This window comes from Dromiciops gliroides, chromosome 4, assembly GCF_019393635.1.
Source record: "Dromiciops gliroides isolate mDroGli1 chromosome 4, mDroGli1.pri, whole genome shotgun sequence".
NCBI classification, from domain to species: Eukaryota; Metazoa; Chordata; class Mammalia; order Microbiotheria; family Microbiotheriidae; genus Dromiciops; species Dromiciops gliroides.
This window is the reverse complement of record NC_057864.1, coordinates 455,533,370-455,820,857: the sequence shown is the minus strand read 5'-3', so window position 1 is coordinate 455,820,857 and position 287,488 is coordinate 455,533,370. Positions and strand designations below refer to the sequence as shown.

Here is a 287,488-nt window from a genome sequence, read left to right as displayed (position 1 = left end):
AAGTCTAATATCGGGGCAGCTAGGTGGCACAGTGGATAGAGCACCAGTCCTGGATTCAGGCGGACCTGAGTTCAAATCCACCCTCAGACACTTGACCCTTACTAGCTGTGTGACCCTGGGCAAGTCACTTAACCCCAGTTGCCTCACTAAAAAAAAACAAAAAAATATATATTTTTTTAAAAAAAGAAAAGATACTATTGGGAAGTGGGGGGGGGGGGGAGTGGCGGCAGCTAGGTGTCAAAGTGGATAAAGCACCAGCCCTGAATTCAGAAGGACCTTTGTTCAAATCTGACCTCAGACACTTGACACTAGCTGTGTGACCCTGGGCAAGTCACTTAACCCTCATTGCCCCAAAAAAATAAAATAAAATATTGGGCAGTACCACTGGCCATACAGTTCATGCAGTTGTTGTCTATAGATCTGACCTCTTTGAGAAAGCTGGATATCTATCCCAGTCTTCTAGATCCCTGAGTGGACATTTAGTTCCCCTAAATGAGTAGACACTGACCTTTTTTTAATCATGCATTCCATCAACTTTTTAAGGTTTTTATGTTTTACATGACATTACATGTATAATGGGTATCATATCTCGACTTTTCAATGAGAGGAGGATGAAGGATGGAGGGAGAGAATTTGCAACTCAAAATTTAAAAGAATGTTATATGTGAGAAAATAATTATTAATAATGGATTTCTAGGAGAAACCCAGACATTAGTTTTTGCTGCTCTCTCCCCCTCACATCAGAAACCTGCCTGGGCACCTTAACAAAGGGAATGCAGATTGATTCTTTTAATTAGTTATGGGAAGGGGCAGCTAGGTGACCCAGTGGATAGAGCACCGGCCCTGGATTCAGGAGGACCTGAGTTCAAATCCGGCCTCAGACACTTTACACACTCGCTAGCTGTGTGACCCTGGGCAAGTCACTTGACCCCAAGTGCCTCACCAAAAAAAAATAGTTTTGGGAAGACACACTTAGAGCAGGAACTTACCCTCTCTAAGACCACTCCTCAATTCATGTTAATCAGTAGAGTTGAATGATGCCAAATGATTAGCTTAGATCAAGGTATGGTGATCCACCTCTACCAAAAGAGGATAAAAAGACTAGACCACTAGAAGCTTGCTCTCCCTCTCTTGGCTCAATATGATGAGTATGTAATTGTGTAGGCCTGTAAATCTCTGACTAGTGGGGAAGTCAGGGAGACACATGGTCAATACTTTAATAATATGTGATACTAATTAATAATAAATGCTTACTGACAAAATTGGTGCAATAGCCATTAATATAGAATTTAGTAATATTTTAGAAAATCCAGCCTAGTCCCCAATAATTTAAATAAAACATACACACACACACACACACACACACACACACACACATATATATATACATACATACATATGTTTTTGGTTTTGACATATATGTTTTTTACCCTTACCCTCAATATGTGCAGATTTATTTATTTCTAAATTATTTACTAATATTCCTTTACATCATAAAACTTACACACAAAAGTAGACATTTTAAAAGGATTAAAGAAAGATTCAGTATCATTTTATCCTGGAACACTCTAAATATTCAAGAAATTTTATTCCACTTCCTTCCAATTTAATGGGTGAGGTGATATGTGGAGAAGTAAAGACTGGTTAGGAAGTGCCCCCTCCTTCACAACCTCCTTCAAGTCAATAAGCATTTTTAAGCACCTACTATGTGCCAAAGTATTGGGTTAATCATTGGGAACTCAAAAAAAGGCAAAAAACATTCCCTGCCCTCGTGGAGCTCCCAGTCTAAGTGGGGAGACAATATACAAACAACTACAGACAAACACGATATAGAATAAATCAGAGAGAGTCTTAGAGGGAAAGCATTTCAGTTAACTTGTTGTGCATCTCTCTCTCTTTTTTTTTCCTCTGTCTCTCTCTCTCCCTTTATGTAGCAGAGGGGGAAAGCTGGATTTGGAGTCTGAAGATCTGGGTTCAAATCCTGATTGCACTAATTATTGCTTGTGTGACATGGAAAAAGTCACTTAATGGCACTAGTCCTAGTTTCCTCTTTGTAAAAGAAGGTGGGGAGCAGCTGGGTGGCACAGGGGATAAAGCACCAGCCCTGGATTCAGGAGGATCTGAGTTTAAATCTGACCTCAGACATGTGATACTTACTAGCTGTGTGACCCTGGGCAAGTCATTTAACCCTCATTGCCCCACCAAAAAAAAGAAGAAAAAAGGTGGTTGGACTAGATGATCTCCAAGGATCTTCCAGTTATAAATCCATTGATCCTATGATTTTTCTCAGTCTTCCTTCTCTTTCTCCCAATATCATCATCAACAAGCACTTATTAAGTACCTACTATGTGTCAGACACTGTACTAAGTGCTAGGATACAAAGAAAGGCAAAAACACAGTTCCTGCCCTCAAGGAGCTCACAGTCTAACAGGGGAGACGACAAGCACAACTACATACAAACTAGCTACCAACAGTGTATCTCTGTTTTCCTCCTGACACACTCCATCCCTTTCAGTTTCTGGGTGAATCAGTTCAGGGCTCCAACTAAAGCTGGAAGCTGTTTGGGACAAAGGGGTTTTATCAAATTTGGAGAGCCATTGAGAACACTTTGGGTCCTTCACAAAATGGAAACAGCTGGTCTCAGTAGCTCTTTTAGCAAGAATCATTCGCTAAGAGGCAGCTAGGTGGCATAGTGGATAGAGCACCGGCCCTGGATTCAGGAGTACCTGAGTTCAAACCGGCCTCAGACACTTAACACTTACTAGCTGTGTGACCTTGGGCAAGTCATTTAACCTCAATTGCCTCACCAAAAAAAAAAAAAAAAAAGTGACCAGGTGGCTTCCTCCCCCTAGTGGTTATACCCTGGGTAAGGCTCTCCCTGGCCAAGTCATGCCTTATTCCCACTACAATGCTCTCCCTATCAATGACCAGCAATTTAGTACAGATGAAGTCTTTACTAAACTTCATCCCCAAAGAATCAAGGACATTGCTAGTACCACCTGATCTAGAAGCAAAACATGACTAGTTATGGATCTGTAGAATAGGGGACTAAAAAGATCCCTAGATTTGGAGCAATCAGCTCCTAAGGATTGAATTTCCATCCCTACACTGATGATTCCCAAATCTACCCCCCATTTCTCTGATGACTTCCTGTCTCCAATCTCCAACTGCCTTTCAGACATCTCCCATTGATGTCCAGTAGACATCTTTTTTGTTTCTTTTTTTGTTTTTTGTTTTTTTGGTGAGGCAATTGGGGTTAAGTGACTTGCCCAGGGTCACATAGCCAGTAAGTGTTAAGTGTCTGAGGCCGGATTTGAACTCAGGTCCTTCTGAATCCAGGGCCGGTGCTCTATCCACTGCGCCACCTAGCTGCCCCTCCAGTAGACATCTTAAACTCAATTATGTATGAAACAGAACTCATTACCTTTCCCCTAAATCCTCCCCCTTCTTCTCCCTTCCCTATTACTGTAGAGGGCAACACCATCCCACCAGTCTCTCACACTCACCACATAGGAATCATCCTGAACTCCTCACTCTCTCTCACCCCCAATGTCCAAGGTGTTGCCACATCTCCCAAAGATGCCCGTTTCTCTTCTCAGACCCTCCTCACCTCACACCTGGACTATTAAAATTGCCTATTGTAGGGTTTTCCTGCCTAATTAGATCTCTCCTCCTCCAGTCCATTTTCCATTCAGCCACTAAAGTGAGTTTCCTAAAACACAGGTACAACCTTGTCACCTCCCCCCCCCCCCCGCCCCATACTCCAGTGGCTCCCTATTACCTCCAGGAGCTTTGGTATTCCAAACCCTTCATAAACCAGCTGCCTCCTACCTTTCCAGTCTTCTTACAACTGATTTCCTCCTCAGGTACTCTTCGATCCAATGACACTGGCCTCCTGGCTGCTTATGAACAAGACTCCATCTCTTTGCTCTGGGCATTTCCCTAGCTGTCTCCCATACCTGAAATGATCTCCTGCTTCCACTGTGCCTACTGACCTCCCTGGCTTCCTTTAAGTCCCAAATAAAACCCCACCTTCTACAGGAAGTCTTTTCCCTCTGCTCATTATTTATCCTGCATATAGCTTGTTCTTTATATATTTGTTTGCATGTTGTGAGGAGAATTATCCCAACAATAATTTTCTGGAACTCAGCAGTGGGGACGTGTCAAAGGCTCATTTATTGTCATTCTCAAGAGAATGGGCCACCCCGTGTGCAGCTGGTGGGTGACCAAAAAAAAATGGAGGCTCTAAGACCTTTTATCTCCTAATCCCTAATGGGAAATGGCCCCTCCCCTTTTTCATCATTGGTCTGATTACTCAAGGGTTACAATCTACGTGCAAAAACTAGCTAATTAGAACACAGTATTTCTTAGCCAGTGGGGGAGGTGATACGGGGACAATTCTTCAATTCCTCCCTTATATGGACCCAGCTCAGGAGCGGACCTAATCTGGACCAGCTCAGTGTTTCCCTGAACCATGTGATTTTGTTTGGATGGGGGGAGGGGTGGAGCAGAAGGAGATCTTTTTCCTCAAACAGATCTGGAGGAGTATAATTTGAATGGTGACTATTATATTCTTGGTTTTTGTTTTTGTTTTTTTGTGAGGTAATTGGGGTTAAGTGACTTGCCCAGGGTCACACAGCTAGTAAGTGTTAAGTGTCTGAGGCTGGATTTGAACTCAGGTCCTCCTGAATCCAGGGCCAGTGCTTTATCCATTGCTACCTAGCTGCCCCAGACTATTATATTCTTATTGAGAAGAGGCCAATCCTCATTTCCTCACACATGTTGTCTCCTCCTTTGGAGCATAAACTCCTTGAGGGCAAGGACTGTCTTCAGCCTCCTTTTCGTATTCCCAGGCTTGCAAAGTGTCTGGCACATAGTAGGCACTTCAGAAGTGTTTGCTGATTGTTTGTTTGATTGATTGATTGATGAAGGCCTGGATTCAAATCCTAGTTCTGCCACATGCCCCCTATGTGACCTTTAAGGAATCACTTCATTTCCCAGGGTCTCAGTTTTCACAGCTGTATAATAAGGGCGTTGGACTAGAGGCACACAGTAGGTATTCCATAAATACTTCTTCCCTTCCAGCTCTAACTCTATGATTATGGTTCATTTGTCTTGGTCTCTCAGTCCTTATTTCTTGCCGGTTCTTTCCCTACCTTCTGTTGCTTGGTTTCCTCTCCTCCTCCCACCCCACTGTATTCATCTCTGTCTTTCTCTCTCTCTACTAGTCTGGCTAAAAATAGCTGCTTGACCTTACCAGCTGCACCCCAGGGAGGCCCTTCCAGCCAGGGGCTCTCGAGGCTCGATGGACCAGGTATAGCCACAGAACAGCCAGCAGGCACCAGGTAAAACACATTCTCTGCCTTACATTCCCACCCCACCTAACCTTGGCTGCTTAGAGGGGTCATCAGCCCTGGAGAGCTTCATCTAGTTGGGGAATTTTTTTTCTTAAAAACATTTTTTTCAATAAAAGTTGATCTAGAGAAATGAGAACTCTGCAGCCAGAAGGCAGGGTCTCTCCGCCCCCCCCCCTTCCTTGAGAGAGCAGATGGTTCACTGTATTTTTAATTAAAATGGGAGAGTGCAGATGGGGGCACTTAATAGCCTGCAGCTAAAGCCAGAGGCCAGGAAGCAAGTGAGCTGAGGCATTTAAGGGCAAGTCCCCAAAGGGTCTTGGACCAGGGGCATAGTCCTGAGTGTGGAGGATGGGAGTAGTAAGTGGGGGGAGAGGGGGACATCTTGCCGTGGGTATCCCTTTCTGGGCCAGGGAAAGGAATAACAGCAGTCTGAGTGCCTGCATCCCTCAAAACTCTGGCAACTAACCCTGGCCCGGTCTGGCCTGGACCAAAAAAGGGAAAAGAAGGAAGTGACCACTTGTCTCAGAGGCTGTCCGTATTGGGGGACAACAAACTGAGTTTGAGAAAAGTTGCAAGACCCTTGACCTTTATAAGCCCTTTGGGGTGAAACTTCATAGCTCCCTTATGTCCTGGTCCTTCTACTAGGCCTCCATATTGGACAAATCATCAACCCTCTCCATCCTTACAGGGGAAGAAGCCTGTAAAATGGGGTTAACTTCTGTCCCGACTGCTTGGAAGGAGGCTACTGCGGTGAAGAACAAAGAATACAATGGTTCTGAGAGCACCATCTTTATCAAAGAAGTAAACTCTCCAAGAAAGGAGAGGAAAAAGCAGTGGGACTGAGAAGTTGTGGAAGGAGCACGGTGAGGCCACTAGGTGGTACAGTGGATAGACAGCAGGGCCTGGAATCAGGAAGACATGAATTCAAATCCAACCTTAAGACTGACTAACTGTGTGACCCTGGGTAATTCATTTGACTCCTGATTGCCTCCATTTCCTCAACTGTAAAATGAGGATCATGATAACATGGACCTACCATGATTGTTGTGAGACTCAAATGAGACAACATTTGTAAAGAGTCTGGCACATAGTAGGCATTTAATAAATGCTTATTTCCTTCCTTCCTCTGTGTCAGGAGAGGAGAAAGCAGGGGTCCCCAAAGTCAAGTTATAGTGTTTTACAGATACAACCACTGAAACTGTAAGGTCTAAAATTCTAGCTGTGATGTCTAAAATCTAATGAGTGGTCGCCTTAAATTAGAAGCTTTAGCAAGAGTTTAGCCTTAGTTAGTATAATAGAAGTTAGTGAAGAGAGCAAGAGAGGAAAACAGATTCCTTATAGCATGGGAAATCCTAGCTTAGATCTATTCAGTATAGCCAGAGAGAAAAAACCTTCCTTTTCTAGCAGCCCAGGTGAAGTCCCCCACCATGCCAAAGTCCAGAACCAAAAAGACCTAACTTCTCCACTGCTTCTCCCAGAAGCCCCCTGTCAACTCAGAAGCAGGGCCATCCACACACACAGCTCCAAGCTAATTGGATGGTAGCACTGATTGACACAAACCACAGGTGGTAGACACGACTTCCTGACACCACCGATCTGACCTTCAAAAACCCCAGAAAGGTCCTTTCCGGGTACTGTCACATGCTTTCTTTTCAGGCCAGAGCTCACACTGTCCCTCCCAGCAGGAGGTGTCACTCCAATTCTCACAAAACACTAGGGGACTGCTCTCTCCCACTAAGGGAGCCCCAGCTCTGAGCTCAGGGATCAATCCTGAGGGAGCCCAGACTCTAAAGAGAAGGGATTATGGTCTTTCTCATTGTTTCTGGCTTATGTATCACCCTGTCCCCACTCCTAAAACCCTGAAGAAAATTACTTAATGAAAACAGATTTGACTCATATCTAGATTCTCCCCAAAAGGGATGAACAGGGTCTTTTATAGAAAAGTACTCAATGTACAAGGTAAAACAGGTATAGGACAGCTATTTTCTTCCTCCACCTAGAATAAATGCTTAAAATACAAAAGACCCATAAGCGCACATTGACAAAGACTTAAAACTTGAAACAGTCACCCATAATTCTTGCTATACTCTCCCAGGAGGTTGATACTTAAAATATTTTTTGTTAATACTTACTAAGAAGTACCATCTTGTGGGATTTCTTAGTTGGTATTTCACCTTCACTTTAGCTCTGCACTGTCTGAATATTTCTCTCAAGGTCCAAATCAATGCATAGATTGGGCTCATTCTCCTGAAGCATTATTCATCCAAGAGGAAAGTAGTTACAGAAAATTCTTCCTGCCGCCAGTTAAATGACTGGAGAACTGAAGAATAATTGAACTCCCAAGGTTGCCGTTCCTGAAAAGTCCATCTCTCAAGGTCGAAGTTTGATCACCAATGCTCAGGGAAAGAAACACAAAGGAGAAGAGGCAGCCCCGGGACCTGAGGTTCAAGTGCTGTCTCACATCCATCTCATATGCATACAGCAACGCATCTACTGCCATGTAGAAGAAACTGCCATAGCTGAGGGGTATAGGGGTGGGAAGAGGGAGAGGAACCCTTCCCTATACAAAATCCAAGAGATAGTCCCACAGAATCTCTATATGCTCAACAAACGAGGAGAGAATGGCCCAGAGGGCAGAACAATTTCTTTTAAGTACTATCCAGCAGACTACTCTTCACCAGGTAGGAAGAGGCACTTGGGATTGTGCATATCCTTTAGTAAGGAGGAGAAACCCTGCTCATCCCCCATAAGGCCAAAGCACTTGGTCCAGTGGGTTTACCATTATACATGGTAACTCATTTGAGTCTCAAAATGGCCCTGTATAGTAAGAAAGATGAGGGTCACTATCCCCAGCTTGGTGAGATTACATTGCCCCATTTTATACTTTTATATCTTTGGGATCAGAGGGTCTTTGGGATGTAGGAGATTCAGAGCAGGGTCTAAGTCGACAAGGAATTCTCTATTGAAGTCCTCCAGATATGTTTGTTTGCAGAAGACATTCTGCTTGTTATACTGAGCCCTGGCACACTATGATACTGCCGGAAGAAATCCAGTCACTAGAAAGAGCTTGGGCTATTCATCCATCCACTTGGGAAAGACCAAGTGGATGGTGAAAGTCTCTTGCCCAGGTAGTGTTGATGGACAAGCCTTTAGAGCTTGCATGACTGTCTGGGACGGACAAGATGTCAGGCCCAGAATTAAACAAGAGATTGACAGCAGGTTGGATTGCCTTCAGAAAGCTACCAGGTTCCTTTGGTGGCTTCAAGATTTTTTGAGAAACATAAGTCCATGTGTTTGCTACCAATGTTATGTAAGCCTTGCATAGCCACAAGACATGGAACATAACAGTCTGCAAAAAGTTGAAAATGAATATCAAACCCATTTTAAAGATTAGGAAAATGAGGCACAAGGAGATTTGTAATTTGGCCATGGTCACCCAGCTAGTAACTAGAAAACCCAGTCTTCTGAGTTCTTTTTTATTTATTTATTTTGGGGGGGGAGTGAGGCAATTGGGGTTAAGTGACTTGCCCAGGGTCACACAGCTAGTAAGTGTTAAGTGTCTGAGGCTAGATTTGAACTCAGGTCCTCCTGACTCCAGGGCCAGTGCTCTATCCATTGCGCCCCCTAGCTGCCCCTAGTCCTCTGAGTTCTTAACCTTGACAATCCACAGACTCAAACCACAATGAACTTCACTCAAATCTTCCTTGCCAATGAAGGGCTCTGACATGGGAGTGTGGAAGGAGTTTTGTCCCCACTCAGCACCAATCAACAAAATGGTATTTGAACTGTCTTCCATTTAGACTTTTGTCCCTAAAGAGGGGAAACAGCCAACAGGCCAGGCGCATCATTATCTCCGTGTAAACAGGTGTCACATAGACTGGCTTGTCTCAAGTCCTCCTAGACCATGCTCTGGCTGCTATCACTGTTTTCCTCTCTGACACCTCTTCATAGGGTGGTTCCCAGAAACTCTGAGATGACTCAAGGTGGCAGCTTCTTTATCATCTGCAGAGGCCTTGCTCTGTCTTATTTTCTAATGATTTTGATTATAGATTTGGGGCTGACAAGAAGGCAGATTATTAATTTTAACAGTAGCTATCTTTTGAGTCATCTGCCAGGGGAAGCATTTGTCCTATGGGGCATTGCTACTTTGAAGAGGGCCAGGCTACTGGATAGAAGGCCCCCTCCCCCCATTTACCCCCACACACACACCACTCCCCTCCTCCCCACTCAGGTCACCATCACTTCTCCTTCCCACCTCCTCCATGCCAAGAAAAGGGCAAACAGCCTCACCATGGGTCATGTATACACATGAAGCACGAGATTCCATCTCCCACCTACATGCCTTTGTACAGATTGTCCCCCCAAGGCTCCTCACTTTTGCCTCCCAGACTGCCTAGCTCCATTCCGGGCTCACCTAAAGGGCCACTAGCCTTGTGAGGCTTCTCCTGACTGGATATGGGCACTTTCCCTATCTTGAGAAGACTTTACATTTACTTTTTTAAAAATTAGATATTTAGCCTCCACTATTAGTACTAATGGGTAGATAGCAAAGGGGAAAGGATACTGTCTCTAGAAGGTCCCTACTAAAGCGCACATGCTGCCAACCCTATTTCATTAGCATATGTACATGGATTAAATTCCCAGGTTGGCTTATTATCACCTTACACAGCATAGAGAGCCCAGTTCCTTGGCACTGGGACACAGAATGGAAAGCTTTAGCCAGGAAGGGAGGACCCAACAGCAGCAAGCCCACCAGGGAGGGCATTCCAAATGGAAGAATGATGGCGTACAGGATGGGCAAGAAGCAGGAATGCACAAGGCATATGGAAATAAACTAGTCAGCTTGTAGTGTAGACCCTAGTTTCTTAAACTGTGGTTCATGGATCCCATATGGGGTCTCGTAACTGAATGTGGGGGTTACAAAAAGTTTGGCAACAGTAAAAGGTTATTATTCCTATTTTATATACCTAGGGTCACATAAAAATTTCTCATGCAAAAAGGGGTCACAAATGGAAAAAGTTTAAGAAGCCCTGGTGTAAACAACCTGGAGTATAGACTTCAAGTAAAGAAGCAGTGTGGGGGCAGCTAGGTGGCACAGTGGATAGAGCACAGGCCCTGGATTCAGGAGTACCTGAGTTCAAATCCGGCCTCAGACACTTAACACTTACTAGCTGTGTGACCCTGGGAAAGTCACTTAACCCCAATTGCCTCACTAAAAAAAAAAAAAATTAAAAAAAAAATTAAAAAAAAAAAGAAGCAGTGTGAACCAAGGCAAGTAATAGACAGGATTATGGTTGTAGAGGGAGGGGGTCCCTAGAGGCCATTCAGTCCAGCACCCTCATTTTACAGATGAGGAATCTGAGACTCAGAGAGGCTAGATGACTTGTCCAGGATTACAGCACTAGGAAGTAGGAAGTATGGGATTTAAAGCCAGTTCTCCCTACAGGAAGGAAGGAAGGGCTTATTAAGTACTTACTATGTGCCAGGCACTACACATATTATCTAATTTGATTCTTTTAACAACCCTGGGAGGTGGGTATTATTATGATCCTCATTTTATAATTAAGGACACTGAGGCAGTTGGAAGTTAAGTGACTTGCCCAGGGTCAAAGGGTCACACAGTTAGTAAGTGAGGCTAGATATGAACTCAGGTCTCCCTGACTTCAGGCCCAACACTCTATCCACTGTGGAAAGAGACTGCATGGGGCCAAGCTGAGGAGCTTAAATTACATTCATCCTATGGGATGCAGGGCCACACAAAGTTTAAAAGACTTGACTTTAAGGAGAGAATCCAGCAAGTTACAGGATTTTAGAAATTTCTGGGGAAAAGGTCATGGGATCACAGCTGGAATGGACACCCAAGGTCACTTAATCCAATCCCTGTTTTTTTCAGATGAGCAAATTGAGGTACAAGAAGGGCAAGTGACTTTCCAGGTCCACCCAACTCCTCTAAGTAGCAGAAAGAAGAAATGGACTCAGGTCCTCTGACTCCAACTCCAGCACGTGGTACATTGCATCATGCTCCTGGCAGACCCAAGTAACCCAGGTCAAGGAAGGGTGGAGTCAGAGGACTCCCCTGTCCTCCCTTCCAAATCTTCTATGGGGCATGGAGGAGAAATGGGAATCCCAGAGCTAGGGGATGGGAGAGACCTGGCTCTAATGAAGCAGGAGCTGAGGATGGCAGGAGGGGATTTGGCTGAGAGATCAGTAGGAATCTGTGTCCAGGGCCAGAGGTCAGAGCAGCATCCAATCAACCCACTAACAAGGAAAGCGAACAAAACAGCAAAGGTGATCGTAGGGCCAGTCAGTGATCTCCGAAAGATGGTAGAGTTGACGAGAAGTACTTCAGGACTGGAAAAGGACAAATGATTTCCCGCTTTTCAAAAGAAAGAAGAGGTCAGAGAGTTGGACAGCCATGACTGGCCAAAACCCTAGAATGCATTATTGAAATTAGTGAGCACCAAGGGAAGAAAGCAATCAGCCAATGGGCCGGTGTGCCTTTGACAGGAACATGACCTCATTACCTTTGTGCAAAGAGTTGCTAGGATGGTACAGGCTGTAGTTTACTTCTAATTCAGCAAGGTTTTTTACAGGATCTCTCATGTTCTCTTTGCGGACAATGAAGAAATGAGGGCTTGAGGATAGTACGGTAGGGCGAATTCAGAAACAGTTGCATGTCCAGAGCCAAAGCCTGCTCAGCAATGATTCAATTCAAAGTGTAGAGGTCTCTAATGGAGTCCCCAGGAGATTGAACTTTAGTGTGGTTCAATATTCTTTTTATCAATAGTTTAGAATAGATGAAGGCATAGAAAGCATACTTATTGAGTTTACACATGATATGAAGCTGAAGAGGATAGCTTAACACCTCGGTAAACAGAATCAGGGTAAAAATGAATTTGACAGGTTAGAACAATGAACTGAAACTAATAGATGAAATTTAATAGAGATGGATCTGAAGTCCTACACTTGGCTTCAGAAAATCACCTTCACAATAGTCAATAAGCATGTACTAAGTGCCTACTCAAAGGAGATTATATGGTAAAAGCACTTGGTGCAATGCCTGGCACATGGTAGGAGCTTAATAAACGCTTATTTCCATCCTACTATGTACCAGGCACTGTGCTAAGCACTAGAGATTCAAAGATAGACAAAAGTCAGTCTCACTCTCAAACCAGTGGGCAGAGACAAGGCATGGGGAATGGACCAGTGAAAATACCTAACGTACAAATACTATATGAGGAAAGTGCAGCTAGACTACAGTGCATATGAAAAAAGATCTGGGGGTCTTAGGAGACTACAAGCTCAATATGAGTCAACCTTGAAACATGGCATCCCCCCTGAAATTTGGTATAATCTTAGGCTGCATTGAGAGGTGATATTTTATATCCTATACTTTTATTTGCTGTTATTTCAATTAAATTTAATTGATTCTTTAGGGTTCTTTAAGTATACCATCCTATCACCCATAAAAATGATAATTTCATTTCTTCTTTATCTATGGTTATTCTCTCAATTTCTTTTTCTTGTCATATTGCCATAGCCAGCACTTCTACTATTATGTCAAATAGAAGTGGTGACAATGGAAAACCTTGTTTCACCCCTGAATTTCTTGGACAGGATCCTAATTCGTCTCTGATACATTTAATAGTCATTCTTGGTTTTACGTATCTACTATTTTAAGGGAAAATCCATTTATTCTTATGTTTTCTAGTGTTTTTAACAGAAATTGGTGGTGTATTTTGTCAAAAGTTTTTTCTACATCTATTGATATAATTGTATTATTTTTGTTGGGTTTATTAATATGATTAATTAGTTCATTGTTTATCATTTTCCTAATATTAAACCATCCCTGTATTCTTGGTATAAATCTAACCTGGTCATAAAGTATAATCTTTGTGATATGTTGTTTTAGTTTCTTTGTTAATATTTTATTTAATATTTTTACATCCATGTTCATCAAGGATATTGGTCTATAGTTTTCCTTTTCTTGTTTTGGCTCTTCTTGGCTTATGTATCACGATCATTCCAGAAAGCAATTTGGAATTTTTCACAAAAAGTTACTACAATGCATGCCCTTTAAACCTAACTATGCCACTGCTAGACCTATACCCAAAAGATATCAGAGAAGGAGAAATAGGTCCTAAATGTACAAAAATATTTATAACAGTTATTTTTTGTGGTAGCAAAAAAAAAAAGAAAAAAAACACCCTGGAAATTAAGGGAATGGGCATCAATCGAGGAATGACTGAAAATTTTGTAGTATATGAATGTGATGGGATACTATTGTTATATTAAGAAATAAGGGGGGCAGCTAGGTGGTGCAGTGGATAAAGCACCATCCCTGGATTCAGGAGGACCTGAGTTCAAATCCCGCCTCAGACACTTGACACTTACTAGCTGTGTGACCCTGGGCAAGTCACTTAACCCTCGTTGCCCTGAAAAACAAAACAAAACAAAACAAAACAAAAGAAATAAGGAAATAGATGATTTTAAAAGACATGGAAAAACTTATATGAACTGATGGAGAGTGAAGTCAGCAGACCCCAAACAATCATTTATATGCTATAACATCAATATTACAAAAACAAAAAGTTTTGAAGAAATTGTAAAAGCATGAAATGAGCAGAATCATGAGAACAATTTCTACAATAACCACAGTGTAAAAACAGACAATTTTGAAAGCTGTGAAAACTGTGATTGATATAATGACCATTCCTGATTCCTAGGAGATTGGATGATAGATAGGTATATGTGTATATGTGTGTGTGCATACATACACACACATTTTATATATACATATATATATATATGTATATACATGATGGATGGATGGATGATACATCTGATGAGGGGATTTGTTTTTCTTGACTGTGAATATTTGTTTTGAGAAATATATTTTTCTTTCTTTCCTTAATAGGATAAGAAGTGAGAAGGAGAGAGCATAGATTTCTGTTCTTTTTTTAAAACAGTATCATCAACATTGAGTGTTGACCTACTGTGATGGACTATATTCTTCTCACCAATGCAATGGTACAGAAGAGTCCCAGGGAACTCATGATGGAAGAGAATCTCCAAATCCAAGAAAAAAAAAAAAAAAGAACTGTGGAGTATAGATGCTGATTGAACCATACTATTTCTTTTGTTTTGGGTGCTGTTTTTTTTTTTTCTATTTTGAGGTTTTGCATCACTGCCCTGATTCTTTCTCTTATAACAGGATTAATGCAGAAATAGGATTAATGTTATTATGGATATATATGTGTGTGTGTGTATATATATATATGTATATGTATATAGATATATAGATATAACCTATATCAGATTACCTGCTGTCTAGGGGAGGGGGGAGGGAGGGGAGGGAGGGAGAAAAATCTGCAATTGTAAAGCTTGTATAAACAAAAGTTGAGAACTATCTTTACATGTAACGGAAAAAATAAAATACCTTATATGTAAAAAAAAATCTGTGGCATTATATCTGTTATAGTTGTACACATAAGTTGAAAATGCTAGGACAGCTAGGTGGCTCTGTGGATAGAGTACTGGCTCTGGAGTCAGGAGTACCTGAGTTCAAATCTAGCCTCAGACATTTGACACTTACTAGCTATGTGACCCTGGGCTTCCCCCCCACCCCCCAAAAAAATGCTACAGAGATTTTTGTTTACCTTTTAGTGTTCTGTGTGTGTGTGTGTGTGCGTGCACATGTGTTCATCAAAGTTTAATTGAGACAATCCCAAGGAACTCATGAGGAAGCATACTATGCACTGCTATAGAAAGAACTGATAAAAAGAACACTAGTGGATTGCACATATATAACCTGATTGCGATCTTGTGGAGGGGGGAGGAAAGGGAGGGAGGGAGGGAGGGAGAAAAATTTGGAACTCTAAATCTTATGAAAATGAATGTTGAAAACTACCCTTACATGTAAATGGAAAATAAAGTAAATGTTTGTTGAGAAAAAACAAAAAACAAAAAAACAGTAGGGGTAGGAGTGCTACAGATGTGGAACGTCGTCTACACTTTCAGACGAGATGACTGCATTATTACTTTTAATTATTTTATTTTGTTACAAGAACCCACTTGTGGGTGGTGATGATCTAGAAATGTTTGTAATATAAAAAACAAAACACATCAAAAAAAGCTTTAATTTTTAAAAAATCAATACAAATAAAATCATGATTCTGAGAAGGGTTCATAGGCTTCACCAGACTGCCAAAGGGGAATATGATGGAAACTAGGTTAGGAATCTACACAAACTCCTAGTTTAAATGGTCTTTAATATCCCTTTCAGGGGCAGCTAGGTGGCGCAGTGGATAAAGCACCGGCCCTGGATTCAGGAGGACCAGAGTTCAAATCTGACCTCAGACACTTGACACTAACTGTGTGACCCTAGGCAAGTCATTTGACACTCATTGCCCCGCAAAAAAATATATAGATAGATATATAATATATATATATGCATGTATATGTATATATAACGTATATGTGTGTGTGTGTGTATTCCTTTCAACTCAGATTCTAGATTCCAATAAAGTATATAGTAAGTTCTGCCTTATATGCCTAAGCCTGTGCTAGAGGTAATCAGGGATTCAAAATAATTGTTGCTCTCTGGGAGCTGACAATTTAGTCCAAAAAATAAGGCTAAAGGAGTTGGCGGGGGCGGGGGCGGGGGGCAAGGGGGAAGGTACTGTACCTAAACAGCATATGACTGGGTGCTACTTGCTGAAAGGCTAAAATAACCACCAGATAAGGCTTCCTGAAGGAAGTAAGATTTCACCTGGGTCTTCAGTACAGTTTGGGTATCTGTCAAGGAGAGGGGAGGGGAAATCCAATTGACTGAGAAAGAGACAAGACATATAAAGACATGGAGTTTAGAATGAACACAGTGGGTACAGAAGCCTGGCCTACATGGGGCAGAAAGTGGGTACTGGGAAGAGATCAGGCAAGGATGGTGGGATGGGGCCAGATCATGGAGATCCTCCTAAGCCATCCAAGAAGTTTGGACTTGATGCTTTGGAATCTGTCCTAGGAGAGCAACAAAATGAGATCAGAGGACTGGTTTGAACTTGAAAGACCTGTGTTTGAATTCTGCATCTGCCACTTACTGACCTTAGCCAAATAGCTTATTCCCTCTCTCTTTGGGCCTCAGTTACCTCCACTACAAAATGAAAAGGGCTGCATTCGATAGTTTCTAAGGTCCCATCCAGTCCCAAGGTCTACAGTCCCAAGAACACTGGAGAAAATAAATCTCATTGATCTAACAAACTGCTCCTTTTACCCATTCCCTGAGCACAGCCCAACAACAGATTGTGTCAAAATCCTGCGGTTTATCTGTCGGGACCCAAGGCTTGGGATGGAAAGATGGGGGCTGGAGGACCAAATGAAGTAGAGGGAGCCAAGCAAGCACCTGGGGTCAGAGACTTAGCAAGGTTATCTCAATTACCCAAATGGAAGGACAATAGTAGTTTAGGGAATATCCCCAGCAGCTCTCCCTTTAGCTTTGGAAAACATTATGGGATTTTCTCTCAGCAGATTGCCTTCCTCATTACAGTTGACTTAGCTGGCAGGAAGACAAATGTAAACTCCCTATGGACACACACACAGCCTGAGCAGTGGGAGGTTTGTGTTGGTTTGGTTTGATTTTTGTAATCTTTCCTTTAGCCCTCCGGTAAAGTCCTACTCTAATGGCTTGTTGGAGTGTGGACAGGATTCTGGCTTCTCAAAGGCTGCAGCAGCACAGTGTACACTCTAGCTGATCGTTCCAAGTTTGAAAGGCTTTGAGTGTGGGCCTGATGACCCACTGGGCATGTATGTTATTAAAAAAAATCAGCCTAGCTAAGTATAAAGAGTCTTATCCCCAGGAGCTTAGACACTGAGCAATATTCTTTGCCCACAGAAATCAATGGAATGGTCTTATAAGGCACAGAGAGTCAGTGTGGAGCAGTGGAAAGAGAGCTGGATGTTTAGTTAGAGGGTCTGAATTTGGATCCTCTCCCTGCCACTGACTTACATGATGTGACATCAAGCAAATCGCTTCTCTCTGGGCCTCAGTTTCCTCCTATAAAATGAACAGGTTGGACTAGATGACCTCTGAAGTCCTTTCCAGTGATCCTCAAACATGATAGATGAGAGGTGACTGTGTGTCATGGGAAGTGAGAGCCACACAAAATCACAGAGGTTTCAGAGTTGCAAGGGACCTCAGAGGGCATCCCTTCCAAACATTCTGCCCATTACTCTGATGGCCTTCAAGACACCAGGGTTACCTCCAGGCCAGGATGAGGCACTGAAGAAAAGCTTTAGGGCAGTACAACTTTTTGTTGGAACCTGGACCCTTTTGGCAGTCTAGGGAAACCCATGGTCCCTTTTTCAGAATAATGTTTGTAAATGCATAAAGTACAATACACAGGCTTACAAAGGAAACCAATTATATTGAAATATAGTTATCGGGGGCAGCTAGATGGTGCAGTGGATAGAGCACCGGCCCTGCATTCAGGAGGACCTGAATTCAAATCTGGCCTCAGACACTTAACACTTACTAGCTGTGTGACCTTGGGCAAGCCACTTAACCCCAATTGCCTCACCAAAAGAAAAAAAAAAAGAAAGAAAGAAAGAAAAAAATGTAGTTAACAAAATATTTTTTTAAAACAGAGTTAAGGATCCCTGTTAGGGAAATTTCGGCCTATACCTCTCACAAATAAGGTCAGCCATGATCCTAGCCTCTCTGTTTAGTAGAAATGCTGATAATCCCTCAATTGTGGGAGGGATTTCCCCCCTCCAGTACTGTCCTAAAGCTAAAAAATTTGAACTCGGGGGCAACAAGGTGGTGCAGTGGATAGAGCACCGGCCCTGGAATCAGGAGGACCTGAGTTCAAATTCAGCCTCAGACACTTAACACTTACTAGCTGTGTGACCCTGGGCAAGTCACTTAACCCCAATTGCCTCACTAAATAAATTAATTGATTAATTGATTGATTGATTGATTGATTGATTGATTAATTAATTTGAACTCCTCTTCAGAGTCCTACCTCTGAAAGGCAGACTGCAAGTCCCCCTGGACCAAATGACACAAGCAAAACTTCCCCAATGGGTAGCTGATAGTCTGTTATAAATCAAAAGTACCCTCTGAGTTGGTTTGAACCCTTTGCCCCAACCCCTGAACTCCCCTTGAGGCCAAGTCAACGAACATGGCTCTTCATGTTTTTGTCTTGCCATTCATTGCTAAGAGGATACTAGGCTTGAAGCTACCTTCAAACTGGCTCCAGGGACCAGGGCTCCACTGGAGAAATCACAGTCCTAACACCCAGAGAATTCTATAGTTCCTTAGCTCAGGGAACAAGGCCATAGGGCCAAGATCACCACCAATATGAAGTGGTTAACTTTATCCTGGAGAGAGACTGTATAGTGGCGTGGATAGAACCCTGGAGTCAGGAGACCTGAATTCAAATCCCATTCCTGACACTTCCGTAACTGTCACTAGAGGCATTTCAATTCTACTTACTGAGCTCAGATTTCCTTCTCTATAAAATGGGAATAATAATACTTGTACTATGTACCTCACAGGGTTATTATGAGAACACTTTACAAGCCTTAGAGTATTGTAAATTGGCACAACCATTCCAGAAAAGAATTTTAGAAAACTATTTGGAATGATACAAAGAAAGGAATGAAAATGTCCACTCCTTTTCATCCAGAAATTTGACTTTCAGGCATATTTCTCAAGGAGGTCAGTGACAAAAAGAAAGGCCCCCACATACACCAAAACATTTATAGTAGCACTCTTTGTGGTAGTGATGACCCGGAAATAAAGTAGGGAGGTGCACATCGATTGGGGAATGGCTAAACAAATTGTGGCACATGAATGGAATGGAATATTACTAAACTATAAGAAATGGTGACCACAAAGAAGCATGGGAAGACTTATACTGACTGATGCAGAGTGAAATTAACAGGACCAGGAAACCAAAATATATCATGGCTAGAACAACGGAAATAGAAAGGACAAACTGAAGGCTGTGAAATTACACTGACCAGGCTTGGTCCCAAAGAAGAGATAGGAGAAAACACTTACCTTTGGTTCTTTACAGAGGCAAGGGACTATAACTGTGCAACACTGAATATATTGTCAGACTTTTTTTTATATGTGGGTTAGTTTTATCTGGAGTTTTTTCTCCTTTCTACTCTTTCTTACAAGGGTTGGCTCTAAAGGGAATAGGGAAGGATACATTGGGAAACATGGATAATATGAAAACAAAAGATACCAATAAAATATATATTTTTAAAACCTTAAAGAATTAGGTTAATATGAGTTGTAATTATTCTCTTGTTCCAGAATGCATCTCTACCCCCCAATACTTTCACCAATTCATGTTATTAGCCATACATCTAGCTCAGAACCTGCTGATCCCCACTACCAGAAAAGATACCTCCTTGTGCCAAATTAGGTCTATATAGCATTATCTTTAGGATAGTATATATGCATTCTGTCACCTCAAACATCTTTTTTTTTTTTTTTGGTGAGGCAATTGGGGTTAAGTGACTTGCCCAGGGTCACACAGCCAGTGTCAAGTGTCTGAGTCAGGATTTGAACTCAGGTCCTCCTGACTCCAGGGCCGGTGCTTTATCCACTGTGCCACCTAGCTGCCCCACCTCAAGCATCTTTTAACAAATATTCATTAAATGCCTGTTGTGTGCCAGACCCTGAATAAAATGCTGGGGATACAAAGACAACAGTGAAAGAGAAAAGTCCCTGTCTTCAAGGAGCTTACATTCTACTGGGAAAAAAATATGTACATAGATTTTTTTAAAATACAGAATACTCAAAATAAATGCAAATAATTAGATGGAAAAGGGAGAAGAATTATGAACTGAGAGCATCAGGAAAGTCCTCTTGTAGGTGGTAGAACTTGAGCTAAGCCCTAAAGGGTGCTAGTAGTGAGGTGGTGTGACATGCCACACTTGGGATTTAGCTCGGGCATTGAATGAGGGGACCAGAATGAGAAGTCTCTGAGGGTAGAATCCAGAACAATTAAAAGTCCAGATTCGGGGCAGCTAGGTGGCGCAGTGGATAGAGCACTGGCCCTGGATTCAGGAGGACCTGAGTTCAAATCCAGCCTCAGGCACTTGACACTTACTAACTGTGTGACCCTGGGCAAGTCATTTAACCCTCATTGCCCCACAAAAAAAAAAGTCCAGATTCCATGGTGGCCCAGTGTGTAACAGAGCAGGGTGGATGATTAGAAAAGTCCTCTTAAGCTGCTTTGCTTTCCAATCCATTTCTTATACCCCTCCTGCTTCATGAGATGCTTGCCAGACAAGCATATGGCATGCACCTGTTCCTCTTGATTTTCTCCACCTATGAGGACTGGTGCAGTAGATACATCTCCAAGGTGCTGGCAGAAGCCAGTTCCCATCCCACTGGCTATTTGTCCAACAAGACATTTGGCTAGAACCAAGTCCAAGCAGTGAAGAGACAGGAAGTTGTGCCAACTGTCTTGGAACTGGGCTTCTGAGAAATGTCAGAAAAGCTATCTCTTTCTTTTTCTCTCTCCAAGATGTAATAGATGGGTAATTGAAAACATGGAAGGTGGCTGCAAAGGGCATTCCTCATCAAGACCAGAGGCAGCTGGCTGGTCAGTACCATGGTCAAGTAGAAGACACACCTAGGGGAAATAGCAGGTTAGGCACAAGGAGGCTTCCACTCCTTCAACGGTAGAGTTGGGGGTGGAGGTGGATTCTCTGTGGCACCACTAACTTTCTGGAATTTCCCATCATTCTTTTTTTTTTTAATTTTACATATAAGGTATTTTTTTTCCCTTTACATGTAAAGATAGTTCTCAACTTTTGTTTATACAAGCTTTGCAATTTCAGATTTTTCTACCTCCCTCCCCTCCCTCCCCCCTCCCCTAGACAGCAGGCAATCTGATATAGGTTATATCTATATATCTATATACATGTACATATAGATATAGATATATAGATATATCTATACACACATATATATACACATAATAACATTGATCCTATTTCTGCATTAGTCCTGTTATAAGAGAAAAAATCAGAGCAATGATGCAAAACCTCAAAATAGAAAAAAACACAACAGCACCAAAAACAAAAGAAATAGTATGGTTCAATCAGCATCTATACTCCACAGTTCTTTTTTTTTTTCTTGGATTTGGAGATCCTCTTCTATCATGAGTTCCCTGGAACTCTTCTGTACCATTGCATTGGTGAGAAGAATATAGTCCATCACAGTAGGTCAACACTCAATGTTGATGATACTGTGTACAATGTTCTTCTGGTTCTGCTCATCTCACTCATCATCAGCTCATGTAAGACCCTCCAGGTTTCTCTGAACTCCTCCTATTCATCATTTCTTACAGCACAATAGTATTCCATTGTATTCATATACCACAACTGTCCAGCCATTCCCCAATTGATGGGCACCCCCTCAACTTCCAATTCCTTGCTACCATGTAAAGAGCAGCTATAAATATTTTTGTACATGTGGGTGCCTTTCCCCTTTCCATGATTTCTTTGGGAAAAAGACCTAAAAGTGGTATTTCTGGGTCAAAGGGTATGCACAGCTTTATCGCCCTTTGGACATAATTATTTCCCATAATTCTTGATCAAAATCCATCTTAAAAAACACTCCACTTTGAGTATTTCTCGCCTTTTTCAAGGCCAACTTACAAAATCAACTATGTACATGGAACAACTAAAGGAAAGAGCATTAGGATAGAATCATAGATTTAAAGCTGGAAGGAACCTTAGAGAACATATAGTCTGACCATCTCACTTTACAGAAGAAGAAACTGAGGCTCTGAGAGGTTCACTGACACCCAATCTCACATTGGTAGCAAATGGGCAGTAAAAGCCAGGATTTATATCCAGGTTGTCTGTCTCCGAATACTGGGTTCTTTTCACTGTACCCCTGGGCACACAATGAGGCTTTTAGGGGTGCACTGGAGCCAACTCAAATGAGTAGCAAGAGCTAATTGTTAACTTTTCAATTTGAGTATTTACAACTCAGAAATAGGCAAATGCAACAAATCAGGAACTGATTTGTTTTATTTATTGTCCAGACTTAAGAAAATGATGGAGAAAATGTTTAAAATGCAGATTAAATTTTAAAGTGTGCTGTGGGTACATCAGGGGGTTGGTTTATTGTTGTTGTTTTTTCCTGGAGAGCCTTGTTCAATATCTATTAGCACACTGCTGGTTTTAGTATGGAGACAGGATTAGGGTGAACCCCAAGGGATGGGGTAAGTTTTAATGTTAGGATAGGGTGATCCCAGATATACAGTCAATAGAATTGGCAGGCACCCATATTCACCAAGGCACTCAATCAAACAAGGCAAGAGATGGGCTGTTTGCTCAAATTGTCTTCTCTTCCTATTTATGGGGAAGCTTCATCTTAAGGAGAACTTTCTTTGTAAAGGAAGCTGACCTTTATGATAGGGAAGAATGGAAACAGAGGAGGGAGGAAAGGATGAGGATCTTATATGGGTCCCCATATGAATGGAGTTGAGTTGGGTTTGGAGCATGTGCTGACTCCCCACTTCAACCCGAATGGTGAATAGAAATTGCACCAAGTTCTTGTCTCAAATAGTTCTGCATCAACAGGTGCATAGCTATAGGCTGGGGACCTATGTAGCTATACACACCCATATGAGGTAGAGAGATTCAGCAAGAGTGTAGCTCTCCTATGGTAGCTGGGAACCGCAATCACAGAAGAAGAGGCTCATAGCTCTAAAGCTGAAAGAGAGCTATCTCAACAAAGCCATGCAGTGGAACCCCATCATTCTACAGATGAGTAAATGGAAGGCCAGGAAGGTCATAAGATCTTAACTCTAGAGCTAGAAGGGCCCCAAGAGGCTAGCCACATAAAATGCCTGCCTGTCGGTATGTTAGATTGTAGCGTATGGGTCGGACCTGAGGCCTCCAAAGTCCTTCCAACTCTGAAATTCTATGACTTTGTGACCTATAGTTATCATGTGTATGATATTATACTAAGATATAGTCTAGGGGCAGCTAGGTGGCGCAGTGGATAAAGCACCAGCCCTGAATTCAGGAGTACCTGAGTTCAAATCCAGCCTCAGACAATTAACACTTACTAGCTGTGTGACCCTGGGCAAGTCATTTAACCCCAATTGCCTCACAAAAAAAAAAAAAAAAGATATAGTCTAACTGCTATTTGTACTCATACCTGGTACCTAATACAGTAGGTACTTACATGCTCATTGACATGATTACAGGTTTTTTGTTGTTGTTCAGTCATTTTTCAGTCATGTCTGACTCTGCGTGACCCCATTTGGGGTTTTCTTGGCAAACACACTGCAGTGATTTGCTGCCATTTCCTTTTCCAGCTTATTTAATGCTGAGGCAAACAGGGTTAAGTGACTTGCCCAGGATCACACTGCTGGTGTCTGAAGCTGGATTTGAACTCAGTAAGATGAGTCTTCCTGACTGCAGGTCTGGTGCTCTATCCCCTGTGCCACCTAGCTGCCCCATTTCTAGGTCTTACCTCCCTTGATTAGATTTTAAGCTTTAGGAGATCATGAGCTATTTCTGGTATGAACCCTTACATCTGAGAGGTGGAAGTTACCTCAGAGATGATAGGATCATGACTCTAGAGCTGGAAGGAACCTCGGACGATGTAGAGTCCAATCTCCTCATTTTATAGAAGAGTAAACTGAAGACCAATATAATTAAGTTCCTGGGATTAAAGTATTGTTTCATTAAACTAAGCTTTATTTTAAATACAATTTTGACCAAGGCAATTGTAAAACTGTGTCCCTTCCAGAGATATCCCATTGTCACTATTGTAGATAGCCTATTTCACCAAGAAAAACCTAGTTGAAGATGAAATCTAATTCATGGTGAGCTTGGCTTCCTGTCTGATAAGCTTAAAGACCTTGATGTAGAACAGGGTAAAGGAAACAGAATATTTACAGAGTCACTGGGGATGTCTTAATGACTGTATCCTTGTTCCCCTAGATCTCTTTGACAATTATATAGGCAGCTGTAAAGGAAGAGGGAATTGATTGTTACAAGGCCCTAATACTTGGAGATATTAAATTGAATTATGTTCAAGAGCCCAAACCCCTGGCATGGCAATGTTGCTGTGGGAGACTGGGATGGTAGTAATGTACGACTATCAGACAGGATCAAAACATAAAGCAACAGAGATGGCACCCATAAAGTGATCTCACCAAAATAGTTACTATTAGAAAAAGGTCAGTAAAAACAGAGAGGTAAGAAACAAACGATTAAGAGAATGGCAGGCAGGGGGATTATGATTCTTGGCTTGTGATCTTTTAACTGAATTCTAGAGATTATGAAGTAATTCTATATTTTAAAGAGATGAAATAAAATTATGATTGTCTTTATTTCCTTGTTTACTTAAAAGTCAGCTGCCTTTCCAAAAAGGGGAAATGACTTATAATTTCTCTTGAAATGATGTGACGGCTTGTCCCAGGACAGAGCTCAAACAAATCGGTGAATGGAAATTCCTAATTGGGCAAGAGGCAAAATTAGGGTACATAGAAAGTGCCTGGAGGAAAGAATGGCCCAAGAAGGCTCCTCGAATCCTAACTAGGCATCAAGGAACTTACCTGCAAGAGGTCTGCAGAAAAGCCAATTCCAGATCTCTGCCACATCGCACAGGGCTAGGACCTATTGATTAGACTAGACACCAATGCTCACTGCCTCCATCTCCCTTCCTCTAGTTCTCTTCTAATCTCTGTGCAGTCTGGCTTCCAGCCCCATCATCATTCAGCTGAAACTGCCTTCTCCAAAGTCGCCCCATCTATCTCTTAATCGCCAACGCTAACCCGCCCTCATCCTCCTTGTGGTTGTTCAGCCTTCCTTTCTCAAAGAGGACCCATCAGCAGCCTTTGACTTTATTGGTTGCCTTCTCCTCCTCCTGCATACTCTCCCCTTCCCAGACATTCTATTTTTTTTCTGGAACATTGCCCTCTCCCTGTTCTCCTACTCATCAGACCACTCCTTAGTTTCCTTTACCGGAGCTTTAGATCACACCCACCACTGTTTCCCCAAGATTCTGTCCAGGGCCCCCTTTCCTCCTTTTTCCTTTCCTTTCCTTTCTTCCCTTCCCTTCCTCTCCTCTGCTCTCCTTTCCTCTCCTCTGCTTTCCTTCCCTTCCCTTCCCTTTCCATACTCTCTCATGATGATCTCATCAACTGCCATGGGCTCAATTATTATATCAAGGCTGATGACTCCCTGATCCATAAATCCAGCCCTCAGTCTCTTCCTTGAACTCCATTCTCACTTAACCTACTCCCCATTGGACATTTTGAACTAGATGTCTCAGAGGCATCTCACACACAGCAAAATGGAACTCCTCTTACCTCCCAGATGCACACCTCTTCTGAGCTTCCCATTTCTATCGAGGGTGACAGCACCCTCCCGATTACGCAAGCCTGGAGCCTCAAAGACTAATTCACGTTCACTCTATGAATTTACCAGTTGCCCAATCTCATCATTTCTTCCTCCACCACAGCTCTGAGATGTCCTTTTCTCTCCCTTTACAGCCACCACTGTAAATTAAGCCCTTGTCACCTTTCCCCTTGGCTATAAAGTCTATGCCCTCCCCAATTTATCCTTCACACAGAAGCCAAAGTGAAGACTTTACTGTACAGCTCCCCTGCTCCTCCACTTCAGTGGCTCCCTGTGGCCTCCAGAATCAAATATAAAATCTAGGCTATTTGTCTCCCACCTTTGCCTTTGCACTGGCTGCCCCCTGTGCTTAGAAGGCTCTCCCTCCTCATCTGCCTCCTGGCTTCCCCAGCTTCCTTCGAGTCCCAGATAACCACACCCCTTCTCCAGGAAGCCTTTTCTAAGCCCTCTTACCTCCAGGGCCTTCTGTTAATTACTTTATACTTGTGCTGTATAGAGCATACTCATATGGATTTGCTCGTTGTCTTCCCCTCCCCGTTAGATCATGAGTTGGAGGGGTGGCTAGGTGGCCCAGTAGATAGAGCACTGGTCCTGGAATCAGGAGGGCCTGAGTTCAAATCTGCCCTCAGACACTTGACACTAGCTGTGTGACCCTGGGCAAGTCACTTAACCCCAACTGCCTCAAAAAAAGAGAGAGAGAAAATAGATCATGAGTTGGAGGGCAGACTGTCTTTTGCCTTTTTTGAACATCCCCAGTGTTTAGCATGGTGCCTGGCACCAGCAGGTGCTTAACAAGTGTTTATTGACTGACAGACCCACTCTATCCTCCGGTTAGAAACAGCCTGACCTTTGCACAATGGGGACTCATCCCAGAATACCAAATAGGTTGGAGTTTGGGGGATACCTCGAGCTTAGGTGGGGCAGATGGGCCCTCACTTCCCCAAATGTAGATGTTTAGTGCTGTCTTACTACCCTCCATAAGCTGGCCCTCACTCTCCTTTTCATCTCTGTCTTTTAGGGGCCACACCCAAGGCTCTTTATAGAAGAGCATCTGGTCACCCTCTATTCACCGAGAGGGGGCAGAAGGTCCTGAGTCTCGTGCCACCATTTGTCTAGTCAGCTGTATGTGCCTGGTTAGCAGCTGCTGCGGTCCAGAGTTTCCAATCAAACATAACCGCTGATCTGCTCTTGCCGATAAGATGGCGTGCTAGGGGAGGCGCATGGCTAAAGCCTGACGTTACTATTCTGGCTGGGTTCTACCCAGAGGGCAATATCTAATTGCTACTAATGACAGCTGGCCACAGAGCAGGAGGACCCACAAGTAGGGTGGTAGGGAGGCATACACTAAATCTATGTCTTTGGAATTTTACTCTATCTCTTGCTGACACATATTGGAGAACTGGCTGAAAAGGAAACTCATAGTGACATTAGAGTATGCTTTACACAGCTCCCTATCTTAGCCACTTAAAAAGGGACAAAAGACCACTCAGGGCCTCTGACTGATTTAAAGGGCTTTGCAAATGTCTTCTATTACACCCCTAAATCAATGGAACTCTGTGGCCAATCAGACCTCCACATTGACCCCATCAGCAACCATTATTCTAATGCCTTATCAACTTCTTTAAACTTGTCCTTCGCCCACCCAAGTTCCTTGGTGGTAAAAGGCCTTCTACCTCCAACCTCCCTGTGAAAGAAGTCACCCAAGGGGCAATAATAGGTAGACCCAAGGTTCTCTTACCATTAAAACAGGCTCCCAGTTCTCAGCCTCACTTCCATTCCCATTCTCTGCCCTCATTAGTCATGATATTGGTTCAGCATAATGCTCAGTGAGACTTTGGATCAGAAACCACAGTTGGCAGCCACAACCAGTATAACCCCTTTTATTTGGGTTGCTACTAAGTCCATGAGTAGTTCCTCTGCCCTCAGAACAGGGTCCTTAAAGGCCAAGAACACATAGACTTCTGTCTCCAGTTGCCAGATATCCACAGGCAGCTTACTTTCATTTTCCTTATGGTGGTGACAGCTTTTCTAGAGTCATCAGCAATAGGCAGTACACACTATCCCTGGTGGTACTTCTGTTCTTCTTGTCAACATCCTTAAATACCCAGCAGGCTAGGTCACTAGAAGTCCCCTCTCTGTCTGCTGAGAGACCACCACATATGAAGACGCTCCACAGTCACCACAAAGTCCCAAACTTCTTTATCAAGCTACTGAATCATCCAGCTTCCCCTCCCTCTGCATTGTCCTGTCCCCACTTCAGCCATGAGGTTAGCAGAAAGGTCATTCCAGAAAAATCCTTCCTGCCACACCAAATGCTCTGACACAGGCCAAGCCAGTGGTTCATGCTCAGGACTAGAACAAAATGAGACACTTGGAGACCATATAACCTTAATAAAAAGTTTACTCAACAATAGCATTGAAAGGATATTTAGTAAAGATTCAGCATTGATTCAGTACCTCCTCTTTGACATGATGGTGTACCTGGTCAGAAAAGTGTGTTATCCTGCATGGCAGTGAGAAGTCCATCCAACCTGAATCCCAAGTTCAGTCATGTCCAACTCTTCATAACCTCATCTGGGTTTTCTTGGCAAAGATACTGGAGTGGTTTGCCACTTCCTTCCCCAGCTCATTTTACAGATGAGGAAACTGAGACAAATGGGGTTAAGTGATTTTCCCAAGGACACACAGTTAGCAAATTTCTGAGCCCAGATTTTAACCCAGGAAGCTGAGTTCACACTATCTACTGTGCCACCTAGCTGCCCTCAAATATTCATACCCTGAACTTTTGTGTCTTAGACAATGGAAAAATGATATCAATGAGTTGACCCTTAGTTCCCTAGACCAACTAGGTCCCAAGGACACTTAAATTGACACTTTAGAGAAAAACTAGCCCATGTGACAGATACACTCCATTCTACTTGGACCATGCATGTAAATTTCTAGCTCTACAACAGGACCTAAGGCCCTGGCTCCCAATCAAATGTATGGTAAATGCTGCTCCTACATAGTCTCTTCATGCCTTTATCATCCTGTGCTATTATTATTCCTAAAAATCCTCCAGAGGATCTACCCAACATGCTGTAGATTTTCCTCTTGTTCTTTTTACTCTCTCAGGGGGTACCAATGTACCACTCAAGCTGTTGTCTCATTCTTGCTACACGATCAGCCCATTTCCTTTTCCCACAGTTCCTATTCATCTTGTTCATTCTGAATGTGGAAAGGCGAGAACCAGATGCAAGATATATTGAATTTGTCACTATAGTCAAGAGAGGATCTCTCCCGTGTCCATGTATACATCTGAGCTGGGAAAATAGGCATAGCTAACCAAATAGTAAAACCTTCAGCCTACATCCCTACGTCCCTTATGCACACAGAGCAGAGTCTGATTGAAGCTCCATTTGTGCAAGTTTGTTATTTCAGTCAAATACTAGTGCATGCCCTTGAAAAGAAGTTACCACAGGGATGTTTAGTAGAAAGTGGCAAGCACAAAGAAAAACAGCTAGAACATCTAGAAACTGTGTTTGCATAGGAGGGCAAAATAATCCCTTCCAGGTTTTAGTGCCTAACATCTGGGAATGCACTTACCATAATTATTCATTTACTGAGTGGCAACTTTTGAACACTAAACTACTTGAACCCAATGAAATAGTTATTTGAACTAACATAGTACTGGTTACTGGTACAATGTATAACTTTAGACTAGTTTTCTATCCCTAACTAGTAATGACATAACCAGGACATGTTATAACATGGTTTAACAAATTAGTTTAAAACAGGCTTTATCTATCTCTTCAGTCTACAACTTTTTCCTGCTAATTAGAAGGCTAATGTTGGCCCATTATCTCAACATAAGGAAGAACTTCTGTCAATTAAAGCTAACTAAAAAGGCTGTAGGGGGCAGCTATTTGGCTCAGTGGCTAAAGCACCAGCCTTGGATTCAGGAAGACCTGAGTTCAAATCCAGCCTCAGACACCATGTGACCCTGTGCAAATCATTTAACCCTCATTGCCCTGCCAAAAAAAAAAAAATCTGTGGGCTGTCTTAGGAGGTTCCAAGTGGAAGAGTCTCAATGAGTGTGACCTGAAGGATTCTTGCTTCAGCTAGTGATTGTACCAAGCAAATTATGAGATTCTGTTAAACTCTGATATTCTATGATTCTATTTCTATATTTAGAAGAGAAAGTGAAGGCACCATGTTACAGAACAACTGTTGCTATTAAAATGGAAGTAAAAGAAATCCAGTCCCAAGTAAGGAGCCATGTCACTACCAACAGGAGTCCTACATGATATTAATGATTATGGTATGTAAACTCGCCCAGTTAAGAACAGTAATGATGATGACAATAGCAAACACTTATCTCATTTGATCTTTACAAGAAATCTGAAGTACTTACTAGAGGTATTATTATCCCCCATTTTACAGATGAGTAAACTGAGGGTCAGAGGTCACATGGCTAGTAAATGTCAGAGGTGGTATTCAAGCCTAGGTTTCTCCTTGATTCCAAGTACAGACCTTTCCACTACACCACACTGTAATCACCATACTGGGCACTGGAGATTCAATTGGAGATTTTAGTGCAACAATTAAGATTGTTATCACAATTTCTTTAACATAATCACTTTTCATTCTATGAATTTTCATGAAAAATATTTTGAGACTAGCTTAAATCCACTGAAGGCAAAAAAACTGCATTTATTTGTAGAAATTCAGAATGTATTAGAATATATGGGCAACTGCTGCACAGATGTACTGAAACTCAACTTCCAAGGCTGGTTTGGAATTCAATTCATCCTTTGAGAGAAGACATACCAGCTCGCATAATTTCATCAACCAAGAGAATGTTTGTAGCAATCACTGTGCTAAAGAAACAGATGACAGATTTAGTAATGCACACCAACCCATCCTTCCTCCCCCTACCAATCTTCAGCTACATTGGGAACTACATTCTTCACTTTTCGTTAGTATAAGTTTTCATGAGTCAAAGCTAATGCAAACTATTGAAAATAGAAATACTGTCCCTATTTTCTTATTTATGGGCTTGAACTTAGAGCCCTGCAATTTGTTTGATATTCTCTCTCTCAATTTCAATCCCCACCCCCACTTCCCCCTCGTTATTTTCAATTGCATCCAACTCTTTGTGACCCCATTTGGGGTTTTCTTGGCAAAGATACTGAAGCAATTTGTCATTTCCTTCCATTTTCCTATACACACACATATACACATGTGTGCACATACACACATAAATAGTGAACATATAGGTATATGTACATATATATCCATGAATGATTTAACAATGCTATTATTTTAAAGATTCTTACATTAGATTTCAAGTTCCTTGAGGGTAGGGACTTTCTTTGCATCCCAAATGCTTAGCACAATGACCAGCACAAAGTAAGTGCTTAATAAATGCTTCTTATTGAATGAATAGGGAAACCAATTTTTCCTCATAGATGAAAATAAAATTACCAGAAAAAATGGCAAAATCTAATGATCAAACTTTTTCAAAAATGCCACATTTTCTATTTCTGAATCTAACTGAAAAAGTTTAAAAGAATTTTAATTGTTTTTAAGAAAAAAGCTATCAAATAGGATGATGAAAGTTTTTTTCTCCTTCTTCATAGAATTTCATCCTTACCAAGAGTGAAGGAGTTGCTTCTTCACACAGTAGTTGTCCCAAATTCCTGATTCTGCTGGTAGTATTGGTGCACCTAGAAAGTAAAATAAAGTCTCTTCATACTATTGCCATGCATTTATGTTCTGGCTCTCTTCCAAAAGGTTAAAACCAAGTAATAACCAAGTATTCTCCCATATAAATTCTGCTACACTGGGGGGAGGAGGGAGGGGGGAAGGGAATCCTAATCCAAGGGCAAAACAAAAATATTAGAGATAAATAGAAGAAAATAAAAACCTACTTCTGATAACTTTAAATGTGAATGGGTTAAACAATCCAATAAAACTAAAAAGAATAATAGATTGGATAAGGAAACAAAATCCCCCAAATCTTTTGCTGACAAGAAATGCACCAAATAAGGATAAGAGGCTTAAAGAAAATATACTATGTATAAAGTGAATCCAAAAAAATAGGAGTTCCAATCCTGATACAAGACAAATAAAAAACAAAAATTTACAATATTAAAAGATGTTTTAAAAAAGGAAACTACATTAAGCTGAAAGCATAGACAACAAGCTGATATCAATATTAAACTTATATGCTTCAAATGCCTATAATCTAAAGGCCCAAAAGAAAAGGTAATTCAATACAAAAAGACATACAGTAAATACAATAGCAGCAGGAGACAAAGTTCTGGACAAATCCAGCAGAAAGATAAACAAAAGAGAAAATACATATTTGAACAAATTGCTAGAAAACTAGAGCTTAAAGACATATGACATTTTCTAAATGGGATTGCTAAAGAATATACAAATTTCTCAGCACCCCATGGAACATTTACAAAAACAAACTATGTATTAAGACACAAAGATATTGCAAATAAATGTTAAAGGCAGAAATAGTAAGCACATCCTTTACAGATCACAATGTAATAAAAACAACAATAAATTCAGGGAGCAGAAACAAAGGACATAGATTCAAATGGAGTCTTAACAATGAAATCCTAACTAATGAGTTAATCAAAGTGCAAGTCATAGGAGCAATTAAAAATCATGTGAAATAAAATGATAATGATTAAACAACATAGGAAAATTTCTAGGAGACAATTTACTACAATGCCTTAAAATGAATTTCTTTAGTAAGCATCTAATAATTTTGTTCATAATCACATTTTTATTACCTGTGCTCAAATCTAGGCCAAAAAGTTTTCCTGTTTCTGCATGTTCTGCCTGAATTTTTACTAGTGTTTCCTGGAGATCAAAGCCAGAATTTTGAGCAAGAACCTTTAATAGAGAGAGAAAAGGTTTTGTATAAATATGCATGTCTACTGGTGAAATTAAAAATAAGTCATTGTTCTCTAGCTGTGAAAGATATATACACAAAATACTATCATAATACATCTATTTTTAGAAACTCAATTCCTCAATTCAAGAGGCAATTTATGCTTCAAGCTGAATGAGATAAACTCCAAGTTTCCATTCAGCTCTAATCACAATTAAGTGTCTACTATGTACCAAGAGGATACAGCTAAGGAAACAAAAACAAAAAGAAAAAGGGTCTAAATCATCAAGGAGTTTTATATTCTGGGAGAAACAAGATATAGCAGTGTCATGAAAACACAGAGAGGAGAAAAAATCCAGAAGACAACATGTATCTATGTAAATATATATAAATTAAGTACAAGTGTGAGGATGAAGATGTGTGGTGAAGATGAAGATTCACATAGAAAGTGGTTCTTGAGTGAGATTTGAAAGAAACTAAGGGTTCTATGAGGCAGAGATGAAGTGAGAATGCATGGTAGGCCTGAGAGACAACCAGTGCAAACCACAAAAATGGGAAATAGAATGACATGAGTGAGGAACAGCAAGAAGAATGATTTGGGTAGACTACAGATTGTAATGTTAATTCTAAAGGCTAGAAAAATAGTTTGATCAAATTATGAAGAGTTTTAAAACCCAAACAAGAAAAGTATTTATTTTATTCTTTAAACAATGAGAACCACTGAGGTTTCTTGAAGAAGAGAGTGACATGGTCAAATCTACACTTTGGAAATATTAAATTATCAGCTATGTGGAAGTTGGATAAGAGAAGAAAGAGACTTGAGGTAAGAAGAGCAATTAGGAGGTTATTATAATAGTTGACAAGAGAGGTAACAAAGGCCTGAACTAGGGTGGTGGCTTCTGACTACTCAGTCAGAAGACAGGCATGAGAGCTGAAGGGAGAAATAACAAGATTTGGCAACTGACTGCATTTGTGGGTGTGACATGAGACTGGAGCTAAGGAATAAATGGCATAGATGATAATTAACCTATGGAAGTTGATGCAACCCTCAAATTAAATAAGAGGACAGACAGAGCTTTGAGGCACTCCAACAGTTAGTGGGTATGATATGATGAATGATTCAACAAAGGAGATGGAGGAGCAGTCATTCAAGAAGAAACAAGAGACAGCTATGGAGAGAGAGTGGGGAGAGGGAGGAGAGAGGAGATAGGGGAGGGGGGAAGAGAGAGAGAGAGAGAGAGAGAGAGAGAGAGAGAGAGAGAGAGAGAGAGAGAGAGAGAGTCAGAGACAAAAGAAGGGGAAGGGAAAAAGAGAAAGGGGAAGGGAAAGGGGAAGAGGAGGAGAGGAGAGGAGAGGAGAGGAGAGGAGAGGAGAGGAGAGGAGAGGAGAGGAGAGGAGAGGAGAGGAGAGGAGAGGAGAGGAGAGGAGAGGAGAGGAGAGGAGAGGAGAGGAGAGGAGAGGAGAGGAGAGGAAACCCAGAGAAGAGAAACAATTCAGGAGGAGAGAGAAATCAACAATGCCAAAGGCAGCATAGAGGTTAAGAAGGATGAAGAATGAGAAAAAGCTTAGATTTATCAATTAATAAGCATAATGAGTATTTCCATATACATTAATAGAACAAAAGCGAATTGTACATAAAAGTGCAAATCTCCGTTACATAAAGTTGCTTTTCTTTTTAAGTATATGATAAATTCCTACTTATATACATACTTGGGGTCTTTCTGTTTTCTTCTCTTTGGAGGTGGGAAATGGTAGAATCCTATTCCTAACTCCTTCCCCCCCTCCCACCTTTCCTTCCTCCCCTCAAAATTGGAAATGAAATAGAACCATTGTAACAAATACACATAATCAAACACAATAAGCTCCCCTATTGTCCGTGTACAAAAATATGTCCCATCCTACATCCTGAGATCATCACTTCTCTTTCAGAAACTGAGTAAGAGTCTGTTTTCCAAGGACCAGCCTCAGTATGGACAAAGGGCCTTATCACCAGTAGGCTTACCACCTGGTGATGACATCTTGGGCCATGGCAAACTATGAAGCAAACTAAAATGCCAAATGTCTCCCAATCCTGTGCAGCCTCCTTCCAATTTCGCAGTGCTAGTGGTATAGTGGCAAAAGAAGGGGAGGAAGGTACAGAGGACACTAAGAATCTGTTTGGGGGCTATCTATAACTCTGAATGTTGATACTCTAAATGTGAGGTCTTTGTCCAATGACCAACAAGTAGACATATCACCAATGGAGCTGAATCATCAATCTTGACATTCTCACTTTCAACAAAACCAAAAGAAAAAAGAAAGTTGTAGCTAAGGAAGGTTGGCTCACAGATATTCCTTTGAGGGACAAAGAAAGGGAATGGGGAATTGGGTTTTATTATATATTCGAAGGCAATTAGAAATGTTATTCCACAGAATATTTGACCATATTGAATTATAATCCTCTAGGCAAATGACTGCAAAAAGACCACCATGAAAATAATCATAGCTTCTGAATCAACATTAGCTGCAGGGGATGAAGAGGTAGAGAATTTCTCCAGAAGAGTGGATAAAACCCTCCAAATTCAATCGCTAAGGACTCTGATACTAGGTGACTTTAATAAAAAGGTGGGAAAAGGTCAAAATGGTGAGAAATATTTGGGAAAGCTTGGCTCAGAAAGAAGGGATAGGAGAAACCAAAGACCCACAGAAACCTCACACCTTTGCATTATGAACATTTTCTTCAGAAAAAAGATCTGTAGGCTCTGGACATGTTGAGCACCAATTAATATCACAAAAAATGAAATTGATTCTATCTTAGCAGACAGAATATAACTCATTGATACAAAAGTTATCCCTAAATTATCCTTCTGTATACAGTCAGACCACTGACTTAGATCTGAGCAAATATGAAAATAAGTAAAAAGCAAGAAGAATGAGAAACAGATGTCTTACAACTGAAACAACTCAATAATAAAATATTAAAATAACTGGTCATGAAAATGGTAAATGAACAACTAAAATTACATCAACAATTATAATACTTTGACACAGTACTTGAGTCTATGTAAATTAATTGCCACACTAAGAAGAGCAAAAGAGCCCAGAAAGCAGCTGAATTGGCAAACATTTGACTGACTTGCCAGTACAGAGATGACAGCAAGAAACAACACTGGAATAGAAAATAAATTCATCTCTAAAACCTAATGAAGAAGGACATGACTGCATCGGTGTATAAAGAATACTAATTTAGTAATGGCATATCTAGATTGGAGGGTAGAGAGAGTGGGGACAGGGAGACCAATTAGGAAGTTACTGCAACCTGGGCAGGTGATAATGAAAGTGATGCCTGATGAAATAGAAAGGAAAGAAGGAATGTAAGAAATGCTAGAGATAAAACTGACAGGAACTGAAAACTGCTTGAATATCAGAAGTGAAAGGAAGAAACAATCAATCCAAAAGCATTTATTAAGGGCCCACTGTGTGCTAGACACTAAGGATAAACAACCAAAAATGAAACCACCCAAGCACTCAAAAAGCATACACTCTATTGGGTGGAAAGAACATATATACCGATCAGTAATCACAAAGCATATACAAGATAAATACAAAGTAGTTTGGGTGCTGTGATAGGACAGAAGAGGATTCATAGAAGGTGGTATTTGAGTTGAGCTTTGAAGGTACGTCAGGATTTAAACAAATGGAGGTGAGGACGGAGGGCATTCCAGGAATGAGGGACAGCCTATGCAAAGGCATGGAGATAGGAGATGGAACGTATATACTAAGAATGGCAAGAAGACCTGTTCAGCTATTCCCAAAAGTACATAAAGGTGAGTGTGTGTATGTATATGTGTGTATTTGTGTGTGTGTGTGTGTGTGTGTGTGTGTGTGTGTGTGTGTGTGTGTGTATGGTGGGGGGAAATTGGATAAATGCTGGTGTTACTGACATAAAGAGTGAAGTCAGGAGGAAAAACATTTAGAAGGAAAGATAATAAATTTGTTTTCTGACAGGCTATCTGAGGTAGCAATAAGACAGCCAAGCACCAAAGTTCTGCCAGTGCAGACCTGCTGATGCTTGTCCTTAAAGAAGAGACAATAAAAGACAGCCCCTCTCCATTCTCTGCAGAGGTGGGAGACTATGGGTAGAGAATGCAGCACACACTATCAGACTCAAGATATTGGTTAGTTTTGCTGAACTGTTTTTCCTCCTCTTTTCTGTTGATGTTACAAGGAATGGCTTGCAGGATAAGGGATAGGAATGGGGCCTATCTGAAAATAAACATAATGAAAAACCAAAAGCCACCTACAAAAATTCAGAATTTAAAAAAAATACAAGCGTGGAACTCTGAAGGGAGGAGAGGGCTCGAGATAGGGGTAGTGGTACTTCTCTGCATAAAAGCAGCAGTCCAGTTCTTGGGAATGAATGAGACTATGTTTGCCTAATGAGAGAAGACAAAGGAAAATCTTTGAAAAATATTCACCGCAGAGGGACAAAGAAGAGGATGAGGAGTCATAGAAAGGTATTAGGCTACCTCTTAAATGACAACAAGAGAAGAAAGTAGAAGAAACACAGAGGTGTTTCAGGAATCAAAAAAGGGAATTAAGGCTTCTCATGTCAAATGATCTAAATATCAGTTAAGTTAGAAAACTTAGTCATCTATTGGTAAGCTTAGGGTGCAGGAATGCAGTTGGAGACGACTCAATGATAGAATAAAAGATTTGGAATCGTCATTGTGAGGAATGAGATAGGGAGTCTGGAAGAGCAGAGCAGAAAGCTGGTCCAGGAGCTACAAGGGTCAAACAGAGGTTGTGCGCCATCCATGTGTAGAGAGGGACATCAGCTCAGTTTCACGATTTCTCAAAACACCCAGCAATCCAGAAACAGGACCAGAAAAATAACCTGATGATGGAACTTATCCAAGAAGGTGAACAGGCCAGGAATAGGATAAGCTTGGAGGAACAAGGAATTCTAAGATCATGGCTAGTCAATACAATTTAAGAGAATGGGTATAGGTTACAATGAGTGTGAAGAAATTTAGTGTGACAGCAATGGAAAGATAGAAAGCCATGGTCAGAAATTGAAAATTTCAATCAACAGGATCTTATAGAAGTCTTAATTCCTAGACAGTGAAGTCTAAGGTGTGATCACACTAATATGTTGCTGAAGTGGGTTAGAAAAGGTCACTGGAGTTAAAGAATTGTGTGCTCAGGTTGTTAAGAAGAATCATCAGTATACATTATTGAAGTCTATGAGGATGTTGACAGAAAATGGAAGGAAAAGAAGGAAGGAAATAAGCATTTATTAAAAGCCTACTGCATGCCAGGAACTGCTCTAAGAGTTTTATAAATATCTCATTTGAGGGGGTAGAAAGGAACAATAACAAAACTGTTTCAATTATATAGCACTTTAAGGTTCTCAAAGCACTCTCCTCATAACAATACTGTAAGCTAAGTAATGAGAGCATTATTACCTGTTTTATAGATGAGGAAACTGAGGCTTTGAGAGGTTAAATGATTTGCCCTTGGACACAGAGTTAGTAAGTGTCAGAGGCAGGATTTGAACCCAAGTCTCTTGACTCCAGATGCATGCTGCTAAGAGACAGATACTGAAGGGAGGTCTGGAGATGACAGCCATCAAGGGTGAGAAAAGGCAGGTAGAATGAACTGTACATACTTCCAAAGAGAAAAGGTAATTGAGAGACACTGATAAAAGGGATGGTCTGGAAGCAGCAGTGGGGAAAAGAAATGTGTCAGCCCCTCCTCTCAGCCCCAAGTCAGAGGAGAGTGTGGGGAGTGGGCTCCAGTGGGGAAGGTACAATAGATGCCCTGCCCTCAAGACTGAGTAGGATTTTTGTTTATTGAAATCATGTGGAATGAATGTGGAATAACCATAAATAACAGTTAAAAGGAACAGGATGTAGAGGAATCTGTCAACAATAGATTTTACTCCATATTTACGCACTCAGTACACACCCATTACTCCAAGTTCTGAAGGGGATATGCAAGAGTTCCTCTCCCCACTATGACTTTCCCTTTTTTGGCAAATAAGTGATTTTTTTCCTGTAATAAATAAATCTTAGCCATGTTAACAGACATGTATTATCTAGGAGACTATTATTTGTTGTTCCTACTGTTTAATGGAGGAAGGGAGTTCAATCTCTGACTCAGGGCTTTGCAAATAATGGATAGTTTTTGCAGTAGTTGGAATAAAGAGATGCTATTTTATTTGATTTCCTAGTAAAGTCTGAATTCAGGCTAAAATAGTATATTGGAAGGGGGCAGAGGTGGCCTATGTCTTCCAGTGGTGGTTGGAATCCAAATTGTTGCAAAGAAGCTTGCTTCTGTTTCCCAAAAGAAATCTGGCATCTCCTCTTTCTGCAGAAATGAAAATAGCATCTCAAGCCATAACTGTCCCTGACAAATCTGGACTAGTGACTAGGGGCAGAAGAGAGGAGGCTAAGCCCTTCAATGCTAAAGGGAAATTTAAGTTGAAGACTCCTTAGCCCTGGCCAACTGAAGATAAGAGTTCTATGGTTCTCAGTGCCCTTTCAAACTGAGCCCTTTACGAAGAGAACTGCCAATGACGTTATCTAAGAAGCCTCCCGGGGGAGAAATTATCCTCCCTCATGAAGCTCCTCAGAGTGTTCACAGCTATCACCACATGATTTCTCCCATTTTAGAGACAAAATATCTGCAAATGAAGAGGGAAACTGTGAGGAAATACAAGTAAATACATGTGGTATCCTTTTACTATGCCAGCTATTAGAGACAGCCTGTGATTACTTAAACATCTGTCTAACCACTTCTCCTCTGACCAGAAGGATAGATGGACACCTTGGGAATAATGAGCAATGCATCAGCAAAAGCCTGGACTCCAAGGCGGGCTCTCCCTTTGATACTGGATTTGTGTTTGACAAGAGCTTCAGATATGGCCACTTCAACTGCACCAGCACCTGGAACTACACAGTCTATTGGAAAGGAAAAGAAACGATTGACAAGACATACCAGGCAGAAAAAATGTAAAAGAAAGCAATTAGCGTAAGTCAAGTGTGTGCTATTTCCCCACAGATATCTGAATGGTATTTAAATACGCACAGAAATCTGACAAGTAAAAGTTTCACAGCTCAGTGATTACGAGGTTGCCTTATGAAGCTCTAAAGGGAGATGTGGTTAAATAAATAATTAAACGTGGTTCTGACGAGGAACTTTAAACAGAACCTCTCCCTCTCTCTCTCCTATTTCATTGTTTACTCCCTACTAACTGAGGCTGAAAGAAACGTCTAGATAGCTATTCTCCTCTGTCATCAGGTTTCAGAGGTGGCGTCTCTTAAGGACTGATTTATTCCCTTCTCTCCCACTCTCTTTCAAGGCTACTTTGCATTATGATGTCTAGATCAGAGCTTCTTAAACCCTTCCCACTTGAAACCCTTTAACCCAAGAAATTTTTACAACCCCAGGTATATAGGTATTTAAATAGGTGTACATAACCTTTCACTCTTGCCAAATTATGGGGCTGTAACCCATAGTTTAAGAAACTTTGGTCCAGAGAGCAGATAAGCTACCTGCTGGTCAATCTTTATCCAACTCTTGATTTTAGAGGCAGACTTGTTGAAAAGTGGCTGTGGCGACAGTGTGTTGTAGTGAAAACAACATTGTGTGTGGAGTCAGAAAACCAGGGCAAGAGGCCTGGGTCTGAGACTGCTCCAGAACGCTGCCCATGTCATGGTTTCTCTACACTTCAGCTTGCCTCGCTTCCCTCCTCTAGAAAATGGAGATCATAATAATAAGTCTGGCCTCCCTTACAGGGTGGTTATAAGGACAAAGGATTCTGAAAAACTATAAAGAAGTATAAGGCAATTTTAAATGAAAATATGTTCATGTGCCTTTCATAATTACACACTAATTTAAAAGCAAGGCTATCATGAAAATAGAAAGTACTTACTTTAGATTGCTGTCTGGCCATATAAGCCACTGATAAAATAAGCATAGTAATAGGCCTCACTTCATAGTGTGCCAAAAACAGGATACCATGGTATCACAGTGTAACCGTAGAATTCTTAGCGTTAGGGAGAGGGAGCAGACCTGTGATTTTTTTGGTATATGGAATGCCCAGATAAAGAAATACCTTCTGGGGCGGCTAGGTGGCGCAATGGATAAAGTACTGGCCCTGGATTCAGGAGGACCTGAGTTCAAATCCGGCCTCAGACAATTGACACTTACTAGCTGTGTGACCCTGGGCAAGTCACTTAACCCCCATTGCCCTACAAAAAAAAAAAAAAAAAAAAAAGAAATACCTTCTACCAATGCAGGTCAGCACTTTCTCTGAACTTAAGATCTGAAATAATTAAAAAGCCTAAAGTACTAAGAAGTCAAATGACTTGCCTAGGGTCTCATAGACAGGACTTAAACCCCATTCTTCCTAGGTTTGAGAGAAGCTCTCTATGTCTACTATATCTCACTGTCTCTCACTAGGTTTATTATTACTTTGAAAATTGCCTTCAAGGAGTTCATGAACAAAACAAAAAGTAGCTTACGATCATCCAAAGCATTTTTGACAGCACGCAGTCCATCTCTGATCGCATCCTTGATTTGTGTGAGAGTGTGTTTATTTGGGCCTTTCACCAACAGGGTTACAGAACGAGGGTTGTCACATTTCTCGATAAAGGTGAACTTTTCTTCCCCCTAAAGCACACCCAAGATGTCACATATGTTCTTCCATATGGTTATGAAATATATTCACTTTCCCTAAAACTTATAAAAATTCATTGCAAGCACAAAGTTTATGTGGCTCTTCTTGTTAGACATAAATAAAAGTATTAAAAGTAGCCTTTGGTTCTTATACATGAACACAACTGAAATTTACATGAATAAGTTATAAAAGTTGATGTCTGTATTGTGCAGATTCCAAATTGCACAACTTGACAGCTTCATGATCAGTATTAAATAATTTACAGAAATAAAAAAAATACTTACTAATGTATACTCATAAACAAGCCCAGCATGGCCCAAGCACTCTGGAGTGAGGTCATCAAGGGAATTCATTGCAATCCCACCACAAGCAAGAGTCAGCCTGAAATGGATTTTACCAAAGTTTTAGTTAGTTCTAGGAAACTGCCAAAAATGTTCTAGTAATCTTAAAAGTGGAAAGTCACCTTGCTAATAAGACAGCATTGCCACAATGCTTTAAAATTCAGTTCTGGGGCAGCTAGGTGGCGCAGTGATAGAGCACCGGCCCTGGAGTCAGGAGTACCTGAGTTCAAATCCGGCCTCAGACACTTAACACTTACTAGCTGTGTGACCTTGGGCAAGTCACTTAACCCCAATTGCTTCACAAAAAAAGAAAAAAAAATTCAGTTTTAAGAAGTTAGAGCAAAGGTGGCAAAGAAGCTGGAAGAAGTACACCTGGCTCCACCCTTCCCCACTAACAATTCCTCCAAACAGACCTAGAAAATGTACCAGACCAAATCCCAATTGGGAAATCCAAGGAAAATATCATGATGAGGGGCAGCTAGGTGGCGCAGTGGATAGAGCACAGGCCCTGGAGTCAGGAGTACCTGAGTTCAAATCCAGCCTCAGATACTTAACACTTACTAGCTGTGTGACCCTAGGCAAGTCACTTAACCCCAACTGACTCCAGCCCAGGTCCATATTAGAAAATAGCCAGAAAAGTCTGCAGTCCCTAGGGATGGAGTCTGGTCAGGAACCTTACCACAGAGCACTCCAGTTCAAGGAGAGACTATGCACCCAGGCAAGAAGAGGTCCCATATCCAGCACAGAAGGGATGCAAACGCAAGCTCTGTTGCTTATCACCCAGTTCCTGCTTATAGATCCAGAGATGACTGAAGAAGGTATTTGCACCTACAGGTGGCGTTTCAGGGTAAAGATTGGTAGTGGGCCCTAGGCCGTATAATGAACAAGGAGCAAATCCAGAAGGATACAATATCTGTGTCTAGGACCCCAGGAGCAGAGCAGGGTCTCAGTTCCGGTCTCCAGACCAGTTTGTAGTATACAGTGGAATAACCAGAACATGAATCCTAGACAAAAATGGAGCCTTTAGTTCTGTCACTCTGAGCCTGTAGAAATATTATAGCAGCTCATAGGCCTGGTGCTCAGACCCAAATCCACATCAGGGACTTGCAGATCTTAAATCAGGAAGGGCAGCAAACAAATTTTACCCTGGAGTAGGCTATTCTGGGAGCACTGAAAGCTTATAGGTTTCCAGCCTGAGCTATTCCTGAGATCCTGAAATAAAATAACACTCAATAACCCAAGAAAGCAATAGAAGGACCTGTACTGACTTTCCCTCCAGAAGTACATGGCCCTAATATAAAGCCCAAAGTTAGGCCAGAAGAAGGAGGGGGAAAATGACACGAAAAAGAGCTATTATGATGAGAAAGAAACTCAAAACAAAAATGAAGAACAGAATGACTCCAGAACATCTATAAGCAAAGATTCATGGGAAAATACAACTTAGGCACAAACTCAACTAGAATTCCTGAAAGAAATAAAATAAGAGTTTTTAAAAGAGTTGAAAATGTTTTTTTAATAAATGAAATGAAAGGACAAAAGGGAAAAACTGGGGAAAAAATAAGAATTATAGAAGAAAAAATTAGAAAGGGAATTAACAGTTTAGCAAAGGAGACACAAAGCTTTGCCCAAGCAATAAACTCCCTGAAAATTAGAATGAACCAAAAAGAAAGCAATGACTCCATACACAACAAGAAATATTAAAACAAAGTCAAAGGGCTAAAAAAAAATAGGAGAAAATGTAAGGTATTTCAAAGCAAAAATAACATACCTGGAAAACAAATAAAGAGAGATAATTTAAGAATCAGTGGACTACCTGAAAGCCATGACCATAAAAAGAGCCTAAACATCATATTTCAAGAAATTATCAAAGATGAATGCCCATCTGTCTTAAAACCAGAGGGCGAAGTGGAAATAGAAAGACCACACCAGACTCCACCTCCTGACGGAAACCCCAAAATGAAAATGTCTAGTCAAAATTCAGAATGCCTGGGTCAAAGAAAAAATAGTGCAGAGTCAGAAAGAAAGAAATCAAGTAGTAAGGAACTATAGCCAGGATCACACACAATTTAGCAGCCACTCCTTTAAAGAAGCAAAGAGCTTGTGATATGATATTCCAGAAGGCTTACAACCAAGAATACTATGATTCTACAGGGGGAAATGCACTTTTAATAAAACTGATGATTCTAAGCATTCCTGGTAAAAAAGATCAGAGCTGAGTAGAAACTTAAAAGTTCAAACATAGGAGTCAAGAGAAACATAAAAAAGTAAATATGAATTAACAATCATAAGAGATTAAAGAAGCATAAACTTTTTACATTCTAATATGGGAAAATGAGACCTCTGTCTCTTCTGAACTCTATCACCAATGGGAGTCATAGAGGGAATCTAATTAAATAGAAGGGTTGGGAGTGGTTATTTTATATCTTTATCTTAAAAGAAGAATGGAAAGGGAGGGAGAGATGAATACACTATGGGGAGAAAAGGAGAGGAAAGTTGGGAGAAATTATCTCACATAATCAGGGTGTACAGGTAGACATCTATACAAAGGAGGAGGAGTCAGTGACACTTGGACTTCACTCTCCTCTGAAATGATGAAAAAAGAGGAGGCTATACATACATAGCTGGGTACAGAAATACATTTCATTCCATAGGAAACAGGAGGGAGAGAGAAATAATAGGGTGAATAATTTAAGAGAGGGATTTGTTTTAAGCGAAACAAACTCCTAAAAAAGGATGTACAAAAATATTCATAGCAGCTCTTCTTGCAATGGCAAAGAATTGGAAACTAAAAGAGTGTCCATAAATTGGGGAATGACTAAACAAGTTATGGTATAAAAATGTGATGGAATACTATTGTGTCATGATGAATGGGATGGTTTCAAAGAAACCTGGGAAGACTTGTCTGAACTTATGTTGACTGAAGTAAGTAGAACCAGGAGAACAATTTACGTAATGATAACAATATTGTAAAACAAACTTAGAAATACTTAGGAATGCTCATTAACTTAATGACCAACCACGATTCCAGAACCCTCATTATAAAGCATGCTACCCATTTCCTCATAGAAAGGTGAAGGACTCAAGAGTACAGAATGAGACTTTTTTAGAAATGGTCAGTGTAGGAATTTGTTTCACTTAACTATATGTTTGTAAACAAAAGTTCATTTTTCATTCTAAATTGCTGGGGTAGAGGAGACAGCAAAAAAGGCAGATTTTTGATGATTAAAAAATAAATTTTAATTTTTAAAAATCACTTTTGAGAAGATTATCAAATTCTGATACATTTCAAGAAAGTTTTTGTAGGGGATGAAGAGCCTTTTTTTTTTATAACTCATTCATTTACCACTGTTCAGAACCCTGCTGCAGAATTCTGTAGTTATAACAATATAATAACTTGTTCTTATGTGTATTAGCTAACTTTGGAGCAATTACATTTTTGTAGCAATGATAAATGCCTCATGAATAAGCTACGATGAATACACAAAAGTGCAAAATAATTCCAGGTCCCAGCACTGAATTATTTAGAACATATGATTATTTCATCTATATGCCAAGCTTACCGCTCCATATTCCTTCTTTTGGCTCTGCGAAGAGCCACAATACCTTCCTTTGCAAGGACATCTAAGGAAAATGGATCAATGCCCTGTAATCAAATAGAGAAATTACAGGTAGGCTCTAAGCATTCTCTATTACCAAGTTAAATGTTACGAGCATTTAAATATACTTACATGTTTAAAATTTCATTCTCACCTTCTGATTAAGAACAATAAATCCTTTCTTTCCATCATCACAGACTTTTCTTTTCAGTCTTATTATTTTGTTCACTCTATCTTCAATAAATTGTCTTTCAGCTTTTACTAATTTCTCTCTCTCTTCTGCAGTCTTGTAGAAAAAACCAGAGTTCACCTCTCTAAAAGAACAAAGAGAATTGTAAATATATACACAGCAGCAAACAATAAGAGAAATGTGAAGAAAAAAAGACTTTCAGAAAGAAAGAAAAACCTAATTTTTCATTACATTATAAAGAGAAAACAATTCCTTACGTTTTTTCATATTCTAGTGATACATTGCAAGTAAGAATAAAAGCATCTTCCACTCTTTTCTTCATATCAGGATGACGAGCACCATGGTCTAAAACTAGCCCTCTGATCAACCTGGTAAAACAATTCAGTTCCTTTCTTTAATACTCTAGACAATAGCAAACTAAATACATGATGCTGCTGCTGCTGATACCTCACATTTATATAACAATTCAGAGTTACCAAAGATTTTATATCCTTTTACATCATTTGATTCTCACAACAAGCTCATGAGGAAGACTAGTGTGCATATTATTATTCCTATTTGTCACATGAGAAAACTGAGGATCAGATAGGATCTAGTCCTAGAAGTGATCACAGAGATGATCTAGCCTGACCCCTCGTTTTATGAAGTAAAGACAAAAGTATTAACTAGAGAAGCTAAAGTCATGTGCTCAAGATCAAATTCTGCAATCTGGCTTCATAGCCACATGGGTAGGAAATGAGAAGAGCCAGACCTCGAACTCGACTCTTTCAGTCCTATGTCCAGTGCTCTTTCCATTAGTACCATCCATAACATAATTACTCTACCCTCTAAATAGTCACCCCAACTTCAAATATTACATAAACTTGGCAGAGTTTCTAAAGAGAATCTTCTTTAACACAGCACAATGACATTACTTCACTTCAAAGCCTGTGACTCATCGGTTTGTGCACTCCTTCCACTGACTCAGATTGTGACCCTTCCATGAATTAGCACATGTTTGAGAAGTGCTGGAACCAAAAAATCCATTTCCATGGGCCAACCCCATGATGAACGGCTCCAGCCTTAAAAAGAGTGCTTCTCAAGTGACAGAGAGTCCCTTCCCAGGCCCATACTCAAGATCTTCTCAGTTTGTAAAGGCCTGTCAGTATAGCTCTCTAAGTGTTAACATAGTCTTCATGAACTCATGGTCACCTCCACATCATAATAAAGCATTTAAGTAGGACCTAAGTTGTGTGTGACTACATTAACTACTAGAATATGACCACAGAATTAATTTTAAGTTATATGGCTCAATCTTATGAAATAAAGTTGGGTTTTTCTTAATATCTACTCAAAATAATTGGAACATTTCTAAATTATTGATGTTCTAACTCAAGGCTTCTTAAATTTTTTCCACTAGCAACTCCTTTTCGTCCAAGACATTTTTATGTCACCCCGGGTATATAGGTAAACACAATAGGTATATATAATCTTTTATTGTTGCCAAATTTTTCACAACCCCCACATTCAGTTACGTGATCCTATATGGGGTCTTGGACCCACAGTTTAAGAAGCTTTGTTCTAACTCTTACCTATATTTGAAATCAGCTTGCTTTTCAGCAGACTAGTAAAAGACATTTCTAATATTCATTGTAAAATATAAAATTAACTGAAGCAAAGTTGAAGGTATCTGCCTAAATGTAATATTGGCCACATTTTATCAACATTTTCTGTGACTTACGTTGTGTCAGTTTCTGACTTATGCTTCATCTCCATTATCTCTACCATGAAAAGGTCAATAGGAAAACCTGGTCTTCTAATGGCCAAAAGAGACTCTACCACAGCCTATAACAGAAGTGAATACAACCATGAAACAATTTGGACCCTTAAATCACAAACCATCTCCCCAGTTATTCCCTTACTTCTCTTCTAAGTTATACAAGATTAGATGCAAAAATAAAAATGCTGAACACCATATGTATGTGTATATACATGTGCATGTGCATCTGTATATGTCTACACTCTACTTCACTCTGTAGTAAACAGAGGGTTACATGCCTAAAAATTAATCTGTAGCCCAAAGCACAAAGACAAACTCACCAATTAGCGTTGCTCTAACTGCTGCTGAGAAGACCTTACAAACAATGGAGAAGACCTGCCAGCAGTAGGGATACAGAATCATATAGTCTTTTAGAGTTGGAAGGGGCACCTTCAGTTAGAGGTCAGAAATTGAGACCACAAGATGTTAAGTGAATTTTCCAATGTCCTAAATCAAGTTAAGAGCAGATTCAAGACTAAGATCCAGGACACCTGACTCCTAGTCCAGTGTTCATCTCATTAGAGTGCACTAATTCTCCCAGAAATAATCCAAAAATTTGATTTGGAGATAAATTTATCGATGGGATTAGGTTGACACCCTAAAAAGTAACTGACATAAAATAATCTATAATCTAATAAATAATGTGAGATAATATAAGAAGCATTTTTAATGACTAACAAAGAATATTTTAAAAGGATAGTTGGGTAGCAAGAATTTATAAGGGCCTCTTTAACACTAATCTGAGTTGCCAGAGCAGCTTTCATGTGTATTCCAGTTCACTTGGCAAATATAATACCACAGAGGAAAACAAATCATTAAGCTACCATAGCTTGATAATGCTATTACTTTAAGATCACAAGACTCCTTTTATTCTGACCCTATACTCACCAAGAAACTTGACCTTAATTTATAACATGCCAGGATTTTACTTCTTCTTTTTTGTTTGCAGGGAAATGAGGGTTAAGTGACTTGCCCAGGGTCACACAGCTAGTTTCAAGTGTCTGAGTCCAGATTTGAACTCAGGTCCTCCTGAATCCAGGGCCGGTGCTTTATCCACTGAGCCACCCAGCTGCCCACTGGAAGGGATTTTAGATCATGAAGTCCAATTGTTCCATTTTACAGATAATATCTGGTTACAGATAACCAGAAAGGTCAAATAATTTGTCTAAGATTGCATAGGTAATAATGATAGATCCAGAATTCAAACCCAGATTCTCATCTCAAACTCCATATACTCAAAATAGAACTTATCTTTCCCACCTATGCCCCAAATGTACTCTTCCATACTTCCCTATTTCTGTCAAGAGTTCCTCCATCCTTCCAATTACATAGGTTTGCAATCTCAGTATCATCTGTAACTCCTCACTTTCACTCACCCCACATATTCCATCAGTTGGAATGAGATGGAATTTCCTCACCCTGGAGTTCTCTATACCAGTGAAATCACATGTATAGTCCCTATCTCTCTCTCTATTCCCAGTGTCTAGTACAGTGCCATGGACCCAGTAAGCATTTTAATAAATACCTGCAGTGAATGATCTCCAACCCTGAGTTCATTACAACAAACAGACTGTCCTACTGAGTAAAGAGCATGCTGAGAAGCCCACCTTGGGTGAATATTCTAGTTCTTATTTCACTAGTGAGAATTCTAGTTTTTATTTATCAGCATAAAATTAATAAGCTAAAATGTTAGCTTGCAAATCAGTCTTGTGTCTGGTTAGCAAAAATTGGGTGGACCTTGGGGTCCCTCAGTCCTGGGTTAAATAATAAACTCAAGTTTCTGATAGTGCACTTGGGATGATTCCACCAAGGTACATCCAACCCTTGAGATCAGGTCTTGAAACAATCAAATAGTCCTCACATTCCAATACATTTGACTTTCAAGGAACAAAAAACTTTTTTTTAATTGTAGACATTCACAACTATCTCATTAGCCATAAGATACTCTACCTAGGTCCACAATCACATGGAGAACCTCAAAAGCAGTTTCCTCAGCTAGCACAGTGCATGGCAGCACTTTTGTACATGAGATGATTTTAGCTGCTGAAGTCACTTGTGAACAATAGTACATGAATGCCTGGAACTCGACTGACATCTTTTCCCTCCTAACTGAAATTCCCCTTTCTGATTATAGTGGCCTAACCTTCTGCCTTTCCTACTCTTTTATCATTCCCAGATCTGTTTTCCCAACTTCATTCATTCCCTCATTCTGACTTTATTTCCCTTTTTGCCTAACTTGACTCAATAATATCATGCCCTTCCCATCCTGTTAATCCCCAAATTTATAAACTGTCAACTGTATGCCTTTTCCTCACCTACCAAGAGGGCAAATGCTACTAGAAGAAACCACCAAATGTTGCTGAATCTACTTCAAATGTATGTTACCCACCCTCAACTGAACTCCTGTATGTAGCATGAACATTTTTTTATCTCTTATTGACTCCTTAGGACATTCCCCAATCCCTCACTCTCCATAGATGACCTCACCTTTTTCTTTGATGACATTGAAGTCATCCATCTTTAATTCCCTCAACTCCAATCCTCTCCGTATCCCCAATGAGTTAATGACTGTTCTTACTTTTCACTTGGGTAGACTACTGAAATTCTTGCTTGGGTATCAATTAGATTAGATGGCCTCTGAGATCCTGCCTTCCTTTAAAATTCTGTGACTTATACTTGGGGTTGTCATCCCCTTTTATTTAAAGAATCCAAGAGCCAACATTAACTTAACCAAATTATCTGTTGGCAGCTAACTAGGTAACCAGTCGTTAACACTTCCATTCTAATTGTGAGACAGTGAACAAACATAAAATGAAGGCTTATCACTTCACTTCTGGAACATTTCCAAGCACTTGTTGGATATGACAAGTCTAGAAGACCAAGAAATTCATAAACATATATGGCTTAACTATAGTATTAGATTATAAAAGATCATATCAGATGCAAAAAGATGCTTAATAACACTGTTTGAGATGAGCAGAACAAGACCTATATGCATACTTATTCACGAAACAAATTAAAAACCAAAGACAGCAGAACCTCAGAAGGACTTGGAAAAGGATACAGAAAAAAATGCATTTATTTGCTTTGTCAATTTGTTGATTCTATGTTCTTACATCCCCTTCTGGATCACTGCCTTGTCATGGTGGAGGGGTTTGTGTAGCCCAATGAAAGCATTAATTATACTGTGCAGATAAGGTTACCCAAGATGGACAGGTCATAGTGGAGAGTTCTGACAAAAGGTGATCCACTGCGGGGACTGCTAGGTGGAGCACCGGATAAAACACTGGCCCTGGATTCAGAAGGACCTGAGTTCAAATGCAGCCTCAGACACTTGACACTTACTAGCTGTGTGACCCTGGGCAAGTCACTTAACCCCCACTGCCTTGCAAAAAAATTTTTTTTAAAGTGATCCACTGGAGAAGGAAATGGCAAACCACTCTAGTATCTCTTCCAAGAAAACCCCAGTATTAAAATTATAAAATATATGACATGAGAAGTTGAGTCCTTCAGGTTGGAAGGTGTCTAACACACTACTGGGGACGAGCAGAGAACAACTACAAGTAGCTCCATAATTAATAAAGTGACTGGGCCAAAACTTAAAGGAAACTCAGCTACAGATGTGTCTAGTTACAAAAGGGAAGTGCAATTCTAGAAAGCTCAGTATTGCAAAGGAACTTGAAATCTAAGATCTATGAACCAAGGTAAGCTGAATATGGTCAAACAGGAGATGGAAAGAATAAACATCAAAATTTGGGGTATTAGTTAACTTAAATTGATAGGAATGGGTGAATTTAACGGCAAGAATCACTTAGAATACATGGAATAGCCCTCATAATCAATAAAAAGGTGAGAAAAGTAGTACTGGGGTACAATCTCAAAAATGAAAAGATATCATTTTAATCCAAAGCAAACCATTCAGCATCACAGTAATACAAGTCTATGGTCCAACTACTGGTGCCAAAAAGGCCAAAGCTGATTAGTTCTATGAAGACCTATAACATCTTCTAAAAACAACATCAAAAAAGATGTTACATTCATGATAGGGGATTGGAATGCTAAAGTAGGAAATCAAAAGATAATTGAAATAGACAAGTTTGGCCTTGGAGTACAAAATGAAGTAAGGCAGAGACCAATAGAGTTTTATCAAGATAACTCACTGTTCATAGCAAACTGTCTTTTTCAACAACCAAAAAGGTGACTCTACACATGGACTTCACCAGATGGTCAATACTGAAATCAGATTTATTATATACTTTGCTGCCAAAAGTAGAGAAGCTCTACATAGTCAATTTAAACAAGACCTGGAGCTGACTGTGGCTCAGATCCTGATTCTACTGCAAAATTCAGACTTAAACTGAAGAAAGTAGGGGAAATCATCAAATCATATAGGTATAACCTAAATAACATCCCTTATGAATATTAAGTAGAAGTGATCAATAGATTTAAGGGAGTAAATATGGTAGATAGAGTACCTGAATAATTATGGACAAAGGTTTGCAATATTGTATAGGAGGCAGCAAAAAAAACATTCCAAAGGAAAAGAGCAAGAATGCAAAATGGCTGTCTGATGAGGCTTTATGTATAGCTGAAGAAAGAAGGAAAACAAAAGGGAAGAAGTCATACCCAAAAGAATGCAGTATTCCAGAGAAGAGCAAGGAGAGAGAAGATTTCTTAAATGAGCAATGGAAAGAAATAGAAGAAAACAACAGAATTGGAAAGACAAGAGATCGCTTTAAGAAAATTAGAGAATTAGAGATATAGAGGAAACATTTCATGCAAAAATGGCATCATAAAGACAAAAATGGTAGGAACTTAGCAAATATAGGAAAGATTAAGAAGAGGAGGCAAGAATACACAGAAGAACTATAAAAGGAAAATCTTAACATAACTGTTAAATATGATGTTGTGGTTGTTGAACTAGAGCCAGACATGCTTGAAGAATGAAGTCAAGTGGGGCTTAGGAAACATTGCTAACAATAAGGGTAGTAGAGGTGAAAAATTCCAGCTGAGATATTTAAAATTCTAAGAGATGAAGAATGTTCAAATTACCAAACAGTTGCATTCCTTTCACATGCCAGTAAGGTTATGCTTAAGATATTGTAAGCCAGGCTTCAAGCAATATGTGAACTGAGAATGACTAGAAAAGCAGGCCAATTTTCAAAAAGGCAGAGGAACTGGAGACCAAATTGCCAACATTTCCTGGAATATAGAGAAAGAAAGGGAGTTCCAGAAAAACATCTACTTTTGCTTCGTTGACTACACTAAGAAGCCTCTAACTGTGTGGATCACAACAAAATGTGGCAAGTCCTCAAACAGATGAGAGTAACAGATCATCTTTCTTGTCTGCTAATGAACCTGTATGTGGCTTAAGAAGCAACAAAACTAAACATGAAACAACTGATTGGTTTAAGACTAAGAAAAAAGTACAATAAGGCTGTGTATTATTACCTTATTTATTTAACTTATATGCAAAGTACATCATGTGAAATGCAAGACTGGATGAATCGAAAGCCAGAATTAAGGTTGCTGAGAAAAATATCAAAAATCTCAGATATACAAATGATACCACTCTGATGGCAGAAAGGGAAGAAGAATTAAGTAGCCTTTTGATGAGGGTCAAAGAGGAGAGTGTAAATATGGCTTGAAGCTTAAACATGAAAAAAACCCTAAGATCATGGCAACTAGTTTTATCACTTCCTGGCAAATAGAGGGAGAAGAAATGGAAACAGTATCAGGGTTTATATTCTTGAGTTCAAAGATAACTACAGACAGTGACTGCAGCCATGAAATTAAAAGACCCTTCCTCCTTGGAAGGAAAGCTATGACAAAGCTGGACAGCATCCTAAAAGCAGAGACATCACCTTGCTGAGAAAGCAAGTCAAAGTTATGATTTTTCTAGTAGCTGTGAGAACTGCGCTATAAGGAAAGGTGAATACCACAGAATCAACGATTTTGAATTGTGATGTTGGAGAAGACTTCTGAGAGTCCCTTGGACAACAAGGAGATCCAATAAATCAATACTTAAAGAAATTAATTCAGGCTATTCACTTCAAGGTCAAAAACTAAAGCTTAAATACTTTGGCCACATAATGAGAAGACAGGACTCATTGGAAAAGACCCTCATGTTGGAAAAGACTGAAAGGAAAAAAGGCGAAAGGATGGCAGAGGATGAGATGGAAGCAATGAACATAAGCTTGGACAGCCTGTGGAGGACAGAAATGCCTAGTGTGCTGTGGTCTATGGGATCACAAAGAGTTAGACATGACTGAACAACTATTAACAACAATAACAAACATTCTTGAATAAGTTTTGTATAAGATTCTATACATTCTTTTGTATGTTTACTAGGCTATTTGTCCTTGTCAATAGTTAAGTTTATAATAAATTTTCTGTGATAATTTGAAAGGTGACTTGAGAAAATGCTAATGTTTCAAGCAAAGAGTTTAATACATACCTCTGTTAATACATCAGCCAGCTCAGCATGAACTTTAGTGTGGAGAGATGTTCTAGCCACATCTAGAAGGATTTCTCGGGTCATTTCTTTCTCTATTTTAATCTCCTCCAAAACTTCAAGTGCTTTAATCTTTGCTGCTTCAAAGCCTTCAGTTATTATTCTTGGGTGTAGACCCTATTGCAATCATATTGCCACAAAATCACAATTATTAAAAACATCCAAATAGATACAACTATTTTCCTATGTCAGAGATCATATAATGTTTGAATGTATAGTATATCTATATACTCTTTGCCATCAGCAATAATCATGAACATTTTGTGAGTAACTGAGGGGTTTTTTTGGTCCAGATCTGTGTTTTCATTGGTATAGGGAATTTCTGGTGCAAAAATTCCCACCGCTAGTATAGGTCAGCAACTTTTCTGTCACTTATAGCCTTAGAAAATTACCTGGGCTGCTGAGAGGATAAGTGACTACACCAAAGTCACAAAGTTAATACATGTAAGAGGCAAACCTGGAACCAGGGAAGCACTCTATTCAACTACACCAGGCTATCTTTAAGTAAAATAGCTAAGTAATTTTAAATCAATAATAGTACTAATGTTTACTATATACTTCCCCTTTGAATATGAAAATGTTAATGTACATTTTATAGAGAAAGAAAAAGAAACTCCTTTTAATGCAAAGGAAAAGTAAAAATACTGCCTTGGCAAAGAATTTAAACCAAAGGAAAGAGAAATCACACTTAAGTGTCGATGTAGCAATATTACCAGGATTTTGTCCAGTGGCAAATATTCTGCAATTAGCATCATTTGAAAGAATACCATACTGGTACAAATATAGGTCATTTTTTTTCTTGAAATTTGACTTAAACAAAAACTAAGTACAGCCTATAAATCATGGTTCTTAATAAGAAAACAAAAATGATAGAGACTAGGAGAGCAGTAATGATGAATAAAACATTTTATTTAAATTAAAAGAAAAAATCATTTTGCAGCAAATATATCTTTTATATGGTAATGCTGTATAAACCAAACATGGTAATTATTTTTCATTATATATCTTACTAAATGTTGTCATGAGGGAAATCTATAGTTAGAAGAAGCCTATATTGAGATCAAAATAATATTTTCCAAATGTTCCTAGAACTTAGCAAGATCAGTACCATCTATGTAGCAAAAGAAAACTCTTGCCCAAGGTTTCCATATGATTCGTTTGCTACTATTTCTCCCTGAACGTCCATGAAAAGCCACCTTTAAGAACTCTTCCTCTATATTCTCTTTTAACATGTGCCTGTGCCTGTAAAAACTCAACACGAATGTCTTTTAGGGGTAATATCTGAAGCTACTATGAGATGGGATGTTATTCTATAGGAGAATTTTAAATGCTTTAAATGAATGACATTCCTCACTTTCCACACTTAGAAAATGCTGTCTTTCCACCCCACACCCACACCCACTGCAAGTAAGGAGAAAAGGAGCCTACCAGAAGGTTAATGGTCCCAACTTTTAGGTAAAAATAAAACTGTTCTAGCAAATTTTGGCAAAAGTTACCTATTTCTTCCTCTAAAGAGTTCTTTTTTTTCTCCGAATACTAGAAGAGCTTTTATTCCAGGGTATTTATGTACATCTCATTTGTGTTTCCATAACTATATTTTTGGTTGATACCACCCTACTCATGAGATACATTGACACAGATGTCAGTGTTACTTTCTTTAGAGGCGGTCTGTTTTCCTGGGGTCCGCTGAAAAGAAATTTTAGCAAAAGGCCTAGATTGGTCTTCCTTCCTTTGTTTTAAGTACACCCTTGGGTTCCCTTGTTTCTAAATTGCCCAGAGGCTGTGTGAATTCTAACTACACACAGGTGCAAATAATTATTTTTTAAAATATGGCAGTTCCTGAAGTTCTCTTGTTTTGGAGGGTTTTTTTTTTTCCTTACTGCTGTCAGAGGGCTGAGTATGCTACCCAGATACAAATTTCAAACATAGGCTGAGGGGACTCATACGATCTTTCTTCACACTAAATGGAATAGATGGGGAGGTGCCACTTTTAATGTAGAATACATTTTCCATTTTCTGCTATACCCATCCCTTAATCCAACAAATATTTAATGATCACATATGTACATAGCACAGTACTAGCATACTATAGGCTTTATAAAAAGTATAATAGGAGTGGGCAGCAGCTAACAGGGCTAGCAAGCAAAGAGATTATTGATTTTAGAATATTTTAGCAAGCAGTTTCTGTGTCTGCTGATTTTAGTCTTGTGTTTCTGTCTAGTGACTGACAGAGCAGTACTAATTCTTGGTGCTAAAACATGGACAAATTAACTTAAGGTTAGAGACAAAAGGAAGTGGTGAGGTGGGTTTAAATAGTAGCCTTCAAAGCTGGAAAGGTTATAGCAACAAACATAGACAAACAGAAAAAAAAAATCACTTTTTTGCAGATAATACAATGGTTTATCTAGAGAGCTCTAAAAAGTCAGCTAAAAAGTAATTTAAGCAATTAATAAATTCAGCAAAGTTGCAGGATATAAAATAAATCCATAATTCATCCACATATCTGTATATTGCCAAGAAACAGAAATTCCATTCAAAATAGCTACAGAATGTACTAAAAAGGGAAGTTAAGTGGTCCATTGGATAGTGTTAGTACTAGAGTCAAGAAGACTTGAGCTCAAATCCAAGCTCAGATATTTACTAGTTATCTAACAGGGCAAGTCACTTAGCCTAAGTCTGTCTCAGTTTCCTCATCTGAAAAATGGGGATGATAGCACCTATCTCCTAGAGTTGTCATAAAGATCAAATGAGATAATAATTGTAAAAGGCATGTTACAAATCCTAAAGGGCTATATAAATGCTGGCTATTAATGCTGGGCTGCCCTGGTTCCAGGTTTGCCTCTTACATATATTAACTTTGTGACTTTGGTGTAGTCACTTATCCTCTCAGCAGCCCAGGTAATTTTCTAAGGCTATAAGTGACAGAAAAGTTGCTGACCCTGATTAATAACAAAATACTTGGGAGTCTATCAACCAGACACATAGGAACATAGGAAAGAAACTACAAAATGCTCTATACAGCAATAAACACAGACCTAAATAATTAGAGAAATGTTCATTGCTAAAGGTAGATCATTGCCAATATAATAAAGATGGCAATTCTTCCTAGAGTAATTTACTTATTCAGTACCATACCATGTACTCCAAGGAGATGAAAGGCAAAAATGAAAAGTTTCATATTTGCCAAAATATTCCTAGAGGCACTTTTTTTTTAGTAACAACAAACAAAACAAGGTATAGGTCTACCAACTGGATAATGGCTAAGCAAATTATGGCATATGAATTAATGGAATTGTTATTGTGCCTTATTCAGAGAAATATGGGAAGACTGGCATGAACTGATGCAGATCAAAGCTGAGCCAGAACAATACACTGACACAGCAACATAAATGAAAACAACAAAAGGCAGCTTAACTTAGATCAGATGAAATGACTAATGTTGGTGAAGCAAACCTCCCTTCCACTTAATAGAAGACTAAGGTGGCACATGACAAGAGCAATCTCTTGTAATTAATCTCTTATGTCAGGATACATATTAAAAGATGAATTTGGTATAAAAAACAAAAATCATAAATAAAACTTTTTAAGTACCTTGGAGGTCAGATATCATCTCGAAGGGGCCTAGCACAGATATGTCATTAGGGTTATGACTGACCGTAAAAGCCTATTATATCGCAAAGAGGCCTATGTTTTGTCTGGTTGGCACAAGCATTGGGTGTTGTTTTTCTTCTCTTGTACTTATCAGGAGCCAAAAATATGCTAGTAGAGGGTGAGGGACCATTGCAGAAGCTGGAAATAGGGTTATACATCTAGACCAGGAAGATCAGAAAAAGTGTGGTTGAGCCATCCTAAAGGATTTGTGGCAGCAGTCACACAGTCCTGTTGAGAGGAAGTCAAGCTGGCATATCACGATGCCCAGGTTTGAACCAGATAAACTATGGCATCTGTAGGTATCACTGGTGGCCCAGAATAGCCCAGAATATATGTTGGTACATCAGGGGATGTGAGAAATGCCAAAGGACCAAGAAGCACTAGAAGAGGCTGGCTACAAAGGAAGCTCCTAGAGTCATTTTCCATATCAACCCAACCCTGCTCCCAAGTGGCAATGGATTGATTACAATTCTGAGGACACACTACCTTGCCCACTTAACAGGCTATGCCATCTCAGTCCCTAAGCAATCATGATGGCTTCAGAGCCAGCAGATAAGCATGGGGTATTGCAAAGGGCACAAGATTTAGGGTTATAGAATCTGGGATTGAGTCTCTACTCTGCTACCTGTGTAACCTTAAATAAGTCACTTAATATCACATTCTGGAGGCAGTCTCAGAAGAAGCTAAGTGTACAATGATTCCATATCTATCACCAAAGCTATGCAGGTAAGATGGGGCAACAAGGACACCAAGCCCTCCCTGTTGGCTTATAATTTCCATCTGTAACAGGCCTGAGCTCTCCCCATGGTGGAATCTGCTGAGAATGTACTCCATGCCACTTTGGGAAGCCTGCTATTTCCCATAGTGCATCTGTCCATGTCTTTCCCTCATCTACATGCATAAGACCATTGCTTACTCTACCCACTGAGAAAGATCTTTATGACTAGGGCACAAGCTGTGCAGTGGATAGACAGTAGATAGGACAGGCCTGAGTACCCAGAATATGCCATGGAAACAAAGGACTATAAAGTGCCCTTTCTTCAAACTGAGAAATCTCACTCAACACCAACACATCTACCACATTCAGAAGTTTTTACCCTGGATTCAACAAACCTTATATACCTATTACTTAAGCTCATTCATGGATAAAAGAGGTGGGCCTGATGACACAAGGTACACCTTCTCAGGGGACAAAGATTCCCTCATTCAATGTATCCCAGGGGAACTCCCATGAAAATACATAACAAGAATGACTTGTGCCCCTTAAGGAGGGAATGAAGAAATACTAGATAAAAGACAGATTGTAGACTGCCAAAAGGCAACAGTGTGGTACTACCTTGTGTATTCAAGGAATCTGGATCAGAAAAATATATGTGGGGGCAGCTAGGTGGTGCAGTGGATAGAGCACCGGCCCTGGATTCAGGAGGGCCTGAGTTCAAATCCAGCATCAGACACTTGACACTTGCTGGCTGTGTGACCCTGGGCAGGTCACTTAACCCCAATTGCCTCACCAAAAAACAAAAACAAACAAAAACAAACAAAAAAAAATTGGGGGCAGCTAGGTGGCACAGTGGATAGAGCACCGGCCCTGGAATCAAGAGTACCTGAGTTCAAATCCGGCCTCAGATACTTAACACTTACTAGCTGTATGACCCTGGGCAAGTCGCTTAACCCCAATTGCCTCACTAAAAAATAAAAAAATTTTAAAAAATTTGGCCTCAGACACTTAACACTTACTAGCTGTGTGACCCTGGGCAAGTCACTTAACCCCAATTGCCTCACAAATAAAAGAAAAGAAAAAAGAAAAATATAAGTGGAAGGAAATTAAGGCCATTTGTGACCTCAGCCTGGTGATACTTCCAAATGGACCTGGAGAGATCAACTCACAGAGTTGGTGTGGGGAACAAAAGGAAAAAATCCATCTAAGAGCAAGGAGCCTCACAGAAGCCGCACAACAGGGTATACAGAGCACTACTGAAGGCATTGGTTATACAAAGTTGATTAGCATTTTGACAATTCCGTTCTAAGGATAAGAGAGCCTTGAAGTGTATTTAACCAAGGAATCAGTGGTGGTGGCATACTGGTCATAGCAAGTCACCACTACTCCACCAGGCAAGAAAATATGTTTTTGAAAAAGCCTGAATCATGAGATGAAGAGTTAAGAAGCCTGCTCCCTCTCCCATGTGGAAGATCATAGTATCTGGGATTTGTGGGCTCCCTTTTCTTCTTATGAGTGTATCTATATCTTCCCAAAAGTCTCAATTGTTGATCAAGCTCTCAGGAGGAATGACTCTATCTGTGTTTTCTGTGGAAGATGACAAGCAAAGGCTATCATTGTTTTTGTCTGTCTAGAGCTAAAGGAAGTAGTTCATTTGGGAAACCAGAGAAAGGTATTCATTTGGGTACTCACTTGTGATGTAAAGTGTTCCCTTTGCTCAGCTTTACTGCATGTGTGAATCTCCCCACAAGGTGAGGCAGTCCCATTTCTAAGATAACACCTTTATCACAAGGTCCCAGGTTCCTAGAACTTGGAACACATTTTCAGGACCTAAAGGAGAGTGTGGGGATATTTAACCAATTTAACCAACCATCACTCGGTTATAATGACTCATGTGATGACATATGATGTCACCAAAAGAAACTCTGAAACCATATATGTGGGAATGAAGAAACCTTCTTCCAGGAAAATGAAGAACTAAAGAACATCTGTTAATTTTCATTTCTTCTTCCACTTGTGGGTTGGGACTTTGAAAGAGAAGAGAAGATATAATAAGTATACTGCTTGCTATGTAGATTCTGTTAAAGGATGGTATTTGATTTTCCAGGTCTACTAGAAACAATGAATGCTGACTGGGGATAGAATACTTCCCATGATGACTGAAAATAATGTATTTGACTGAAAGCTTCTCAATATAATCAAGGGGACTTTATACCAAAACCTGAAGTGGAAGAATTCACAGATAAAACTGTAAATCTGCATATTATTGAGATCATGGATGACACAGAAAGGAAAAAAATAGTAGAGAAGCCTAATTCAAAATAAAAAATAACATTACAAAACATAGACACCAAGGCACATAACCAAGAGAAAATAGCAAAAAATAACATGGATCTATAAGAATTTTAGAAAGAATAAAACCTAGAATTAGATGAAATAAAATTTCCAAAGAATGCTAAGGACAGCACAAAGGGCTTTTTTTTTTTTTTAGTGAGGCAATTGGGGTTAAGTGACTTGCCCAGGGTCACACAGCTAGTAAGTGTTAAGTGTCTGAGGCCGGATTTGAACTCAGGTACTCCTGACTCCAGGGCCGGTGCTCTATCCACTGCGCCACCTAGCTGCCCCACAAAGGGCTTTTTTTAATCATTTTTTTTCCAATTAACAAGCATTTAATTTCCCTCCCTTCTACTTTTTTCCGCCCCACCCCCACCCCCCAAAAAGGAAAACAAAACCAAAACACTCATAACAAATACGCACAGTCAAGCAAAAGAAGTTCCCATATTGGCCATGTCCAAAAATGTGTGTCACTTTGCATATTTAATCCATTACATCTTTGTCAGGAGGTGGGTAGCATTCTTTATCATCTGTACAAAGAACTTTTTAGGCTATATTTAGTATAAGAATAAGGAAAGGCTAGGTCTTATGCTTAAGGAGGATGGTGCCATATCAGCAAACAGAAAGAGAGTGTAACTACTCAAACTCCTCCTCTGCTCCTAGTCTATCCTCTTTTTCAAAGAAAACTATCTTTAGTCTGTAAAGGGTAAAATAAAAATAGTTAAGAGGGGATTGGAGCCCAAGGAACTAGTAGGAGAACAGCAAGTTGCTCTAAATGAATTCAAGTGTCCTGACCCAAAGTTTTAATCCTTTAATTAAAAAGAACTTGTAAAGGTTATTACCGAATAATTGTCAATGAATTCTGAGGAACTGGGAAGAACAGAGAAGTGTAAGAAAACTGGAGGCCAAGAAAATAACCAAATGTATTCTCCATTTTCAAAATGGCATATTCCAGAAACTACAAAAATCACACTGTAACTGAACCAACTAAATTATAGGACAATCTACTAATGGATGGTGTGTAAGCACTGAGAAAGATCAGTACTGATCACTAAAAACAATAATGGCTCCACTAAGAAACAATAATATCAAACTAACCTCATTCCCTTGTTTGACAGGCTTCAAGAATGGCACATCAGGGAGGTGCTTAAACACAATACATCCACAGTTCACCAAGGTATCAGACAAAGTTTCTCATGACATTCTATTGAACAAGATGGAGAGCTGTGGGGCTAGATGACAGTGCCTGATTTAAAGGACCTTACAATCTAGCTGAGAAAATAAGACATACCTGCATTTAAAGTTAAATAGCAATACAAGACCACAATACGAAAGATGTCACAAGACTATAAGAGAGATGTCAGTAGAGACAATAAATGCTATAGAAGCTACAAGGAAGAAAAGGTTATTGCAAGTATGATGCAGAGAGTTAGAAAATGTGACTTGAGCTGGGTCTTGAGGGATCAGTAAGATGTGGATGGCTGAAAAGAAAAGATAAGGAAAGTCTAGGTGGGAGGAAGAACATGGGGGGGAAAAGCACAGAAATGGCACTAAATATGATGTGTTTAAGTGCAAGAGACTTAATACGAATAGAAGGTCAAAAGAAATAGGCCAAAACCATATTACAAATCATAAGTTACCAAAATCTCTCAATAAAAGGTCACTCAATTTTTTGCACTATTTTTTCTTTTATTTATGTTCTATTGAGTTAATAAATTTAAACGAATACACAACTTATTTATGAACTAGTCTTTTGCAGAAATGGGTAACAAACAATTCACTAATATAAGGTTACTCTTTAAATTCGATTCATTTGATTCGACACACATTATTTTCCTTTCAGAATAAATTATATAATGCAATGTAAATACCTCTGAGATGTAGAGATCTGCCTGTTTCAGAAGCTCTCCAATGATCAGAACATTTGAAGTAGTACCATCACCAGTGATGTCATCTTGGGCTGTTGCTACTTTTGCTATCAAAGAAGCTGTTGGGTGCTGAATTTGCTACAAAGGAGACAACAAATTTCTTTAAAATGAAATCAGTGATGAGTAAAAATAAAAGCAAAGTAATGAGCAGGCTAACTGAAGCATTAACGCTGTTCTCAGCCAACAAACACAAGGATGAAATTAAACTTCATTTCACGAATTTATAAATTCTTTCTATCTAGTCTCTATTAGGTGAGCAGAACTATTCTGAAATAAACAAAACAGAGAAGTTAATTGGCTAGTGCACCATCTCAAAGTTCAAGACTGTAGAACCATGCGCATGTATTATGTTGACATGACACTTCCAAGATAAGATTAAATTCTTCCATCTCAAAGATGAATACATTTACTAAAATTGCAAAGGGTGACTGATTGTTCCCTGATCACATAGAATAAGATATAGTAAGTTTTTAAAATGACTTTAACTTAAAAGTATTCCTCAGCCATTTTTCAGGATACATATAAAATTTTAAAAGCTGCTGACAAGTGGAACTTAATCTAATTTATCTTAACACTACAGTATTAAACTGCCTAGCTTGGATAAAAAAAAAATCTAGATTAGCACTCCCCTTTTTCTTAATTAATGTCTGCTTATAAATATTATGGGGAAAGCAGGAATGGATAGCTCACCATTTCATGGAGCAGAACATTGCCATCTTTGGTAAGCTTAATGTCTCCTGCACCAGAAACGAGCCTGTTTAGAGAACAATATATTATTAATAAATACGTATGGTAAAAGAGTGCTTGCCACTACCCCTCTGTCGTTTGCCACCCACTAACCCAACTTAAATTCTAAGAGCTGGATCCCCTACAATCCTCAAAGACAGATGTGGAAACCTCCAAGAGTTTCACATTGTCCTATTACTCTAGCCACAACACCACAGTCCAGAAAGGAATTTTCCTCTTAAATGAGCTACTAGAACCATCTCATTCAAAAATGAGGGTTCCAAAAAAAAAGAAAAAAAATGAGGTTTTACAGGTTTCAAGAGAAGAGTAATTGAAGGTCTACAGTGATTAAATCACAGATTCATTTAAGAACCAACCAAGCCTCTCTTTATCTCACCACTCTTAATATTCCTTTTCTTCTTCAGTGTCCCTTCCCCTTTCTGCTTCTGCCCTTGTCTTCCAAATTGTTTAGTTTATCAGAAATAACACTGGATTTGAAGTCAGAGGAACCAGGTAAAAAACCCTCTGCTCTGTTACTTTACTAACTTTGTGACCTTGGACAAGTCTAGACATTAGTTTATTCATGAATAAAATGGAAAGGATTAGACCAGATGACATCTAAGGCCTCTTTCTGCATAAATACAGGATTCTTCCCTTCTCCCTTTTCTCCCAGACCCTATTTCATCCCATCCATTCAGATCCTTCATCCTTGGACAAGAAGAGCTACCAGAAAGCAAATCTTGTGCTCACCTAAAGGTTTATCATTGTCTATCTCATTCAACATTAAATAGTTTATGAAAATTTATATAACAACAATACTGCAAAGATAAACAACTTTGACTTGAAAATTCTGATCAACACAATAACCAACCACAGTCCTGAAGATTCATAATGAAACATGCCACCCACCTCCAGATAAAAATGTGATGTGCAGATTGATACTCTGGGGGGGGAGGGGGAATGGCCAATACAGGAATTTATTTTGATGACTATACAAGTTTGTGTCAGGTTTTGTTTTTAATTTGAAATTATGGGGTGGGGTGGGGACATGCAAATATGAAAAGTAAATTAAAAACAAAATAAAATAGTTTATGGTCGTTCACTTCAGTTGCTGACCCTCAGAATCCTCTATGCTACTGAAGGTCAGGAAGTGGCACCCCCACACTCCCACGGTTAAGTGTAGGAATATGCTCAGTCTGTGGCCATTCTACCCCTCCACCAGTTCAGAAGGAAGCTTTAGTCAAGGAAATGCTGATTTCTGCCAGGCACCCAGGCTAGATTTGTCCTTCTTGGTCCAGTCACATTAAGAACACACCATTAGCCATCATGCAAAACTGAAGAAAGTTTATAGGATCATAGATTTAGAACTAGAAGAGAGCTTAGAGGCAAGGAAATAGCTATCACTCTCATTTTCCAGATGTAGGAACTACTGAGAGATTGTGTGTGTGAAGCAGTTGGAACCCAGGTCTTCCTGACTCCAAATCCTGTCCTTGATCCACTACCTGCTGCTGCTTCTCTAATTCAACCCCCTCATTTTACAGATAAACCGAGGCTCTAAGTGATTTGCCCGGGGCCATGCTAGTGAAAGGCAGGGTGCTATGGTACATAGGACCCAGGGACTTCAGGCACTTACTAGCTGTGTGATTGGTCAAAGTACAACCTTTTTGTGCCAGACTTTCCGCATCTGTAAAATTAGGGGCCTAGGCAGGATGTCCTCTCAGGTTCGTTCCTTCCAGTTGTAAGTCTACAATCCTATACTTGGTGTGATGTTTAAAATCTAAATGTGTTGTCTAAAAAAATCTAATGAGCGGTCACCTTAAATCAGAAGCTTTAGCACCAGTCTTTGGGCATTAAGCATTTATTAAAGCATACTAGGTATTAGAAAAAAGAGAACACGTGGAGTTGAGTTCAAAGTCCTTAGTTTCTGAGAACAATACCTTCTTAAGGGCTAGCCAAGTGTGCTAACTGAAGTAGGCTAATCAGTAAAGTCAATCTCTCTCACTTAATTCAGTTTAAACTCCAGATGAGTCTTTGAATATCTGCCAAATCCATTATTTTATCACACTGGTAAGGGACAAGATTCCATACCAGGCCCTGACTCCAAATCATGTGTCCTTCCCACTCTTCCAGGCTTCCTCTGGATAGCTTTTTACTTTTAAAGGTTTATATTCCCAGGGCATTGTGACAGAGCCTCTCAGTGATCAATGATCTCAGTGATCTAGTCCAGGGCTTCTTAAACGTTTCCCACTTTTTTTTTTTTTAAGTGAGGCAATTGGGGTTAAGTGACTTGCCCAGGGTCACACAGCTAGTAAGTGTTAAGTGTCTGAGGCCAGATTTGAACTCAGGTACTCCTGACTCCAGGGCCGGTGCTCTATCCACTGAGCCACCTAGCTGCCCCAGCATTTCCCACTCTTGACCCCTTTTCACCTGAGAAATTTTTATGTGATCCTGGGAATATAGGTATATAAAATAGGTATACATAACTTTTTCCTGTTGCCAAATTTTTTGAGACCTCCCCCCCACATTCAGTTACATGACCCTATTCAGGGTTGAGACCCACAGTTTAAGAAGCTTTGATCTAGGCAACTTTCTGACTTTAAATTGCAGAGAAGGTGATGATGACCTGCATGGGGAGGGGGAGTTTCCTTATTCAGAGAGTTCATTTTATCAAAGAAATTACAAGTTCAGTCTCTATCTCTTTATGATCTCCACTCAAACACTATTTGACTAGAATGTTTGAATGATGGAAACAGTGGATAAAGCAAAGGACTTAGAATCTGGAAGATCTGACTTCAAATCCGGCCTCAGACTAGCTACAGTGACCCTAGGCAAATCACTTAACATGTCTGCCTCAATTTCCACATCTGCCAAATGGAAATAACACCTTCCCATTGTTGTAGTGAGCATCAAATGAGATATTTGTAAAGCACTTTGCAAACCTTAATGCACTATATAAATGATATTTTTTTAAATTCAGTTCAAATCTGGTAGCTCTGCCACTTGGTATGACCTTGGGCAAGTCATTTAACCTGGGCCCATTTCCTCATTGGCAAAATGAGGTATCAGGAGTAAGTGACCCATAAGAACCCTTCTAGCTCTAGTTCTATGTTTTCATGATCCAAAGTTGCTTTTGATTTTTCTGAGGCCCTAAACTTAACTCTTCTCAGCCCTGGGTCATGGAGAGAAGTTCTGTTGCTTCAGGGGCTAGGTCTGCAGGCCATTTGGGGAAAAGAAACAACACAGAGTCCTTTGAGGGGCAAGGCTATTCAAAACTGAGGCCACACAGAAAATATGAGTGGGGGAAGGCTTTGCTCTTTCACCAGGATACAGGCAAGCGAGGGGTGCAGTGGCTAGAGCACTGATCAGGAAGTCTGGAATTACCTGGATTCAAATTCTTCCTCAGATACTGTGTGGCCCTGAGCAAGTGATGTAACCTGTCTGCCTCACTTTATTGTTGTTGCTAGGTCATTTTTTAGGGTGTCCAACTTCATGACCCCATTGGGGGGATTCTCTTGGCAAATATACTGGAGTGGTTTTCTTTGGTTTCCTTCTCCTGCTCATTTTACAGATGAGGAACTGAGGCAAACAAGGTTAAGTGACTTACCCAGGGTCACACATCTAGTGAGTGTCTGAAATCGGATTAGAACTCATGAAGATGAGTCTTTCTGGCTCTAAGCTTGATGCTCTATTCACCAAGCCACCCAGCTGCCCCTGCCTCAGTTTATTGAGCTATAAAATAGATAATTAGCATCTCCTGTTGTGAGAATCAAGTATTTGTAAATGTCTTAGCAAACAGCAGGTGCTTTAAAAGTGCCTGTCCCCTCCCTTCCTTCCATATAGGTCTACAGCTTGCAGGGGCCTCGAAGGCTAGCTAATGAACCCCGTCACGTGTCGGATGAGGAACCTAAGGTCCAAAGAGGTCGTGATCTCATCGGCACACGGGGAGTAATTGGCAAAAGGGATATTTGAACCCTGGTTTTCGGACTCCGGATCTAGCGCTCTCCACCACTAATATCAGGGGAGTGTCCCGAACAAGGTGGGACCAAGCCCCACCCCCCGCACCGACTCCAGCTCCCAGGGGATCGGAGCCCTCCGCAAGCCACGCCCCCCCGCGGGCCCGGTCCCAGGCCACGCCCCCTTGGACGGCCGTTTCTCAGGCCACGCCCCTAACGTTCTAAACGGTCCCCACCCCGCGCGCCGCCTTCTCCTCCCTGCCCTCACATTTTCATGGTGCCCTTGGGCCCCAGGTTGGTCCTTAACACATCCTGTAGCCCCCGGGCCGCGCAGATATTAACTGACAGCGCGGCCTGGGCCCGCGCCACCTCCGCCCTGGGGTTGAGCGCCTTCACGGCCGCCATCCGGGAGCTCTAAGAACAAAGACCAAAAAAAAGAAGAAAAGGAAAGCAGATGAGCCTGAACCGAGACAGCCGTGACCAACGCCCACAGTCCTCCCCGCCGGCGGCGAGAAACAGCCCGCCCCTTTTCTCATTGGTCAGACCGCCGGCCAATCCGCGAGCCGGCGTGCCTCGGCGACGTCCGGAAGTGACGAGAGCGGATGTTTTGGAAGGGGAGCCGGGAGGCGGAAACGAGACTGCCGCGGACGAGTCCGGCCGCCAAGATGGCGTCCTCCGCGTCGGCCGGGAAGCGGACGGTGAAGCAGGACGAGCTGCGGCGGCTCATGAAGTCCGAGAAGCAGCGGCTGAGCGCCAGCCGCAAGCGGGTGGAGTCCCCCTTCGCCAAGTACAACCGCTTGGGGCAGCTGAGCTGCGCGCTGTGCGGCGTCCCCGTGAAGAGCGAGCTGCTGTGGCCCACCCACGTCCTGGGGAAGCAGCACAAGGAGAAGGTGGCCCTGCTGAAGGGGCCCAAGGGGCCCGGCCCGGGGCCCGCGCCGCCTCCGCCTCCGCCACAGCCGCCGGCCAAGAGAACCGGCCCCGAGCCGGAAGGCTCCGGCGCGAAGAGAGCGCGAGCCGGCGGCCCCCAGGCCTCGGCCCCGGCCGCCCCCGGGCTGCCCGTGGACTTCTTTGACTCGGGCGCGAAGGAGGCGCCCCCGGAGGCCCCCCGGAAAGCGTCGGGCCTCAGCTTGCTCCCAGACTACGGGGACGACGACGAGGATGAGGAGGGGGAGGGGGAGGAGGAGGGAGGAAAAAGCGAGGCCCCAGCCCCGGCCCCCGCGCAGGAGGCGGCGCCCAGCGCGCTGCCCCCCGACTTCTTTGACCAGGACGCCCCGGCGGCCCCAGCCGTCTTCCACTCGGGGTCCATCCAGAAGGCCGAGGTGCAGGAGAAGGTGGTGGAGCGGCGGGAGAACACGGCCGAGGCCCTGCCCGAGGGCTTCTTCGACGACCCCGAGGTGGACGCCAAGGTGCGCAAAGTGGACGCGCCCAAGGACCAGATGGACAAGGAGTGGGACGAGTTCCAGAAGGCCATGAGGCAGGTGAACACCGTTTCCGAGGCCATTGTGGCCGAGGAGGACGAGGAGGGCCGCCTGGACCGGCAGATCGGGGAGATCGATGAGCAGATCGAGTGCTACCGGCGCGTGGAGCTGCTGCGCGACCGCCAGGACATCCTCAAGAGCCGGCTGAGGGCGGCGCTGACGCTGCGGGATCGGCAGCGAAAGGAGGACGAGAGCCCGGACAGCGACGACGAGGGCGAGCTGCAAGACCTGCTCTGCCAGGACTGGAGGGTGAAGGGCGCCCTGCTGTGAGCGGCCCGGCTGAGATGCTGTGAGAAGCTGTGAGAAGCGACCAGGCAGCTGGGGGGATGTGGCGCAAAGGGGCGGTTCTGCACTCAAATGTTTGAAAACTTTCCTGCATACCAGAAGTTTTCCTCTCAATAGTCTAGGTCTGAAATGCAAAATCGTTTTATACGAGCCTTGTAAGCTGTAAATGTTGTACAAAGTTAAATATATTTGCTATTGATATTTCTAATTTAACATTCCTAGACTCCAGTTCCTGTGGCAGAACTACTAAATAAGGGGGGGAATGTCAGTGCCAAGACAAAGCTTATTAATAGATTGAGGGCTTTACTTTTCCCCATGTATGAGAATTTCAAAGACAGTGACAAATATAGGCATTGTCATGTTAAGTCACACACATTAGCTGTGCAGTTCAGTGTTCATCTGACAGTGGTATCAAAGGGCCCCAGAGGAAATATTTGAGGCTGTGTGCTCAAACGTTTCCAGGTTTCTTTAATAACCTATTAAGTTATCCAATCACTAACTTACCTCAACACCTTTTTGAACCTATTATATTTGTACCCTATACAACTTTTTGAGGTAATAGGTTCCATAAATTTACTATCTGTGCTGTAAAGTATTAACTGCATTTTATTTGTTCCCAACTACAGACGTGTTTTTTATGATGAGAACTTACCTCCACTGTTAACAACAGGTTGTGTACTTGGAGTTGCCTTTTGAGTAGTAATGACAGGCTTTGTGTTGGGCCAGCCACATTTTCATTAGCCCTTATGTGACCACTCAAGCATTTGCAAGATGTACTCAGTGTATATGTAACAATACCAAATACTCAAAGTCCAAAGAATTAGCCTTGTAGGAGCCCATGTCTCTAGAAATTGGGAGACAAACAGGTTTGTCTGGCCTTTTTTTTTTTTTGAGCAAATGCTCAAAAATTATGCTAGATGTATAGTACTATAGAAGCAAATAAAGAAGAAGAGGCCTGGCATGGGGTAAAAAAAAATGTTAGTGGCATTAGGCTGTTGTTCTTTGCACCATATATACTACCTCTGAATTCAGTTGAGATTTTGCAAGGTTTAAATAAATGTGCTTGAATTGTGAAAGGGCTTCCACCACCCCCAGTGAGGACTGCCCTCCCATCCCATATGTGAAAACTCCATTGCATCCCTGTAACCAAGCAAATGATTGCTCACTGGGGGGCTCTGACCTTACAAATAGGATTGCCCTCTCAATAAGTTAGGTACTAAGCTGGAAAATCCTATGTAGCTGAGTAGACATCAAGAAAGTCACCCTTCATTCACTAACCCCTACATCCCAGGTTTCCCTCTCCCCCTCTGAGGTGATTTGCAAATAGCCCAGTAGATCAGTTCCTCTGAAGATCAGAGGAAGGGGACCCGACACCAAAAAAGACTTGGAAGCAGATGGAGAAGCTGCCCAAACATTCTCCCAACCATATAACCACGTAAGACTTAGGCAGCCTAGGAGACACTAAAGCCAGAAAGTTAGCTCCCCGCTCTCAAAGAGCTTGATGAGACGGCAAAAGGACAATGACAGAATGGTGGCCTCTACTATTGCCCAGGCAATGAGAAAGGAAAGTAAGGCGTGCATGCAACAGACATTCCTGAGATGGAAAAATCAACAAGCACTGATTAAGCACCTACTATGTTCCAGGCACTGTTTGCTACTAGGGATACAAAGAATAAAACAACTCCTACTCCCTACATACATTCTAACAGGGATACAGTTGTGTGATGTGCACACATATATGTGTACTTTTATGTATACATATATATAATATACCCACACCTGTGTGTATGTAACAGAAAGTAAATATATAAATGCAAGGTAATTAAGGGAGGGCACTAGCATTTGGGAGTGAGAATTGAATTAGAAAAGATACCTTATAGAAGGTGGTGCTTGAGCTGTGTCTCAAAAGGAGTCTATGAGGAAGAAACAATAAGGAAGTTTTCTGTAGTTTAGGCATCTGTGACAGACATTGCAAAGTCAGTGAGGTGAAGCATTCTCTGAGGCCAGTTTGGCTAGGAGGGGGAAAAAAGATACAGGAAAATAGGCTAGATCAGGTGAGGGTTTTTATTTTTAAGGACTGGGAGACATGGACATGTACGTAAGTAGAGAAAAAGCATAGGGACGGAGAGAATGGGAAATGCAGTGACAGTCTTTGGGAAAAAGAGGAAGGGAATGGGATCAAAGATACATGTAAAAGGGATTTGCTTTGGCAAGAAATGCCACTGCATCTGAGACTGGATGCTGAGGAGCTAGTGGGGGAAGATGTCTAAATGACAGGGAAATGAAGAAGAGAGAAGGGAATTTTTTTCACTGAAATAATGTCCTTATCCATGACTGGAAAAAGCAAGTGGTGTGGGAGACTTGAGAACCAATGAAAGGGTTTTAAATAGCTGCTAAGGAAAATGGGGTAACATTGATAGGGAGGAATACAATGTTTGCCTTCCTGCAAAGAGAACCCAGCTGAATGTACATAACACATTTACAGTTTATCCAGTCGGCACAATCTTGTAATTTTCTCCGGCTCTGTTCAGTGCCAGATGAATAGAGGAGGAAGCAGATGGTAGGAGTAACCAAGACTGGGTCTTGGCAAGGTGTGATATGCACTAGGACAAGGAGTCAAGGGATTCAGGTTGGTTGATTGATCTTTGTCCTTTGTTCTTGAAGAGGAGCAAAATGACATCACTATGTCAGGGTCAAGGTATCCTGTGACAGACTGTGGCTGATCAGACCAATATGAGCTCAGAAGGCTCTACCTCAGGTTGCGCACAAATGGTCCACATGAACACTTGGAGTGGAGATGTCTTTAAATTTGCTCCTCTCATGTCTTTTGAGCTACTGCAATTCTGCTTTGCTCATATAGCACAGCATCTTCGATGTGGTCACACCAGTCAGAGCCAGTGTCTCCCATGTTACACAATCAGTTCCAAAGTTCTTCAGCAGTACCTTAAGAGTGCCCTTGTATTGCTGCTTCTGCCCTTTGTGTGAGTGCTTGCCTTACTTAAGTTATCCTTAAAATAGTCTTTTAGGCAAATATGTTTGGCATTCAAACAGTGGGCCCATCAGAGTTGTGCTTTCTGCAGTAGAGTTTGAATGCTTAGCAATTTAGCTCAAGAACGGACCTAAGTGTCCAGTAACCTTATCTTGACTGGTCATCAGAATCTTCCTAAGACAATTCAGATGATGGAAGCAATTCAGTTTCCTGGCGTGGCACTGGTATATTGTCCAGATTTCATAGGCATGTGACCATGAGGTCAGCACAATGCCTCTCTAGACCTTCAGTTTGGTAGTCAGTCTAATACCTCTTCTCTCCATCACTTTCTGTCAATGCAAGCTTCAACCTCATCTATGTGTGCATCCCTAGAAAATATACTGCCAAGATAAGTGAACATATCTGTAGTATTCAAAATCTCTCCTTTTGCTATAGCCAGTGGTTCCACACATGGGTAGTATGGTGTTGCCTGGTGGAGAACTTGTGTTTTTGGTGTTAAATGTCAAGCCAAAATTAGCACAAGCAGCAGAGAATCAATCCATACTTTGTTGCATCTCAGCTTCAAAGGCTGCACTGAGTGAGCAATCATCTGCAAACCAAAAATCATGCACTAACTCTCCTTGCGCTTTAGTCTTAGCTTAGAAATAGGTGATAAGCAACAGAGCTTGCTTTTGTACCCCATTTGCACCCTGGACAAATCTGGCCCTTCTGTGCTGGATATAGGACCTCTTCTTACCCTAGTGCACAGCCTCTCCTTGCACTGGGGTACTCTGTGCTGTGGTTTCTGGCTAGATCCCATCACCAGGCACTGCAGACTTCTCTGGCTTCCTTCATATGTGAACCTGGGCTGGAAAAATAACTCACTGATTGTTCTCTTGGATTTTCCAAATCAGGATTTGATCTGGTGCATTTTCTAGTTCTCTTTGGAGGAATTGTTAGTGGGGGAGAGGAGAGCCTAGTGTACTTCTAGCTCCTCTGCCACCTTGGCTCTTCGTTGTTGTCATTTTTATCATGTCTGATTCTTTTTGACATTATTTGGGGGTTTTCTTGGCAAAGGTCCTGGAGTGGTTTGCCATTCTTTCTCCAGCTCATTTTACAGATTATGACACTGAAGCAAACAGGGTAAAGTGACTTGCCCAGGGTCACACAGCTAGTGAGTGTCTGAGACCAGATTTGAACTCAGGAAGATGAGTCTTTCTGACTCCAGGCCTAGCACTCTATTTTGCCATCTAGCTACTCTACTTTGGCTCTACCTTCTCCTTGAAACTGAATTTTAAAGAATTGTGGCAATGCTGCCTTATTAGCAATATGATTTTCCACTTTTAGGACAACTAAAACATTTTTGACAGGTTTCTAGCAACTAACTAAAACTTTAGTAAAATCCATTTCAGGCTGACTTTTTTTTTTGCGGGGCAATGGGGGTTAAGTGACTTGCCCAGGGTCACACAGCTAATAAGTGTTAAGTGTCTGAGGCCAGATTTGAACTCAGGTACTCCTGACTCCAGGGTCTGTGTTCTATCCACTGCGCCATCTAGCTGCCCCCTCAGCTGACTCTTACTTGTGGTGAAATTGGAATGAAATCCTTTGATGACTTCACTCCAGAGTACTTGGGCCTTGCTGGGCTTGTTTATGAATACACATGAGTATTTCTTTTTTAACTTTTGTAAATTAATGGCTAGGTGGGAATCTCTGCAGGTTCAGAGTGACAGACCTGCAGGTTTCCCCTTTAGTCTGGGATTCCTGTCAGGGAATCCCAGGAGGCTGGAGAATTACACCCATTCCCTCTCCCTAATGGGATCTCTGTGCTCTGGACCCAGGCATGAGGTTCAAACTGGGTTCAGTCCTTGGGAGCATGTTCTCTAATGAAAGGTTTGGGCTCCCTTTTCTCACATTTTTGGCTCATTTAGCTTCAGATCAGGCCAGGGGCTGAAGCTAAGACCCAGTTCTACCCCTCAAGGCCAGACCACAGAGCTGCTGCTTATGTCTGTGCTTGACTCCTTGCTCAGTACATAGCCTAGGGCCTACGAATGCTCTTTGTCCTGGACTGTCACCTTTAGGGGCAGGTCCCCTCAGTTGCCCACTGTATTTGTGGTCAGGAACAAGATGGTAAGCAACAGAGCTGCCAGTTGAAGCCTTCTCCTGCATCCTGCACAAGGTTAGGCCGTTCTCTGTTAGTCTGGGTCTTACCCTGATGCACAGATTCAGCTCTCAGTCCTTGTGCTAGAATGTTGTTCATGGCTGGACCCCAATCCCCAGTATCTATACACCCCTGCCTATCTCCCTATGATGACATGGGTTAGAAAAATAACTCACTGTGGGCAGCTAGGTGGCGCAGTGGATAGAACACTGACCCTGGAGTCAGGAGTACCTGAGTTCAAATCAGCCCTGGATTCAGGAGTACCTGAGTTCAAATCCGACCTCAGACACTTGACACTTACTAGCTGTGTGACCCTGGGCAAGTCACTTAACCCCCATTGCCCCGCAAAAAAAAAAAAAAAAGAAAAAGAACTCACTGTGATTTTTTTTCCTGTGAATTTACTTATCACAGTTCTATTGTGTTTTCTAGATTTTTGTGGAGTTGTGAGGGAGAGCTAAGCTATGCTTCCAGCTATTCTACCTTCTTGGCTTGCATCCTGCCTTCATATAGAATCTTCTTCATTCTTTGCATTTGGAAAGGTGTTTGTTGACATTTGTAAAATTCAGAATAACAAAAATTAACATACTAGGGAAAAAAGTGAAGCCTATTGCATTTAGTAATTGAGGGTTCATTGTTGACTTTGAAGAAAGGAATTTCAAGATTGATGGGATATAAAATCTTGTTTGCAAGGGGGTTAGCAAGTGAATGAACAACCTAAGGTGAAGACAGTGTATAAGGATATCTATCCAGAAGTCTGTCCAGCATCATACCCACTGTATCTTAAGAGGGCAGCTAGGTGGCATAGTGGATAAAAAGCACTGGCCTTGGATTCAGGAGGACCTGAGTTCAAATCCAGCCTCAGACACTTGACACTAGCTGTGTGACCCTGGGCAAGTCACTTAATCCTCACTGCCCTGGGGGGGAAAAAAAAAAGAGGGCAACAAGGTCCCAGGAATGTTTTTAAGATATGTCTTATAGCCAGAAGATTAGCAGCCAGTAGTAAGAGAGAATATGAAGATGGAAAATAGGAGGTAATTAATGAATCCAAGTCATAGAGTAAGCGGTTCTTTCCATCAATTAACAAATCATCATTAAACACCAATGATGTACAAGGCACTATGCTAAGTTCTCTGAGTGATACAGAGATTTGATAGGACAAAATCTCAAGTAACTAACAGTAGAGTTGAGAAAAAAAGATACACAACATGCATGGGAAATCTAAATAATACAAGAGATGTAGCAAAGGTAGAATACAATTTCCTAATCCTACATGTAATATGTTAATTTCAGAAGAAACACTCCCATTGGATCAAAGAAATGAGAAGACTTCAGGCTATGATGGTCAAGTGAGACTTAATGGAAGATGAACTTCAGTTAGAGTATAAAAAATGGGTAGAATTTGGGTAAGAGGAGAGGGAATAACAATCAGGGGAAATGAGTCTAGGTAAAAGGTAAAAATGTACCTTCAAGAGCAACTAATAATTTGGTTGAAATGAAGATAATTAGTCTGATTGAAGGGTTTATATTAAAAGGGTAAGATAAGGCTGAGAAGGTAGGTAAGCGACAGATTATGGAAAAACTGATACCAAGCTAATAAAGTTGTACTTCTACCTCCTGTAGGCAAAGGGAAGGTGAGTTGTGTTTTGTTGTTATGGGTTATTATTTTGTTTTTATCAAGGGGTTGATACGATAGGAACAGTGTTTTTGGAAAATTAACCTTAAAGAGTGAGCAAAAACAAGAGATTAATTTATAATATAACAACAACATTACAAAGGCAAACAACTGTGATTTAAAAATCATCAATACCGTGACCAACCATGATTCCAGAGGCCTAAAGATGTTTTATGTTACTCCACTTCCTGATAAAAAAGTGATGGACTCAAACCATATAGAATGAGACAGATATTTGGGGTTTTAGTCAATGGGGGAATTTATTTTGCTTGATTATGTGTATTTGTTGCAAAAGGGTTTTTTGTTTTTGTTTTTTGTTGTGTTGTTTTTTGCAGGGCAATGAGGGTTAAGTGACTTGCCCAGGTTCACACAGCTAGTGTCAAGTGTCTGAGGGCAGATTTGAACTCAGGTCTTCCTGAATCCAGGGCTAGTGCTTTATCCACTGCACCACCTAGCTGCCTCTGCAAAAGTTTTGCTTTTATTTTTGTTTTATTTTCAAAAACAAAGGTAGGTAGAAGGAGGAACTAGTGATGGGACTGCTAAAAAAAAAAAGAAGGGAAGAAAGAAAGAGATGAAGGTCATTGAAGCATTTTTAAATGTTCATAAGGGAACAGAAAGGCCAGAAGGAAACATGGATAATCAAGACTATTTTAAGAGTCACATTTTTAATTTATTATATACTTAAAAAACAAACTGCATAAGAGAGATTTGCGGTTTCATTTACAATCCTTTTTTCTGTTCTACTCTGTATGTAGAAGTAGTCATTTTATTTGGTATCCAGAATAAAAATGTTTTTAATGATCTTATAGTACTAAACATGATGCATTAGAAAGGTTAGAAACTGGAGGCAAGTTAAGGAACACAAGAATATATATATATATATATACATATACATATATATATGTATGTATGTATGTATAAATATATATATACACATATATATCAGCCATACAGAGAGAGATCTGTATAGATATATCCATATATATATATATATATATATATATATATATATATATATATATATACTCTTCCATTAACTATAAGATAAAATATACCCTATCAAAGGATATAGGAGATCTCCTATAAAAAGGTATATTAAGGTATTTGTAACAAACAACAGCTATGAGCAAAACATTGGTCCTAGGACCAGAGATTACATGAGGATGCAGAGGGAGAGTACATATAAGGAGAGTAGTCAGTGCAGTCATACACTTAAGTGAGGAGTTCTTAACCTGGGTTCTATGAATTTTTCTTTTTTAATATTTTGATAAAAGTATTTTAGTACAATTGGTTTTATCATGTCATGCATTTTATTTTATACATTTAAAAACATTATTCTGAGAAAGGGTCCAGTCCACAGTTTTTGCCAGACTGCCAGAGTCAGTCCATGACACCAGAAAGGAAAATAACCCCTCAAGTGTTTATTATTCCACTTATGCAGAACCAGGACAAAGACAAATTCTCCTCTTCCATAGGATGGGACAACAGGCTGTCAACATTTTGTGGTAGAGGAGACTAAGGTCCCAAACTCTATGGAAGTCCTCTCTTAAGAAGTTAGAAATTAGAGATGTCAGATACCTTTTATTTCCTGTTACAAAGCCCTGTGTCATATAGACACAGTGGAGAGAGAAGTGGAGGAATCAGAAGACTGTTCAAGATGCATCTTCCTGGGGCAGCTAGGTGGTGCAGTGGACCGGCACCGGCCCTGGATTCAGGAGGACCTGGATTCAAATCTGGCCTGAAAAAACACTTGGCACTTACTAGCTGTGTGACCCTAGGCAAGTCACTTAAACCTCATTGCCCCACCAAAAAAAAAAAAAAAAAGATGAATCTTCCTTAGATCCCACTTTGGAAGGGTCCCTATCACTTCTCCATTGGCCTTAGGGATGGATGCTCCAAGTCAGTATCTTTGGGAAATAGAAATACATGATGGATGGATGGATGGATGGATGGATGGATGGATGGATGGATGGATGGATGGATGGATGGATGGATGGATGGATGGATGGATGAATATAAAAAATATCCATCTGTCTCAAAATCTCACTTTGGAAGATGATGGATAGATTGGTGAATAGGTGGATGGAGGGATGGATAGATGGATAGATAAATGGATGGATATAGAAAAAGAAAGAGGGAGAGAGAGTTGGTCAAAATAAACAGTTCCTTCCCACCTTCCAACAGCTATATTGGAACCTAAATTTCTTATAATCACCATTCTGTAACTTTGAAGAGAACCTCACAATAAGGCTGTATCGGAAGCAAGGGCCAAACTAGGGAATAATGATAGGCCCTCCCCACTAGACGCATCACATTCCTCCAACTATTAAAGGAAGAAATATGGATCCTAAGTATCTACAAATGGCAATAGTCATTGGCTCATAGAATCTCAGCACTTCAGTGAGCCTCATGAATCGTCATCTAAGGTGTCAGACCTGTAGCCTACAACATTCCTGAGTGCAACCCAAACCAGACCAAAACATAATTGGGGATTATTTAACAAAATAAAATCATAATAGAACACAAATAATATGTGACTTTCTGAGTCAATATGCAACCTGCAGGAATCCTTAGGCATGGTTTTAGTGGCCCCTATTTCTCTTTCAGTTTGACAGCCGTGTTCTAGCCATTCTACACCTGAACAGGAATCTCCAGTAAGGTATCTCTGAGTGGTAGTGATACAGGTTGTACTCAAAGACATCCAATAATGGGGAACTTAATAAGTATTGGAGCATATCAATCAATCAGCAAACATTTATTAAGCACCTACTATTTCTAGGCACTGAGCTAAGCACTAGAGTTTAAAAAATGAAACAGTCTCTGCCCTGAAGCATATCACATTCCATCATGGAAATAAAATGACATACATAAATATATGCAAGAGATATACAGAGCAAACATAAGCTAACCTTGGATAAGAAGACACTAGGAGCTGAGGAGACTGGGAAAGACTAGCTAAAGCTTTCCTAAAGAAGGTGGAACTCAAGCTGAGTTTTGAATGAATCTAGGGACTTTGAGAATCAGAAATAAAGAGGAGAATTCCAGGTATGGGAGACAGTCAATACCCAAGCATGAAGATGGAAGAGAAAGCATTGAGTGTGAGGAGAGCAAATAGGTCAGTATGGTCGCACCATAACGTGAAAGGAGAGTCACCACACAAAGACATTGGAGAGAAAGGAAGAGGTCAGGGTAATGAAGAGATTTAAATGCCAAGGGTTAAGTGACTTGCCCAGGGACACACAGCTAGTTAAGTGTCAAGTGTCTGAGACCGGACTTGAACTCAGGTCCTCCTGAATCCAGGGTCGGTGCTTTATCCATTGCACCACCTAGCTGCCCCCTGACCATTTCTTTTTTTTTTTTTTCCAATTTTGTGTGTGTGTGTGTGTGTGTGTGTGTGTGTGTGTGTGTGGCAATTGGGGTTAAGTGACTTGCCCAGGGTCACACAGCTAGTAAGTGTTAAGTGTCTGAGGCCGGATTTGAACTCAGGTACTCCTGACTCCAGGGCCAGTGTTCTATCCACTGCACCATTTCTTTAAACAGCTGACATGGAATGAAAAAATAGATCATGAAAACTGAGCAGATTGAGGAACTGGGAGGTTAGGGAACATTACCAGGTGCATTGAAGACCCCCGATACAAAGGCAGGAGTTAAGGTGAAGAGAGAGACTGAGCCAGGAACTCAATTCATTGACAAAGAAGGGAGAATATTTTATGGAAAGAGGTAGAAAGTAGCCATTAGGAGCTGGATTGGGTAATAAATTTGGATAGAACAAAGTAAAAGACACCGGCTTTAAACTTGTAGCCAGAGAATATAGATTAATTCAGAAACCTTCAACAACAAACTGTCTTTATTTGAATAGGCACTATGTTAGAAGGAAGGAAATCACTAGGTAGAGATCTTTTAGAGATTAAGATGCGTCAATCAGCCATTCCTCATAGTTCCATGATGGCCTAAAACAGTTACTTCAAACCAGGTCAGGCTGCTTACAACCTACCAAGGCATATTATTGCCCCTTTAATTGCAATCCAATTAACAAAACTGTGAAGGGTAGCATAAATTAAAGGGGAACAAAGTTAAAACAAATGTGAAATTTGAGCTTGAGACTCTGGGCCTAGAAAACCTCTGGGGAACTCATTTAGTCTTAATACTCAGAATTTGGAATTAGATTAGTTTTCTGGTTGTCTGTCACTGCTCTTGCCTAGGGATACGAAGCCCAAGCATTTAACCCATTGGGATGTTCAGTGAGTACCCATTAAGTACATTTACTTAGGGAAATGATAAAGTCACCAAACCACCAACTCATGGAAGACAAAAAAAAGACAACCATGAAGTTCTAAGACAATTTTTTTTCCCCTAGCAAGATGACTAATTCTTCAGGTGTTGTTTCCCACTCCTACCTTAAAAGGGGTTTTATTAGGACTTTAGAAAGTGCTATCAGGGCAGCTAGGTGACCCAGTGGATAAAGCACCGGCCCTGGATACAGGAGGACCTGAGTTAAAATCTGACCTAAAACACTTGACACATACTAGCTGTGTGACCGTGGGCAAGTCACTTAACCCTCATTTTCCCGCCCCCCCCCCAAAAAAATCTATCATTTGCTAATAGTCTTCTCAGCCCCATCCCCAGCAATAAAAAGCTTTCTCATAACAAAGAAACATAACTTCCTCACTTTTCTAGTGATGCTCCTACATGGAAAAGGTCAAACTCATCCTAATGAAAGGTGGCTGGGAAAGAGAGATATCTACAGGCTTCCTTTCTGTTGCCCAATAGGAATTCCTTATGGCTTCAGGAAAGGAAATGACTGTCCTGGGGAGGCTCGTTAGTATGAAAGCAAAATGGCATGTTTATCAGATCTTCAGATGACACCAGGCTAGGAGTAGTTAACACACAGGATGACAGAATCTCAATAGATTACAACTACAGATCATGACTCATAAGATGACATTTAAGAGGAATGAGAAGTGGTAGTATAAAGGATGTCATTCATTTAATGTGTTTGGAATAGATGATCATTTAGCAAGAGCATGGTATAACTTACGTACAGCCCTTATTCCATTTTAGTATCCTCACAGGTCAATAGGATTTGAAGGAGGCCAATAGTACATCAAGTGAACTCCTTGTAACAAATATATGAGCAGACATAGACAAGAATCACACGGGATGGGTAGGCATGGTGGATTGAAAATTACATCACTGAAGGAAATATCTGTATTAATGAGATCACAGATTCACTGCAGAGTGGAGCACAAATGTAAAGTCTTACACTTGGGTTAAAAAAATCAATAACATGAACATCATGCCCATGGTACTCTGAGTATTCCTTAGTGGCCCCTTTCTACTTTTCAGGTTTCTTTTGTGTGCTGTCTTCCCTCATTAAATTGTAAGATCCTTGAGGGAAGATACCATCTTTTTCTTATTTGTAACCTCCCATGCATAACGTAGTATCAGGCACATATAGGCACTTAATAAATGTTTGTTGAATTTAATTTAACTGTAATTATTCCATTAAAAATGTCTTGATAAGTTGTGGTGGAGCAACATCCACTAAGGTCATTGCCACACGGGTTGGAGAAGCTGTCCTCTAGACTTGTTTGGTTCAGGGGATTATGACTTAAGCCATTGATGAAATTTCCAGGTCACCCAGAGTATAAAAAGCCCAGCCCTCAAAGAGTCAGTGCCCTTGGTGGATGTCTATCATTTAAGTCAACACAACCTCCTGACCCAACACACCCTTCTGACTCCCCTCATCATGGAGATGGGGATGGTGGTACAGAGTTGTGTCTAATTGGACCAATGCTACATCCTTTCTGGGTACATTTTCCATGCTATTGTTAAGTAAACTTTTTTGTTAAGTGTTGGATGGTTTACTGAGATGGTCTGATCTCATTCCAGTTCCAAGCCTGATTCAGGGCTGGCCCAGAACACCAGGTGACCAACCTTCTCTAAACCTGGGTCTCTCCAACTTAAAAAGGCTGGACTTTAGACAACAGATGGGGAGTCCATCACTGTACACACGTTGAAAACCTCTCCCAATTTGGAAATGCAAAAATTTGTGATCAAATGGTATAGCCTTTGAGAGCTCAAAGTCAAGGTCTCCTCCATCCTACACTTTCATGGATAGGAATTGGACACGATGTATTAGACCTAGACTGCCAATACTTTTTAAAACAATAATAGTATTTTTCTATATTTGTGTCTTGCTCTTAATTTTCTCATCATACTCACCTCCATTATTTTCTTAGAGTTTCACAAGATCTTCCTCTACTTCCTAACAACTCCTACCCCCTAAGCCTCAAAACATACATCTCCCAAAGAAATAGGACCAAATAATGAAACTAAGACTGTGTAGTGACTTGGTCCCAAGGCAAGCAGATGGCCAAGGACTTCATTCAGCTTCTCTCCCAAACTAGGTTTTTTTCAATGATGATATACTATCTATTTAGGGAGAGATAGAAAGGAAAGTTTCTAATTAAGCTTAGGAAAATTGGCTATTAAATATTAAGGAATATAGATAACTTAAAGCTAGGTGGAGTAATCTTTCAGACCTCATCAGGAAGTGGGGAAGCAATAATACCCATAACTGAGTCTTTCTGTGGGTTTCGGATTTGATTCAATGCAACAAATATTAACTAAGCACTTACAATGTATAAAGTATTATGAAGGATGAGCATAGCAGCGACAGAACCCTGATACTCCTGATGACTTCTCAGTGGAAACAGTTTTAGTAGATGAAGGAAAGTCCAGCACCTTGGTTTCCTGAAGTTTAGTCTGCACAGAAGCTGCCGTACACACTTGTCCCTCAGTGACATTGTTCTTCCTCATGTCGTTCATTCATTCTTTCATTCAACAGCTATAAAACACCCACTTTGTGTGATGCACTGAGCTAGAGGATAGACTTTGAAGGATAGATGGAACTTCAGCAGATAGAGATGGAAGGAAGGGAAGATGAGTGCCCAAAGCAGGAAGATCCTAATCTTAATCTGTGCAAATTTATATACTCACCAGTTGGGGAGCAGAGAAAATAGTTGGGGAACAGCTGCTCCCCAAAATTCTTTGCACATGGCAGGGTCCTGCTCAGTAAACTTCAGCGGCTCCCTGTTGCCTCCAGGATAAAGCGCATTGTTTTTACCTTGGCGTTCAAGGCCCTAGATAATCTTGCCCCCTACTTACCATTTCATCATTACTTCCACTACTCTGCTACAGACAAACTGACTTACTCCCCCTACCAGCAGGCCTGTGCTTATGATCTTCAACCTCCATGAACTTTCCATCTCCGTCATTTTAGAGATGAGGACACTCAGGCCCAGAGAGGCCATGGGACTAGTGCAAGGTCACACAGGCAGTAAATAAATGATGATTTGAACCTTGGTCCCTTGACTCAAAGGCAGTGCTCTCTCCACCATACCAGAATAGATAACTCTTCCTTTTGCCTCCTCTCTGCCTGTTTAGCTAAATGGAGAACTGAGTCTGGTCTCAGAGGATCCCCTACAATTCTTCCCATTCTTTCTTGCCTCCAACAAATACAAGGGAAAGAAGGCAAAAAGCCAAAATCCTCCCCCACTAAAGACAAACTCTGGCCATTTCTGTCCTGGAAAGGAAGAGCCAAGAGCTTATTTGAGTTGTTACATATTCCTTACAGCTGTTCCCTTTTAAATATTTATCTTGGCAAATGACACCAACATCTTTACAACTTATTTTAATTATGCGCCTTTTAAGCAAACCAAGCTGTAAAACCAGTTCTATCTGCTGAGATTTATGGAATTCATAGCCTGCCTCTTATTAAAAAAAAAAAGAACCCATTGAGAGAACGCTAGCCAGGGGGATACACACGGGCATGGATGAAACATCTTCCTCCTTTCAGTGGTTTCTGACCTTTTTTAGATGAGTTGCCTGGAAAATGGAAATAGAAATCCTATTTCCCAAGGTTGTTTGTTGTTTTCCCATTCTGAAGACCCACAAAGCATTTTAAGATGGAAGCTAGGGATGGGACAGTCTCAAATGGGGAAACTGAACAAAGAAAATAGACTAGATTCCCCAGAGGAAATGTGATTCAAAGACAGAGAAAGGAATAGATGACGTCTAGAGATCTCTACAAGACCCGGATCTTTGAGGAGACTCCATGGGAACAGATATGAGTCAGGCATTCTGATTTTCAATATAGTGCCTTTTCTTACAGACAACCAGATCTCTAATGGGCATCTGCCCAGTACCTAGCCCATAAGGCCTTCCCCACCAGCTGGCCCCTTTGCCATGTGACCAACCTCAAGCTCTGAAACAAGCCAATCTTCTGTTACTACAGTAATGGGGAAAAACTACAAGAAAAACCCAAGTCTGGGTGCTTAATCAATGCTCTAATGATGATAGCAGCTAGGTGGCATAGCAGATAGAGTATTGGGCCAGGAGTCCAAAAGATGAATCCTCCTGAGTTCAAATCCGGCCTCAGACACCCACTTAGCTGTGTGACCCTGGGCAGGTCACTTACCTGTTAACCTCAGTTTCCTCATCTGTCAAATGAGCCAGAGAAGGGAATGGCAAACCACTCCAGCATCTCTGCCAAGAAAACTCCAAATGGGGTCATGGAGAGTCAGACACGATAGAACAACAACAACATGATGATGATGATGATATGCTATTATTAGAGATGTGGATTGTTTGAAACTATTGGAGAAAGCAATTTAGATTTATGGGAAATGAGTTAATAAATGGTTTATACTTTTTGACCCAACTTTCCAACTATTGGGCATATAACCCCAATGAGATCAATGATATACACACATGTCAAAACATTCAAAGTAACACCTTTTTTGTAGGGAAAAAAAGTGCCCATGGATTGAGAAATGAATTATTTTTTAAAACACTAATAATAAAAAACCATGAATAATAAGCATTTATTAAGCACCTACTATGTGCCAGATACCACACTAAGCACTTTACAAATATTTCATTTGATCTTCATAACAACCCTTTGAAATAGTAGTAGGAACTCGATCATTCCTCCCACCGTCGAATGCAGCCCCTGGCGTCAAGCCCTACATCAGTCGGACAAGTGACTTATAACCGGTAACTGCCGTGTTCTGTGTTGTATCTACCCCATGAGGAGTAAATGGAGTGTCCTCTCCAGGGCGCTGGCCTGGGCAGATCAATATGGAAAACAAGCTGTTGCCCCATGCAGCAGGTTTTCCCTCTCTGCGACATTGGTGGATCCAAAGGAGAGGCAGAGCCAATGCAGTTTGGCACCAGTGCCGCTGCAGGAGTTGCCAGAGGGATGTGATGTCCAACATCCAACTGCCTAAGGGACTCCAACTCCTAATTTTTCCTCGGGGTTGACTCCCGAAGCCTTTCTCATAGATGGGTATAGCCGCAAGGCAGCGGAGGTTTAAAATCAGGGCTTCCTTCCCCTAGGCAGGTTACCTGCCAAGGCTGACGAGCCCCACCTGCCCAAAGCAACTGGTTTTAAGGCGCCAGTGACTCGCCTTTGCCCCTTCTCCTGTTAGTGGAAACAGTTCCACCACGAGAAGGCCAGGAGTTGGGCTTCGGTTGTCAGAGGCTATTTGAGACGCCCGCTATTGGAGCATTTTATAGAGAGTGGGAGCTTATCCCCATACCCAACCCAGCATGACAACCTTTGGAACCACCTTTGAAGTAAGTGCTATTATCCCCATTTTATAGTTGAGGAAACAAAGAAAGAGGTTAAGTGACTTCCCATAGTTTGAAGCTGGATTTGCACTCAGGTCTTCCTGATTCCAGGCCCAGAAGTTTATCTACCTATAGAAATAAGTTGTGGGGGAAAAAAAGAAAGAAGTTGTGGCATATGAATGTAACAGAATATAATCAGTGCGGTATAGAAGAAAGAGTCAGAGCATGTGGGTTCAAGTCCTACCTTATTATATGACCTTGGGCACTTCTTTAGGCCTTATTTTTCTCATCTTAAAAATGGGAATATTGATCCTAAATTATTACACCATAATGTAATAAGGGTTTGGCACATGCACAGAGCATCTGGCTTAGTGTCTCCACACATGGGAACACTGAGGATGGTGTTTTCAGGAGAATCAAGAGGATGTACATGCACATCATCTCCGGTACCCCAGACAGTACCTTGTGATTGTGATGTCAAAAGCAAAATCTATCAATAAAATATATATATATTTTTTTAATTCCTAAATGCTTAAAGTTGACAGAAGCTATCTGGGAGCCTACAACATCTCTTCTAAAGGTTCTCCAATGTCTGTATGAACTAGATGAAATCACTATCTCTTGGTCTCAGTTTCCTCATGGAGGAGGAGGAGGAGGAATTTCTAGAACATCACCTTGCTTGGCAAATAGGGATGGGTACTGGACTTGTGAATTCACCATCAGTATAGGAGGTGCCTAGTGAGGAGTCCTATCTACCAATGGAGACTGATGCCTACTGTACAAGTGTTACAGAGTTGAATGTAAAGTTGACTGAAAGAAGGTTGTGACTTTCCCAGGGTCATACAACCTGTATGTGTCATTGTATTTTAACCCAAGTCTGGCTCTGGGGCCAGGTCTCTATCCACTATTCTCTATCCACAATGTCTTTCACTTAGAATATAGTAAGAAACTTAATAAATACATAAAGTGTCCCAAAAATCTGTGTGCAGTTTTAAGCTTTAGTAACATGTGAATTAAAGAGTAAACAAAACTATGTCCAGGGTAAATGTTTAACAACTGGCTGGGGGGAGGGGGGAAGCACACTCAACATACTTTTAAGTTTAATATACATTACTGACATTTTCTCTATGGCTTTCTTGAGCCTAAACTGTCAGCAAAACAACAGATCAAACCCTGATTTGGAGTGTTTGCTGATTTCCAAGGTATAAATGCTCATCATACTAAAAATGAGATGACTTCAGTACCCCCCTACCTATCTCTCACCTTCCCCTTTTTTCCCACAGGAAAGCTCCAGTATCTCATAAAGGCTTACCAAGTCTCCTCCATTTTGGAAGTGGCAGACACCCCATCTTGGCCCCATTCTACAGTGGAGAACTTCAGAGTAGAAAACATTAAGGGTTCCCTTAGGATAAAATTGATAGCAAACAAGCAGAGAGAGAGCTAAAACGTTTGTGAAATTCTATTACATTTATTTATCCTGCAAAATAGACTGTATTAACAGATATCATTCCTAGGGGTCCAATTATCTGGAAATGATGCCTCCTTATCCTCCCCCTGCATTCTTCCACTGTTTTGAGAAATATGGTGAGATTTGATAGGATTAAGGGGGGGAGGGAGGAAGAGGAGGGGGCCTAACTTCCTTTATAATTTTTTATTATTAAAGGATAGATCTCTGGGAGGAGTTAGGGGAGAGTTATAGTAGGAAATGTGAATCATGTCAAGTCAACAAGCATTTATTAATTGCCTACAGTGTGCCAAGCACTAGGCTAAGCCCAGTATACAGTCCCTATCCTCAAGAAGCCCATAATCAAATGGGGGAAGACAATATGCAATAAACTAGGTACAGAGAAGACATATAAAGCGTAAATTGAAGATAAACTTGGAGGAAAGGCACTAGCATTAAGGGGGACGTGGAACGCTTTCTTGCAGAAGGTGGTATTTTATAGGTGATGAAAAAAACAAAAGAAATTGACCAAAAAAATTGTAAGCATATCCAGGACTCCCGGCTTCCAGCTGGTCACCTGACCGGTCACGCTTCTGACTACTTTGCTTCCCCAGATCAGGCAAAGAAGAGTTTTGAATGATCCGTTCCAGATAGCTTTGCCCGGCCGGAGGGCAACCTTTCCCGATCATCCTGGAGGCGGGCCCTCCGTCTGGGGGCGGGCCCTCGCCTCTGGGGCGGGCCCTCGCCTTTAGGGACCAGGTCTCGCGTTTATCACCGCCCCGCATGCGTCTGCGCCTGCGCGCTGTCAGGGTGTCCAAGGACCCGGATTTACAGTGATCCTCGGCTTAACTCTCTCCGGCACGAGGCCTCTCCGCCGGCAAGACTCCGGCTTGTCTTCAGCTCCGGAGCCGGGCTTGGTCTGGTCGGAGCCGGGAGACAAATGAGACAGGTAAGGGGGAGAAAAGGGAAAGCCAGATGGCTCATAGGAGGTCCCACCCAACGCGTGGTCCGCAGCGCGTGAAGAGGGGGTTCGCGTCCACTGGGAGGCCTTCGCCCGCGGAGACCCCCTACCTTGTGGACCTTCTGCTTAAGAAAATAACCCCCCCCAGCTGGGCCCGCCCAGGGCCTTCCCCCCGGCACCCCTCACACTGGGTCCCACCGCTCCCCATATACCTGCCTACACGTGGCACCCCGCCCCCTGTAACCCCGCCCACGGACACAGAGAGTCAGCCCCATCCCCCCTCAACTCCCACCCGCACAGGAATACTCGGGGTTCCCCTTTCCACCAAATCGCACCCATACTTAGCTACTCTAGCGTCCCTGCTGAGTAGCCCCCGCCCCGCATCGCACCCGCTGCACACTCGCCCCCCATACACACCCTCACCCCATCACTACACTTGGCATTGCCCCCCCATACACACAGTTCTTACTGCCCCCTATACACAGTATCCCACCCCTCCCCATACACAGGGTTTGAACTCCTGTCCCGCTCCCCATCTCATCAGTGCACTCACAAGCAAGTGCCCCCCATAATAGCCCTCCCTCCTCACCACAACCCCCAGCCCCCTTCCAGTAGAAGAGTTCTTTCTTTTTCCTGATACCTTTGGCCCATTCGAAGCAGCTTTTATGCGATTATCTTGTCCTTCTGAATCTTCAACCACCCCCAGGATGGCACCGACCAGTGTCCACTGACGGGGGCATCCTAGAAGGGCATGGCTTTGTTATCCTCTGGTTGTCTTGGGCTCCCACCTTCCAGTGCAACAAAATGTTTCAGATGCTATTGTCTAGTCTATCCATCTCTCCAGCCCCTCCTGCCCTGCCTAAAAACCAGCCGCTCAAATCCTTGCCCCTGAAGTTAAAAAAAAAAAATGCAGTTCTCTAGAAAGCATCAAAGGAAATCCTTTCAGTTAAAAATAAAAAATTTTTTTAAAAAGCCAGAAAGTTGCCCAGGCAGCCGTGACCCCCGCTAAAACTGGTAGACTTTGCAAACAGGTGGCAGGGTTTTGACTTCCCTGGCTTCATTTTGATTACCTTGCAAAATACTTAGTTGGATCTGAACTGCTCAGCAGATGAGAGGGCTCAGGAACCTCAGCCAAACCCCCCATAGGGTTCCTGCAACTTTTGTTTGGAATATCTGACAAGTATCTGAGAAATCATCCACCTGAGGAGGATTTCTGTGTGCTTTGAAGACTACAAAAATGATGACTATGGGGAGTAGATTAGGGCCTTAGTCTTAGAACTCTTTTTTTAGATGGAATAGACTTAGAAAGTCTGCCCTCGTTTTTACTATAGCTTTCTCTGAAAAGTTGCTGTAAATTGAACAAAACTATCTTCCTATTGGTTTGCTTTATGATTGCATAAAGATTTCTTCTGATTGATTTGCAGTTGGTTGTAGGTTTTGACACTTGCTGTAAATTCTTCTGCTTTCCCTTTACTGCCTACCCAGTAACCAACAGCAATTTCATTTCACATTCAGGCAATTGCTGAGCTTTAACCAAACCTTTACATGCACTAGGGAAACTGCAATTAAATTAATCCTTTCTGAATAATTGAGTGTCCTACTTAATAAAGAATTAATGCACATATCATGAATCACTACTTTTTCCAGGGTTAGATGAAGCAGTAGTGGTGAAGCTCCAGACTAAAGATCTGGAGACCCAGATTCTAATTTCAACTCTACTATTCACCTTTGCACTTTTAAGCAAGTTAAAACCTCTGGGCTTCAGTTTCTTACCCTGCAAAATTAGGGGGTGGTTGTATGGGGATTTGGGGGGAGTGAAGGACTAGATCTTGAAGGGTCTTTCTAGCCCTAACATTCTTTGATTCTGTGAAATTTTTATAACTTAACTCTATAATTATTTATTTAGTTACTTAACACTAACACTACATTGGATTAGCAATATACAATTTCAGTTTTTAAGACGGTTAAGGATCTTGAGGTGCCTGAACATCGGGTATCACTCTATGAGATATCATTTGTTAGGTGAATGCTTACCACTTTATGAACTAGATTTTTCTATATTGGGTTTTGTGTGTGTTGTTTTTTTTTTCAAGAGAATTGCCTGTATTAACAGTCAGTCGAGGGGGGCAGCTAGGTGGCGAAGTTGATAAAGCACTGGCCCTGGATTCAGGAGTACCTGAGTTCAAATCCGGCCTCAGACACTTGACACTTACTAGCTGTGTGACCCTGGGCAAGTCACTTAACCCCCATGGCCCCACAAAACAAACAAACAAACAAACAAACAATCAATCAAAAACATATTAAACACCTACTGTGCTACCTGCTGGGGATATAAAGACGAAAGTGTGACACTACCTGCCCATAGAAATCTTCCCTTTTTTAGCTTGAGGAGTCTATGAGCACCTATTTAAGTATGTGCAAAATAGATAAAAGATATTAGGTTAGAGGAGGAGGGTGGGGGCGGAGACAGCAGCTGGGTAGAATCAGGAAAGGCCTTAGGTAGAAGAAGGTGGCCCTTTAAGGGAGTCTGAGAGATAGGTTAGGAGAGAGTGCTTGCCAGGCAGGAAGAACAAGTCAGACCAACAAGTACTTATACCAGGACCTGGGCTAAGAGCTGGGAATATGAAGAAAGGCAAACACATAGGCCCTGCCTGCCTTTTAGGAGCTCCTAGTCTAGTGGGCAGAGACAATATTCAAACAACTGTGTACAAACAAGATGTATTCGAGATAAATGGGAGGTAACCTCTGAAGGAAGATATTAGTCAAGAAGGGCTTGTACCAAAGCTTGGAGACAGGAAATGGAGATGGTGTGCTTTATGAGGACCTGTGAAACGGCCAGTTTTTACCAAGGAGTATATAGAGGGAGTCATGTTAAGCCTTGAAAAGGTAGGGTTTTTTTCATTTTTTCTTTTGTTTAAGTTTTCTTATACAAAATGACTAATATGGTCATGTTTTACATAATTGTACATGATTGCTTACTGCCTCAGGGAGGGGGGAGGGAAGGAGGAATAAAAATAAGTGGTACCCAAAACTATAAAAATGTTTATCACTAAAAAAAGAAAGAAAGAAAGAAAAGGTAGGTTTGGGCCAGACTGTGAAGGACTTTGAATGCCAAAAACGAGTTTCTATTTGATCCTAGAGATATAGGAAACCTCTGGAGTTTGCAAAGGGAAAGTCTGACATGGCTTAATCAGGAGATTCTGGCTGCCTCCAGCAGTCTGGACAGGGGAATCCATCTCCATTCACACCATTCTAGTTGGTTTTTTCTTTCATGAGCTGAGTCCCCTTAAACTCTAATAGAAGGGTACAAGGACAGGGGCTCATTTCCTTAGGGCAAGAACTTGTCTAGGTTGTATTCTGTAAGTAAGGTCTCTTCTTTGGGAGGGAGGGGTAGGACAATCTCATCAATCAGACAGTCCTTCAGAGATTGATTTTTTACTGGGGCTGAGTCTTAAATGAAGAAATAAAAGGAGAAAATCCTGGATCCTAGTTTAATAATTGGTTATGAATATAATAGCAAAATCATAATTTGAGTGGGGAGACTAGAATCCAGTAGACCAATTAGGCTGTAACAGTAGTTCAGTTAAGAGATGATGAGAGACCTGAACTAGGATGGTGGCTTTTTTGTATGGAGAGAAGGGGACAGATGTGAGATATCTCTCACATGGTGGAGATAGAAATAGCAAGATTCTCCAAATGTTTGGATATGTGGGATGAGGATGGGGATGATACGAAAGTTTGGGAAACTGGGTGACTGGCAAAATAATGTTTCCTTCAGCAGAAATGGGAAGGTTTTGGGGAAAGAATAATGAGGTCTATTTTGGAAATGTCGAGCTTGAAATGCCTATAGGACATCCAGTTCCAAATGTCCAGTGTTTTTTATGTGGGACTGGATCTCAGGTGAGAGATGAGGACTGGGTATCTATTGGTAGGAGTCACCTGCATAGAGATGTGAGTTATATCTATGGGGGTTGATGAGGTCACTGAATATAGAGAGAAGAAAAGGAGGATGGAGGCAGAGCGTTTAGATTTCCTGCCATTCGGGAACTTTAATGTGGAAGATGATCTAACAAAGGAGAAATAGGCAGATCTGTAGGAAGAGAACCTCAGGAGAGCAGCATCACAAAATCCTGGAGAAGAAAAGACCAAGGGGAAAGGCTAGTCAGCTGCTAGACCTGCAGAGAGCTCAGGAAGGATGGAGATTGGAAAAAACCCAACAAATTTGGCAATTGAGACTTAACTCTGAGTGAACAATTTCAGTCAAGTAACAAGGCCTGAAACCTGAAGGCATCCATTGTAGACAGCCTTTTCTAGGAGTTTGGCTGATAAAGGGAAGAGAAATAGAGGATAATAACTAGAAAGTATGGAGGAGTCTAGCGAAGTTCTTGGAGAATGGAAGCATCAGGACAAGAACTTGGCTGATGGAGAAAAACTGAAGATGAGAGACTGGAGGTAAAGATTCCGAAGGACAGTTATTAGCCAGGCGGGGATGGGCTCCCACCTTGGTGAGAAGGGCCACCTTCTCATCAGAGACTGGGATAAGAAGGAGGTAATGGGAGATGCAGATACTGGAAGAAGAGGGAGCACATAGAGAAAGGCCTGTTTCCTCGGTAAAGAATGAAATGGAGATCCTGAGCTTAGAGGGCGGTGGCATGGGGCCTTAAGGGGAGAAGAGTTCTGTACCAGTCATTATGGGCAGTGGGACAGAAAATCAGTTGGAGAAGTTTTCTTCCTGCAATAAAGATTCAGTTGAGAATAGATCAAATAAATTTGTAGTGGATTCAGCAAGCTGATGGCCTGACTCCCTCTAGCTCCAGTCAGGACTATTTGAGTAGGAGTGGACTACGTTTTGAAAAATGTTTGATTATTCCTCTTGGTTTCTTGAAATCTAGACTGTTGCACATAAGACAGTCTGTATTCTCATTTCTCCCCTTTTTTGCCTGTCAGGCAGCTGTATGCCGCTGGCTTTGGCTGTCCTCTTCCAGCAGACTTGCAGAGTTCTTGGCCGAAGGGAAGTACCACGTCTGCTCCAAGAGCCATTACCTTGGCACTTAAGTAGCCAGCTCTCCAGTGTGTCAGATGCTGGTCTCTTTCATGGGTCCCGGCTCCTTGTGAAAAAGAGGCCTTCTCTCTGGGTCAGGGGGGGCATCCCAGGACCATGGACTACCCACTTTGCCTTCCTGCCGGTGTCACATGTGGGCTTCTGCACAGGTGCTTCTGAGATGGCTGAACAGCGATACTGTGTGGACTATGCCAAGCGCGGCACAGCTGGCTGCAAGAAATGCAAGGAGAAGATTGTGAAGGGCGTGTGCAGAATAGGTAAAGTGGTGCCCAACCCCTTCTCAGAATCTGGGGGTGACATGAAGGAATGGTACCATGTCAAGTGCATGTTTGAGAAGCTGGAACGGGCCCGGCCTACCACCAAGAAGATTGAGGATCTGACAGAACTGGAGGGCTGGGAAGAACTGCAGGACACAGAGAAGGATCAGATCAACGGGCACATTGCAGGTAAGCTGCTGGGAAGTGCCCACGGGCCTTGTGGCAGCCCTGGGCAGGGACATGAAGGCTTCATTTTCTTAAGTGAGGACAGTTCCAGTGACGGGGGGAAGTGGCTTCTGTAACAGCTTCCAGTAGAATGGCCCCCAAAGCTGCCTGTGTGCTTTAGGAAGGAGCAAGGCTTTCAGAATAGACAGTACCCCACCCCACCCCTTTTTCCACTTGTAATTGGCAGCTCGTCTTTCCTTGTGATCTAGTTTGGTGTGGTCAGCCACTGGGAATTCACAATCTCTCCTATTTTAGCCTCCTGTTTGTAGAGAGGCAGTAAAGCAGAGTGGATAGAGAGTTAGTCATGAAGACTTGGGGCAAAGTCCTATCTCTGACCTGTACTCACTAGCCACTGACCAAGTCACATAACTACCTTTTTTTTTTTTTGTGGGGCAATGAAGGTTAAGTGACTTGCCCAGGGTAACTAGTAATTGTCAAGTGTCTGAGGTTGCATTTGAACTCAGGTCCTCCTGACTCCAGGGCCAGTGCTCTATCTACTTCACCACCTAGCTGCCCCCCACATAACTTCTTTTTTTTTTTTTTTTTTAGTGAGGCAATTAGGGTTAAGTGACTTGCCCAGGGTCACACAGCTAGTAAGTGTTAAGGGTCTGAGGCCGAATTTGAACTCAGGTAGTCCTGACTCCAGGGCCGGTGCTCTATCTACTGTGCCACCTAGCTGCCCCGTCCCACATAACTTCTTAATGCCTCAGGCAACTCTCAGATTATAAAATGCCTTGAGAATTGCTCATAAGGACTGGTGGAGAGAGTTACCTCACCTAAAGTTCACTCACCTCAATGAAAGCACTGCTCTGGGAGGGAAAGTCTCTTACTACACAACCTTCAGGTTACCACCCCGTCTCTGCCTCCAGTTTTCTTAGTCATAAAATGGAGGTATTCTTCTAGGCCAGGGCTTCCTAAGGGGCTACTCAGTTTGCCTGAAGTCTTAAAATCAATGCTGGAATGAGGAATGCTTGGGAGGCCTAGTTGCTGATGGGGGAACACCAGCACTGCTGCCAACTGAATTTCTGTCTCCATAGGGAAGAAGTTGTGTGTGGTAGTGGTAGTTGGCTTGGATTTTGAATAAATAAAGTTTCAGTATCCCTCTCAGTGTATACCAGTCTTTGTCACTTCCCCAATGGCTTTCCTATTTGTGTTCTGTAGCACTGTCCTCAAAAGCGGCCAGCACACCAACAAAGAAAGCCACAGTCCAGGCCAAGCTGACCCCCGCCGGCCAGGTGATTTCTCCACACAAAGGAGCCTCCTCAGTCACTAACAGCAATCCCCGGAAATTCTCTGGTTTCACAGGTAAGATGGTGGCCTTGGGGTTTCAGGCCGAGTTCTGGAGTTTGAGCTCTGGAAGACACATGCTCAATGCTCTATGCCATAGCTTGACCCCTCTCTAGCAGTAGTGGACTGCTGCCGATCTCTACCCTCCACACAGCAGGAAGCTTTTGACGCCTCTGCTGTCACATGGAATGAGAACCTAGCAATAGTCTTTCTGTCAGTACTTTTGCCTATGAATTCGTAGCCTATTGAAAAGCTCAGACATAAGCAAGTTGTTAAATTCCTTTACTATGGCTTACACATGACTTTGAAATTGTTTTGTTGTGCTACAGTTTTTTTCTAATGAATACATTGCTAGAAATCATATTCCTCACCTCTACCACCTGGAGACAACTGAGACACTCTATCTCTCTTCCTGCTTTTTTGTTTTGTTTTGTTTTGTTTTTGGCTGATGGCTTTTTGATTTTTGTTGGGTTTTTAAAAATTACTTTCCCTTTATTGTTTTTATTTTTATGATTCATTTTTTAAAATTTTGAGTTTTAAGTTCTCTTCCTCCCCTACCTATCAAAAAAGCAAGCAGTGGGGCGGATAGGTGGCGCAGTGGATAGAGCACCGGCCCTGGAGTCAGGAGTACCCGAGTTCAAATCCAGCCTCAGACACTTAACACTTACTAGCTGTGTGACCCTGGGCAAGTCACTTAACTCCAATTGCCTCACTTAAAAAAAAAAAGCAAGCAGTGTATCAGTTATGCTGGTGAAGTCACACAAAACATATTTCCATATTAGCCATGTGGCCAAAAAAAAAAAAAAGGTAAAGTGAAAAAAGTCTGCTTCAATCTGCACTCAGAACTTTTTCTGGAGCAGGATCGTATTGTTCATCAAGACTCCTTTGGAACTGTAGCCAAGTCTTCCACAGTTTATCATCCTTACAGTATTGCTGTTACCATGTACAGTGTTCTCCAGGTTTTGCTCACTTCACTTTGCATCGATTCAAATAAGTCTTAAAGGTTTTTCTTAAACCATTCCCTTCATTGCTTCTTATAGCACAATAGTATTCCATCACAGTCATGCCACAACTTGTTCATTCATTCTCCAGTCGAAGGGCACCCCTTTGATTTCCAATTCTTTGCCACCACAAAAAGCTGCTATAAATATTTTTGCATATATTGGTACTTTTCCTTTTTCTTTGACCTCTTTAAGATACAGGCCTCAGTAGTGGTATTACTAGGTCAAAGAGTATACATAGTTAGATAGCCCTTTGGGCATAGTTCCAAATTATCCTCCATACTGGTTGGACCAGTTCACAACTCTACCAACCATGCTTTAATGTCTCTTATTTTTCCACATCCCTTCCAGCATTTGTCATTTTCCTTTTCTGTCATATTAGCCAATCTGATAAGATATGAGTACCTCATAAGATATGGTACCTCAAAGTTGTTTTAATTTGCGTTTCTCTGTTAGTGATTTAGTGTTTTTTACATGACTATTGATAGCTTTGCTTTCTTCTGCTGAAAACTGCCTATTTGTATCCTTTGACCCCTTGTCACTTGGGGAATGGCCCTTATTTTTATAAATTTGGCTCGGTTCACTATATATTTGAGAAATAAGGCCTTATCAGAGAAGCTTGCTGTAAATTTTCCTCCAGTTTCCTGCTTTCCTTCTAATTTTGGCTCCATTGGTTTTGTTTGTGCAAGAACCTTTTAATTTCAGGCAATCCAAATTATCCATTTTACTTCCCATGCTGTTCTTTATCTCTTCTTCGGTCACAAACTCTCCCCTTTATCAACAGATCTACAGGTGAATTTTTCCATGCTCCCCTAATTTGCTTACGATAATACACTTTATAATCTAAATAATATATGCATTTTTATCTTATTTTGGTATATGGTGTGAGATGTTGGTCTGTGGCCTGATTCTGCTTTTCAGTTTTCCCAGCAATTTTTGTCTGATAATTAATTCTTACCCTTAAAGCTGGGATCCTTGAGTTCATCAAATACTAGATTAACATGATCATTTACAGTAATATATTGTGTACCTAATTTATCCCATTGTTCAAGTACCAGATTGTTTCGATGTTACCACTTTCTAATATAGTTTGAAATCTGCTACTGCTAGGCCATCTGATGGCTTTTTGTAAGAACTTGAATATTTGAGGAGGCAAAGGAGAGTTAAAAGATGATTGCTACTTGCTAGCAAGACAGAAACTTATAAATTTCTCTTCTGTCCTTTTCTTGCTACATTGTAAACAGCATATAATCAGAGAAGTCTGTGTGAAAGTGTATTACAGGGGGCAGCTAGGTGGCGCGGTGGATAGAGCACCAGCCCTGGATTCAGGAGTACCTGAGTTCAAATCCGACCTCAGACACTTAATACTTACTAGCTGTGTAACCCTGAGCAAGTCACTTAACCCCAATTGCCTCACTGGAAAAAAAAAAAAGAAAGAAAGCGTATTACAGGAACCAGGGAAAGTATATGTGGCATAGTGAAGAGTTCAAAGTTAGAGTCAGAAGACCTGGCTCTGCTCTTTATATGACTTTATATAATCCATTAGGCCTCTCTGGACCTCCTCATCAGTAAAATAATGGGGCCAGCCTAAATGATTTCTAAAATCCTTTCTAGATTTAAATTCCTTTTTATTTCCTTAGGATGAGACCCATAAAGTACAAATACAACTTCAGAAATAGCCAGTTTTAGACAAAAGCTAGCTTTGCAATGGGATTTTAGCTGTGCTTCTGTGAAGCACATGATGAAGCCATGATGGCTTTTCACAGGAGAGAGGGTGGTGTTGATGAAGACCAGTCGTGCCAGGAAATAGGATGGGAGAAGCTTAGTGTTTATACTTAGGAGAGCCTTCAAGTTTGTTCTTCACATTCCCCTGCCCCCTTTGAGGGATGCTTTTTGGAACAGTAGCCTGGTGGATTGCAGATAAGGATGGATTAAGAATTTGTAAAAAATTAGACAAGAGGACAGCTTGCATCAACAGCAGATTTGCTAATGATATATGGCCACAAGGACACAAACTTAAATTTGCTTTGCAAATGGAAGTGAGAAGAGAAAAAGGAAAACACTTAATAATTCGGTTTGGAAATTCTTCAAGGATCTGGCAGAAAATCCTATTTATTGCTCATCCTTTATCCATTATGAAAGCACAGTAGGTTGGGGAGGGATGGAAATTGCAGTTATTTTTCAGTTCAGTCTGACTCTTCTGTTCTGGATCCCATAGCATCAAGTTAGACCTCTTTGAGCCTCTTTGCTCACTAGAGGTCAGATCATTGGGATGGGGGGAGGGTCTGTCTGTCTGTCTCTCTTTAGAGTAAATGGAGCACCTTACACGTTCTCATTAGCTTACTTCTTGATGGAGCTGTTTTTATTAGTTGGCACCTCTTTTCACATCGCATAGTTTCCCATCTCTTTAATCTTAATGTTCTCTTTACTTTTGACCCAAGCCTCTTTCTCCCCTTTCCATTCAGTTGCTAAGTCTTATTTATTTCACCTCCTCAATATGTCTTGTATCTGGCCCCTTCCTTGTACTCACACCATCAGCACCCTTGCTACTTCCCACCTATTAGAGTGGTCTCCTAATGGCTTCCCTTTTCTAATCCGTTCTTCACACAGCTGCCAAATTAACATTCTGATCGTGGCCAGAAGTCCCTTGAGAGCAAGAATTGTCTCCCTTTGGGGTTTGTATCCCCAGTGCTCAGCAGTGCGCATGGCACATGAGACCACGTAACCAGTCACATTTCCCATCTAGAGTTCTTTCATGCCTTCCTCTCTATTTCCACTGCCACACCCTGAGAATAGTCTTTTGTTAACTGTCTACTATGTAATTGAAGTCACCTTGACAGTACTTGAATAGTACAGTACTTTACAGGACAAATCAGTCAACAAGGATTTATTAAATGCCTCCTTCCATGCCTTTGGGCATTGTGGGTACAGATACAAAGCTATAGTTCTAATGGGGCGGTCCTAAGGACATAGATGGGTATAGAATGAACACAAGGAACTCGAAAGCCTTTGAATACGAGGTAGTTTGGGGGAGGTGCTAGGTGTTGGTGGGACAAAGCTTCATGGAGAAGACGGTGCAGGATCTTTGTCTGGAAGGAAGAGAGAGGAAGTGTTGACCTCGGAAAAATGGGGACGACTTTGGGGACAACTTTCCCAGCTCTCCTCTCTCCCTATTCCAAGCTGTCCTTCATTCCACTGCTCAGTAGACTGTTCATTGTGCGTTCATTTCTTCATGCTTCTCCATTGCTCAAAATCCTTCTCCATCTCCCTCTTATCTGCCAACAAAAGGCCCTTGTATTCAAAACTCCCTGTAACCTGATGAGGCCTTTCCTTTCTAGTGTCCATAGGAATATGAACACTGCCCCTTGTTGTCCCCCCATTCTTTCCCATGCCATTGCTTTCTGGAAATCACCTCTAATGCTGTTTCTTCTACCTCCTCTTCCCTTTGCTCATTCCCCCATTCCCTTATGCTTATGCCCCCTCCTCCATTTCCATGAAGCCTCCTCCTATCTCTCCCCCAGTCACAAACGAGGTGTCCCCACCTTAGGTGTCTCATGAGACTTTTTTTTTTTTAAACCTCTCAATGTCCCCGGGTCTGATTGTATAGTTTGAACTGTCTGTGTTTTAGGTCCCCAATAGGTGGTAACCTTCACGAGGGGCAGGATGGTATCATATGTCTCTCAGGGCCTGGCAATAGAAGCAATTCAATGAATGTTTTGATGCCTGAATGTGCCTGAATGTGCCAGCTGCTCAGGGTCAGCCTCGGTGAGGGGAGGGCAATGATCTTTTCTTCTCCCTTCCCTTTCTTCACATTTCCCCAACAGCAAAACCAGGCACCTCCAACGAGCCCCTCCCCAGCCTCGCCCCCAAGCCCACCCTGTCGGCTGGCAAGTGTGACCCCAAGCACAAGGATTGCTTGTTGCGGGAATTTCGGAAACTCTGCACCATGGTGGCTGAGAAGCCCAGCTACAATGTGAAGACGCAGATCATCCATGACTTTCTACAGAAAGGTTCAGGCGGCGGTATGAGACTTGACCCACTGTAGCGCAGCTCCCCTGCCTTCTGTCCAAAGAGTTCACTTGGTCCTCTCTCCTCTGTCCTTGCAAGCTGGAAAATCCTCTCCCATTGTGGTGGTGGCTGAAGAAACCCCAAGGATGATATGTGATTGTTCAGAATCCCAAAGCATATGGCGCCCAGTCTGTTGTAGAATCTTCCATCTTCCTAGATTTGTGCCCTAACCCTTGGGCTCCTCCTTTTTTCTTTTTTGAAGTAAGTTCCATTTCTCATGAGGAATTCCTTTTCCCCTGTTTCCAGATGGTTTCCATGGCGATGTGTACCTGACAGTAAAGCTGCTCCTGCCAGGTGTCATTAAAAGCGTTTACAATCTGAACGACAAACAGATTGTGAAGCTTTTCAGTCGGATTTTTAACTGCAGTCAGGACGACATGATCCGGGACTTAGAGCAGGTCAGTGTGCAGAGAGGGGGACAGACAGACAGACACTTGCTGTACATTAATTTGGGGGCAGGGTGACTTGTCCTGAAGAAGAGAGGCTTTTTACTTGGAGAATTGGGGGTGATAGCTGCAGATTTCTGCCATTTCTTGGCCTCGTCAGTGAACTGTGGTAGTGGCATTTTGGTTTCTGGAGACAGGGAGACGTGTCAGAGACAGTGCGCGTGTTCTTCGAGCAGAGCCGGTCCTTCCCACCAGCAGCTAAGAGCCTCCTCACCATACAAGAAGTAGATGAGTTCCTCCTTCAGTTGTCCAAACTCACGAAAGAGGATGACCAGCAAAATGTGCTACAGGACATTGCCTCCAGGTGAGGAGCCAGCCCCAGCGTGGCGGCCTGCCAGCCAGGGGATGGACCAACCAAGGCTGGAGAGCTGATGTCATGTGGGAATTCAGCCTGCACAGATAAGCTCTCTCCTGTCTTCCCCTCAGGTGTACCGCTAATGACCTCAAGTGCATCATCAGGCTCATCAAGCATGACCTCAAGATGAATTCGGGTGCCAAGCACGTGTAAGTATCACGTTCTCTGACTGCCTGGTGGGCACCACAAAGGCAGCAGCATGGAGTGGGCTTGGCCACCACACCATGCCCTCGAAAAAATTACATTTGCCCAGGGCTACCTCCTCTGGTACATTCTGGTGCGATGTACAGGTACAGACCCTGCTACCGGAGGGAAGGAGGGATCCACAGTTGCCTGAGTGACCTTGTTAGTCCAGGATGCCAGCTCTCCTTCCTGGACATAACTGCTTTGGGGATCTTTGTCTCCTCTTCTTTGGGCAGGCTGGATGCCCTGGACCCTAATGCCTATGAAGCCTTCAAGGCCTCAAGGAACCTTCAGGATGTGGTGGAGCGTGTCCTGGCAAACCAGCAAGAGTCTGAGAAGTCACCGGGTATGAAGCGGACACTTAGCGTGCAGGCAGCTCTTCTGACCCCTGTGCAGCCCATGCTGGTGAGGAAAGGTCTCTTCCCCTGGCACTTCTGGTCTCTGCCCTGCCCTGCCCCAGTGTCTTCTCTCTAAGACACTTAGAGCAGTTAAAAGTCCAAGACCCTACATCCATGGAGACTAGAAGAGACAGTGAGGGCAGGAAGGAGGCATTTGACAGTTGAGGGAGACAAAAGGTGGTCAGGTCTTGGAGATGGGGCCAGGAGACTTAGGTGTTAGTCCTTGCTCTACACTGATGACCATGGACAAATGCCTGCTCTCTTAGGCTTCCTCTTCCTTTTCTGTGAAATGAGGGCTTGGACTGAACAGTTGGTCAGGTCCCTTCCAGGCAGTTGTTCTATGATGCTCTCAAGCACCTGTCCAGGAGCCCAGGTCAAAACCAGGGATCAGCTGAGGGGCCCTGGAAGGCCATTTGTAGCACCCGGGGTTCTCGTAGATCAGAGACAGCTTGGGGCCCCCATGCCAGAATAGCCAAGAATATCCCTTTTCTTTCGGGGCATTAAAGACATGAGGGATCTTGGCTGCACAGAGGTTATTTGCAGCATCTGCTCATTTCATGGGAAATGAGATTCATCTTGCTGGTCTTGTGCTTTTCCCATCACATTAATTCACTACCATGAAGTCTTGCAGACTTAGCAGAACCCCAAGCACACACCACAGAAGCACTGTCCAGTTTCCCCGAATAGCTAATGAGGCTTGCCCAGCCTTGTTGGAAATGTAGGGTTGTTTTGTGTTTCCCTTTCCTGCACTGGACTTCTCCTTGGCCCAGAGAGAAAGGGATGCTGGAGCTGGGAGGCCGGGAGCTCTCCGCCAGCTGAGGGTCAGTTAGCTACAAAGCCTGTTTGGGGAAAAGGGGGGACAGTCATTTCAGATATCAGCTGGTCTGATCCCCTCATTTTAGAAATGAAGGCAGCCCAAGGTCACCCAGAGGACCCTCCTGGGAGTCCCAGTCCATGCATTATCGGCTGTCGGCTTAGAAAGAGGGTGGTGACTTGTTATCTGGTGGCAGTGAGTGAAGCAGAGCCATCCACCTGGGTGCACGTGGCACGTGGCACGTGGCAAGCTGATGTTCATTTTTTAGCACCTTCGGATATATGAAAGATGATTAAATGACGTTGGGTATGGCTTTAAGTATACCTGATGTTGGAGTCCCTTGAAAACTGGTCATTTCTGTAAAAAGTAGGCGGTGACTCTGCTGGAGGGTAAACTGATATTTGAGTTAATAAAGTTAAGCTCTAACGCCTCCTTGTGGCATAAGGGGGACTCTAAGTTGGTGGAGGTCATGTCAGGGGAGGTCCTTCCAAGCTGGGGGGGCAGTCTCTGTCATCTGAAGGACTGGCCTCACTCCAGGCAGTGACGATTACGGGGGGGGGGGGGGTTGTTTGTGTGGTTTTGGTTTCTTTTTTGTTATTGTTTTTAAATTTTTGCTACAGCAAATATACTAAGGTATAGAGGGCTTGCAGCGTCTATTGGTGAGTGGCAGTAGCCACATGGAGAGGATTTATCAGTCTTTTGAGATATTAATCAAGATAACTCTTTCCCTGAGCCTACCAGATAACAAGAATTCACCATGTAAGGTATTCCTCTTATACCCTTGCCCCTCCAGACTGTCCTTACCCCATAGTTGGGGATCCACAGGCTGAGGACAGAGTGAAGACCCATGTGGAAACCCGTGGGGCCCTCTGTGATCCTGTCTCTTCCTGACTGCCTCTCCTCCTTCCTTCTCCCCAGGCTGAGGCCTGCAAATCTATTGAATATGCAATGAAGAAATGTCCCAACGGGATGTTCTCTGAGATCAAGTATGACGGGGAGCGGGTGCAGGTGCACAAGAAGGGCAATCACTTCAGCTACTTCAGCCGTAGCCTCAAGCCTGTCCTACCTCACAAAGTAAGTGGCCCCTCGGTCCCTCAGAAGCCATTTTACTTAGCCCAGTCAGGGCCCCTTCACAGCAGAAAAGCACTTCCAGAACTGAGGACTTGTTCCATGTTTATGCCCAGCTGTGTTTGGGCACAGGGGAATCGGACCATTTGTGCCAGGAGCACCAGCGAGGACCGAGGGCTCTTGGTGGCAGGCGTTATTAGTTTAGATAAGATTGCCCGATGTGACCCAAACCAAACGAATACAGGACTCTCCACACTTATCCTGGTGGTGTTAAATGAGTGCCTCACATGACCCGGAATGGAGAAGGATGAAGCCGGCATCTCCAGATAAAAACACTTTTCTTTTATCTTCCCCCTCAGAGGGTTCATTCATCCCTCAGCTTTCTTTCTCTGTATAGAATGGAGTCATCAGGTAATAAGGGACTGTTGACATGCTTACTGGCTGTTTCATAGTGTCAGGACAGGGTGTTCCGAGTGGGCCGGGAGCACACACGGTTCTTCCTGGGCCATGGTGGGCTGGTACCATGGGGCACCTCATCCGGAGCCCACCTGTCATGGGATAGCTCTGCTTGTGCAGGGGCTACCTTCTTCCTTCTTTCCTTTCCCATCTGGCCACACTTGGTCCATCCTTGTATTAGACACCCCCTTTCTTAGTTCACACCTAAGTAATCTTTTTCTTCCCTGCTTACATGCATTATTATATATGTACACGGGTCCAAAGCCTTTGGGGTGAGTTCCCTCTCTGGCTTTCCCTTTCCCTGTCTGCTCAGTGATGCTTATTATGGCTCTCATCTGAAGACTAAACACAGACCACCAGCTCAAGAACTGGGACATTACACTACCAAATGCACATAAATGTCTAAAAATGTAAACTTGTAAATGTCTGATTCAGGTAAAGTATAAATCAACCTTGGCTTCCCTTTGTCCATATTTTTTCTTTCCCTTCATGGAAATTTCTCCTTCCCATAAGCCCTCCATTCCCAAGGGAGGTTGCCCATGGTCAGCTCATCCTTTCCCTGCAGCCTCCCCTGAGCTACGTTACCTTTCTGCCTCCAGGTGGCCCATTTTAAGGACTACATCCCCCAGGCATTCCCAGGGGGCCAGAGCATGATCCTAGATGCCGAAGTCCTTCTGATTGACACCAAAACAAGCAAACCTCTGCCCTTTGGGACTCTGGGTGTGCACAAGGTACAGTGTGGGAGAGTTGCCAGACTACATGTATGCGCATGCACACTTGCACCGGTGTATTCTATTGGCTTAAATTGAGGGGTGAAGTGTCTTTGTTTTGAGTGAGGTTTCATTTTTGCAGATAAAACGACTGAGTGATCTCTTAGCTTTTCTTTGCAAAAAGGAAAGTCAGTGTTGGGAGTCAAGGGAATAATTTTTTCACCATCAACCTAGTGGGATATTTATGCCTGGGGTTAGCTCGTGGCCTTGTGGCCGTGGCTTTCCAAAGCATAAACTGGACCTTTCCAGGGGCTTCCCTTTGGACACCTCCTAACAGCTCCTGGCTCACAGGTGTTGGTCACCCGTGTTCTATAGTGGGTGGGCTAGCTGGCTGGTGAGCCTGTCAGCGTCATATCATGTTGATTTATCTTTTCAGAAAGCTGCTTTCCAGGATGCCAATGTGTGCTTATTTGTGTTTGACTGCATTTACTTCAATGACATCAGCCTGATGGACAGGTGGGCTTGATTGACAGGAATTCTGAAGCCAGTGGGGAGAGGCTGGACTTGTAGCATCCGTACTCCATGGGGAGAACCTGGAGAAAGAGAGGCGTGCGTGCCTGCCCCCTCATCAAGCTCAGAGCTTGCAGCAGAGCCAGCTCTCCCCTCCTGGGTGACTGGTGAAGCCACAGTAGAATGTGGGGTGTTGGCCTTCACATCATTGAGGACTGGAGGTGGGCAGGCAGGGAGTTGGCGGCAGACGTGTCACGTGCATGTCAAGTGTTGGGAGGGCCTCCAGGATGTAGTGGGAGGAACACTGGCTTTGAGGACCTCCCTTGGCTTGAGCTTGAGCTTCCTCTATCTGTAAAACGAGGCTGTGATGTCAGGGTTGTGAGGGACAGGGCTCGTCACCTCCCAGCAGTCTCTGAATGTGGATCACTGTGGTTGTCAGCAGGAGAAGAGGCTTAGGATGCAGAGCTCAGACAGGGATCAGCCCCCACTCCCTGCTCCTGCAGCGTCCCTTCTCCTTGGATCCAGAACATCCTGGGATGCCTTCCCAAATGACTCTTTCAGCTCATGCCTAATTCAGCCCCCTGGCCTGCCTGTAGAGCCCTGGGAGCAGGAGTAAACTTCAGAATCATTTTCAAGTTTATGCCAGGCCTTTTTTTCTTTTTTTAAAGCCCGGTTGGGAAAGAGGCCGGTCCTCCTGTGGCTCTTGGGACAGAGATGATGTGCTCTCCGTCTTTCTGTCTGAGAAGTTTGGAGCTCTGCTGCCACGAGCAGCAGATGATGATCAAGCTGTCCGGGGAATGGGGCCGCCCTTCTTAATAAGCAGCTGTGCTGGCATGTCATCTTGAGTCTGGCCTCTCCCTTTCTCCCACTGGCTCCAACCCAGAGCAGTCGGCAGGCTGATGCCTGTGTTCTGAAGGCTGACCCCAGCCCTTCTTCTGCCTCCTACAGGCCATTGTGTGAACGTCGGAAGTTTCTCCAAGACAACATGGTTGAAATTCCCAATCGGATTCTTTTCTCTGAAATGAAGCATGTCACGGTGAGTAGCTGTGCTTCCTTAGTGTGCCCTTGGGCAGGATGGAGCTGGCACTCAGACAGACAACTTGGCAGCTCCTCCTGAATGACCTGTGAAGTTAGGGTTAGTATTGTTTCCTGCTGGACCACATGCTTACCCTCTTCTACTTTGTTTTCTGATCCATTGGTTCCTGTTTCCTTGTTTAAGAAAGGGGATGCCCAGAGGCATGAACTATGTGACCTCTAGACTCCCTATTAGCAACTGGCTCGTTCAGATATCAGAAAAATAGAAAGGGGGGGGGGGGGCTATATTTAGCCAATGTTAGAAAGGAAGCAGAATCCCCAGCCATTCTCTGCCCCCAAACTGCTACAACATGAACATTCCTCTTCTGTCGCCCAGAAAGCTTCAGACTTGGCTGATATGATCAACCATGTCATCCGGGAAGGACTGGAAGGACTAGTGCTGAAGGATGTGAAGGTGAGGCGCTGCTTCCTATCGGCGAGACGTCTGCTTCCATCCTCCTGGCTTGTGGGGGCGGGGCCCACATAGGACTCTGGAGGGAATATGTCACAGGGTTAGGGATTAGGTAGAAGTGGGTGTCAGCCCATTATAACTGTGAAGCAGGATGGAAATGAGGTGGAATTGTTGGTAGCAGAGCCTATGGGGGCAGGGAGCCCAGGAGATGGTCGTCCTCAGGCATCTCGAGGCTCACCTTTGCCTACAATGTGGACCGCAGCACTTTGCATTCCCCTGGTCTTCCTCAGGGCACCTATGAGCCAGGGAAGCGACACTGGCTGAAAGTGAAGAAGGACTACCTGAATGAGGGGGCCATGGCTGACACGGCAGATCTGGTGGTCCTTGGGGCCTTCTATGGGCAAGGGAACAAAGGTTAGTCTGAGCCGAACCAGGAAGAGGCAGGTACATGGGGCACGCCAAAGGCCCTTTGGTGAGGAGATGTGGCTGGAATGAGGGCTGTTTCCTGGCCCGCCGGTCGCTTGTTGCAATCTGCTCTGGACCCTAATGTTTGACGCTTCTGCCCGGGCCCAGTCCCAGTCGTCTTAGGAGCAGAACTACCCCTTGCATGGATAGCTCTGAGAGCCACAGCCTCAGTAGAAGGTAGGGCCCCCTCCACTGTTCAGAGTTAGCACCCTGTCCTGCCGGAAGAGAACCGCATTGCTTAACTCAGAAGGGATGTCTGGGCCTCGGGGAGGGGCGATTTGCACCTCAGGACTCCGTGAGCTGATCTAGTTAAATGGCCAGCCCCCTCTGCTCCCCTCCTTCCTTTCTCTCCCTCTAGGTGGCATGATGTCCATCTTCTTGATGGGCTGCTATGACCCCAGCAGCCAGAAGTGGTGCACAGTCACCAAATGTTCAGGAGGCCACGATGATGCCACCCTTGCCCGCCTGCAGAATGAGCTAGACATGGTGAAGATCAGCAAGGTAGGGAGGGGAATGAAGAACAAGTAGCATTAGACCAGGCCACTGACTGGCCTGCTAGGAAGGCGTGACTAAAGCAAGTAAGGGCCAGAGATGTTACTGATCAGTCCCACTCTGATGGGAAACTCATCTGACCATGTGCCCTAGGACAGCTCAGATGCCAGCTTCTGCTGTCAAGACTCTCACCCAGTCAGGAAAGGCCCAAGCAGGGAAGGGGAGGTGTGGGTTAAACACCTTGAACTTGAAGCAGAGCCATTCCCCTCCTGTGTGGACCTTGACCCATAGCTAACTCAGCTCCCCTTACTCCACTAAATGGTAAACCAGTGAGGAGAAGCTCCTGGTAACTGGCGTATTTCATCTTGTCTTCCCAGGATCCCAGTAAGATTCCCAGCTGGCTGAAAATCAATAAGAACTACTACCCGGATTTCATCGTCCCGGATCCAAAGGTGCTGCTCCTCCCACTGTCTCCTCTTCCCCCAGCACTGCCCACCTTGGAAGAGGATTTCTTCCCTGACTCATTCCCTCCTTTTTCGCAGAAAGCTCCTGTTTGGGAGATCACAGGGGCTGAATTCTCTAAGGCTGAGGCCCACACGGCCGATGGCATCTCTATCCGTTTCCCCCGCTGTACCCGAATTCGTGATGATAAAGATTGGAAGTCGGCCACCAACCTCCCACAGCTTAAGGTACCTGGTGTCCCACCTGGGGCACCTAGAGCTGGAATGGGCTGGGCCTCACTCCAGCCTAGTCCAATGAACGCAGTCTCAGCTGCTTTCCGCTCTCATCAAAGGGAAGGGGGTGCAGCTAGATGGTGCAGTAGATAGAGCACCGGCCCTGGAGTCAGGAGGACCCGAGTTCAAATTCGGAAACAGGCACTTGATACTTACTAGCTGTGTGACCCTGGGCAAGTCACTTAACCCCAACTGCCTCACGAAAAAAAAAAGGGAAGGGGGAGGGAGCTGCAGTCTCTCCACACATGAGTAAGAGGAGAACAGAACATGGAGCCAGCCCTTGTTTCTTTATTCTTTTTTGTGCCTCTGGAGGACAAAGTGGAGCTTTTTGAAAGGTTCTATGAAGTTTAAGATAATTGGGACCTGAGGAAACTGGAACCCATGGCATGTGAAGAGAAGCAGGTGTAAGAGGCCTCACAAAGAGGCCTCGGGCAGTGGGGGCTAAAGCCCCTGAAGGGAGTTAGGCTTGTGAGGCCGCACTAGGAGCAGTGGCCAACAGGGACGCTGCTGCCCAATGGCCTGAGCCGTCCAGACGCAGGCGCGGCCTTTGCTGGACACGCCATCATCCTGGAGGGGGCTCTTGCTCACGCATGTGTTGGGTTCTAGAGTAGCTGTGAGCTGCTTTGATCCCAGGATAACCTAGCACAGACCCCTCCCCTCATCTGGGGTAGCAACAGAAAGGCAGAGGAGGGAGGGAGGGAGGCCCCCTCTACAGGGATGGACAGGGTTTGGGCCCTGACTCGGGGAGAGGCAGAGTCAAGGGCACTGGGGGTCGGGCAGGGTGGGGTGTGACACTGCTCAGCACCCTCCGGGGGTCCTCTCTCCTCAGGAGCTGTACCAGCTTTCCAAGGAAAAGGCCGACTTCACCGTGGTGGCTGCAGATGAGGGCAGCTCTGTGGCTAGCGGCAGCAGTGGAGAGAATGAGGGCGGCTCAGGGCCTTCCACCCCTCGAACAGCCTCCAAAGCATCCCCCAGGAAGGCCCCTGCCCCGGCCAGGAAGGCAGAAAGAAAGATGAATGCCCCCCCCAGTAAAGCAGGTAAGATGGCAGCCCAGAGAAGATGCTAGAACCGTGCCTGAGGGCAAAGTTAGAAGAATTATTGCAGTAGCACCATTTCTGTAGCAGAACACTAGAAATGTCAGCGATACTATGATTCCCATTTTACAAAGGAGGAAACAGGCTCCCTGGGGTTAAGTGACTTGCCCAGAGTGGCTCAGCTAAAAATGATGCTGGATTTGAACGTGGTCCTCCTGACTCCGGGCCCAAGGCTGTCCTGTGGGTCATGGATCTGCCAACAGAAGGCCTAGACCTTTCCCCTGGGGAGCTCAGAGGTCAGCATAGGGTCCAGATGATCATAGGACAGCATCTTCTGGCATCCTTATTCATGTTCCCAGCAGTTTCCCAGGAAGTCTGGGGGTTGAGGAAGTATACACACATGCACACGCAGAGGCATCATCAGGCTCTCAGCCTTATCTCTGTCCCATTAGAGCCCAGGTTCTTAACCTTAAGCTAGGCTGTGTGAAATGCATTTAGAAAAATGTTTTGATAACGGTGTTTTGTTATCATTGGCTTCCTTTGTATTCTTATCTATTTTATTTTGTGCACTGTTTACCCAAAAAGGGGAAGGGCCCCCATGAGAACTGGGACTCCGGCTAGCCTCACCCGGCCCGCTTGTACCCCCTTACAGGCAACAAGCCGACTGTGAAACCTTCCCCTGGGAAAGTGGAGGAGAAGAAAGGGGAAAAAAGGAAGGCGCCTGAGGAAGACATGAGCCAAAAGAAGGTGATGAGGGGCGGGGTACACTGGGGATGGAGGAATCCATGGTGAGGGAGCCAGTCTGCCTTCTTTCCCTTCTTGGGATGGTCACATGCCCTTAGTCCTTGCCTGTGCACACACATGAACACACACACGCACCAGAACAGAACAACAGGACAAACCTCCCAGAACTCAGGGCGCTCTCGTTGCCTTGCAGAGGAGGCTGGTTGGAGAGCAGAAAGGAAGGAGAGAGGTGCGTGCAGTCAGGAGGTAGAGCAGCCAGGCACGGGGCCCAGAGGCTCAGCAGCCATTTGAGCAGAGGTGTGATTTACATTAAAGGGCTACAGTGCAGCTGGGTCATAAGCCTGTGACTCTGTGTGTGTAGGGGTGTGTATGAGGTCGGGAGGCAGAGAGTATGCCCAGGGGGCCCCCCAGGGCCTGAGCCGCCACTCCATCCTCCCTTTCCCAAGAAGCCTGACTCTGGGGAGCCCTTCTCCCTGCCCTCTTCGCTCCCTCTGTCTCCCTGGGGCACCCAAGGCCTCAGGAAGGCTGGTGGAGCCGTCTGGGGCAGTCTGAGGGAAGAGCCCAGGGGAAGGGGATGGCAGTCTGGGCAAACCTGTATTCACACTGCCCAGTACGTCTGCACTTTCCGGGCAGCAGCCCCAGGTCACCTTTCTCTTCCCCCCTCAGGATTTTTGCATCTTGACCTCTGGGGGCCCCTGTTGTTTACTTCTCTTCCACTGTGATTTGTAGTGTTTCTTTAGGGCACCAGAATGTTTGCAGGGAAGACTTAAGGCCACTTCCCTTAACAGAGAGGCCTCATCCTCTGCCTCCATCCCCGGACCCTGCGGGAGAGATGCTGTTCTCTGTGACTGTTAAGTGTTGACAGGCAGAGGGGTGTGTGTGTACCAGCCTCCATGTCACTGTGCTGCTCCTGCTTCAGGCCCATTCCTGGGGGCACTGACTAGCAATGGCCCTTTCCCCACATCCTCATTAACTGCTTTTCTCCCACCGTCCTGAACTGTTGTACTTGCAGGCGCTGCTGGACATCTTCACAGGTGTGCGGCTTTATCTGCCGCCCTCCACACAGGATTTCAGCCAGCTCCGCCGCTACTTCGTGGCATTTAACGGGGACCTGGTCCAAGAGTTTGACACAGCCTCGGCTACACACGTGGTGGGAAGTGGGGACAAGAACCCTGAGGCCCAGCAGGTTTCCCCTGAATGGATCTGGGCATGTATCCGAAAAAGGAGATTGGTGGCACCATGCTAGGGCCCCCAGCGTGTCCTCCCCCATGGGGCAGATGTTACAAGGCCCCAGGGAAGGGACAGAAGAGCTGTGATGATTATTCCTATGCTGCTTGTGCCTGTCTTCCAAAGCCCAATGTAGACCCCTGTCCCACCTGCTCTAGAGCTGAGGGAGGTGGGTCAGCGGACACTGGAGGTGAGAGGGAGGAAGGTGTGAAATCTGTGTCTCATTTGTCTGAAGAGAACTTTCAGAGTCAGGTGCTGGTTTTTTCTTTTTCTTTTTGTCTGAAGATCCTGGGTATTTTTAAATAAAGACGCTCTTGAGAGTGGCTTCACCCTTCTGCCTGGTGCTGGTGCTAGTGCTCTTGGCCAGGTAGGAGAGGAGAGGAAATGGAGGGGGGGGCTGAGGCAGAACTCCGTGCTCCAAGAGGGAGGGGTGGCTTCTGCCCTCTCACCATTTCCCACTAAATACTTTTTAGAAGTACTTAAAAAGACTTTACAGGGTACTTTTTTAAAAGAGGAAAATGCAGGTCTGTGTGGCCTGGCCCACCCTTTGTCAGGTGGTGTCAGTTTTTAAAGATTAGCAGAATAAACTCCTATGAAAGATGTCCTGTTGTATTCTTTTCTCTATTGGGGAGGGCACCTGGCCATGTCTCTGGCACCACTTGTCCTGTCTCATGGTAGATCTCCCCCTAGACCTCTAGCAACCCATTCCCAAAGTGCCTCAGACACAGAGGAGCATTGTGATCCAGGGCAAGTCACTTAACCCATCTGCCTCAGTTTCCTTAACTGTAAAAATGGGGATGATAATAGCATCAACCTCCCAGATAATAAGATAATAGACTACAAAACAGCTGTTTGTCCTAAGGAATTTCTTCACCTGTTGGAGTTTCCTTACACTAGTGAATTTATAGCACTGGAAGATGGAGTGTCCCTGGGAAAGCCCAAAAGATTTATCTGTGTTGAAGCCAAATAGACACAAGCCCCTCCATTTTTCCACTCTTGGGGGGCTTTTTGGACACTTAGAAACTGTTGCCACCTCTTCTTTTCCAAAGTCCCTGTTACAGGTATTTTGAAGTGCTTGATGCAGAGGCTTGGTGTCCAATCTCTGTGAACCTTTCCCTAGCGGGCTAGCTCAGAAGTGCTCAGGATAGGGCTAGCGCTACATGCCATTGCATCAAAAGGCAGTGACAAGAGTCTGACTGAGGGGTCAACTTCTCCAAACCCACATGGCAAGCCCTTTTCTTGCTCATCTCCCTCTTCTTCCCTTCCCTAAGGAGAAAGCCAGATCTATCAGCTTTTTCTACTAAAGACTGATGTACTCAAACAGGCCAAACTTCCCCATAAAGCTGGACATGGGGCAGCTAGGTGGCACAGTGGATAGAGCACTGGCCCTGGAGTCAGGAGGACCTGAGTTCAAATCCAGCCTCAGATACTTGACACTTAATAGTTGTGTGACCCTGGGCAAGTCACTTAAAAAAAAAACAAAACTGGACCAGTCTTTTCCATTCTGTGCCCCAGAAAGCTATAGGATCAATTGAGCTGGAAGACCATTGAAAGGTCATCTAATTCCAATCCCCCCAGTTTACCAAGGTCCATCCCAAGTGACTGTGACTCACCTGTGGTAATAGAAGTTACAAATGGCAAGAGTTTGGGTTCAGATCTTTTCCTCTACACCAGCTGGAAGCATGCGATTTTCCAAAAGCCAGATGGCCCCCGCCTATGCCCTGGCAAAGTTGTCCTGGTTGCATATACCTTACCCTCTGCTTTCATGGTTTCCTCCCAGGAAAAACGGGCATTTTGGCCACAAATCCGGGCAGGCAGGCAGGCTCCTCCTAGGATTCCTTCATGGGTCATTCCCCATGTGAGAATTTCTAGATGACTTCATTAAGGACAGCAGTGTTAGCTCAGTAAATGTACCTTGTAGTGGAAACCTTTTTCTTGGTGGTTCTAAGAATGCTGGACTAAGTGAATCAGATTCTTTCCTATTCTGCCTTCCACTCCTCCCCTGATCCCACTTTATATCATAAGATATCATCTCTGCTTTAGGAACTATAGCAGGTGATAAAAGTTCAGACTCACCAAGCTTTGCTTAGGTATGGGCATGGCTCTAGTCCCCTTTACCTTCTCAATAAATTAACATTTTGGAGCAACAGGTCACATTTATAGAGGAAGAAGCATGAACAGAAAATAACTGCCCTTGAAATCCAGCATCTAAAGCTGGAGTTCTGGCTTCAACCTGCAACTGCTTGTGAGTTCTGTGATGTGAGCCACTCTCTGCCACCTCAGCTAGGAGGTGTGCTGATAAGCTATAATATCAAGGTCTTCAAGAGGATATACAAGATATGGATGGGTGCTGCATATCTAGTTGATGCCCCATTATTCCAAAATCCCCTTCCTGTGGTTGCATTTCCCTCCTAGTTCTTTGTAATGCCCTTTCCTCCCTTTTGTTTTGTAAAGATACAAAAAAAAAGTCTTCTCTTACTCTAGTGAGACAGTCTCCAAGGTGATCTGTCCCCCACCATATATTCCTCTCCTAATAAGAGAGTTGGGCCTGAAGTCAGGAAGCTTCATCTTCCTGAGTTCAAATCCAGCCTCAGACTCACACTTAGCTGTGTGATCCTGGGTAAGTCACTTAATCTGTTTGCCTCAGTTTCCTCGTCTGTCAAACGAAGTGGAGAAGGAAATAGCAAACCACTCCAGTATCTCTGCCAAGAAAACCCCAAATGGGGATAGTGGAAGTATTATTCCCATTTCAGAGATATGAAAGCCAAGGTTTAGAAAGGTGAGATGACTTGCCTGGTCACACACTGTCAGAATTTGGTCTTCTGATCCATAAATCCAGCACCCTTCCATCCCACTCTCCCATAATGCTGCCACACCACCAGTAAGTCACCGGAAGAAGCACCTGTCTGAGCTGCTCTCCCACAGATGAAAGCATCCTTGTTAACACACACCCTTTATGAGGTTTCTTGTATTTCATGGCTTATCTTCTTGGGGGCTTCCCCTCAATGGCTAAAGGTGATTGACTGACCATTGCTCCAAGGAGACTTTTCAAATCACAGCCCCCCTTGGAGGAATATGCCTGTTTCTGTGTTTGTGCTCCTTCCTCCCAAGCTGTTGCTAGCTTGAGCCTCAATTCCCATTTACAAAAAAAGCCTGCCCCATAGTGACTCCCCAAGATGCTCCATACAAGGGCTGCCACTTCTTATTCAGGCTCAGACTAATAGTCTTCTGAAGCCAGCCCTTTTCTGCCTCTTTTAGGTTGGGGGGTAGGGGGAGTGGGAGGAGGGTTTAAAACCAGTATATTATAAGCCTGAGGCAGCATGGTTGGGGGAAATTCAAAAGTCCTTAATCTTTTTTGTCTTGGACCCTTCTAGCTCTCAGTCTGGTGAAACCTACAGATCCCTTCTGAGAATAATGTTTTTAATTGAATGAAATAAAACACAGGATTACAGAGGAAACTGACTGTATAGAAATAAAGATGTAATTTTCTTCCTGCCCAAGTCAGACCCCTCAGAGGTCCTTTAACCCAAAGTGCCCCCTGTGCTGAGCCCTTGGTAGAGCTACCAGAATTCCTCTTAAAGAGAACAGCAAACCAAATGCACTTGGCTTTTTGGGTTTATAAACATTCACTGGAAGCAGAAAAACTGAAAATTGAAGGGGAAGGAACCTCTGAACACACTTCAGACTCACTGATAAACTCTGCTGTACAAAGTAGAGAATACAGAGCCAAGCCTAATAAATGTTGACCAAATTGAAGTTCTATATAAGCCAGTGATTAGTTTCTCATGCATAAGTGGCCTGTGCCACTGGATTAACTCTGAACAATGTCACACCAGACAGACCTCTTCAATCATATTTCAACTTTATTACAAAATTATAAAGCACAACTCTGTAACAAAAAAAAAATACACATTTGGGCTAGCTTTAACACCCACTAGAAGTCAGAGAGAATCTCAGTATCAGCCACTTCAAGCAGCTCTGAAACTTCCAAAAGACTTCAATTTATACAATGTACATGAAGCACTCATTTCTTTACAGCTTTTTCTTAGTTTGGATCCGTCTATACCACTAGACTGTGAACCAGACAGTTTTCTAGAGTCTCATTAACCAGAAATCTCATAGTAATCGTATTAAAAGTAAAGAAAACGTTGGAAGGGTAATTAGCTGTTGCAGTGAAAGTTAAGTATCCAGGATGTGGAGAGGGAGGCAGGAGGTAATTCAAGAGTAAAATCAAATTTCTCACTTGGGTGACATACATGGTCTTAGACCTCCCCCCTCTCCCCAGTTTCTGTAAAAATAAAAAATCAACACAAAATTGGAGTTTCCCTGGATGGAAAATCACCCACCAAGAAGGTTTGAAGAAATGGAGCCAAGTTGTCACATTCTTCTAAAATAAACCTGTAAATCAGGAATTGACCCCTGGAGAAACAAATGCTATTTCACTTTTACCTGTCAAATATGAACCACACTGAAGACTGGTGGGGCTCTGATTCATGACCATGTGGGGAGCTCATTCAGTGGAGAGGTCCCTTTCCAGCTGTGGAAAGATCCTAAGCCTGGAAGCTAGAACACTGCTACCAAGCTCAGAGGAGAAAGAAACCAACAAATGGGCAGAAGGGCCTCTTCCGGCTCTGAGCTTTTCTCTAAATGATGACTGATTTGCATACATATTGACTTATTTCACAGCGGAGTCATTTGACAACTGAACAGCTCTTTTCAGAACTGCTATGGGCTATAAACTGTGATGTCAACCAGCAACAGTGAAAGACACAATCTTCATCAGAAATTTTCAGGTTTGAAAAAGGTGAAAATTCTTGAATGGGATCCCCAAGACTGGATCTAACGTCTGAGTAAACAAATGAGTACTTAGTTGACAGTTCCTTCCTGAACTCGTCTCTTCTTTCCAAAGGGAGCTAGGGGAAAGGAAATCATCACAAAATCCGTACCAATATTACCATTCTCCTTAGGAGAGAGCTATTTCACCTCTATCTCCCAAAGCAGTCATTTTCACCCTTTGAGATTCAAGGGATCAAGGCTGCACAGTGAGGTCTGCTAAGGCTCTAGGTGGATACATTTTGCATAGTTGCTAAGTCACGAGGCACCTGGTTTGCTTTGTGCTTGACTGCATTAGCAAGGGGCTTTCTACATTAACCCAGGCCCCTGAGAAAAGAGAGTCCCTTAGAATGGCTCAAGACAGAAGACCCAGGCTGCTGTCCCTGGGTTCTCTCCGCCAACACTGAGCCTGCTCACTGCACTGCTGTTCCTCTAATCAGCCACTGGACAGGATTTAAAATGAACTGCCAAGGAAGAGCAGCTCAGACTTCCTGCTAATACTGAACAGAAACAACAGGAGACAAAAATAAATGGGAACCAGGAGCCTGGGAGTTTGAAGGCTTTCTGTTCCTGTCCAACAGTGGGAAAAAGCCGTGTCCAGGATCTCACAGTATCTGTCCCACTGAGTACATTCATGGGGAGTATATAGCTAGAAAACAAAAAGAACCTTTACCTGAGTCTCAGCGACTCATCAAGATGCTAGAGGACAAGAGAACTAAGCTGACTAAGCAAAAAGAACTGGCAGGAGGCATCCCTTTCAGTCAAGGGGACGGGACTAAAGAGATGCTCCCGAGGCAGCCGATTACAAGCTAGTGAATGCACGCAAGTAAATAACCCACAATCTTCTTCCACCAACACCTGAAGTGATGGCCAAGGCAAATCTAAGCCCACTTAAATTCTCCTCTCTCTCTTTCTCTCTCTCTCTCTCTCTCTCTCTCTGGGACTCAGAATATCTCTTTCATCTGCAAGCCAAATATTTCTTCGGCTTCCAAGGTAGGTAAAGAGACAACAATGAGAAGTCCATCTTGGAAGTGATACTGCTTAATTAGGCAGCCTTAACAAGTCATTGCAAGCCTTTGTAAAGACAACTACCTTTCCATCATGCACTCAGGTAATCAACTCTTATGTTGAGACTTCTCAACAACCTTCAAAGATTCATTTTTTCTTTTTTCTTTCTTTCTTTTTTTTTTTTTTGCGGGGCAATCAGGGTTAAGTGACTTGCCCAGGGTCACACAGCTAGTAAGTGTCAAGTGTCCAAGGCTGGATTTGAACTCAGGTACTCCTGAATGCAGGGCCGGTGCTTTATCCGCTGTGCCACCTAGCTGCCCCAAAAGATTCATTTTCAATGAGCAAAAGATTCACTGGCATAAAAATTCTGTTTTCTTGTCAGTCTAATTAAGGCACCAAACAAGGGGCTCAACAACAAAACAGGAGCCAACCAAAATCCATGGGGACGGTTGGATCCCATGATCCCAGGGCTTCCCCTGCCTCCCCACAACATGACAGATGGAACAGGAAAAGACATCATGGCTTTTGTTTAATAGCACACGTCCTTTGAGTTTTAGTGAGAGCGTCTATAGCCAGTCACTCACTCTTGAGGACAATTAATGCCTTTTGAGCTGAAGAAGCCAAAGGAAGACATGAGGAGAGAGATTAGCAGTGACTGAATTAATCCCAAGAAGCCAGACAGAAAATAGAGCCATGTGTATAATAGGAAAAAACCAAGATTCCTGAATGATGAAAAAAATCAGCACTGAGCTGTCTCCACAAAGGCATGAATTACAATGGATACTGAGGGATAATTTTGCAGAAAAAGATCCTTAAAAACTATGGTTTGTATTGAAGGGAGGAAAAAGTACTCCAACATGGTCTGAGTGCTGGGAAGTTTGTGTTCATCACAAATTTATTGTCACCAATTGATCGTATGAAACAGAGACTGAACCCATTTGATTTCTGCCCCAAGCAGGGCTAATAAATCCCCATTGGCTAAGGGAGCCCTATCAGATCCCAACACTGAGATGGAAAATGTGCTGGTGAAAAGGGCACGAATAAATGACCAGCCAAGCAGGAAGCTCCCAGGGTTTCTCCTGTCCTTGCTGGCCATGGCCTTGGGGTGATACTTTGCAAATCTCTCAGTCAATCCACAAGCGAACCAATTTGCCCCATAAGGCACATAGGGGCCTGGTTCCAGCCATCAAGATCTGAAGACATGCACAGCTCGGATCACATACTGGCGGCAAATGGGGCACTCGTTCATCCGTTTCCCACACTTGGTACAAGTGACCATGTGGCCACACTCCAATAGGACACAGTCGATAGGTGAGTCCATGCAGATCTTACATATATTTTCCTCTCCACTAGATGGCGCTGGCTCCCCTACACACAAAGAAAGGCAAGAGGTCAAGGAGGATGTTTGAACCAAACTCTCCATAATGTTCCCCCAAAATTCAGCTAAAAGTTCAACACCTTTTCGGAAGTCTTTCCTGACTAATCACCCAGCTCTGATCACTTCTCTCTTCTGTGTTCTCCTATGGTGGCATGGACCTCATCACAGAATCCCCAAACTCAGCTTGAAGTTTGAGAAACATCGTTTTTGGACAAATGTAAAGCAGTGAAGTGTCACATAAGGATTTGTTACCCCTAAACAGGTTCAGGAAAGGTTTAAGCATAGAGAGAGATCGAGGAGGTTGGTTAAGGGACCTCTGGCAGTGTGGGAAAGCCTCTGGACTCCTCAGAATGGTTTTCAATGCATAAAATACAAAGGACTACAAAGGAAAACCAAAGATCTGTGAAAACAAAGTAATTTCTTTCCCCATCCATGTTCACAGACACTTCCCCACCTCACCACCCTCCCAAATACTCTATCTACAAACCCTTGGTTAAAAACCTCTGGTCTAGTGAAACCTGAAGCTGCGGCTCAAGAGATGAAGTGGATTATCCAGAAAGCCAATGGCAGAGCTGGTAATGGGAGTAGGCATCTCCTGGCTCCTAAAGCGGTAGGCTTCTTGTCCCACTACGGCCCACAGTTTTGGAGGCTGCTTTTATCCATAACCTTCTGAGCATAACGTCCTGGAAAGTAACCATGCTTTCCAACAAAATGGCCCTTGGGGGCCACTATCATAAGCAGTCATGGACCACTGCCCTGACCCAGGGTGGCATTGATATTCTCCCTTTCATTCTAGCCCCATTATTGAGAAGAGCCTTTTTTTTTACATAGGTGGGCCAAGAGACTCCCTTTAGGGTTTTGTTTTTTCTAGGAAAGAAATTCCAACATTTTGGGATTGGTAGGCAGAAAATTTGTGGGAAGGAAATTCTTTTTTTTTTTTTTTTTTTGGTGAGGCAATTGGGGTTAAGTGACTTGCCCAGGGTCATACAGCTAGTAAGTGTTAAGTGTCTGAGGCTGGATTTGAATTCAGGTCCTCCTGAATCCAGGGCCAGTGCTCTATCCACTGCACCACCTAGCTGCCCCAGGAAATTCTTTTGTAAGTTAAAGTGGGTAAGCTCCTTTTAGCCTCATGCAACAATTAAGCTCCAATTCTTCCTCATCCTATGGCAAAGTATAGTTGTTTTCATTCTAAATCAGGTGACCTAACCATGAGTTAGGTTTATTTTAGGATGTCAGACACTGGACCAGTTGTCAAGAAACCTAAATTCCTAAACCAGTTATGCCAAGTAACTCATTTTGTAACCTTGAGTGATTTTTCAGACTCTCTGACCCTCCTTTTCTCCTCTCCCTCTATGAAATGATAGGGCTGTAAAGTTCCCCGATTCTCTGCACTGTCTTGCTAACTGAATGAAGGACAAACTGTGATTGCCTTCTGTTATCTACAGTAATCTCAGCTTCATCTTTTTTTTTTTTTTTGGTGGGACAATGAGGGTTAAGTGACTTACCCAGGGTCACACAGCTAGTAAGTGTCAAGTGTCTGAGGCCAGATTTGAACTCAGGTCCTCCTGAATCCAAGGCCGGTGCTTTAGCCACTGCACCACCTAGCTGCCCCTGAGCTGCATCTTTCTGGCAAAATGTAAGCAGGCCCATGAATAGGTGGTGGTGACTCTGCTTGGCTGAGCTCAGCTAATTTGTACTTCCAAGGGTAGAAGGAGACACTTGATACACAATGATGAGGGATGGTGCCCCCTCACACACACACACACACACACACACACCTGGTGCACAATGCTATGGGATGGTGCCCCCACTCTTGGTGCACAATGCTGAGAGATGCCCTATGCCCACGAGCAGGAGGAGGCAGAGAGTCCTGGCCTAACCACAGAGCACTGGAGCTGATGGCAGCCTCAGTGTGAGTCAATACTGACATGGTGGCCAAGACTCCTGGAGCCTCTAGTGGTAGGCTGCATTAGCAGACACCAAGAGACATTTTAACAGCAGCTGTACTCTTTTTTCTTTTCTTTTTTTTTTTTAGTGAGGCAATTGGGGTTAAGTGACTTGCCCAGGGTCACACAGCTAGTAAGTATTAAGTGTCTGAAGCCAGATTTGAACTCAGGTCCTCCTGACTCCAGGGCCGGTGCTCTATCCACTGTGCCACCTAGCTGCCCCCAGCAGCTGTACTCTTAATGAGCCCAGTGTGGCACAATGGGAAGAACACTGCACTTGGAGGCAGACAACCTTGATTCAAACATCGACCGCCTTGACCCAGAGCAAGTTTTCTGGGCTTCCTCTTCCCTGCTGTACAACGAAGGCTGATTTGCCTCCTAGTTCTATATCTAGGGCCTTGATTCCTGGAGTCACTGCCTCAACACAGCCAAAGCCAGAAAGAAGACCCTGTCTCAACTGATGGTGCCAGTGCGTGCTCACTGAACCTGTGCTCCATCCTGCACAGGGACGGCTTAGCCCCCAGCAGGCTAGCAAGGACCCACCCCTGGCCTGCTGCTTCCACTTCCCCTTTCCCTCCTCTTTTCTGGGCAGAGCCAATGGGAAGAGGTAAAAATCCAAAGAGTCAACAAAAGGCATGGAGGGGTCATCTGCATTTCAGTGATCAGTTGTTCTCCTCTTGCCTTGGTCAGCCCAAGGGAAAAAGGTTCTGTCTCAATGTCTTGAGATAACGAGGCATCTCCCCAGGGAACAAAAAGCTCCAGGGGCTCTGTGTCTTAGGAGTCACAGGAGAACAGCACTACAACAGAGCGCCTCTGTCCATCCAATGAGACAATGGCTGTGGAGCCTTCTTGGTACCCACATGTAAGCAGCACCAGCCCCATTATCTTAGGCTGTTTCTTTTAGAAGAGACCATGCTGACATCCCAACCCCAACCTCTGCAGATGAGTGGATCTTTCCTAGCAACCAAGGAAGAAGAAACTGAGGCTCAGAAGAAGGAGGGCAGCTGGACTAAGAGCCCTCGTCTCTGTTTGCCTGGGGAGGCCAAGACGGGCCTCCAAGAAGACAGCCTAACCCCAAACTTCTCATGCTGGGGACTCCACAATAACAAGGCTCCCCCAAAGCTCAGTGTCTTCCATCTGGACAGCACAATCTGCTACTAAATTTGCTGGGAGGGAGTCAGCCCGCAGATCTATCTCAAAACCTGCACCACATGGTCCACAAGCAAGGGAAAAAGATGGGGGAGGTGGAAACACCTCAGTGCCAAGAAGATGAAAAATGGGTAAGCATGATGTAAGCCACCACTAGCTTTGTTAAATATTTTATAAGCTACAGCTTCTGAACTCTAGCAACATAGAGACTTGCAAATGAGCTTGCTCAAGGGTCTACTGCAGTTCTTCCATCATCAGGGGAAGAGTTAGAAGGATGTCAGAAAGATGCTGACAGGCCCTAGTTATCTCTAAATTTTCCACACAATTCTTTGTGATACTTAGATGCTCAAACCTCTTAGATGGTTAACAGGACTCAAAAGTAGGAAAGGAAGAGGAGGAAAAGAGGGGGAAAATATTAAGTCAGTTCTCAAAAAAATAAACAGTACATACCATTTTGATCTGCAGTTCCAGACACTGCAACAAAAAGAAAAATAAGATGTTATTTGGTGACGTGGCAGACAAGAGAAAAGTCCCTCCCCCTCATCCCAAGTTTACTTCTAACTTCTTTCCTTACAGGCATACCCTGTATTGCCAGTAATTCAGACAGTAGTTTACCTGTCCCACCTTGTCTAGAGTATAGGATGAGAATCACTAGTCCCTCTGGCCCTGTCTTAGAAACAGGCATTTATTGAAGGTTTGCATGAACCAAGTGGGAAGGGAGGGAGGGTATGTGTGTGTGTGTGTGTGCGTGTGTGTGTGTGTGCGTGTGTGCGCATGCGCGCGTGCTGGAAAACCACAAAACTGGACCAAGCCTGGAATAACAGGAACAACACAACTGCTATCATCAACACAACCAAAGTTCAGAGAAATCCTCTATGTGGAGTAGGAGTAGTATACATTCCAGGAGCACCCACAGTCTAGGGAGCTCTCTCTGGGCAACAGCATTTCCAAATCGAAGGGTATGTCTCAGCGTTCAGGAGAACCCCACTCTAGCCAGAAGGTGAAGCATCTGAGAGAGCTGCCCATTACCCAAATGCTGGAGGTCCTTCTGCTCCCGGTACAGTCGCGTCACCCTCTCCATCAGCTCCCACTTCTCACAGCAGCCTTTGTAATTCACAAAGTTCCGAGCCAGGATCTCCTTGAGCTGCCGTACAGTGAGGGCCTCAATGTCCTCCACGTTCACCAGGTCAGAGAGTGAGGCCCTTCGCCCAGGCACCAGATTGTCCTCAGAGTCAATAGACTGCAAAGCACAGAAGGTGAACAATCAGTCTGGCTCTCTCCGCAGGTGCCTTAGCACCCTATCAGCTCCTTTTCATGGTGGTCCTAGATTATGGGCCCCCAACTTCCAAAGAAGGAAGCGGTTCTCACTCCATGAACCATGAGTGAATACCACCACTCTTACAGGAAGGCAGTTTCCCAGGCCTTCAGTTCTCCATTCTCACAGCTCTGGCTTCAGACCTTTCCCAGTTCTCTGCCTTTGCTGTGGTTTGTCAGAGAGCCTGGGAGATCTGTAGCTGTAGCTCCTATTTGCTCTTCCCGCACTGGCTGGAAAGAGCAAAGAGAGTTACACAGTACCATGGGAAAGTTGCCCCCAGCAATAGGCACAAGGGCGATGCATAATAGAGTCTAAGCTAAGTATTCTCCTGTGCTCTTCAGGGTGCCGAGTCTGCTTCAAGATCCTGGACAGGACAAAAATGCTTAGTTCCACAAAAGGAATGAGATTTCCCAGGGGTCACCCCCACAGACTAGTTTCCCTGCCTACCAGAGGGCCAGTAAGATGCTCCTCCCTTTCCACCCCCCAATATTTCAGCAGTAGCAGGGAAGGATCAAACTCACACCTGAGCTGCCTCACCTGCGTTTCATCCTCTGTGGGAGCACTTGCTACATTCTCCAAGCATATCACTTCTTGGTCTTGGGGCACATGGCCATTAGCCTGAAGGAAAGAAAAATGCAGTCATAGCTGTAGGGAAGTCTCAGAAGATTCTTGATTAAAAGCTAGGATTCTGTAGCACCAGGCCCTTTTTACCATTCTCTAGACCCTGACGACAAACTCAAGATCCACCTGGAAATCTGTCAACAAGAGTGAAAAGCATCCAAAAACAATGGCCCCACATGGACTCTCCCCTGGCACTACCTTTTCCAGAGGTAGACGCTGTGAAAATAGACAAATAAAAGCTATTCAAAATAACTCCACAGCTCCTGGCTCTCATTAGCTGTGATTCATTAACCCTGGTGGGCACCATGAAGGCCAAGAATGAGAAGATGCAAGAAACAAGGACTACTAAGCCTAGTTTGCATTTGCACCTCATTTATCTGTTTGTATCCATCACACGCCAGCGCCAGCTACGTGAACTGAGGAAAGTAGATGGAATTACATCATCTTTTGAGTGGCAAGGGGCCTGGAGAACAACTACCCCAGAGGGGCCCTCCCTTCTCAAGCATCCCTAGCATCTCACTGCCTAGTCCTAAAGATAGAGAAGGAACTTCCCACTCCACTGTTCAAACTGTTCATCACACCCAGCCAAAATCTACCTGCTCACACTTGAGCAAGACCACAAAAGGTTGTAATGAGAAGTAACTGAAAATGTATACGAAGAAAAGTCAGGTGTTACTGATATCAACTGTCATATCCCCTGAAAGTCTCCTCTGTTCCAAGCCATTCCCTCAATGATTCCTCATAGGATATGAGGCCCTTCTACATCCTTTATGCTAACCCAGCCTGGATGCATTCTCATTTGTGAACATTCCCTTTCAAAGTTCCACGCCCCAGGGGGCCGCTAGGGGGCGCAGTGGATAGAGCACCGGCCCTGGAGTCAGGAGGACCTGAGTTCAAATCCGGCCTCAGACTCTTGACACTTACAAGCTGTGTGACCCTGGGCAGATCACTTGACCCTCACTGCCCTGCAAACCCAAAAAACCAAAAAACCACAAAATTCCACACCCTGGAACTGGGTGTGATGGACTTGGTTAGTCTACAAAGGGCAGAATACAATGGGATTAACATCTCCCTCCATTTGAATACTCTACAGCCTCACACCTTGTTAGCATTAAAACATGCACAATGTTCCCCTTAAAAAATTATTCTGCAGGGGCAGCTAGGTGGCACAGTGGATAGAGCATCAGCCCTGGATTCAGGAGTACCTGAGTTCAAATCCGGCCTCAGACACTTGACACTTACTAGCTGTGTGACCCTGAGCAAGTCACTTAACCCCAATTGCCTCACTAAAAAAAAAAATTATTCTGCATAGGATGTTAAAACTTCAAATGTCCGCACCTAGAATGTGTGGAAGATTTCCCCTAAGAGTTAAGTAATAGGGACTTCTTGTTCTATTTAAAAGTAAAATAGCTAGATTTCCCTCACCAACATCAAAAGGAATCTGACCATAAACTCATAATCTAGCACCTTCCTCTGAAACCAACCTAGAACATGGACCAAACCAGAGCCCTGTGAGAAGTCTGATTCCTTCTCCTATCGGCCTTCAACCTAAACTCTTACCTCCACTTCAGTGCTCTGAATACTGGTGAAGGAATAAAGTCAGGAAACAGTTTTTACCTTCTGTCACCAACCATCTACTACTCAATTTACAGAGAGTCGGGATTACGAGAGAGATTCCAGTTGATCTCTTCTAGGAAGCTCCTTCATGTGTGACTCAAATTAACCTCTTGGCACCCTTTAAAAGGATTAAGGGTGTGGGGGAAGGGAGATTAATTATAATCTCCTTTTTTCCCCACTACCAGGAAAGTGAAATGTGTTTAGAGAACTTGTTTCAAGTTATACACACTCTGCTCCAATAACGCTACATGACGCCACAGCGTGAAGCATAGTTTGAGCAAACATGTGACTTGCTGTTTCTTTCCTTCTGCAAACTAAGTGCACCTCCACCACCCACCAGCCCTCCGTCCTGTCCACAAGATGCCCAAGACATGCCCAGTGGGCAGAAGCTCTGAAAGCATAAAAGGAAAAGGATCGAGTGACATCTTGTGCCTGGAATTTGTGACCTGCCATCCTTGTGGCCATTCACACAGCACCGACATCTTGGTGTCCCATCAGTGTGGCCTGGAGAAAATGACCTTATTAAAAACAGAGAGGCAGCTAGGGGGCGCAGTGGATAGAGCACTGGCCCTGGAGTCAAGAGGACCCGAGTTCAAATTTGGCCTCAGACACTTGACACTTACTAGATGTGTGACCCTGGGCAAGTCACTTAACCCCAACTGCCTCACTAAAAAACAAACAAAAAACCAGAGCACTTCTGTTCATGCACGTCCATCAAAGTTTTTCTAAGGAAAACCATTCCTTCCTCAAGTTCCTTTCCCAGTTAGAATCTTCCTACAAACACTTTGAGTGCTCAGGAAGGCCCAGGCTCTACCACCTGGAGCTGATGCAAGAGAAAGCCAAGGGGCAAAAGGCATCTCACAGACAATGAAGAAACTCTCAAGTGTCCAAGCCAAATACCCAGTGAAATGCTGTTACATGTTAAATGTAGTTAACATAATCTCGAGCCAGACTTTCTGCTTCTGTGTCCAATAAGAACTGAATCAAGATATCAAATCCTGGTGCAAGTGAAATGACTGGTATGAAGGAGGAACAGGCCACAGAACACCCGGGAGAAAATGAGAACGGGTTTTAATACCAGACACCTCTCCCTAAGTAGCTCAAAGCTCTTTTATACCCAATAGCTCACTAATCCCTCCAAACATCCCATGGAAATAGAACAGGGTCAAGGACTGCTAGCCCCATTTCGATTTAAAAGCTAAGAGATGAAGGGATTTGCAAGGGGACTCAAGAATCAGTAACAAAGCCCAAAGTGGAAACTAGGTCCCTGATTCCCCATCTAGGCCTGTGTGAAGACTAAACAAGAGGGTATAAGGCACCTGCACACAGGCTCATGGCTCGCAACTCCCTGGCACACAGTGGGACAGAAACAAGGTTACTTTGTCTGGGCTGTAAAACTGGCTCAAGATCGAAGCAGGGTCATGGGAGAGAGGTCATTTCTTGGACTTGATCACAGAAACCAAATCACTCCCTCGTCAGTCCCATGACAGGTACAGCCTTTTTCTAGGCCGACTGGTGAAGTCTAGGAAGTTGAGATTATCCTTCCCCTGAAGGTAAAACAAGGTGGGTAAAATGATAGGTGGTTTATGTTTGTTAGACACACTCATTCCAAGAGGCAGCTGAATTCAGAGCCTGGTACAAGGGTTTTCTCAAATTTGGAGGGGGTAGGTAAGCTCCAACCAAAATATCTAGGCTCAGCAAATTACAACCAAGAAAGGGAATAAAAATCAGCTTTCAAAGAGTCTACTAGGGCTCCAGGCAAGAACCATTTTATCCCTGTGAGAGTTGCCAAAGCAATACCCAATAGTAAGCAGCTCCTGACTCTACAGAAAAAAGGGCAAGCAGAGGGAGTTTCTAGAGAGCTGAAGAAAATGAAAAGCACACAAACACACTAGGTTTCAGAAGCTGAATGAAGAGGGCAGTTGAGCCCAGTGCAGCACAGACTGAAAACGGGCCCATACCTGCTGGTTTTCTTGAGCCTGGGCTGGGGGAGTAGAGCTGGGTTGTGCCGGTGACGGAGGGAGGTTGGGAGAGGTAGGAGGTGCTGTGCTGGTGTGAGGCTGGGCCAGGAAGGCCTGATGCTCAGGAAGGCCTGAGGGGAAAGGGACGTTACAAGTCCTGTCCTCCTGTGTGATCACCGGCTGCTGACCAAGCACCAAGAACACCAGTTCCTCCTTCTCCCTGCACATCTCAGAAGAGATGTCACGGAGACTGAGATAGTCCCTCAGGTCCTTCACCTTCATTTTCATCAGCTCTTCTCGATGAAAGGCTGTGGCGCGGAAACGCTGGCAGAGATAGCAGAGGCGGGCACCACTCCCGACTTGGCTCGAGCAGGAGAGGCAGAAATTCTTCTTACAGTCCAAGCACGTGTGCTGCTTGATGGAAGGAAAGGGGAGAAAATGAGACAGGGAGAGGCTGGAGGAAGCAGGCAGCCAGCTGGGTATGGGGCTGGTCAGTGCTGTAGGTCAGCACGAGAGCCCACACCTCTTACAGGGCGCATTCCACAAAGCCCAGCGGGGGAGCTGGAGGACAATATTATCAGACCTACTGACACAGTCAAGTGAAATGCTTGTGAGGCCTCACTGAGCCCTGGGGTGAACAGCCCCATCCACGCTCCCAATTCCAAATCTAGCCACAATCTGGCCTCCTGACAATAATGAGTTTAACCAAGATGCTGGGAACTTGGTGGTGCAGAAGAACACACCCAAGACAAATATTTAGACAGCTATCAGTTCTCTGTATATCAGGGTTCTCATTCGTGAAAGTGTGTACACCTTTTTAAAAAGTGTGAGTCAAGTCTCTGACATGTAAGCTGGTACTGTCTGGCAGGAGATAGAGATAGACTCATGGGAGACACCAAGAGTTAGTCAATCTACAGCTCCCAAAGCAATACCTGTCTAAGTGGCTCAGCTGTTCCACCCCCAGGGGAAGAGATTATAGAGATGTTGGGTAGAGTTTGGTTCCAAAAAAGAAGAGCAGCTCTGGCTCCTGTACCTGAAAAGGTTCTCACTGATCCTTCAAAGATGCCACAAAACTTTTCTTTCTTTAACTTACATTTAAACCTACCGAGCTCTGCTTCACTGCTTTCAAACACAGAAACCCTGAAGACCATGACATTTGTATATCCTGGGAATTCTCCAAACTAAATGAAAGGCGTGTCATCCCCTCCAAGAGTGAGATTCTCATATTCAATAGTTATGCATAGAACTGAACCAAAGGTCAGACAGTTCATTCTCTTTTGTGGAGGTCACCAATGTAATAACCAAAATAAAAATAAATGTGTTCTACGTATTTAACATGTAGCTATGTCTCATCTCAATTTTGACTCTTCAGCCTGAGGGGGAAAACCACCCCAGTATTCTCTGAACAGTTCCAGTGCCACCATAAAATTTCCAGACAGCCTGACTGAACTGCGCTAAGATTATAGCAATTCTGGGAACAACAGCATTCAACTGGAAAATGGATGTATTTTTTTTTAAGTTCATCCATATGTGAAGCTTTTCTATTGGGAATGTGATGTACTCGATTAGTCCAAGTTTAGGATGACAGATACTGAAACCCAGAGTCTTGAGAGTCATAAAGCCTCAGGTTGTGACGAGGAACATTACTCAAGACAATGTAGTTTTACACGACACAGCTTTGCAAAATACCTAATAAATTATAAAAGCTTTGAGTTGCTCTACCAACCAGTGAGGTTCCCAATGGTCCCGCGGTCTTCTCTCCAAATGTACTCAGCTTGTTAGGTGCAAGATCAAAACACAAAGATAGCAACATTTAAATCTGAGCTATAGCTAACCACATATGCCGCTCACCAGGGATTCTAAATAAGCGGCTCTCTGAGATGCACCATAAATGAGTAAAATAATACCTGAGGCTAAAATCCTGGTCTAAAGAGATAAGAAAAGAATCAAGAAAAAAAGAAGACAAGCTATTTGTACTTGCCATCAAATATGGATAGAATTAGCAAAGGAAATACTGAGGTGTAAACACTAAAATCTGCTCCAAACGAGTGAGGGGCAAAGTGGCTGGAAGATGAATTATCCCAGGAAATGTTTCAATGGAACAGCCAAGAGTACTAAACCAAAATGTTGCTGCCAAGAAAAGCAAGAAAAAGAAAGTCATCTTGGAGGGAAAAAAGATTAAATAATTGCTACCAAACTGCCAGCACTTATGTCTTACTATGTTCCATTCAGGCCCCTGGCATGCATGCATTCATATCTTTGGTAAGCACCCATGCTGCCCGTGAGGTAGACCCAAATCTGGCCTTCTTTCTAACCTCCCTATTTCTGTCCGGGGCACAGGCAGGATCAGTGTCACCTCACCTCACACACCCAACACTTTGCCATATCTTGCACAGTTTCTAACTCCACAACACCTTTTTGCATCTGTCCTCTCTTCCCTCCATTTACACCATACAGCCTTATCACCGTAATTCAGCCCCTCATGTGTCTTGCCTGAAACAGCCAGGGGGCATCAGTCCAGGCATTTGTTCCAGTCTCCCTGCCTCTAGTCTTTCCCTAATTCCAATCCCTTCTCTATATCACTGCCCAAATGATCTTCCTAAAGGGAAGGTCTAACCATACCACATCCATGCCACCTCATACCCCACTCAATACACTCCAGTAGCTCTCTATTGCCTCTTAAAAGAAAATAAAAATATAAACTCTCCTGTTTGGCATTCAAAGCTCCTCACAACCTAGACTCGTCTTATTTTCCAGCTTTCTTATGCATTATTCCTTTCTACCCCCCACCTTATAGTCTAGCCATATTTGTTATTCTTCACATAAGAAACTCTTTGCACTAACTGGCTATTCCTCATTTCTAGAATATTCTCCCTCCATACTTCCACCTCGTGGAATCTATTTTCTTTCTAGATTGAACTCAAGCAACACCTTCAAAATGAGGCCTTTTCTGTTTCCCCAGTCACCCCTAGTGCCTTCCCCACCCAGGTTCCCTTATGTGTGCTTTGTATGTATAAGCATGTTGCCTCCCCCTTTAGAACGTAAGCTCTGTCATTAATAAAATGGCAGGCCCCTATGGCTACAGCAGTAAAAATGCTCCACACCATCTGGAGGCTTCCTTATGGGCTCAGAGTAAGCCTGGAATTACAGAACAGACCACAGCATCTGACCTAAAGAGGCCAGTGGAGCAAATCCCCAACTCAATTAAGGAGCGTCCTGGAGATGACGGTGCCCTTCCAGGCAGTGGGCTACAAAGGCCTAGAGCAAATCAGCTGAGCCCAGAGAACAGTAAGCAGTTATGTGCCATCCACTCTCTTTATCTGCACTTCTAAGTGCCTGGTCCTACTAAGTTTCTTTCTCCTTATAAACAAACCCTTAAAAGATGAGGGAAGCTAGGTGGTGTAGTGGATAAAGCACTGGCCCTGGATTCAGGAGGACCTGAGTTCAAATCCAGCCTCAGACACTTGACACTTACTAGCTGTGTGACCCTGGGCAAGTCACTTAACCCTCATTGCCCCACCAAAAAAACAAAAATAAAAAACAACAAAAAAAATCTTAAAAGATTCAGAGCTGGAAATGTTCACAGCTTGAGGCAAGAGAGCAGTAAAGGAGAGCAAAACAAATGCTGGCACAAGGTCTCCTTCTACTGGGGGGAATTAGCCATCACAATAAAAAACAGACTCCACTGTTGGAGTTGTGAACAGATCCAACCATTCTGGAGAGCAACTGGGAACAATGTCCAAAGGGCTACAGAACTGTGCATACCCTTTGATCTAGCAATACCACTGCTAGGTTTATATCCCAACAACATCCCCAAAAGAGAAAAAAATCTATTTGTATAAAAATATTTATAGCAGCTCTTTTTGTGGTGGCTAAAAATTGGAAATAAAAGGAATGTTCATCAATTACGGAATGGCTAAACAAACTATAGTATGTGATGGTGATAGAATATTATTGTTCTATAAGAAATGACAAGCAGGATGATTTCAGAAAGGCCTGGGAGGACTTGTATGAACTGATGTATAGAAGAAAGCAGAACCAAGGGAGCATTGTGCACAGAGGCAGCAATGATGCTTGATGAAGAACTTAACTATTCTCAACGATTCAATGATCCAAGATAATCACAAAGGACTACTGATGAGACATATTATCCACCTCCAAAGAAAGACCTGATGTTGATGGAACATAGACTGAAGCAGGCTATTTTTCACTTTCATTTGTTCTTTTATTCAAGTTTTCTAATACAAAATGACTAATATGGTCCTGTTTCACATAACTGCACATATATAACCCATCTCTGATTGCTTACCACTTTAGGGAGGAGGGAGGGAAGGAAGGGAATTAGGGATCAAAATTGGAACTCAAAACTATAAATAAAAATGTTTATTATTTAAAATAGACAGACAGGGGGCAGCTAAGTGGCGCAGTGGATAGAGCACCGGCCCTGGAGTCAGGAGTACCTGAGTTCAAATCCGGCCTCAGACACTTAACACTTACTAGCTGTGTGACCCTGGGCAAGTCACTTAACTCCAATTGCCTCACTAAAATTAAAAAATAAATAAAATAAAATAAAATAAAATAGACAGAAAGAAAGAAAGAAAGAAAGAAAGAAAGAAAGAAAGAAAGAAAGAAAGAAAGAAAGAAAGAAAGAAAGAAAGAAAGAAAGAAAGAAAGAAAAATGAATGAAGGCTTAGGTGCCAAGGCCTTTGAAGCCAAGCAGGTTCAGAGACCAGTTGACCTAAAAGGATGTAGCTCAGAGCAAGCACAGATTTAAAATTAGTGAAAGGGGAAAGCCCTGGGACAAGGCAGCTCAGCAAGCTACAGGGTCCCAGGCTGCATCCTTTCTATGCCCTCACTAATTTGAAGAGATCCCCAAGCATGCATCAAACTAGAGAGTTGTTCAAGCTCTGCTTGAAGCTCTTAATTCCATTCCACAACCCCTCAACTCTTTTTTTTTTTTAAATATATAAGGTATTTTATTTTTTCCGTTACATGTAAAGATAGTTCTCAACTTTTGTTTATACAAGCTTTGCAATTTCAGATTTTTCTCCCTCCCTCCCCTCCCTCCCCCCCTCCCCTAGACAGCAGGTAATCTGATATAGGTTATATCTATATATCTATATACATATACATATAGAGATATATATATCTATACACACACATATATATACACATAATAACATTAATCCTATTTCTGTATTAATCCTGTTATAAGAGAAAAAATCAGAGCAGTAATGCAAAACCTCAAAATAGAAAAAAAACACAACAGCACCCAAAACAAAAGAAATAGTTTGGTTCAATCAGCATCTATACTCCACAGTTCTTTTTTTTTTTCTTGGATTTGGAGATCCTCTTCTATCACGAGTTCCCTGGAACTCTTCTGTGCCATTGCATTGGTGAGAAGAATATAGTCCGTCACAGTAGGTCAACACTCAATGTTGATGATACTGTGTACAATGTTCTTCTGGTTCTGCTCATCTCACTCATCATCAGCTCATGTAAGACCCTCCAGGTTTCTCTGAACTCCTCCTGCTCATCATTTCTTACAGCACAATACTATTCCATTGTATTCATATACCACAACTTGTCCAGCCATTCCCCAATTGATGGGCACCCCCTCAACTTCCAATTCCTTGCTACCATGTAAAGAGCAGCTATAAATATTTTTGTACATGTGGGTCCCTTTCCCCTTTCCATGATTTCTTTGGGAAAAAGACCTAAAAGTGGAATTGCTGGGTCAAAGGGTATGCACAGCTTTATCGCCCTTTGGGCATAATTCCAAATTGCTCTCCAGAATGGTTGGATCAGCTCGCAGCTCCACCAACAATGAATTAGTGTTCCAATTTTCCCACAGCTTCTCCAACATTTATTATCTTCCTTTTTTGTCATTTTAGCCAATCTGATAGGTGTCAGGTGGTACCTCAGAGTTGTTTTAATTTGCATCTCTCTAATCGTTAGAGATTTAGAGCATTTTTTCATATGGGAATAGATAGCTTTGGTTTCTTCATCAGAAAACTGCCTGTTCATATCCTTTGACCATTTCTCAATTGGGGAATGACTTGGATTCTTATAAATTTAATTTAGTTCCCTATATATTTTAGAGATGAGGCCTTTATCAGAAGTACTGGCCTCAAAAATTGTTTCCCAGCTTTCTGCCTCCCTTCTAATTTTGGATGCATTGCTTCTGTTTGTACAAATTTTTTTTAATTTAATATAATCAAAATCATCCATTTTGCATTTTATAATATACTCTATCTCTTGTTTGGTCAAAAACTGTTTTCCTTTCCAAAGATCTGATAGGTACACTATTCCTTTCTCTCCTAATTTACCTATGGTATCACCTCTTATGTCTAAATCATGTATCCATTTTGACCTTATTTGAGTATAAGGTGTCAGATGTTGGTCTATGCCTAATTTCTGCCATACTATCTTCCAGTTTTCCCAGCAGTTTTTGTCAAATACTGAGTTCCTATCCCAGAAGCTGGAGTCTTTGGGTTTATCAAACATTATATTACTAGTGTCATTTACTACTGCATTTCCTGAGCCTAGCCTATTCCATTGATCTACCACTCTATTTTTTAGCCAGTACCAGATAGTTTTGATGACTGCCGCTTTATAGTAAAGCTCCAGGTTTGGTACTGCTAACCCACCTTCCTGTGAATTTTTTTTCATTATTTCCCTGGATATTCTTGATTTTTTGTTTTTCCAGATGAATTTTGTTATTATTTTTTCTAGCTGTATAAAATAATTTTTAGGTAGTCTGATTGGTATGGCACTGAATAAGTAAATTAATTTAGGCAGTATTGTCATTTTTACTATATTAGCAACCCCATAACTCTTGAAAAGGAAATGCCAGGGGCAGTTAGGTGACGCAGTGCATAAAGCACCAGCCCTGGATTCAGGAGGACCTGAGTTCAAACCCGTCCTCAGACACTTGACACTTACTAGCTGTGTGACCCTGGGCAAGTCACTTAACCCCATTGCCCCACAAAAAAAAAAAAAAAGAAAAGAAAAGAAAGAAAGAAAGGGAAAGGAAATGCCATATTTTCTTTACAGAAGAAATTTAGGCCATCGAGTGTGAGGTTCCTCTTCTACCTTCTTCTCCCTCTCAAACATGAATCACGGCATCCATTCTTTTAGGCTCCCTCTCCCTTCAAAAATATCAAAGATCCCTATTCCAGGGCAGAGCTACAAAACCTCTCTGCGTCCTCTCAAGCCACACCCTACCAACTCCTCCAGAACTTTCTCCTACCTTTCTCTGACTCAACTTCAATCATTCCCTCTCTACAAGCACCTTCCCTGCTTTCAAACAATCGATTTGATAAACACTATCAAGAACCTATGTATGCAAAAAGAGAAAACACATTTCTCGACCTCAAGGAGCCTAAAATAGAAGTGGCTGTGCCCTTGAAAAGCCTTTTACCTAAACGCTGCCCCACCTCCACAACCAGTGGCCTCTGTTCTTTAGGCCTGCTGCCTCATTCCCTCACTCTGCCTTTACTCTAACCCCCTGCAGCTTCTTGTTCGTGTCCACTGGTCTCCATGAACCACATTTTTCTGAGTCTCCAGCTACCTACCAACCAACCAAGACAAGGACCATTTCTTAATTCTCATTCCCAGGGACCTCGCCACAATATCTGACCTGGGGAGCAACCCCTGCCTGTTGTGAAAGTCTTACTTCCCACCTCTCAGGACACTCTTCTCATTCACCTTCAGTGTCTCACCTTTCCCTCCTTTCACCCCTGGAACAGTGGCCATTTCCCAAGGTTCAGTCTGTTCTCCTCCCTCTAATGCTCATTAAAATAACTTTCATGTCACCTGTGGCCTAGATTACCTGACTAGGATGTCATTAAGCCAACATTCTAGCACATATCAGCCATCATCATCATGATGCTAACATTTATATAATGCCTACTATATGCCAGACACTGGACTAAGTACTTTACAAATATTACCTCTTTTGATCCTCATGACAACCCTGAGACTTAAGTGCTATTATTTACCTCTTTTACAGATGAGGAAATGGAGGCAAACAGAGGTTAAGTGACTTGCCTAGGATCACACAGCTAGTATTTATCTGAGGTAGAATTTGAACTTGGGTCTTCCCAAGTCCAGACCCCAAATTCTATCCATGGCACCACCTTGCTGCCCCACTGTGCCACCAGGCAGCTATGACCTTGGACAACTTGCTTAACCTCTCTGAGTCACACTTTTCTCATTCGTAAAATGAAAATAATCTATGCCCCACTTAAGTCAGAAGGTTTTGGTGAATTAAATCACACGAGATAATGAGTATCAAAGTGGCCCTGCAAATTGTCAGCATGCTATCAATGTGATTTATTATAACTTTTATGTGGCTTGCTCCCAGATTTCTCCCTCCAACCCTGCCATGATTCCCTTCCCCTCGTCCTACTGCTGTCAGCATCTTTACCATAACTAGATGTGCTCATCTCAGGTCACTTCTCTGCACCAGCATCTATATTGCTTCCCTGCCCCGCCAGCTTAGCTCATATCGATCCTTCCAGACGATCAGTGCTCCAGGTGAAACTGCTCTCGGCACTATCCTCTTTCTGCCCCTGCTCGTGCATAAAATGTTCTCCCTCCCTCCTCAGTCTGATCTTATGTTCCATTCACTAAGTAATGACTTTTATTTCCCATCACATGGAGGACTAATTTGAAACTCCCTAAGGACTAGTTGTGATGGAAAGAAAGACTGTCTACAGATGATAAGATCTCAGATCTATTGGATTGTTATTCCCGGGGTTGGTACTGAAATACCACCCTAGACTATAAGCTTCCTGAGAACAGGGTCCATGTTTTATCCAAATTTTATTTTCCCCATCCCAGATAATCACTGTGTTCTGCACATAGTGAATCATTACTGAGAGACTGAGTTTAAGAAAAGCAAAAGAAGCTCCTTTGAAAACCCCAGAAAGAACTTCTTGGAGCTCAGCTAATCCAGAAAAACTTTCCATTACTGGTGTCTGGCCCAAACAGCTTTCCTGTCAGGGTAACAGGTATGAGTCTAACTATGTCTCTAGCCACGTCTACGCTGCCTCAAACACTGACTCAAGCTGCCAACCGGCTCCTTAGCCAGCCACTCCAACTCCAAAAGGGACATCGGTCAACCTGAAGCATTCTCTCAGGATGAATTCTCAGGAGAATGACCAATGTCATATACATAAGTGTTCTACTTTCTGCCCGACCTCACTCACGTTCATGCCTAAGACTGAAAATGCCAATCCTCCCCAAGCTTGAAGTTGGAAAAGGAATCATTAAGTAAGGGATTTTCCCAGCACCCAAACCTCCATTGTGCTTTCAGAGTGGCTTCTAAAGCTATTTCTGAGGGTCAGGGTCTTCTTCCTATTGTCCCTCTAACTCTTGGCCACTGGGAACACATGATCACTCAGGCATCAGCCAAAGTGGTAGCCAACAGCTACAATCCATTACCATTGTACACTACTTTCCTTTCTATCAGCTGATCTCCGAAGAGTGGCTACAAAGCATTTCAAATGAAACAAATTGCAACTCTGTCTGTCCTATTAGGCCCTCCCTGTTCTCATAGTATCCTTGAAATTGCCCTCAATAAAAAGAACACATTTTTGTACTTTGGCAACTCAGGGGCAGCAGCTTAATTTGCACTGTCCCCTTGTTATATTGGGCAATTGGGTAGCACAGTGGATAGAGTGCTAGGCCTAAAGTCAGAAATTCTCATCTTCATGACCCTTATAAGCTCCGTGACCCATGGCAAGTCACTTAACCCTGTTTGCCTCAGTTTCTTTCCTCATTTGTAAAAACAAGCTGGAGAAGTGAATGGCAAACCACACCAGCATCTTTGCCAAGAAAACTCCCAGTGGGGTCACTTAAGAGTTGGAAACAAATGAACGATTGCAAAGGGCTCTGTCACTGTTTTCATCTGTAAGTGGGTCTGTGTCCTTCCTAGCATTTTGCAGAGAGCAGTCAGGGGGTTAGCTCATTTGCCCAAGGCCCCAGCAGCAGAAAGTGGAGCAGAGCTTGATGCTTACCTTCCTGGCTGTGCTGCCAAAGTGGGTCCCACAGTTCTTGCAGCTAGCTTCAGAGCCCGTAGGGGAAGGGAACGAACTGTAGCCAGGGTTGGAATATGCCTGCGTCCTGGCTCCCTGCGGCTGCTCAGTCTCCTCTGGATGGCTGTCCTGACAGAACCAGTTGCAACAAGTTGCCCACATGGTAAAACCTGGTTATAAGGCAGAAAAAACAAACCAAAACAGCAGAATTAAGATGTGGTACTGACTGTGGCATTCCCTAAAGGCTTGAGCCAATGAGTTGATGATGCAAAGTCTGGGGGGCTTACCTCCAGAACCCACTGGGCCTCTATTTAATATGGCTGTTGGGAACCTACAACACACTTTTAGCAAGGATGGCACAAGAGCAGGTGATTTCAATGGCTGCTACCACCATCATGACATTACAAGCCATAAAAGTCATTAGCTCCACCCCCATGTCAAAATATGAAGAATTCAGAACAAGCAACATAAGTGAAATGATTCAGGATAAAGTATGCAAAACCAATCAAAAATATACACGACTATAACAATGTAAACAAAAAGAATAAAAACCCAAACTGAACACTGAAACTATAAAGACCAAACCTGACCCCAGAGAAAAGGTGAGGAAAAAATGTACCGCCTTCCCTTCTGTGCAGGGTGAGGGACTATGGGAGTACTACACTGTTATACTGTTAGAATTGGCTTATATATGTTGGTTAGTTTTGCTCAACTGCATTTTTCTCTTTCTTTTTTATTCTTTGTTACAAGAGATGCATGGGTAGAGAAGAGGGGTGGGACTTAGAAATGAAGATGATGTAAAAACAAAAGATAAGAGTACACATTTTTTAAACAGGAAAAAATAGGACCATTTCTCACAATTCAAATGCATAGTTTCATCTTCACAACAGTTTTATTGAGAGGACAGAGATTATTCAACCCATTTAACAGATGGGAAACTAGAATAATACAAAATAAGATCCCTTCATATCTAATCTCCTGCTCCACCTATTTTTTTTTGGGGGGGGGGGTGAGGCAATTGGGGTTAAGTGACTTGCCCAGGGTCACACAGCTAGTAAGTATCAAGTGTCTGAGGCCAGATTTGAACTCAGGTACTCCTGAATCCAGGGCCAGTACTCTATCCACTGCACCACCTAGCTGCCCTCCACCTATTTCTAGTCACCTGCTTCACAAATACTTCTAGACCTAATCAGTGTTTCAGAACAACCTAAACAGCTTCAGGAGAGTCCACTAAAAATCTAACTTCCACCATGTAACATGTTACAAAGATTTCATGTTCTTGTTGGACCAAGAGAGGCAATAGCGGTTTTTGCTATTAGAGGTTAAAAATTAAATATTTTATTACTTGAAACAAATCCACAAAGAAACTGCAGTTTTTTCCCAAAAACTAAAACAAAACACACAAAAACCCCATTTTCATTTATTCAAAGACTTTTAAATGCCTACTATGTGCAATACACTGTCCTTCCAACCAGAGGAAAGGCAAAAATAAGATAAAGTCCCTATATTTCTGAGGCGTACAGTCTAGCTCCTACAAAACCAACTATACAAAGTGCAAATGTTTAAGCTTTAACTAATTAAGTATTCACTTAATATTTACTGTTCAGTAATCTTTTAGCTCCCAAGCACTTTCTTCTGGGTCAGTCCTATTTGTCTTAGATGGGAAGCCCTGAGAAGGCACACATCTAATTTATCTTGTTTGCCCTGTAAGATACTTCACACAGCTTCATTCAGGAAACAGGACTCTCAAAGAAATATTTTTGCAAATACTATTAGCAGAAGTAACATCTTTTGATTTCAGACTCCTGGAACGCCAAGAAAAACCAACATCTAGACCTCAAAATAACAATAAATGTATGCATCTTTTATTGTATGTATGTATTTGTAACAACCCCCTCTCTCTTTCCATAAGAATTTGGCAAGGTCCAGACATGTGTCCTTTAATTTGACTACAGTCACAAAGTAAACCAGAGAGAAAGTCACAGGCTTCTTTCTAGACTTTGGAGGCACAGGGGATAAAAATGAGAGAAGAGAGAAGTTTAGTGTTTTAAAATGCAAATAAGCCTTGGGCCACTTGAGGCAAGATCTCCTCACACCACCCCACCTCCCCCAACCCACAAGGGAAACTTTAAAATGAATTTTGCCTAAAATCTTGAAGCAAAAAGAGCATTAAGATAGTCTTTCCTTTCAGATGGTAATAACAATATTCATCAGCACTCAAGGCCAGGAATATGGCTACAGAATACAATTCATTAAGTCTGCAAGCTCTGCAAATTTCTTAATTTCTTACTAAACTTTCATTCTGTCTGGATCACTCGATCTTTTCTGGCTGGAGCTGGAGAATCACCCCTCACTTCTCAGAACTATTTCCAGCTTTGTCTCACCTCGGCTTCAGTCCTCACTTCCGGAGTGTCTCTGGAAGAAAAGGCTCCTCTAGTTGTTAGTCGACACCAGTAGTTGGCTCCTCGTAAAGAATTTGGCAGAGTTTTAAGATTTCAAACATGTGATCTAGTTATCCCCCGTTCCCCATGGAAGCAAAGAGGATGGAAAGGACCAAGCTTTTAGTACTCTGCAGCCTTTAACCTGCATCTAACGACGTATTGCCCGTCTATCAAAGACAGCACAGTCCTGCAGCTGTGGAGGGCGAGCTGGCTTACTGATCAAGGCAAGGCAGAGTTCATTCAGTGGCTATTCTGGGAGGCCTCAGCTACCTCTGGGGATGCTTGGGGGAAACCCTTGGCTGGGCAGTACCAAGCGGCTACCTTAGCTTGGGGACAGGCCTTTACTTCTCAGTCCTATGCAATGTTCCCATTTTACAGGGTGTCCCAGGCAGCAGAACCACTCAGGTGTGAGGTAGGTTTAGAGAAGAGAATCCTTCCTAAGAAATTTGGAATGTGCTCAACTTGATTCTCCAGTATTCAATCCTATTAGTGTAGTGATCTTGGAAGAAAATTTCCTACCAATCTTCAGCAAGTCTGAAAGTTGCTCCTTCCCTACCTTCTCTCTTACCCACCACCCACCTTCACACCTTTTCAGAGAAGATGGGTTTCCATTTCCTGCTGAGTAATCAAAAGTGGCCTGGACCTCTTCTTCCACCAGGGCACTCAGAAACCTGCCAGGGTTTTTGGTCAGCTTCTTTCTACCCTCGTGTTTAGTTAAAAAGGCAAAGGATGAGGGGAAGGTTCCTTTTTGTGAAACAGTTCCCTGGTATTATGCAAATGGGGCAGATATGCTCTACGTATTATGTCCACTGGATAGCAATGTTAGACTTTCTCAATATTCGCTTTGTTGGCCCTGCTGAAAAGGAAAATTACAAATGTTAATAACTGGGTGAGATAAATTCTCTACTGCAAGTGAGGTGAGTCAGTCATAGTTATAGGCAAGGTGAAAATTAAGCGCTAGCTAGCCCTCTGATTGGTTCGAAGTCATTCCAAATATGCCTCCTTTGCGGACCTCTGCCTGCCACAGGTGACCACATTCTCCTATGAGAATTTTGGGCCTGCTTGCCTGGGGCAAATAATCTAAACTGAGTCATCAATATCTCGGTGCTTCTAGGGCAAGGAGGAAAGTGATTGTTTTTTAATGCCTGATAAATGTTGGTGCTCATCTGCTTTGCCCTTTGGAAAAGCTCATCCTGTTTAAGCACAACACAAAGCACCAACTAACTCTCCACAGTTCAAGTCTGGTCTATTTCAAAGTTAATTGCTTTAAGTTGCCACAGTTCTTCTGTAATAGGCAATCCGTGAACTCACATACAACTAGTTTAGAGAGAACATACGAACAAGCATGGGTAGAAGGAATTTCATCATCTGGAATCTGCCTCAGCCAATGAAATTTAAAATAGATTATCTCAATAACATCTAGTTCTTTGCAAAATCTAAATAAAATGGCCCAGAGCTTCAAAGAATCATGTTACTGACATTACTAGATTGTTTTCCTTAAGAGTAAGAAACCCCTATGGATTTCACTCTTTTATTTAGGGTGGCTTTCCCTATTCTCACTAATGCATTCCTTCCATGGTTAGAAGTATTTGAGCTGGGAGGACAGAAAGAAAAGTACGCTGCCTTGTGGTCTTTCATGTAGAATGTGCCTAGTTTCATCTTGTCTGATATCCTTAAGATGCAAATGGGAGTTTTAACTGCAATGGCTCTGAAAGCAAGTGCCCTGAAAAATCTATCAATAGGGTTTAGTTAAGTCTCTTGGAAATAATTTTATCTAATTACATATATTGAAAAGTTAAAAAGAAAGCATGCCAACTGTTTTTGTTATAAACAACTCTCTTAAAAGGAACCGATTAGATTCTAGTATTTGAGCCAGTCTAATATTAAAACAGCATAAATACAAAGTAAGAAGGGCCTGGAAGGCTAGAGTTAATGTGAATGAATACTTCCTATGTGCCAAGAACTGTACTGGGGACACAAACACAGAAAGGTAGTGCCCGCCCCATAAAGAACCCACTGTTTAATAAGGGAAAGACAATAGATCGAAGGGTTTGTTGACCAGAGAGGAGAGTTCTGTACGGGGGAATCCCAGGGATAGTGAGTTGAGCAAAAGGGCAATTAATTGACACGACCTTTCCAGGAATAAAAAATAAAAAACCAGAAGCTAAAAAATAAAGGGGCGGGGGCAGCTAGATGGCGCAGTGGTTAGAGCACTGGCCCTGGATTCAGGAGGACCTGAGTTCAAACCCGTCCTCAGACACTTGACACTTACTAGCTGTGTGACAGTGAGCAAGTCACTTTACCCCCGTTGCCTGCAAAAAAAAAATAATAATAATAAAATAAAATAAAAATAAAGGGGCAAAGGTGGTGAGAAGGTATGCAGAATTCTCCCAAACAGGGCCAGGGGTGAGGAGAAATGGTGCCTCTGGCTCAAGATTAATAACCATAGGGGCAGCTAGGTGGCGCAGTGGATAGAGCACTGGCCCTGGATTCAGGAGGACCTGAGTTCAAATCCAGACTCAGACATTTGACACTTACTAGCTGTGTGATCCTGGGCAAGTCACTTAACCCCAACTGCCTCACCAAAAAAAAAAAAAAAAGATTAATAACCATCAGTCTACAATGTGGGGACTTTGGGTGCTGGCAGAATGACTGGAATTAGATTTAAATGGGCGTGAGTCTGTAGCTAGCTAGAGACGATGGTCACAGCTACTGCAGGCAGTTAGTTCTCTTTGCCATCCAGATCGAGTTATGGTTTAAGGTTCCGAGATTTCTGATCTCAAGCTCTGAGACAGAGAGGCATTACTGGTCGCTCCATATAATACCAGCTTAACATTTATATACTGCTCACTATGTACTGAGTGCTTTACAGATATTATCTCATTTGATCTTCACAATAGACTTGAAACATAAATCCATTATTATTCTCATTTTATAGATGAAGAAATGTAGGCAAACAGCTGTTAGGGGACTTGCCCAGGGCCATGCAGCTAGTAACTGTCTGAAGCTGAATCTTCCTGATTGCAAGTCCAGTGCTTTATACACAGCACCACCTGCTGCCCCTTCCTGAACCACTGATGGATCAAAAATGATACACTTGGGGGCAGATAGGTGGCACAGTGGATAAGCACCAGCCCTGGATTCAGGAGGACCTGAGTTCAAATCTGACCTCAGACATGTGACACTTACTAGCTGTGTGACCCTGGGCAAGTCACTTAACCCTCATTGCCCTGCCCCCCCCCCAAAAAAAAGGATGCACTTAAATTACAAGATGGAGACAGTAGAGAATCCTATGTTCCACTTTCATGGAAGCAGAACAGGATTCAGGAAGCCTGCCCTTTTTATATGCATTCTGCCAATAACTAATGATGTGATCTTGGATAAGTCACTTCTGAATGACTAGTTACCTGGTCTCAATTTCCCTATCTAAAAAAGGAGGCTGTTAGACTTAATTTCTTTCTATTATTAAAAACAAGAATGCTATTCTAAAGGAAAGGTAAGCTCCTAATCAAGAATCAAAAGAGTAAAAGGGCCCAGAAGGAATTCAGAAGTGACCTTCTTCAAGAGTAAAAGACTATCTCTGATATTTCAATGCTTTCGACGCTGTGTTTGGAACTTAGCAGTGTGGAATGAAGGTCTAGTGACTGCAGATGACACCATCTGAAAAACAGCTACCTAGCTTGAGAATTTAAGTATGATGCATGGTGTTTTAAACATCTAAATTTGGGAGTTTACTTATATTTCAAAACAAGAAAATTGAATCAGGACACAAGAACTCCCCTAAAACTGTTTTACTTTAAAGGGAATCTTAAAAGTGGAAAATAGAATTTTCCCATAAACCTAAGTTTATCCACTTTGGCCAGGAAGATTTAGAATGTGATAACAAGGATGAGAGTAAAAATGGCTCTGTTATATACAGTAGGGACCAACAAGATTACAGTGTAAATCATGAAATAACTAGTTGGTTTAACTCACTGGATTCTAGGCAATGAAACATGTTTTTTGTGATGCTAAGACTATTTCAATAGAACATAAAATACAAAGCACCTTAGTTAGAAAAGAGACAAGTGCATGGGTGAATGCCAGACCCAAGGGTTTGAATTAGTATAAATACCACCACTGCAGTGGTGTATGGGCAGGACATAAACAAAGGATATTTTGAAAGGTTGGTCCACAGTGTTGAAAGCACTTACAAGGTTTTAAATTGTAACAGACACTCCATCCTCAAAGACAGCCTGAATTGGGGTGTACAGAGACAGTGAGAGAGTGCATAAATAATTCTTGCTTGGATGCAAGTTTCACGTGAAGCCAAAGAACCAGGTGAGAAAATAGGAACTAAAGGGCCTAAATATTTCCTCTGCAAGAACACCAAGACTATAGGGGCAACTACTTCCCAAGCTACCCCTGACAGGCTCAGCAGCACACATCAAAGAAAGGGAATCCCTAGGACTGTGGGGTAGCAGACCCTTTGAAAGATTCTCCTTAGAGGCCTTCAACTGAAACTTGCCTTCCTGATGGATTACTTCAATTTAAAGTCAGAACTACTAAAAAAAAGCCCATGGTGCAAACAATAAAGCTTTAAAACTACTGACATTTAGAAAGGATGCATCTGTTTCTCAGTGGTATTCCAAACCAGTTTCAGGTTGGGTGCATCTCACTATCAGTATCTCAACTCCAGTTCTGGGATCTGTGACATTTGGCTAACAATAATAAGAGGTCAATAACCTAAATTTATGTTTAAACCATCCCCCCACCGCCCCCAGTCACACTTTATGTAGTTTGTTCAGTATTACAGCCATCATGGAACCCTTGAAGTCTGATACTGACACAGCTCCCTCAGTTACCTTTCAGGAAGAATTGGCAACAAGAATGATAACAAGATTTTTCAGTTCTTAAAGTAGCAATAAAGAGGCACCAAGGAATCAGGAAGGCCTGAGTCCCAGTCCTGCCTTTTGCACTGACCTGACCAGCCTGGGTGACCTTGAGGCAAGTCCTAAATGCTCAGCACCGTGGGCAGATCTCTGAAACTATTGATTGTTCTCACTAGGAGCTCAGTACAAAGACTGATCCATTTGCAAAAAAAAGTAGCAGGAAATGTCAAAGTTGGGCTAGGCCATGTTGTTCCAGCAGCAGCCAGGATTTAAAACCATTCAATATATCCAAAGCATGGGCAATGGGAATAAAAGAACATAAAAGAAGAGCTTACATTCTGGCAGGATAGGTATCCTGGATGTAGGTAGGTAATATACAGCTATACTGTATGTGTGTATAAAAGTATTTATAAAATAATACAAGGTAATTGGGGGGGGGGGGTTGTCGTAGAATCACTGTAAGGAATTACTGTGTCTTGAGCAGGCAGTATATTCAAAGCAGCTATGTGATTATGGAAAATGAGAGAGGGCAGTTAGGTGGCACAGTAGATAAAGCACCAGCCCTGGATTCAGGAGGACCTGAGTTCAAATCTGACCTCAGACACTTGACACTTACTAGCTGTGTGACCCTGGGCAAGTCACTTAACCCTCATTGCCCTGCCAAAAAAAAAGAAAAGAAAAGAAAATGAGAATACCATTAGAAAAATGCCTTCTTGCAGGCAGCTAGGTGGCTTAGTAGATAGAGCACCAGCCCTGGATTCAGGAGGACCTGAGTTCAAATATGGCCTCAGACACTTGACACTTACTAGCTGTGTGACCCCAATTGCCTCACCAAAAAAAGAAAAATGCCTTATTTTTTTTTTTTGGAAGCAAAGTCTGCATACAGGGAAGAATCATTCCGAGTTGTAACTATTATTGGGAATCCCCTTGTTCCAACTAGTTCATGACAAATACATGTGGAGGGACCTTGGCATCTGCCAGAGATGATTTAATAAAAAGCCATTCTGACCAATGGAATTGTGCCAAAATATCGCCCTTGGGTCTGATAAATGACATGGCAGCTCCTAATCAGGGAAGGAAGATTCAGAATAGCTGACAGACTGAACACTGCAGAGGAGAATCCCACACATTAATTCCAGCCTAGTCATTCTTGCCCCGGGGACTAACTCAGTCAGGAAAGAGCAGTTCAAAGAGAAGCCAACTAATAATCTCGAAGACCAAGAATAAATAGACTTGTAGCTTAATTACCTGGCAAAGTCTATTAAGAATAAAAAGGGTCTACATCCAGCCTGTTGGGCGAGAAGGCAGGGGAGGCTCTATTTTCCACTATCCATGGGACTGTTTCTCAAACACACAACACTCCACACATCTCCTGATTCCAGGCATTTTTTCCTCACCGGTCACCATGCCTGGAATGCTTTTCCCTCCTAGGATTTTAGCTAGAACTTGAAGGAAGCCCCATCTCCAGGTCCTGATTTGCCTAATTTCCTTCTCATCTCATCCCATTCTGCTCCTGACCCTTAGAGAGAGGAACAGAAAGCAGGCAAGTCCATGGATAGACCCAGAGCCATCCCCACCAGTTTCCTTGGCTTCTTTCAAGTCCCAGCTAAAGTCACACCTTCTGCAAGAAGCTTTTATCTTAGGGTCTTCTCAGTGAAAATGATCGCCAATCTACCCTCTATATGCATTTTCTACATGGCGGTGTGCACATTGTCTCCCCCACCAGAGTATGTGCTTCTGGAAGGCAGGGAATAGCTTTTGTCTTTCTTTGGATCGATGGAGTTTAGCACAGTGCCTGACACGTTAATAAATGCTCGATGACTTGACATGGAACTATATATCTGTTTTCTGGGACTTCCTTACTGGGTATGGTCAACAAGTCAGTGCTAAACATATAAGTAAATCCTCAATTAAATGCTAAAACTAAAAGAACTGTGCATACCCTTTGATTCAGCAATGCCACTGCTAGGTTTATATCCCAAAGACATTCCCCAAAAGAGAAAAAGACCTATTTGTACAAAAAATATTTCTAGCAGCTCTTTTTGTCAGTGGCTAAGAATTGGAAATCAAAGGAATGAATGCCCATCAATTGGGGAATGGCTAAACAAGCTGTGGTATAGGGTGGTGATGGAATATTATTGTGCTATAAGAAATGACAAGCAGGATGATACCAGTAAAACCTGGAAAGTCTCATATGAACTGATGTATAGTGAAGTGAGCAGAACTGGGAGGACATTGTGCATAGTGACAACAGTACTGTTTGACAAGCAACTGTGAATGACTTAACTACTCTTAGCAATACAACGATCTAAGACAATCCCAAGGGACTAATGATGAAGTATACTATCCACCCCCATAGAAAGAACTGAAAAAAAAGAGCACTTGTGGATTGTACACATAGAACCTATATTCGATTGGTTGCTGTCTTGTGGTGGGGGTGGAGGAGAAAGAGAAGGAGGGAGAAAAATTTGGAACTCTAAATCTTATGAAAATGAATGTTGAAAACTACTCTTACATGTAACTGGAAAAAAATTAAATGAAGGTTTGTTGTAAAGAAAAAAAAATAAAGAAATGACAAGCAGGATGATTTCAGAAAGGCCTGGAAAGACTTGTATGAACTGATGTATAGTGAGATGAGCAGAACCAAGAGAACATCGTGCACAGAGACAACAATATTGTTTGATGAAGAACTATGAAGGACTTACCAATACAATGATCCAAGACAACCCCAAAGGACTAATGATGAAACATACTATCCACCTCCAAAGAAAGAACTGATACTAATTGAACACAGATTGAAGCATGCTATTTTTCACATGCTTTCATTTTTTTCTTTTCTTCAAGTTTTCTTGTGTAAAATGACTAATATGGTAATGTTTTAGATATTTGCACATGTGTAACGCACATCTGATTGCTCACCACCTCAGGGAGAGGGGAGGAATGGGAGGGATGGGAGGGAAGGAGGGATAAAATTTGGAACTCAAAACTTTAAATAAAAATGTTTATGATTTTTTAAAAAGTAAATGTTAAAACTAGGTTCAACTTCTGTGATTTAGGTCAAACTGTCACAGACTGACCACCATACTAGAAACCTTGACTTGGCATTTTGATGCTAGAACTCCGGTCCATACTCCTGTTCTTGTTCTCTATGTACAACACTCCCCAAGTTTGATGATTTTTTTAAATCCATAGAACCAAAGCTGTTTTGAAGCTCAAATTCAGGTCTCCTTCCTGTTTTACTGATAGCCCTGAAAACTACACAACAAAAAGCCAGAAACCAAATAGACCCAGAAGTACCAGCACCACCAAATTTCAGAGAAAGGCAGAAAGTGACTACAGCAGTTTCATCACTTTCCTTCACTGCTGATAGTGGCTCTTCTAAGCTGTCTGGGCCAGCCATGCCAGAGTTTCTGTGACTACAATCCCAAATCAGGCCTTCCCTCAGAGTTCCTAGACCTGCTTACTTTCTGTAGTTGGCCAATCATCCTCCCCTGCACTAGTCAGGAACTCCTAAAACAAAAGGCTTCCATCAGAACCTCAGTGGACCTACTTCTGACCAGTACTTAAGAGAGGAACATTTTACTAATGTAAAGTGGTCAGGGATGCCTAAAACAGGAAAACAAAAATAAAAATAAATACAGCAAAGCAAGATGTTTCAAGATTAGGTCCCAGAGACCTTAGCATTTATCTCAGGAGCCTCCCAGAAGTCTCCCAGTTTGTCCAACACCATCCTCCTCAAACTTCTCTTCCCCTTCCCCCACCAACACTGTGACGATTCTGACCTCCCTACTTTTCCATATCAATGGAGCAAGTCTCTCATCCCACCAGGCCAGAAGCAATGTTCTATAAAAAGAACATAAAACATCTCAGGACCTTATAGTACAAGCATCTCAGACCCAGGACAAAGGCTTGGAAACAGATTTACTTACAAGTGATTTGCTCCCAGAACTACAATGTGAAAGAAAGAGTGGATTCTTTGCAACAAAACATAAAAACACACTTTCAGGTGCTTCAGCACCTAGATCCAAGATCCTAAAATTGCTCTAGGAATCCCACAAGCATTTAAGGGACTGCCATGTGCTAAGTTTGGTCAATGAAAAGTCAAAAAACCCTCACTCCCCTCAAGGAGTTTACAGCCTGTTGGGGGCATAAGAAAACAGATAAATGAATACAAACTGTCCAAAATAAGCTCAAAGTCATTTCCAAGAAAAAGGCACTTACCACTTACAAGAGACCTCAGGTGGGAGGCCTCAGGTGGGAAGCCTGAATCACTGGACATCTGAAGGAAGGGTTCAGGGAGGAGGAAGAGGACAGGTGAGGGCAAAGAATACCAGACACAGAAGGTCATGAATGGGGAACAGCAAGTGGACCAGTCTGTCAGGAACAATGGATGAGACAGAATAGTCTGTAAAGGGCTTTAACAGGCAGAGATTTGATTTAATTTTATCCGAGAGACGAGTGGAAACCATTAGAGCCTCCTGAGCAAGCAAATGAAAGGGTTCAGTCCTTTCTTTAGGTATATATGACAATAAAGTAGTTTTAAGAGTTGGTCCTGTAACCTCCAATTCTCATCATCAATATGAGAAAACAAGTTTTCCAAACAGGTTCAAATGTATTCAATCTATTCTATGCAACCTTGGCAGTTGGTGTCTACTTCAAAGTCCTACTCAGCCCCCAATAGTATAACCATCATATCAAATTTTCCAAGGACTTCTGTTTGGGTGGAGGGTGAGGGGATATAAGTAGTTAAGCTCGGGAAGTGGGCCCAAACCTACACCAAACTATGCACAAAAATCTTGCAAGAAAACATAAGTCCTAACTAGAGGACCCATATGAAAAGTTAGAATAGTACAAAATGTGTCCTCGCCAATGTTGCCTAGGATTTCTCGCCGCTGTTACAAACTCTACAGCCCGGCAGAGACTGTTTTCCCTTAAGCCACACAGCTCAAAAGTCAAAGGTTTCATTTTATAGTTCATATGGATGCAATATGCTGTAATAGCTAGTGGGGGAAAATTAACCCTTTGAAAAGAGAAAGAGCCAGAGTTTGGCGGGTGGAGTCAAACCCACACAAAGCCTTGTTCCACACTTGAAAGAACACAGGATTTCTCTAAGTCCAGCTCAAATACAGTACTTTCTACTTTCAGTTACCCCAAGTTTTAAAGCTCAGGCTCACAAGGTACAGTGGAAGACCAGAATATCCTGTTTACACTCAACTTCCTGTTCTGAGTAGTGTGGTCTCTTTCTACTGTTGCTCCCTAAGCCAACAAAAAACTGAGTATCAGGAAGTGGACAACAAACACGTAACCTTTCTCATATGCTATCATGACTAACTTAAGTGATTTACAGAACAGTCTTTTAATGTCTGATGTTAACGAGAGCTAACGATTAATTGCCTGACCCTTTCTTACATACCTTATCTCCTCTGATCTTCCTGACATCCAGTTAGGTAAGCAGTTCAAGTACTAGATTCCTAGTCCTACAGAAGAGAACAAATGAATCAACCTAACCAAGCATAAGGTGACTAGAGTTGGTCTGAGTAAAGGGGACCCATGAGATAACCCAATGTCTCAAAGTTTCCTAGACTTTGGAAAACCCACCCTTCATGGCAACATCTAACTTGGACTGATAGATACAACTTCAATACTTACTCTATAATCACAAATCATACCTAGGCAGCAGGAACAAATTTGAAGCAAAAATTTATAATGTAAGGCTGGGAAAATGAAACAAGAAAACTACGCTAGTTTAGATAACTGCATATTGGCCACATCTCGAATGAATTGGTTTTGGACCGCCTGTTAAAGGAAAGATCGATCACCCATAGGGAAAGACCACGTGACTGATTTCTACAATGGAAAGCGCTAACAGAAAGTGCCAAAACATTCCCTCCACCTTAAGCCAAACTTGAAAGAGATACCTTTCCAGCATCACACTGGATAATTTAGGCAACCGATCTTGAGTCTTGGAACTAAAGTAACCTACTAGCAATCTCTAAGACCAATATGTTAAGATAGTCAGGGATGAATCCCAGTCCTGAGCAAAAAAAGAAATGAATCAATTCTAAGCCACAACATTTAGATTTGGGTAACTTTAGGGGTCTGGGTTTCAGTTTCCTCTTATGCAACATGAAAGGATTAGAAAACATACTCTCTGAAGTCTCCACCAGCTCTAAAAAATCCTAAAATCCTGAGGCAATTCTAATGGTTCTGGTTTCCCTATGATTTTGTATTTGTACTTTGGTAAAAACCAGGGGGCTCAAGTCCTATAATGTGAGTCTAGATCCTTGATCTTTTTTCAAAATAAATGGAAGAGGTTTTCTTCACTATTCCTTAAAAAGGATTTGAAACTTACTTCCAACTGGAAAGCAGCAGGCAAGAGAGCTTCAAAAAGTGCTTCTTGACGGCCCTGGATTCAGAAGGACCTGAGTTCAAATCCGCCCTCAGACACTTGGCACTGACTAGCTGTGTGACCCTGGGCAAGTCACTTAACCCTCATTGTCCTCAAAAAAAAAAGTGTTTCTTGGTGTTTCTAAGGCTGTCTAATATAATCACACATAATGTTCCCATGCAGGTAACCGGACTCACAAGGAAGATAAGATGGCCACAAAAAACCTAACCCCCAGCATGTGGTATTCCTATCCACCGACTACTAAAGGTAAAGAATGAGGCAAAATCAGAAACAAAAGGGTGGATGAAACACAGATGAATCAATTCGAGGGAAGAAACAACAAAAAATTCAGTAAGGAAAAGGAAAGATGAGAATCAGTCAGTCAATGAGAGTTTACTGAACTAAGGCCATGAGGAAACAAGGAGCTCACATTGGAATGGCAAAGACAAAATGCAGAAAAAGTACATACAAGATATATACAGAATAAATTAAAGGTGATTTCACAGGGAAGGGACTGGTAGTAAGTGGTGTGGAAGAAGGGAATAAGCATTTATATAGTGCCTACTATGGGCCAGGGACTGTGCTAAGCATTTTACAAATATTTGATCCTTACAACAACCCTAAAAGGTAAATTATGTTATCATCTCCATTTTACAAGTTAAGGAAACTGAGGCAAGGCTGTTATGTGACTTGCCCAGGGTCACACAGCTAGGAAGTCTATCTGAGGCTGGATCTGAACTTGGGTCTTCCTTACTGTGGGCCCAGTGCTCTGTCCACTGCATCACTGAGCTACCTCCTGCTGACCCACAGAAGGGTAGAATGTGAGCTTCATCTTGAAGGAAAACAGGAAGAAAAAGTAAAAAAACATTCCTGGCATGGAGGGCAGCTGGTGAAAAGATAAGAGTCTCACATTCAAGGAACAGCAAGTAGGACAATTATAACTGAAGCAAAAGGGGCAGCTAGGTGGTGCAGTGGATAGAGCACCGGCACTGAGTTCAAATCCAGCCTTAGACACTTAACACTTACTAGCTGTGTAACCCTGGGGAAGTCACTTAACCCCAACTGCCTCACTTTAAAAAAATAAATAAATAAAATAACTGAAGCAAAGGAGCATAAAGTAGAAGAAAACTGGAAAGGGAGAAAAAGACCAGTTTATGACAGGTTTCCTAAGCCCCAAAGAGGATTTTATACTAGATCGTGCAGGTGACAGGGAGCCACTGGAATTTACTGACTGGGGGGTCAGCTTTAAGAAGATAACTTTGGCAGCTGAGTGTCAGATGGACTGCAGTGGGCAGTGATGAGGCAGGGAGCCCGAAGCAGCAAGCTACTGCAATAATCCAGGTGAGAGGTGATGAGGACCTACACCAGGATGCTGGTTGTGAATGGAGAGGCGGACTGCTTATGTGGGCCGAGAGTAAGAAATCGAGGATGTGTCACTGAAATCGTGAGCCTAGATGAGTAGAGAAATTTAGAAGAAAGAAGAGTTGTTTGTTTTCTTGGTTTTGGGGGGTAAGAGATAAGTTCTATTTTGCACATGCTGAATTTGCAGCATCTATGGGTTGGGTGGAGGGAGTAATTGACTGGAAAAGACAGGATGGGGAAAGGGAAGTAAGTATTTCTGTCGTGCCAAGCACTGTGCTAAATGCTTTCTCCAAATATGATCTCATTTGATCCTCACAACAACCCTGGTAGGTAGGCACTGCTATCTCCATCTTACAGGTCACACAGCTAGTAAATATCAGAGGTCATATTTGAACTGAAGACTTCCTGACTCCAGGCAAAGTGCTCGCTCTATCCATGGCATCGCCTAGCTGCCCAGTCATGCCGGGGGCGGGGTGGGATGGGATGGAGGTTGCATGCAGAGGGGTTTAACCCTGGCACTCTTCATGTGAGATAGAAGCAATGAAGAAAGTGAGGGAAAGATTTCTCAAGTGATTTGAGATGAGGAAGGAGAAAAGATGGAGCGCTCCACAAATGGCCTCCATTTTCTCAGCAAATTAAGAGGGCAAAGTCCTGAGCTGAGATGGCAGAGGGAAGGGCTGCCATGGGAGGCTTGGTTTAGAATAGCTGTGAGGGATACATATGGTAACAAATGGGTTAGTGATGTATAAAAGAACTGGCTTGCTACAGAATAAGGAAACAAACCAATCCAAGAAAAGAAAGAACCCATCAGTCTATAGAGTTACCTTGTTACCACCCTCAATTCCCCTGGATTGGTTCTGAGACCTCCAATCCTTCCGATGCTCCCTGTTGTCCCAGTTTATCAGCCCCTCTAATCCCTTCTAGAGGTATTTGCCTCCCTACCTAATTGGGACCTCAACATTCTCATTAAGTCCCCAATACAGACAAAGACCCACCCAAGATTTTGCCAGCCCCCAACCCTAGATAAGGACATAATATACCTTCGCCATTCTTATTCCAGGGCTACCCAGTGTTATTGGAAAGTCCACCACAAACTTATGCTTTCAACTTCAACTTGTCTCTCACTACTGCTGCTTAGCAATTTCATGGTATTTTCCACAATGGTCTTCAAATTGTACCCTGCCTCCATACATATTTCTCAAACCCTCCCTTCTCCCCATTCTCTCTCTCTCTCTCTCTCTCTCTCTCTCTCTCTCTCTCTCTCTCTCTCTCTCTCTCTCAATTTCTCCTTTTGCACTGGCTTCTATCTGGCTAACAAACATGCTTCAGTCTCCCTTACGCCAAAGACTTACCCTGTTAATGTGGCCAAACCACCACAGAACCACAGACCAAGTAACTTATTCTGTGTCCTCTTCCAATCCCCAGACTTCAAAGTATATCATGACAGCTCTGATTCCTCACCAACTATTCACTGAACCTTTGCAGTCTGTAGTATGGTCCCGTGGCTCTACTGAAAATATTCTCTAGGAGGTCATCAATTCATTCATCAAAAAGTAAGGGCCCCGGGGCAGCTAGACGGCACAGTGGATAGAGCACCGGCCCTGGAGTCAGGAGTACCTGAGTTCAAATCCAGCCTCAGACACTTAACACTTACTAGCTGTGTGACCCTGGGCAAGCCACTTAACCCCAATTGCCTCACTAAAAAAATAAAATTAAATAAATAGATAGATAGATAGATAGATAGATAGATAGATAGATAGATAGATAGATAAATTAAAAGTAAGCCCCACCCCCACCCCGCCTTACTTCACTAGTTGGTGAAGTGGATACAGCACTGGCCCTGGATTCAGGAGGACCTGAGTTCAAATCTAGCCTCAGACACTTGACACTTACTAGCTGTGTGACCCTGGGCAAGTCACTTAACCCCCAATTGCCTCACCAAAAAAAAAAAAATAGTAAGGGGGTGGGTAGGGCCAGGATTTGAAGAAGATGCTGATTTGTCAAGTACCTTCTACCAAATACTTATTAAAAACACTTATTATACTCTATAGTGTTTACCAGTGTTTGTCCAAACTCTTCCCACCTTATTTTCCCTACCACTACCTCTGCCATTCACCCTCTCAATATTATTGAGAAGTTGGTGGCAAGCGCTATGCTATCTATCCCTGGAGAGGTAAAAAACAACACTGCCCTCAAGAAGCTTAGAATTTCAGAAAAGTAAAAGTAGATACAAAGATGATACAAAGCAATAACCTAGCAATTAGGATGATCGAGAGAGGCTTCCTATAATCAGGTAACAGTAGAGCTTGGTAGAAAAGAAGGGGACTGCTGCCATGGATAAAACACCGGCCCTGGAGTCAGGAGGACCCGAGTTCAAATTCAGCCTCAGATACCTGAACAGTTACTAGCTGTGTGACCCTGGGCAAGTCACTTAACCCCAACTGCCTCAAGAAAAAAAAAAGAGGCAAGGGCTTCTGGGAGGTAGAGGTGAGGGTGAGAGCCTAAACCAAAGTAGATAGACAAGAAATAGAGTCAGGAAGGGGGAGCAACAAAGTGGCAAGTTTGGCTGGAACAGAAGAGTAAATGAAGGACAAATATGTATAACAAACCTGAGAAGGCCAGCTGGAGCCGGATAGCAAAGGGCTTTCTATAAAAACCAAACAGAACACATGCTTTTGAGTCTAAAGGTAACAGGAAGTCACTGGAGCTTTGTTTGGGGGATGGGCAATGAATAAGTGAGTGAGTGACAGAATGACCTGTCAGGGATGTCTCTGAGGTTGTGAACTTGGCTAACAGGAAGTATGATGGTATCCTCCAAAGAAATAAGGAAGTTAGAAAGAGGGGAGGCAGGAAAGAAAGGATAAGTCAAAGGAATGCCCATCAATCGGGGAATGGCTAAACAAGCTGTGGTATAGCATGGTGATGGAATATTATTATGCTGTAAGAAAGGACAAGCAGGATGACTTCAGAAAGGCCTGGAAAGGCTTCTATGAACTGATGTATAGTGAAGTAAGCAGAAGCAAGAGAACATTGTGCACAGACACAGCAATATTGTTTGATGAAGGACTGTGAAGGACTTAACTATTCTCAGCAATACAATGATCCAAGAGAATCCCAAAGGACTCATGATGAAGCATACTGTCCACCTCCACAGAAAGAACTGATATTGACTGAACACAGACTGAAGCTAGCTATTCTTCACTTTTTTTCTTTCATTTTTTTCCTTTTATTCGTTTTCTTGTACAAAATGACTAATGCGGTAATGTTTTAGATAACTGCACCTGTGTAACCTATATTTGATTGCTGACCGCCTCAGGGAGTGGGGCAGGGAAGGGAAGGAAGGAGGGATAAAAACTTTAAATAAAAAATGCTTATCATTTTAAAAAAGAAAAATCAATACACACAACAAATGAAGATATGTACTTTAATTGGATCAAATGGAGAAATTCACATTTTGCAAAAAGCAGAAAAAGAAAGAAAAGAGAAATTCTGTTTTTGAAAATGTTGAGTCTGACACGTCTATCAGACATCCTGTTGGAAACCAGACCCTGGGTTAAAGGGTCAGAGATTTAGGGCTGGAAGAAGCCTTAGAGACCTTCAACTCTAAGCTCCTCATTTTACAAATAAGGAAACTAAGACTGGGGGGCGGGGGGGGGGCATGACTTGCCCTGTATCACATAACTATGGTGAGTGTCTGGGGCAGGATTTGGATGCAAATCTTCTTGACTCCAAGTGCCATATAAAGGTAGCTAGTAATGTAGTTCAGATAACTACGGGGGCAGCTAGGTAGCACAGTGGATAAAGCACCGGCCCTGGATTCAGGAGAACCTGAGTTCAAATCTGACCTCAGACACTTGACATTTACTAGCTGTGTGACCCTGGGCAAGTCACTTAACCCCCATTGCCCTGCAAAAAAAAAAAAAAAGAAAGAAAGAAAAGAAATTTTAAAAAAGACTATGGCTGGATATATACAGATCTCAAGATCATCTGCAGAAAGATGATGGAGGGGAGTTGATGAACTCACCAAGGGACATATGGAGATATATAGTGAGAAGGAAAGAGGCCAAAATATATAGATGATCATTCAGCAAAGGAGACTAACAGGTACAGACAGAAAGAGAACTAGGAGAGACCAGCACTATAAAAACACTGGAAAAGACAGTGTCTAGGGGGAGGGGGTGGTCAACAATGTCAAATGCCACAGATACCATGGTCAAGGAGAATGAAAATTGAGAAAAGGCCACTAGATTCAGGAACCTTAGAGAGAACAACTTCAGATGAGTCAGAAGCTGCGAGAAACAAATGGGAGATAAGAAAATGGGGGCAATGGGAGTGTCAACAGCTTTTTTATAAGAACTGAGCTATAAAAGGGAGGATATAGTATGACAGCTGATGGAGATGGGAGGATCAAATGAAGGCTTTAAGGATGAGAGAGACCTAATCATATTAAGTAGATTGAAAGGAGATCCTGAATAAAGGCAAACTAAAAATTAGGTAGTGGAAGGGATGGTCCAAGGCACAGATCCCAGAGAAGACAAGAGGAAACTGGATAAAGGGAAAGATGTTGGTATTGGCAAGGAAAAGGGCCACTTTTTCCTACAAGGCTGGAGAGCAAGAGAGGAAAATGTTAGGGATGATACTGAGTTAAGTGTAGTAGATCTGAACAGAACAGGGAGCTCATAAAAGATAATCTCAATGATTGCAGTCAAGGATGAATGATGGTCCTCTGCTGAGAGGAAAGAGGAAAGGGATGGTACAGGTGGCTTGAGGGACTCAGAAAAGGAGCAGCGGTCTTCTCACTGATGAACCAAAGTCTTTTCTCAGTCCTCATTTTCCTAGGTGGTGCAGTGCATGGACAGGATGATGGACCTGGAGAATCAGGAAGAGCCGAGTTCAAATCCAGCTGGATACATACTAGTTGTATGAGACCATCTGCAAGTTAGCCTCCGTCTGTCTGTTTTCTCACATATAACCTGAGGCTAGTAAGAAAGAGCACCTCCTGCCCAGGGGTGCTGTTCAGGTGTATGAGATACTCTCTGTGAAGGATTCTGCACACCTTAAAGCCCTCTATCAAAGTGAACTATTATTAGCTATTATTCCCCGGCCTCTGGGCAGCATTGGATACCATCCCCTCCTCTGGCATCTATGACACGGCCCTATCCCATGTCTCTGACCTTTCTTACTGCTGTTCCCCTTCTCTAGTTCCTTTCCTGGCCCTTCCTCCTCACCTCCCAGCTCCCCCACCCCACCCCAGGCATTCCCTAAGGTTTCTTTCTTGGCCCTCTTCCCTTCTCTATAATTCTCTTTCTTTTGGTAAACTCAGTCACTCCCACAGTATCAACTCCCGCAGAAGCCTCCCATGCCAGCTTTACATCTCCTGTCCCGTCCTGTCCCGCTCAGTGCTAAGGAAACTTCCAAATCAACTTTCCCCAATCAGCTCCCCCTCCCTAATTCTGTTCCTTGCCCTCCCTTTCCTCGGTTCCCCCTGCTTCTCACTGGCCCCCTCCACTCAGTCACCAAGTCTTAGAGCCCCTCCCAGCAGGATTTCTGCTCTCTTCTGGGTTCTCATGGCCAGCAACACAGTTCAGGGCCTTATTGCCTCTCAAGCCTCCAAAGGCAAGCAATAGTCTCTTATCGCTAATCCACTCAATAGACCAGTTGGAGGCTAATTCTAATGCCAGTTCTGGTGTTGTCACTTCTCCTCCTTAAAAAAAACCCTCCAATGATTCCCTATTGTCTATTCAAATAACATCCAAACTTCCTAGCCTACCCCTGCAGGTTTTCATGATCTGCAACCCCCCCACCATTTTCCTTCCTACTTCCATGCATGAACTTGTAAAGAATCTAGTTACCCCCAAAGTTCACAAAGGATGGCACCATTTATCATTGCAAACATGTCCCATGTTCTCCCACCTCCAAACCTTTATTCATCTTGATCCCCACCCCCTCCAGCTAGTGAATTTTTTTAAATGCTTAATTCCTTTCTTTTTTTGGTGGGGCAGTGAGGGTTAAGTGACTTGTCCGGGATCACACAGCTAGTCAGTGTCAAGTGTCCAAGGCCATTTTTGAACTCAGGTCCTCCTGACTCCAGGGCCGGTGCTTTATTCACTGCACCACCTAGCTGCCCCTCCTTAATTCCTTTTATACTTAAAATTTTATACCCGTCTTAACTTTTTGAAAGCATTCAAATTCCACACTAGTTGTGTGCCTCAGTATCTTCATCCATAAAATGGGAATAACAAATACCTGTAGTACTTATCTTACAGGGTTGTTATGCAAATCAAATGAAATCAAATATGCAAAGGGATATCTACATACATGCCATTTATTATTATCCTAGTTCAGACCATCATTTCCGGTTATAAACTCCTGATTAATCCTCCTTTCAGTTTCCAATCTATTACCTCTTTAATCCATTCTTTACACAACTACCTTCCTAGAGACATATCACTCCTCTAGGTTCACTCATTCCCCCCTGCCTACCAAATGAAATATGACGCCTGACCTCTGACTCAAGGTCATTCAAAATCTGGCTCTAACCTACCTTTTCATCCTTATCTCATCCTATACCATTTCACATATTTCAGGCTCCAGCCAAATTAAACTAGCTTGTCTCTACAGCATGGTATAGTGGGAAAAGTTTGGGATTTAAAGTCAGAGAACCTGATTTGGGATCCTAACTAGGCCATTTATTCCTTGCCTGACTCTGGACCAGTCATTGCAAAATTGAGGGGGGGAGTGGCTGGTTTAGATGACCCCAAAGGCACCTTCCAGCTCGGCATCAATTACCCCAAGATCTACTCTCATCCTGTCTCTTTTCAGCTCTGTACCACCGTGCACACCTTCCCCTACCCCATCCCTCTAATGTATTTCCCTCTCTGACCCCCCCCCATTATAGTCAAGTTCCTCCCTTCTTTCAAAGCCCAAAACAGATCGCCCCCTCCTCCATGAAGCTTTTTCTGAAAAATGTCATATCCTGGACATGAAAGTGACTTTTCCCTCCTGTAATTTCCCAGTACTTTCCCTCATCTCTCTTTTCACTCTCAATACACCACCCAGCAAGCACTTAATAAGTGCCTATAGGGCAGCTAGATGGCAAAGTGGATAGAGTCAGGAGTACCTGAGTTCAAATCTGGCCTCAGACACTTAACACTTACTAGCTGTGTGACCTTGGGCAAGTCACTTAACCCCAACTGCCTCGCATGAGATAGTCCCTCTCCTCCAGAAGTTTGCATTTTATTAGGGGAATAACACATGCACAGAAATATTTTGTGTGTAATAGTCCATTTTATCTGGCAACATAGACACATACATACAGAGATGGGAGGGGCTGCTGTGCTCCCAAATGGGGAATCAGGAAAGCCCTCCTAAGCACCTAAGCCTTGGCTAGACCTGGGGATTCCCAAAGGCTCCAAGGACAGGAGGCATGACAAACACGGGTGGACAGTGTATGAAAGGGCACGACGGGAGGGGACGTGACAGCGCACAGTGTACATATCTTTCCTTTATAGGTCAGTTTGGTTGGAGTTTAGACCACATGAGGAGTAATAAGTAATCAGCCCTGAAAGACAGACTGGAGGCAGACTGTGAAGGACTTTAAATATCAAATGAAGAAGTTTGTGCTTTAACATAAAGGTACTGGGGAGCCACTGAAGCTTCTTAAGCAAGGGAATGATGTGGTCAAACCAGCCACTGAGGAATATCCCTTTTGGCAGCCGAAGAAAACAGACTGCAGAAGGGAGAGAGAGCCTTCTTGGATTCACTAAGACCAATTAAATAAATCTATCGACTTTTAAGCAACTTTTAGCCAAGCACAATTGCAGAGTGCAGAGTGAGACATGTTCTTTTGGATGTGGCCAATGTAGGAATGTTTTTGCTAGACTTTATATGTTTATAGAGGGGTTTTGTTTTTCTTGCTTTCTCAAATGGGTGTGGGGAAAAGGCAGATGGGAAGAAAGAATTCAGACATGAAAATAAAATCACATTTTTAAAAAGCAATTCCTTTGTAATTAAGCATCTATATATCAGCTAGATAGACCTAAAAACATAAAATAGATACTAGGTGATGTGAGGGGGACACCATAAGCTTGAAGGAAATCTTCAACCACAACGATGGCATATGTGATGAATCTTAGAAGAAGGAAGGGCTTCTACAGCATACTTCAGGAACAGAGAAGAGATCATACAAACAACAGAAATAGGAAGCGGCGAGTTGTGTATGAGGAACAGTAAGAAGGCCCATTTGCCTGGATTACGGAGTGAGTGTGTAATGCCCAAAGTAAGTCTAGAAAGCAGACCAGCTGGCTTTAACGGGGCTTCATTTCCCATCTCCAGGCCTTTGTACTTCTGTTCCTCGTGTCTGGGAGGCACACCTATCTCAGCTCTAGCTCTTGGCACTTCCTTCTACATCAAGCCTTTTCTAATCTAGCAGCTGGTGACCTCTTCCCCAAATCACCTTGCAACAATTTTGTTACTTACATAGTGCATGCTGTCCCTTCCAATAGACTCTAAGCTCCTAGAAGGCAGGGGTTATTGTACCTTTCCCTTTGCATCCTTAGCACCTAGCATAGTGCCTCCCACACAGGAAGCACTTCATCTGTGCTTGTTGATGAAATATAGCGATGGCTGTATGGGCAGGAAGAAAGGAATATATATATTCAAGAGGTTGTGAAGGTAGAAATGATAAGATTTGGCAATTAACTGGATCTGTGGCATGAGAGAAAGGAAGGAGAGAAAGATGACGCCAAGGCTTTCAAGAAGCTGGAAGACTGGAATGATGATGGTGTCCTCATCAGTCTGGAAGAGAGATGGGTTGGAGGGAAATATGATGAGTTCAATTTGGACATGCTGAGTTAGAGCTGTCTTCAAGACATCCAACTGAAAATGTCTAATAGGACATTTAGGATTAAGCATTGAAGCTCGGAAGAGTAGTACGGCTGGATGCACAGATGTGAAGACTTACCTGCAAAAAAATTATAATTAAATCCACGGAAGCAAACAAGGTCACTAAGCAAGAGAATGTAGAGAGGTTACCATGAGTATATTCTCTCAAGAGTTCAGGCAGAAAATAATCAGGGCCTGGTCTCAGGCAGCTGAGGTATAAGTAAAGAGAAGAGGATGGAAGATACCTATGGAATATCTAGGTGTAGGTGTCAAGCAGACAGTAAGAGATTCAGGATTAGAGCTCAGGGCAGAAATGAGAGCTGCACAGAAATGATGATCAAATCCATGGGAAGCAATGAGATTACCAGGACTGTACACAGGGAGAGAAGAGGGGGCCCAGGACACAGTCCTGGGGCACACCTACACATAAGTGACAGGATAGAGATGGTGAAAAGGAGACAAAGAGTAACCAAGAGCTAGAAAGAGAACAATGATGCACCAGTGCCATGAAAATGCAAAGGGAAAAGAGCAGGAGGGGAGGTCAACAGTGCCAAATGTGAAGAGAGGTCAAGAAGATTGAGAACTGAAAAAAACCAGCTGATTTGGCAAAAAAAGAAACCGGTGTTGACCCTGAAGAAGGGCAGTTTGACAGAAGCCAGAGTTAAGGGATTGGGAGGTGAGTAGGATTTGGCTATTTGTTTATTCTCTGAGTCAACTCTGTGTATCCATCAAGAATGCCCACAATACCTTGGACAAAGAGCATACTATGTACTTTTTGTTAAATTTAATGCAATTGAGCTGGGACAAGATAAAGATACCTAAGGAAAAAAATGGCTAAGTCTCACAGGATTTGTCTGTTTCTAGGATTCCTAGAAATTTTATCTGTTTAGGCCCCTTGGTGAACAAGTGGGCCCTATGTAACTGCTCCTTTATTTCAAAGGATGAAGTGATCCCCAATTAATCCATAACAGAAGGTCTTTGGCAGCTACCAATACTTTAGTTACCATAATGTTTGTTAGATCCAGCAAAGTATGTCAATGTGTTTAACTTTTTTTTTTAACATAAAACTATTTTATTATTTTCCAGTTACATGTAGAGATAGTTTGCAACATTTGTTTTTATAAGATTTCTAGTTTCAATTTTTTTCTCCCTCCCTCCCCTCCCTGCCCCCTCCCCAATCCAATATAGGTTATATATGTACAATCCAATGTATTTTGCTTTCAAAAAAAAATCAACTAAATCTATACATCATAGACGGAAAGGCATTCTGGATGGTGTTTTCAACTTCCCATCTATATGCCAATTAAAACTTGGCTTCGGAAAGTCCTTCAAAATCCTCAAACTAATGCTGACTAATCAGAGAGACGGTTTCAGAGATTGACATCACGGAGGGTCAAATTTGGAAGCTGACAAGCAAAGGCTCAAATTCACCAAATCGAGGGCTTTCTCTTTTCTTTCCACCTCTTTCCCACCAAGGGTAATACAGTAGTCAAAACAAAGACAAGAGTTCCAATCCTGACTCCACCACAAATCTATCCTAGAATCTCCAAAACAAAACAAAAACAAAAATAAAAAGCCATGGGATATATCGGAGCAAAGGCATTGGCAACATCGCTCTGGTAAACAATCCTAGTTCAGAAGCCAATGTTGTTTCATCAACACTGAGGGAAGTTCACAAAGGCTTCTGACCATAAATGAGATCACCACTTACTTCATTAACACATGGGTTAGATCAAAGATTCAGGTCTCTCTACCTTTTTTAACAGTTCTTTCTGACAAAAACATCTCAAAAGATTAAGCCAAGAGAAGCAGAGAATAACCACACTGTAATTTTGTTTTCTCAGATAGCAAACATAAGCCTAAAAAGTCCAAATGGACTAAAATTAAGAAGCGAACTGAAAAGTAAAAATTAAACTTTCCTCCCTCCAAGACTTCTTCAGTCCTAGTATTAACTGTGAAAGAGAAAGGTCTAAGGTACTAGGACTGATGAGCTAGTTCACTTTTCCTGAAACTGGATCCAGGAACTACAAAGACATAGGCCCCATTTACCTGGTTTTGCCTGTTTCAGAACATGGCCCAAGCAGAAAGCAAGCTTCCTCCAGTTCCTGCAGCTGGGGACCCCAGAGTCATTTCCAGATGAGATCATCTCAGGAACCAACAGCAGCAGCTTTCAGGAAAAGTGAATGGTGCCTCCTGGGGATGCATCTTTGGCAAGCAATACTGCAGCAGTGCAAACTTTACTCTGAGAAGTGCTGACTCATGCCGAGCAAAACTGTAATTTACCCAAAGCCTCTGGATGCCCTCTGCAAGCTAGAGAAGATGATCAAGTTGAGTCCGACTTTTTAAAATTTAGAACCAATGACTCAGATGAAGTAAAGCGCTCACTATAGGCAGCACTGCTTGCTCCAGGGCTCCCGCTCTCAGGGACACTTTTCCGGAGAGCCCCTGAGGGCAGTTTCTGAAATTCCATCTGAGAACTGCAGGGGAGATTCAACAGTGCTAGGTTACCAGCCACTGTCCTATTTGTAAATTCTGATGATTTCCCAAGGAAGAGGATAAAGAAAGTTACTTTGCATCTGGGTCACTGGCCCCTGAGAACTTATTTGTCCATTCATCCCAGGCATGTCAGATCATTCGGGTGAATTTGTCAATTCAAACCTGGCTCATTTCTTTTCTCTCCCCCTAGGTCTCTACTCTCCATTTTCTTTAACTACACAAAGCCTGGCTTATTATTATGGAAGCACTTCAACTATTCCATCAGCTGCAACTTTCTCTAAAGGTTTCCAGTGAGGCAAAGAGAAACGAAATTACCTGCCACTATTTTAGCTGAACAAATAAAGAAAACAAGAAGATGGAAAAATAGCCATGAAATTCAAGCAAAAATATCAATACCCACTTTCCAAAATCCTTGAGGGCAGGGTGGATTTACATTCTTGTTTTGCTTATTTAAAATTGTTTTTACTAGTTTATCATCATCCATTAATATTTACTAAATTCTCCACCCATGCTGGCATATACTGGTGCCATATAAAGTACTTGAAATTCCTACTTTGTATAACAGCACATCTGGAAAGAAAGCAATACAGAATACATGCCTTCTGTCAGAACCAGTGAGGAGGGGAAGGATGGGGGGGCGGGGGATTTGTATTCAACTTGATTCTTTATCCCCAAACTCCTTGGTTTCTCTTTAATGTCATTATTTAAGTAGGGTATTTGCCAAAATGATTAAGGTTTTGTAGCATAATGTAAAATACATAATTGTTTCTTTACAGACATGGTTGTATTTTGCTTAAGAAGACTCCCTAAAGTTTATTTGTTAATTGTTTTAAAATGATGAGTAGTGTGTCTATTTTAGTTGTGTTTGGTGAAAAATGTTATCTCACATGCCATGTTGCTAATATAGTTCTGTAGCCAAAGATAAGAGAGCCACATATCTAAACAAAAAGGTAAGAAACTGGGTAAAACAGCTCTCAGAGTTAAGACTAGTACTGTAGCAACTTCAGGGAAAACAGACAAAGGAGAAACAAGGGCTTCTCAGTTCTTTTTATTGGGACATGAAGCAAAACTGGATCCCTTAGGGATTGGAAACTCAAAGGGTCAGATGTCAACTGTGGTGCCACACAAAAATAAACATGAATTTTCTAAGAGCCATCAGTTTTCTATACTTTTCATTATTTAGAAACTGGGAAGATGAGAACTCCCATTCCAAAGCTGTTTACTATTAGAGCCACTTGGATATTAACAAATTTGTTTCCTGAATAAAGCTATGTATTACAGGAACCTATTAGGAATTGGACCTTAACACCTGCATTCAAGGCACTACAATGATAAAAGGATGACACCATTTGTACAAGGAGGGAACTAGGTGGCACAGTGAATAGAGTGCAGGGCCTAGAAACTGGAAAACCTGAGTTCAAATTTGGCCTCAGACTTACTAGCTGTGTGACCCTGGGCAAGTTCAAGTTACCTTGTTTGCCTCAGTTTCCTCATCTGTTAAAAGAACTGGAGAAGGAAATGGCAAACTACTCTAGTATCTTTGCCAAGAAAACCCCAAACGGGGTCACAAAGAGTCAGACACAACTGAAATGACTGAGTATTAATAATTTGTTCAAGCAGCCCCCATAATCTTCTTTGAGTAAGGGAGGGAGGAGACTTAGTTTTTGCCATGTAACAAATACTGATTTTCATCCAATATATACTATTCCCACATTCCAGACATTCCATTCCTTCAGGCACCTGAGACTTCATGAAAATACAGAAAGTCAGTGAGTAGGAGAAAACAAAACTCAGCTTCAGACTTGAAGTTCTTTCAGTACAGTATTTTAGAATTCAGACAGGTAATTTACCACCCAACAGCAATTTATAACAGGTTGTTTTATTTTTCATGGGTGGTCACAACATATGTTTAAAGTTTATATATACACATACTCATGTTGTTGTGCTCCAGAGGAAATATGTAATGCTCTTCACAACCCACGTTCCCTTTTCTTCCCGTGTATTTTAGATTATAAACAATAAGTAGTTGTCAGAAGAGAAGCAAAATACATCAGTTCTCAGGGCTATGAAACACTCCATAAGCAAAGAAAACAGTGAATTTAATCTATTTGGCAATCTTTGTATGCTCACAAGAAACCATACACTATCACGGGGCATAACTTGCTGTTTCTAAGCTGCCTTACTCTCCCCTGACATTCTTCTTTTCTCATTTAATGAACTCTCATCTTCTGAAATGAAATATTACTAACTTTTCATCTTTAGTGTTTGAAGATTTATTCTACTTTTAAAATATGAGAGTGTGTCCTCCCTAGAAGAATGACATGGGATAGAATATAAAAACCCTTCTATTATGATATGCATCAATCACAGAGGTGGGGCAGGGGTGCACCAAAAAGGGCTAGTCCACATTTAGATCACTCCCCAGGGACAGACATTTCCAGTGACTTATTTTCCCTTATTCACCAAACCCCCTTGTGCTTTCACTATAGGAAAATTCAACTGTTTTTTACAAAGACTACATACATGAAGCTAGATTTTACTTACTACAGCAGAATTCCAGAAATAGATCATCTCTGACCCTTAAGAATGGCCAGGGAAGGGGCAGCTAGGTGGCACAGTAGATAGAGCACTGGCCCTGGATTCAGGAGGACCTGAATTCAAATCTGGCCCCAGATACTTGAAACTTACTAGCTGTGAGACCCTGGGCAAGTCACTTAACCCTCCTTGCCCCACCAAAAAAAAAAAAAAGAATGGCTTAACCCACAAAATTAATAAAATTCAACTCTTCTATTCTCTGGCCATTCTTTTTTTTTTTTTTTTTGCAGGGCAATTGGGGTTAAGTGACTTGCCCAGGGTCTCACAGCTAGTAAGTATCAAGTGTCTGAGGCTTAGGTCCTCCTGAATCCAGGGCCAGTGCTTTGTCCACTGCGCCATCTAGCTGCCCCCAAGCCATTCTTTTTTAGGAGGTTCCAGCAGGGGCAATGATCCTAAATATTAGTAAGTATTTCAACTGTCAAATGAAGCCTTATTACTCAAAGACATTTTTGTACCTGGGATGTCACATAATGTAATTTCTACCACTGTGCAAATTAAAGCTTCCTTAACTCTAAGTCAACTAAAACAAAGGGGGAAAAGAGCTTTTGACTTACTGATGTGCCAGTTTTACCTAGAAATTCAAACCTCAGTGTGCTTCAGCTCGAGTATCTTAAGAGCACCCCAGTGCTGACTTATCACTGCAACATCAGCAAATACAGGCTTACTGTAACCCTGGAAGCAAAGAGCCACGTATAAAGTGGCCTCTCCTGGGATACAAAGCCTGTCGCCATAGCAGGGATCGTTCCATCCAGGGGCCAGAAAGATTGCCAGTCCCTTTAATCTTTAAGGAGCCACTTCCATTTTCGGCAAATGGACCTCAAGAAGCCTAAGGTTCCAATACAAAGAAACTGAAAGCGGTGCCTTAGTGCATGGATGGAGGCAGCTGCTCAGAACCATTCCAATTTTTGGTTTTTAAAGAAACCCTGGGGGCAGCTAGGTGGCGCAGTGGATAGAGCACGAGCCCTGGAGTCAGGAGGACCTGAGTTCAAATCTGCCCTCAGACACCTGACACTTACTAGCTGTGTGACCCTGGGCAAGTCACTTAACTCCAATTGCCACACATACACACACACACACAAAAGAAAAAACAAAGAAAGAAATCCTTGGTGACATAAATATGCAGTCAGGTGATTAATGACCAATAGCTATCAAGATCAGTATTTGAAGCTAAACACCCATCTCCAGCAGGCCAGGTTCCCTAAACATCAGTAAGTGGAAAAAGTCAAAAACAGAGGAAATGAAAAGCCCGACACTAACAAGGACACAGTATGGAGATCTGACAACAGCAACAGGAATGAGGAACTCAGGGATCTGACCAAACTATTATCTTGAGCAGCCCATCTCATTCTTGGGAACTTTCAGTGTGATTCATTTCCAACACAAAGCTATTTCTGAGCCACTAACTCAAAGGAGGGGGGAGGGGGGGTGTAAAAGGGAGGGAAGGAATGAGAGGAGATAAAGCTTCTGTTATCACTGAACAAATTTAGAGGCAGGAAAATGAAGTGTCATTCCCTCTTCCCCTGTAAGAACTCTCAGTGGAATGACTCTGAACTGCAACTTTGCAATCTAGACGAAGAGAACTCATGAAGGATTGGAAATTTGATCAAACTCGTAACGACTGGATATCCTGCTGTCTCCCTGTACATGCACTGTCCCACCTTTATTTATCCTGTTAGTTAACCTGTCTGTCCAGCTGAATTTTCACCATGATGTCCACTAAAAATGCCAAAGATCAAGTTACTTCTGCCCTATTCCTCAGCTAGTTGAACCTCTGTTGACAGTTACCCATAATGTTTCATTTTGACAGGCAGTTTGTACCAATTAGACTGGATTACCTGTTCACTCACAGTTAAACTTCAAACTGGTTTCTGCAGGACAGGGAAAGAAAAGAATGAGGATATACAGCATGAATGTTGCATTCAAGCAAAGTGATGGGAGAGGCAGAGCAGACCGAAGGAGAAATTCCAGAATCAGTAGTAAACTGCATGTTTCAGGAGCACTTAAGAAAACACTCCATCCACCTACATGGCTGATGAGATGAATTCCCCAAGGACTGTATGCTCTCTAAAGATTACTGCGCACACTGCTCTCTCCCTGAGGTTCTTCAAGAGTTCACATCACAAAATCTGGCTTACATTATTTATAATAAAATGGAAAAATACACTAACATATAGGAGTTCTTCAAAATGCTTTCCATTTTATTTGGAAATAAACTTTGAGTTTATTTAAACCCAAATGAATTCAGAAGAGTGCTTCAAAACTCTTTTAAAAGTAGTCATTTTCCTTTCCTCATATAAAAGAACCAAATGCTCAGAAGGAATGCCCACTCAGTGAAGTCCATTTAAGTTTTAAAGCTGAGCAAAGGGAAGTTTTTTAGACCCATTCTTGTTTATTTGGGGATGCATTCAAAGAAATAGCTTGAGAAAGCACTGAGAGAAAAGTTTACAGTGTTAGAACTATATAAAGAGCTAAACATTTCATAATAAAACTCAAAAAAAAAAGCTTATATTTTTACCAGTTTTATGAAGTAATCTAACGAACCTATATTTTGTAGCACCTGAAATGGCCAGGAAAAAAAAAAAACTTCAAGATTACTTTTCTAGGGCAGCTAGGTAGCGCAGTGGATAAAGCACTGGCCCTGGATTGAGAAGTACCTGAGTTCAAATCCGGCCTCAGACACCTGACACTTACTAGCTGTGTGACCCTGGGCAAGTCACTTAACCCCCATTGCCCTGCAAAAAAACAAAACAAAACAAAAACAAAACACCACAAGATTACTTTTCTAGCCCACACACTTAAAATTCAATTGCAAGAATACCTGAATTCTTCCCCTCTCCTTGGTATTTTTATCCAAGTTACCCTGGTGCCAATTAGGCCAGAATGGAGCTGGCAGAGCCTACCCAGAGTTAAGTAGTTCAATTCAGAATCCAACTAGGATCTGCTTGGAATCAAATGGATCTTAGCACTAGGACAAATTTCTCATGAAAGATGTACTCACCAGTTGTGGTGCCACACATCTGACAGGTTTCTGCAAACAATTTTCTTATAAAAGTTATAGCAACTGTCACAGTAACAATTTTTACAATGAGAGGGAGAAGGAGGTCTGGGAACAATAACATTAAGAACTATTCCCAGGGGCAGCTAGATGGCGCAGTGGATAAAGCACTGGCTCTGGATTCAGGAGGACCTGAGTTCTAATCCAGCCTCAGACACTTGACACTTTCTAGCTGTGTGACCTTGGGCAAGTCATTTAACCCTCACTGCCCCACCAAAAAAAAAAACAATAAATAACTATTCCCACATGCTTTCCTTCCCAGTACTTTCTTAGGGCATAGACGTACAGACAGCAAGACATATTCCAAAACAGGACCAAGATCACAAAATAAAATCAAGTTCATGTTTTGCTTCTCATATTGACCTGGCTCATGTCAACAGAATACAAATCTGAAAGTAAATGATCTCCCACTATTATCTGCTTACACAAAAGCACTACAATTACAGTGACTTTAAAGAATGGGTCTTTGTTAATGGGAGAAGCTTGGTGTTATTAAAAGCATCGCACAACCTTCCAAAGGCAATCCAGGTCTAACTCCAACTGCTGTTCACTTCTGAATCCACAGCGTTACCCAACATAGACTGACTGATGGACCATCCATCTGTAACGATTTAGATAAGCATTCTTTATCCACTTGGTCTTCCCTGTGTATATGCCTAGGCTCAACTCTTTTGAATGATTATGGGTTGATTATGGATCTCATGTAGTAAGCTCTGCAAAACCTTAGGAAAATTGTACAGTGCCTTTAAGGACCCCACTCCCCAAGCTTCTCCCTGAAACAAAAACCCATCTTGTAAACACCAATTTTATTCTGGCATTATTTATAAAGGCACCAACTCTGTGCTAAGCACTGTGCTATGCATGAGGGATAGAAGGTGACAAAAACCATTCCCTGTTTTTGAGGGGCTTAGTGATGACGAGCAAACAAAAGATGAGTAAACTGGACATAATCTCCGAAGGAAGGTACTAAAATTAGGGAGGACTAGGAAAGGCTATAAGGTGGAACTTCAGTTAGAATTAAAGGAAGCCAGGGAATCTAGGAGTAAAAAATGAGGAGTTGTTCATCCTTCATTCTCAAAGAAGAACAATGACATCATGAGGGTGATGTAATTGCAAGCATAGGGCACTGGCAGTGAAAATGTCCAGAACAGGGAGACAGTGTCATGTTTGAGGAAGAGCAAAAGGCCAGAGTTACTGTATCAAAGACACATGGTGGGACGTTAGGGGAAAAAGGGGAGGTGTGAGAAGACTGGGAAGGTAGGAAGGGGCAACCATTATGGAGAGGTTTAAAAACCAGATAGAGGATTTTGTAGCTGATCTTAGAGGCAACTGAATAGGCAGATGACCTGGTCAGACTTGTACTTGTTGACAGCTGAGTGGAGGATGAGACGTGGGCAGAGAAAAGGTAGAAAAAGCAACCTTCAGAAGGCTATCTCAACAGTCTAGGTTTAAGATGATAAGGGCCTTCACCAGGGTGGTGGCAGTGTCAGAGGAGTGAAGGGAGTACATGAGATGCTACGAATGTAGAAATGACAGGTCTTGGCAACAGATGGAATAAAGGGATGAGAGAGTGAGAAACTGAAGATGACACACCTAGATTTGGGAGGATGGTGGTATACATAACAATAAGAGATGTTAAGAAAAGGTGAAGGCTAAGGAGTAAAAATAATGCGCTTGGGGGCAGCTAGGTGGTGCAGTAGATAAAGCACCGGCCCTAGAGTCAGGAGGACCAGAGTTCAAATCCAGCCTGAGACACTTGACACTTACTAGCTGTCACTTAACCCCCATGGCCCCGCAAAAAAAAAAAAAAAAAAAAAAGCGTTTTCTTTTGGGTGGGTTAACTCTAAGATGTCTATAGGACGTCCCAGTTTGAAGTGTCCAACAGTCAGTAAGATGTACAGGACTAGGGGCAGCTAGATGGCGCAGTGGTTAAAGCACCAGCCCTGGATTCAGGAGTACCTGAGTTCAAAGCTGGCCTCAGACACTTAACACTTACTAGCTGTGTGACCCTGGGCAAGTCACTTAACCCCCATTGCCCCGCAAAAAAAAAAAAAAAAAAAAAAAAAAAAAAGATGTACAGGACTAGAGGTGAGGAGAGAGGTTAAAGCTGGAAAACCAGATCTAGAACCATCTCCACCGAGCCAGTAGTAGTGGGTTCCACAGGATATGATATCACCAATGAAAAAATGGAGAGGGAGAAAAGAGCCCAGGACAGAACCCTAGGGAAAATCTGTGGTTAAGCTGCTGTGATCTAGATGAAGATCCAGCAAAAAAGACTAAGTGGTTAGGAAGATAGAAACATACAAGAGACCAGAATCACAGATACCTAAAGAAAAGGGAATATCAGGGGCAGCTAGGTGGCGCAGTGGATAAATCACCGGCCCTAGATTCAGGACAACCAGAGTTCAAAGCCAGTCTCAGACACTTGACAGTTACTAGCTGTGTGATCCTGGGCAAGTCACTTAACCCTCACTGCCCTACAAAAATTAAAAAAAAAAAAAAGGAGTAAAAGAAAAGGAAGTGGAGACATTGACTGAAGATTGCCTCCTCAAGGAGTTTAGCCACAAAAAGGGAAAGAGACAAGTGAGGGGGGGTTTTGAGGCTGGGGAGACATAGGGATGTTTGTAAGCAGTTGGGAAGCAGCCAGTATACAGGGAGAAACTGATGATTAGTGAGAAGGGATAATAGAGGGGGGCAATCTGCTGGTGATGATTCGATATGAAAGTTCTGGTGATGACCCTATTCTGTGCCCCAAGACATGGATACTGGAGTCAAAGATTTAAAATGGAGTTACCCAAAAGGTAATGTACAAGTAAATGCTGTATTAAGAACTCCATATAACAGAAGCATAGAAAGATGTGTAACTAAAACAAGACAGGACAGTCACCCACAAAAGTCAGGGATAACTTATGGACAGCCTGCATGTACCTCACCAGTATCATACACAGCAGGTCTAAAAGAAGGCCCTCAAGTGGGTTGGGCATTTATCCTGTGTAGGATTGACAGGAAACACAGAACTCCACAGAAGATATGGATACTCAATATTGCAGAGAATAGCCAAATGCGATCAAAGTACAAAAACAATCAGTAAAATGGAATCCCAAAATAGGCCTAGCCATTGTGAAATGCCCAACATCCATCCAGTACAAAGTATGACCATGTTCACTTAATTCTCCCTGAGCTAGGAGAAAGCTCTGATTTTCCTGAAGCAGACCCTCTTTGTACAATAGGCTGTTTATTTCATACTCCTATACCCTGTCCCACCGGATCTGGAAACCTCTATATTTGGAACACTCCAGGCTGGAAACTTCCCGTTTCCTAGGTGATTGGTACTTCCCTGCCTGTGACCTCAGGAGTGGGAAACCAATCAGACCTTCCTGGCTGGGACCCGTCCCCCACCCTATAAAAACACCTGAGCCACTCTGATCCGGAGCTGGCCATGACACTGTCGTTGATTCAGGAACTGCCCTGACCCAAGAGCTGCCTCCAAGTATGAACCTCTCAGGAGTCCATCGTAGATTCCTTCTTACAGCTATGACCTGAAGACCATCCTGCCTGAGGCTCTCTGGTGACATCCCTGGTGGTATCCCTTCCCAATCCCACTTTGGAAGTGTTGGCCACCCCAGCGTGAAGGGGGGTTTGGTGGGCTAACCCAAGTCTGGAGGTGTCAGTCCCACACCCATTGTGAGGGGGTTAAAGGGCTGCCCTAGTTTGGAGGTGTCAGTCCTGGCCCCACTGAGGGGATCATTAGGCTGTCCTAGCATCCTTAACTTGCCTCTACCTCCTACTCCCTTGGGTGTGTCCAATCAAACCACTTGGACTTCTCTTTTGGCCTTTCCCATCAATAATGGCCTATTGCTTTCAGAATTAAACTCACTTATCTCGTTTTTCTGTGAAGCCATTTTAATACTAGCAACACTCAATCTGGTCATTGGAAAATTAAAAAAAAATTTTTTTAGATTTTTAGCATTTTGGGATAATATAGGTTCAAATAACAAATTCATTCTAGAAACCCTGGAAATAGGAAACTTACCATGAAACATTATGTGTCAGGGGCAGCTAGGTGGCGCAGTGGATAAAGCACCAGCTCTAAATTCAGGAGGACCTGAGTTCAAATCCTGCCTCAGACACTTGACACTTACTAGCTGTATGACCCTGGGCACGTCACTTAGCCCTCATTGCCCCACCAAAAAAAGAAACATTATGTGTCAATAATAACACAAATACACAATGATTATAATTTTTAAAATATTCATTTGTATACAGATTGGCCTACCTATAACAGCATGTTTAATACAATGAAATGGAATCAAATGTTTTTTAAAAGGCTGAAAAATAACTATCACACATGACTATGAAAACTCGACAATATGTTAAAGTGCCGACCTAATATAAGATACTTTCTAGTAAACATCCTTTGCAAAATTTGCTCAGATTTTTTACAGATGCAATCTTCCCCTCAATTCAAACCAGAAAATGCAGTTTCATCTAGGAAAAATCTCACCTGGAAAAACAAATTAGAGTAGAATAAACTGTGCAGAATAAATCTAATGCTTTATATATTTTTCAGTGTCAAAATACATTATTATGGAAGGGAGAATAAAAGAGACTTTTCAAATCATAATAAAAAAATTTTAAGACTTCTTTGAACATATGAAATATCAATGTCAAATAGCAAATTTCAACATATCTGAATCCAGGATCACTAAATTTTCTCAATTAAACCCTCAAAATATTCTTTTCTTTAAAAAAATAAAAGTGTCCTTGTGTCCTTCCCCTACATACTTCCTGCTATATGATCGTTCACGGTGACCAAATAAAAACTACAAAGTACAATCTGACACAATGTTATACTCAGCAGATACTTAAGTGACCTAATATGAGGGGAAAAAACATCAGGCTGTATACAAAATGCTAAACTTTTTTAAAGGAGATTTTATCTTAGAGATGCTTATTCCTGACAATCCCATTAATAAGCTCTGTACTGCGTGCTAGGGATTCAAATATAAAATGAAAAACATCAAGTTTCTTTGATCCATTCAATCACTAAACGTAGGATGCTGTTTTCTCCATTATCTACAGTTTCCAACTGACCAGACAAGCTAACCCTAGGCCTTTCTTGGAATCAGAAACATAAATTGTTTCCCAAAGCGTTAGGTCATGCTTGTGCAAATGGCCTCGAGAGAAATAGTCATTTGGACAGCTGTGCAACGAGTCACACAAGCGGCCTTTTGCACGACTAGTGCTTCCCAACAATCGAAACTTTCTCTAGTCCAAAGTACAGACACAGGCAGCAGTGTTTCTCTGCAAACATCCCAACAGTTTCATTATTGTTTAACCACAAAAATAACAACTCCAATAATCTATCAAGTTTGACATTTCATCCAGCTATGCAATTAACCCAAGATGCCAAGCGTGCAGAGGGAAAGTTTTTTCTGCCCCAAATCAGCAAACTCGATGTGACATTATAAACACACAATCACTAGCTAATAAGGCACCTTCTCAGCCCCTCTGCTATTCTTCACGGGCCTTCTCCAAAGGAAGCCTCAGAGACAAACTGTCCTCAGCATAAGCTACGCTCAGCAATGTCACTTTGAAGAATTCTGCCCCCTACTCACTTGCTCCTAGGGCCAGGCCAGCTTGTAAAGATACAGACCAAGAGGCTGAAAACTGGGACAGAACCAAAGAGGTGAGCATGCACTGTCTGCTCAACCACAGAGGACGACAGAGTGTGTTTACATTTTAAAAGACTTACAAAAGCCTAGTCACTGACTCCAGGGTAAATGAGTCCTGTCAAGAGGGTCTAATCTGATGGTTTCAGCAGCAGAATACAAAGTGATCTACTTTAAAGCTCTCCTCCTCTCTCAGCATCTTCAGCTATTTTAAGGGAAGAAGTTACCAAGACGGTTGACAATGCCTACCTGAGAAGTCTATGGAACCACTGATTGGGTAAATTCTTCCATCAGACTATAAAAAAAAACCAAAGGTTAAGGAAAATAAAGTTCCAATCCAAGTTCAAAGACCCCCTGAAATCTAGTGTCTGTGGTCCCCAGGTTAAGAACCCCTGATCTACATGGAAGGGGGAAAGGGACCCACATGTACAAAAATATTTATAGCTGCTCTTTACGTGGTAGCAAGGAATTGGAAGTTGAGGGGGTGCCCATCAATTGGGGAATGGCTGGACAAGTTGTGGTATATGAATACAATGGAATACAATTGTGCTATAAGAAACGACGAGCAGGAGGAGTTCAGAGAAACCTGGAGGGTCTTGTGTGGGCTGATGATGAGTGAGATGAGCAGAACTAGAAGAACATTGTACACAGTAACATCAACATTGAGTGTTGATCTACTGTGATGGACTATATTCTTCTCACCAATGCAATGGCACAGAAGAGTTCCAGGGAACTCGTGATAGAAGAGGATCTCCAAATCCAAGAAAAACAAAACAAAACTGTGGAGTATAGATGCTAAATGAACCATACTATTTCTTTTGTTTTTGATGCTGTTGTTTTTTTTCTATTTTGAGGTTTTCCATCATTGCTCTGATTTTTTTTCTCTTATAACATGACTAATGCAGAAATAGGATTAATGTTATTATGTGTGTATATATATATATAACCTATATCAGATTACCTACTGTCTAGGGGAGGGGGGGAGGGAGGGGAGGGAGGGAGAAAAATCTGAAATTATAAAGCTTGTATAAACAAAGGTTGAGAACTATCTTTACATGTAACGGAAAAAAAATAAAATACTTTATTAATTTAAAAAAAAAAAAGAACCCCTGATCTAGTCCAACCTTTTCACTTTATAGATTTGGGAAACTAATACCAGAAAGTGACGGGGTCTTCTTGCCTTCAATTACACAAGCATTCGTTAAGTAGCTAGTTAGCAGGGCCAAAAAGTCCTTGGACTCCCAGTCCAGTGCTTTTCCTACTACAATAAGATGCCTCCACTTCTCTTAAGTAAATTTTCTTTTTCAAACATTCCGAGGGTAACCCACCTTTGAGGAACAGTTGTTCCTCACTGGCTCCAGGAAAAAAGGCATATTATAATGTGCAGTTTCCATAGGAACAATATTATAACTTTCACTGCAGGCAATCAAATGGGGGGAAAAAATTACCCCAAGGTTTTCTACAAGTATTACAATAAGGTCTGGCGGAAATATATTAAGGCTATTATTGGAAAAGTTATGTTGGTCAGACAATGCTAGGCTATAAAAGGAGTAGATCTCTAACACTAGAAAAGCAGTAGGCATAGGAATGCTGAAAATGGTGGTGGGAACAAATGCTTTTTATCTATAAGAGTGAAACCTCCTTAATTTGAAAATTCCAGGAGGAATCGAGACACTAACTATGAGATCTTGGCTTACTCACCTCTCTGGACCTCAGCTTCCTCCTCTGAAAAAACAGGTACATGTAACATGATTACATGGGTAGTTTATGAAGGCCTTTCCCACCGCCCCATTCTGTGACTCTGTGAAGTCACCAAGTGACCTTTTTGCAGGTTCTCTATGCAAATGAATAGTATCATTGAAACCGAGGATAGGAGAAGAGCTAGTCAATATATGCTTAAGAGAACCAATTTCTCAAAGGCCTTTTTATATTCACCTTTAGAAACACAAAGGACAAGTGACACATATCCTTGACCTCAAAGAGTTTGCTATCAAGTAACAGAACTTGGTTGAACACAATTACTGCTGCTGATTACAAATGTATACTTAATTTATACATTAAAGCAAGCTGGGCAGGAACTGGACATACTCAGGTTTTTTAAGACTAAAACTGTATTTCTCTTAAAATAGTATAAACATTATATACATGTTACGAATTTGGAGAGAAGACATACATCTTTAAAAGCTTTTTTAAAAACTGAGGGAAGGGGGCAGCTAGATGGCGCAGTGGATAGAGCACTGGCCCTGGAGTCAGGAGTACCTGAGTTCAAATCCGGCCTCAGACACTTAACACTTACTAGCTGTGTGACCCTGGGCAAGTCACTTAACCCCCATTGCCCTGCAAAAGAAACCAAAAAAAAACCTGAGGGAAAACACTAGTAATATGCAAACCAACCCCCAAAAGCCAAAAAAACCCCAAAACAAAACAAACCTTCAATTTAGCATATGAACAGAAAAAGCAAAAAAAATACAGAAGCAACAAAGAGGGTTTGTGTCAGTTTTTACTGGAAAAAATAATGGGGAAATGTTTGTGCCAGTTACTCTTATTGAAGAGTGAGCATGCAACCTTCTCACAAAGGAAGCCTATAAGTAGGTCACTATGTAGCAGCACCTCAAAAACTATGAGATCACCAGACATGACAGAATCTATCTAAGAATTCTGTAGGAAATTAAGTGCAGATTGGAGTAATTAAATGTACAATCTCCTTGAGAGCAACCACTGTTCTTAAGGACTAAGGTCATTATGGTGAAACATATCTTAGAAAAATATGAAGACAATTACTAGGAATTAGAGACCTTCAGTCTGCAGAAGCTGTACCTAAAAAGAACAAAAGGCAGATTCGGAAAAACAAAACAAAATAATTCAGCTTATCAGAGAATACCTCTCCACTCAGGAAGAGCTACTGAAAAAATTCATTTACTTGTATGAATAGCAATAGCCTAGAATTTCAAAAAATTACATATATTTCTTCAAAAGAGACTCTAGGAAAATATATAATCATGGAGTAAAGGGCAAACATTGTTCCTTCTGAATGCTTAAATAGCCAATTATGTGTCTAATGCATTAATGCTGTAGAAGAGAAAGAGCCTATTACAGAAAGTTGAATAAGACATCCTGAAGAATGTACCCTGGGGGCTGCAGCCTATTCATCTGATAGTAATACCACCCCAAAAAGACAGTTTCATGCAACATGTAGTATTTTAATTTCCCAGCTGCCAAAAGAAATATATAAGGAGCAGAAATTAAACTAATTATGTCAGCAGTCCTAGTGAACAAAACTTTAATTGTCTTACAAATCAGCAGTTAGACTCTAACAGAACAACCCAAAGGCCCTTTAAGGGCTCCAACTTATTCAGAATACAGATTACTCTAATCAATGACAGAAATGAAACATCTTAGTTACTGTAGGTACATAAGGAGTATAAGCTTCCATAGTTCCATGTAAAAAATTACTATTCTATAAAAGTACCTTCTATCTAAAATTGGATTTCTATTATTTTATGATTTACATAATACACTGGGTATCACTGATAAGCCTTTTAAATTTGTACTCTACCAATCAGCTATTAAAAACAAATCCTAAGGGCAGCTAGGTGGCACAGTGGATAAAGCACTAGCCCTTGATTCAGGAGGACATGAGTTCAAATCCGGCCTCAGACACTTGACACTAGCTGTGTGACCCTAGATAAGTCACTTAACCTTCATTGCCCCACAAAAAACCTAAAAAAAAATCTGTCTGGAAAGCTTCAACCTACTTAGATGGAACACAAGTATCAGTAAGTAACAGGTCAATCTCTCTGAACCTTACAGGAGGTGGCTAAGCAATACTTGGAGGTGTATCTCTAGCAAGCCCCAGACAGAGGCAAAGTCAAAGGGAAAAAAGCAATAGGGGGAGGGAGAAAAAGATGAATATGAAAGAAAAAGGATTATAGACATTTAAAGACAAAACCTATTTCCTCTAGTTTTAAGCAACCTTATCCTTCATTCATTGATTTTTTTTTTAATTTTTTTTTTTGAGAGGCAATGGGGGTTAAGTGACTTGCCCGGGGTCACACAGCTAGTAAGTGTCAAGTGCCCCAATTAAGGGGCAGCTAGGTGGTGCAGTGGATAAAGCACAGGCCCTGGATTCAGGAGTACCTGAGTTCAAATTCGACCTCAGACACTTGACACTTACTAGCTGTGTGACCCTGGGCAAGTCACTTAACCCCCATTGCCCCGCAAAACAAACGGAAAAAAAAAAAAAAAATAAAGAAAACTATAATGGACAAGTTTACCCATTAATTGCCCCATCTGCCACTCAAAGGTAACAGACCCCAAGGCTGCCTAACTCAACTAAAATTAGAGGTTAATGACCATAAGCAATAAATGCATAAAGAATGGAATACTTTTGATTCTCATTATATAAATTAAGGATTTGGACTTAAAATACGTGTACATTTTAGGAAATAGATATATTATCTGTCTTCAGGCTAATTTATTCACTCCTCTTTCTCCAAGCTCATTGCAATGCTGTTCTTCACACTTATGGAATTGTCTAAAGCATCTGGATATTCAGCAGAGGTTTCATGAAAAATTAAGGCACTGGTCTAAATGACCTCAGTGCCTTCCCTATGTTCCTCACGTACACACAAGGCCTTCCCTTGACCTCACCATCATCCATAATGTTCCCAGTCATGATCAAGAAACTTATCCTCGGGGCAGCTAGGTGGCGCAGTGGATAAAGCATTGGCCCTGGATTCAGGAGTACTTGAGTTCAAATCCGACCTCAGACACTTAACACTTACTAGCTGTGTGACCCTGGGCAAGTCACTTAACCCCAACTGCCTCACAAAAAAAAAAAAGGAAAGAAACTTATCCTCCTCCTATCTGACATAACCTGTCATCCCACATCTCTTTAAGCCTCACTCCAACTAAACCTATTCTTGATCCTCACTGTGACCTCCAAGAAATTCCAACCCTCAGTTTTCTCCCAGGCCATCACCCCTGCTCAGGTTTCACTTTCTTCCTTTCCAAATTCTTACTTTATGGTTAGACAGTTAGATGTTACATTGTTCTCTGCACGGAAATCGCTTGCCACTTTGTCCTCTTGCAGCTAGATACCTTGCCAAATTCTAACCCTGTATTGACACCCCAGCATCTGCCTCCTCCACCCCTACTAACAACTGCTGCTAAATTATGAAGCAGAAAGTTAGGAAACTGGTCTGACCGGGTCCGTCACAAATTTGTTGTCTAACCTCGACTAGGCCCTCACTCCATGGTAAGGTAATCTTCCTATTCTTCCCTAATTGACTCTGTTACACTCACTACAGATAAAGAGAGCTCTCCAAATTTGCTCTTCGAGAGACTTTCCATCCTTTCAGTTGAGGACCCTCCCCCATATTGAGCCCTCTCCCTTCTTTTCTTCTAGTCTCTGATGAAAAGGTGGCTGGCTCTTGACAAAGCCAACTCCTCTACCTGTACTTTGATCCCATCCCATCAAGTCTCTTCTAGCAGATTGGCCCCATAATCATCCTTCATTCTCTTTAATCTTCAGTCTCTCCCTATCTATAGGCTGAATCTTAAAACCTTCAGAACACGAAAGACTGGATCCTAACATGTTAGCACTACATCATCATATAATTCTTGCAACTGCTAAGTACATTTACCTTTCTAGGTTTCTCTGGACTCTTATGTCTGTATTTCCAAATTCCTATTCAGCTTTGCTCTTTTCATCAGAAATGCTCAAAAGTCCTTTATTCCATTAAAAACTCATATCACAAAAAAAAAAAGAAAGAAAAAGAAAAGAAAGAAAAAACCCATATCTCTCTCTCACACACACACACAGGATTATACTCAACTTATTGGGTTGTTATTCTTGACTGTATGTCTTTTGTATGTGGCCAATATAGGACTTTATTTTCTTTGAATGTTTGTATGTTGAGGGATTTGTTGGGGTTGCTTTTTTCAACAGTGGACAGGAGTAAGGGAGAAAAGAACCATTTTTTCTTAGTTGAAAAAAATGTCACAATAAAAAAATATAGAATCCAAGTGGTTTTTTGTTTGTTTCTTTAAATCATGGTTTTCAAGGAATCTAATAATTATCAAATTCTCTTTGATCTGTTTTCCATCCAGGTCAATTTAAGATTTTGATATTCAATACTTTAAATTTCCTTTTTTTAATGTTTTAATTTTGTTCTAATATTTCTTGATGCTTCATGGAGTCACTGACCTATATTTATAGTCTTTGTTGTTCAGTTGTGTTCAACTCTTCCTGACCCCATTTGGGGTTTTCTTGACAAAGATAGAGGAACTGAGGCAATCAGGGTTAAGTGACTTGCCCAGGGTCACACAGTTTGGAAATGTCTGAGGTCACATTTGAACTCATTTGAAGAAAATGAGTCTTCCTGACTTGAAGCCCAGCACACTATCTACCGTGCCACCTAGCTACCCCTATATTTAGTCTAGTTTTCAGGAATTCCATTTGTTGGGTAAAGTTTACCACTTTCTCTTCTAGGCTAATTATTCTCTCTCTAATTCTTTTATTGGGAGATTTTATTTTACTTTTTAAACTCTGCCTTTATTTCTTCTACATATTGCATAGACCTTATGGGAACTCCATTTTTTTTTCTTTTAAGCCTCTGTCTGCAGTTGCTAGTTAGATATGCAATATTCTTTCTTTGCTTTTCCCATCTCTCCAGGTTTAGTTCCTGAATTAGGGCTTTGTGCCAGGGTCAGACTCTACCCCCTAGTGCTCTTTTGGGTGGGTGGTCAGCTCTGCTTGGAACTGCCTTAGGTTCGTTCCCTAGATTCTCATTTCTAAGGGTTTTCTGAGCCCTTGAGTGAGTGACAGAGCACTAGAATTTCAGGGCCCTCTTTTGTGTCTCAGGGCAGTGTTAGGGACCCCTACTCTTATTCTTCAGCTTTCCTTCCTTTCCTAGCTAAACTCATTGAAGAGGTCATCTACAATTGAGGCCAGAACTTCTTTCCTTCTCTCTCTCTCCTTGACCCCTTGGACTTGACTTGGCTCAGAGCCCCTGTACTGCTGGGTTCCAGAGTAGAAGTCAGTTTCTGAATCCCCTCAATTGGCTTTCTAGATCATTCTTTAGTCTAGTGCAAACTTTAGGGTTTTGCTGACATAGGTGTGTGGGAGCTGGGGCATATGCCACCTCCTCTTCAGATGACCAGCTCCTCACCCCACTGGAGTCCACCTTTCCAGACCTGTTACATTTCAGTCTAATTGGCTCACTTGATGTCCTTCACACAAATTATTCCATCTCCAGGATCAGGAGACTTTAAAGATGATCCTTTACCTCTGGAACACACCCTCTCCCCACATCTACCACCTGCTTGACAGTTCAGATCCACTAACCCCTCCCTCTTCTCCAATGTGCCAAAATAAAATGTCACTTGTTCTGTAGCCTCATATATATATTTCCCCAGATAGAAAGTATGCCCCTTGAGCAAGAGCAGGGGGTATTCTGGTTTTGTTTGGGGGTTATGATTTCTCCCTACTTAACTAGATAAGCATATCTCATCACACATTCCTAAAATGGTATCTTCCATAGCATTGTTTCTTCATTCCCCAAGGCTCTTGTATGCTCTCATAGCTCACAAGTGTTCAATGATTCCTATGCTGACAAATCCAACATTTGTATGCCTAACCACAATCTGGTCGGAGAAGCTAGTTGTGTGATCCTGGGCAAGTCACTTAACCTGTTTGCCTCAGTTCCTCATCTATAAAATGATCTGGAAAAGAAAGTGGCAAACTATTCCAGTATCTTTGCCAAAAACACACACACACACACACACACACACAAAAGTCATGAAGTGTCTTTCACAACCAAAAAATGACTAACCAATTTTTTATTGTTAATCTCCTGAACTCCAGCTCCATATTATCAAGTGCCTGCCAGACATCTTACCTGGAAGCATCACCACAGGCATTTCAAATTCAACAAGCCCAAAACAATTTCTATTTTCCCCAGAATCCAACCGTAGTCCCAGTGTAAATTTCTACCCACCACCCTTCTAGTCACCCAGGTTCACCACCTTAGTGATCCTAACTTCTCTCAAGTACCATGTACTCCCTCACACTGAGCCCAGCTTCTCTCCATTCACATGCCTCTACTCTAGTAGAGGCCCTCATCATCTCTTGCCTGGACACTCGAAATAGCTTCCTAATGAGTCCATTTCTAATCCTGCCCCTCTCTGAACCATCTCTCATAGACAGAGCTATCATATTCTCGACACAGGGAACCTGTCATATAAGCCCTATACACAATCCTTAATGGAATTTAGATAGATCATCAGTCTGCTATTCAAGACTCTCCACATTTGGTGCCACCAACCTTTCCCTTCTATCACTTCCCTTTTAGGAGCCCTCCTTCCATTCCAAGTTGCCTGCTACCTGGGGCCATCTCCAGTTGTCCTGATCTCTATCTTGCCACTGGACCCAGAGGGCTGGGGAAGAGAGATGAGGCCGGTGACCCTGCACAACCCCGCCTGCCTCACTGAAATCCAATTCACTGCAAGTCCTGGCATCACCCTGAGGTCATGGTCCCCTTTGAGAATGAAGGACTAACCACAGTCGGCTACCTACCCCCAAACATGGCATTCCATATCCCATACCTTTGTGTCCCTTAGGTCTGGCATCTACTCTGCCTGACCTCCCACAGTTCAGGTACAACCTTCTGCATGAGGCCTTTCTCCATCTCCCCACTTACTATCACTTCTCCCTGCTTGAATACTTTATAGTCACTGCATCATACTTGTATGTGTGTGTGTGTGTGTGTGTGTGTGTGTGTGTGTGTGTGTGTGTGTATAAAATCTGGCCCTTTATAAGCTTCTTCGGAACAAGGGCTGTTTCTTTTTTATTTGCTTGCCCCAATGCTTAGCACATAGTTGTTTAATAAATGTTTGTTAAATTCAGCTTTGAATAAGTTTTCATTGCTAATATGCTGTAGTCTTCTTAACAGTCACCCCGGCATATATGTATGGAAATATTTTACTGACTAGCTGGGCCTAATCTAACTGGGGGGCTATATCTTATTGGAGGACTAATCTGGGGACTTTTGACTGTAGATATTTGACTGGCTGGCTATCTGACTATTAATTTAGTATGGGCCTTTAAAAATTTCTTCAACTGCTCTCAAACTGATAAGCAAAAGATTAAGAAGCCTCTTAATTAAATAATCAAAGCAGAATTTATTTATAAAAATCAATGTAAACGATAAAGGTTAAGAAATGCAAATTATACAACCCATCTGCTTTTAATATAATAAGGGCCATTGCCACCTCTTGCCTTAGGGTATGCTCCAGCTTTCTCCAACTTTCACTCTTTTTCTCCTTCACTCCAGCTTCCCTGTGCTTTCACTGCTCAGCTGCTTTCTTCCAAGCCCCTTTTACTTTGTTGACCCCCCTTACCATCTAACTTTCCTCTCTGTACTGCCGCACTGAACCCCTGTGTTTCTCTCTCACTGACCTCCTTGCATTCTCTTAGTGCTCTGGCATCCTCTGGCCTCCTTGCTCTTAGCTTTTTCTCCGTCTCTGTCAGCCCCTCTCTTTACATAACATTAGTCTCCTTAGCATCCTTGTAGCAGCCCCCTTTCCATCCATTCCTCTTAATCTTCTGGCCTCCCCTTTCATTTTGTTCTCCCCTCAAACCTCGGGCTCCCTGTGCCTTCCCACACGCCAAGCTAATCCCCCAGCCACACTAGTGCTGTGGCCAGGCAGGGGCTTGAAGGTGCCCCCACTGTGTGCCTAGGACCTTCGCACAAGCTGCACTAGGGGCCAGCCTGCACAAGCCCAGGATCTCTGGGGTAGATCCTCTCAGGGTGGAGGGAGCTAGGGCTCCCCACCGCCAGCCATCTGACCTGAAATCCTGAAAAGCCCATGGGGCTTTTTTGGCTCAGCTGAAGTGGAATGGGAGGGGCACCAGCCCTTCACACAGAAAAAACCCCTGAGAGCCTAAGGCTCTTTAATCTCAGCCCAAAGGCAGGGTCCCCAAATCAAAATAAATTTCCACATCTGTCTAGTTGGAGGCATTTGTGATTCAGAAACTGCAGTGTTCGAAGATCTTCGGGCACATGGCACCCACTAGAATAATCGAAGCTCCTGCATCAGGAGGCCGTCTGGGATGACTGAAAGCATTTTCTAATACCCTTTTATTCCCAAAATATAAGTGCAAACCCATGAGCTCAGCAAAGGCTCTGATCCAGAATTTTAATTCATTAAATACAGGCAAGAGGCAGAAGAACAAGGAACATATAGACAGCTGGCCTTGGAATTGTGAGAACCAGGGCAGCGCCACCCTGAGGAGAAAGCATGTGACTAGCATCCAGAAGTTCCATCTATTCATAGAACCACCTGTAAGTCATGTCAATCAATGCTACCAGCCAATTAGCTTGGAGCTGTGTGTGGGGACTGCCCCTCTTGCGGTCCCCAGAGAGCTTCTGCTCGAGAATGGGGGATCCTACTTTCGGTTGGAGGTGGTGTTAACATCAGCAGGGCCAGGGGAGCCGGACTTTTTCTTTCTGAGCTCCACGTGTTCTTCCTCTTTTGATAACTTCTAATATACTTCAATAAATGCTTAATGCCCAAAGCCTGGTGCTATCAGCTTCTAATTTAAGGCGACCACACATTACATTTTTAGTCCTAACAGTCAGATTTTAAACATAACAGAATGGAAAAGTTCAAGGAGGAATTCCAGCCCACCTTCAGCCCAATTCTGCCTGAGTAACCAAGAGCCAATCACTTCATCTCCCAACAACACCTGGGCAAGCTTCTAAAAGCACAAGTGATCTCCCTTCGCCAAACTCCCCTCCACACAGGTCTGACTGTACCAGTCCCCTCCCTGATAGATCCCAGTGGCTCCATCCAGACTCCAAGCTCTATCATGAACCCCTCTGGTATCTAAAACCTGTCACAGCTGAACAGACCTCATCACACATCATTCCCACTCCAGGAGTAAGTGAGGGTCCAGGCCCAGGTCTTTCCCATTGCTCCAAGTCTGACCCCTGTGCCTTTCTTCACCCAGGCCGTCCCCCACTGGAGAATCACTCTTACCCACTGCACCTCCCCCTCCTCTAGAATCAGCTTTGACACGTGACCTCCTTCTTCACAGGGTGCCTGTCTCTCCTGATCTCACCCTCCCTCCCTAGAGTCCTTTGTAGTTATTCCATGAGCGCACAGACACAGGCACACACCTACTCAGACTGCAAGCTTCTGGAGAGCGGGGTGTGCATGTTTTTTGTCTTCAAGAAGACTGTCCGACATAGAGCAGAGACTTAATAAGTGCTTATTGATCTGTACTGGGAGAGAGAAGTTCCCCATTGTCAATGAAGTCACAAATCTGGACCCAGAAAAAGTAAGAGCAATGGAGAGCCACCTGGTGGGCTTAAGTAGGCTGCAGGACATTTCCCATGATGATTTCTATGCAAGGAGCTTCATAAGGGATCTCAGAGTAAATGCCACCTTCAGAAAAGGTGGGTCTGTCATGAAGCAGTAATCCCACAGAAGGGCAGAGAATATAAGCACTGTAGCCCATGAGACAGCCCAGTCTCCAGAAAATGGTGACAGGCCTCCATCCAGGGACAGAGTATCAATGGCTGACTGGTGGAAAAGCATGGACAAAGACCAAAAGAGAATGCCAGGGGGGCAGCTAGGTGTCACAGTGGATAGAGCACTGGCCCTGGATTCAGGAGGACCTGAGTTCAAATCCAGCCTCAGACACTTTACACTTACTAGCTGTGTGACCCTGGGCAAGTCACTTAACCCCAATTGCCTCACCCCCCCCAAAAAAAGAGAGAGAGAGAGAAAGAACGCCAGGGATGGGCAGAGATGAACTGACCTTCCACTGGCGAGACTGGACTTACAGGGGAAACCACAAATCTGCTTAAGAATTACTTACAAGGGCATCCAAAAATGAAGAATTGGGAAAGCTGCCTTGGCTCATTTCAAAATTCTCCCAGTGAGAGATGTCCCAACATAACTGCCAGAGACAGAACAGATGGCCCGGCCAGGCTGCTGGCTGGTCATTCAGCAGGCCAATGGAGCCCCCAGCCCAGCTGAAAGGGGCCTCATTCTGACAAGTCACACAACAAGCTTTAGTTACCTGGCAAGGTTAAAGAATGCAGTCTTCTGCAGGTTGGTCAAATAGTCCAATTTCCAAAAATGTTGGATAAGATCCACACTGAACATTTCTTCAATGAATCAAGAGTCACGTCAGGCTCTTTCAGCACCTCAGTCATCATGATGAATCTTAGTTACTAATAGTGCTGGTTAAACATTTCTAAGGGATGGAATGCTGGCTAACCCAGCTTTTTTACTGTATGGTTTGCAATTCACATATGAGGATTTGCCTACAGATGTGGTGAATGGAGGGGGAGGGAAGAAGGAAGCCATGTGCCATGGAGGGAAGGGGCCATACTCTGTCCAAGGACAGCTGGAGACCAGGGGCAGAAAAGCAAGAGCAGAAGGAGGAGAAACACATAAAGGATGGGGACACACACGGTATCTAGTGCAAATGGGGAGAAGACAAGCCACTCAGGCCAGACATGTGGGTGGGTGGGCAGATAGGTGGCTGCAGCTGTCTTGGTCTCTGCACATGTTCATTCTGCTTTCACATAAAGGGTTTGGGTTTGGAGTTTGGGGGAAGGGGGAGGTGGGGAGAGGCAGAGTGCTAAGCCCAGTAGCAGGTACAGAAAAGTCAAGGTGGGGGTGGGGGGTGGAACATGGATTTCTTCCAGGAGAATTTGTGTAATGCAACTTTACCTAGAGCAAGAACTGTCTAAACTAAGAGACTCAAAAAGTTTTCCCCACAGCAAACTTACAATTCATGTTTGCCTTTAAAATCGTAATAAAAAGGAAAGTTTAAAAGCATTGAAATGAAGGGGCAGCTAGGTGGTGAGTGGATAGAGCACCGGCCCTGGATTCAGAAGGAACTGAATTCAAATCCAGCCTCAGACACTTAACACTTAACTAGCTGTGTGACCCTGGGCAAGTCACTTAACCCCAATTGCCGCACCCCCCCCCAAAAAGCATTGAAATGGAATCCTAATAAATCACTTTAATGACAAAATGGTAGAACTTCATCTATCAGCAATGGGGATTATTCACTCTTGAGATTTAAAAAAACAAAAACAAGGGAACAATTTTGTAAGAGAATTCAGGCATGTCATCCACTGAGGAAACCAGCTTAAAGGCCCCCTGACCCATCTGGATGAGAGCTGACCAATTTCCAGACCATCAGGGCTGTCCACTGCAATGGGCGACCAAAGGAGCCAGTGATTGCTTGTCTCCCACTGAGATAAATGGGGGAAGACACCACTGGGCATAAGTAAAATCCTACCACTTTTTTTTAATAATAAAATTTCCTGTTACAAAAGAACTTGTAACCAAATGCTTCCAGCACAACAAATTTCAACGGCAAAAAAGTGGCCATTCCCTTTAATTGTGTTAAGTGATATTTCCCCTACTAGCAGTTACATAATTCTCTCTTTTGTGTTGAATACACCATTCTAGCAATAGAACACTGTTATAACAGCATCAACCATTACTGCCTGCATCTGGCTACACGGTGGGGGAGGAGAGTCTGGTCAAATACTAAACTGTCAGCTCCCACACAGGGACTCTCACTTCTCTTTCTATACCACCTCAGTGTCTGGCATGGGTCAGGGGATGTAATAAGTTAATAGTCAATAGAGAGACCAGTTCAAATCCTGACTCTGACACATCCTAGCTGTGTGACCATGGGCAGATCCTTAATTTCTCTCTTCTTCAATTTCCTCATCTATAAAATGCAGATAACAGGACATACTCCCCAGGGTGCTATGTGGTCTGAATGAGATACTATTTGTATAGCTAGCATTTATAGAAAGTTTTAAGCAAATATTATCTCATTTGGTCCTCACAACAACCCTAGAAGACAGGTGCTTTTATGCAAAATACTTTGCAAACCTTTAAGTGCCTAAAGAAATAATAACTATTATTATAAAAGACCAACAGAGGGGCAGCTAAGTGGCCCAGTGAATAAAACACCAGCCCTGGATTCAGGAGGACCTGAGTTCAAATCCGGCCTCAGACACTTGACACTTTTACTAGCCATGTGACTCTGTGCAAATCACTTAACCCTCACTGCCCCCTAACACACACACATATCAAAAAAAAAAAAAAAATTTGTAGACAATATAAAATACTTGGGAGTCTACCTACCAAGACAAACCCAGGAACTATATGAACACAATTACAAAACACTTTTCACATAAACAAAGTTAGATCTAAATAATTTTTAAAAGACCAATATAGTCTATACCAGGGGTCTGCAAACTGTGGCAGATCTGTCTTTGCACGGCCCTAGCTAAGAATGGTTTTCTCATTTTTAAAAAATTCTTGGCTCACAAACTTGCAAAAAAGGAAGGCCAAGATTTGGCCTGAAGTAGTCACTACTATTGTCCCTGCTAGTTTCTAAAGTCTATTCATATCACCTCAGCTTAGGTGCACAGAACTAAATGAGAACCCTAGATTAGTCACTTACTGGGTGACCTTGGCCAAGTCACTGGATGCCTGTCTTCATCTATAAAATGAGGAAGCAGAACAGAAGCCTATGACAGAATGAGATAATAAGGGGGCAGAGTTCTGCAAAGCTTCAAGCAAGCCTAGAAATGCTAGCATCTGTGATCTCATGATCATATATGTTTTAAGGTTTGGAAAACACTACACATATATCCTATTTGCTCCCCAAAATATCAGGGACTCCACTGTAGATCAAAATCATAATAGGCTAGAGAAGATGCAAAAAGTGAGTAAGCAGCTGCCCAACCAATACTGCTCTAGATTTTACAACACTTTTCATCAGAAGAAGCCATGGGATCAGAGGATAAAGAGCTGGGAGGGACCCTCATCAATCTGGTCCAAGTTCCCCATTTTCCAGATGAGAATGAGAGCACCTTGCCCTCAGTCCTGTTACATAAACCTCGAAAAGGTAAGATGGGAAGAGTTATAGTACATATGCTCATTTGAATAGAGTAAGTATAAATAGCTACCCAAGTGATTTTCCTAAAGCACACTGGTCTAACCACAAACAACTCCCCCCTTCCTCCCGGTCACTATTCAATTCCAGGAACTCTCTCTTACCTCTAGAATCAAATACAAGTTCCACTGTTTGGCACTGAAAGTCCTCCATCTGGGGGCTACTTAGCCATGTCCATGCCAGTCCAATGGGCCTGCGTGCTGCTCCCACAAGACGTTCCATCTGCTCACCCACACCCTCTAACAACCTCTTGTTTCTTCCAAAGCAAGCTTCTCCACAAGTTTCCCAGTCCTCCCAGCAGCTGGGGCCTTCCCCACCCCCCTAAAAAAGGACCATGTATTTATATGGCATATACTTGGATATTTACAAGGGGTCTTTCCCCCCCCCCCATGAACTTAAATCCTTTAAGGGCATGGGGGCAGGTGCATTGCTGTCTTTGTATCCCTAGCACACAGCTAACATGTAGGAGACTTGTTACTGAGATTGAACAGAAAAAGAGAAAAGGAAGTTTTCAGAGAAACGACCTTTAAATGCTTGTCATTGCCTCAGGTCAGGAACACCTGGGTTCAAATCTGGTTTCAGACACCTACTAGCTGTATGACCCTGGGTAAGTCACCTCACATGTTTTCCTCAGTTTCCTCAACTGAAAAGTGGGGCTAATAACAGCACCTACCTCACAGGGTGGTTGTGAGGATCAAAGGAGATGAAATCTGTTATAAATGTCTGTTCCTGGGAAGCTAGATGGTGCAGTGGATAGAGCACTGGCCCTGGATTCAGGAGGACCTGAGTTCAAATCCGACCTCAGACGCTTGACACTTACTAGCTGTGTGACCTTGGGCAAGTCACTTAACCTTCACTGCCCTGAAAAAAAAAACCAAAAAACAAAAAAAATCTGTTCCTTTCCCTCATTCCACTGAGCCCTTGCACTGACCGCTGTTAAGTCACACTCTGCACAAACTTGCTTTGAATTAGAAAGTTTTGAGCTATATTCATTTCTAAGCTTCCTGAGGCCTGTGTGCTTTCTTTTTCAGTGTCCTCTACTCTAGTAGCAGTTGGTTAAATTAACTAATCAATTTAGAGAATTTACAACTTTGTATGCCAATGTAAACGATCAAGATAATAGCTTTTGGGCTGATCAATACAGAGGTTTTGAGGAGTCTGGTCTCCATAATTAGATATAGACATTCAAATGTGTCTTGCAGTATATTCACATTTTTCTTCAAGCACACAGCAAGCTTTTGCTATTGGCCACACCATCGTAATTTGGAACTGCATGAGGCAAAACCGACCCCACCTGGCACTTGGGAAATCCAAAATACATTGAGCACTAGAGACAAGGCACTGTCTGATGCTGAGGCTACAAAACAGCCCAGACTGGGGAGTCTCCATTCCATTGGTGATCTCTGACTTGCTTCATTTCTTGTTGTGTCCTCTTTCATCTCCTAATATACCCCCCCCCAACCCCAGCATCCTCCCTAACAAAGATTTTATGGGTTTTTTTGTTTTTGTTTTTTTTTTAGGGCAATGAGGGTTAAGTGACTTGCCCAGGGTCACACAGCTAGAATTAAGTGTCAGATGCCGGATTTGAACTCAGGTCCTCCTGACTCCAGGGCCAGTGCTCTATCCACTTCGCCACCTAGCTGCCCCCTCCTAACAAAGATTTTAAAGAGAAAAGGCCAGTTGCCCCACACCAGTGGACACATCAGCCTCATCGGACAGCTCGCCCACAATTCCACAGCCAGAGCTGCTCCATTAGACCCAGGAGGCCAATCTTCTGGACACAATCTTCACCAAGCACCGAGCTTTCCTTTTGCCCCTGACAACTACAACTTAGGAAAATGCCATATTGTGCGATCCACCAAGAGGATGCACCACAAAATTTCAGAGGTACTTCCTATTTCCTTAGGCCTGTGAGAGATCAAGGGGAAAAGTCTCAACAGCCAAAGCTTCAATTCTCTTTAAAAGTTACAAACAAGTGGACCGCTAGGTGGCACAGTGGATAGAGCACTGGCCCTGGATTCAGGAGGACCTGAGTTCAAATTTTGCCTCAGACACTTAACACTTACTAGCTGTGTGACCCTGGGCAAGTCACTTAACCCTCATTGCCTCTCAAAAAAAAAAAAAAGTCACAAACAAGTGGCCCAGATGGATTTACAGTAAGGCAGACATTAAAGGGCCAGCATCGCCTCCTAGCTCCCCTGAGCCCAGGAAGGCATGTGAGGCGGCAGTAGGAAGGCACAGACGCCCTCCCCACGGGTCTAAGCCTCTAAGAACCTCGCACAAGCTAAACTTCTACCAGGCAAGCTGCATCCACCAATGCATGTTTATTCATCACCTCATTACACTAGCTGTTAAATGGAATCCAAAGCAATGGGAGTGGGGAAAAAACATGTGCAAGGCGCCAATTACATTCCCTGCTGGGAAGGCTGTTCCTGGAACGTTAACACCTCATTCTTTCTCAATGGCACAGTTTTTGCTTAGAGTAGAATGCTCTGTTCAAGTGACTGAAGTAGCGGAGAAAGGGGTTTGTTACCATTTGGTCTAGGAACCAACCAAAACTCTGAGAACAGAACCCCAACCCTAAATGGGGCAGTGAGGTAGAAGGCCACTCCCAGGTCAGTTATGGGCACACCCCTATAAAGAGCAAGACAGATTAATCTGCAGGCGGAGAGTAGACACTGGCGGGAAAACCCCACCTCTCCAATGATCCTGATCAACTCTAAGTCATTTAGTTTTCCAAGGTGGTGACTGTTCTTTAAAAAAAAAAAAAAGCAGAGGGGGCAGCTAGGAGGTGCAGTGGATAAAGCACCAGCCCTGGATTCAGGAGGGCCTAAGTTCAAGCCTGGCCTCAGACACTTGACACTAGCTGTGTGACCCTGGGTAAGTCACTTAACCCTCATTGCCTCGGCTCCCCCCCCCCCCTCCAAAAGGGCAAAGATAGGGTCCTTCTCAAGGGAAAGAAAGCCAAGTTACCTCTAGTTCCAGTCATAAACAAGGCACCCTCCCCTACAATCCAACTCAAGGTGGTTCAAGAAGGGTTCAGGCAGGGTGGGGGAGTGCAAAGAAGAAAGTACTTGCCCTACCCTCACCCCTCCCCAGCTTTCCCAAGGGAAGAATCAACACCCCAAAGGAGAGGAGAGGGCAGCAGGAGTCCGTTCCCCTCATTAGAATGGAAGATCCCCGAGGGCAGGAAGTGACTCCACATCCCCAGGTGCTTCCACCAAAGCTTCCTGAATGACAATAGCTAGCCTTTACTAAGTGCCTCCAGGTGTCAGGCAGCCAGCATTCAAGTCTTTCTCAGGGCCAAAGTACAGAGCAAAGAACTGGGTTAGTACAAAGGCAAAGAATGGCCCCAAGCGCTCCAGGACCTCAGTCAAATAGAGGTCAGCAGCAAATTTCACCAAGTCCCAGCAAGCTGCAGACCGGACAGACTGGGAGGATCCCCGGGGGGAAGGCACCAAGAAGAAAAAGCTTTACAAATACTGGGTCACCAGACCCAGTTTGTCAGCTAGATGGTAGAGTGCTGGGCCAGGAGACAAGGAGACTTCCTCCAGAGTTCAAATCCGGCCTTAGGACACTTACTGGCTGAGTGACTCTGGGCAAGTCATTTCACCCATTTTTGCCTCAGTTTCCTCCTCTGTAAAATGAGCTGGAGAAGGAAAGGGCAAAACCAATCCAGGATCTCTGCCAAGAAAACCCAGTGTGGGGTCACAAAGAGTCTGACAGGACTGAACAGCAATAACAAGAGGCATCATTTAGGGATGGAAAGGACCTTGGAAGTCATGGAGTGACTAAGTGATCCACTCTGTTTTCGTACATCAAGAAACCCTGCAAGGGCCTGACTTGGCTCGGCTCACACAAAAGCAAATGAACAAAACTAAGATCTCAATGCGGTCCCACAGACCTCAAATCCCGGGGTCTCAATGCTGCCTGCCTCACCATGTGGGTGCCCAGGAGGGTGTATGAGGGGGAAGTGGGGATGGGAGGAGTCACAGAGCACCCGGCCTAGGAGGGCATCCTGGGCAAGGCTCTTCATCTTGGTGTGCCTCAATTTCCCCACCTAAAGTAACCCGTCAAAACGCTCAGCTCAGTGCCTGGCACACAGTAGGCATACAGAGGTTCAGGGGCAATAAAGGTTAGTTAAGAGATTAGCACAGCGCTGGGCACATTGTAGGCGCTACATAAATGTTAGCTAGTATCATTCCCAAAGTCCCCTTTGACCCAAGAAACCAACACAGGAGAGGGTGTAGGTAAGTTTGAGCTCAGAAGGGCCCTTTGTCGAAATCCCAGTCCAAACCCGGTTATTGTAGAGATGGCAAACTGAGGCAGGGGGCAGGGAAACGACTCGCTCAAGGTCACATGGGGAAGCTGAACAGGATTCGAACCCAGGTCTTAGGGCTCCAAATGGAGCGGCTCATTGCTAGGGGGTGAAAGGGTCCCGGGTGCCGTAAGGGGGATCCAGCCTCCCCTACCCAGGGTCTCCCGCGAGGGGGCGGGTCCATCTGGGGGAGGGGGAGGGGCGCAGGGGTGAGCTGGGGAGTGGAGGGCCCCCTCCCCGGGTCCCCGCCTCACCTGCCACCTTCCCCCGCTCCACCCGCGCGGAGGCGGGGGCTCAGCTTTCGCGTCCCGCCCGGGGAGGGGTCGCTTCAGGCGCCACGGCGGCGGCGTCTCTGGGGCTGAGGGGCCGAGGGGGGCGGCCGGGACATCCTCCCCGGCGGCCCCAGGAAGTCTCCTCCCCGGGTCCAGCGCGGTCCCGCCCCTCCCCGCCGGGCACGCCCCGCCCCTCCGGGCACGCCCCGCCGCGCACGCCCCGCCCCTCTTCGAGAGCTCCTCGCGCTTGCGCCCTCCGCCGACGCTGTTCTCCAGGGTAACACCATAGAGCCTCGCGGGAGGCTGGCGGCTAGAGAGGCGCCGCGGAGCCTGCGCCCCCTGGCGTTCTGAAGAGGACCCCGAAAATCCACGGGCACCGGGTGCGTGATTCTCCAAGCTAAAGTTTCTTAAACTCTGAGTCTTGTAACTGAATGTGGCGGTCGCGAAAAATTTGGCAACAATATGTGTGTGTGTATACATATACACACATACATACATATATATGTATATATACTGTTAATATGAATATATGGATAACCTGGATTTGATGAAGGTGCCTTTTTTTTTTTTTAACATTTTGTGGGGCAATGAAGGTTAAATGACTTGCCCAGGGTCACACAGCTAGTACATGTCAAGTGTCTGAGGCCAAATTTGAACTCAGGTCCTCCTGAATCCAGGAGCCCTGCTTTATCCACTGGGTCACCTAGCTGCCCCCATGAAGGTACCTTATTATCCAAAAGTATTTTTTATGAAACTCTGGGATATTAGGAGCAAAATGTCCTTCAAATGAACTCCAAACTGAACCCAGATAGGAAGCAGATAAAAGACCCTACCTAGAGGCTTCTTTTCCCTCAGGATAGTAAATCCCTATCTTATGGTAACATCTGGGCGTCCTCATCCTTGCCAAACCCTTTTTTTCTTTTGAATCCTGTAATCTTATCATGATGCTTCGGTATTTCCCCATACTTGTTAAACTGTTAAACTGCCTTTGCTTCTGTATCATAGTATTGAAACTGACAACACCCTGTAATCAGTGGACCAAAAAAACCCCATATATACCCTCAGAACTGGGGAGTCTCTGAGTTTCCCTCTTAGCAGGGGAGTCTCCACATGTTCATGCGTTATATATTTCTTCTTGGGACAAAATATTAAATTGATATTATGTTTTTTCTGTCTGTTTCTGATCTGTTTTGTACGAGGATAGGTATCACATTCCCTGATCTTGTTGTTAGGATCTGGTTTGTCTTGTAGGAGATATTATAAGATATTATAATTTCTCTGATCTGTTTGTAGGAGACAGGCAGATAAAAAAGTATATTTTAATATTCAACAATATACACCTGTCTTATATACCTATATACCCTGGGTTGCATAAAACTTTCTCAGGCAAAAAGCGGTTTCGAGCAGAAGCCGTAGAAGCCCAGCTCTAGGGGAGCACTCAGAGTCAAAACCCAGAAGGAGGGGGGTAGGTGGGTGGCAGAAGCCCCACAACTGCATGGCTTCTCCTGGAGCATTTAATTAATGCCTGCTTTGTCGTGCTAAGCACGAGGGGGACAAAGAAAAGCAAAAACACTGCCTGCCTTCAAGGAGCTTACAGTCTAATGACCACATACAAACAACTATGTACAACCCAAGAGGATAGGATACACTGGAGGGGGTCTTAGAGCCAAGGCACTAATATTAAGTGACTCACCCAAGGGGAGAGAGTTCCCACCTTGATGACTCCCAGGATGCATTGTCAAAGCTTTGGATCAGGAGCTAGGCTAGGCAAAAGTGGTCCCTGGTGTGGCAGTGATGGACTGCATGGGCTTTGAAGCCTAAATGAGAAGACCCCTGAGTGCTAACAGGAGAGATGGAGGTAAACATAGAGATGAGATGAGAATTAGAGACCCATGGGATCCAAGAGCAGGGAGACATTGAGAGTTTTGGGGTAGGGTTGGGGGGCGGGGGGATTGAATGCTCCAGGGAACACAACTGTTAGGGTTACTAGAGTCTGGTGTGAAGGGGGTGGGGGTGATTATCAGGGGATATGTAGACACACACACACACACACACACAGAGGATTCTTGCATCAGGTAGGAGGCTAGACTGGATGACCTCTAGGGTCACTTCCACTTCTGAGGTTTTCTATCCTAGCTCTTCCAACCCTTCTGCTTGTGTTAACTGACAAGCCTTCGGTTAGGTATCTGTGAAAGGAAGAGGTCAGCACACTGGCCAGACAACCTCTCCACCTCCACCGTGGTAACCTCACCCAGGCATTGCCTTCAACACTATAGCCTCCTCTTCCTCCAGTGGCTGAGTCCCTTCCCCAAACATCCATTTGAAGAAGTACAATGCTCACTTAAAAACATAGCTTAGGGCACCCACTAGCTACACACTAGGGTGCCCCCTTCTCATGAAAAGAAAATAAAGCCTTTGGGGGGAAAAAAAAACATAGCTTAGTCCATGACTCCCAAAATTAGTCCTTCCCAGGTCCTTTTTACCTGTTGCCTCCTCCACTAAACCCTTGCTTCTTAAACTGTGGGTTGTGATCCCATGTAGAGTCTTGTAGAGGTCATGAAAAATTTGGGAACAGTAAAACATTATGTCTATCTATTTTACATACCTATATACCTGGAATCGTGTAAAAATTTCTCAGTCGGAAAGGGGTCAGGAGTGGAAAAAATTTAAGAAGCCCCAGCACTGGACTATAAACTCCTGGAGGGCAAGGACTGTCTTTTTTTGAGTATCCCCAGCACTAAGAACTTTGCCTGGTGCATAAGTGCTTAACTATTTTTCTACCATCTATCTGTAGTATTATATGGTACAAGTATCTATTTATACCTACAACTCCACTGAAAACAGGGAATCCATTCTTGTAAAGTTGTATCAGTCTGCTCTCATTGCCTCTACTTCCTCTCCTTATCTCCCATGCCTGGAAATTTCTTCCTCCTCATCTCCAATTTCTGGCTTCCACAGTTTCCTTTAAGTCTTAGCTAAAGTCCTACCCTGGGTAAAATGCCTTTTTCAGTCCTTCTTAATCTTAATTAATCTTAATCTTCTCCATCCATATCTTGTTTGTCCACAGTTCTTGGCATGTTGCCTCCCCCATTAGACCGCAAGGGACAGGCTTTTTGAGTTTTAAAAGTTTCTTTTCTCTAGCTTTCCGCTATACTACTCTATCCTGGTTCCTCCAACCTCTCAAACTGATCCTTCTCAGTCACCTTTGCTGGGTCTTCAATCAGTCAGCTACTGTTCTGCCCTGGGCCCTCTAACGTCCTCTCTTCATTTATTGATTTTCCCATCTCCCTTTGATTCAATTGTCATCTCTCTTCTGCTGATTCGAGGATATAATTATGTAGCCCTAACCTCTCTTCCAACTATTGGATATGGGAGTTAGAGATAATACTAATGGATATTTTGAACTACATGTACCATAGACATCTCAAAGACAACTTATTCAAAACAAAACTCATTATCCTTCCCCTTTTCCTAACTTCTCTATCACAGTTAAGGGCAACACCATCCTCTTACTTACCCAGGGTCAAAACATAGGGGTCATTCTCAATTAATTCTTCACTTTCTCCCACCACTACTAATGTGCAATCTTTTGCCAAGTCCTATTAATTTTACATTTTTTGTGACCCCGCTCTCTCCTCTGACACTGCCACTATCCTGGTGCAGACCCTCGTCCCCTCACATCTGGACTATTGTAATAGCCTCCTGGTGGGTCTGGCTGCCTCAAGTTTCTCCCCACTCCAAGCCCTACTCCACTCAGTTGTCAAATTGATCTTCCTAAAGTGTTACCATACCAGCCCTGCCCCCACCCCCCAATACTTTCCAGTGCCTCCTTATCATCTCCCAAATCAAATATCAAATTCTCTGTTTGGAGTTCAAAACCCTTCATGATGCAGCTCCCTTCTACCTGTCCAATCTTCTTCTTTTTTTGGCAGGTTAATGAGGGTTAAGTGACTTACCCAGGGTCACACAGCTGGTAAGGGTCAAGTGTCTGAGGCCATATTTGAACTCAGGTCCTCCTGAATCCAGGGCCAGTGCTTTAAACACTACACCAATGTGGTAAAAATTATTGGAGTTAAATTGACTCATTTGTGAGGGGCCTCGCCTGGCCCACCCTGAAGTTAGTATTCTACTGAGGTCAGAAGGAGAAACCTCTCCATAGGCAGTTTTTGAAGGACCTCCCCTTTTGGGGGAGGCTAAGTCACTTCCACAATGCTGGTTCTTCTCTTCTCTCTCCTCTGCCTTTCTGGTGGTGAGAACAACTAGCAGATGTTCCAGGGGTGGTGAGTGAACACAAAAGTCCTGCATTTCTTTGAATTAGCTTAATTGGACACGAGCTGGGGATTGTATAGACTTAGATTAGAGCTAGGAGAATTTATCTGTATTTCTTTTTCCCTACTTCCTAATCTTTGATTTTTATTAATTTCACCTTTGTTGTTTAATTAATTCCCAAGTAATAAAATCTGATCCTTTTGTGGAAGAGAAGCTGTAAGGCTCCTTTCTTATTGGCCTGGGAGAAATATCTAAAAGGGCAGTTCGGAGGAGAGGGAGCTTTGAATCTAGAGGTCCTTCATTATTTCTGGGACCTCAATATTTCGGCGAGTCACCCAATTAATTCTCCATATATTACATTTGGCCCCCACACCACCTAGCTGCCCCCTGCCCAATCTTCTTATATCTTACTTACCCCAATAGCACATAGCAATCCAGTGACACCACCCTCCTTACTGTTCCTCAAACAAGACATTCCAACTCCAAGTGTTTTTACTCTCCATCCTCATCTCTGCCTCTTGGCTTCCCTGAAGTCCAAGATAACATCCCACCTTCTACAAAAATACTTTTCTCAACCCCGCGTAATGCTAGTGCCTTCCTTCTGTTGACTGAAACAGTTAAGCCTATCTATTTCTTGTTGGTAAATAGTTGTTATCATGTTTTGGTTTTTTTCCCCCATTAGACTGTGAGCAACTTGAAAGAAAGGGCTGTTTTTTACCTTTCTTTGTACCCCAGCACTTAGCACATTTCCTGGTGAATAGTAGGTGCTTTAAAAATGCTTGTTGAGGGGAGCAGCTAGGTGGCACAGTGGATAAAGCACTGGCCCTGGATTCAGGAGGACCTGAAATCTGGCCTCAGACATTTCACATTTACTAGCTGTATGACCTTGGACAAGTCAGTTAACCTTCATTGTCCCTCAAAAATTTTTTAAATGCTTGTTGATTTGACTGATACATATCCAACCCTCTTCTCTCTCCTGAGAGAGTACCCAAGTGCCACAACTGCCTCTGGACATTGGATGTCCTGCAGGCATCTCCAGCTCACAATATCCAAAAGTGACCTCTGAAACCCACACCTTTTTTGAACATTTCTATTTCTACCCACCACCATTCTCTCTTTTTTTTTTTTTTTAGTGAGGCAATTGGGGTTAAGTGACTTGCCCAGGGTCACACAGCTAGTAAGCGTTAAGTGTCTGAGGTCGGATTTGAACTCAGGTACTCCTGACTCCAGGGCCGGTGCTCTATCCACTGTGCCACCTAGCTGCCCCCACCACCATTCTCTTAGGCACCTCAGTTCCCAACCTCAACTCCTCACCCTTCTTTGGAAACATATTAAGACCTTCTTTCTCAGCTTCAACTGAAAAAGATTAAGAAATAACTATTTCTTAGACTAAAGTCCCCTCCAAACTTACCTGAAAGAAACTTTATCAAACTTCTTAAGGAAACCATGCCCTCCACTAAAGTCCAGCTCCTCTTTCATTTAGGCACATGTGTAAAAGGTCAATAATCAAAGGGAAGCCACTGAGACTCACCCCTCCCCAAATGGATAAAAGGTGGTAACCAGCCTTTGAAAAGGAAATATGTTTACTTCTCTAGTTTCAGTCTTTGCCTTCTCCATTATCAGAAGGGATTCAAGGAATGACCTACCTAAAAGCAGACCTTTCTCTCCCCATTTTTTAAAAAATTTAATTTAATTTTTATTTTTTTGCGGAGCAATGAGTGACTTGCCCAGGGTCACACAGCTAGAAAGTGTCACGTGGCTGAGGCTGAATTTGAACTCAGGTCCTCCTGACTCCAGGGCCGGTGCTCTATGCACTGCGCCCCCTAGCGGCCCCTCTCTCCACATTTTTGAAGGTATTAGAGTACTGAGCAGTGAAAGGTCTTTTTTATTACTTCAGTTCACCCATGACTAGGTTGGAATGGAGAGTAAGAGGGAAGTGGTTGTAGAAGGAATGAGCGGTTTCAGGAAAATGACTCCATAAGGGTGTATAGGAAAAATTAAGGGACAATTGTACCTTACCCTGTGTGTTGTGAGTATGTTTCCTTATAATGTGAAGTTTTCCTTGTTTGAGATTCCCATAAATACTACTTTTTAAATGTCGTGTTAATAAATGATAGCTAGCATTTATATAAGATTTACAAAGTGTTTTACATATGTTAACTCATCTGGTCCCCCCAACAACTCTGTGAAGTAAGTGGTATTATTATCCTCATTTTATAGATGAGGAAATTGAGGCAAAGAAAAGTGACTCACCCAAGGTTCAAGAGTCCCATGTTCTTATCTTTCTTTTTTTGTGTGGGGGTCAGTGCCCAGGGTCACACAGCTAGTGTCAAGTATCTGATCTGGATTTGAACTCAGGTCCTCCTGAATCCAGGGCCAGTGTTTTATTCACTGTACCACCAAGCTGCCCACCCCCCTTGTTCTTATCGATACACTATGCCAACTAGCTGCCTCCTAACATGTTTGTTTGGACATAGGTGGCACAGTAGATGGAATGCTGGGCCTGGAGTCAGGAAAACCTGAGTTCAAATCCGGCCTCAGTACTAACTTGGAGCAAGTCACTTCACCCTCTTCGATTCATTTTCCTCATCTGTCAAATGAGCTGGAGAAGGGAATGGTGAATCACTCCAGTATCTTTGCCAAGAAAACCCCAAATGGGGTCAGGAAGAGTTGGACACAACTGAAACAAATGAACAACAATAAACACGTCTATAGGAGGCATGAGGAGACTCCATCATCATAGACATTCCTCTTTCAGATAGAACAATTCTTGGATTAGAACAATGATAAATTAATTAAAATTGTTTCTGGCAGGCTTGTGTCTGCAATGCAGATTTTTTTTTCTTTCACCCTGCACATCCAATCAGTTGTCAAGTTTTATCCAGTTTATTCCCACACCATCTCTCAAATCTTCCTCTCCATTCACATAGCCACTATCCTAGTTCTAGTGCTCATCACCTCTCACTGGGAGCACTGGAATAACCTGCTAATGAGGCTTTCTCAAGCCTCTCCCCTTTCCAGATTATCTTCCACATAGCTGCCAAAACCACCTTTCTGAAAGTACACACCAGGACAAGCCCCTCCCCTACTCAATAAACTCCCGGGGCTCCTTATTAGTTTCTGGATCAATTACAGATTCCTCTGCTGGGTAAAGTCCTTTAAAAGCAGACTCTGACCTCTATTTCTAGCCTTATTATACATTACTCCCCTTCACCCATTCTACATTCCAGTAGACCTTCTTGCTGGTTCTCACTCTCAAACCTACATTTCCTGTCTCCATACTTTTTATAAGTTATGCCCCCCGCATACCTGTTTGCTACCTTTGCCTCTTCAAACCCCTACATTCCTTCAAAACCCAGTTCAAGCACCCACCAGCAGCTAGTCATTCAATCTACAATAAGCATTTATTAAGTACCTACTATGTACCCGGCACTGTGCCAAGCACTGGAGATCCAAAACAAAGCAAAAGATAGTCCCTGCTCTCAAGGAGTTCACAGTCTAACAAACTAATTTTAGTACGTTTCCCTCAACAAAGTTACTTTATGCTTATATGTGCACATATTTTCTCCCCTGATAGAATGTAAACTCCCTCATACAGGGATTACCTTATTTTTTATAACATTCCTGGAGCCTATCATAGTGCCTGGTATAGTAGGGACTTAATGGCTTATTGACTGATTTATAAATTCCTCCTAACTCTCTATCTGTAGACTTCTTTTTATAGCTTCTTATCAGAAGCATAATTAATAAGTATTTCATTGAAAATGCCTATTTTGGGCAGCTAGGTGGCGAAGTGGATAAAGTGCCAGCCCTGGAGTCAGGAGTACCTTCAAATCCAGCCTCAGACACTTAACACTTACTAGCTGTGTGACACCTGGGCAAGTCACTTAACCCCAATTGCCTCACCAAAAAAAAAAAAAGAAAGAAAATGCCTATGTTATGGGGGAAGCTAGGTGGTGCAGTGGATGAAGCCCCGATCCTGGATTCAGGAGGATCTGAGTTCAAATCCAGCCTCAGACACTTGACACTTACTAGCTGTGTGACCCTGGGCAAGTCACTTAACCCTCGTTGCCCTGCAAAAAACCCAAAAACAAACAAACAAACCAACCAAAAATGCCTATCTTTACTCCAAAGCTGACACTACTGATCCTCCAGCCATTGCACATGCATGCACTTGGGAAAAAATGCCTTGCTAAAAAGAATGGGCAGCTAGGTGGCACAGTGGACAGATAGAATACTGAGTCTGGAGTCAGAAAGACTCCTCTTCAAGAGTTCAAATCTTGCCAACAGATATTTATTAGGTGTGTGACCCTGGGTGAGTCACTTCACCCTGTTTGCCTCAGTGTCCTCATCTGTAAAATGAGCTGGAGAAGGAAATGGCAAACCACTCCAGTATTTTTGCCAAGAAAACCCAAAATGGGTTCACAGCTGAAAAACAACTGAACATCATCACCATTGCTAACCCATACACATTCCTTTGTCTCCTAGCCCTGAAAACCAATGGTCATTTGTTCAGTATTATCTGATCCAAAACACTTGTAAGGCACACAAAAACAATTAACCATAGATCCTGCCTTCAGTGAGCAGTAGGGGAAATGCCATGTACACAAATATAAACACAATGTAGACTGCGATCGGGTGTCATGAATGGTTCTTACAAAATGCTATGCATTTCAGGGCAGGGAGACATCAATCACCCCAAGCTTCATTGGAGCAGGGAGGGCTTCCTGGAGAAGTGACCATTGGCCCATGAAGAATGGGTTGTATTTCAAAAGACAGAGCTGGGAAGACATCCCAAAGAGACTGGAGACTTCCAGAACTAAGCAAAACCCTAACCATACATAGAGGGTTATTAAGACCAAACCCTCCCTTCTAGCTAGTTAATTTAATTTTCATGCCTCAATTTACTCTATCTACACCTCCCAGGGTTAGTCTATGTTCAAAACTACTTGGAAAATTCCAATAATTAATGAAGCAGTGTATGATGATCTTCCAATGGCCGCCTTACCTGAATTCAACACATCCCACTTTCTCCTGCCTGACTATTTTTGTAAATGTACCGTCTCCTCCACCCTTCCACCCCAGCACAGAGGCGACCCCTGCCCCAAAGAACCTCCTCCCAGGGTTTTATGCATTTACTTTCTCTCCCACCCCATCTCTGACCACTTGTCTCTGAGATTCCAAACTCTCATTCTGAGATGAACTAACTTTTGTTCATACCTGCCCTGTCCTGTCAAGAGAAGAGGGACCACCGGTCTCTTGCTACATCTCCCTCCCGCTGAGCGTTACTTAAAATTCCGGAAAAAATAACAGGTCCACTACATTGGCGGGGCAGAAGACCGAGTTGTCAGACGGTCTTCCTGGAAGAAACAGTTTAGCTAAGAACGGAGCACCTGACGTCTCTCCCAGAAAGGGTGTGCTCAACTCACCCACTGGACCCAGTAATTGTACTTGTTTTTTTTAATGGTGCTATTCAGGGGAAATAATTAACTCTGCATCCTCTGACTATATAGAAAACAGCTAACTCACGGGAATGCAACTAAATGATTTGCATATCACCAAGACGGAGGTCTCAGAACTGCATGTCCCCAGATACCTTCCATTCCCCAAGTTAGTTGTAATCGTCATTGCTGTTTTTCTTTTTTATTGGTGCCTTTTCTTCAGAGGAACTCAATAATGCACCCATTGTGCAAGTAATCCGTAATCCCATCCGGTAAGGCAATAGGCATTTTGTGGTAATAAAGCACTAATTCCTCCTTCTCCCCTCATGCCAGGACTAGCACGACGGCCTTTCTAATGGCTCTCCGTGCCCCACGTCTCACCCCACTTCAATCCATCCTCCACTCAAATGCCGGAGAGCTCTTTTCTAAAGCACAGGTCTGACCACAGCATCCCACCGCCCAAGGAGCTGCAATGAATGGCTCCCTATTACCTCCGGGATGTAAAATCCCGGGCATTCAAAGTCCTTTACAACTGGTCCCCCCCCCCCCCTTTCAGTCTTCTCATCCTTTACTCCCATCCCCGTCCCTTAAAATCCAACAATACCTGCTTTCTTGCAGTTCTTCACACACGACCTTCCGTCTTGTTTCTGCTCCCTTTTTACCCAGGTGCTCCCGCTGGAGGGAGTGATCCCTCACCCCATCTCCGCCTCTCATCCCCCAGGGCTATCTTTAAAACTCACTTCCAGGAGGAATTCTTTCCTACTCCGCCCCCAAGGCGAGCTCCTTCCCTCTGAAATCACCTTCCACCTGGTTTGTCCGGAGTTGTTTGACAGTGAGCCCCTGGAGGGCAGGGATGGTTTCAGCCCCCGTATCCCGAGGCTTAGAACTGCGCCTAGCACACGGAGCTTGTGTACTGCGCCGCGGAGACTCTCAATCATATCTCTAGATCTCCTGTGTAAAAATAGGGGGCGTACTGATTGCAAGACCTACCTCAAAGCGTTGCTGGGGGCAAAATGCTTTGTAAACCCAAAGGCCCCTGGCCAGTCGAAATTGCTAGCATTGTCTTCATTACAAAATGGAGATAGGAAGCTGTTATAGAGAAAATTTAGGGGCTGCCTGGTTTCGTGGGTTCCCTACAAAGGAAAAAGAGCACCAAAAGCCAAAAAGAAGAGATAAGATGTTACGTACAAACAACGCTATCCATTATCCTTTCTTAGTTCCGCCTTAGTTGACTGAAATTTTGTTTGGATGTTTTCGAAGACAGAATAAATAGTTTAAAATTTTTTATTGTTGTTTTTTTGTTTTGTTTTTTGGTGAAGCAATTGGGGTTAAGTGACTTGCCTAGGGTCACACAACTAGTAAGTGTTAAGTGTCTGAAGCTGGATTTGAACTCAGTTCCTCCTGACTCCCGGGCCAGTGCTCTAACCACTGCACCACCTAGCTTCCCCAATAGTTTAAATTTTTTTTTTTTAGTGAGGCAATTGGGGTTAAGTGACTTGCCCAGGGTCACACAGCTAGTAAGTGTTAAGTGTCTGAGGCTGGATTTGAACTCAGGTCCTCCTGACTCCAAGGCTGGTGCTCTATCCACTGTGCCACCTAGCTGCCCCCCCCCCCTCAATAGTTTAAATTTAATTGCAATTTCCTAAAGTACAGATCTGATCCTGTCACTCCCCAGCTCAAGAAACTCCAATGGCTCCCTCTTGCCTCTAGGATAAAAGGCAAACTCTTTGGTTTATAACATGGCTCCAGCCTAACCTTTCTGGCACTTTTATGTTACAGCCAAACATGTTTGCTTGCTATTCTCCATACTTCATCAACAAACATGTATTCTTTGTCTGTTGCTGGTCAGTTGTTCCAGTTGTTTCCAGCTCTGTGTGACCCAACTTGGGGTTTTCTTCAGCAAAGACACTGGAGTGGTTTGCCATTTCCATCTAGCTCGTTTGACAGATGAGGAAACTGAGACAAACAGGGTTAAATGACTTGCCCAGAGTCACACAGCTAGTAAGTGTCTGAGATCCAGATCTGAACTCAGGAAGAGAAGTCCTCTCACTTTAAAGCCCAGTTCTGTATCCACCAAGCCACTTAGCTGTCTGGACCACCTAGCTGCAATAGGGGTCTGAATAAAACGAGAATGATTGAACTAAATGACTTCTAAAATTACTTCCCAGCTCTAAATTAAAGAGAGGCTTGGTGAATTCTTTCACTGTGGGTTGCTGTCATTTAATATTAAAATGGTGGAGCAGCTAGATGGCGCAGTGGATGGAGCACCGGCCCTGGATTCAGGAGTACCTGAGTTCAAATCCGGCCTCAGACACTTAACACTTACTAGCTGTGTGACCCTGGGCAAGTCACTTAACCCCAATTGCCTTACTAAAAAAAAAAAAATATATATATATATATATATAAATGGGAGGAAACATAGAGATGATGTAGTGCAACTAATTTTATTTTGGATATGAGGAAATCAAAGGAGCAGGAAGGGGAATGACATACCCAAGGTCACATAGCCTGTCATTAACAAAACAGCCAGAATCCAGAGCTGTGAAATGAGGTTGACTGGGGGCACAAACAGTAGAGGAAGAATAAAAGATTAAAAAAAACCATATCTGGAAATTTAATCAGTCATTCATTCGACAAATGCCTTTTATGTATTTTATTTTATTTAAGTCTTTTGCTTGCTTTTTTCCCCCATAATCATTTTGATTCCCCCTCCCCGAACCAAATTTCAATCTTCCCTTAGTCATAGAGAAAAACTTCAACAAACACTTATTAAACACCTATGATATACAGGAATTTTGCGAAGTGCTGTGGGTGATACAAAGAAGTGGGAGGAAATAGTGTGGGGGGAGATCAGGCAGGTCCCATGGTACACGGCAGAATGTGGTGAATAGAGTAAGAGGCATTAAGACATTCTAGTGAACAGATCTGGACCCCACAAGACCTGAGTTTAAACTCAGTCTCTCACACCACTGCCAGCTGTGTGAACTTGGGAAAATCGCTTAACCTGCTTCTGTCTTCTCATCTGCAAAACAGTGATAGTAATAACATCGACTTCATATGCAGAGTTGTTATGAGGATAAAATGACATAGTGCACATGAAACCCTTTGTAAACCTGAAAGCGCTATATAAATGGTAGCTCTTGTTATTGTTATTATTATCAGAGAGACACAGTGGTCCATGAGAGTTCAGAGAACACATTAAGTTAAGGGAGAAAAAGGAAGGACTTCTGGGAGACGGCAGAAGTAGCATTTAATGGCTAACACTGATGTAATGCTTTTAAAGCTTGCAGAGTGCTGCAAGTATTGTTTCATTTGAGGTAGGTGCTATCATCATCCTCTTTTACAGAAGAGGAAACCAGGGGCAGCTAGGTGGTGCAGTGAATAAAGCAAAGGCCCTGGATTCAGGAGGATCTGAGTTCAAATCTAGCCTCAAACACTTGACACTTACTAGCTGTGTGATCCTAGGCAAGTCACTTAACTCTCATTGCCCCACAAAAACAAACAAGCGGGGCAGCTAGGTGGCGCAGTGCATAGAGCACCGGCCCTGGAGTCAGGAGTACCTGAGTTCAAATCCGGCCTCAGACACTTAACACTAGCTGTGTGACCCTGGGCAAGTCACTTAACCCCAATTGCCTCACAAAAGAAAAAACAAACAAACAAGCAAGCAAACAAACAAAAACAATACAGATGAGGAAACCAAGGCAAATGGAGGTTAAGTGACTTGCCCAAGGCCATACTGCCAGCAAGTATCTGAGGCAGAATCTGAGCTCAGGACCTTCTGAGTGAAGTCTAACTCTCTTAGTCTACCATTTGAGCTGAATCTTGAAGGATGGCCTTTCACCTGGTAGAGATGGAGAGAATAAAATGTAAACTCTGGTTTTTTTTAGCATCCAACATTCCAGATACCAGGAAGGGTCAAGGCACAAAGACAACAGTGAATGGTTCATTTCAGACTCTTTTTCCCTTTTGTAACCAGGCATCTTGCAGGCCAGGATGAGGGAATCATGCCCTGGGAGATTTAATCCTTTCTGATCTGGAGCTCAACATTGGGGCCTCCTTCCCACTTCTGAGTGCCTCACCTGGTGGACTCTGTGCAGGCCAGATCCAGCTATGCATCACCTAATTCTGTGGCCATCTTCTGGACAGTTACCTAGCCCATGCTCCCACAGCCTTTACCAACCCCACCCCACCCCGACTCCCACATAGTAGGTGCACAATAAATATCTGTTGATGAACTGATTTATTAGATGAAATGTGGGGGCTTGTGGAAGATAATCCTGGAAAAGGAATTTCTTGGTGAATTTTGAGCTAAGTACTTAAGCGTATATTTGGCTAGAAAAGAAAAATCATCGTGCACAATAATAGCAATATTGTACAATGATCAATTGTGAATGACTTGGCTATTCTCAGCAATACAATGATCCAAGACAATTCCAAAGGATTCATGGTGGAAAATGCTCTCCACCGCCAGAGGAAGACGTGCTGGAAGAATGCAGATGGAAGCAGACTTTAAAAAAAAAAAACTTTTTCATTTTCTTTTTTCTTTTTTTTTGGTCTGTGTTCTCTTTTGAAACATGGGCGAATATGGAAATGTGTTTTGCACGATTGCACATGTATAATGTATATCAAAATGCTTGCCTTCTAAGGAGGGGAGAGGGAAGGGATTTTGGATCCCAAAAATGATTAAAGAAAAAGAATGTGGGGACAGCCAGGTGGCACAGTGGATGAAGCACTGGAATCAGGAGGACCTGAATTCAAATATGGCCTTAGACAGTTACTAGCTGTGTGATCCAGGGCAAGTCACTTAACCCTGATTGCCTCCCCACCCCACCCCCCAAAAGTCAATTTTTTTTTCTGCTGGGCAATGAGGGTTAAGTGACTTGCCCAGGGTCACACAGCTAGTAAGTGTCAAGTGTCTGAGGCCAGATTTGAACTCAGGTCCCCCTGAATCTGGGGCTGGTGCTTTATCCACTGTACCACCTAGCTGCCCCCTCAAAATTTCTTTTTACATGAAATTGAGAAAAAACAAAATAAAAACATTCTTTAAGGGGGCAGCTAAGTGGCACAGGAGATAAAGCACCAGCCCCAGATTCAGGAGAACCTGAGTTCAAATCTGACCTCAGACACTTGACACTAGCTGTGTGACCCTGGGCAAATCAATCACTTAACCCTCATTGCCCCACCAAAAAAAAAAACCCAAAACATTCTTTAAAAAAGAAAGAAGAGGGAAAAATAAGAGGAGCTAAATGGAGATTTCACTATCTAGGGAGTTGGAGAGAAGCAGCTAGTGCGCCTGAGATTAACTCTGAGGGCTGTTACTTGATCCTTGTGTGACATTGGTCCTCAGTTTGTCTCTGTAAAATGAGTAGATTAGATCAATTTCTAGTCCTTTTGCTGGCCCATCCTAGTTCTTCTGACAGAAATCAAGTCAGAAATGAAAATCATCACCTCCAAAAATAACCTAAGGGGAAACCAAAGGGGTCTCAGGATTCTGGAATTTTTTTTAAAAAGGGGGGAAAGGGGGGGCTTCTCCTTTGGCCAGAAGGAGAGAGGTGTAGTTCATGTAATATGGGACCATCCCATATAATATTTTCCTTCCAAGGGTTTTCCACTCTTGATTTCAACCATCCTTCCAACCTTTGGGAAACGCTGATCAAATGGAATCTCTGTCCCAGAACCTTTTATCAGGGAGTCATACTGAGAAGAGGCTAGCATGTACTCTTGGTTGTTATAGGGGAGGGGGAGTGATACATGACCCTTAAATAAGACACTTAAAGATCCCAGGCTATCCTGTTCCGCTACTCACGGCTCTTATCTCTGAGTCAGAGGCTGTCTTACCCCCAAGATCTCTGTGCATCATCCAAGGACAGACCCGGGACTTTGACTTCAGCCTCTGCTGCCACCTTGCCTGGGACCGTGTTTGCCCCTACTGCCCCTCCAGGACAAACTAGATACCCTTTTATTATCTTGGCCCAGATGCGCAGCTAAATGGGGCACTGAGTCGTAGGGTCGTCCAGATCATCTTTTCTGACCTTCTTCCCCTTCCTGCTTGCCAAGTTCTGGACAAACCTGTATCTGTCTGTTCCTAAGACCGGTATTTCATTGCTTGCACAGGCAACTGTCCCCTCTGTCTGAATTTCCCTGCCTCCTCACTTTCCTCCCTTAGAAGAATAGTTGCCATGTGCATAGCACCTTATGGTTTACAAAGCACTTGGCATATTTTAAAACTCGTTCGATCCGCATGATAACCCTAGAGGAAGGCATAATCATGATCCCCATTTTACAAAGAAGGAAACTGAGGGCAAAGGAATTGCTGAGGGTCACACAGATAGCATCTCAGGCAGGATTCAAATATTTTTGTTGTCATTCAGCCCTATCTCATTCTCTGAGACCCCCTTTGATGTTTTCTTGGCAGAGATACTGATGTGGATTGCCATTTCCTTCTTCTTACATCTTACAGATAAGAAAACTGAGGCCAAAAGGGTGAAGTGACTTGCCCAGGCTCACACAGCTAGTAAGTGTCTGAAGCCATTATTTGAACTCAGAAAGAGGAGTCTTCCTGCCTCCAGGCCCCACCCTTTATGCAGTATTGACCGACTCCAAATTAACATTATTCTATCTATTACACATGGAAGACTCTCCAAGGGTTGGTCTGAAGACTCCTGGAGGTGGTCTTATGCCCATTTGGGGATCTGGGAAGTTAAAACTATTTTCATAATACTAAGATATTATTTGTCTATTGAAACACTTCACCCTTTTTCCACTATATAACTGTATGAGGCATGATTTTCTCCAAAACAACATAAACCAACATAACATGAATGCAGAAGCAGATAGGAAAATCCGGCTGTCTTTATTAAGCCAGAACTTACAAAAATATGTAATGATATTCTCATTAAATCTTTTTTGTTTTGGAAAACTTTTTTTTTCATGAAAATGTTGCTAATAATAACATGTAATGGGCTGGTTATTATTTTAAAATGAATAAATATTTTTTAAATTTGGTTTTAATTTCTAATATGGTAAATGTTGATAAATCTAGCCCACATTAAAAAAAAAAAACACCTTTGGTGTCCTCAGTAATTTTTAAGACTATAAAGGGGTTTTGAGGCCAAAGTTTGAGAAGTAGTATATGATACCATCCAGCCACCCCCTCCTAAAATTACTTTATATTTTATATTTAAAGTTGGTGATATCAACCATGAAGGCACTTATCTGCATATTGTACATGATAGTAACCCTCTCCAAGTGGAAAAGTTCCTGGAATTCAGGGATTATGTTGATTTAATCATTTTCTCTCCACCTCAGGTGAGTTGACAGCCCCCTAAAGCAGAGGTGTCAAAGTATAGCCTCAACCAGATTAAAAAATAATTGGGAAATGTTTAGCAAAATTAACAAAAATGCAACATCGATGTTAATTTCAGGTTTTCTGAAGGGATCCATTTCTATCAGAGTTTGACACCACTGTCCTAAAGGACACATCCTATGCTGCTTACCCGCAGAGATGCGACTCCTGATTGGCTGAGAGACTTCTCAGCTCCTATCACCTGCACTCAGTACAGCACCCAGCAGCACACAGTAAGTGCGTATGAAGGCTGACTGGCCATCCCACTGTATTCCTGAGCCTCTTGCCTCAGCTTCCCCAATCCTTGCTATCTCCAGATGTCACCCTTTGACTCCATGCCCTCACTTCTGGCGCTTTCTAACTAAGATAAATGACCCTCTATGAAGGATGCTGCTGGGAAATACAGCTGAGAGATTCTCCCATTTGCCTTTTATTTCCCCATCTCTGTTGTCCTGGGCTTCCTCCCTGGTTCTGGGTCTCAGACTGATGGCCCTGGTGCCAGTACCAGAAGAGGGGTGATTTCATGCCCAGAGGCAAAAGGCTGGGGTACAGCTGGCAGAAAGAGATATGGAATTATAGTGGGTCTCTGAGCTACAAGCAATGAATTTCTGCATAAAGGACGAGACTGGTCATGTATTATTTACACCAGCATCAGTTTTCCCAGCTGGCTGTCCTGGGTGAACTCATTCTCTTCGTTTATGGACACAGCTATGGTTTACCAACTTTGGTTATTCTGAACTGGGAATGGGGCCCCCGAGGGCACCATGTATATTAAACAGGTGGCTGGATTCACCAGCAGCGGGTCACATCTATTCTCCTTGTTAAATTATATCCCTGGGACAACAGAGAAAGAGGTTTCTCACCTGTGCCTTAGTGCAAGGACACATGCAGGTGTGTGTGAAATCAAATCAGCCCGAAAAGGAGAAAGGAGGAACCTTGTTGGGAGCTCACAGGGAGAAAAGGATACATATCTCACGGAAGGGAAATTAGGTGGCTTTGGATCAGAGCAGCTTACTAGATTTCCTTCTTGTTACTTGAGGCCAGGGACAAAGGGAAGGATTCATTTCGACCCGTAGCATTTAGAAGCAACTCCTCCCCAGGTGATGTGCCAGCCCTGGTTTACAGTTCAGGGGAACTGAGGCACGGTGGAGCTGACTTGGGATATGAACAATTGATCACGACCCAGGGTGGCAAGATTCACGTATCCAACTTGTTGGTTCACCTATCTGAGGATGCCAAAAGATGAGCTCATTTCAGCCAATGGCCCTCAGAGACAGAAGGGAGGCTCAGATACCAGCTTCAGATCATCTCCTGTGGTTCTAAGTGATTTCTTATGAGGAATGATACTGAAGTCGCACTGCAGCCAGGGACAAGTCAGGCTCACCCAGCCAAGGGTGAGGTTTATACTCTTGGGTCCCTCATGCTGGGCCACCTTTAACTCCAGAGGTTACATGGGGCACGGACCATGGATTTAGAATTGGAAGGGACCTCAGAGATCATCCAATCCAACCTTGTCATTTTACAAATGAAGAAGCTGAGGCACGGAGAGGTGAAGCCTCTTGTCCATGTTCATAGTAGCAGAAGCAAGATTTGAACTCAGGTCTTCCTTCCTGGGACCCTGGGCCCAACACTCTATCCAGACCATCCCATGCCTTCTCTGTTTTCTTTAACGCTGCAGTTTCCTTTCTGGGAATCAGATGCCTTCCAGCCCTCCTCATGTTCCAAAGAAGTGGTATGGTCATGGCTTGTTCCCTTCTAATGGGGAACTCTGTGCTGGGGTCCCACAGCTTCCGATTTCTACCACCTCCTGGATTCCTGTGGCCTGAAAGGGGACACGGGAGAGGAGTTAACTCTCAGTCGAAGAAACCCAAGGATGCAAGCCCTTTCACCAGAAGCCCTTTGATGGAATTCATGGATTTCTCAGAGGCAGCTAAGTGGCTCAGTGGACAGAGCACCGGGCCTAACTCAGGAAGATCTTCATTCAAAATCCAGCCTCAGGTAGGTACTCAGCAGCTGTGTGAACCTGGACAAGTCACTAAACTTGTTTGCCTCAGTTTATTTATCTGTAAAATGAGGATAATAACAGCGCAGATCTCCCAGGATTGTTGTCTCAAATGAGATATTTGTAAAACTCTTAACAAACTGCCTGGCATATAGTAAGCACTACATAAATGCTAGCTGTTATCTTCATCACCACCACCCCCATCATCTCCAAGTACAGATGGAAGAAACAAGACAAATCTGCCTAGTATCACGGAATTGTGGGATTAAAGGCTATAGATTTAGAAGTCAAAGGACCTGGGAGGTCACACGGTTCAATTTCGATTTTGAGTGATGAGAATAGTGGAGCCAAGAGAGGTTAATTGAATTATTCAAGGTTACCCAGGGGCAGAGCTGAGACCTGAACTCCGGTCCTGCCCTCAAATCCAATGTTCTTTCTACAGGATAGGACAGAGCCTAGAATAAGACCCCAGCAATTTCTTCTCCAGTCCTTGTACAAGAACTTCTTCCCCGCCTATCAGTAGGAGGGAACTGGCCGTGGTTAAAGCTGATGAAAATACAGGTAACTGTGGCGACTGTAGGGAAGTCATAGTGTGTTAGTACAGAGAATAAAAGCTATTTAAGGAGAACTGGACACAGAGCTCTCCATAATCCGGCCCCAGCCTGCCCTTCCACACATTTCATGTTATTCACCTTCACCAACACTACCTCCCAGCCAAGCTGGTCTCCTCACTGTTTTAGCATTTCATGTGCTGCCTTCAGGCCGTCCCCCATGGCAAATTACTATCATAGGATCACAGGTCTGGAATTGGAAAGGATCTTAGTGGCTGCTCAATCCGACCCCCTCCTTTTAGTCAACGAGGTGGTATACTGGACAGAGTGCTGGATGAGAAATCATGAAGACCAGAGTTCAAATCCTGACCTACTAGCTGTGTGATCCTGGGAAAGGCACCTAACCTTTTTTCCCCTTCGGTTTTCTTATCTGTAAAATGGAGATAATAAGAGGACCAACCTGCCAAGGTTGTTGTGAGGATCCTACATAAGGTATCACATACATGCTGGTTTTTATTGTTGTTGTTGTTGTTATTATTTTATAGATGAAGAAGCTAAAGCGTAGAGTGGTTAGTTAGTTAGCTCAGGGTCACATAGCTAGCTAGGGAATGAGACAGGATACGAATCCAGGTCTTTCTAATTGCAAATCTGGCACTCTCAGACACTACTTTAGGTTGTCTGTGCCTCTTAACATCCCCAGCTTTCCTAGGGACTCAAGTGCAAATGCCACTTCCTGACACACATATCAGAAAGTCCCATTCTCTTGCCTGGGATAAATCCAAGGGAACAAGAAGCTGTCTAGCTCAGCGAAGAACTGATGGGATCAAACCAAACCTAGATACTGGACTTCACCTTTGCCCTTTGGCTAGGCTCTTTACATTCTCTCCCTGATATTATCTGCAGAGTTCATTTTCATTTAGACCACCCTTAAATCATGTCAACCAATAGAATTGAATGATGCTACCCAATTAGCTTGGATCAGTGTATCAAAATTTTTTGCAGGTTTTCTGAACTCTCCTTGAGAGAGACAGCATGGGTTTGGGGCTTTTCTCCTGCTTGTGCTAACTGCCACAAGGTCAATTCTTTACTGACAGGTTAATAAGATAATAATATGCTTACTGCCAAAACTGGTATAATAGCAATTAATTCATAAAATGCAGTAATAGCAAAATATTTTTTAAAACAGTAGTAGCCATAATAATTAAAAACCACAATAGGTATATGTATAGTAAAAAATAAAGATGCAATTGTTTTCCCAACCAAATTCATGGACCCTCTGAAATGTCTTCACAGGTATAAGGTTAGGGATGCCTGATCTAGAGGGAGTGGGGAATGACCAGTATAAAGACAAATGGCATCAATAAAAATATTTTAATGAAAGGGAAAAAAATTACCTTAGCACAGAGGTTTTTAACCTGGAGCCCGTGAACTTTAAAAAATTATATTTTGATGATTGTATTTCTTTTTCTTTTTTTTTTTTTTGGTGGGGCAATGAGGGTTAAGTGATTTGCCCAGGGTCACATAGCTGGTAAGTATCAAGTATCTGAGGCTGAATTTGAACTCAGGTCCTCCTGAATTCAGGACCACTGCTTTATCCACTGCTCCACCTAGCTACCCAACAATTGTATTTCAACATAAGTGCTTTCCTCTGTAATCCTGTGTATTTTATTTGATGCATTTAAAAACATGGTTCCGAAGAGAGGTCCACAGGCTTCAAAAGACTGCCCAAAGGGTCCAGGGTACAAGAAAACTGAAGAACCCCTTAGAAGAATGTCTTCCCAGGTTTGACAAAAGGGAGAACTGAAGCAAAGGGCAGGGAAATGATGCTACTCCAACCTGACTTTCCAGCTTTATTTTCTTACTCTCTCTTCCCTTCATGTACCCTAAATTCTAGCCAAAGTAACAAGATGGCTATTTCCTTAACACATCCCAATGTGCTTTCCAGCTTCCTGTGTTAGCCAACAAGCATTAAAATTAGGTTCCTACTGTATGCCAAGCACTAGGCTCATAATGTGTCTTTCCTCTGGAATGCTTTTCCTACTATTTTCACCTGTTGAAATTGTGTGTATTACTTTTTCTTTCTTCTTTTATCTCCCTACAGGGGCTGGGGGTTAGAAGGTCAAAGGAGAATAGACATTTTTGTTTTTTAGTCATTTCAGTTATGTTCAGATCTTCGTGACCCCATTTGGGGTTTTCTTGGCAAAGATACTAGAATGGTTTGTCATTTCCTTCTCAACCTCATTTTACAGATGAGGAAACTGATGGAAGTTGCATTAAATGACTTACTCAGGGTCACAAAGCTATTAAGTGTCTAAGGCTGAATTTTAACTCAGGTCCTCCTGCCTAGAGGGCCAACACTCTACTGTGTCACCTAGCTGCTTGGAATAGACATTGGGGAGCCTCCTTCTCCTCCTCCTACTACTACGAAGAAAGAGAATTAGAAAGAGAAGGAGGAGGAGAAAAAAGAATACAGGGTCCTTACAGGATATTTGTGTAAAATGCAGAGAAAAGAACAGAAGGAAGAGCCAGAAAGAAGCCCAGACCAGCAGGACAGCTTTGAAAGCTACAAATGGATCTTACTATATACTTAAGTAGAAAGGCAAACTGTATAAAACAAAGACCGCAGTTTCATATGCCATCCTCTTCTCTTTTTTTTTTTTTTAAGTGAGGCAATTGGGGTTAAGTGACTTGCCCAGGGTCACACAGCTAGTAAGTGTTAAGTGTCTGAGGCCGGATTTGAACTCAGGTCCTCCTGAATCCAGGGCCGGTGCTTTCTCCACTGCGCCACCTAGCCGCCCCATGCCATCCTCTTCTTAACCTACTGCCTTTTCTATTTGGTGTTTGCTATTCCCAGAATAAAAATTAAAATTAATTTTCTCTCTCTCTTTTTTTTTTTTAGTGAGGCAATTGGGGTTAAGTGACTTGCCCAGGGTCACACAGCTAGTAAGTGTAAAGTGTCTGAGGCTGGATTTGAACTCAGGTACTCCTGACTCCAGGGCCGGTGCTCTATCCACTGCGCCACCTAGCTGCCCAATTAAAATTAATTTTAAAAAAGAACTATCATCCTTTGAGGTCCACTTCATCCACCAAGGCCTTTCCTCCAGCCTCCACCTTCCATCCTCCCTATGCCATCTTTCCCTCCTCAGGACTCTTCTACAACTTTGGATCATCACCCATTTGTACTATAGCTTTTCATGCACAAACCCCTAACTAGATGGTCAGTCCCCTGAGGGCAGAGACCACATCCTGTCCATCTTTGTATCCTCCTGAGCTAGAGCTAGCACAGTGCCAGCACAGCATGGAATATAGTCAATAAATGCTTAATAAATGAATGCTTGATGGATGAATGAATGAATGAATGAATGAGCACGTGATGTCACAAAACACTAGAGAAAAAGGGAAAGGGGAAGAGAATAGGTGTTTATTAAGCACCTACTATGCGCCAGGCACTGTGCTAAGTGATTTTTGCAAATATTATCTCAATTGATCCTTAAAAAAATCCTGGGAAGCAGAGACTACTTTTGTTCCCATTTTATAAGTGAGGAAACTGAGGAAAACAGTGGTCAAGTGACATGTCCAGGGAGGGAAACCCTCGCTCTTAAGACACTGTTTTGGTTTTTTTTGTGGGGCAGGGAGGTTTAAGTGACTTGCCCAGGGTCACACTGCTAGTAAGTGTCAAGTGTCTGAGGTCACATTTGAACTCAGGTCCTCCTGAATCCAGGGCCGGTGCGCTATCCACTGAGCCACCTAGCTGCCCCCTTTAAGCCACTGTTTTAAAACCTGGCCTCTATCCTCTGTCACTCACCCTAAAGGCAGTCCAGAATGTACCCTGACACACCAGTACGGAAATGAGAGGGGCAACAGGGGAAATGGCTAACGTCACAAATTCCTTTTCTCTTCCAGTCTTGGATTCTCTCACCTGTCGTGGAGACTTGGTCAGAGAGGCCACACGGCAGCCGTCTGGTGCTCCTGAGCCTTCCCGGGCTTCAAGAAGCACTCGGGTGCTGGGGACAAAACTCCAGGATCTTCCCAGGGCAGGCTTGAGCCTCCCACTCTCTCTCTCCCTGGTCACGTGGTTAGTCACCTTCAAAGAAAAGCTCAATCCTCATCCAGCCAATCCCCCGTTCTAGGTCACCCCCACATGTACTGGGAGCAACGCAGGCTAGGCTACTTTTCCTTAAGAGATACTGAACTTGGGGCAGCTAGGTGGCACAGTGGTTAAAACACTGGCTTGGAATTCAGGAGGACCTGAGTTCAAATCCAGCCTCAGACACTTGACACTTACTAGCTGTGTGACCCTGGGCAAGTCACTTAACCCCCATTGCCTGCAAAAAAAAAAAAAAAAGAGAGAGATACTGAACCTTAACTGGCCGAGAGGACTAAGGCCTGGGCCCCCAGATCGCTTTAGCAATAGCTAATCATGGCTGTCTCACACTGGTTGGAGGCTCACCGAGCACTTTATCCATTGTTTCTCATTTGATCCCACGACATCCTCCCCAGCCAATCAGTTGTCACATCTTGTCCACCCCTCTCCCAGATGTGCCCTTCTCTTGTCCACGTTCACCCAGTGACCACCCACAGCCTCCTCGTTGGTCTCCCTGCCTCAAGCTTCTCCTCTCTCTGACCCCTTCTCCAAAGGGATATTGCCAAAGAGCGGGTCTGATCAAGTCCCTTCTCTGCATCACCACCACCTCTGGCATTTATATGACACGGTGAGGTTTACAGAGCACTTTATATTTGATCCTCAAAACAACCCCATGAGGTAGGTGCTATTTTATCATCCCCATTTAACAGAGGCAGAAACTGAGGCAAAGGGTAAGTGACTTGCCCAGGGTCATAAAGCTAATAATTGTAATAACACAATGATTTATAACACTGATAATTATAACATTTATAGAGTACTTGCTATATGCCCGGCACTGTGCTTGTACACTTTACAGTTATTATATCGTTTGATGCTCACAACAACCCTGGGAGATGGGTGCTATTACTATCCCTGATTTACAGAAGAGGAAACTGAGGCAGAAAGCACATAAGTAACTTGCCCAGGGTCACACAGCTTATAAGGGTCTGAGGCCAGACTTGAACTCCTGTCTTCCAGATTCCAGGCCCTATCCCCCTGAAGCACCTAGCAGTTCCCAAACCTAAGATCCCATGTTTCTTTCTTTCTTTTTTTTTTTTTTTTTTGCAGGGCAATAAGGGTTAAGTGACTTGCCCAGTGTCACACAGCTAGTAAGTGTCAGGTGTCTGAGGCTGGATTTGAACTCAGGGTCCTCCTGACTCCAGGGCCAGTGCTCTAACCACTGCAGCACCACCAAGCTGCCCCCTGATCCCATGTTTCTAAGCTGGGCTATCCTGCTCAGTAGTTTGGCCTTCTTGGTTGGGGCCCATATGGTTTGGCACAGGTGGCACCTGCGAGGGAAATAGCTTATTATTACTCTTATTACTGACAACTGTCTAGCCCACAGGGCGGCATCCAGCACCCCACCTGGCTACTTATGGTAAAGGTGTGGATCCCCTCTGAGTCTTCAGGAGGTTCTGTTACACAGAGTTTAGATGAAGGCCCGTTTGTCAGACAGGCTGCACGTGGGCAGGAGGGCAGTTTGAGACGTTCATCTAATCTGGGGAACCCAGAACACAAGCTTTGGGTCTTTCTATCCCTGGCACTTAGCACTGGTCCTGGCACTTAATAAACATGTCTCATCTGACAGACCCACCTCAAAGGGCTATGTAAATGAGAACCTATATTTCAGCCGGAAAAACAAATCCTATCCCTCTGCAGAGGCGAGAGAGGCCAGGGGGAAGTCAGGCACACCAGACCCTAACTACTATTCCAACTCACCAAGACTGCTATTCCCAGTTCCCGGGCCAGGGTCTTGAGCTCTCGGGCGAGCTGCATCATTAAGGCCAAACCTTGGAAAGGAAAAGACGGTGTAGAGCGGGGAGGTGAAAGGGGGCGTTAAGGGCTGGCAGGGAGGCTCAAGGATAAAGATCCCCCAAGCTTTCCCCAACAATCTGGGTGGGATGCCACCACTCACCCTCACTATGCTGGCCCCCCAGGAGAGGGGAGATGACTGCAGAGACGGAATCCACCACCACTATCTTTACAGGCCCCAAAGCACTGGTCACCTGGAGAGGGGAAAGACAGTATAAATGGTTCTCTGGTCTTCCTTCTTTCCTTAGTAGCCTCCAGGGTGGGGGATGGACAAGTTTTACAGGATAAACTTGCTGCTTAACAAGAGAAAAATGGAGGGGAGACCTGTCCCTACCGCACACCTACAGCCCCAGAAATCCTAGGAAACCGGGCTTCCTTAGAAACAATTCACCTTCGTTCTTTTTTTTTTTGGTTTTGGGTTTTTTTTTGTTTTTTTGGTAAGGCAATTAGGGCTAAGTGACTTGCCCAGGGTCACACAGCTAGTAAGTGTTAAGTGTCTGAGGCCAGATTTGAACTCAGGTCCTCCTGAATCCAGGGCCGGTGCTCTATCCACTGCGCCACCTAGCTGCCCCAATTCACCTTCATTCTTGCCATCTGCCGCCTGCCCCTGTGTGATTTTCCCCACCTCCCACCTTCACTACCATTCTCCACACCAAACCTGGACCTCCTAAATCGATGCCTGCAGGCCTTGGGGAAGTGAATCCACTCAGCTCATAGGTGACTGAGGGAGTGCAAACTAGCCCGCCACGTTGGCTAAGCTGCCTCCATGGAGCGGACCCATCCAGCTGTCCACCACGGCTATCTCGCCACATACCTGCTGCCCTAGGCAGACCCCCTCCTCCACAATTCTCTGCCTCTTGCTCCAATCAAGAGCACGACTGGTCATTGACATTTGATGTCATTGGATGGGCCCATACATCAACCCAACACTTGTGTGACTCTTCACTCCACAACCCCATTCTGAGGCCACCACTCCTCTAGGGCTGTAGCCTCCCTCTATTAGAATGTAATCTTCCTGAGGGCAGGAACTCTCTTCCAGATTAGTGTCCCCAATGCTTTGCACATTCTACTGTAAGGTGGTACAATGGATTGAGCCATGGGACTAAAGTTAGGAAGACCTGAGTCTGCACTACCTGGTCTGCTAGAGACCAGGTGCAGCTACCTGTTCAGGAGAGAAATACAAGCAAGAAAGATAATCCCTGCCCTAAAACAGCTTATATTCCAATTGGGGAGAACAATACACAAAGGGGAAGGTGGGGAGGAGATGGCAGATTCTGGCTTCTCACTGAGGGTCTTCAAACAAAGCCTGGATGACAACAATATATTCAGGTATACTGTAGAAAGAATTTGCTTAGGTATGGGTTGGACTAGCGGGCCCCTGAGGTCCCATATCCCTGAGATTCGGTGATTATGAGTTGGAAGGGCTGGACCTTAGTCTGAGCTCTGTCTCTGAAGAGCTTTGTGAGCCCAGGCAAGTTCCTTCCTCCCTCTGACCTCGGATTGCTCATTTGTAAAACAAGGGGGCAGGACCAGCAGGCTCTCTAGGGAACCTTCCAGGTTTAAAACTCTAGGATTCTACGACGCCCATCTTGGAAGCCCCGTTGGTCATTTCAGAGGGCAACCTGACAGGGGACAGTTGCCTATACAAAACAACAGGAGACTCTGCCCATGCTTCAAAGGGCACCACCGATGGGGGCTCACCTGCTGGGAGATACTGCTCCGGAGGTCCTGTAATGTGTCCAGCATTTGGAAGATGTCAAACACGCGTATCACATGGATCCTCTGCAGAGCCCCTGCCTGGTAAAAGGGAGAAACACGGGCATCAGTGCCCAAAAAGTCCTTGCTTTGGGGGTACAGGGTAACAATGGCTGGTACCTACTTAATGCCTTAAAGTTTGCCAAGCACTTAACATTTGTCATCTTATTTGATCCTCTCAGTAGCTCCGTAAGAGGTAGTTATTATCATCATCCCCATTTTCAAGATGAGGAAACTGAGGCAAACAGAGATGAAATGGCCTGCCCAGGGTCACAGAGTTGATAAGTACCTGAGGCAGGATTAGAACCCAGGTTTTCCAGACTCCAAGTCCACCAACCACTCAATCCCCTGAGGCACGTAGCTGCCCTTAAGTCAGAGGGAACTTACACAAATGAGAAGGGGGAGATTTTGCACCACCAGTCCTTGAAAACAAGGTTTCTAAAGGCCTTCCAGAAAAAATGACAAGGAAAAGCGTCTGAGTTTTAGGGCATGAATCCACAGAGAGGCCTAGAACAATGGAGGGACCAATGCCAAGGAGACCTAGAGACAGACTGCAGGTCTGAAACTATGAGTATGAGACTATGTTTTTTTGGGGGATGGGCTTAAATTTCCAGGCCCCATACTGCAGGGTGGGGCGTTTTCATGCTGCGAGACGTCCTTCACACCCTGACCTGCTCTTCTTCATCCTCAGTCCTGGCCTGAAGCAGCTGGAGGAGGCGAGAGGCTGTCAGGCCTCCCGTGGAGTCGATATACAGGACGTTCTGACCCAGGCTGTAGGCCACATTGGCAGCTGTGCAGAGGCACACCTGGGCGGAGGGAAGGAGGAGGTGGGGTGAGTTCAGGCCTCCAGAGAGTCTCTGCCAAGCTCTCCCTCAAGCAACCCGTGTAACCTCTGGAGCTGCTGCCCGCAGTAAAACCCAGCTCATCTGCGGGGGCCCTGTTGTCTCTCTACTGAGCCGTTGGTACCCTCTCCATTAGCCATCGATCAATCAGCAGTTATTAGGCTCCTGCTAAACACCAGGCATGGAACTACAGGACAGAGATATGAAGAGAGAAGCAAAACAGTCCCTGCTCTCAAAGAGCTTACGCCATATCAGGTAGCAGGTTTACGTGTCCACACAACTGTCCCCTGCCTCTGGGCTAACGAAAGGGACCAGTGGATGGAGCAATAACTAGCAGAAACTGGGCCTGGGACAAATTAGGTTGCTGAAATAAGGAAAGGTGGCCCAGTGGGAAGGTGGTGGTTAGAGTACTACAAGGGCCCACCCTTCTGGAGGCAAAGTTTGGGCTGGGGATCCTAGAGCCAGAAGGATGGAAATACACCTTTTCAGAGAGGGAGTACACCGACACACCCCACACCCCCCTTTCCGTCCCCAGGAGGAGGCATGAATATCTCTGCAGTGTTGGTGCCTGGGACAGAGTCCTGTTGGCCCCATGCTAGTTAAAGTTCTGATCCTACCTGGGTTTTTCCACTGGCCGGTGCTCCGGTGATTTCTGTGACTTCTCCCGTGTAGAGGCCAGAGTCCAGCAACTTATCCAGGCTATCGGTAGGGGAGAAAAGGAAGTGGGAGGGAAAACAAGAAATAATCCCCTGCCGCCTCCTTCCCCAGAACCATCATTTAGTACTAGAAGGTAATTTAGAGGCCAGGAGTCTGACCTTTGCATTTTACAGAAGAGGAAACCAAGTCACCCAAAGGAATTGCCTAAGGCAGGATGTGCACCCAAGTTGTCCTGACTTCGAGCCCAGCACCTGATTCAGAATATTGTGAAAGCTACAAGTGACTCCCTCAGTCAAATCCACTGATCTTTTCTCAGTCCTTATCCTACTCAGTTTCTCTGAGTGACTGGAGATTGTCTTAACGCCATTCCTTAAAATTCTCCCTTTCTGTGGCTTCTGTGACCCTGATTTCCTGGTCCCACTGGGCCATCAGATGGTCCTCTGGGCCACCTTTCCTTATTTCAGCAACCTAATTTGTCCCAGGCCCAGTTTCTGCCAGTTTCCTGGTCCTTTCATCCTCAAACTGTCTTCTTCGCCTGCTTCTGTGACTATCTCCCAAGATTCTGATTCGACCCTCCTGCTCTCTTCTGGGTATCGATAAATACTCATCTGCTCTCCTGAAGTCAGAAAATGCTGAAAATCAGGGCTATTGTTTAGTCAACTATCTAAACTTGAGAAAGTGACAGAGAAAATTTTAATAATGGATGTTGTTGTCCAGCTGTTTTAGATGTGTCTGACTCTTCATGGCCCCTTTGGGGTTTTCTTGGCAGAGATACTGGAGTGGTTTGCCATTTCCTTCTCCGGCTCATTTGACACATGAGGAAACTGAGGCAAAGAGGGTGAAGTGACTTGCCTAGGGTCACACAGAGAGTCAGTGTCTGAGGCCAGATTTGAACTCAGCTTCCTGACCCCAGGCCTGGTGCTCTCCCCACTGCACCACCTAGCTGTATAATAATGCATGTTAAACTTAAAAGTATTGTTTGTACTTTTTTTCTGGGAGAACAAATAGTTAAACATTTATGAGCCTCATATTCCCACTGCTTAAAGAACACCTGCAGAAGGATGTCCTGTTGTCACTTTAAACTCACTATGTCCAAAGCCAAACTAATCATCATTTCCTTCAGTCCAGCTTCCCTTTTGTCCTTTAAAAAAAATTTCTTGTTATAAACTTGACAAATATCAACAAACATGAACATTTCCTTATCTACTCTGTGAGGAAGGAAGTATTTCTTAGTCCTATTTTATAGATGAAGTGATCTAAAAAAAAAAAACCCAAACCACACCAAAACATTTCCGTATAAAAACAAGGAAAAAAGAAAAAGGATTTTGTAGGACGCTATGAACCTCTGTTATGTATGGCTTATTTTTAAGTAGATATTAAATTTCACATGGTGGTTGGGTATGAATCCCTCTCCAAACTCCTCTCCACCCCCCATTTTACCACCCAGGAACAAATAAGAATATAATTTCAGCTCTGGACTTAACCATATTTATTCCCTAAGACACGCCTATGACTTGGGAAGCTGGGGGCAGGGATTGTTCTCCTTAATTTATTTTCATTCTAAGCCGACTAAACAGAGATTCACTATGACAAAGACAAACAAAATCCAGGCCCTGCCTTCCAGAGGGTTTATAGGAGAAACACAGACAGAGCAGAAAAATAACCCGCCTGCCTAATGGCATGGCTTGTGGCAGGAAGAGGCGGGAGTCCTGACCCTCTCTCCAACTCCACCTCTGCTCCCAGGCCACAAAGCGCTTCTTTGACAACAGAGCTGGGGTGGCCAGACTCATGTCTCAAAAGCTAAGCCCGGGGAGCGGGTCCCTTTCCCCAGAACACACCTTGCGATGCCTGTGGCCAAAATAGCGGTGGTGGTCTTGAGCTCTTCATAGAGATCGGCACCATTGAAGGGGAAAGATGAAAACTGAGCCAGCAAGACCCGCCTCACAGCGACCAAAGCCTGCCTCCAACATGGCACAGAGTGGGGTGGGTTTAGGAACAGAAGACATTTTATCTTTATACATTATTATCTTATTTTTATTGCTATCTTCCTTTTTTTACAACACATTCACCCCCCAAAATAGTCAACCCTCCCCCACCCCCAACTCCCTTTACCCACAGAGCTAGCCTGTAAAACAAAGGTTAAAAAAAGCAGTTCAACAGAACTATCCATCACACACCTCAACCCTATCTGGCAGTGTATACCACATTCTGCACCCATAGCCCCCCACCTTTGAAAAGAGAGAGAGGCATACTTTCTCAATTCTGAAAGGAAAATATGCTTGTATGAGCTCTGAAAATATGCAAAGATAAAGGGGATCAGAGTCTTCCTTATTCCTTCTGCCCAGGCATCTTACTGCTAAAGGACTCCATGAACTCCCTTTTCAAAGGCAGGGGTCTTAATGACACAGGAGCTCAGCTCCAGAGGAGTCACTCTTGCCCTCACCTTATAAGACAAGGAACATTTCTGAGACACCTCTTCCAGGTCTGCAGAGACAAAGTCCACCACTGAAACAAGATACAAAATAAAGGAAATGAAGCTCCCTATATTCACACACCTCTCCAACCCCAGCATCTTCTCCTGAGATCAGGAAAGTTCACACTACAGAAAGCCCACAAAACCTGCCCTCTTCCTCCATAGTTTGGCCCCTCCCCACACTGATTGATTCAAGTCAATTCAACAATTTATTAGGGTTTATTATTATCCTGTAATTATTCAACAATACAACAATTTATTAAGGCCTGGGTAAATCTTTCCGGAATCAGGAAGACCTGAGTTCAGATCTGGCTTCAGACACTAATTAGCTATATGAGTCTGGGCAAGTCACAATGCTTTTTGCCTCAGTTTCTTCATCTGTAAAATGAGCTGCAAAAGGAAAAGACACCTAGCTGCCTCAGAAAGCTTCCTGTAGGAAGTAGGATTCTTTTTTTTTTCTTCATTAGTCATCTTATGAAAGAAGAATCAGAACACAAGGGAAAAACCTCAAAAAAGAAGGAAAAAAACCCAGCCCAAAAGTAGAAACAGTATGGTTCAATCTGCATTCCACAATTCTTTTTTCTGGATGTTGAGAACAGTTTCTATCATGAGTTCTTCAAAACTGTTTTGGATCACTGCACTGCTGAGAAGAGCCAAGACTATCACCATTGTTCATCACACAATGCTGCTGTTACTGTGTACAATATTCTCCTGGTTCTGCTCCTCTCAGTCAGCATCAGTTCATGTAAGTCCTTCCAGGTTTCTCTGAACTCCTCCTGTTCATCGTTTCTTACAGCACAATAGTATTCCATTACATTCATGTAGCACAACTTGTTTAGCCATTCTCCAATTGATGGGCATTCCCTCGATTCCCAATTCTTTGCTACCACAAAGAGAGCTGTTATAAATATTTTTGTACATGTGGGTCCTTTTCCCTCTTCTATGATTTCTTTGGGATACAGACCTAGCAGGGGTACCACTGGGTCAAAGGGTATGAACAGAAAGACTGGATCAGTTCGCAGCTCCACCATCAATGCATTACTGTTCCAATTTTTCCAGTTTCTCCAACATTTATTATTTTCCTTTTTTGTCATATCAGCTAATCTGATAGGTGTGAGGTGGTACCTTAGAGTTGTTTTAATTTGCATTTCTCTGATCAATAGTGATTTAGAGCATTTTTTCAAATGGCAATAGATAGCTTTAATTTCTTCATCAGAAAACTGCCTGTTCATATCCTTTGACCATTTCTCAATTAGGGAATGACTTACATTCTTATAAATTTGATTTAGTTCCCTATATATTTTAGAAATGAGGCCTTTATCAGAAATACTGGCTGTAAAAATTGTTTCCCAGTTTTCTGCCTCCCTTCTAATTTTGGCTGCATTGCTTCTGTTTGTACAAAACCTTTTTAATTTAATGTAATCAAAGTCTTCTATCTTGTATTTCATAATATTTTCTATCTGTTGTTTAGACATAAATTGTTTTCCTTTCCATAGATCTGAGAGGTAAATTATTCCTTCCTCTCCTAATTTATCTATGGTATATTTAGACACTTTATGTCTAAATCTTTTTTGGGGGGACAATGAGGGTTAAGTGACTTGCCCAGGGTCACACAGCTAGTAAGTGTCAAGTGTCTGATGCTGGATTTGAACTCAGGTCCTCCTGAATCCAGGGCCAGTGCTTTTATTCACTGCGCCACCTAGCTACCCCCATGTCTAAATCTTGAACCTATTTTGACCTTATTTTCATATAAGGTTTCAGATGTTGGTCTATACCTAGTTTCTGCCATACTATCTTCCAGTTTTCCCAACAGTTTTTGTCAAATACTGAGTTCCTATCCCAGAAGCTGAAGTAGGAAGTAGGATTCTTACTAAGTCTTAAAGAAAACCAAAAGGCAGAGATAAGGAGGGAGAGGGTGAATATGACATAAAAAACAAGAATTATCAATAAAATATATATTTTTTTAATTAAATGAAATGGATAAAAATATATCTAACCTAGAATTCGACTAAAACCTCTGCCAGTGGCCAATGAATGCCACTGGGGGAAAGGATCGTGGAAGAAATCTGTTAGTTTGCAGGCTTACACTGAGGACAGCAGGTGGATTCTGAAGGCTTGCTAGACTTGCCTCAGGATAATATAGAACAGGTTGACAAATGTAGTAATACTTGTTCCTCATTCCCTAGTGCTTTCACAGATAGTGTGATAGCCTCATTAGAGCACTGAATTTGGCTTCAGGAAAATCTGGGTTCAAATGTTATCTTAGATACCTATTTACTATGTGACTGTGGTTAAGAGTCATTTAATTTTCCTGAGCTCATCGTTAAGATGGGTGTAATAACAGCGCTTGCTTCATGGGGCTGGCCAGAATTAAATAAGATAACACACACATATATGTGTATACATATATGTAAGATTATTATATACATGTGAGCCATTATTATTTAAGGTTTATTTTAAACATTTTAAACCTACCTTCCTCACAACTCTATTAGGTAAGTATTGCAAACATCACCCATTTTACTTGGACTCTTTTTGTTGCCTTTCTTTGTATACCTAGTCTTGGTGCTTGGCACACAGAAATAAATGTTCGTTGTTGTTCAGTCGATTTTCAGTCACATCTGACTGATTTTTCTTGGCAGAGATACTGGAGTGATTTGCCATTTCCTTCTCCAGTTCCTTTTATAGATGAGGAAACTGAGACAAACAGGGTTAAATGACTTGTCCAGGGTCACACAACTAGTAAATGTCTGAAGTCAGATTTGAACTCAGGAAGATGAGTCTTCCTCACTCCAGGCAACTAAGGAAATTGAGGCTTTAATTTTTAGGATTACATATTTAAAAGGCAATCTAGTTATAACTGGCAACTGAGGGTGACAGAGATTAAATCACTTATACAAAGTCACAAAGGGAAGAAGTGGGGGAGCTGTAATTTGAACACTGACTTTAATCTGCTCTCCTAAACCAATGTGAACTGCCCGGGCCCAAGTATTCTTTCTACAGTTTCAGATCCACTTAGGGGCAGTGGATAGAGTGCTGGGCCTGGAGTCAGGAAGACCTCAGACAATTACTATGTGACCCCAGGCAAATCACTTAACTCTGTTTGCCTCAGTTCCCTCATCTGTAAAATGAGCCAGAGAAGGAAATGGCAAACCAGTCCAGTATTATGGCCAAGAAAATCCCAAATGGGGTCACAAAAAGTTGGACACATCTGAAACAAATGAACAACAGAATCAGATATACTATATCAAATTAATAATGAACCTTTACATAGTGCTTTAAAGTTCGCAAAGCACTTTACAAACTTATTTGACCCATGACCCTGCAAGGCCTCAATTTCCTCAGTAAAATGAGGGGAATAGAATTGGTCTATTAAGGTCCTTAAGGTCCCGTCCGGCTATCATGTTCAACAGAACATGTTCATCTATGATTCAGACCCTTCCCAAATACCTGCTCAGCTCTACACATCTCTTCTTCTCCTCTCCCCTCCTCTGCCCCTAGTATAACTAGAAGCCAGGATCTGCATCCTGATTATGGAAGAGAAATGGAAGTGAGGCTAAGTAATAACAACAACAATGTATCATAAAGAGAGCTCTTTGTTTTATGAGTGATAGCTCTTTTGAACCTCAGAAGAGTCCCATTTTACAAATGAAGAAACTGAGATGGAGAAGCTAAGTAACAATAATAATAATAACAATAACAACAATAATATCTATCATTTATATGGTGCTTTCACATTTACAAAGTCCTTGTCTCTGCAAGGAAGGTAGTGTACTTATGACTGGTTTTTTTTTAAAATGGGGCAATTGGGGTTAAGTGACTTGTCCAGGGTCACACAGCTAGTAAGTGTCAAGTGTCTGAGGCCAGATTTGAACTCAGGTCCTCCTAAATCCAGGGCCCGTGCTTTATCCACTGTGCCACCTAGCTGCCCCATGCCCATTTTTACAGATGAGAAAACTGAGGCTGATAGCAGAAGCCCTGGGTCACACAGCTGGTTAAGTGTGGGAAGTGGGATCTGAAATCAGATCTTGATTCTAAGGCCTGCTCCTCCAAGGCAGCACCTAGCTACCTGTTAAGTGTCCGAGGTAGGATTTGAACACAGGTCCTTGGGGGTTCTCTAAGTCGAGCAGCTGCTTTCCTGAACTCACAACATACAGATCTCTCCCCGCGTGTCTGCTTGTAGCCTGGCGCCCCTTTACCTGTCTTGATGCCAATGCCTTTCAGCAGCTGGATCATCTCCTGGGTGAGGCCTGGGCACAATCCCTCCCTGAGCACCCCCATCCTCGGGCCACAGAAGCGAGATGAGGCTTGCTAGAAGCGCAGGGCACAGAGCCTGGGAAGGAGAAGAGCCCCTTGCAGGCCCTGGGCCCGCTCTCGGGGACCCCGGGGCTGGGGACTGTCCGGGCTCTGCCCCCGTCCCTTGTTAGTGGCCTCCCAACCGTGGGGTGGAAAGAACGGCGGCGGCGAGGCGTCCGGGAAGCGGGAAGGCAGGCAGAGGGGAGCCGCCTCCCCCACCGCGCGGTGCCTCCCTACCCCTGCCCCGCCCCCGCCCCACAACTGGCGGCGTGCACAGCAGGCTGGGCCTCCTCCCCAGGTCCCAGGCCCTTACCCTCCCGGCTAGTGACCCGCTGGGCTGGGGGGGATCAGCGTTGCCCGCCCCGCGGCTCACGTCCACCTCGGCTCAGGCCGCCTCCACTTCCTGCGGGATCGTCGCTTCGCGCCCAGCCTGGGCCTTGCCCCACACTCCCATCTGCTGGCGGCGCGTGGAATTGCAGCGGCCGCGAAGGAGGGGAGGCCAGGGGCTGGGACGTGGTCCCCGAGGGCTCTGGGAGGAGGGCGGAAAAGGACCACCCTGGAGGACATCTGGTCCAAGCTCCTGGTTTTACAAATGGGAGGGGGGACCCCAAAGGGCTAAGTGACTTAATTCCCCGAGGTCGCACTGGTAGTAAGGGAAGTCGAATTTGAACCCAGCTCCACCGACTCTATGTCTAGGGCTTTTTCTACTAAACAAAGGTGGAAGAATGCCCATGATCACACAGCTTCATTCCTCCTTTGTCCCACTCCTTTCCTTCCTCCCTCGCTCCGTCTTTCCCTTCCCTTTTCTTCCTTCCCCTTCTATCTTTCCCACCTTTCTTCTCTTCTCACTCCCTCCCTATATTCTCCTTTCACTTCCCCCTTTCCTCCCTTGTTTTTTCTTTGCCTTTTTTTCTTCCTTCTTTTTCTTCCCTTCTCTTCATTCTTCCTCTCTTGATTTCTCTCCCTTCCTTTCCTACTTCCCTCTCCTTTTTCTTTCCTCCCTTCCTCTTTTCCTTCTTCCCCTCTCTTTCCTCCCCCCAAACCTCATTTGCTTGTAGTATCTTTTCCCTGTACATGATATCCTTTGTTTTTGTTTCTGTTTGTTTTGCAGTGCAATGAGGGTTAAGTGACTTGCTCAGGGTCACACAGCTAGTAAGTGTCAAGTGTCTGAGGCCAGATTTGAACTCAGGTTCTCCTGAATCTAGGGCTAGTGTTTTATTCACTGTGCCACCTGGCTGCCCACCATGATAGGCTTTTCTTTTTTTTTTTTTAGCGAGGCAATTGGGGTTAAGTGACTTGCCCAGGGTCACACAGCTAGTAAGTATTTAAGTGTCTAAGGCCGGATTTGAACTCAGGTACTCCTGACTCCAGGGCCGGTGCTCCATCCCCTGCGCCACCTAGCTGCCCCCATGATAGGCTTTTTTTTTTTTTTTAAAGCTTTTTTTTTTTTAATAATTTTTTTTTTTTTGCAGGCAACGGAGGTAAAGTGACTTGCCCACGGTCACACAGCTAGTAAGTCTCAAGTGTCTGAGGCCGGATTTGAACTCAGGTACTCCTGAATCCAGGGCCGGTGCTTAACCACTGCGCCATCTAGCTGCCCCCCATGATAGGCTTTTAAAGATTATCTAGAGGCCTTCCAGTATCTACCCTTTCTTCCTCTGCTCTCCCCATGCAGACCCCCTAATCCCCACCCCCCCACTCCCATTTTATCCATTTTTTAAACTTTTTTTTTTGTGTGAGGCAATTGGGGTTAAATGACTTGCCCAGGGTCACACAGCTAGTAAGTGTTAAGTATCTGAGGCTGGATTTGAACTCAGGTCCTCCTGAATCCAGGGCCGATGCTCTATCCATTGCACCACCTAGCTGCCCCCATTTTATCCATTTTTGACACATCTCCTGGAGAAGTTGAGGCAAGGAGAAAGGAGGTTCAACAAAGGTCAAGAAGACCCGGGTTCAGACACATATGAGGTCCTGTCACCCCAGCTGGGTGAGTCATAACCTCTGGGCTCTGTAGAAGCCCCTGAAAACTCTGCATTGCTGAGCAGGTACATGTATCTGGTAGAAGTTCCCTCTTCAGGACTTTTCTACCCCTATCATTAGAGGTTGTCACTTGAGTCCAGTGGGCTGCAAACATTTTTGCTCAAGAATTTTCTGTTTTTATCACTCTGCTGTGAGGAACTGGGGAACTCCCTAGAGCAAACCTAGGGAAATTTGGGACCCAACCTTGGACAACTACTGATGTAAAGCTGATCCCCTCATTTCACAGATGAGGGGACTTAGGCCCAAAGAATGGGAGTGATTTAAGTGCCCAAGGTCACACAGGTAACTAGCAGAGACTAGTCCTGGACGAAGTCCTCTGCCTCTACGTGTACCTATGAATGAATGAATGAATGAATGAAGACTAGTTACTAGCCTTCACAGCCCATGTAGATTATCTGAGGGTTTGTTTTCTATCACCCAGTTTCTCTCCCTTATTATCACAAGAAATAAAGGTTTGCTATGGATTCCTCCCACCCCAGGGTTCTAGGATGTAAGGGACTAATGGGTTCTGTTCCCCTATTCTGACAGAGAGGGTCTTGCTCCTAGACAGGCCTTTATCATCCCCAGGACCACTATCCCCACTCCACTCTATAAATTGCTTTGAGATCTCCAGAGAAAACTAAGAGTGGCCTCCACATATAGGTAGGTGGTGGTCCTAAAAATGTATTGAAGATTTGGCTCCATGTACCTTAGACACCCTCTACTCCAAGGGCTCATAATCTTTCTTGTGCCCTGGACTTCTTGGGCACAGCCTGGTGAAGCCTACAGACCACTCCTCAGAATCTTCATATTTTCAATGTATAAACAAAAATACATTGGATTACAAGGTGAACCAATTATATTGATTTTATTTATTTATTTTTAGCCCCCCACCTTTTTTTTTTTGTCAGGGCAATGAGGGTTAAGTGACTTGCCCAGGATCACATAGCTAGTAAGTGTCAAGTGTCTGAGGCTGAATTTGAACTCAGGTCCTCCTGAATCCAGGGCTGGTGCTTTATCCACTGTACCACCTAGCTGCCCCCGAACCAATTATATTGAAATACAGTAGTTACCAAAATCTCTTTTAAAAAACAAGTTCATGATGATGAGTGAGATGAGCAGAACCAAGAGAACATTATACATAGTATCATCAACATTATGTGTTGATCAACTGTGATAGACTAGATTCTTCTCACCAATCCAACAGTATAAGAAAGTTCCAAAGGACTCATGATGGAAAAGGCTCTCCAAATCCAGAAAAAAATAAGGAACTGTGGAATGTGGATGCTGATTGGACCATACTATTTCTTTTGTTTTTGGTGTTGTTTTTCTTTTTTGAGGTTTTTCCTTTCTGCTCTGATTCTTCTCTTATAACATGACTAATGCAGAAATATGTTTAATGTTATTATGTGTATATATATATATATATATATATATATAACCTATATCAGATTACCTGCTGTCTAGGAGAGAGGGGGAGGGGGAAGGGAAGGAGAAAAATTTGAAATTGGAAATCTTATATAAACAAATGTTGAAAAGTATTTCTACATGTAACTGGAAAATAATAAAATACTTTTATTTAAAAAAAAAAAACAAGTTCAGGGGGCAGCTAGGTGGTGCTGTGGATAAATCACTGGCCCCAGATTCCAGAGAACCTGAGTTCAAATCCAGACTCAGACACTTGACACTTACTAGCTGTGTGACCCTGGGCAAGTCACTTAACCCTGTTTGCTTCAGTTTCCTCATCTGTAAAATGGGGATGAGAGCATCTACCTCCCCCAGTTGTTGTGAGGATCAAACGAGATGATAATTGTCAAGTGCTTAGCACACTGTCTGGCACAGGGTAAGCTAGCTATGACGACATTGGTGGTGGTGGTGATGGTAATGAAACTGATGCCCAGAGAGAAGTGACTTGCCCAAGGTCCCACAGCTAGTAACAGTTTCTGATTCCTAGGTCAGAGTTCCTTTTCCTATATCATCAACATGCCCCCCCCCCAAAAAAAATGCATGTGCATGAGGAAAATCCATAGATTTTAAAGTCCAGAGTTTCCCTACATGTACCTACCCCACCCCCAAGCCACCCACCTGCCCACGTTCACCCCCACTCTCATCGCCAGGTCCTCTGATTTCTCTCCCTTCCATCTGTCTCCGCTCATGGCTACACTCTACTACAGTGACATCATGGCAGTAGCCACCAATCAGGGGGCAGGGGAAACCTAATTGTTACAGCTTGGTGTTATGGTGACGTCACTCCCCCCCTCCAAAATCAAGGGCTGCAGAGGCTCCTTTGACAGTTTGTGTCTGCTTCCAGCCTGCTTGGTTCCTGAGCTTCTTGGTCTGACTTTGCGAAGGCGGATGGCATCCGGAATCCTCTGGAGAGTGGAAGAGGAGGATGAGGAGGATTTGGAACAAGACATTTCCAACACAAAGATTCCATTCAGCCAATTCAAGAAGTCATTTCCAGGTCACAGGCCTGTGGATCGGAGGTTCTCTGTCCAGGGGTTCGCTGTCTCGCCAAGATGCACCAAGCCCACCCTTGTAGAGGAAGGAGACTCAGAAGAGATGTAAGGACCAGCCTCCTTCCTCCTTTCCTTCTTTCTATAAGGACAAGGCTTAGGAATGGACAGGGAAGCCTTTAGAGAAGGGAGCAAAGTTCTTTGACCCAGAAATAATAGTTCCCGGGATCCTTGGGACACAAGGAGGAAATATTTGTATTCAAATGAGATTGGTTTGATATATTTTCCTGAGCATCCCCCCTACTCTCTTATTTTCTTCCATTCAGTTGGTCTCATCTCCCCATTAGTGTCAGCTGCTCCTGGAAGGACAGAATCGCCCCACCCCCATAACTACCTCCAAACTCTGCAAAGCCCTATAGCTAGGAGGAGAGGAGAAAAATGGAGGCCATCATTGCAGAATACAGGATGAGACACATAGACCCGGGTTTCCTCCAACTCCTTAAGTCTAATGGTACCTACTAGCCATCCTGCTTGGTGAATCTCACCATCCTAAATTCTTGGTGGTTCTAAAGCCTAATGAAGCAGAGCTCTGACTTCAGTCACTCCTTTTCAAGGAGCTTCAGTAGGAGCTACTGCCTCTAAGATAAAGTAATTTGGCATTTAAAGCTCTTTACAGTCTGGCTCCAACTTATCTTTCCAGATAGGTCTTGAAATGTAAACCCACTTAAGGATAAGGGACTGTGTATTTTGGTTCTGTCTCTATTTATGGGGCCCAGCATGTAGTAGGCAATTGGTAAATGCTTGCTGAATTGAATTGAATTTAGCACCCTGAGGTAGAGAAGTGAAGGGGAGAAGGAGGAAAGGAAATCAGCGTTCATATAGCACCTACTATGTGCTATTTAGCATTTTACAAATATCTCATTTGAGTTGATTTGTGCTGTGGGCATACAGTGGTTTGAGCAATTAATGCATCCCTGGAGTGATGTCTATGGGCCAACCATGGGAAGGACTAGGGTGGTCCCAGCTGTAACCTTTCCCAACATGCTTTGTTCTTATCATTCTCCCTAGTAAGCCGTTTGAATTTGAAGAATCTAGTTCTGAAGACACCAGCACCTCCCCGGTTCCCACCAGCATGCTGAACCCATTCAAGTTTTCCCTGAGCCAGCCCAGCAGTAACATCTTCTCAGAACTGCTGGAAAGACAGCTGACCAAGCTCAGCTTGGCCTCCTTGGCCAAGGGCAACGAGATGGGGGACCAGTCGGTTTGTTCCAGCCATTCCAAGCCCCTGGGGCCGAACTTCATACCCCTGGATCTGGACAACCCTGAGATGGATGCAGACACCACCTCCACACCCTCGGAGTCATCTGTGGTTGTGGACGTGCCCGAAGCCCCCTTCATCTGTGAGCATACTGTCAGTGACTCCACAGCTGTGGTGGGTGATGATGCTGCCTGATAGGGGCAGGGAGGGCAAAACACGAACATATGAGAAGGAAGAGTGAATGAGTGAGTGATTAAGTGAATGAATGAATGAATGAATGAATGAATAAGTGAAAGAATGAGTGAATGAATAAATGAATGAATTAGTGAGTGAATGAATGAAATGCAGGAGTGAATGAATGAATAAGAGAAAATAAATGAATAAGTGAATAAATGAGTGCATGAAATAAGTGAATAGATGAATGAGTGAGTGAATGAAAAAATAAATAAATAAGTGAAAGAATGAGTGAGTAAATGAATACATGAGTGAATGAGATGGCGAGGACATCCTTTGGTTTCCAACCTAAAGAAATGGAGGGAAAGATTTAACATTGACAAGGCAGCAAATGAATAAAACTTGAATGAATGAGTAGGGGAACAAATGAATGAAGTACAAATGCCATACACACCAGAACGGAAGAACTATGAATGTAGTCAGGGTGCAACTTGAACTGAATGGGGGTTAATCTTTTAAAAATTATCATGAATAAATAGTTATTGAAAACTTAATAACACTCAAAAGAAAACAAGCAAAATATGAAGTTAGTCCTCAGATAAAAACCCCAAAATGTTAACTTTATTTTACTTGGAAAAAATACTAATGTAAATTTGAACAAAATAACAATTCAGGAAAAAAAAAGAAAAAGAAGGAAATTCAGGGCAGCTAGGTGGCGCAGTGGATAAAGCACTGGCCTTGGATTCAGGGGGACCTGAGTTCAAATTCAGCCTCAGACACTTGACACTAGCTGTGTGACCCTGGGCAAGTCACTTAACCCTCACTGCCCTGCAAAAACAAAACAAAACAACAAAAAAACCAATTCAGTAGTTTTCTGTTCCCTCCTTCCGACTGGTTCTGTGTGTTCTTGCTTACAAAGCTTCCTTGCCTTCTCTGTAATCTATTTATGTCTCCTTTTGTTTGTTGGTCTGATTGTTCTGCTGATGACTCTCTTGGATAATCCTTCCCATATATTTTTGGAGGGGTATGAGGCAATTATAGGGTCACACACCTGAGGCCGGATTTGAACTCAGGTCCTCCTGAATCCAGGGCTGGTGTTTTATCCACTGCACCACCTAGCTGCCCCTGATCCTGCATGTTTTTGTCCCCTATGAGGCCAAGACAACAAACATTTTTAAGTGCTTCCGATATGTGCTAGGCGCCGTGAATGGGCTGGGTATGAGGAAGCCCTTGTGGGTTCTCTCTTCCTCCAGATCTCCTGGAACAGGAGCCGGGGAAAGCAGCGGGTGAGTTTCTACCAGGTTCTCCTGCAGGAGATGGAGCTGAGAAGAGAGAGGGTGAAGAATGAGATGCCCAAGGAAAAACACCGCCCCTGGATCTTCAACCAGATCATAGGCACGACTGTCAAACTTATGGAACTGAAGCCAAACACCAAGTATTACATCAGCGTCCGTGCTGCTAACCCAGCAGGCCCAGGGAAATGGTGCAAGCCCTATAAAGTGAGCCCAGAGGAGGAGGGGGAGAGTGGAAGGGAGGGGGAGAGTGGGAGGGAGGAAGAGGGTGGGAGGGAGGGAGGGAGAGTGGAAGGGAGGGGGAGGGTGGAAGGGGCCAGGGAGGTGCAATCAACTCCAACTGCAAAGAGGGAGAGACAGACATATACAGACAGAAAGTTCCAAGCTAGAATAATAGATTTACACAAAGTCCTTTAAAGATTGCAAAGCACTTTACAAATATTATCTCATTTCATCTTCACAATTACCCTGGGAGGAAGGTAATAGATTATTTTCCCATTATAAAGATGAGGAAACTGAGGCAGGCAGTGTAAGTGATTTCTCAGAGTCTCACAGCTATCTGAGGCTAGATTTGAACTCAAATCTTTCTGACTTTCTCACTTGGCTGCCTTCAATCCTATACAAAAATCTTCCCATTTTCTATTTTTACTGTTACCCTATGGTAAAGAGTATGGCATTTGGAGTCCCAAGACCCAAGTTTAGCTTCAGGCTCTGCTGCCTATCTCTGGACCTTCAGGCGGGTTCACTTAAGCTCTCTGGGTTTCAGCTTGGTTTCCTCCATGAAATGAGGAATTTCTAAGGTTTCTTTTTGTTTAAAAAAAAATCTATTGTCCTACCAGATCTATATAGCCACAATTAAGCTTTCAAACCCAGGGCTTTGGAACTCCTTTACAATACCTGCCTATATATCCATATCGATATCCATATCGATATGGATATATATACACATATACATACATACACCCCTTCACAAGCATAGAAAATTGAGAACTAATGTTATAGGGTATTTGTATAGATATTGAGGAATTGAACCAGTCAATAAGCACTTATTAAATATTTACTAAATACCTACTATGTGGGGCAGCTAGGTGGCACAGTGGATAAAGCACTGGCCTTGGATTTAGGAGGACCTGAGTTCAAATCCAGCCTCAGACATTTGACACTTACTAGCTATGTGACCCCAGGCAAGTCACTTAACCCTCATTGCCCCGAAAAACAAACAAACAAAAAATGCTAAATACCTACTATGTGCCTGGCTAGGTGGATAGGCAGTACATAGAGCACCTGGCCTGGAATTCAGGAAGACTCATCTTCATGAGTTCCAATCTGGCCTCAGACACTGAGTAGCTGTGAGTGTGCCTCTGGGTAAGTCACTTAACCCTGTCTGCCTCAGTTTCCTCATCTGTCAAATGAGCTGGAGAAGGAAATGACAAACCCCTCCAGTATCTTTGCCAAGAAAACCCCACATGGGGTCACGAGGACTCAGATATGACTGAAAAGACTGAACAACAACAACATGTGTGGGGCACCGCTAACTCTCGAGATATAAAGAGAAAAAATGAAAGCGCCTCCTCCCCTTAAAGAACACACACAGGGGCAGCTAGGTGGCACAGTGAATAGAGCACTGGCCCTGGATTCAGGAGTACCTGAGTTCAAATCTGGCTTCAGACACTTGACACTTACTAGCTGTGTGACCCTGGGCAAGTCACTTAACCCCAATTGCCTCACAAAACACACACACACACACACACACACACACATTGTGTCTCACCTTATAGGACATAAACTTCTTGAGGACAGGAACAATTTCATTTTTTGGTCTCTGCCTGGCGCATAGTAGGCAGTTTAATAAGTGCTTATTGAATGACTGTTGGGGCATGGAAGGAGGAAATGTTGAGGGGGGGAAGGGGAGGGGGGATAGGAAATGGGGTCAGGAAAGAAGCTGGACACCTGAAGGGAGTGGGGACAGGAGGAGATGGGATGGGAGTGGCTATAGAATCGGCTGTGAGGTCTTTGGGAAGAATAAAAATGGGAATTCAGCAAGGGAGGAAAATTCGCACCGCTTCCTTTTTCTCTCTGATTCAGTTTTCCACTGTGGCTACTGATGTGAATGGCTTCCCCAAGGAGAACCCCATCAAAATCACCGTGCTTCGTCGAGAACCTCAGAGGAAGACCGTATACGTCGGGATCAAAGAGCTGAGGAGACTCGAGGACCTGGAGTTTATTTTTCCTCACTAAGAGGGGCCCTCCAGCCCCAGCCATTCACATATTTATTCAGACCCTGCTCAGGGCCCCTCAGGAACCAAGTCTGGCACCAACAAGGAGCATGGCACCGAAGAGCCCCCCACCTTTGCTTGCCCACGGCTCCAGACTGCTCTGGCCTTCCCTGCCTCTCGGGCCCCTGGCAGGGAGTTGGCTCAGCTGGGACCCCCGCTCATCTGGACACAGGCAACCTCAAGCTGGCCAGCAGCCAGGCCGAGCCACTGACCATAGCTTCTGGCAGGCTCCTTCCTTCCCCCTCAGAGCTGGGCTCACAGCATGTCCTCATTAAAGAGCTATAAACACATCTGGGCCCTCAGGGTGCTTGACTAGACATGAGGGGGACATCACAGAATCAGAGAGGAATTGGAAAGGGTAAGGAATCTGTGTAGTCAGAGGACCTGGGTGTGGATTCTGGCTCCCCCACTCAGTAGCTGTGTGACTTTGGGGACAGGTCACTTAACCTCTGTTTGCCTCAGTTCTCTCATCTGTAAAATAGGTCATGAGAGCACCTACCTCACAGGGTTATTGTGAGGATGCAAAATACTAGATCATTATCATCACCATTCTCATTCACCTCTTCTTCTTAGTTTCTTCATTGTAAAAATGAAAGGGATGGGACTAGAATGACCTCAGGTGCCTTCTTGGTTCTAAATCTAGGGTTTAAACATCCGGTTTCTTCCTACCTACATGAGCTTGGACAAGTGTAATTTCTTTCTGCCCCATCTTTTGCACCTGCAATATCAAAAGGTTGATTGGAAGGGAAATGTAGGATCCAAAATTCAGAGCTGGAATCAATAGCCTAATTATACAGATGAGGAAACTGAGGCTCAGATTATTATTATTTTGTTTTGTGGGGCAATGAGGGCTAAGTGACTTGCCCAGGGTCACACAGTATCAAGTGTCTGAGGGTGGATTTGAACTCAGGTCCTCCTGAATCCAGGGCCGGTGCTTTATCTACTCTGCCACCAAGCTGCCCCCTCAGATTATTTTTTTAAACATTCCCAATTATGTGTAAGGGTAGTTTTCAACATTCATTTATTATTATTATTATTATTATTATTTTTTAGTGAGGCAATTGGGGTTAAGTGACTTGCCCAGGGTCACACAGCTAGTAAGTGTTAAGTGTCTGAGGTCGGATTTGAACTCCGGTACTCCTGACTCCAGGGCCGGTGCTCTATCTACTGCGCCACCTAGCTGTCCCAACAGCCTCTTTTCCACAAACAAATCAGGTTTTATTAATGGGAATAAAATACACAGAAACGGTGAAATTAAGCCAATGACCAGGGAATAGGGAAAGAAAAATGGATAAGCTCCCTCACTCTAGCAAAGACTGACACAATCCCCAAAATTGCTTTCCGCTCAGCTAATTCAAAGAGGCGGACTTGTTTTTATTAACTCACCACCTGGGGGGGGGGGGTGCTGTAGTTTCAATAGGAAACAGCTGTGCAGCCCCTCAGCAATCTGCTCCAGGAAGCTCACCCACAGGAAAAACAAGCTCCCCTCAGCGAGTGTCCCTTTTCTACTTTTACTCTCCCTCCCCCAAAAGGTCCTTCAAGCTGGATGTCAGAGAGTGGTTCCCCTGCTGACATCAGCACTCAGGGCAGGCCAGCTGTGGCCCATATCCAATCATTCCAAGCAGGTACCTGGCCAGTTTCCCAAACAGTACTAGATCATTCAGGTGGGACCCTTGGGCGTCCACCAAATTCCATTATTTTATCACACAGGTTTTTCTGAAATCTGCCTGCTCATCAATTCTTGCGGCATAATAGTGTTCCATTGCATTCATATACAACTTGTTCATGAGGCTCAGATTCTAATGACAGCCCAGAGGTTATGTGACTTAGGGTCACAACCAGACTTAGAGCCAGGAAAGGAGCTCATTTTACAGATAAGGAAACCGAAGCCTCCAGGTCACATACGTAGGAAGTGGCGGCTGGACCAGGTATTGAGACTCGAGTTTTCTAATTTCAACCCCATCCAGCAGAGATTAAAGACTTCCTTCCAAGGAGGTATTTAGTCCATCAATGAATTTTTAACTTTCTTTTTTTTTTAGTGAGGCAATTGGGGTTAAGTGACTTGCCCAGGGTCACACAGCTAGTAAGTGTTCAGTGTCTGAGGCCGGCCTTGAACTCAGGTACTCCTGACTCCAGGGCCAGTGCTGTATCCACTGTGCCACCTAGCTGTCCCTTTCTGTCTGCTTTTAAACTGTGGTGGGCTTTTATTTCTTCTCTTGTGCAGGGGAGAAATGGACTGGGGATGGGAGAGATATAGGGAGGTAAATCAAGTAGTCAACAAGCATTAATCGCTTACTATATGCCAAGGCCTGAGGAGATAAAGGCAACACTTAAGCCTTTGCTGCTTTTATGGAGCTCACCTATTTAGGGAGATGACAGAAACACGTTCAACTAGATAAAGGTACATTAAAAAAAAGTTAAGGCATTTTTTTGGGGGGTGGGGAGAAGGGTAGCGATCAAGAAAGGTCTCAGTGAAACACTTTTGCAAACCTTACATTACTATATATAAATGCTAGATCATCATCACCATCGACCACTTCACGTCTTAGTCTTTTCATTTGTAAAATGAAAGGGTGGGATCAGAATGACGTCTCAGCTCTAAATCTAGGATTCTAAGATCCTAAGAGGGGGCACCTGAGTAGAGTTTTGAAAGAAACTGGGGTTTCTTAAAGGTAGAAGTGAGGAAAGCATGCACCCTGGGGATCGTCGGACACAGCATGGGCAAAGGTGCAGAGAAGGAATGTCAGGTGTGAGGAGCAACAGGAAGGCAGGCTGGGCAGGGCCAAAGAATGTGGGAAGAAAGACAAAAGCTTGGGTAATAAGTGCCAAGGGGTGGAAGATTTCAATGGGCAGAACTTTTGCCCAAAGGGAGAGAGGGGGCTTGACAAGGGGATGCCAGAGGAATTTGTCAGACTCCAGCATTCGATGACAATAAACCACAGAAAAATAACTTATTTATTTGGCAAAGAGAGAGGCGGCCCCCACTCCGCAGGATGCTGACATTTGGAAAGGAATACAAAGCCACAGGTGGGAGACCTGCCACGCTGCTTTCCCCCAGCTCCAGCAGCTCGGGGTCCAAGGTCGGCACCCTTGGTCACGTGCCATGCTGGGCCTGTCTCCGTCTGTATCATACGTCTCCAAGGGTGGCATGGACCATCTTTTGGTCCCAGGACCATGGCTGACTGTAGAATGCCTGTCCTGCACCCCGACAAGCAGGCCTGCCCGCAGCCCCCAAGAGAGCCAGAAGTGGCTAGACATGGACCTGTGGATTTGCAGGGTGAGAGGGGAAGGGATAGGAAGGTTCCCTGGATCTCACCTCCTCCATCTGCGGACAAAAGAAGGGATCAGGACAGAGTTCTCATCCAAAAAGGGTTCTTGACTCAAAAGGGGCTGAGGAGGGACCCGGACAACCCAGCTATGGCTGCCCTACCCTACCCCCCCCCCCCACCAAGAGCAGAAGCTCCTGAGGGAGCAGCCCAACATTCGCTCCAACTCCCCTCTCCAGCCCCCAACAAGGCCCAGCGATAGGGGCTGGGGGTGACTCCCAGACTCACTCAGGTGACCCTGCTGCAGGACTTTTCTTTGTCTTTTTTTTTTTTTGCGGGGCAATGGAGGTTAAGTGACTTGCCCAGGGTCACACAGCTAGTAAGTGTTAAATGTCTGAGGCCGGATTTGAACTGAGGTCCTCCTGAATCCAGGGCCGGTTCTTTAACCACTGCGCCACCTAGCTGCCCCTGCAGGCACACAGGTTGTCACCTCCCCCCACCCCCAATCAAAGGTTCACAGACTTTAGTGCTGGAAGGGTCCTTAGGAGCCATCCAGGACAACATCCTCCAACTGAGACACAGAGAAGTGACTTTGCCTACGGTCACACAGCTGGAAAGTGTCTGAGGAAGGATTTGAACTCGGCGCTCCATCCACTACGCCACCGCCTGTTCCCATCCCTTCACCCCAGTGCCCCAGCCATCATTTGAGAGGCCTTAGATTGGTATTCCATTTAAGAACAGATTCAGAAAATCTCAGAATGGAGGGACCCAAGAACTTGAAAAGGAACCCAGAATTCCAGGTTCTAGTGGGAAAGCCCCTGCCCCTGCCCAGGGAGCAGGTGCAGGGAAAGAGTGGGGAACCCCGGCCCAGCCTTCAAGAGCCGGCCGATCCCTCAGAGCCCCTGGCCTAAGCCCATTCCTCAGACTCACATGCGTAGACATTTGTCCTTCCCGCCGCTAGCTACCCGCTGGCCGTCCGGACTCCAGTCTACGGCAAACACCTGAACACAGAGGAAGACCCCCCCCCTAATTAAAGCCAAGCCAAATGAGGCAGCAGTGGCCCAACCCCCTTCCCACCCTCCCTCCCACCTTCCCTCCCAATCTTGGGTTGAGGCTACCTCATCAGCATGACCGGGCAGGTCCACGGACAGCTTCCGTGTCTTCACGTCCCACACCTTGAGGGTGCTGTCGCTGCTGCCACTCACCAGGAGCCGGCTGTCTGCGGACCAGGCGATCTGGTACACAGCTGCCACATGGCCTCGAAGGGAGGCCAGATACCTGCAGCAGGAGCAGAGGACCGTGATCTCACCCTTGTGCAAGAGCCTAGTGTGATTTCCTACCAGCTTTTTTTTTTTTTGGTTGGGCAACTGGGGTTAAGTGACTTGCCCAGGGTCACACAGCTACTAAGTGTCAAGTGTCTGAGGCCAGATTTGAACTCAGGTCCTCCTGACTCCAGGGCCAGTGCTCTATCCACTGTGCCACCTAGAGGCCTCTCCTACCAGCTTTTAAGACCTTCTGCCGTACTATTCTTCTGATTTCAAAGCTTTAACATAGAATTCATTTTTTCTCTCCAAAAGGAAAATTTTCTTCTATTGTAATCTTCTCTTCTCCTCCTCCTTATACTTTAAAATTAACCTTCAGGATGTCTTTCCTGATTAGCCTCTAGTACGTTGTTTGTTCCCAGTCACATCAGGGTTAACAGTGAAAGAGTACTGACCCTGTAGTCCAAGGATCTGGGTTCAAATCCTGCCCTGACACTTGGGGTTCCGTTTCCTCATTTGTAAAACGAGAGAAGGGGGGTTAGATTAGGTGAACTCCAAGGTCCTTTCTAGTTCTAAATCTCTCATCCTAGGATCCTTCAGTTACAGTTCTGGGAACAAAGGAATGAAGAAGAGGAGGGAAGGAGGTAGATGGAGAGGAGGGAGGGGAAGGGGAGTAAAGCCCCATCCTAATTAGGGCACTTTATTTCTGTTTTAGTGGGTGTGGACTAAGGGTTTAATTTTCATCTTTATCTGCTTGGGGCTTGGCATTCAGTAGGTGATTAATTAATGCCTGCTGACTAATTGATTTCCCTTCCTCTATCTCTTCAACTCTAATGTCTACAGGTGATACTAACTTAGACTCCCTTGCTTCTCAGGGCCTAATGTTTTCTATGCACATGTCCTAGGGGACACATATGTCCCCTCTCAAAAGACAAGAGATTTGGAGATGGAAGGACCTTGGAGGCCACAGAGGAAAAACCCCTTTGGGTTACAGATGAGGGAAACGAGGCTCCAAAGTGAAGTGATGGCCGGTGCCCAGCACTGTCCTGGACCTCGGTCTTAGACCAGGACAGACTAAAGCTAGCTGACTCAGAGATCCTTCCACCCTCCCCCACAGTGCCATCCCCCAGCCCCAAGTATCCATGTTTCCCCACTCCCCTCCTCTCCCTGCAGACTCACTTGCCGGTCTTGCCTTCCCACAACTTGACAGACTTGTCAAAGGAGGCACTAGCGATGATGCGAGCGTCAGGGGAAAAAAGCACCTGATTGATGAGGGCCTGGTGCCCCATCATCCGCTGTAGGGGCTTCTTGTCCTCTGAAGGGGACCACAGGAACAGCGTAAAGTCATCAGAACCCGAGACCAACCTCTCTGGCCACAGACCCTGGGGGAGATGAGAACATGTACACAGGCATTCAGGCAAGCGGAGTTGGCTTCTCAGAGGGAGGCGTTGTCAACAGCAACAGAAATCAACCAATCAACATCTGCTATACCCAGACCCTCCACTAGGTGGCGCAGATGACTCAAGAAGGACCAAGACAGGAAGGACCCTCAAAGCTAGGGCCAAAGGGATTGTTGGGGACCTTGGAAAGACAGAGAAGCCTATTTCTGTCTTCAAAACCCCAGAATCTAGCATCAGTACACAGGAAGCACTTAATAAATAAGCATTTGAAAACCAAAAAAAAGGAAAGAAGATAAATAAATGAATGAATGAATGAATAAATAAACAAATAAGCATTTGTTTAAAGAGTTTAAACAATTATGCAGCCCTAGATAGCGGCTACCAGGATGGGATTGGAGGCAGGAATACCCGAGTTTGAATCCTGCTCAGAAACTAGCTGTGTGACTCTGGGCAAACCACTAAATAATAACAACTACCCTTTATATTGTGCTTTTGAAGTTTGCTAAAAACTTTACAATTATTATCTCATTTGAGACTCAGAACAACTCTGGGAGATAAGTGCTATTTTACAGATTCCCATGTTATAGATGAGAAAATTGAGACAGACAGCTGAAGTGACTTACCTAGAGTCACATAACTAGTTAGTATCTGAGGTCCATTTTGAACTCAGGGTCTAAACCCTCTGGAACCTCGGTTTCCTTTTCTGTTGAATAGCGAGTTACCTGCTCTAAATCTACAATCCTCCCTATGGGGAAACAACAAGAATTCTGCATTGGTAAACAGAAGGCTTGAGTTGAAATCCCAGCTGTGCCACTAACTTTGTCCCTTTCTCAGCCTCAGCTTACTCATAAGAACCCTTCCTATGCTAAGAGTACATGGTTCTTTTATTGTAAGTGTTATAGGGAATGATTGATATGATGAAATTTATCAGGGAAGGCTTCCTGGAAGAGCTGAGGCCCAGAAAGAAGGGCTTCTGATGGCCTCAAGGAGTTTAATGACAACATAACATGGACAACCCACCAAGCCAGACTGGTTTAGCGGCCACACACTCACCCTAATTTGGTTGTAACGGCCCAGCGCTCTCTCCTTCAGCTCCTGCACTGTGTCCATCATGGGAGAGAAAAGAAGAAAGATTAGGAAAAGGATCAAGTTAGCAAATAACAGCCCAGGGGCCTCCCTCCAGAGGCCAGAGAGAAGGAGACTCCACTACTAGCCTCCTTCTCTTCCCTAGCCGTTTCACTTCACTCACAGGAGCCTTGGACGTCCTGGGCATTAACTGAGGCCTCTGCCGGCTCAAAGGCACCCGTTCGAAGGACATAATCAGTGCTGAGGGCCATGGTGTTCACCCAGTGGGCGTGTCCCTGTAGTGTCCTGCAGAGCACCCCCTGCAAAAGAGGGGAAATAGGGAGATGAGAAGCAGAAAACACACACACACACCCCCCAGGTGGCAAATGGGTGTGTGTGTGTGTGTGTGTGTGTGTGTGTGTGTGTGTGTGTGTGTGTGTTACAGTTTGTTTAGTCATTTTTCAGTGATGTCTGACTTTTGGTGATCTCTTTTAGGATTTTTTTTGGCAAAGATACTGGAGTGATTTTCCTTTCCTTCTCCACCTCATTCTACAGATGAGGAAACTGAAGCAAAGAGGCTGAAGTGACTTGCCCAGGGTCACACATCTACTAAGTGTCTGAGGCTGGATTCGAACTCAGTAATAGGAGTCTTCTGGACTCCAGGGCCAGCACTGTGCACTATGGCGCCACCTAGTGGCCCCATGTATATTACAGGGAAGGCAACAAATACACATACAGGGTCACTTATGCTACCAAGGAAGACTCTGAGGTCAGAGGACCCAAATTAAAACCCTTCCTCTGATGCTTCCTATCTACAGAAAAGGGCCCCTCAACCTCCCTGGGCCTCACTTTCTCCACCTGTAAATGGAGAAAAGCTAGGCTAGATTATCTCGGAGGTTGTGCCCCTTACGTCGTGAGCCCGCCAGACTTTGATAGTTCGGTCTTGGGAGGCCGAGTAGAGAAGGCCGTCCCCTCCCCATCTGATGCAGGTGACCGACTGCGTGTGTCCGGTGAGGATGCGGTCGCACCGGCCAACGGTGGTGTCCCAGACCCGGACGCTGCCGTCCTTGGAGCTGCTGGCCACGTAGCGGCACTCGGGGTTCCTGGGAGAGGAGAATATGTGATCTCCTGCGGCTGCAGCACTGGCTTCCCCTCCACATTCCCTCCCCAGTCCTTGATGGCTCAAGGTCCCCCAAAGGGCTCTCTTCTAATTAAGCCCCTTGGTGACTTCCCGGAACAGCAAAGCTGCCAGGAGAGCCCGGAATCACACGTGAGGACTCCCTCCGCTAAGCTCACGCACCCGCCCCTCCCCTCCCTGGACATTCACTGTCTTTGACCTGCCACCTGCAGCCGGGCGCCTCTGAGGATGGAGCAACTGCAGGCTGATGCGGCCCTCCCCTCATCCCCTGCCCCCCCATGCATTCTCTTGGGGGGGGGACCAAGAGGGCACCAATACTTCCACTTACTTGTGCAACGGCTCCCAGCTCAGCCCCGTGATCCACCTGCTATGTCCGGCAAGGGCCCTGCCCAACTGCTTCCCCGTGTTTGGGTCCCACAGGAGGATCTGAGGAAAGGAGCCCTTAGAGTCCTCCCTGACCCCGACCCAGGGCCTTTCTCCCCTCCTCCTACCCCAAATCAGTCCATTCCCTAAACTCAGGATCATAGCCAGGGAGCTTAATCCACTGGTCTTCGGGTCTCCAGCCGTGGGGATGGGCTCTCCCCACTGGCAAATGCCATCTCCCGTGGCCAAGCTGACCTAGGTCATCCCAGGCCATGCATGCTTCATTCCCATGGCTTCCCAGATCAAAGGCCCTTTCATGCCCAGCCCCTCCCCTCCTGGAATAGGTGCTGTCTTCTTCATTTAGAATGTAAGCTCTTTGAGGGCAGGCACTGTATCCCCTGACCTTCACCCCTTCCCCATCCAGAGCTCAGCCCAGTACTTAGTGCCTGACAATTTCTCAATAAATATTTCACTCATTCACTCACCCATCCACCCATCCATCCACCCACCCACCCACCCACCCACCCACCCACCCATCCATCCATCCTCCGTAGATACACATCCTTCATATAGCCCTTCTCTGGAGACACAGAACTCTAAAATTCTCCAGTTCCCTGGGGGAGGATGCCCCAGATTCCCTAGATGGTCACTGGGGTAGCCACTCACTTGGCCATTCTTACAGCCTGAGGCCAGTTTCTTGCCATCTGGAGACCAGGCGATGCTGAGGACCCAATGTCTGTGACCTAAGAAAGCAAGGGACAGAGAGAGGCCACAAAGGGAGGGATGAGGTGGCCCCTGGTACCAGAAGGTGCCTTGCCCCAGCCCCCCCCACCCCTGCCTAAATTGGACTGTGGACTTTAGTTATCCATTCAGAAGCAGGCAGGGGGTGGAGGGTTACATCTGCCCTACCATCCAGTCTCTCATTGGCCCAGCCAGGCCCGAGGAGACATGTAGTCAAGGCTGAGGACAGGAGGGATGCTGCCCAGGTCTTACACAGTGGTGTGGGGTTTGAATCTGGACCTCCTTAGCACTCATCTGTCCCCAGAGCACTCTCTGTTAGACCGCTGGGCCCTGCCCTGCCCTGCCCTGCCGAGAGTCTCTTTGAGAGCTGCATACCCACTCTGCTCACCTGCCCCAATACTGACCCCTGGATGTGAAGTGGGGAGTTTCTGTGTTGAGATCCCAGAAGCGCACGGTGGTGTCTCCAGAGCCACTGGCCAGATACCTGGGGGAATCAGAGAATGGCACCTGGTGCTTTACACAAGGGACCTCACTCCCTTGGGTTCCAAAGACCATGCAGCAGCCCATGAGACACTCCCCAATAACCAGGATCTGTTTGGATTTCCTTTTTTTTTAAATTAAAGGGTTAAAACAAGAAGTAACCCATCTCCCTAATCAGAAATAAATACCTTTCCCACAGTGGGGTGGGCGCCTTCAGAATGCGGCGCTCAGCTCCTCCCTCCCCTGGGAATGAGGCTGATTGGGAGGGATTCTGGGAAACATGCCCCGCCATCTGATAGAGGGCCCCACCTGAGGTGGCCCCACCCTTTCCCCAAGCCCCTGAGCCCCCAAGTCTGGCTCCCTCCTTACTTTCCCGTAGGGCTGAAGGCCACAGAGATGACAGCCTCGGTGTGACCTTCAAGGGAGCTAGTACAGCGGGTGATGGCTCGGACCCGGAACACTGCTTGTGGCTGGTAAATGATGTCAAGCACTTTCTCAGTCTCCACCGACTTGGATTCAAGCGTCTTTTCCAGTGAGGTGATGATCTCTGAGTCGTGGACATAAAAGGCCAAGGGTAGGGGGTCCTCCTGCAGAGGAAGAGGAATGAAGTGAATCCTTATCAAAGAGCAAGTGATGGCCCCCTTTTCAGCAAAGACTTCCTGGACTGATTCATGGAGAGCCAGGCTGGGCCTCAGTTTCCTCTTCTGTAAAATGAGGCCAGTGGGCCGGATGATCATTCTCTGACCTCATTCAGGGGAATGAGATGTCCTTGGGCCCACCCTCTCTGAGCTACGCCCCTCACTGACAGCAAGACAACATGAAGAGCATTTCTGATGGAGGAGTGGGTGAAGCACCCCGATTCCAACAGGAAAGGCTATGCAGCTTTCCAGTGTCACAAGTCCCTTCACTGACGCCAGTCACAAATGATGCAGTGGCCAGGTTTTCAGTCTGACTCCTACTGGTTTATCTTACCGCTCCCTGGCCTCCAACTGTGGGTGTCTCCCAGGGCTCTGTTCTGGACTCTCTCTTCTTTTCTCTTCATACTCTCCCACTTGGGGACCTCATCCGTTCCCATGGACAGACTCCCTCATCCAGATACCCAGGCCTAGTCCCTCTCCTGTGCTCCAGACATGGACCATCAACTTTCTCCTGGACGACTCACAGGCAGCTCACTCGCCACGCCCTGAGCCACCCAAGCCCATCCTTCTTCCACACTTGCCCCATTCCCATCAAAGGCATCACCACTCTCCAAGTCACTCAGGACTTCAGCCTCCGCATCATGCCTGACTCCACACTCTCTCTCTCTCTCTCTCTCTCTCTCTCACCCCACAGGGCCAATCAGATGCCAAATCTGGTCATTTCTCCCTCTTTCAACATTCACCCCTTCTCTCTCCCTACTCAGCCATTAATCCTAGCTCAGCCCTCATCACCGCGAGCCTGGACCACTGCAGCTTCCTAATTATTCCCTGTGCCTGGAGTCTCTCCCCATTCCAATCCATCCTCCATATATCCGCCAGCTCTGGCCAAGTCACCCCTCCTACTTCACGGAACTCCAATGGCTCCCTATTACCACTAGGATCATACAAACTTTTTGTTACTTAAAGCTTTTCACACAACCTGACCCCAACCTCCCTTTCTGGAATAATTCTGGGATAACTACTCCCCCCCCCCCCACACACACTTTGTGTATCCTACAGTCCAACCAAACTGGCCGCCTTACTTGTTTTCATAGACAATATTCCATCTCCAGTCATCCTGCGGGTGCAGAGGCTGTTCCTCATGCCTGGGATGCCTTCCCCTACCTCTCCACCTCTTAGAACACCTGGTTTCCTTCAAATGCCCCTTTAGGAAACATCACACATTGCTTCGACCGTGTCCCTATTAAGGGGCAGAGGAGAGTTTTGGGAGTGAGGCACTAGTGGCAGGGGTCAAGAAAAACTTTATGGCAAAGGTGGAGCCTGAACTGAGTCCTCATTGGTGAGGTGGGGGTGGGGGGTGCCTAGAGGGTTTCTTCAGTTCCTTCCAGCTCCAAATTTATGATTCTACAATATTGAGATACTCTTTTAACGAGGTTAATGTGGAAATACGTCTTGCAGGAATTCATATGTATAATGGGTATTCTATTTCTTGCCTTCTCAATGGATGGAGAAGGGGGAGAATTTGGAACTGAAAATATTCTTTTTTTTTTTTTGGCGGGGCAATGAAGGTTAAGTGACTTGCCCAGGGTCACATAGCTACTAAGTGTCAAGTGTCTGAGGGCAGATTTGAACTCAGGTCCTCCTGACTCCAGGGCTGATGCTTTATCCACTGCACCACCTAGCTGCCCCCTTGAAAATAAACATTTTTAAAAATACACAGTTAAAAAAAATTCTTTTTCCATTAACAAGCAATTATTTTCTCTCCCAGATACCCCTCCTCCTCATCTCTTGAAAAATGGAAGGGGCAGCTAGGTGGCGCAGTGAATAGAGCACGGCCCTAGAGTCAGGAGGACCTGAGTTCAAATGTGATCTCAGAAACTTGACACTTACTAGCTGTGTGACCCTGGGCAAGTCACTTAACCCCAATTGCCTCCAAAAAAAAATGGAAAAAAAAAGCCAACAACAACAACAACATTGTAACCAAAATACATAAATGAGCAAAAGAAATCCCTGCCTTGGCCATGTCCAAAAAACTTAAGTCCCATTCTGCAAACCCGGCTTCTGAGTCCCTGCGTTCTCTAGCTGAGGAGAGGTAGCATGTATGCCCCGCCATTGGTCCTCTGAAGAGGCAAGTCTCAAAGAGCCCTCCCACTCACACAAAAATAAACAAATAGGAACTCGGGTCTCTTCCGGCAGACTCCCTCCTCCACAAGGATTAGAAGAAGGTAAGTCCCCAGAGGTCAGAAATCACCTCATGTGAATTTCCTGTCTCTCTAGTGCAAGGGTTCTTAACCTTTTTGCAGCCCGTAAGATCTGTGGACCCCTTAACAGCATAACGTTTTTAACGAGCATAAAATAAAGTACATGGGATTACAAAGAAAACCAATTATATTGAACTCATCATTTAAAAATCTATTTTAAAACCACCAAATTCCCAGGCCCGTGGTTAAGGATCCCTACTCTAAAGTTCAGAGACTAACCCAATGCCTGGCACGTGGGGGGCTCTTAATAAATGCTTCTTTTGGGGGGCAGCTAGGTGGTCCAGTGGATAGAGCACCGGCCCTGGAGTCAGGAGGACCTGAGTTCAAATCTGGCCTCAGACACTTTACACTTACTAGCTGTGTGACCCTAGGCAAGTCACTTAACCCCAACTGCCTCACCAAAAAAACCCAAAACAAATAAATGCTTCTTTCTGTTCTTCCACATACTGGCCACCAATAAATGCTTCTTAACTTGACAAATCTAGGGATCCCAGAGAGGCCATCTCATAGGTTCACAGATTTAGAGTAGGAAGGGATACGATTGGCCACGGTTTGCAGATAAGTAAACTAAGGCTGAAGGGAGTAATTGGCCCGGGGAGCAAAGCTGGTCTTCCTACCTCCCAGGCCGGGGCCCCCGGCCTCTCACTTAACCCACGCGGGTCGTGGAGACTTCCTACCTTATTTAACAGCGCATTACAGACGAGCTGGAGTTTGTCCGGGGTGATGTCCACGGGCACGTCGAAGGGCGAGCCCAATAGCTGTCCGCCCTCATCCTGGAACTGGACTAGCAGCCGCTGAACATCCCCACGCACCACCTCGTCCTGCCACGGACACACGGGGAGGGGGGGGTTGAGAGCTCTCGCGGTAAGGGGTGACTACCTTTTGGGACACCCTCCTGAACATCTCCAAGCATCCCCTCGACATGCCACGGACACGCGGGGAGGGAGGGAGGGTGTGTGTCTGTGTGTGTGATGTGTGTATGTGACAGAGACACAGAGACAGAGATGGAGAGACACACACACAGACGGAGACACAGAGAGAGATGGAGAGACAGAGAGAGACACACAGAGAGAGATAGAGACAGCTACTCCAGGGAAATGAGGGGAGACAATCTATTGGGTCACACCCCCTCTCCGAACTTCCCCACGCATCCCCTGTCCTGCCTCGGACACGCGGGGAGATCGGCTGTACCGGGGAGGGGGAGAGGAGAGTCTATCTATTGGGACCCCACCCTTGCCTGTCACTCCTTTGCCCCCAGGGTTGCCCCCCCCCCAAGTGGGCTGCTCCCCCTCCCCGATCGCCCCTAAACTCCCGAGCTCCCAAACCCCAAGCCGGCTCACAGTCGCTTCCGCCGCCATCCCGAGTTCCCACGTGGAGGAAAACGAAGCGGGAGCCTAGAGCGCCGCCCTCACAGCTCGGCCGCGCCGCCAAGAGCGCACTCTGCCCCCTGGTGGCTCGGTGGGGCGTCGTCTTCGCCTTCACCTTCGCTGTAGCTGCGAGAGGGCGGAGCATGCTGGCTCTGGAAGAGGATACTCCAGGATCCTGGATGGAAATTCTGGCGTCATTCGGCTCTCTGTTGCTCACATACTCCGGTCTCCCGGATTTTGCACAGGCCATCTCGAACGCGCCCCTAGCTCACCTCCATCTGGAGCGGGCTAGAGGCAGCTCCTACCAGATCGGAGGAGGGTCCAATCGTTAAATTTTCCGTGAGAGCATTCGCACCTCGGAAAAGATCAAACGCTACAAATCGGGGCTGATAGATTGTTTTGTTAATGGTCTATACTTAAGAAAGTGACGAAGAGGGGGCAGCTAGATGGCGCAGTGGATAGAACCCCGGTCCTGGAGTCAGGAGTACCTGAGTTCAAATTCGGCCTCAGACACTTAACACTTACTAGCTGTGTGACCCTGGGCAAGTCACTTAACCCCAATTGCCTCACCAAAAAGAAAAAGAAAAAGAAGAAAAGAAAAATGTGAGCATTTATTTCAATATTTGAACATATCCTATTTCATGCAATATTTCTTAAGTTGTAGTTTGAGATGGGGGCACAAATCACCCCACCCCCATCCCCATTCATGCCTCAGGAGACAAGCTTCTTAAGTGAGTTGATGGACTAGATACAGCCTGAGTTTGCTTTTGCAAACAGGGGACAGCTGGTCCCCTGATGACAGACATCCAGCTCCTTCCTTCCTTTGCATCTGAGGCTTGCGCTTCAAGCACTTGCCCAGTTTTTGAGATCCCAGGCTCCTCTGGGAAATTAATAAAAACTTTAAGAAGAAAAAACCAGCTCCAGGTAATGGAGATTCCCGATTTTACGGGCAATCAGTCCCCTCCTTCTGTTCTACTGATATCCATGGAAATGCTCTTTTGGATTGGTCTTTGTTAATGATTGATTGATTGATTAAATAAGTGAGTAAATGAATGAGTGAAATAAAAATAAAATAAGATAGTTTTTTTAAAAGAACAAAAGGAATCCAAGACCATCATCCACGAAATTTAAGGCACTGGAACCTGTAAAAACAGCATTGGTCGCTAAGTGGTGGAGTAAACAAAACGGCAGACCGTTTTTCTCTCTTCCCTCAGAATCTTCTCGATAGGGCTGCACTGCAGTATGCTGGATATATGGGAATGGATTCTAGGATCAGGGGATTCAGAGCCGCTGAGACACATTACACTTGGACTGAGGAAGCCTTGAGTTTGAATCCTGCCTCAGGCACTTAAATAGCTTTGTGACCCTGTTGTTGCTGTTCAGTCATGTCTGACTTTAGGTGACCCCATGGACTTTCTTGGCAAAAATACTGGAGTGCTTTGTTATTTCCTTTTCTAGCTCATTTGACAGATGAGGAAACTGAGGCAAACAGGGTTAAGTGACTTGCCCAGAGTCACACAGCTAGTAAATGTCTGAGGTTGAATTTGAACTTAAGTCTTTCCGATTCCAGGTCTGGAGCTCTCTATCCACTGAATCACCTAGCTGTGAGACCATGGGCAAGTCACAACCTCTGTTTGTCTCAGTTTCTTCCTCTATAAAATGGGGAATAATGATAGTATCCATCTTCCAGGGTTGTTGTGAGGATCAAATGAGGTGATAATTGTAAAGTGTTTAGCATAGCCCCTTTTACATGGTAACCACTACACAAATGTGAAATAATAATAATAATAATAATATTTCCCAGCCTCAGTTTTCTTCATCTATAAAATGGGGATAGTAATAGCACTGTAAGGCAGCTAGGTGGTACAGTGGATAAAGCAGCCACCCTGAGTTTAGGAGGATCTGAGTTCAAATCCAACTTCAGACACTTGACACTTACTAGCTGTGTGACCCTGGGCAAGTCACTTAACCCTCATTGCCCCACCAAAACAATTAAATAAATAAATAAATTAATTAATTAATAAATTAATAAATAAATAAATAAATTAAATAAATGCTTGTTCTCTCCCTCCATCAAAATCTGCTTTTAAAAAAATAGCACTGGGGCAGTTAGATGGCACAGTGGTAAAGCACCTGCCCTGGATTCAGGAGAACCTGAGTTCAAATCCGACCTCAGACACTTGACACTTATTAGCTGTGTGACCCTGGGCAAGTCACTTAACCCTCATTGCCCTGCAAAAAACATCAAAAAAATTAAAAAATAAAAATAGCACTGACCCTCTCCACCAGGGTTGTTGTGAGGATCAAGTGAGAAAATATTTATAAAATTTTATAAAATTTATAAAACATAAACCTTAAAACACTTTGCAAATGTAATCTATAAAGTAGTCTTTCCTGGGAATACCAGAGGGACTTGGTGTGGTTTAGTGGATACGAAGGATTTGGCATCGTGAAGACTTAGATTTGAATTCTATCTCAGATGCTTGCCAACCATGAGCTGCTGGACCAGTTGCTGAGCCACAGTATCCTCCTTTTTGAAACAAGGACGATGATACCCGTAACACTTACCTTGGGTTGTCGCAGATATCAAATGAGATCATGGATATAAAATGTTTTTGCAAACCCTAAGTGATTCAACAGCTGCCCATAGAGAAGGCCATGCTGACCTTCAAACACAAATCCCAAGATGACAATTCCTACCAAAAGTGGTTGTTCTTGTTTTTATTATTATTGTTGTTGCCATCTACTACTACTACTACAATAAGATCAGGGGTGAATATAAGTCTTCAAAACAGTTGCCAAGACTGATGCAATGTTCAACAGTGTTATGCTAAATGCCTTTGATTTGGAGCCAGAGGACTTGGGTTCAAATGGCATTTCTCTTCCTTACTAGCTGTGTGATTTGGGGTGTGTTGCTTGACCTCTCTGGACCTCTGTTTCCTCATTTGGACTAGCTGGATTCCATGCTGATTCCAGCTTTGAAGGTCAGCCCCAGTGATGTCTCTTTCCAGGGCATTTCTCAAATGTATTTCCTCTTCCCTCCCACTATTGCTGCCACCCTCTTCTGGTATCTTCCCTACATGGTCTCTTCTATTAGAGAGGAGGATGCAGACATGCACTAACAGTGGCGCAGGAATAATGATCAACCAGTCAGCCAACAATCATTGATTAAACACCTACTGTGTGCCAGACACAAAGGCAAAAAATGAAAGAATCCTTACTCAAAAGGCACTTACTACATTCTAGGGTATTAAGAAAAAGGAAAGGAAAAGAATGGGAGGCATTGTGGCCCAGTTAGAGGAGCTTGAACTCTGAAGTTAGAGGACCTGGATTCAAATCTTACCTCTGATACTTTCTACCTATGGTGACCTCAGGCAAGTAGCACCTTTCCTCAGCCTCAGTTTCCTCATCTTTAAGATAAAAGGGTTGGAATAAATGGCCTGAGAGTCAGAGAATCTAGGTCCAAATACCATCTCTGACGCTTACTACCTCCTAACTACCTGCACAGCAGTTTCCTCATCTGGAAACTGGGAGAGGGGGTGTTGATTGGATGGACTTTGATTTTGTTTTTCCTGGTAACAAAGACCAGGCCGTATATGTCTACCCAGCTTTCTCTGAATTCTTCATCATATTCTCACCCAAATCTGGCCCTCCTCCAAACTGCTCTATTTCTTTTTTTTGTTTGTTTAATTTATTTTTTGTGGGGCAATGAGGGTTAAGTGACTTACCCAGGGTCACATGGCCAGTGTCAAGTGTCTGAGGCTGGATTTGAACTCAGGTCCTCCTGAATCCAGAGCTGGTACTTTATTCACTGTACCACCTAGCTGCCCCCTATTATCCCTATTTTACAGGTGAGTAAATGGAGGCTAGAATTTAACTGACTTGCCCAGGATCACACAACTGGTCAAGATCTGAATTCAGGCCTTCCTGACTCCAAGTCCAGTGCTCTGCTCTATCTTTAGATTTTTTTTTTTTAATGAGGCAATTGGGGTTAAGTGACTTGCCCAGGGTTACACAGCTAGTAAGTGTTAAGTGTCTGAGGCTGGATTTGAACTCAGGTCCTCCTGACTCCAGGGCCGGTGCTCTATCCACTGCACCACCTAGCTGCCCTTTCTGCTCTATCTTTGTGGGCCACCTTATCTGCCTACAAATCCAATCCATCAACAAGTATTAATTATCTACTATATGCCAAGCACTGTGCTAAGTGCTGGGGGTACCAAGACAAAAATATGAATCTCTGCCCTCACGATTGATCGGGGTAGTGGGGAAGGCTGTGATGCAGATTTTAGTGTATGTGAGACCTTTATTTATTTATTTATTATTTTTGTTTTTTTGAGGCAATTGGGTTTAAGTGACTTGCCCAGGGTCACACAGCTAGCAAGTGTTAAGTGTCTGCGGCCGGATTTGAATTCAGGTTCTCTTGAATCCAGGGCCGGTGCTCTATCCACTGAGCCACCTAGCTGCCCCAGAGACCTTTATTTTTGACCTTGACCTTTTGGGGGAAATCCACAGCAGTGGGATTGATGGGTTACAGAATATGGTCATTTTTGTCACTTTTTGGGGAACATAGACTTAGGGTCATCTGGCTTACCCCCTCATTTTGCAGATGGGGAAACTGAGGCCCAAGGAAATTAAGCAATTTGCCCAGGGTTACACATTTAGCAGAACCAAGATTTGAACTGTCATCTGAATACTACTTCAGTACTCTTTCCATTATATTAGGTCCTTGTTCTTAACCAGGGCGCCCAGCACCACCAAGGGGTCCACAGATACATATGCAACCTTATAAGGTAACAACTATTCCTTCTGTAGATTGAATAAATGTATCACACATATATGTAGCATCATTTTTCAAATATGTATAAATGATGAGGGGATGGATAAAACAGAAATTAATCTAAAGCATCATTTAATTTATAGTAATTTTTTGTTCTGTATTTTCTACTGAATCATAGATTTAGAGAAGCAGGGATCTCAGAAGCACCTAATCCAACCCTCTCATTTTACAAATGAGGAAACTGAGGCACTTGTCACTCAGGCAGTAAACTTCAAAAGTAGGATTTGAATCATAAATCTGGAGCTGCAAGACACCTTAGAAGTCACCTAGTGTCACCCTACTTGTAGAATACTATGATAACATTTTCATATATGTTTTTTTAAAAAGGTCCTCGTACATAAGATCATAGGATTATAGATTTATAGATTTAGTTTGACCCTCGAACTTTGCAGATGAAGAAACTGAGCTTGGTGGTGCAGTGGATACAGGGTCAGGCCTGGCATCAGAAAGACCTGAATTAAAATCTGGCCTCAGACACTTACTAGCTGTGTGATCCTGGGGAAGTCACTTCACCCTGTTTGCCTCAGTTTCCTCATCTGTCAAATGAGCTGGAGAAGGAAATGGCAAACCACTTCAGCAAATATGCTGAGAAAACCCCAAATGGGGTCATGGAGAATGGGGTATAATTGAACGACAACAAAAGCTAAGTGGAATGGGGTGGAATGACTTTCTCAGGGTCACAGAACTAAGAAATGACTGAGGAAGGAGTTGAACTTGAAAAGGTTGGGGGCCACTGGTACAGACTAAAACCTTTAAAACAAAGGACATCATATTTACACTCTGTCCAGAAGGGTTGGAGTATTTTGGGGAAGGGAGATGGGGGGAGGGGCTGAGGGACTTTTTTCCTTCCTCTCTCATCCCCTCCTCCCCAAAGCATTTCTAGAAGTTGCCAGTTGCTTCTTGCTCTGGGCAGCTGCCATCCTTGTCCCATGTCTGTCTGAACCTACCTCAGCTGTCACTTATCTCTGAAAATAGCAGCCGTGAGTGTCTGTGTGTGGTTGGGGGTGGGGAAGGGGAGGAGAAGGGGAGGACTAGGTCTCTGAATATGGAATGAGCTGAGTGGGAGTTATTTTCACTTCTGTGGCCTTCTTATTGGGGTACACACCTCTCCCCACCCATCTGCCCTCCGAACTAGCCCCTAAACTGGAAGAATTGGGGAGGGGGAATGCAGTGTTTTCTTGCGAATTGCCTATTTGGAGAGGGGGGAGGGAGGGCCTGTAAGTGTCAGTGACAGGCCCCAGGGACACCTGACCCACAGACCAAATATGGTTGGGAGCCACTTGTTGAAGAGCTAAAGTCTCCTGGGTCAGGGGGGTTGGGAAGAGCAGATTGAGGCAGGCTGGCTTCAGGGTCGCACGCAGACTGGGCTGCTGGGGACAAAGGACAGAGGTTTCCCGGAGGAAGTATCCCTGACCATGTCTACTTCAGGCAAAGTTAGTGGTGTGTGCTTGGGGGCGTGGGGGGGGTGGGGGAGCGGGAAGGAGAAAAGGGGATCGTGACGTTTTGTGAAATCTTAGGAAAGAAACTTGTGTTTGTATCTCTGAAAAGCCCCTGCCCAGGTCTTGGGGAGGGATGAAGAAAAAGGGCTAAGTGATGGGGGGGAAGCTGAACCCTGGATTATGCCTTAAATTGCTTTGGGTTTTGCTTTGTGGGAAACCATGTTGTTTTTGCTGAGCTACTTCTGGCTGGGAAAGAGAGAGGAGGGATATAGTCAGAATGAAGACAATGTAAAAAAAAAAAACATTTTAGCTAGTTGGGATCATAGATGGAGGACCTTAGGGGCTGTCCAATCCAATCCCCTTGATTTGGCAGATAAGAGAACTGAGGCCCAGAGAGTTAGGGTCACACAGGGAGTAAATGATAAAATGGGACTTGTACCCAGGTCTTCAGACTCTACCTGTGACACCCCATCCACCGTACTAGAAGCCAGGCTTCTTCTGTGAGCTTTGGAAGCCTCTGGATACTTCACCCTGAGCTAATACTCCTGAGGGTGGAAAAGGGAATGGGTTCTACTAGCTATGTGACCCTGGGCAAGTCACTTAACCCCAATTGCCTCAACAACAAGAACAACAACAAAAAAAGGGAATGTGTTCAACCTCATTAGGAGCATGTGGGGCCGATTCTTCTGCCCTCAAACAGTGGACGGGCAGCCAGATTTTGAGTCCCAAAGACCTGGTTGAATCCTGCCTCAGATACTAACTAGCTATGTGACACTGGGGAAGCCACTTCTTCTTTCTGTGCCTCTGTTTCCTCATCTGTAAAGGAGAAATAATAATAGGTCAAATGAGATCATGTTTGTGAAGGGCTTTCAAAAGTGAAAGAGCTGTGTAAATGCTCCTTATTCTTATCCCTCCTTCTCTTCCTCCCCAGCAGATGGAAGATGCTGTGCGGCTGAAGGAGGAGGGGAATAAATATTTTCAGAACCAGAATTATGAAGAGGCCTCCAAAAGTTACAGCCAGGCCCTGATGCTGACCAAGGACAAGGCTCTGCTGGCTACTCTGTACCGCAACAGAGCGGCCTGTGGGCTGAAAATGGTCAGGGGGTCAGCGGAGGGAGGAGGTGGCATGGGGAGCTTTGGGGGCTGTCAGGAGAGTCTGGGCTGTCTGGTCTTCTGCCTCCTTGTGGGACTCCATCCTGGGGCCCCTAAGTCGGTCAACTTTGACTATTGGATGGAAGAAGGAGTCTACCTTTTGCTTCCCACCTGGCGAAGGGAACAGTGTTGAATTTTACTTTTGAGGGGGAAGACCCGATTTAGGGGTACAGGGCTGTATTTACACCAAGGGTCAGAGTTCTGTGCTCTTTGACCTTTGCCAATGAGGCCAAGAAGCATCACACTAAGATTAATTCCAATTTCCCATGATGGGAGCTGATCACACCAAATTGGTATGGTGAGGAAGCTTTCCAGAACTGACTTCCAGGGTTTTCACCCCTTCCCACCTCCTCTCACCCGGAGCCTCTCCCCTCCCCATCCTGGGAGCAACTCTCAAGTATCTAGAATTTAGAATTTTGGAACCCTAGAGAGTATAAAGTCCTTACTAATGAACCTTCCTGTCTCTGATTTCCAGGAGAGCTATGTTCAAGCAGCAGCAGATGCATCCAAAGGTGAGTGGCCTCCTCCCCCTGACCCCAGCTCCTCACCCTCATTCTTTTTCCCATAGTGCCTCTCAGCCTAGATTTATAGGAACCAGTCAGTACTATTGATGGGGCACCCTCCACATTCCCCACATGCCTTTGGTAATGCTTATAAATTCTTCCTCTGTTTGGCATTTAAAGCACTTTAAAATCTGTCTTTGGTTTCCCGTTTGAGGCTGCTTATATATTACTCCCCCTCACACACTCTACACAGTTTCAAACAAACTGTCCTACCTGCTATCCCCCTTCCATGATGTTCCATTTCCCACCTCCATGCCTTTGCCCTTGCCTGGAATGTTCTCCACTTATTAACTCAAGGGCTAACCTCTTCAAAAGACTTTATCTGATTCCTCCATTTAACACTACTCCCATTTACTGTTTATTTCTTTTGTTTATATTTGTTTTTTAATTTTCTATAGACATGTTGTATCCTTTTAGTAGAATGTAACCTTTCTGAAGGCAAAGGCTGTCTCCATTTGGTCTTTTTATTCCCAGCACCTAGCACATAGTAGGTGTCTAATAAATGCTTGTTGCTTTGTTGATTGCTTATACTAAGTGATATGGGAAGAGATGAGTGTACATCTCAATTTATATTCTTTGTATGCTTTTGAGAAGTTACATGGAAAAGAATTTTTTGTGAATTTGATGTACCAAGGGAATTCCTTACTAAAGACACCTTGCTCTGTGAATAATTAAAAAAATTTTAATGGTTTTTTTTTTACATTGTCTTCATTCTGACTATATCCCTCCTCTCTCTTTCCCAGCCAGAAGTAGCTCAGCAAAACCAACTAACATATCAGTCAAGTCTGAAAGTATATGCCATATTCTAGAGTCCTCAGCTATGTGTTATCTCCCCCACCAGAATGTGAGCTTTGAGAGAGTAACCACTGTCTTTTCTGTTTGTGTTACCCACTGCTTAGCATGGTGCTTTACACAGAGTAAGTGATTAATAAATTCTTCATTCACTCATCACCGCAAAGAAAGGAGGGAGGTACATTTTCTCAACTAGTTTTTAGATCCTAGTTTCTTGGTTATTATAACCATTCAGTGGTCAGATGTAATGTTGATAATTACATCTTTTGGAGGGGTGGGGCAATGAAGGCTAAGTGACTTGCCCAGGGTCACACAGCTAGTAAGTGGCAAGTGTCTGAGACTCGATTTGAACTCAGGTCATCCTAAATCCAAGGCCAGTGCTTTATCCACTGCCCCACCTAGCTGCCCCCAATAATTACATCTTTTTTTTTTTTTTTTTTTTTTTTAGTGAGGCAATTGGGGTTAAGTGACTTGCCCAGGGTCACACAGCTAGTAAGTGTTAAGTGTCTGAGGCCGGATTTGAACTCAGGTACTCCTGACTCCAGGGCCGGTGCTCTATCCACTGCGCCATCTAGCTGCCCCCAATAATTACATCTTGATGTATTGGTTGTCTAAGCTTGGATTTTCAAATACTGGGTTTTGTAAAAAAAAAAAAAAAATGAAGCACTCATGTTCAAAAAAGATTCAGTTGCTCACATGAAAAAGATGTGGATTGTGGACACAGATAATTAAAAGTCAAAGAGATGAATAAGTAGCAGTGTTTCTAGAGTTAGGAAGGTGGGGCTTGGTATAAAGAATTGGGAGCCTACTCCTAAAGCCATTCTTCACTTATCCCTCCTTCTAGCCATTGACATTGATGCTTCAGACATCAAGGCCCTGTTTCGTAGATGCCAGGCTCTGGAGCAATTGGGTAAGCTGGATCAGGCCTTCAAGGATGTGCAGCGCTGTGCTACACTGGAACCCAAAAACCGGAACTTCCAGGAGACTCTGAGGCGTCTCAATTCCAGCATCCATGAGCAGGTGAGATGTCTCTCTCCCTCTCTCTCCTCCTAGTCTGTTGACTTCCTTTTCCTCTTCCCTCCTTAGGGGCCCAGGAAAAGAAGTTGACCTCAGGCACATTGAATGGATAACATATGGGTTGGATGGCGGTCCTAATGCTAAGTATAATTCAACTCAGTGTTCAACAAGTATTTATTGAGTCCCTTCTCTGTGCCAGGCAAGAGGTCATGTGTGGTGGGTAGAGAGCCCTCCTAGAAGCTAGAAAGACCTGAAGCCTATTGAGTATATGGCTCTGAGGAATGAACTCAATCTCCCAGTGTTCTAGATAACTCTAAGACTCTATATTATAGAGGAGAGGATTTCCTCATTTGGGAGCTTCCTATACCAGTGAAATCAGAATTCTAGCTTCTCTCCTACGTGGCATTAAGCTCTTACTGTGTACCAGGCTGGGCTAAGTATTGGAGAGACAAAGAAGAGCACCGGTCTCTGTCCTTAAGGCGTTTATATTCTTTTTTTTTTTTTTTTTTAGTGAGGCAATTGGGGTTATGTGACTTGCCCAGGGTCACACAGCGTGTTAAGTGTCTGAGGCCAGATTTGAACTCAGGTACTCCTGACTCCAGAGCCGGTGCTCTATCCACTGTGCCACCTAGCTGCCCCCAAGGAGTTTATATTCTAATGGGGAAGATAACATGCAAATAACCCATTATATACCTAGAGTAGATGAAGGTAATTTAAGAGGAAAGGTATTGGCACCATAAGGAAGGGAGAGGGGGCATGGAAGAAAGGCCTCCTTTAAAAAACTGGCAAAACGCTTTACAAATATTATCTCATTTTATCCTTAAAACAACCCTGGGAGGGAGATACAATGGCACACCCATTTTACATATGAGGAGACTGAGGCAGACAGAAGTTAAGTGACTTGTCTATGCTCACACAGCTGGTAAATGTCTGAGGCTGTATTTGAACTCAGATCTTCCCAGTTCAAGGTCCAGCCCTCTAATCACCGTACTACTTATCCTCTTTCCTGGCACATAGTAGGCATTTAATAAATGCTACTAGCTGGCTGATTTCCTGATAGGAGGAGGAGGGAAGGGGGCAGTGGTATTAAAAATCCATGTTTGGGGGCAGCTAGGCAATACAGTGGATAGGGTACCGGCCGAGGAGTCAGGAGGACCTGAGTTCAAATCCAGCCTCAGATACTTACTAGCTGTGTGACCTTGGGCAAGTCACTTAACTCTGATTGCCTCTCTTCCCAAAATAAAAAAGTAAAATCCATGTTTGAAGTTTGAATTTGATTGAAAAAAGGAACTTGGGCGGGCAGCTAGGTGGCACAGTGGATAAAGCACCGGCCCTGGATTTAGGAGGACCTGAGTTTAAATCCAGCCTCAGACATTTGACACTTACTAGCTGTGTGACCCTGGGCGAGTCACTTAACCTTCATTGCCCTGGCCCCCCCTCCCTTCAAAAAGAAAAAGTAACTGGGGCCCAAGATCAGCAAAGAAAGGGGCTATAGTTGGAGAAACTGAGTTCTAATCCCACCACAGAAGCTGTGTGACCAAGGTCAATGGCTTGAGTTCTTTGGGAATCAGTGTCCTCATCTGTAAAAGGAGAGAGTGGGACCAGATGCCCTCAGCGGTCCCTTCGAGCTCTAGAGGACTGATCCTATCCTCCTAAAATAATGTTGCTCTCCTCTTTCTCACTGCCTCCCCTTCCTCAGCTCCATGTCCAGTTTTCCACAGATTCCAGGGTGCAGAAGATGTTTGAGATCTTGTTGGATGAGAACAGTGAGACTGAGAAGCGTGAGAAGGTAAGTTCCCCACTCATGCCATGTCCTGTTCTGGCTCATTTGACAGATGAGGAAACTGAGGTAAACAGGGTAAAGTGACCTGCTCAGCTAGTAAGTATCTTACTAAGTGTCTTCAATTTAGAAATGTTGTTTTTGACGCCAGACCCAGCACTCTATGCACTATGGCGCCCCCTAGTGCCCTACCTACATCACAGGTGGCCATGATAGAATTCCCCAGAAAGTAAAACCCATTTTTTTTTTTTTTAAGACAGGAAAAATCATATCATATGGAATCGGGAGAGACCTGGGTTCAGAAGCTGCCTCCAACACTAACTAGCTGTGGAACATTAGCTATGATCACATAACCTCTCTGAGGCTGTTTTATCTGAGGAATGGAGATAGTAAAAGCTTCTACCTCCCAGGGTTGTTGGGAGGCTCCAATGAGACCTTATCTCATTTATCTCATATTATATATCACATCATGTATCATATCTCATCCCATATCATATCTCATATCATATAATGTTGTCATGTCATGTCACCTCACCTCACCTCATCTCACATCACATCACATCACATCATATCATATTATATTATATAGAGATCTTGAGCTGGGAGGTTATTTGGCCTGACCCCTTTATTTTACAGATGAGGGAGGTGAAAGCGATTTGTCCAATGTTACATAGGTATAAAATGACAGAGCTAGGATTCAAACCCGGGTCTTTTGTCTGCAATCCAAAGCTGTTTTATAGATTGTGTTGATTGATTGAGAGGGAAAGAATATTTAATGTGTGTAGTATGTAAATAAGGTTTGTAAATTGAAAATGCAAGAGGACCAAGTGAGGTCATATGTATGAAAGGACACTGGAGAGTATCAACTGCTGAGTCTAAAGTATAATTGTTCCCCTAGGCCATGGACATGTCTGTGAATCTATAAAATTCCATCTCTCCTCCTTCCCCACCTCCCATCCAAAACAAACAAAAAGCGGAGCTACCATCTCTAGTTCCTGGTTCCCAACCCAGCCTGGTATAGTACAAAGAATGCCAGGTTTGGAGTCAGGACCTGGGTTCAGATCCTAAGTTTGCTGCTTGTTAACTGTATGACCTTGCTTTATTTTACTGGACCTCAGTTTCCTAGACTATAAAATGAATGGATAGGACTGGATGATTTCATAGGTTCTAGAGATGGAAGAGACCTTGGCAGTGATCTAGTCCAACCTACTCATTTTACAAATGAAGAAACCGATCCCCCAAGCGGTTATGAGGTCAGCTGTATAAGATGACCAGAGAGGTTATCATGAACAGGAATAGAATAGAGGGGCGGCTAGGTGGCATAGTGGATAGAACACTGGGCCTGGAGTCAGAAAGACCTGAATTCAAATTTGACCTCAGGTACTTCATAGCTCTGTGACCCTGGGCAAGTCACTTCACCCTACGTGCCTCAGTTTCCTCATCTGTAGAATGAGCTGGACTAGGAAATGGCAAACCATGCCAGTATCTCTGCCAAGAAAACCCCAGATGGGGTCATGAAGAGTCAGACAACTGAAACGACTGAATGACAAAGACAACAAATTAATGTTAACAAATCCCAGAACTTAAGCATGCTTCCAGTTGACTTACTGAAGGCTGGGTTTCTCAACACGCTTTAAAAGTGCCCCTCTTGGGGCAGCTAGATGGCACAGAGGATAGAGCACCGGCCCTGAAGTCAGGAGTACCTGAGTTCAAATCCGGCCTCAGACACTTAACACTTACTAGCTGTGTGACCCTGGGCAAGTCACTTAACCCCAAATGCCTCACTAAAAAAAAAAAAAATTAAATAAATAAAAGTGCCCCTCTTGGGGCAGTTAGGTGGTACAGTGGATAGAGCACCAGCCCTGGAGTCAGGAGTACCTGAGTTCAAATTTGGCCTCAGACACTTAACACTGTGTGTTAAGCTGTGTGACCCTGGGCAATTCACTTAACCCCAATTGCCTCACCAAAAGAAAAAAAAAAGTGCCCTTCTTCAGGACTAACTTCTTCTGTACTTGGTCCATGACCATGGCCAAACCTGCCACACCCTCTACACAACCCTTGTTATCCCTCTTGCTCCCCTCAAAGGCGGCCAACAACCTCATTGTCCTGGGGCGAGAAGATGCTGGAGCTGAGAAAATTTTCCAAAGCAATGGAGTGGCCCTTCTCTTGCAACTACTGGACACCAAGAAGCCAGAGCTGGTGTTGGCTGCTATCCGGACACTGTCTGGCATGTGCGGTGGGCATCAGGCGAGGGTGAGTAGGGGCCCTGAGGGGATCATGACTCTGAGAGTTTTTCCTTAGAGAAAGCCTGAAGCGGGTTGGCTAGGAAAGGGTTTGAGGCAGCCAGATGGTTCAGTGGATAGAACATAGGGCCTGAAGTCAGGAAGACCTGAGGTCAAATGCTGTGTGACCCTGGGCAAGTCACTTTGTTTGACTTGATCCACTAGACAAGGAAATGGCAAACCATTCCAGTATCTTTGCCAAGAAAACCCCACGGACAGCATTGGTGTGCTGTGGTCCACGGGGTTCCAAAGAGTCGGACAAGACTGAACAGCTACAAGGAGAGGGCATGTATGCATTGTGATGAATTATACAAGTCAGTCAATCATTCTGTCAGCATTTATTATGTGCCTACTGTAAGTAGGCAGTGTGCTGGGGAAACAGTAACAAAAATGAAACAGTCCTGGCTTCAGGGAACTTACATTCTAATATTTATTTATTTATTTATTTTTGGTGAGGCAATTAGGGTTAAGTGACTTGCCCGGGGTCACACAGGTAGTGTTAAGTGCCTGAAGTCGGATTTGAATTTAGGTCCTCCAGACTCCAGGGCCAATGCTCTATCCACTGCGCCCCCTAACTGCCCTCAGGGAACTTACATTGTATAAGAGAATGCAGTTTGGTGGTATAGTGAGGAGAGGGCTAGGTCTGATTCAAGAAAACCTGAGTTCAAATCCTGCCTTGATACGTACTAGCTGAGTGACCCTGAGCAAATCATTTAACCCCCCTCAGCCTCAGTTTCTTCACCTGTAAAATAAAACCTACCTCCCAGGGTTTTTGTGAGGCTCAAACAAGGTAGTGTAAAGAGTCTTATAAACCTGGAAGCACTATATGAGTGTTCGCTGTTATTATTTATATAAGCAGATAAAAAAATTAATGCAAGGGGCAGCTAGGTGGTGCAGAGGATAGAGCACCTGCCCTGGAGTCAGGAGTACCTGAGTTCAAATCCAGCCTCAGACACTTAACCCTTACTAGCTGTGTGACCCTGGGCAAGTCACTTAACCCCAATTGCCTCACTTAAAAAAAAAATTAATGCAAGGCAGTTTCATGATGGGACGCAGCAGGAAGGGTCAGGTAGTGTATGGAGATTACCCAAGTGTCCCAAGGCAGGGTGGGGGTGGGCTCCTCTTTACTCTTTCTTTTTCCTAGTCGTACAGGGAGGGTTTGGGTCAAAGGGACTGGGCCAAGCTGACAGGGAAAGCTGGGGGCTTTATCCCCCGAGGGACTTCCAGGCAATGGCGATCCTGCACATGATTCAAATGGATCGGATCTGTGGCTGGATGGCAGTGGAAGAGGAGGAGATCTCCCGGGCGGTCTGCAACCTCCTTCAGACCATCATTGATGCCCTGTCTGGGGAGGACAAACGAGAGCATCGTGGGAAGGAAGAGGCGCTGGTTCTTGGTAAGATGGTATTCGATATAATCTATATCAGATTGCTTTCTGCCTTGGAGAGGGGGGAGGGAAGGAAGGGAGGAAGAAAAATTTGGAATTCAAAATCTTATAAAAACAAATTTTAAAAAAAGAAAAACTGTTTAAAAAGGTGGGGGTGGGGGTGGGTAGCTAGGTGGCACAGTGGATAAAGCACCTGCTCTGGATTCAGGAGGACCTGAGTTCAAATCCGGCCTCAGACACTTGACACTTGCTAGCTATGTGACCCTGGGCAAGTAACTTAACCCTCATTGCCCTGTCAAAAAACAAACAAGGGGGCAGCTAGGTGGCACAGTGGATAGAGCACTGGCTCTGGAGTCAGGAGGACCTGAGTTCAAATCCGGCCTCAGACACTTAACACTTACTAGCTGTGTGACCCTGGGCAAGTCACTTAACCCCAATTGCCTCGCCAAAATCAAACAAACAAAAAACAAACAAACAAACAATAATAAGATTTAAAAAAAAGAAAAAATGATTACGTAAAGTCTTTAAAAAAAAAAGTAGATTTTTTGCTTTACTTTTGTGTGTGTGTGTGTGGAGGGGGGCAATGAGGGTTAAGTGACTTGCCTAGAATCACACAGCTAGTAAATGTCAAGTGTCTGAGGCCAAATTTGAACCCAGGTCCTCCTGAATCCAGGGCCAGTGCTTTATCCACTGTACCACCTAGCTGCCCCTGAATAGATTTTTATACACAGTATAAATATACATAGATTTTTGAAGGTGTATATGTAATAGATATTTATAGTTGCATATACCATCTTCTTTTATTGTTTTGTCTAGACATATTCATTTTTGTTTGTAAAGTTCATAATAAAAATAGAAATTGTCATTGGGAAAAAAAAAGATGGTGTTTGAGACCTTCGAGGCAGGCTGAGGACTCAATCAATCATCATTTCAAAACAATGTGGAGGGGGCAGCTAGGTGGCACAGTGGATAAAGCACTGGCCCTGGATTTAGGAGGATCTGAGTTCAAATCTGGTCTCAGACACTTGACAATTACTAGCTGTGTGACCCTGGGCAAGTTAGATAACTCTCATTGCGCCACAAAAAACCTGAACCAAACCACCACAACAAAAAAACAATGTGGAGCCATGAGTGGAAAGAATGCTCTCTTGAAAGTCAAAAGCCCTGTGTTCAGTCCCACTTCGGACATTACCTGAGTGATGTTTATATATAATAAAACCAAAATAATACCAATAATGAAAATAGCTAGCATTTATGTGACACTTTAAGCTTCGCAAAGGGCTTTACAAATATCTTATTTTATCCGCACAACAACCCTGAGAGGTAGGGTGCTATTATTATCACCCCCATTTTAAAAATGAAGAAACTGAGTCAGACAGACATTAATGACTTGCCGTGGCTCCCACAGGTGTAGCTACACATGAGGATAGCTAACATTTACAGAGTGCTCTCTATGTATTCAGTGCTTTTAAGAATTATTTTCTCCTTTGATCCTCACAACAGCCCTGGGAGGTAGGTGCTGTTATTATCCCCATTTTAAAGATGAGGAAACTGAGGCAGGCAGAGGTTAAGCGGCTGTCTGAGGCTGGATTGGAACTCTGGTCTTCTTGACCTCAGGCTCAGCATTCTCTTGCTCTTTCTAGCTGCCTGCAGATGACCGAGCACTAGATGCCTGAGTATCTCTAAGGTCCTTCCTGCCCAATCAGCAATCACCATAACTCCACCTCCCTCCCCAATGTCCCAGTTAATTAATTAGAGGCTCCCAGCCCCAGGCATATCACTGCCTCCCTCTGCTTCCCTAGATACCAAGAAGGACCTGAAGCTTATTACTAGTCACCTACTGGACATGCTGGTCAATAAGAAAGTATCTGGCCAGGGCAGGGACCAGGCCCTGAACCTTCTCAACAAAAACATCCCCAGGAAGGACCTGGCCATTCACGACAATTCCCGGACCATCTATGTGATAGAGAACGGTGAGGGGCTGGGCCCTGGGACATGATGGGGGCAGGGGGAATTCCAGGGTTTGGCCGTAAGTCACTGCCATTCATTCACTTGGGGGCCTGCTCTGTCTGCTCCTTTCTACTAATCACTGTAGAGGTGGATCCCTGTGGTGTGTAAAGGGTGCAAGCTTATTTCAGTGCTTCAGGGATAGGTTCCTTCCACCAATGAATGAATGAATGAATATGTGCATGAATATATGAACAAATATATGAGTGAATATTGGATGTGAATTAATGAATACATGGATGGATGAATATATGAATTGATGAATGAATATACATATTGCATGAATTGTAAATGAATAACTGCATGAATAAATGAATATGTGAATAAACATATGAATGAATATGTGTGTGAACATATGGAGTAATGAATATATGAGTGAATGTACGTATGAACAAATAAATGAGTGAATGCCATATATGAATGAATGAATGGATGTGTGAATGGATATGTGAATTAATGAATGCATATACATATGGAATGGATGAATTATGAACAAATTAATGAATGTATAAAGAAATGGATGTGGGAATATGTGCATGAATATATGAGTGAATATACATATGAATGAATTGTGGATGAATAAATGAAAACATTTATTAAATATTTACTGTGCACCAAGTCCTATGTTAAGTGCTAGGGACAAAAAGGGGAAAAAGTTAGATGCCTCCATTCCCAAGGAGTTCACATTCTAATTGGAGGAGAGTTCCATTACAGAGAGGATGGGTGGCCTGGAAGAGCTATGGGAGAGAGAAGGAATGACCCAGGGGTCCTTCAAAGGCATCAGTAGAACCCAGATGACGATCCCTTGGGGTCTGGAGGGTGCAGAGGGCTCTGGATTTGATCTGATAGGCACTAGGAGCCACTGGAGACTCTTGAGCAGGTCAGTCAGTCAAGCAACAGGCATTTATTAAGCACCAGGCACTGTGAGGGATAGATTGAAAATGACATTGAAGGAACATTATTCTTTTGCTCCAATGCTGCAAGGGACAGGAAGGGCGTCCCAGGTATCCATGATGAACCCTTGGAGGAGTGAGGCTGCCGTCCTTGGGGATGGAGCCTAGGAAGGGTTAAGGGAGTTCATTCCCTTCTTTCATTGCTCCCTCCACCAGGCCTGAGGAAGATCCTGAAGGTGGTGGGGCAGGTACCAGAGCAGCCGTCCTGCCTGCCACTGACTGACAACACACGCATGCTGGCCTCCATTCTCCTCAATAAGCTCTATGATGATCTCCGCTGTGACCCAGAGAGGGACCACTTCCGCAAGATCTGTGAGGAGTACATCACGTGAGCTTGCTTGCCCAGCAATGGGATGGGGTGGCAGTGCCCATGATTGGGCATAGCAACAGGAACCCCAAGGATCAGCAGAGAAACCTCAGGGGAGAAAGAGCCAGCCAAAGGATGCTGGATGGAGAGGGCCCCGATTGAAGGGGAAGAGGACGTGGGGGAAGGGGACTGGAGCCAGGTTTACATTTTATGGGTAAGGAGGTACAGGATGAATGTTACACTTAAGTTCTCCCAGGGATCCCTTGATAATGAACCCCCCCTTTCTTGGTTTTCAGGGGCAAGTTTGATCCCCAGAACATGGACAAGAATGTGCATGCCATCCAGACAGTGTCAGGCGTCTTGCAGGGCCCCTTTGACCTGGGGAACCAGTTGCTGGGGATGAAGGGTGTGATGGAGATGATGGTGGCCCTGTGTGGCTCTGATCGGGAGCAGGACCAGCTTGTGGCAGTGGAAGCCCTGATTCACGCTTCCACCAAGCTCAGCCGCGCTACTTTCATCATCACCAATGGTGTGACCTTGCTCAAAGAAATCTACAAGACAACCAAGAACGAGAGGATTAAGATTCGCACTCTGGTGGTGAGACAAAGGCCCCCTGAATTCTCCTTCAGCTCCCTCCTGAAGGGCAACCAAAACAAGCATTGATCAAGTGCCTACTATGTGTCAAGCACATGCTAAGCATTTTATAAATACTATATCATTTGATTTTTACAACCTGGGGAGGTATTGCTATTATGTTCCTTATTTATAGTTGAGGAAACTGAGGCAGAGGTGAAATGATTTGTCCAGAAAAGTTCTCTTCCAACTTTAAATCTGTGGTTTAGCAACATGAACCATCCTTCCCCTCCCCAAACCCAATGAGCTTCATCACTGCCCAGCTCCATGATGTTCCATCTCCCTCTAGGGGCTCTGTAAACTTGGCTCTGCAGGGGGCACTGACTATGGCCTCAGACAATTTGCTGAAGGGTCCACGGAGAAGCTCGCCAAACAGTGTCGGAAGTAAGAGTGCTGGATGGGGGTGTTGGGTCCTATCTTGGGGTGGGCTTTTTTCTGTTGGCTTTTTTTCTCCTTGTGCTTCTGGGTAGGGGTTCAGTAAGGTAAAGTTGTATTGATTTGATACTGTGAGTAATAGGGAGCCATTGCAGATTCTTCGAGCAGAGGAGAGGTGTGATGAAACAAGTGGGTTTTAAAAATTGTTTTAAACTTAACAAAGAGGAAATTGACTTAATGGAAACATGGAAAGTATATTCAGCAACATTCTTGGAGTAGAGGCCTGTGCCCTTTCTAGGACGCCTCTGATTGCCCCCTTGATCCTATAGTGTGTCCCCAATCAGGTCTTCTCCTGGTCTGACTTGCTCCCTTCCTGTTCTCAGGTGGCTGTGTAATGCAAACATAGACACCAGGACCAGGCGCTGGGCTGTGGAGGGTCTGGCCTACCTCACACTGGATGCAGATGTGAAAGATGACTTCGTCCAGGACACCCCTGCCCTACAGGCCATGTTTGAGCTAGCTAAGGCACGTGAAGCCCTGACATCACAGACCCTTGACCCCAAGGGCGACAGTTCAATTCAATCCCTTCCTGCTCCAACTGTAGGTCCGAAGGAACTCCAGAAAACAGGGTCCTCCTCCAGTGGATGGAGACAAAGCCCAGGGTTGGGAGTCCAGCTGGTGGGATGCCCATCTCAGCTCTGTTTCTGACTTGCTTTGTGGACCTGGTTGGGTCATTTCTCATCTCTGAGCCTCAGTGATGTCGTCTGTAAGACGGGTACAGTCTTCTTTGCCCCTGCCCTGACTCTCATTAAGAGGATGAGGATCAAAGCAAATAGAAGGCAGAAGTAACATACTGTACAATGATCAGGGGAGTACAGAGTGCTGTTTCCCAGGGCTTTGGGGTCCTCAGTCTATAGGAAACAAGGCTCAACCTGGACATAATTTTCAAGTAGCCGAGAGGGCATTCAGTGGAGTCAGGGGGACAGAGAAGTTGCCTCACTGGTCTACAAGGGACCATTTAGAACCCCTCCTCTCTCTTTATCATATAGCACCAGTTCCTCGCTCCCTCCCCCATCCTCACCCTCACACCTACCCTGGGCCATGCATAGCCCCTTCTCTCTTCCAATAAAAGGATAAGGGGAGGGGATGGTAAAGATGCTAGCTCGATGAGAGATGGAGTTTGATGTAGGGGTTAGAGTGCTGGGCACAGAGTCGCAAAGCCCTGTGTTCAAATCCTGCTTCAGACACTTACTTTCTGGGTGACTTTAGGCAAGTCAGCTTCAGTTTTCTCCTCAATAAAATGGGGAGAATGACAGCATCTGCTTTTTAGGGTTGTGGTGAGGATGAAATGAATTAATATATGAAAAGTTATGTAAACCTTAAATCAATATATAAATGGTACCTATTATTATTGTAAACTTGATGGAAGGAGAGAGGCATGAGGCAAAAGGAACTGGGAAAGAATGTGGGCAAAGGGAATTGAGAGAGAATGTAGGGGAGGGAACTAGTTTGGATTCGATCAGGATTATTTAGCTCCTTTCCCTACCCTCTACCTCTGGTCCCCAGCTCAAGCACCATACCAACTACTGGAGGCTCTGAACAAATATTCTCTGTGTTTTTTTTGTTTTTGTTTTTGTTTTTGGTGAGGCAATTGGGGTTAAGTGACTTGCCAAGGATCACACAGCTAGTAAGTGTTAAGTGTCTGACGCTGGATTTGAACTCAGGTCCTTCTGACTCCAGGGCCAGTGCTCTATTCACTATGCCACCTAGCTGCCCCTTGATTTCTTTGTTTTGTTTTTTGGTGAGGCAATTGGGGTTAAGTGTGAACAAATATTCTCAAGGGCACCATTAAGGGTTCAGGAGAAGCCTTCCATCATGTTAATCTTTTTTTTTTTTTTTTTGGTGAGGCAATTGGGGTTCAGTGACTTGCCTAGGATCACACAGCTAATAAGTGTCAAGTGTCTGAGGTTGGATTTGAACTCAGGTCCTCCTGAATCCAGGGCTGGTGCTCTATCCATTGCCCCACCTAGCTGCCCCAATGTTAATCTTTTTAAAAATTAATATCTTTTGCTTTTATATCACCTTTCATTATCAAATATACCCTCCTCCCCTACCCAGCCAGCAATGACTATGAAAAAGTTAAAAAAGCAGTCTTAGAAAACCATTAATGAAGTCTGACAATATAAACCACTCTCCACATCCAGAGTCCCCCACCTCTTCAGAGAAGGGAAAGAGGTACATTTTTTCACCTCATCTCCAGGGCCAAGTGTCTTGGTCCTTAATAATTACTCAGCATCGGGCAGCTAGATGGTGCAGTGGATAGAGCACCAGCCTTGGATTCAGGAGTACCTGAGTTCAAATCCGGCCTCAGACACTTAACACTTACTAGCTGTGTGACCCTGGGCAAGTCACTTAACCCAAATTGCCCCGCAAAAAAAAACAAAACAAAAACAAAAAATAATTACTCAGCATCCCATTTTCAGCCACATTTTAAAAGATGTTGTTTTGTTCTGCAGCTAGGTGGCACAGTGGATAGAGTGCCAGGGCCAGAGTCAGGAAGATCTGAGTTCAAATATGACCTCAGACACTTACTAGCTTTGTGACCCTGGACAAATCACTTTCCCCATTTGTTAAATGAGCTGGAGAAGGAAATGTCCAAACACTCTAGTATCTTTGCCAAGACCCCAATGAGGCCACAAAGAGTCAGATACAACTGAACAACAACATGTCCTGGGCAGTATTCTGAGTCTTACCAGGTGCTTTAACTGATCCTCTTACTGGTCCCAGTTCTGACCTCCCCTGTTTTCCTCCCCAGACCAGTGACAAGACCATCCTATACTCCGTGGCCACCACCCTGGTGAACTGTACCAACAGTTATGATGTGAAGGAGGTCATCCCCGAGCTGGTGCAGCTTGCCAAGTTCTCCAAGCAGCATGTGCCTGAGGAGCACCCCAAGGTGGGGACCTGGGGCAGGCAAGAGCATCCCCTCATCCCCTTGGTCTTTATGTCTTTGTACCTCTTGAGAGCCAGCCTGCTGCGTTGGATGGCCGGCTAGGCCAGCCTTCAAGTCAGAAAAGGCCTGCGTTCAAGACCCTTCCCCAGTAGATGCTGTCTGTGTGATCCTGGGCAAATTAGTTACTTATTTAATTTTTTTTTTTTTGCAGGGCAATGAGGGTTAAGTGACTTCCCCAGGGTCACACAGCTAGTAAGTGTTAAGTGACTGAGGCCGAATTTGAACTCAGGTCCTCCTGAATCCAGGGCCGGTGCTTTATCCACTGCACCACCTAGCTGCCCCCAAATCAGTTACTTATCTGTAAACGAGAATGAGATTGCCTCTGAGGCCCCCTGCAAGCTCTAAGTATATGATCCCCTGTAGCTTCATAATGCCTCATAAATGACACACATATCCCTCCTGGACCTTCTCTCATTTCACTCTAGGGGGTGATGGGTCTACACAGTTTATTGTTGGATGGTTTTGAGGTCAGTCGCTCCTCAATCAGCTCTCGGCTATCTCCTCGTGTGGGGATCTGGGGCATCAGAGCCAGCATGGGGGCTTGGAGCCAGAATCATGGGCTTGAAATGGACACATACTAGACGCATGGACTGACACATACTAGGCTCCCTCCGAACCTCAGTTTCCTTCTCCCAGGTTTGGAAGAAAATTGGAGTAAAATTTGGGTGTAAAGTGTGTAAATTTGGAAGTAAAGTGGTGGTGATAATAATAGCTCACACGTATGTTTCAAACGCTTCTTCCTAGAGATAAGAAATGCAACCATCTTTACCCTCGTTTTTCAGACGAAGATACTGGCACTCAAAGAGGTTCATAGGCTAATAGATTTAGAGTTGGAGGGGACCTCTGAAGCAGTCTACCCTAATCCTCTCATTTTTATAGATGAGGAAACTGAGAGTAAGTGACCTGCCCTTGGTGTCATAATCAGGGGCAGGATTTGAACTCAGATCCCCAACCCATCATGCTTTCCACCATACCACATTGCCTCCCAAGTAGATGGGTTGTGAGCCTCACTGTTGGAGGGAACAATCAAATATGAGCTCGTTGAGCCTTTGAGGTGTTTGAAATATGAAAGTGTTACCTACCTCCTAGGGATGTTAGAATTGTAAAACACTATGTAAATGTGAACTAATAGGATTTGTTCTGGGTCTGAGATTTTTAACTGTTAGGATTGATTTTCTGGGACAACACAATCATGGTGTGGGCTGCAAATGCAAACTCATTTCCACGCCAGTTGGTGGAAGCAGGATGAGGAAGGCAAACCTGCTACAAGAGTTTCTTCCCGGGGCAGCTAGGTGGCTCAGTGGATAGAGCACTGGCCCTGGATTCAGGAGGACCTGAGTTCAAATCCGGCCTCAGACATTTAATACTTACTAGCTGTGTGACCCTAGGCAAGTCACTTAATCCCAATTGCCTCACCAAAAAAAAAAAAAAAAAGTTTCTTCCCAACATCCTAAAACCAAATGAAATATAAAAGATGATGGCAATGTTCTGGATAATCTGTGTCTTTGTGTGTGGATAATTAAAATTATTGGGATTTCTCTTCCATAATCAGGATGCAGATCCTGGCTTCTAGTTATACTAGGAGCAGAAGAGATGTGTAGAGCCGAGAGGGTATTTGGGAAGGGTCTGAATCATAGATGAACATGTTCTATTGAACTTGATAGCCAGACGGGACCTTAAGGATAAGGATCGATCTCCAAGTCTATTCCCCTCATTTTACTCAGGAAATTGAGGCCATTCCTAAGGCTAAGAGAAAGTGGTTTGGAGCTTGGGGGTGGAATCCTGTTTTTGAACTCGGGAATCTAAATCTCCAGAATGCCTTGTCCCCCTCCATCTCCCCAGGACAAGAAGGACTTTGTGGAAAAGCGGGTGAAGCGGCTTCTCAAGGCTGGGGTAATCTCCACATTAGCCTGCATGGTCAAAGCTGACAGTGCCATCCTTACTGACCAGACCAAAGAGTTATTGGCCAGGTACTGGGGGAGAGGGGAGTGGGGAAAGGGATGAGGGAGATCAGAATATAAGGTGATGAATGGTAAAGTCTCTGTATGTGGGATGAGGTCACTATAGATTCTAACTACTTCCCTCCTCTTAAAGGAAGGAATTAGAGAAAGGGAGGGGGGCAATTGTTTTCTTTCCTTTCCTCCTTTTGAGCCACAGGCCACCCTCTTTTAAACTAAACAACAACAATGAAAACCCCCAAGTACTTATTTTTGCCTTTCCTGGCACTGCACTAAGTCCTGGGGTTACACAGACAACAACAACAGTTCCTGTCTTCAAGGAGCTTACGTTTTTTTTTTTTTTAAGTGAGGCAATTGGGGTTAAGCGACTTGCCCAGGGTCACACAGCTAGTAAGTGTTAAGTGTCTGAGGCCAGATTTGAACTCAGGTACTCCTGACTCCAGGGCAGGTGCTCTATCCACTGTGCCACCTAGCTGCCCCAAGGAGCTTACATTCTAATGGTGAAGATAACTAGTGATGCATTATTACATTCTCTGGGACCTGAGCCTGGTTACATCAATACTAGATCCACTTTGTCCTTGGTCCTATTCTGTCTTGTCCCTCACTAGCCTTCCTTTGATGTTTTGATAGAGCTTATGTTCAGATTCCCTTAACCCTTAAGCCCTAAAGGACTGAAGAGGAACCTGGGTGAGGGGGTATAGTAGTACTTAGGCACTGCTCCTTTAACCTCTACTCTTCACAGGGTATTCCTGGCTCTGTGTGACAATGCAAGGGATCGGGGCACCATTGTGGCTCAAGGTGGTGGCAAGGTAATGGTGGGGGATGAGGTGAGAACTTGTTGGGATTATAGCTGGGGGAGGGCACTAAGCAGGTGCTCTGATAGGAAGTGTGTTGAACAGTCTCTTGGTATGTCCTGGGTAGCACCTACTGGGAAGTGACATGCATAGGATGGATCTCCAATCTCATCTTCTAAGAATTTATTCAACTCTTCAATGACCTGGGCTAATAGAGGGGAAGAGTGAAACAGCAGCACAAAATATTCTAATTTTTGGCTTTATGGAAAACATGGTGTAATACTCATAGGTGAAGCATCACCATTTACTAAGACTATAATCTTGGGTGAGTCACTTCATATTTGAGCCTCAGTTTCCCCATATGTAAAATGGAAATTGTACTTATATTGCCTCCTTCACAGGGTCGTTGTGAAAGACATGCTTTGCAAACTTTTAAGTGTGATAGAATGTGTCATTATTATCATCTGTCTCTCATAGAGAGATAGGGTGGTAGAGTGGATAGAGAATTCTTGGCTCTCAGAGTCAAGAAGACCTGGGTTCAAGTCCTACCTCTGAAACATATTGGTTGTGTGACCCTGGCCAAGTCACTTGACTTCTCAGGAAGGTGCTGATCTGTACTGGTAGAGGGAGTTTCTTCATTGGGATTCCTTAATAGCAATGAAATTACAGATCTAAAACTTTAGTCTTATTAGTATAAGTGCAAGCAGACAGGAAAATGGGTCGTCTGGACTTCTTTATTGATGGATTTACCTTGACTAAGCACTAGGGATAATGAGGTGGTACACTGGGCTTGGAGTCAAGAAGACCTGAGTTCAAATCTAACCTCAGACGTTTAGTAGCTGTGTGACCTTGGGCAAGTCACTTAGCTTCTGCTTGCTTCAGCTTCTTCTTCTGTAACATGGTGATAATAATAACACCTGCCTCCTCAGTTTTTGTGAGGATCAAATTAAATGATTATAAAACACTTGGTACATAGTAGGCACTAGATAAATATTAGCTATTATTATTATTATTAGGTCAGAGAAGATGACCCTAGAAGTATGTTTGGATGCCTAAAATAAGACAGACTGGGATTAGATATTTTCCATGCATATTCAAGTGTTATATATAGGATGCCCGAATGTTCCTGAGCTTTGGAAAACAGACAGAGGAGATGAGCATAGAACTGGAAAGAACCTCGGGCATCATCTAGCTCAACCCTCTCATTTTACAGATGGGAAAACTGAGGACTGGAAAGGATGATTGACTTGCCTAAGGTTACATAGGTAATAAGTAGCAATGTCAGGATTTGAACCCAGATCTTCTGAGTCCAAATCTAATATTCTTTCCATGTCACCACAGTGGGGAAGAGGATATTTATAGTTCTGACTCTCACTCTGTTTCCTAGGCTCTGGTACCACTGGCTCTTGAAGGCACTGATGTGGGCAAGGTGAAGGCTGCTCATGCTTTGGCAAAGATTGCAGCTGTCTCCAACCCTGATATTGCTTTTCCTGGAGAAAGGGTGGGTATGATCTATAGAGGGATTGGGGGAGGATAGGGAACTGGACGAGCCTATTCTACCTCAAAAATCTTCTCATCCTGGGATTCTTGTCTTTTCTCTCTTCCCACTAATTCTTCTCTCTCTCTCTCTCTCTCTCTCTCTCTCTCTCTCTCTCTCTCCCTCTCTTCCTCCCTCCCTCCCTTTTCCTCTCTGCCCCTCTCTCTGTCTTTCTTTCTGTATCTTACAATGCAACATGCTGAACTGTATTTTTAAAATCTAAGCTGCTTCATGAAAGTTCATTATTTACACAATAGGTTCCTCCCTTCCTCCTTTTGAAAAAAATTAATGATATTTTTTCACATTGCTGTCATTTCTGAGTTACTCTACTCACAACAGGGCCATCCCCTGTAACAAAGGGGATGTCAGGAAAAACAAATTAAACTGTTGCCCATGTCTGGTCATGTTGTCCATATGCCTCATGATGCACCTGTAGTCCACCACCTCTCTGACAAAAGGCAGGAGGCATGCTTCATTGTCAGTCCTCTGAAGTAATAATTCATCACATCTTTGATGAGAGTTCTGAATTCCTTCAATATTGTTTTCTATTACATTGATTTAGTTATCATGTAAATTATTCTCCTGGTTTTGCTTACTTTGCTCTGTATCAGTTCATACAAATCTTCCTAAGTTTCTATGAATTCTTTACCTCTGGGCAATTCCCCCAATTTACAATCTCACTTCAGGATTTGGTACCCAGAGGATGACTGCCACCTCAAAGTCTAGGGTTATCTCATGGGTAGCTAATCCTATTACTATAGTTCACAGGCCCCTATCGGTATTTTTCCCCATTAAAAATCAGCCAGTAGACACAATGAACTCTTAGCAAAGACATTTACTCAGCTGGCATAGCAAGAATAATAGTTACAAAACATTCCTCCTAGAAACTTGGATCATACTATCCCACAAATACACACAGCATCTACAGAAAGAATGGGCCAAGCCTCAGAGTATGATGCAAGGGGGGCACATGTGTAGAATACAAATGTGGTGAAGGTGACTCACAACTCAACACAGAAGGGACTGGAAGTCCCTCTCTTCGTAGCGTCCCCTCACAATTTTCTTGTGGATATGGTGTCTTTCTTTGGTGTGCTGCTCAGCTGGCTTCTGGTCTCCACATTCCAACTCTTCTCTTTCCAGGGGTCATTCAAACCATTTGAGTGACAGTCTCTTTGTAATTATGTACATCTTAAATCTATTTGTTTCTGCTCCCTGATAGATGCATGTCTTTCACTGGCCCAGTAGCATCCTTCAAAGCTGATGTGGGGAGGTAGGGAGAGGAGAAAGAAATTCCCTCTTCTCCCAGCAACACCCAGATGGCAATCTTGCCTCACTCTCAAACTGCAGAGATTTGTCTAGGATTTAGCTATTTAAAGCTCTACAGGCATGGCTAATTTGCTTAGCCAAATTTAATGTTCCCTTCTTGACTAAATCAAAGAGGTATTTGTACCTCATAAAGGCATCACAGGATGTTATACCTTATAAGCACATTAAAACTTCATCATGTATGACTACAGTCTATGATTGTATCATCTGAATGGGGGTATGTGTGGTAATAACATTCCCTTACTTTATATCCACATTTTTGTCATTTCTTAGGATTTGCTAACAATCCATTACACTCATATATATCATAATTTTTGGCCATTTTCCATCTGGCTACTTTCCTTCCATTTGTTTGCCATTTCAGAAACTAGTTGCTGTAAACTTTTTTTGTGTCTATGAACCATCCCCTTGCCCCCCACAAACTCTTCTTCATAATTCTTTTTTTATTTTTTGGTGGGGCAATGGGGGTTAAGTGACTTGCCCAGGGTCACCCAGCTAGTAAGTGTCAAGTATCTGAGGCCGGATTTGAACTCAGGCCCTTCTGAATCCAGTGCCTTTGCTTTATCCGCTACGCCACCCTATGCCATCTCTTTCTGCTTTTCTACATTTCCTGCAGGTGTATGAGGTAGTCCGTCCATTGGTACGACTCTTGGACACACAGAGGGATGGACTCCAGAACTATGAAGCCCTTCTGGGGCTGACTAATCTGTCAGGGAGGAGTGACAAACTCCGGTGAGTAGGACAGGAGAAGGGTGGGGAGGAGAGACCAGGTTTGTAGTCAAGAAAAGTCAGCCTCTTCTAACCCCTCTGGGTCAGCAGCCATTGGTTTAAATCTCATACCCAGATTCCACTAAAGCAGAGATTTGAAAACAATAGGTAGAACATGTAGAACCAGGAAGGATTTACATTCAAGTTAAAAAAAAAGACTATCCTGACTGTGGATGCTAGGATGCCAAAGGAGATTGGGGAATCCCTTTTCCCTAAGATTTGTGCAGAAACTATTAGGGTGGTTGGGAAGAGTTTAGGTAGAGACTGGCTGGGAGATAGGGGATAGACTTAACAAGTGTCCTTCCTGACCCATCAGGCAGAAGATCATTAAGGAGAAGGCCCTGCCAGACATTGAGAATTACATGTTTGAGAACCATGATCAGCTTCGTCAAGCAGCCACCGAGTGTATGTGCAACATGGTGGTCAACAAAGAGGTATGGGGACTCAGGGTGCAGGGGTGGGATGGAGGTGAGCATTTTAAGGGTCAAGGCAGAGATGGGTGAGCGAAGAAACCTCTTTTGTTTTTTTTCCAAGAAGATGGAGATAATCATCCCCATCAAAATATCACCTTTGTCCCTATCCTCAGGGAAATTCTACTGGAATTAGGGAGGACATGGTTTGCTCACAGAAGCTCTTGGAACTTGGGACAGAATCATGTGATGGCATATAGATGGCCATGAAAATAAATATATTCTCTCTATATAACCTATATCAGATTACCTGCTGTCTGGGGTGGGGGGGGGAGGGAGAGGAGGGAGGGAGAAAAGTTTGAAATTGGAAATCTTATATAAACAAATGTTGAAAACTATCTCTATATGTAACTGGAAAATAATAAAATACTTTTATTATTAAAAAAAAGAAAATAAATATATTCTCTGTGGGGTTCTAGAAAACTGCCAGAAGAATGTAAATGCTGGCAGGTTTTACCACATGAGAAAGGCTTTGAGGTGATAGGTTGGGTTAGAGGATCAGCCTCATGTGAAAATATTTTAAATTGACTGGGTCTAATTTGGGGGGCTAATTTGACTGGGGTACTTAATCTGGGACTGTTGACTAACTGGCAATCTGACTGCTATTAATTTAGCATGGGCCATTTATAAAGTTCCACCACACTGCTCCACTCCCAAATTGATAAGCAAAATATTAAGAAGCCTCTTAACTAAATAATCAAAGCAGAGTTTATTTATGAGATACTATTTAAAATTAAGAATACAGGGAAATAAAATGTACAACCTGACTGCGTTCCCGTTCCGTTCTGGTGCTTCCACCTGCTGCCCCTGGAACTTTTTTAATACAATAAGGGCCTTAGCCGCCTCTTGCTTCAGGGTATGTTACACTTTCCTTGCTCAGCTACTTTCTTCTAACTCCTCTTAATCTTCACTTTCTCCAACCTGTACCCTGTGCAAAGGGCTCTGTCTGTCTTCTCCAACCTTTGCCACCCCTCTAATCTTGTCAGCTGGCCTCCAGTCCTCCTGTCCACCCTGTCTCTCCTTGTCAGATTCCCCTGAGTCTAACTCCCAGGTCTATATATATCTTTCTTATCTCCACTCAAATCTCGGAGCCTTTTTTCGCCCCCACAGACCAAGCTAATCTGCCAGTCAGGGCTGTGGCTGGGGCTGGGGGGATGCTTGAGCATCCCATGCCTCAGCACAAACTATGCCAGAGCCTGGCCTGGACAAGCCCAGGATCTCTCAGATAGCTCCGCTCAGGGTGAAGGGAGTTAGCGCTCCCTCCCCCCCAGCTGTCTGACCTGGCATCTTGTACAGCACACGGGGCTTTTTGGCTCAGCTGAAGCAGAGGGGGAAGGGCACCAGCACCTCCCACACAGAAGAGACCCTGAGGGCCTAAGACTTTCTAATCTCAGTCCAAAGGTAGGGTCCCCAAATCAAAATAAATTTCCACACTAGCTTAGTTCAGAGAGGATCATTGCTGGAAGAGGTTGGCATATAGTAAATGCCTTCCTTCTGTAGATTATTATTATTATTATTGTTGTTTACTTATTTACTCATTTATCTATCCATCCATCCATCCATCTATTTATTTTTTGCGGGGCAATGAGAGTTAAGTGACTTGCTCAGGGTCACGCAGCTAGTAAGTGTCAAGTGTCTGAGGCCGGATTTGAACTCAGGTCCTCCTGAATCCAGGGCTGATGCTTTATCTAGTGCATCACCTAGCTGCCCCGATATTTTCTCAGTTGATCCTCATAACAACTCTGTGAGGCAAGTGCTATTATCCCCATTTTACAGTTGAGGAAACCAAGGTAAACAGAGGTGAAAGTGACTTGCTTAGGAGCAGAGAGCTAGTATCTAAGTATCTAAGACTAGATTTGAACTCAGATCTTCCTTACACTATACACAATGATGAAAACATTGTAAATAGAAAGATCTAAAAACAAAACTGGATGCTGGGTAATGATGATTTCCAAGCTTAACCTCTCCCAGAGAGGTGAGAAATTGTGCATCCTTCCCTTTTTCTTTGCAGAAGTAGGGTAATGTGTAAAGAACTCTGCTGTCATTGATGGGTTGGTTAATTTTTCCTTTTCTTTCTTACAAGGATGGATCACTGGGTAGGGACAGGGGGAGGGATATATTGAAATCAAAAGATGCTACAAATACTTTGTAGTGTAAGGGCCAAATTTATTATGGGGAGAGTTAATTGGGTTGCTTGCCATAATATTGGGGTTCAGAAAATAATGAAAGACCTCCAGGTCCAAAGTTTCCTGCCTTCCCAAACTGCCTTTTTTTTTTTTAGTTATTTCTCCCAGGCTAATAAGAAGGGAGATTAACAGCCTCTTTTCTACAAACAAACCAGGTTTTATTAATAAAAACAAAATTTACAACAAAGATGAAGTTAATAAAGTCAGGGACAAGGGAATAAGGGAAGAGAAAACTAATAAGCTCCCTGGCTCTAGCAAAGACTGACCCAAACCCCAAACTTGCTTCCAGTTCAGCTAGCTTGAAGAGCTGGCCTTGTTTCCACTCACCACCTGGGGCCCATAGTTTCAATGAGAGTCAGCTTCGCAGTCCCTCTCTGCTCTGCTCCAAAGCTCACCCAAAAGAGAGAGAGCCTCCAAGAGTGAGCATTCCCCTTTCCTACCTTCTCTCTCCCTCCCCCAAAGGGAGTGACCTGCTGATGTCAGTAGTACACCAACACATCACTCAGGGCCAGCCAGGTGTGGCTACAACTTAATAATCCTTAAGTAGGTACTTAGTTTCTCATTCTCACCCAATTCAAACAATACTAAACCAATCAGGTGGAGCCCCTGGTTGTCTGCCAAATTCCATTATTTTATCACAGTAGTATGTGGACTCTTTACCTCTCTCTTGGACTGCCTTGGCATCTATTCCCCAACAGTTAGATCACTGGCCAGTAAATGATTCCATCATGCTTCTAGCATGGCCCCAGTGGGTGGTTCTGTGTGGGTACTTCACCTCTGCCCCTCCCCCATCCTTGGCAGGTGCAGGAACGATTCCTGGCTGATGGGAATGACCGGCTGAAGCTGGTGGTGCTGCTGTGTGGGGAGGATGATGACAAGGTCCAGAATGCAGCTGCCGGAGCCTTGGCCATGCTGACTGCCTCCCATAAGAGGCTCTGCCACAAGATGACCCAAGTGGTAAGAAGGCTTGCCCTCTGGGCAGCAAGTGGGAGAGGGATAGCCAACTGTAGGGCCCTCCCTGACTCCACCCAGCTCCCCCTGGCTCCTAAGAATCACAGATTTGCAACTGGAAAGGATCTTGTCCTAGTCTCCCATTTTTACAGATAAGGAAACTGAGGCCCAGATTGGTTAAGGAACAAACCCAAGGTCACACAGGTAGTAAGTGGAGAGCAGAATTCAAACCCAAATTTCCTGACTTCAAACCCAGCACTATTTGTGCTGTACTACATGGGCTTCTTACTCGTTATATTGCTGCCTCAGAAGAGGTTGGGCTAGGGATCTGGACTGCTGGTTCTCTTCCCAGTCTCAGCCCCAACTTTTAGGAGGCCCTTGGTTTCCAGAGAGGGGTATTATTTGTATTGTTGTACCACTTGGGCACCATTGGGGATGACAACAGAAGAGACCAATTGTGCCTCTTGATGAAGATGAGGTAGGGCCCCTCCACCTTCCTCCCCACCCCACCCCCAACACTCACCCCCACATAGTCACACACACTAGCAAGTGACTAGAGTTGACACTCCAAAGGGCATCTGTATTGAGAGAACCCCATGCACAGAAAACAGGGAACGTCGCCTGCACCTCCAGAGGGGAGATCCTTCTGCTGCCCCTCTGGCTCACCTCTCTGGGACTCAGCTTCCCCATCTGTGAATGGGGAGAACATAGGAAGGGGAAAGGCGTTAGTCTGGCCCAACCTCTATTCAGCAGAATAACTTTCTTCCCTGACCCAAAGATTTTATTGGGCATCGATTACATCAGGTGCTGGTTGTCATAGTCAAATCCTTATTCACTGAGAGCTAGAAACGTAGTCAGACTTGACCAGAGCTCGTGGGTCCTCCTTCATCTCTCCTTCTCTGAGCAATCTTACCTGTTCTTACTCCTAACCGTGCCCCAATCCCCCTGGGGGTGGGGCGCTCTCCTTCCAGACATCCCAGTGGCTGGAGATTCTACAGAGGCTTTGCCTTCACGACCGCCTGTCAGTCCAGCACCGTGGCATTGTCATTGCCTACAACCTACTGGCGGCTGACCAGGAGCTGGCCAAGAAGTTGGTGGAGAGCGAGCTGCTGGAGATTCTGACCTTCGTGGGCAAGCAGGAGCCGGATGAGAAGAGGAAACCGGTGGTGGAGGCTGCCAGGGACTGCCTCATCAAGTGCATGGACTATGGCTTCATCAAACCCTTCTCTTAGGCCAGGGGCCAGGAGGAGGGGTGGCCGTTGGGGTCTGTGTGTTGGACACAGGACTGGAACGGGGCCCCTGGATCAGCTGGGAGTGGAAAGTGGATTCCTGCCCCCAATCACCATCCAGAGATGACCAGTGAGAAAACGACATCCCAGTATTTTGATCTTTGTGCCCTGAGCTGTGTCTTGTTGGCTTTTACCATGTGCTCAAGAATCCCTGGCCAACCCAGTGCTCCTGCCCCTCTCCTCCACCTCCTACCACTGTGTTCCAGGGGTATATGAAAAGATATGTTCCTTCTTACAGGGGGCAGAGAGGAGGAATTGGAGAAAGGCTGTAGGTTCTTCTCCACCAACTCCAGAGATCAGGAGATTGGTTGAGTTTCTTTTTCATTTGCAAATGGAGTGTGTGAGGTTGGAGCTGGCATAGGATGAAATAAAGATGAATGCTTTGGTTTTTGGACAAGATGAAATCTGTCCTTCTTGTACCCTCCACCCAGGGAAGTTCACTGGTCTTGTTCTAGGCTCTCACCCTCTAGCAACAAAATAAACAGTCCTGAAGATCATACCCCTAGACCTAGAAAGGACCATAGAGGCCATCTAGGGTACCTACCCAATTTGCAGATGAAGAGACTGAGGCCCAGAGAGATTAAGTCCCCTGCCCAAGGTCACCTAGGGGGTAAATGGCAGTCAGGATTCCAACTCAGATCCTTTGACTCAGAGCCAAACTTGGCTCTTTGGAGACTCCTGGTTTTGGTTTTGGTTTTGGTTTTTTCCCCAATAGGATGA

The 287,488-nt window shown here is 43.7% G+C and overlaps 8 protein-coding genes across 20 annotated transcripts; 4 read left to right on the top strand and 4 right to left on the bottom strand.

Moving 5' to 3' along the window:
- Nucleotides 1-30,496: 30,496 nt before the first annotated feature.
- Nucleotides 30,497-67,575, bottom strand: CCT6B (chaperonin containing TCP1 subunit 6B). Of its 3 annotated transcripts, XM_043964512.1 has the most exons (14): nt 67,344-67,575; nt 63,087-63,150; nt 62,340-62,474; nt 53,709-53,882; nt 47,174-47,277; nt 45,711-45,821; nt 45,418-45,577; nt 45,228-45,310; nt 41,611-41,707; nt 41,172-41,319; nt 39,472-39,605; nt 32,561-32,663; nt 31,405-31,477; nt 30,497-30,628 (listed from the first exon to the last, which is right to left on the bottom strand). In XM_043964512.1, exons 1-14 carry the CDS (start codon nt 67,478-67,480, stop codon nt 30,556-30,558), a joined length of 1,596 nt encoding a protein of 531 aa, XP_043820447.1. In that variant the 5' UTR covers nt 67,481-67,575; the 3' UTR covers nt 30,497-30,555. The 3 variants fall into 3 exon arrangements, with proteins under 3 accessions (XP_043820447.1, XP_043820449.1, XP_043820450.1); XM_043964514.1 differs by lacking the exon at nt 45,711-45,821; XM_043964515.1 differs by lacking the exon at nt 62,340-62,474.
- A 3-nt stretch (nt 67,576-67,578) lies between these two features.
- On the top strand, nt 67,579-69,963 carry ZNF830 (zinc finger protein 830). The gene has a single exon (XM_043964516.1). The coding sequence runs from the start codon at nt 67,678-67,680 to the stop codon at nt 68,821-68,823; it is 1,146 nt and encodes a 381-aa protein (XP_043820451.1). The 5' UTR covers nt 67,579-67,677; the 3' UTR covers nt 68,824-69,963.
- A 17,563-nt stretch (nt 69,964-87,526) lies between these two features.
- Nucleotides 87,527-111,301, top strand: LIG3 (DNA ligase 3). Of its 2 annotated transcripts, none has more exons than XM_043962820.1 (20): nt 87,527-87,665; nt 92,889-93,185; nt 94,383-94,526; nt 99,334-99,531; nt 99,824-99,975; nt 100,161-100,327; nt 100,450-100,527; nt 100,798-100,966; nt 102,692-102,847; nt 103,897-104,028; nt 104,444-104,523; nt 105,466-105,553; nt 105,929-106,006; nt 106,294-106,417; nt 106,827-106,969; nt 107,338-107,412; nt 107,503-107,649; nt 108,524-108,731; nt 109,381-109,475; nt 110,485-111,301. In XM_043962820.1, the coding sequence occupies exons 2-20, from the start codon at nt 92,900-92,902 to the stop codon at nt 110,716-110,718; spliced, it is 2,754 nt and encodes a 917-aa protein (XP_043818755.1). In that variant the 5' UTR covers nt 87,527-87,665; nt 92,889-92,899; the 3' UTR covers nt 110,719-111,301. The 2 variants fall into 2 exon arrangements, with proteins under 2 accessions (XP_043818755.1, XP_043818754.1); XM_043962819.1 differs by having other exon boundaries at nt 92,625-93,185.
- A 3,243-nt stretch (nt 111,302-114,544) lies between these two features.
- Nucleotides 114,545-194,073, bottom strand: RFFL (ring finger and FYVE like domain containing E3 ubiquitin protein ligase). 4 transcript variants are annotated; one of them, XM_043964119.1, is made up of 7 exons: nt 193,913-194,073; nt 136,553-136,740; nt 126,528-126,941; nt 122,866-122,946; nt 122,043-122,253; nt 121,464-121,487; nt 114,545-117,908 (listed from the first exon to the last, which is right to left on the bottom strand). In XM_043964119.1, the coding sequence occupies exons 2-7, from the start codon at nt 136,730-136,732 to the stop codon at nt 117,727-117,729; spliced, it is 1,092 nt and encodes a 363-aa protein (XP_043820054.1). In that variant the 5' UTR covers nt 136,733-136,740; nt 193,913-194,073; the 3' UTR covers nt 114,545-117,726. The 4 variants fall into 4 exon arrangements, with proteins under 4 accessions (XP_043820054.1, XP_043820052.1, XP_043820053.1 ...); XM_043964117.1 differs by lacking the exon at nt 193,913-194,073 and adding an exon at nt 162,565-162,708; XM_043964118.1 differs by lacking the exon at nt 193,913-194,073 and adding an exon at nt 162,565-162,708 and having other exon boundaries at nt 126,528-126,938.
- A 14,693-nt stretch (nt 194,074-208,766) lies between these two features.
- RAD51D (RAD51 paralog D) lies at nt 208,767-229,944 on the bottom strand. 4 transcript variants are annotated; one of them, XM_043963188.1, is made up of 11 exons: nt 229,810-229,944; nt 229,400-229,533; nt 225,171-225,232; nt 224,566-224,684; nt 222,688-222,769; nt 221,900-222,034; nt 221,175-221,270; nt 219,577-219,667; nt 219,381-219,451; nt 217,458-217,622; nt 213,292-213,561 (listed from the first exon to the last, which is right to left on the bottom strand). In XM_043963188.1, the coding sequence occupies exons 2-11, from the start codon at nt 229,479-229,481 to the stop codon at nt 213,424-213,426; spliced, it is 1,041 nt and encodes a 346-aa protein (XP_043819123.1). In that variant the 5' UTR covers nt 229,482-229,533; nt 229,810-229,944; the 3' UTR covers nt 213,292-213,423. The 4 variants fall into 4 exon arrangements, with proteins under 4 accessions (XP_043819125.1, XP_043819124.1, XP_043819126.1 ...); XM_043963189.1 differs by lacking the exons at nt 213,292-213,561; nt 229,810-229,944 and adding an exon at nt 212,585-212,807 and having other exon boundaries at nt 229,400-229,682; XM_043963191.1 differs by lacking the exons at nt 213,292-213,561; nt 217,458-217,622; nt 229,810-229,944 and adding an exon at nt 212,585-212,807 and having other exon boundaries at nt 229,400-229,682.
- Nucleotides 229,945-230,967: 1,023 nt separating this feature from the next.
- Nucleotides 230,968-238,933, top strand: FNDC8 (fibronectin type III domain containing 8). The gene is made up of 5 exons (XM_044000255.1): nt 230,968-231,008; nt 233,827-234,079; nt 235,040-235,403; nt 236,657-236,902; nt 238,781-238,933. The coding sequence occupies exons 2-5, from the start codon at nt 233,871-233,873 to the stop codon at nt 238,931-238,933; spliced, it is 972 nt and encodes a 323-aa protein (XP_043856190.1). The 5' UTR covers nt 230,968-231,008; nt 233,827-233,870.
- Nucleotides 238,934-241,917: 2,984 nt separating this feature from the next.
- NLE1 (notchless homolog 1) lies at nt 241,918-253,024 on the bottom strand. 2 transcript variants are annotated; one of them, XM_044004653.1, is made up of 13 exons: nt 252,926-253,024; nt 252,263-252,406; nt 249,056-249,273; nt 248,611-248,690; nt 248,132-248,208; nt 247,431-247,528; nt 246,875-247,067; nt 246,149-246,284; nt 245,953-245,999; nt 244,679-244,881; nt 243,356-243,515; nt 243,168-243,238; nt 241,918-242,296 (listed from the first exon to the last, which is right to left on the bottom strand). In XM_044004653.1, exons 1-13 carry the CDS (start codon nt 252,941-252,943, stop codon nt 242,284-242,286), a joined length of 1,458 nt encoding a protein of 485 aa, XP_043860588.1. In that variant the 5' UTR covers nt 252,944-253,024; the 3' UTR covers nt 241,918-242,283. The 2 variants fall into 2 exon arrangements, with proteins under 2 accessions (XP_043860588.1, XP_043860589.1); XM_044004654.1 differs by lacking the exon at nt 252,926-253,024 and having other exon boundaries at nt 248,595-248,690; nt 252,263-252,395.
- A 5,837-nt stretch (nt 253,025-258,861) lies between these two features.
- UNC45B (unc-45 myosin chaperone B) lies at nt 258,862-287,104 on the top strand. Of its 3 annotated transcripts, none has more exons than XM_044000045.1 (20): nt 258,862-259,222; nt 260,163-260,324; nt 260,856-260,892; nt 262,580-262,755; nt 264,452-264,541; nt 266,618-266,785; nt 268,042-268,210; nt 270,004-270,174; nt 271,318-271,489; nt 271,765-272,065; nt 272,391-272,485; nt 272,860-273,001; nt 275,292-275,432; nt 277,332-277,459; nt 278,190-278,256; nt 279,629-279,742; nt 281,721-281,836; nt 282,189-282,306; nt 285,330-285,485; nt 286,451-287,104. In XM_044000045.1, exons 1-20 carry the CDS (start codon nt 259,205-259,207, stop codon nt 286,709-286,711), a joined length of 2,802 nt encoding a protein of 933 aa, XP_043855980.1. In that variant the 5' UTR covers nt 258,862-259,204; the 3' UTR covers nt 286,712-287,104. The 3 variants fall into 3 exon arrangements, with proteins under 3 accessions (XP_043855980.1, XP_043855979.1, XP_043855981.1); XM_044000044.1 differs by having other exon boundaries at nt 260,160-260,324; XM_044000046.1 differs by having other exon boundaries at nt 258,862-259,229.
- Nucleotides 287,105-287,488: the final 384 nt, after the last annotated feature.

Coding starts and splice junctions, on each gene's coding strand:
- CCT6B (XM_043964512.1), bottom strand. CDS start 67,480: ATGGCGGCCGTGAAGGCGCTCAACCCCAGGGCGGAGGTGGCGCGGGCC. Junction 47,278..53,708: donor TGGCTGATGTATTAACAGAG/GTATGTATTAAA, acceptor CTTCTGTTATAG/GCTGTGGTAGAGTCTCTTTT. Junction 45,311..45,417: donor TTATTGTTCTTAATCAGAAG/GTGAGAATGAAA, acceptor ATTTGATTACAG/GGCATTGATCCATTTTCCTT.
- ZNF830 (XM_043964516.1), top strand. CDS start 67,678: ATGTTTTGGAAGGGGAGCCGGGAGGCGGAAACGAGACTGCCGCGGACG.
- LIG3 (XM_043962819.1), top strand. CDS start 92,633: ATGCCGCTGGCTTTGGCTGTCCTCTTCCAGCAGACTTGCAGAGTTCTT. Junction 106,418..106,826: donor CTATGGGCAAGGGAACAAAG/GTTAGTCTGAGC, acceptor CTCTCCCTCTAG/GTGGCATGATGTCCATCTTC. Junction 109,476..110,484: donor AAGACATGAGCCAAAAGAAG/GTGATGAGGGGC, acceptor TTGTACTTGCAG/GCGCTGCTGGACATCTTCAC.
- RFFL (XM_043964117.1), bottom strand. CDS start 162,661: ATGATCTCATCTGGAAATGACTCTGGGGTCCCCAGCTGCAGGAACTGG. Junction 136,741..162,564: donor TCTGAAACAGGCAAAACCAG/GTAAATGGGGCC, acceptor CCTTATAACCAG/GTTTTACCATGTGGGCAACT. Junction 117,909..121,463: donor TGGAACTGCAGATCAAAATG/GTATGTACTGTT, acceptor CTTTGTGTGTAG/GGGAGCCAGCGCCATCTAGT.
- RAD51D (XM_043963188.1), bottom strand. CDS start 229,481: ATGGGGGTGCTCAGGGAGGGATTGTGCCCAGGCCTCACCCAGGAGATG. Junction 225,233..229,399: donor AGGCATTGGCATCAAGACAG/GTAAAGGGGCGC, acceptor ATCTTGTTTCAG/TGGTGGACTTTGTCTCTGCA. Junction 219,668..221,174: donor GGAGCAGTATCTCCCAGCAG/GTGAGCCCCCAT, acceptor TCCCCTCTCCAG/GTGACCAGTGCTTTGGGGCC.
- FNDC8 (XM_044000255.1), top strand. CDS start 233,871: ATGGCATCCGGAATCCTCTGGAGAGTGGAAGAGGAGGATGAGGAGGAT. Junction 234,080..235,039: donor GAAGGAGACTCAGAAGAGAT/GTAAGGACCAGC, acceptor CATTCTCCCTAG/TAAGCCGTTTGAATTTGAAG. Junction 235,404..236,656: donor TCAGTGACTCCACAGCTGTG/GTGGGTGATGAT, acceptor CTCTTCCTCCAG/ATCTCCTGGAACAGGAGCCG.
- NLE1 (XM_044004653.1), bottom strand. Junction 248,691..249,055: donor GCCTTCAGCCCTACGGGAAA/GTAAGGAGGGAG, acceptor TGATTCCCCCAG/GTATCTGGCCAGTGGCTCTG. Junction 244,882..245,952: donor GCCGTTACAACCAAATTAGG/GTGAGTGTGTGG, acceptor CATCTCCCCCAG/GGTCTGTGGCCAGAGAGGTT.
- UNC45B (XM_044000044.1), top strand. Junction 260,325..260,855: donor CGGCCTGTGGGCTGAAAATG/GTCAGGGGGTCA, acceptor TCTGATTTCCAG/GAGAGCTATGTTCAAGCAGC. Junction 268,211..270,003: donor GGAAGAGGCGCTGGTTCTTG/GTAAGATGGTAT, acceptor CTGCTTCCCTAG/ATACCAAGAAGGACCTGAAG.